Source organism: Peromyscus eremicus, chromosome 7 (genome assembly GCF_949786415.1).
Source record: "Peromyscus eremicus chromosome 7, PerEre_H2_v1, whole genome shotgun sequence".
Classification (NCBI taxonomy): Eukaryota; Metazoa; Chordata; class Mammalia; order Rodentia; family Cricetidae; genus Peromyscus; species Peromyscus eremicus.
The window spans coordinates 98,672,685-98,961,042 of NC_081422.1; the positions used below are offsets into that span (position 1 = coordinate 98,672,685).

The 288,358-nt window shown below is 43.2% G+C and overlaps 1 long non-coding RNA gene and 3 other non-coding genes across 4 annotated transcripts; 3 read left to right on the forward strand and 1 right to left on the reverse strand.

Moving 5' to 3' along the window:
* The first annotated feature begins 892 nt into the window (after nt 1–892).
* Nucleotides 893–118,587, forward strand: LOC131915344 (uncharacterized). Its single transcript, XR_009380321.1, has 4 exons — nt 893–977; nt 85,875–85,926; nt 116,823–116,951; nt 118,007–118,587. It is a non-coding gene; the product is annotated as an uncharacterized LOC131915344 (long non-coding RNA).
* On the forward strand, nt 41,975–42,046 carry Trnac-gca (transfer RNA cysteine (anticodon GCA)). The gene has a single exon. It is a non-coding gene; the product is annotated as a tRNA-Cys (tRNA).
* On the forward strand, nt 45,673–45,744 carry Trnac-gca (transfer RNA cysteine (anticodon GCA)). The gene has a single exon. It is a non-coding gene; the product is annotated as a tRNA-Cys (tRNA).
* Trnae-uuc (transfer RNA glutamic acid (anticodon UUC)) lies at nt 48,952–49,023 on the reverse strand. The gene has a single exon. It is a non-coding gene; the product is annotated as a tRNA-Glu (tRNA).
* Nucleotides 118,588–288,358: the final 169,771 nt, after the last annotated feature.

The window sequence follows — 288,358 nt, forward strand, 5'->3', positions numbered from 1 at the left end:
AAAAAAAAAAAAAGAAGGAAGAGAAAGAGAAAGAAAAAAGGAAGGAAGGAAAGTAAGCATTCCAGATGTGATTGCATGCTTTCCATTTCTAACTTCTAATTTCTAATCCCAGCGCTGGGGCAGAGACGCAGGGTTGCTGGGCTCCCTGGCCATGTAGTCTATCCCTGTAGGTGAACGTCAGGTCCCAGTGAGAAACCTTATCTCAAAAATTAGGGTGAACAGCTACTGAGGAACAGTGTCTGAGACTGACTTCTGGCCTCCTCACACATGCTTACATATGTATGTGTACGTGCACCCCCACCCCCCTACATACACATGGGCACACCCACACAAGTTTGTTTTTAAGTTATAAAAAAAGGAAAATGAAACCTAAGCTTTCCCCACTCTTAAAAGACATGGGACCCCTCTCTCCTTGTCCCACTCCAAGAGATTCCCAGTTCCTAAGGACACACAGGCAGATGCTCCTGTTCACAGGGTGAGGGAGAGAAAGCTTACACGACTTAGTTCCTGAAGAGAGGTCTATGGACTAACAACTCGGAGTTAGCTGGAGAAGTTTTCCTGGTAAATGATTAGCAAAGTCTCAATCGCAAAAGTAGCCTGTGCCTACATGCCAAGACAGGCGCTGGTAGTGAGGATCCTGAACGGGGGAGAGGGTGGGGGACAGAAACAGAGTTGGACTGGACGCGCTGTTGGTGGCAAAGGTGGGCGATTCGGAGGAGCGCATCACCAGACACCCACAGGAGTAAGAATATCAGTGGCTAAGCACCATTTGTGGTGGGAAGTGGGAAATCTATACTAGCCACTTTCGGGTAGATCCGGAGCTTGTGACCACGCCCCTAGTTCCCACTAAATGTTGCTCATCCTCGGTTTGAGCTCAGACATTCTAATGACTCGCAGCAGCTGTCAAGTCCTTTAAGCAAAGTGTAAATAGCTGTTTGTACCGGTGGACACAGACGTGCTCAAAGCTGGCACAGCAGGTAACTCTTCGCTAAGCTGGTGTGAAACTGTTTTTTCTGTGAGCGCGCACTTCAGAATGCACCGGAGCCTGCTCTAGGTCTCTCCTCCTTTTCTTTCTTTTTTGAGACAGGGTCTCACTATGTAGCCCTGGCTGCCTAGAATTTGCTCTGTAGACCAGGCTGTCCTGAAATTCACAAGAGATCCACCTGCCTCTGCCCCCTAAGTGTTGGGATTAAAGGGACATGCCGCCATGTCTGGCATCCCCCCACCCCTTTTGAGTCAGGGTCTTGCCATAACCCAGGCTGGCCTCACACTCAAGGCAATCCTCCTGTATCTTCATTGCCTCCTGGGTGCCAACATTGTGTTGCTATGCTTGGCTTCTGAGTTAACTTCTACGCATTCTTTAAGAGCCAGTATAAATGTTACCCTTTCTCAAAGTCTTCCCTGGATCTCCAAAGAATAATGTCACTACCTCACTATCTCATGGTCTCTATGTTCTGTTATAACATAAAGCCATTGATGCTTCACTCTCCAGGAAAATTGTGACCTCCTGCAGGTATAGACTACATTTGATCGTCCCGGTAAACCCCAGATGCCCAGAAGCCACCAGCACATAGTAAGCCCCTGTAAAGATTTGCAGTCTTTGATCTCATTACTAGGAAAGGAAGCCCAACAAGCTAATTATTGAGCTAAGGGGCAATTTGACTTGCTGGGGCAGGTGGCTTAGCTGGGCAAACAGAATGTAATTGGTGGGCAGCTGCTGTCCATGTAGGACAGACCAATCTTCTGAGAAATCAAGATAGTAGCAGAGAATGCTCTGTGTTTTGAGGAACAGAACTAGCCACACTCTTCCCAGAAACCTGGTTACCAGATACTTTGTGTCAGCCAACAGTATGGTAACACATTGGCTTTTTTTTTTTTTTTAAATCCTTCTTACTAAGAAATTTGAATTATTATCACTAGAGGGGCTTCATTGGTAGTAAAGACCTAACTAAAACAAAGGTCTAGAACAACGTTCTTCCTTGGGCAAAGTATTCAGTTTAGTTAATTTTGAAGATACGTTGGTAACAAAATACACAGCAGGGGGATACATTTCCTCCCTTTCTCTCTCCTTCCTGTCTTCCTGCAGTATTTATGGACCACTTGCATTTGGACAGGTCTTGTTTTAGGTGTAAGAGCTGCGAACGGAAGAGACCATGGCCCTCCACCCCCACCCAGCTTCTTTCCAGAGCTTGCCACTTGCAAAAAGGAAAAGACTAGAGAAGAGAGAACGTGTAAGGATAAGCTGATAGCAAGATTTGGCAGGTGCTGGTTAGCTTTATGCCAGCTGAGACAGAAAGCCCTTAAGAAAGTTTCCACCAGATGATAAAGCTTATCATTTAATTGCCATAGGTCCAGGTGGCGTTAACTGTTCTTGCCATATTCACGCCAGATCAAATGAATACAAGATCAGCCCTGCCCTTGAGAATTTCATGGGGTCTGGGGGGTGGGGCAGGGGGAGTTCCCTAGGCTGGAGCTTGATAGGCTAGACAAGTAATTCCCCAAAGAGATCTCTGGGCGAAGAGCATTATTGTTACTTAGGAACCAGTTGGAAGGCCACTGCAGCTGAGTCTCTGGGAGGTGGAACCAGTCAGCAGTCTATGCTTTCAGAGCATCTCTCTGACTTTGAAGCCAAAAGCGTCCATGACTCCCGGACCTGATTTCCCCAGTGTGGCCTTTGGACCATGACCACCACCAGCAGCAGACCTCAGGAGCTTGTTACAAATGTGGTCCCCACTCCCACCCTACTGTATCAGAGTTCTCACTTTCCCAAACGTTTCCAGGCCACCACAGTTTGCAGAGCTCTGATTGGGACACACTGTGCCACAAAGAGCCTAGAGCCAGGACTAGCAATAATGCCTCCCACGGCAGTCACCAGAGCCCTGAAACATGACTACAGGCCCAATAACTTTACTTCCTGGTGCCCTTATGTGACACTGTCAGAAACAGACCTTTTGCAAAGTTGAACAGCACCAGGCTGTTCTTACAGAGCCGGCTCTGCTCTTGTCTTTGAAGACTGGGGTGGTGCCACTTGAAACCCAAGCGGTCCGCCAGTAGCCACCAGATGGCTAGTAAACTGTCCAGTTGTCAGCAAAGCACCCGTTTTAAAGGTATCATTAACTTTTCTGTCTTGAAGCAGGGGGTGATAAAATTCCCAACGTAAGTGAATCAAACACGTTTATAAAATATTAAGTAATGGCAGAGATTGGGATTTCTCAGCCCAGTAAATAGGTTTGCCGTCAAGAAACGTAGTACAGCTGAAGAGATTGGAGACATAGTTGTTGTATTTGTGCCACTCTGGCTATTCAGACTATCCAAATCTTGCCTTGGGCTCTCCTTAAAGTGTCCACGACTCAGCCCCAAGCAATTAGAGTGCTGTTGTCCAGTCCAGCAGGAACCTCTAGGGTTGCAAATGATGTGGTTGGCATCGCTTCTTCTGATTTGCTAGCATTCCTACCATTTACAATATGAACACAGTCCTCACTACTCATAGATTCCAATTTTATGAGTGTAGTGTTTTGAATGAGACGGTCCCTTATGGGCTCACATGTTTGAACACTTGTCCCCAGTTGGTGGTGCTATTTGGGTAGGTTTAGGAAGAGTGGCCTTGCTGGAGGAGGTGTGTCACTGGGGTGGGGGTGGGACTTTGAAGTTAAAAGCCTAGTTCACTCTCTGCTTCCTGCTTGTGGTTTAGGATGTGAGCTCTCAGCTTCCACCTCCTGCTGCCACACCTTGGCTCTGCCTTCACGGACTCTTATCCCACTGTGTTCTTCCTAGCAATAGAAATGTAACTAATACAATTAGTACGTTCAGGCCAAGCATGATGATGCACTCACTCCTTTAATCCCAGTGCTTGGGAGGCATAGGCAGGCAGACTTTGTGAGTTCAAGGCCAGCCTGGTCTACATAGTGAGTGGCTCAGGCTAGCCCAAGCTACATGGTGAGACTCTGTCTCAAAAAACAACAAAAACAAGTATCTCCACTTAATATTTACTTGCAATCCTCCAATAAATACTACGGAGACTACATGGTCATTTATGGACATGTGCTGAGAAAAAAAATGAGTCATTCAACACACAGTTGTTGTTGATTGTTTTTGCTCTTTTGGTGGTGGGGGGGAGCACACAGCTCTCAAATAAATCACACACAGAGGCTTATTCTTAACACTGGCCTTCACTTTGCTTGTTTCGAGCCAGCTTTCCTTAACTTATCCTGTCTACCTTGCCTCTCTGGGCTTTTCCCATTCTCTCACTTCTGTACATCTTACTCTGTGGCTTGCCGGGTAGCTGGGTAGCTGGACCCTGGAGTCCTCCTCCTTCTTTGGCTCTTCCTTTTTTCTCTTTTTGTCCTCCCAGATTTCTCCTTCTACATATTCTCTCTGCCTGTCAGCCCTGCCTATCTCTCTCTCCTGCCTTGCTATTGGCTATTCTTTTTTTTATTAGAGCATCAGGTGTTTTAGACAGGCAAAGTATCATAGCTTCACAGAGTTAAACAAATGCAACATAAACAAAAGTAACACACCTTCAAATAATATTCTACAACACATAGTCACAGGCTCCAAGGGGTTAAAGCAAAGCTCTATTAAACAGTAATAAAAGAATTCCTGTATTACACAATATCTTTCGGGTAAACAGAAATTATTTAATAATGGAACTTTCATGTCCAATCTGATAAAATATGAATAAGAAAAATCACAAGACAATCTCACTTATTGCTGCAGAACACACACACACACACACAAATGACAAAGCAAATCCAGTAATGGGTACAAAATAGAAAAGTAATAAAATTGATTTCCCCAAGAAATACAAGGATGACATTAGAAAATCTTTTAGCATGGTTCTCTAACTCAATAAATCATTGTGTTCATCTCAGTAGATTAAAACAATTTGATGAACCTCAAACATATTCCTAATGTTTTTAAAAAGAGAAAAGGAAAACTCTTAGGATATCAAGTATAGAAAAACCTGCATGCTTACAGGCCTGGTGGGGCGCACCTGAAACCCCACACTTGTGTTTGCTGAAGCAGGAGGATTGCAAGTTCCAGGGGAGGCTCTTTAAAAAAAAACAAAACAAAAACACAAAGCCTATTTGTTTTCCAACAAGACAGAAAGGTGTGGATTTGGACTGGAGGGGAGGTTGGGAGAATCTTGGAGGAGCTGGGGGAGAGAAAACCATAATCAGAATATATTATATGAAAAATATCTGTTTTCAATAATATAAAAATAGTAAAAAAAATACAAAAGTTGATAGAGTGCTTGCCTAGCATGTACATGGTCCTGAGTCTGATCCCCAGCATTGCATAAACTGGATTTGGTGGTGCACATCTGTAAAACCAAGGCAAAACCAAGGCTGGCCTCAAATTGACTACGTCATGAAGGATTGCTGTGGGATTTTGATCAAAGAGACAGGACATTGAGACTGCAGGAAAACAATCCGAATGTGAATGCACAGGCCGAGATGGGCTCTTGTTTGTAAGGACCAGGCAAAATACAGTAAAAAGAAAAAAAAAAAAAGGCTCTTTATGTGAGGTTTTATGCTTTGTCTCCCATATAGGGTAACATCATTTCCTTGCTTATTTTAAAACCTTTAAGTGAGATTCTTAAGATGATCCAGGTGAGGTGGAAAGGGAGGTCTCTCAGGAGATGTAGCAAGGTATCTTGTAAGTATTTTGGCCTCTGTGCCCTTCCTTCAAGGTCTCTGGGAAGGCTTAGTAATTGAGGAGTGGGTTACAAGGGAAATGTGGTCAAGTTTATGTATACTCCAGGACATTGCTTTGCCCATGTGGCTATTTTCTGATTTTCTTTTCCCTGGCTCAGGGGCCCCAACCACAGAATGACTTTGAATGATTTCCTTTCTCTGCTTTGGTTACAAAGGAGAGAGAGAGAGAGAGAGAGAGAGAGAGAGAGAGAGAGAGAGAGAGAGAGAGAGAGAGAGATAGAGATAGATATCAACCTATCAACCTATTGAGGGCTATCTCCTTGAACTTCCAGTGATGAAAGTCTTTCGACCAGAAGCTTGTAGGTACCTACCTCTTGCATATTTGCCCATTCATAGGTTGAGGTAAATTTAGGAAACCAACTACTATGGATAACGACAATTGACTGTATTTGGAATATTACCTAAGAGACACGTTTTGCGAGTATTTAAACTTCATTCTTTTCTCTCGAAGGCCTTACTGAGTAAGTAGATGATTCCATCACCCACTTTCTCCTTGGATGCAACTGGGTGGGAATGGAGGGCGGGACTGCATTCCCAAGGCAGCCTTCACTGAGTGTTTGCTGTGTGTGGTTGACTAATCGTGTGTCGTTGAGAAGAGCCAGTTCCCACACATCTTCATCCTGAGCCAGGGATGATGAAGCTGCAGATGGAGGATCTAGTTGGAGCTGGGGCCAAGGGTCCTTGGAAAATTCCCTATCCCTTTGGCTGAAGAGTGGATGGGAGATGCCAGCAATAAACAGCAGGAGTGAGAACATGGTTTTTGCCTGTAAGAGCACAAAGACGTGAGCAAGAGAGGCATAAATAGTACTTCCCAATCTATAACCACAGTTATGTTTGAACTGTCCCAGAAGGGCTGTGGGAAATGGCAGAAAGAAATGCCTGGCCTTCCCACAGGGTCAGTGGGGGAGATACTTAAGTTCAGTTGTGAAGCAGTGAAAGGAATTCTAACTCCAGATCTGAGAGGCAGCAGAATTACAGGCAGAGGGGGTGGAATTAGTGGAAACATGATGGTGTACCTAGTTTCTGTGTGTGTGCATGTGTGTGGCATGTGTGTGGTTTGATATGTATGGTACATGGTGTGTGATTGGGGGGTGCATATGATGTATGGTGTGTATACGTACTGTGGACTGGGTGTGGTGTGGGTATGTTCAAGGCATTCAAGGGATTTGGACAGATACAAAGGATAGAGAATGCTGCAGATGGGCAAGGGAGTGATGAGTTAGGGATTTGAACTTTACCTCATGGTTAGGAGTTTAAACTTTACCTTATAGGCTTTTAAAAGGCAGTGGCAGGCTTGGGCTCTGACATTCTGACAGCTGAGGGAAGGACGGATGGGGTAGAGAGACCTGGAAATATTATTGCTGGTGACAACCCAGCTCAACCTGCCACTCCAGAACAGTATCTCTATGCCATGGCATCTCAACAAGCAGTACTTACGGTTAGTCCTGAAATTCAATCCCATTAGTCTTGACTGGCCATACAAGTTTCCTTGCTGAACTGTGGACTATAATTCAGTAGGTCTGGGTGGGTAGAGTGCTCTGTAGTTCTACCTAGAACACCGAAGTTCTGACCCATAGATCCCCTTTGAGAAACCAGCCAGCACCTCGTTTATACGCTGGAGGAGTCTGGGTTCATTTTGTTTTGTTTTGTTTTACATTGATATCTGCATCACTCTGGAGATTCTGATGTGATCGGTAATGGGCACAGGTGCAAGGTGTGGCTTGTGTACTAGGAAGCTTTTCAATTAATTAATTATTTTGTGTGTGTGTTTGTGCACAGATGCATGCTTGCCTGTGGAGGCCAGAGGTATCCTCAGGTGTTATTCCTCAGGATCCATCCACGTAGTTTTTTTATACTTTATTTATATTTATTTCGTGTGTATGGCTGTTTTGCCTGCATGTTTTGTCTATCGTTGTGTGCATGCAGTACCCACGGAGGCCAGAAGAGGGCATTAGATCCCCTGCAACTGGAGTTAGACAGTTGTGAGCCAAAATGTGGGTGCTGGAAATTGAACCCATGTTATCTGGAAGAGCATCAAGCACTCTTAACTGCCAAGCCATCTTCTCTCTAGCCTGTCCATTTTGTTTTTGAGACAGAGTCTCTCACTGGGACCAGGGCTGGCCAGTTAGTCTAGACTGGCTGTCCAGTGAACCCCAGAGATCTTCTGTCTTCATCTCTCCACCAGCCTAATTCTGGGCTTGTAAGTGTACACTGCCATGCCCACCTGCCTGCCTCCCTCCCTCTCTTCCTTCCTTCTTCCTTCTTCCTTCTTCCTTCTTCCTTCTTCCTTCCTTCCTTCCTTCCTTCCTTCCTTCCTTCCTTTCTTCCTTCCCATGGGATATTTTTAAAGTGTCCCAGGTAGGCCGGGTGGCGGTGGTACAGACCTTTAACCCCAGCACTTGGGAGGCAGAGCCAACTAGATCTCTGTGAGTTGGAGGCTAGCCTGGTCTACAGAGTGAGATCCAGGACAGGCACCAAAACTACACGGAGAAACCCTGTCTCGAAAAACAAAAACAAACAAACAAACAAACAAAAAGTGTCTCAGGTAAAGGAGCAGATTTTTGTTGCTGTTGTTTTAAAATGTTCAACCCTAGCTACTTTAAATGCTACAAAAAAATTAGGAGAAAATAAAATCAAGGGGCAGAAAAAGACAAATAAAAGCCCCACTTTAAAAGGGGATTATTAGCCCAGTATTGGTGGTACTTGCCTTTAATCCCAGCACTTGAGAGGCAGAGGCAGGCAGATCTCTGTGAGTTCAAGGCCAGCCTGGTCTACAAAATGAGTTCTACGACAGCCAGGACTGTTGCACAGAGAAATATTGTCCAAAAAAATAAATAAATAAAAATAAATAAATAAATAAATGGGATTATTAGATCCTCTGACATGAGGCTGTACCAAGTTACTGTACAGGTTCTGTGTGTTTGCAGTTAATTTCTGTGCCTTTCTAGCTGGTGACTGTGATCCAGGGTTGAGGGAGGAAAAGAAGCAATTGCTTTATCCTGGAATGGCTACTGGAGGTCAGGGTGGGACTGATAACATGAAATTCCTGTCCACCTTGTCCCCAATTCCTGCGAGCCCAGGGCCCCCTGACTGCCTACTGGTGGGAGCTTCATCTGTCAGTCAAATCATTTTGGAAGAGCAAGGAACAAAACTGTTTGCCCAGGTTCTTGGGCCTTCCCCATTAAACCTTCTCTCCTTGCCTTCAAGGCTTATTGTAGCATAAATACCGGCCTTAAATTACCCCCTTGAGAATGGCGCCAGCTACTCTCTCCCACGCTATATTTTGCAATGAGCCTTGTTATTTCATACACGTTATTTTCTTCTCCGTGCCTTAAAATGCTGGCTAGCACCCAGTGCGATGCTGTGCGGAGGTAGTGAAAGGGAGGGGGTGCCCTTGAGTTGTCTGTAACTGTATAACAAGTGTCTTCAATGGGTCATCACACTGCCTCTTATTTTACTCTGTAAGAATAAAGGTTTAGCGGACTGGGGAGCTGGCTCTGCTGTGAAAGGCTAGGCTCACAACCAAAAATATCAGAGTAAAGGTTGTGGAAGCAGAGTTTTTATCATGTTTGAGAAATTTTCTTCTATTCTTCTGCTGGTTTTTCTTTCTTTTTTTTTTTTTAAATCCCTCTCTCTGTCTGTCTCTTTCTGTGTGTGTGTGTGTGTGTGTGTGTGTGTGTGTGTGTGTGTGTTGTATATGTCTGATGTGAGTGCAGGCATGTGCATACATACCGCAGTGCATGTGGGTAGGCCAGAGACCCACCATTGGTATTGGTCCCCATCTTCCATCTTGTGTGGGGCAGGGCTTTCTATGAACACAGGGATGCGTGTTCAAGGCGAGCTGGACTTGAGCTTCTGAAGACTGTTGTCTTCACTTCCTGTCTCACCAGGGGCGCACTGAGATTACAGACATGTGGCTTCACATGGGTTCTGGGGATTTGAACTCGGGTCCTCATGCTTGTGAGAGGAGCACTTTACCCACTGAATCACCTCTCCAGCCTCTGTTCTTCTTTTTTAAAATCATGCATATAGCCGGGCGGTGGTGGCGCACGACTTTAATCCCAGCACTCGGGAGGCAGAGCCAGGCAGATCTCTGTGAATTAGCCAGCCTGGGCTACCAAGTGAGTCCCAGGAAAGGCGCAAAGCTACACAGAGAAACCCTGTCTCGAAAAACCAAAAAACAAACAAACAAACAAAAAAAAACCAAAAACAAAAAAAAATTAAATAAATAAATAAAAATAAAATAAAATCATGCATATTACAAAGGTTCACCCAACTTCCCTTTTAACATATTGAAATGAAACATGGGTAGATTAAAGCCAAGAAATACAGTAACACATGTCTAAGGTTATACTATCCTCACATTTCTTGGGAAAATCTATTGCTCCTGTAATATTTTGTGCTCATTACTAGACTAGCTTTGCTAATGTTTGGCTTAGTGTTTCACTTCTGTGGTAAGAGGTGAGAGTATCCTGTGATTTTTCTTACTCATCCCTTATCAGATTGGACACTGGACTTGTGAGTACCTGTTTACCTGAGCTTGAGTGAGGCTGGAACTGTCTGGCTCATGACTGCTTAGCACGGCCTGCTATTTAGTTCAGCTCCTGATGTTTTCCTTGTCTGTAGATTAAATACAATGTTTAAAGATTTATTATATATTTTATGTATATGAATGTTTTGCCTATGTGATGCATGTCTGGTGCCCAGGCCAGAGTAGGTGATTGGATCCCCTGAAACAAACCATTATGTGGGTGCTGAGAGTTGAACTTGGGTCCTCTGCAAGAGCCATCAGTGCGCTTCACCTCTGAGCTATCTCTCAGCCCATCTACAGATTTTTAACTAATGATTCAAGTTCCAAAGTAACTGTGGTTAATGTAGTCAATGCCAAGCTACTAACATTCTGAACAAACAACTTTGTGCATTTCTTTTAAAAAAAAGTATTCATTTTATTTTATGTGCATATGTATGTACACCACGTGCATGCAGGAGCCCACAGAGATCAGAAGAGGTGGCAAATCCCCCAGAACTGAATGACAGGTGGTTGTGAGCCACCATGCCGGTGCTGGGAACCGAACCCAGGTCCTTTGCAAGAGAAGAGTTCTTAGCACTAAGCCATCTCTCTAATGTCTAAATTTCTTACCATTCATGGTTGATGCTAAGTCTGAAGATGCAGATCTCTGTGCGTTTGAGGCCAGCCTGGTCTACAGAGTGAGTTCCAGGACAGAGTCCAAAGCTACACAGAGAAACCCTGTCTCATAAAACCAAACATAAATAAATAAATAAATAAATAAATAATAAACAAACAAACAAATAAATAACATTGCTATAGATGTTTGAATATAGGTGTATGCATGAGTGGACAACCTTCTTCAGGTTTCTTGGGTATGTCCTGGAGTGGAATTGCTCACTGGAGTGTGTGAAGTCATATGAGAGTGTCCCATGCTGTCAACATAAACATCTAAAATCCCCAAATTGGACTGTCTCCAGGATCTAGTTGAGAGCTGATCCAATCTTGGTCACGTCAGTGCTTTTGACATTTTCCTCCACTTGAACTTGCTTCCAGTGTTTGAACATGCCTCTCCCTCTGGTGGGAGCATTGCCACCCTCCCTCCCCCTCCACTTCCTCATTCTCCTGCTCTCCCTCCCCCTTCACTTCCTTCTGCAGCTCTCCCTCCCCCTTCACTTCCTTCTGCAGCTCTCCCTCCCCCCTCACTTCCTCCTGCAGCTCTCCCTCCCCCCTCACTTCCTCCTGCAGCTCTCCTTCCCCCCTCACTTCCTCCTGCAGCTCTCCCTCCCCCCTCACTTCCTCCTGCAGCTCTCCTTCCCCCTTCACTTCCTCCTGCAGCTCTCCCTCCCCCTTCACTTCCTTCTGCAGCTCTCTCTCCCCCCTCACTTCCTCCTGCTAATCCTGCAGCTCTCAGCTTGTTAGTTGCTTCTTGCTAGAAGCCTCCCCCACCCCCACCCCAGGATGGCGCAGGCCCCTGCTTCTGGGATGGTTCAGCCTCTCCCTTGTCTCCTCTGAGTTATTTTCTTCCTCTTTCCTTTTGTAACTTTGCATGTCTGAGTGACTGATTTAACATCGGAGTCCCTCCCTAGAGCGCCACAATGGCAGGGGAGTTGTTTTTGGCTGCCCACTCTTGCGCCCTTAGTACCTAGGGTAGCCTTGGAAATTAGGGGGCCCTCAGAAGGAATTTGATAACAAGTGGGAAGTGGGAAAGCTGCATTGTAAAGACAGCCATTAGTTCAGTGGGGGTGTAGCTGTTAACAACTGTGATGGCAATTGGCTAGATTTAGAATTACTCATGTGTCTTTTTTTTTCCAGGAAGTTTTAGCTGAGCATGGAGGAACCACTGTGAACATGGCCTCACCATTCCTATGGCCTGGGGTCCTGGAGGGCACAGTAGGAAGAGAATGGACCACTAACACTCCTCTGTTTCCTGACAGGACAGGCTGTAACCAGCTGCCTCATGCTCCTGTCAGGTTGCCCCTCAACTTCAATGAAACTTCAAACACAAGCCCTTCTCTGGTTGCTTTTGTTCTGAAAATGATCACAGCAATGAAAAAAGAAATTAATACAGTGACCTGCCAGACACTGGGGTGCTCAAAGATGGGGGCCTATGGTTCTGCAGTTCTAGTGGCTGTAGCTACAAAGTCAAGGTATTCTCAGGATTGGGGCCTTCCAGGGCCACATGAAATGGGTTGGTTCCCGGTCTCTCTTCTTGATTTCTAGATGGCTGTTTTCTCTCCATTTCTTCACCACGTTCCAGCTCTGTGCACGCTTCTGTAGCCATATTTCTATTTTGTGTAAAGGCAGTGGTCATGTGTGTTAGGCCTTACCCTGATGACATTTTAACTGGGATGACGTCTTTCAGGACTCTGTGTCCCAATAGATTATTGCCCTGAGGTACTGGATGTTAGTGTGTTAACACACATGGGGTTTGTGGTATGTTGGTGCAAAATTCAACTCCCAGGTATTTAAAGCCTTTTTCTGTAGCAGGCCTTCTTTGTTTGGCCACCAACCAGCTCCCAAATCATGACACAGAGACTTGGCAGGGGTGGGGGGGGGTGGGGGTGGGGGGGGTGGGTGGGGGTGGGTGGGTGATTTTTGAAACAGGGTTTCTCTGTGTAGCTTTGGAGCCTGTCCTGGAACTCGCTCTGTAGACCTGGCTGGACTCGAACTCACAGAAATCTGCCTGGCTCTGCCTCCTGAGTGCTGGGATTAAAGGCATGTGCCACTACTGCCTGGCTGAGACTTCTTATTAGTTATGAATGCTGGGCCTAACTTAGGCTCATTTCTGGCTAGTTCTTTTAACTTAAACTAACCTGTTTCTCTATCTACCTTTTGCCTTGGGGCTTTTTACCTTTCCTTTCTTTATGTCCTACTTGTCCTGCTTCTTCTGTGTCTATCTGGTAGTTGCTTGGCCGGCCGGCCCAGGGCGTCTCCCTCTCTTTCTCCCTCATTCTCTCCGTTCCTCTTCTCTCTTCTTGAGCCTAGATTTCTCCTCCTATTTATTCTCTCTGCCCACCAGCCCCACCTATCCCTCTCCTGCACAGCTATTGGCCGTTCAGCTTTTTAGTAGACGACCAATCAGGTGCCTTAGGCAGGCAAGGTGAAACAAATGCAGCACATCTTTACATAATTAAACAAATACAGCATAAACAAAAGTAACACACCTTCACATAGTTAAAGTAATATTCCACAGCACAAACAAATGTAACACATCTTTGCCTAATTAAAATCATAGTCCACATCTTCCTTTAATGGCAACTGGAGTTCAAGGCTGAGAGGGGTAGAAAGCTTTTGGTGCCCTGTGTGTGTTAAGGAAACAGGAATAACACCTGACCAGCAGGCAGTGGATTCACACAAAAACTCCCTCACATAGAAGATGGCTGCTTCTCTCTAGATTTGAATGTTACTATTGACCTTTGAGAAATAATGTAACACTTTGAAAAACAGGCTTAAAGCCGGCTGGTGGTACGTGCCTTCAGAGTTTGGGGCCGGCCTGGTTTACAGAGTGAGTTCCCGGACAGCCAAGGCTACACAGAGAAACCCTGTCTTGAAAAATCAAATGAACAACCAACCAACTAACCAAATAAATAAATAAATAAATAAACAGATTTATGCTGCAGGCTGCAGGAATATATCATAAGAACTCAGCTGGTTATAGTAAAGTCACTACCTGGAGGAATCAGGGAATTCCTCCAGAGGAAGCCAAATTCCAAGGAGTTTTTGTTGTTACTTGGCTTGTTATATATCAGCTGTCTTCTGTTATGAAAATCATGTGTGCCTTCATAGTTTTCCCAATTGACTTTTCCCTAAGAAGGGCTAACAGTGTGGACTGATCACTCTCTGGACATACACATTCAAGGTATTTGGAGAACAGCCTCAGGAAAGGCTTTCTCTAGAATCAGATATCTCCCTTGGCCACGTTCAAGGACTAGCAGTAATAACAGTCCACATGCAAGTCTCCTGATTTAAGATAAATTCCACAAGGAGACACCACCTACGTCAGGTGGACATTAAGTAATAGCTTTACACAATTTAGCTCGGACCCTCCTTTCTTACAGCCTTACTAACTTTATAGACCTCTAACTCCTTACCTAACCACTTCTAGGAATATTTAGATAACCTTCTGTGCTGACAGCTATGCTCAGCCAGAACCCCAGTTCAAGCCTCCCTGTAATTATCATCATTGGCAGCATCCGGCCAGGTCCATCCCCAGATGGAGGAAAGTACCTTATCAGAGATACCTCTGTATTCTCTAAGAACAGACTTAACCATCCGGGCTACCTGTTTGAGAAGGCCTGGTGGATGTGCCAATTAAGCCTTACTCCCTCCTTTCCCAAACCTTACATCTAGTTCCAGATCTCCCTTTAACTATCACCAGAGGCATCTAGCTGTACACAGGTTGCCTAGCAACTGAGCACACTTTCCCCCACCCTGCAGAAAAACGGCAGACATCTTGGACAGATAGGAGCCAAAGGAAAGAAGAAGACAGTTTTATTTTCTCCCATTGACCTAGCAACTTACAGATTTTTAACATTTTCTACCAATCACGTTTAAGACTACAGTTGAGCACATAAGATCCCTCTTCTTAGATATTACCTGAATTCAGTCTTTAGTTAATTCATTTCCCCATTGGTCACTTCCCTTTGGGGTTGCAAATGATAATTAACAGTTATTGCTTCTCAATGTGATTCTTATTACCTCTCTATTTGTCCCTGGAAGACTGGCTTTATATACCAGGACTTCCAGGGCACAGGATATAGAGAAGAGAAAAGAGAATGGAAGAACTAGACGGGTAAGAACTTGAGAGGAACAAACTGAGATGGGGAAGAACTAGATTGAAGGGCTAGAAGAGAGGACTAGAGGAACGAGATGGAAGATGAGGAAGAGCCAGATGGGGAAGAACAAGATGAGGAAGAACGAGATGAGGAGAGAGAAGGAGATGGGAGAAAAGATGATATAGGAAGGAACAAGATGGATGAGAACCTAGAAGGGGCAGAATTAGATGAAGGAATTAAGATAGAACCTAGAGGGGACAGTAGATAAATATAGAGAGAAATCAGGCAAGAAAGGAGCTAGACATGAGAACAGAATAGAAGCTGTGTAGAGAGAGAACTATCACAGAATAAGAAAGTGTATGAACTAAGGAGTTTTGTGTACATAGATTAATTTCTTTTTATCAAAGATTAATTATCAGCTGGTTGTAGATTCTTCCCGGACCCTGGGAGGGGACTATCAAGGAAGGGGCTGGACCCCCTTAGTCCCCGATAGATTTAGTTAGAAAACAAAACAAACAAACAAACAAACAGGCTTCAAAAAACGAAGTAGCTGGAGTGGTGCCACGTTCCTGTAATGCCAACAACGTGGGAGGCCGAGAGGCAGGACGCTAGGACTGCAGGCTGTAGGCCTGAAAGGGATTCATAGCCTGAAATACAGAGTGAGACACGGTGCCCCACACAACAAAACAAGACCAAACAAAACAGAACACCTACCCCAAACTGAAAACACGCAGGCTAAGGAAAATTTCCTCATTTCTTAGCTAATCTGTGATTATATTTGGGAAACCTCTTAGAGCTTTCTCAGATCCTTTCAGTGTCCTAAAATATAAGGATATGTTAAACACTGAGAAATCTCGCAATAAATGACTTCTTCATCTAAACACAGTGCTTCTGGAATGTGTTTTAAACCAAAGAGTCTCATCTATTTGGGGTGATAATTATTGAGATGCCGTATCATTTTTTAAAGTTCTAAATTGAAATCGAGGTCTCGCTGTGTAGCATGGGCTGCCCACCAACATGCCATTTCTCTGCGTTCCTCCTGCTGAGATCTCAGGTGTGCGGCACCACTCCTGCCCATTACGTCATTTACTAACTCACCATATCGTTTGGTCAGATGTCTGGGAAGTGGTGGGTGTCTCCTGGGACAGGAAGGGAGGTGACAACCCCAGTGACTGCCTTCTTTCCTTGTCTTCTTACCACCTTCTTCCTATTCCATTGTACGTGTCTTCAGTGCTGAGACCTGTCATGCCCGCGTTTTTTCTGAATGGCCACGGCCCTGACTATGGCCCGCTACCCTGCAAGAGGCAAAGGTGGCTGGGTTGACTGGAATGTTCACAGGGAGTCACAGGGAATTTGTGGAGAAACCCTCCTCCTTCATCCTACCTCTCTTAGAACACTTAGAGTCAAACACGGGATCTTTTCTGAGTCTCCACGTGCCTCAGCGATGACTTGTGTAGCAGTCACATGTGTGTGTCACAAGCTTTTCTTTGTCCATATTCCAATTTTAAGAGGTTGATTAAAAATGACAGAGGTAAGAATAGATCGGATTGATGCTAATTCTTTTTTGAGGCTAACCCCACAGGAGTTTTTGAGAACTGTACCTAGACTTATTCTAAGGCATTGGCTCCTTCCATGTTCCTCCCACCTGAGAATGAGGAGTCTAAAAGCCTGAGGAAACCCCTAGACAGACAGCTGTAGCTTCCTGGGAGTGGATGGAGTAATATTATTAGTAGCACGTGAGTCACCACACTTTGCCATCTTAGTTCATTTCCGTCTGTCACAGAACAATAATCATCGTTTCCTTTAATCAACATCTGAGTTGACTGCTTACAAGCATCAATGGATGACAAGAAGGCTGAGGAATGGACCAGAATTTCCCAACCTTCAGTCCAGAGCTCAACTTCCCATTGTTTTAGGTCCAGAACTGGCGAGGCTTAGTTTAAAGGACCCTGGGAAGACCACTCTAGCCAAAGGGCCAGTGAGATGGTGGAGAGTTCTGAGGTGAGTTTAATGTCAGGACAGAGGATAAGTTCTAGGAAAAAGACTCTACAGTCTGTTCTGCTGCTTGAGTTGGACCTCTTCCAGCCTCCAACTGGACTGTGTCCTCTGGTAATCGCTTTTCAGGCTGCACCTTTTGTTCTAAAATCAACTCCATGATGTAGGTTCTGTGGTTGTTATAGTATGTTATAACTATTGAAACTGAGGAAAGATAGTCACCTGCTGAAGGTCACACGTGGAGAGATTCTCACCCAGATCTGATTGACCTTGGACCCCTGTTCCGAACCAGCCACTAGGCTGCCAAGTTCATGGGCACAGAAAGACTTTCATATCAGTCATCTTTCAACTCTGCTAGAGTTGTGTTTGGTAGGCGGGGTGGGATGATGCATTCTCCGAGTGCAGAAAGGGAAACTGAGGCACAGAGCTGCCAAGGCACTGCAAAATACTGTGGTGATGGGGATGGAAGAAAGCTCTGCTTTTAGAGCCATTGATAGGAAACAATAGTACAAAGTGTGTGTGTGTGTGTGTGTGTGTGTGTGTGTGTGTGTGTGTGTGTATGGGCATCCTTGCAAGCAAGTGTGGCTACCTTGTTTTTAAAGGCAGCATCTCTCACCGAAAATGGAGTTCAACAGCTTGCTAGGGTAGCTTGGCAGTGAGCTCCCAGGATACTCCTGGCTCAGCCTCCCAGCTGACTTTAAGTACACATGGCATGAATGGCTTTTTACATTAGTGCCTGACCGCTAAACTCAGATCCAGTTTTCTCAGCAAACACTTTACCCACTGAACCATCCCCCAGCCTCTGAAAAGTTCATTTAAAAAAGTTCTTTGTGGCTTAGAGAGATGTCTTGGATGTTTAGAGCTCATGTACTGCTCTTCTAGAGAACCCAAGTTCAATTCTCAGCACCCATATCAAGCAGCTCACAATGGCCTATAGTTCTAGCTACAGGGGATTAGATGCCCCTGGCCTACTCTAGCACCTGTATGCACATATTTATACCTCCTACAGACACACATGTACATGTAATTAACAATAATAAAGATAAATCTTTAAAAGATCCTTTGTGAATTAAGATTAAAGAAAATAAATTAAAAATACATATAAAACACACACACACACACACACACACACACACACGTTATGCTGCACAAAGTAAACTCGTATGGAAAGATGATTACTGCATGATCCTGTTCATGTGAGAAATCTAAAATGTGTTCTTCTTGTAGAATTTGAGAATGCAGCAGTAGATGGTTGAACTGACTGACACTAAGTAATGGGAACTTGGGAATTTATCAGAATACTCTTTAGTTTTGTATTGTTCGAAAATTTCCATGTTAGTTTTTTTTTAAAGAAATTTTTTCTTACAGCCTAAGAGCGCCATCTATGGCTCATCGGTGAGGACCATCCTTTAGGAAAGGACTTCCGGTTCCTTCTTCAGAGTGACTAAAAAGTGAGACACCTGGACCTCAGTTACTTTAGAAAACTAAACCACTGGCAACTGTTGAGCCTCCTCTGCCTTTGGAGCCAGAGGCAGGGAATAATATGAAAACCTTACACCTGTCAGAATGGCTAGGCTCAAAAACACCAACGACAGCCTATGTTGGAGAGGATGCGGAGCAAAGGGAACTCTCCTCCACTGTTGGTGGGAGTGCAAACTTGTACAACCACTGTGGAAATCAGAATGGTCGTTTCTCAGAAAATTGGGAATTGATCTACCTTAAGACCCAGCCATATCACTCTTGGGCATATACCCAAGGAATGCTCAATCATACCACAAAGATACATGCTCAACTATGTTCATAGCAGCATTATTCATAATAGCCAGAAACTGGAAACAACCTAGGAGTACTACTATACAACCTATACACAATGGAGTACTACGCAGCAGAGAAAAATAATGACAGCATGAAATTTGCAGGCAAATGGGTGGAACTAGAAAATATTATCTTGAGTGAGGTAACCCAAACCCAGAAGGACAAACATGGTATGTACTTACTCATAAGTGGATACTAGATATAAAGCAAAGAACAATCAGATTGCAACCCACAGATCCAGGGAGGCTACATAGCAGGGGGGACCCTAGGATGACTGTGGCTTATAATAAGTTTTGGTTTTACTCAATCACTGGGCAAGCTTCAGTGAAACATTTCAATATTAGGATAAGAATTTGTACTGTATCAAGTTGATAATAGAAAAAATAATAATAAAATAAAAATAATAAAAAAGGAAAACAAGCTCTTGGTATCCCTCTCATAGAATCAGAGCTGACCGTTGTCAGCACTCACTATGTGCTAATGAATAAAAGAGCAAGTGACTTTCTAGGTAAAAAAGAGAATTTTTCCAGGAAGAGTTAGATCACAAAGTTCATGGGTCCTGGTTAAGTGTTAATCCCACCATACCTTTCAGTATGATTTAAAAGTTAAGACTTATTCATCCGTAGAAACAAGTAGTATACATTAGACGTTTTTGAAAGAACTTATCAAATAAATCATTTAGAGGATTCTAAAGATTTTAGGGCCTGGAGAGATGGCTCAGTGGTTGAGCACTTGCTACGCAATAATGGGAACAGAGTGTCTATCTCAGCACTCATGTGACAAACAGTAGCTCCAAGGGAACATACCTTCTTCCCAGCTTCACACCTACACAGGTGCTCACACCTGCACAGGCATGTTCTCCTGTACTCACGTGTGTGTGTATTCTCTCTCTCTCTCTCTCTCTCTCTCTCTCTCTCTCTCTCTCTCTCTCTTTCACACACACACATACACACACACACAGACTCATGTACACAGAGGCACACAAATATAAAAAAATAAGTAATTCTAAAAGCATTCTAATTATAACTTCTAACACTGGAAAAATAGTTCTGTGACGTCACCTCCACACTAACACAGCTATATTTCTTAGGTTACGAATAATCTGCAGCTGTGACAGTTTTCCAAAGCTCAGAGGCTTTGGGTTTAGACTTCCATTGCACAGCCATCCCTCATATATTTGATCTTCTACCTGAGTAACCGTCTACAGACCGAGCATCATTTTAACCAGGAGACAGAAATGACTGGCATTAAATGTCTGCCTTCTCTTGCTTCCTATCTTTTCCCATTTAATCCTCATAGACACTGCTGTGACATTTGCACTTAGATTAATTTCTAGGCCAGTCCTAAGCCAAGGCTGGTGGTTTAATCAACAGAACTGTGTGTCCCATAGATCTAGAGACTGGCAGCCTGACATCAAGGGCTTGCCTTTCCTCCTGGCACTAGAATGACTACTTTCTCCTGTACCTTCATCCTCTGGGGTTCAGCCCTATCACCATGACCTCATCTAATCTTAATTACCTTCTTAAATGCCACATTCTGAGGTACTGAGGGTAGGGATTTCAACATAAGCATTTGGGATAGAAGACCCAATTTATCCCTTATTATTTTTAGTCTACCTTTTGCCCATGATGAAGCCAAAACTTGGAGTCTTTCAGTAACTCCTCCAAATCTCTCAGCTTCTGGACTTGGTTCTGTTCCTGTCACCTGCCCACATGGCAAGCTAGTATCTTGTCACCCTTTTTTTATGCTAGGACACACTTACCCTCTGTGGTGGTTTGAATGAGAATGGCCCCAGAGACCCCTATATTTGAGTGTCTGGTCCCCAGTTGGTAGAACTGTTTGGGAAGGACTAGGTGGTGTGGCCTTGTTGGAGGAGGTGTGTCATTAAAGGCGGGTCTTGTGGTTTGAAAAACCCATGCTACTCCCAATTATCATTCTCCCTGTCTCTTGTTTGTTGATTGAGATGTAAGCTCTTAGCCATTGCTCCAGCACCATGCCTTCCTGCCTGCTGCCATGTTCCCTGCCATGATGGTCATGGGCTCTACTACCCTCTAGAACCAAATAAAATGTTTTTTTTTTTAAAATAAGTTACCTTGGTCATGATGTCTCTTCACAGCAATAGAAAAGTAACCAAGACAGCTGACTCTGACTTCTTGACAGGGTCATGTTGTAGAATATTATTTTAAGGTGTGCTACCTTTATTTGTGCTCTGGAACATTGGTTTAATAATGGAAAGATGTGTTTGATTAAATAAAATTCACCTATGGTCAGGAGGCTGAGTCAGCAATTAGCTGACAGGAAGTGGTAGGGAGGAGCCAGGTGAGAAAGTGTTTATAAGGAAGGGTGAGAAGGAGCAGCATGAGGGCTTTGTGGAGGATGAGAGCAAGGAGAGGAGGTGAGCTACTTGCTATTCAGCCTCTCTGAAGAGCAGAATCCCACCTTAACCTTTGAATCTTGAGTTTTTTAGAGGGAGAGAGGTTTAGTTAAGTTCAGAATTCCCTTCAGCTCTAGCCCTTGCGGCCTAACCATTGCTGGTAGCAGCGGAGTTGCAGTTACTGATTCAGACAGCCGTTCCTTAAAAGGCAGCAACGATTAAATAAAAGGACAACAATTAGGACAACAATTGTCACACCAATGGGTGGTAGAACTAGCCAGGGAAGGAGGAGGACTCCAGGGGCCAGCCACCCAGCAAGCCACAGAGTAAGACTTACAGAAGTAAGAGAACGGGAAAAGCCCAGAGGCAAAAGATAGAAGGGATAATTTAAGAAAGGCTGGCTAGAAACTAAGCTAAGCTAAGGCCAGGCATTCATAAGTACTAATGAGCTTCTGTGTGTGAATTTATTTTTGGGAGCTGGGTGGTGGACCTCCCCCCCCCCAAAAAAAAAGAGTAAAATACCAATAACAACAGAGTCATCAACCTTCCCTCAGCTCATCTATCCTTTGCTGTTTTTGAGGACACCAAACAATTCCTGTTTCTTTTTATTCCCTTATCAAATTTTATTTTAACCTATTGCATTAACTCAGTCATAGGTGATGGTTTTGCCTGCTCACTCCCTCTGGAGAAAATGACACAGGATATCACAAACTCACGTGGCTAGTTATTTTTGCCCTGTTTCCTGTCCTGGGATCACCAATAGCTAGTGCTTCAGGACCTTCGAGCCTTCTCATTTTCTACTTTTCAGCCTATGTACAATCCATTCACAAGCCTTCCCTCCCTTCCATTAGCTCTCCCCATCATCTTTGATTGGAAAGATGTCAGGAGCCAATTGTTTCCTTGGGTTGGAAGGCCCACTTCCCGCAGACCAACAATTGTGACTCACCTTACCAAGCACAAAAGCAACACCCATGTGGCAATTTACTTTAGTGGAGAACCCCAAGTTGGTATATGCCATCTCATTATTAATGTTCTTGGTATAGGAAATGTCCAAATACCATGAATCATGAAGCTTCCTGTTCAAGATGGCTGATGCAGCACATATATTTACCTGTGCTCCTTTCCAATTCCTTTAGAGTGAATAAATATAAAATTGAGTATAATAGCATATTTCTATTTTCATATAAATACTTTAACAGTCATGAGTCTGGGAGATAAGTAGTGATGTCTATGTTTTAAATCAGGAGTCTAGGTCTCAGCACACCCAGCTTGCCCAGACTCTCTTGGTAGAAGAGCTAGTATAACAACTGGTACCAGAGTTGCCTCATCCAACACTGGGGTTTATTGAGATTATTTTGTTGTGCAAGTCCAATCATCCAATCAGGCAGGCCTGGTTTCTAATTAGCTTGAATTGTTTCTATGGTGAAACTATTTCATATCCCATTTAAAATCCAGGTCTGCTTTCATTTGCATTTATCCCCGTCTGTCATGTAGGATGCATCTGAGTGTACCATCCCATCCTGGAACACAGGCTAGATGTCTGAACTTGCCAGTGTGTCTGGATGGTACCGGGGCTTTGCTGAGCTGGCTGTTCCTTGTTATATTCAGCACTGGAAAAGTATCTAGGTTTTGGGTTGGAGTCCAAACAATAATTCACTTTGGATACCTACTTTTCATATATTTGCATGTTGGAGCTCACTGAGCTTTCCTAGTGGCTTTACCCAGCAGGACTGCATAAGAGGGTGATTGGACCATGGGCCTGGGTACCAGATGTTTGGAGGGGTCTACATTTGGTTGTATCTAGTGTGTGTGGGGGGTCTTTTTGCCTCACCCCTTGGCATTGTTATAAAAAGCCCTTTGGAATAAAGTTCTGGGCTAGTGGGTTTTGACCCATGCCCTCCCGAGGCTATCCTATGTTTCTGTCTTTCCTCTTGTCATCTAGGTATCTCTTTCTATCTAAATATTCCCCACTTTTCCTTGCTCAAGAGCACTCTGGTCATAAAAATGGGGGCTGGTCCCCCACATTTGTGGTTTGTGGAGTGGATTAAACCCAGAGCCTTGCATGTGTTAGACAAGCAGTCTACTGCTGAGCTACACATTCAGCCATTACCTATTTTTAAAAGACAATTTCATCTTCTTAGAGTCTAGTTGAAAATGATGCCACATGTCTCATTTCTAAAGTCAAGAAGCCCAAACAGGCGAGGTAGGTGTTTATGGAGATTTTGCTTTTGTTCTTGAGTTGAAAAAGATTTGATAACATGGTTTTAGATCTAGATAACCATAGCTTTAGATCACCCAATTAAAATTCAAGATTCAAGAGCAAGTCTGTAAAGGGGAAACGCATCCAATCCATGGTTTGCTGACATCATCAAACAGGTGTGGAAGGACCGAAAGCTGTTTGGGAGAAAGCTGAACTTGGATTTTTATACTGGCCAAAGAGAAACCACTTATCACTGTAAGTAGCAGATGTAAGAGGGGGTTCTATATATCAATTTAAATAGGTCCAAAGAAATGGAAGCCCAGTGCTGAATCTGAGAATCTGAAAGCTGTCAAGTAGGGTGACCTGCTCCTGATGTCTAAAAGATGAGACTACACTGACAGTTAAAGTAATTTTTTTCCTTTTCACCCTATTTTTTTGTGGAATATTTCTTACATGCTTATATCTTTATTATAGTTTACTTATTATCTTACTACATGGATATACTCCTTGTTTATTCTTTGGTTGCGTTCTTATTCTTTGGATATGTATAGACAAACATATTAAACATGTTCACACATTATGTAATGATACCACACAGACAGACAGACAGACACATACACACCTGTGTATGTTCAGAATATTATACATCCTCTGTTATAAGGTATCTCCCTCCCTGTAACACATAATTAGTTTATTTCCCTGACAACCAACAGACATACATTAAATGGTGCCATATTTTCAAAGACAGCTCCTAAGTACACAGGTTACTGTAAAAGTTGAGGCCAATGTGAATACTGAATTCTTATTACAAATATCCATGGATTCTATCTATCACCTAGATTTGCAGTTTACCAGTTCCATATGGTATATTTGGATCTATGTTGCTGGTTGATTGAGAAGTGTCAGCATGACCTGTTTAAGCATGAAGCAAGTGTCTGAATGTGGGAGGCCACCTGGATAAACAAAGATGAGCAGGGACTGGGGTGGTACAAGTCCTCTGGGTTTCCTCAAACTTCTTAGCTTTGGGTTCTTTATAAAGCTTCTCAAGTTCGGGCACGAATTAGGTCAAAATGCCTTTAAGCCACTATCTATCTCTGTGTTACCCATCCCAGGCTGCAGTTGACGGGGGTGCAGCTTTCTCCACAGGAACCCCGGAGACATCTTTCTCTCTGGAGGCATCTTCAGTGACTGGAAACCTGTATTCTAATACTCAGTTGTCTTCTTGTACACTGTGAGCCTCTTTTAGCATCACGTCTCGAAATTTCTCATTGTCTATTACGGATCAGAAATGCTTATTGAAATGGGATGTGGAGACAGGAAAAGACACAGTGACTGAAGCCAGCAGCCCAGCAAAAGTCAAGGTGGAAGCAGTCTGCATGGTTCAGACCACAAGTGGGTACATTGTTTGTAAAAAGTTTTAAAATAATGGATGAAAAACCACCAGGATTTTTTTCTATCTTCATGCACCAGTAATTCTAAACAGCTATCCTGACCCTTCTTCATTCCTCAACTGACCACTGTAGATAGACATTTTCTGTCCTGACCTCCTGGTTCCCAAAAACTGACTCAGAGGCTAAATATGAATTATAAATGATCGGCCAATAGGCTTGTTACTAGCTAACTCTTACCTTTAAATTAACCCATATTTCTATTTATGCTTTGCCACGTGGCTCATGGCTTGTTACCTCATTTTCTACACATCCTGCTCCCTCTGTGTCTGCTGGTGTCTCTCCTGACTCTGCCCTTCTCCTTCCCATTATTCTTAGTTTGGTCACCCTGCCTATACTTTTTGCCTGGCTATTGGCCAATCAGGGTTTTATTAAACCAATTTGAGTGATAAATCTTTACAGTGTACAAGAGGGTTATTCCACAACAGACAACTTTCATCCTTTCTCATGCTGGGAACACCACTGGGGCCCAGTGGGCTCTGTGCACGTTGAAGGCAGCGACAGCTTGGGTGTGTCAGTTCCTCCTGGATGAGATTATTACATTAGCACACACCAGCCTGCTCTCCATAGGGGATCCCCTAGGCCTGATTGGCTTTTTACTTTTAATCAATGAAAATTAAATGATGTTAAAATTAGCATTGTAAGAGGTTTTTATTTTTCTCCTCTGTACAAATAGTGATGCCCAGATTGGACAGTGTAGACACAGAATATTTCTGTCGTTCCAGAAAATTCTATTAATGTTGCTTTAGATGCTATTAACATTAGTTTCATAAAAGAAACACATTGACATCATTGCTCAGCTATGACATATCTATAGGAAACACTACATCCGTGTAATATATAATGACATTTCTGAGAATTCATATTGACAAAACAAATCTTAAGTAGATAATATCTACTCATAGATATCTGAGAAATCCATTCAACGTACATGTTACTGAATGCGCACTATGCCAGATAATAGCTGAGTATTGGAGGTTGCAAAGTAATTCATCAGCCTTGGTTTCTAGGTGTTCATTATTTAGTTGAGGAAACAGACAGGAAAGCCAATACCACATTGTGGTGTGACAGGTGTAATTACTGAAGTGTGTTTAAAGTGTGGAGCAAACACAAAGGGAGGCGTAATAAGCTGCTTCTACCTGGAAGGTGGCAGTTGGCATTTGAAGTATGCGCGGGGAAAGGCAGTGAGGTTGTGTGACTGCAGAAATGAAGGTGGGATGACTTAATAAGGTTCAGTCCATCCCAGGCCAACACGAGGTGGCTACTGACACTAAGGAAAAGAGGCGAGCTGCAGCCCCCACTCCCTCCAGCCCTGTTGTTCCCTAAACTTGAAGATGAGTTGGGCTGGCAGGATCAGGAATGCCAAGCTGAGTAAGTGTCACAGAATCCACATTTTTCCAGAAGTTGTGCTTTGGTAAAGATACAAGTTTGGCAACAAGAAATGGTAGCATGGATTTTTGAACCAAAACTTGAAAAAATAAGGATGTATTTCATGACCTAGAGATCATGGCATGACATTGTGGGGAGTGGAGGAGGGGCAATAAGTGACAAAATGGAGGAGGAAAAAGTGAAGAAGCCTTTTGGATTTAGTGGTGGGTTTTATCTAAATAAATGCTTGTGTTTGTGTGTGTGTGTGTGTGTGTGTGTGTGTGTGTGTGTGTGTGTGTGTTCCTTAGAGTTAAAACAGTGGAATAACTGGAGCCCTAGAACAGGAGTAGTTATATTAAACCTTTACCTACCTTTAACATATGTGGACACCTACAGAAAGTTTAGTAGATACTTGTTGACCATAGTTATTGTAGTGGTTTTCAAAAATTGTCAAACATAATCATCACCTCTTGGGGCTGGAGCAATGGATTAACACTTAAGAGAGTGTACTGCTCTTGCAGAGGAGCCAAGTTTGGTTCCCAGCACCCACATGTGTTGGCTCATAAGCCCCTGTAACTTCAGCTCCAGGGAATCTGATGTCCTTCTGGCCTCTTCAGGTACTGAACTCACACAAAACCCACAGACTGACAGACACATACGCTCATAATTAAAAATAAAATAAACCCAGAAAACAGGTAGCTTCAGAAGCTTGTTAGGAATAGAGATTCTCCAACAGGTTCACACTCCACCCAACTATCCCAGGCATTCCTTATACAATTGGCTCCAATGAACGTGGTTCCAGAAATACTTTAAAGAAAATCACAACAAAATAGGGAAATAAGTCACCAAAATACTTCTTTATAATTTCTTTTTCAAGGAAGAAAATGAATATGTATAGAAATGATTAGTTTTGACTTCCAGGGAAATCTGCACTCAGAGCAAATGGCAAATGGATCCCAGAAATTGGTCATTATATGTGGAAAGTGGCTGACCCCATTAAGAATGCTGAGGGAAAGAATTGCTTGGATTCTAAGATTTAATTTTCAATGTGCATTTAGTGGCGATAATCTGTTTAGTTCTACAAACTGGGGACAAGGGTAGGGCTTGTCTAGTCATAGCTTTGAATGAAATGTTGAGCAGTGACAGAGTAGAAACTGAAGTCTTTGCTGTAACCAACCAACATTGTCTCAAAGGCCCTTTCAAGTTCCCCAAGGAATGCTTCCCATTAGAGCTGAAGAGGCAGATCAGTGTCTTAGTTCACCCTTGTGAATCTGCCCCCAAATGACTGAAATGAAGACCCCTGCAGGGGTCTTCATGAGAGGGCCTCCTCATGGCTAGAGAAGGGCATGAGAGAGTAGACTGGGATTGCTATTCTGAATCCTGAGAAAAGCATCAAAGGTTTCTGTGCTTCTTAGAAAAGAGACAGTGTGCAGCGGGTAGTGAGTGAGGTATTTTGGTCCTCTGGGTTTCCTTATGTTTGATATTGATTGGCCCTATAGCTCCATTTAATTAACTGAGTCCTTATGTAAGTAATGTTTGGACCTTATTGGAATCTAGCAAAGGGCTTATGTGAAGACAAGAAATCATCCAGAGAGTTCTAAAGAGGAGTGGACCACACAGAGCCCTGCAGAAGCCTTCTGGGAAGGAGTGCTGATGGCAAGGGCCAGGATATTGAGCCTCAGGAGAGGATTAAAAAGTCAGAGTGTCTTGGCAAATGCTGAAAATAATCACTAAATATAATCATTATTGCCCTGATGGGGGATTCTGTCTTCTTTATTTACCAGGAGATGATGGGTCTGAGTGTTCGCCTTCTGACAGGATAGTAGTTCTCCACTTAGCCCCAGGAAGTGAAGACATTGCTCCCAACTAGGTCCCTTAACCCCCAGCTAGCCAGGAAGAGAACTTGGAGGCTTTGTATACACAGAAGTGATCTTTCTGGGTGACAGAACTCTTGAGATTTGAATAAGGAAGATATCCTCCTGTGGCCAGAGTAGTGGCTGGGGCCCAAAGCAGAGGCTAGACCAGAGACGTTTAGAAATTCTTAGAAGGAAGCACAGTGCATGAAGGGTGGAGGGACTGTCATAACCAGGGAGTGGGGAAGGCCTCCTTGAGATATCTGTTCTCAAAGCATCACCTCTGAGTCACTTCCTCCAACCTCCTCTGTAGATGAACCATCTGACTCAAGATGGAGAAACCCCACATTGTTCAAGTGCATGGTCAATATCAACAGCAGAGGCCACTGCCTCTGCCTGGCAGCTGCCCATCTCCAGGCTGTGTTCTTTGGGTTTCTAGCTTGAAGAAATGCTAACCACAGAGCAGAGCAAAATGTCTCAACAGGTACTGTGTATGACTCTAAGGAAACTCTCATCAGGAAATGGCCCAAGTGTGGCCTCTGGACCAGCAGGACCACCACCACCACCACCACCAGCAGCAGCAGCAGATTAGAAATTGTAAGAGATACAAATTCTGTACTTACCTGGAACCTTAGCCATTCTGCCACCACCGTCACCACCACCACTACCATCATTACCTGTTGTTGGTTATTTTTTCTTTTTTGAGGGGCTGTCACCCAGCTCCCAGATAAATCAGACATGGAGGCTTATTCTTAATTATAAATGTCTGGCCTTAGCTTGGCTTGTTGCTAGCCAGCTTTACTTAATTTATATTATCCTGTCTACCTTTTGCCTCTGAGCTTTTCCAGTTCTCTTATTTCTATAAATCTTACTCTTACTCTGTGGCTTGCTATGTAGCTGGGTGGCTGGCCCCTGGAGTCCTCCTCCTTCTGTGGCTCCTCCTTTTTTTTCCTCTCAGATTTCTCCTTCCATATATTCTCTCTGCCTGCCAGCCCTGCCTATTCTTTCTCCTGCCTTGCTATTGGCCTTCGGTTCTTAATCAGACCATTAGGTGCTTTAGACAGGCACAGTAACACAGCTTCATAGAGTTAAACAAATGCAACATAAACAAAAGTAACACACCTTAAAATAATATTCTACAACAATTACCACCACCACCACCACCACCATCACCACCACCACCACCACCACCACAACAACAACAACAACAAGCCCTCACAGTTCTGTAATTCTGCTGTGCCTGAGAGCCCACAAATGTATAGTTGGGGAAATTTTAGGTATTTGCGACATTTGTGGAAGTACATCTCCCCTCCTACTTGAAGGAATATTTAGAAAATGGAGCAAATTCAACTGTAATAGCATATAATGTAAAATATGAAAATAAGAGCTCTTGCCCTGCCCCCACTTCTCTGAGAAAGGGTATGTAGCCCTGGCTGGCCTGGAATTCACTATGTACACCAGGCTGGCCTGGAACTCACCGAGATCTGCCTGTCTCTGTCTCCCAAGTGCTGGGATTAAAGGCATGAGCCACCATGCCACGTTGCTTTTAGTGTTTTCCTTTTTCTGAGATAGTCTCACTGTGTAGCCCAGGCTGCCCTTGATCCTGCCTTCCAATTACACTAGAATTAAAGGTGTGTGCCACCAGGCCTGGTGAAAATATTTTTGTTAGGCTAGAGAGAGTATAGGAAATTGTTAAGCTACAGATGATACACAAATACTCCTGCAATCCTAGTACTAGGGAGGATGAGGCAGGAGGATTGCATGCCTCAAGTCAGCCTGGGCTATACAGTGAGACCTTGTTTCAAAGAGATCCTTCTAGGATGTACAGACATCCTGGTGAACTCAGGAGGATTGCATGCCTCAAGCCAGCCTGGGCTAAACAGTGAGACCTTGTTTCAAAGAGATTCTTCTAGAATGTACAGACATCCTGGTGAGCTCATAGAATGGAATATGAAAACAGATGGGATGGGTACAAGCCTTCCTGCCAGGAGCCTTCCTCATTTGTCCTTAGCAATGGTGGTTTTCTCGATAAATGCACAGGCTTTCTCAGTAGGCCAACCTTTGACTTCTTCCACACTCTTTTATCCTCTGCCTGGAGCTGCTGCCATGCTCTCTCTCTTCCCCACCATATCTGGTTTCTTTCTTTGACGAGGTGGCTGGTACACTTCTCTTTCTGCCAGAGATAGCCCAAGGTAGAAAGAACCCTTGGCCCTCCTCAACTCTGCTGGCTGTGTGAAATCTCACCGGCACCTCTGCATGCCTCTGTACTCCCCTTTAGCTGAAGACAGTCCAACTCAGTTGAAGTAAGTATTATTGGTTGAGTTACTGGATTGATCAAATAAAAATACAGGAAGCCCAGTTAAATTTGAGTTTCTGATAAATAATGCATAATTTTACAGCCCTTGTAAGTTCCATTGAAGGGGCCTTGGAGTTGGCACAGAACGCACCCAAACACCAATTTGTCAGCACGAAGAAGATTACTCCTGAAGGGACAAGTGGGATTGGGTGGGGTGGGTGGGGTGGGGGCTGCCTCTGGATGGGCAAAGACAGGAGCAGGTGTCTCTGCAGGAGTGGTTTTTAAGGAGAAAAAGGTGAAGTCTGTGTTAGGGTGAGTTGGTAAGTCCTGATTGGACATCTTAGCCCATGTAGCCAAATAATGAATTTTGATTGCTGGACCTTGGTGTTTTGATAGCTGATCCTTGGAGTTTTAGTCAGGTACAAGAAAGTGGCCAAATAAGGGACTAGACCTTAGGGCCTAGCTTTAGGAATGTAATCTAACAGTTTAGCAAGGGAGGGGGCAGGGCAGAGGGCAAGACCTACCAGCGCCGAGTTTGCCAGCTTGGGCCCATTAGAACCCTTCACCCATTTTCAAAAATGATCATTTATTTGAAATTCAGACTTAACTGATCTTTATTTCTTTCACCCTGTTTGTTTGTTAGCTTGCATGCTTGTTTTGTTTTTCTGAGACAGGGTCTTACTGCATGGCCAGGCTTCCCTCGAACTCCTGATCTTCCTACCTCAGTCCCCCGAGTGTGGAGATTACAAGGGAGTGACACCAGGCCTGGCAAGTGACTGGCAGATTACCAGGCATGACTACTCTCAGGAACAGAGGTTCTCATCCAGTTGTCTCACGGAGGAAACAGTCATTTTTTAAAATTTAAAATTTTAAAACAATTTTAAAATTGTTTTAAATTAAAATTTAAAACAGTCATTTTTAAAAAAACAGTCATTTTTAAAATTGAAACAGTCATTTTTAAAATTTAAAAAAGTCCTTACGAGTATGTATATGTGTGTGCATGTCTGTTCACATGTACATGAGTGCATAGGATGGGGGCTACACAGGCGCATGTGTAGCACGAATCTTAAAAAATCTTATTAATAAAAAACAAACCCAGAGCCAGGTATCGGGGTGAATGCTGAAAGATCAGAGAAATAGAACAAGCTACAGCTAACCTCACTTCGATAACTTCTCAGCTGATCCTGTTTCCTCAAACGGGAAGGCTCTGCGTCCTCATCCAAATGGATCTCAGTTGAACTGCTGCTAAAAGCTAAAAGCTTAAAAAGCCTAAAAAGCCTCTAGTTCCTGGTCCTCATGCCTTATATACCTTTCTGTTTCCTGCCATCACTTCCTGGGATTAAAGGCGTGTGTCTTTCCCAAGCAAGACATGAGATCTCAAGTCCTGGGATTAAAGGCGTATGCCACCATGCCTGGCTTCTATGTCTATCTAGTGGCTGTTCTGTTCTCTGACCCCAGATAAGTTTATTGGGGTGCACAATATATCAATCACACACATGTGCTTCTGTACAAGGAGGCAAGAGGCTAGCATTGACTTCTGTGCATGGAGGCAGGAGGCTAGCATTGACTTCTGTGCATGGAGGCAGGAGGCTAGCATTGACTTCTGTACATGGAGGCAAGGGGCTAGCATTGACTTCTGTACATGGAGGCAAGCGACTTCCTCAGCTGTTCTCTCTTACTCACTGAGGCAGAGTCTCTCATTTGAACCCAGAGTGCACAAATATGGCTAGTCTACTTAGTGAGCTCACTCCAGGGAGCCCCAGTCTCCACCTTCTGAGCACTGGAATTACAGGGGTGCCACTGGACGTTGGGTTTTACGTATCTCAACTCTGATCCTCATGTTGCATGGTGGGTGCTGTTAACTATTGAGCCATCTCTGCAGCTCTGAGCTTCACTTTCGTTCAGAAAGGAGCACTCTAGCCAGAGGATTAGGACTTGACTGCAGACCTTGAGCAGAAGGTTCCCGTAGGCACTAGCCACAGGATGATGCCAGGCTCCAGAATGGGACTTGTGTTAACTGTGTAAATACACAGTTTACTTCAAAGACTTTGTGTGGAGAAGAGAATGTAAGACATATCACTAATAGTTTTTATGCATTGTTTACATGCCGGGGTGATTTGGGATATAGTGGGTTAAAAAGTACTGTTAGAGTTAATTTATCCTGTTTGTTCTGCTGCAATAGAACATTTGCTACTAGACAGTTTAGGCTGACATATGTAGCTTGTCTATTTTGCCAACACTCCCATTTGATTGGATAACACTGGCCTAGAGCAGTAGCCAAGGTAAGGGAGACTCAGTGACCACCAGGCCCGAAGCCAGGGGCCAGCCTGCCCAGCATTCATTGGAACCTTGTGGCTGAAATGAATGGAATGTTTAGAATCCTTGAATGCAGTTTTTCCTGTTTAATTTTTCTAGGTTGAATAGTTCCGTAAGAATCACGGCCTCTGCATGTTTGGCTATTGAAGGAAGGCTTTGCCTTTGAAGTGATGGGCAGGGGCAGGATGGATAGATAAATGGAGAAGAGAAATAGGTTGGGGAAAGCTCTATTTCTTGGGTGCTGACTGAACTGAGTTGTTCGTTTTTTATTTCTTTTTTTTCTTCCTTCATTTATGAAGCAAATTGGTAGTAGCAGGCAGCTCTCTCTGCATTTGCTGGAAGCAGATGTCCATAGGAATATGAAATTTATGGCTTGAAATGGCATAGACTGTGGCCTTAGGAAGTATGGAAGAGGCCAATGAAAATTTTGTCAAACAAATTAAATCTCTCTGAGTCCCCTGACCCTGGAAACTATTTATAGACCAGGGTTCTGAAAGTTGAGCATCTTTTTTGTAGCTGAAACTATTGCAGGGTTTTGAAGTTTAGATCTAGGGTTTAAAGTTTTGCGATCTGTAGCACCCCCCCCCCCCCCCCACTTCCTTCTATTCTCATCTGAGTTTCCTGGAAAGTAAAGAAATGTTGGTGAAAGCTAGGCACATAGAAATACAGGGCTTTCTGGAGGCACAGGGCCCCGTCAGGGATAAAATAACTTAATTTTTTTAACCAAGTTTCACTGGACATTTGTGCACCAATCATATCAGTTTGAAGAATCAGGTTGCTGATGTACAATCCACCATCTGTCAATTCACCATTTCCTTCCTGATCAGGATGCCACCTTGTCCTCCACAGATGTCATGCCAGTGGATTTTAAGATATGACATTTGCTGGGTAGTGGTGGCACACACCTTTAATCCCAGTCCTTGGGAAGCAGAGGCAGGTGGATTTCTGAGTTCGAGCCAACCTGGTCTACAGAGTGGGTTCCAGGACAGCTAAGACTATACAGAGAAACCCTGTCTCACAGCAAGCACGCAGGCAAGCAAGCGTCTTAGTTAGGCTTTTTATTGCTACGAAAAGACACCATGACCACAGCAACTCTTATAAAGAAAACATTTCATTGAGGGTGGCTCGCTTACAGTTTCAGAGGTTCAGTCCATTGTGATTATGAAGGGGAGCATGGCAGCCTGCAGGCAGATGTGGTGCTGGAGCTGAGAGTGCTACATCTTGCAAGCAAAAAGTAGTCAACTGACTGTTGTCCTGAGGGAAGCTTGAGAAAAAGAGACCTCAAAGCCCGCCCCCACAGTGACACACTTCCTCCAACAAGACCACATCTTCTAATAGTGCCACTCCCTTTGGGGGCCATTTTCTTTCAAACCACCACCACAGCAAGCAAGCAATCAACCATCAAACAAAAAGATATGACATGAAGGTTGGAGGCCAGTGAAAAGGGGTTCCTGTCATGCCCCTTAACAGCAGGGAATAAAGGGGACATTTCATCTGTTCCTACAGCCCTCTTCCAACCCGCTCCCCTTAGGGTTGTTGGTGTTACAGTCCTGAAATACACTGCATTTCAGGAAGGCTGGCATTGATGGCACTGGCAGATGCACATGACCGATGATATTTTGGGAGACAAAGACTATCTGAATTTTGGGATGCCTTGAGATTCCAGGCCTACAGGACCCAGTGTGTAGAAGTGGTAGGCACTGCCCAGGAAGTCAGAGCTGATGAGAAGGTACAGTTCCAGAGAGGAGTCTGATACAATGGTACTTGCCTTGGAGTTTGATCAAGCAAAGCTTGAGCCCTGCCTGGAGCTTGTTATCCATTGGTCATTGACTCTAGGAAGCTTGTGATATAATGCCACTTGCTAGATGGAGGTGCCAGGACAAATGGCAACACGATGAATCTCAGGCTCAGCACACCAGATTGTATTACCAAGGGCTCAGCATTAAACAATGATTTCCTTTTCCTTATTTACTGCCTAATCTTAGTCATGCTGCTATGATTGTGTGGTTATGTGCTACCCCTGTGGGGGTTTAAAAATGAAATTTATTTTATTTATTTGTGTGTGTCAAGGGGGTGGGCACACGTACCATAGCATGAATTGGGAGGCCAGAGGATGACTTGAAGGAGTTGGTTCTCTTTTTCCACCACATGAGTCCCAGGGACTCAGGTTCATCAGGCTTGGCAGCAAATGTTTTAATTGAATGAAACATCTCACCAGCCCAGAACTGTGTGTACACTGTTGTGTAGGTGGACTTTTCTGCCCCTCCTGCCAGCTCCCAAATCATGACATGGAGACTTATTAATTATGAAAGCCAGCTCTTACAACTCAAATTAACCCATTCCTATTGAGCTATGTGCTGCCCAGAGGCTCGTTTACCTCATCTAGGAACTTCCCATGTTGCTTCTTCTGCGTCTGGCTCATGACTCCTGAGATTCCTCCCTTCTTCCTCCCAGCATCCTCTGTGTCTGGCTATCCCACCTATCCTTCCTGCTTAGCTACTGGGCCAGTCAGCTCTTTTATTAAACCAAACAGAAGGCGCCTTGGCAAAGACACATCTTCACAGTGTACACAAAGATTTATTCTGTAACACTTTCAGGATTCATTTATAAAGTGGAGCAGTTATCTTGGCAAGTCAGAGTGCTGACAGGGCCTGTACAGAGCAAGTACAGTGTGCTTGGTGATGGTAAAATGTAGTAAGATAGGAAAAGATGGGACCCAAGGTCCTTAACTATCTCCCATCCTTCCTGAGGCATGGGGTGGTAGAATACCCCAACAGGTACAATCGTGACAGGGAACACAGGCATTCACTTCCGGCTGTGTGTGGCTTCATAAGGTATGCCTACATTAGTACTGTGCATGACCTTTTCTGCTCCACATTGTCTAGGGCCCCAGCTGGGAAGGCTGAAGGTTGGAGTGACTTGAGAGCTGGGGTTCCAGTTGCTTATATGTCTTCTTGTTGGGCCTGACTTGGATCTGTTGGCAGAAATGGTTTGTGCGTCTTCATAGCATGATGCTTAGGATCTAAAGCAGGAACTCCAGTGGAAACAGGGGAAATCTGCATGTTCGTTTCTGAGCTAGCCACAGAACCCCTACAGCACTACTTCTGCCATACTTGGTTTGTGTAGCAGTCCCAACCTGGGCTAGCTATATGGTTCAACTGGTGGAGTGCCTGTCTAGTATGCACAAAGTCCTGAGTTCAATCTCCTAGCATTGTCTAACTCTGAAATGGTGCATACCAGGAATCCTGGCACTGGGGAGTGGAGGCAGGAAGTTCAAGGTCATATTTAGCTAAATAATGAGTTCTAGGCCTGGGATATATGAGACCCTGTTGTAAACAAAACACTAAACAAGCAAACAAACAAACAAACAAAACCGTGAAAGACTCAATTAAGAAGGACTACCTTAACAGAAGGGGTAGATTCTTTTAACTATTGAGGATATAATTTTTCCAGCTTTGAAATATAATTGACAAAATCTAAGGTGTACAGTGTGATTATTTGATATATATTTTGAAATGATTACCTCAATCAAGTTATTTAACATATCTATCACCTTACATCGTTGCAAGGCGTGTGTTTGTGTGTCTATGTGGGTGTGCCTATGTGCATGGCTGTGGTAAGGACATTTGGGATCTACTTTGTTAGCAAATCTTTAGTACACACTACAGCATTATTTAGAATCATGAATGTTCAGTTGGAGCCTCTGCACAGTCAGGAAGCCCCATTCCTGTTTCTCTCTTTCTCCAAACCCCACCTGCTCAGAGAGGCTCCAAACAAAGGAAAGATGCCAAAAAGCCCAGTTCTGCATTCATGGAGACCATTGCAACTTTCTCCCCTGATGCCACCAGCTGCCCAAGTTCCAGCCTAAGCACTCAGCTTTTGACCATACTGGGGTACAAACCCAGTTTGTGGCAAACACATCATCAGCCTTTACCTACAATCTATAAAATCTCCCTGCTTTCGTTCAGGTGTACAACTTTTCTGGGACTGGAGAACCCGTCCAGGAGTTGGTTTGCTCAATATACCTGTTGTCATACTTTTTCAATTTGGTCTGATCTGGCTTTCTGTGTTGGCAGAGAAACTTATTATGGGGGGGGGGAAGAAAGCTTATTAATGAACATAATATTAATTAAATGCACCGGGCTGGTTTATCATGGAATTGGAATTATAGACTTTGACCAGTGTCTCTCCATTTCCTCCACCTCTCAGCCTTTGTTTGTTTTTGTGAATTTGACTTTTAGATTCCATGTATCAGTGAGGTGGTACTACAGTACTTCTGTTTCTCTTTCCAGTGTTTTACACTTAGTGTAATGCCCTCAAGTTTTACCATGTTGTTGTGAATAGCAGAATTGCCTTATTTTAATAGTTGAACAATCTTCCACTGTGTCTGCATGCAAGCATGTATTTATTACCTTTTTTTTACCCATTTACCTGTTGATGGATGGTGAAAGTTTTTCCTGTGTCCTGGGTATTTATGAATGATGTTACAATGACCAGGGCGGGGGGGAGATCTCCAAGATACTGGTTTCTTTTCCTTTCCTATCAGAAGTGAGCTGGCTAGATCATGCAATAATTCTATCTGCAGTTTTGGGGGGAACACACTCTCTTCCACAATGGCTCCACCATTTTACATTTCTACCAAGAGTGCAGGGCTCCTTTTTTACCTGCATCCTTTCTCATGTGTGTGTGTGTGTGTGTGTGTTTGTTTTTTTTTAACGTGTATATCCCCTACTCCCTGATGTTGAACATTTTTTTGTGTATTTGGTAGGGGCTTTTTATAACTATACATACATGACAATTTTAATATAATAGTTAATTAATTAAAAAAGGTCATCAGTGGAATATAGGATTATAGACCCTCCTATTAGATATGTTCGAGGATATTTTCTTCCATTTTGTAGTTTTTTTTATTGAATCCATTGCAGAAGTCCTGAAAACTAGTTTTTATTATGAAATAATTTTTTGGGAACTAGCAACATCAAGACGATTCAGCTCCCCAAACACTGTAGTTGAGCGTATTTTGAGTAAGGACCACAATTTCCCCTACATTCCTATAATTTTTTTTTCTTTGCTGTGCTTCCCTTGTAGCTCTAATTCTTGAGTGCTAGGATTTGGAACTCAGGACAGATTGGCCTGTATTCCTTCTAATTAAGACATATTATCTTTGACTTTTGCCTACATTTTGACACTGAGATAAGATTTGCATGTTTGAGGTCACTATGGCAGATTTAGGAAGGCAGAGAATGTAGAACATGTCAGTTCAATGCCTATCTGTAGCAAGTATTGTTCTGGGGTTCATAGAGTATATATTAAAAAGCAAAACAAAACAAAAAAACCAAACCAACCAAACAAACAAAACAAGCCAACCAACCAAACAACCCAAACACCTTGGCAATATGGAAGCACTAGCAGGGATTTTCTAGGAGAGAGAGAGAGAGAGAGAGAGAGAGAGAGAGAGAGAGAGAGAGAGAGAGAGAGAGAGAAGAGAGAACAGGGAGAGAGAGAACAGGGAGGGAGAAAGGGAAGGAGAAGGAGTTGGCTCTAATAGTTATGGATACTGAAAGCCCCAGTATCCACAGCCACTGAACTGGACACCCATGAGAACTGATGGTACACTGAATTCTCAGGGTCTGCAGACTAATACCCAAGAAGAGCTGGGATGTCAATTGAGTCTGGAGGTCAGAAAAGATGGGTATCTCCAGCACAAAGCAGTCAGGCCTGCTTTAACTTTCTTCTTAGTCAGCAGTTTTGTTCTAATTGATTCTTAAATGGACTGGATAAAGCCCACCACATTAAGGAGAATAATTTGCTTTACTCAGTTTACTGATGGCAATGCTGATCTCATGCAAGAACCCTCCCCTCCCCCGCCCGCCCACATGCATATATATACTCAGAATAAAATTGACAAAATTCCTGGGCTTCCCATGGCTCACTCAAGTTGAAACAAAATGATGGTCCAAGTTGAATGATCGCACCGTGGCTGCAGTGAGGGTTTCTAAGATGACTTTGGATATATGTGTATAAGTTTTCTAGCTGTATGGCCTTGGCAAAGTTATTAAACTTCACCATGCCTTGATTCCATCACTTGTAAAAATCAAGGTGAAAATAGTTCCTCCTACATTGCTTATTTTGAAGAATAAATGAATTAGCATTTTAAAGTGTTAAGAAACATTCATCACAAGCTGTGTGCGGTATGTGTTTGACATAATTTTTAATGTATTCCAATAGTTATGTATTTACTTTGATGTGCAAAAGAACAAAATACAATTGGCATGATTTCGAGGGTATTTTTGCTTAGTATGAGGCTAAGTAAAACCAGTGGGTTGATTTCAAAACAAATAGTAAGTAAACACTATTGAGGTAGGTAGGGTATGAAGGCTCAGGGAAAGCCAAGTGCATGGCAGCCAGAGGCTGATGCAACCTCAGAGCTATCTGACTACAGGGTATCTTGAGTCCACACAAATGGTTAAAAATAATAATAATAAAATAAAATAAAACCAAAGAAAGATCATCTCAAACCAGGTGGGGTCAACGTGGCCAACCAAGATGTCTGCTAATTCTGCTAACTATCTTTTGCTTCAGTGTGCTAAAGTCTCTGTATCATTAGCCTTGAAAATTGCCTCCTTCCATAACCAGCTGATGCCACGACATATCCAGAAAGTCCTGTGTAAAGACAGAAACATTTCTGGAGAAAATCCTGACTGATTCCTGAAAGTCTCCACCTTTTCCCTGTTCTACCTCATGAATATGTCTTTTACCCACTGGGTTTGTCCTGAAGAGTCTATCCAGAGGCTTGGGTGGTGAGGCTCTTTCTTGAGAAGCAGGAACTCCCTGCCTTGGGTGTGTATTTTTAGCCTTTAAATAAACTTCTCTTTATCTTCTCACTGGATTCTTGAATGATGACTAGAACCCGGAAAGTGAGTTAGGTAAGGAGTCTATCTGCTGCCTCTATGTTTGAGACCTCCCTAGCTATCACTACCAGCAACCTTGGTACAGGAGGCAAACGTTGTGGAAATAGTAAAAATATGACAGGGAAAAGTGAATGATTAGGTTTGAAAAACTCTGTGGATGATGAGGGTGGGAAGGTGGTATTTAGGATGATAATGGATCCAGTTCTCCAAAGGATTTTCTGAGATGTAGGGTGCTTAGTCTTAAAATGTGGGAAGTCTGCTAGAATACCAGCATGATTGGTGACTACAATCTATTATCTATCCAACAGCATTTTTTGAGTTTCAATATTGTCCCTGGCCATGGGGAGTTTCCAAAGGATGCTGCCTTCAAGGCACCTTGAGTAGAGTAGATCCTAGTTCGAGTCCTACCCCTGATACATCAGTGACCTTGACCAAGCCTATTCATCATTTCTCACTCTGTACTCCTCAGTCTGCAAAAGAAGTGATTGGAATGATTTCTAAATCCCTTCCAGCACCAGGGTCCTTCAGTATGAAGTACACTGTTCATCTGTTACTGCTAAAATCTCAGCTCCCGTTGATGCCCAAAGTGAGAACAGAACAAGGAGGAAATAAAGCATGCTCTGTAAATCTTAGCTCTTCACAGTTTCATGCTTTGGATACTTACCCTAGCTGGTGGTGCCTGGCCTGTTGTTCAAATGCATTCCTTGTTTAGTTGCCACTGTTAGAAACAAACCAATTATAATCTTGGGCTTGCACAATGGAACACACAAAGTAAAAGCAGCTCAGCAAAGTAATTTCTTTTTGCAAAAAGGGCACACCAGAACCAAGACCCCACTATCAAGCAGTCAGAGACAGCACACCAGAACCAGGACCCAGCTATCAAGCAGAGATAGGACATTCACTTGGTTGTTATTTTAATGCCTGTAGTGAATGTATCTTTTTCCTGATTGGATAGAGTCTGACTTCACATTCTCTCCCAGTTGACTAGTTTAAAAAGAATTGGTAAAAAAGAAATGAAGGGAAAGAGGAAGGGGCTGCTGTTCAGGTCATCAAGTCCTGAGCAGGCAGTGGGACCTTTGTGTAAACAGAAGTCTGTTAGGGTGGGGGAGATGAAAAGGTTTGCATGAAAGTCTTACAAGGTGAGGGAGACGTGGAATATTGGCAGTGGGTTGGTAAGCCACCTTTGATAGAACGAAAGTTTCTCACACCATCATGTGAACAGTTTCCAGCACACAGCTCCACTACCACAGACTTTCACCCTGCCGTGCCTTGCCTTCCATTACAGAGCAAATGTCTCTAAAATCATCAGCTGGAATCAATCTTTCTTCTCTTAAGTTGTGTGGGTCGGTACTTTGTCACAGTGATCCAAAGTAACCAATGTTCTCATTTCCAGTGTGAGGCAGGGTGTTCACAAATGGGATGGAGTCTCTCCCCACCACAGTCTTCACACTGATTGATTACTCCCAAAATTAAGATCCATGGGAAAGACCTAAAGAAAGTGTGTGGTCTGAGAAATTGACAGGAGAAATTCTTCTAGTAGGCACATACGCATCAGATTTCCATAGGATGCCTCTGCATACATTATAGGGGGAGAGAAAATGTATATGAGGTCAAGAAACACAGGCTGCTGGAATTGTGGGCACATTTGGAAGTTAAAAAGAAGCTTTGGCAGTGGGACTGGGGTCGATAATTTAGTTAGCTGATTATGAGACTCTAGTGTCCATTCCTGTTTCTTGAATTAAATGACCTTTCACAGTGGACAGTACTGCAAGTTTCAGGTGAGTTATGTTATATATAATATCATATTTATGTTATATCAGAGTGCCATTGACCATCTGTTTTCAGTTGATAGAAATCATCTTACAGTTATGGCTCAAGGAGAGCTGTCTCTCACCAATTGTTATTGAGACTTTTTTTGAGACTCTCCCTTCCCACCCCCCCATTCTCCCCACCCCGCCAAGTCAATTTAATGCTACAGTTATCTACCAAGTGCCAATTTGGAGCTGTATTCTCTAAGACCATGAACAGCCATGAGGATCCATGTAAGTAGGAGCTGACGCAATCATGATGGCAATCCAGTCATTCATATTTTATCCATGTTCTTAGCGGTGACGACATTGGTGATTTTTCCTAGGAAGTCAGATTTGCTTTATATGAAATACAGTTGTCAGGAATGGAGCTTTGAGTACTGGCCAGTCTAAAGGAGATTTTCTGGGCCCTGTGAACTTAGTTCTTCAGATCCCTGTCTTGTTTCATTATAAATCTCCTCTACCACTTCTAATGCCCAGGCTCCTTCCAGGCAGCACTCCTAATTATAGCTCTCCTGAGTCACTGGAGGCTTTTAAGAGCCAGAATGCTGAGAGACAGATACACTATAAAAACAAGTTCATTTCACTGGGGGTATAGCTCAGGGGTAGAGCATTTGACTGCAGATCAAGAGGTCCCTGGTTCAAATCCAGGTGCCCCCTGTCCACTCTTAATTTTGCTTTAGAATATGGATTGAGTTTGACTTCTATTATTTTCTGTGATTCATGGCCAACTGAATAGTTAACAACTTCCCTTGAGTTCTTTGGATATTGCAAGTAGCAGTCTAGGCTCTTATAATATTCACCATCTCCTGCATTTCTTGCAGTAATTTTGCAAGATATATGCTGTCTGAATTTCTTTCATGGAGATAGAGACTCAGGGACGGTTAGTAACTTGTAAAAGTCAAAAGCTGCAAAGGGCAAATTAGGATTTGAACTCAGAGCATACCTTCAATAATGTCACTATACTATTGAAAATTATTATGGTTCAGCCTTAATAATCTCCCCAGGGACCCAGAAGAGAAGCTACAAATGGTGCCATTGGTTTTCAGGAAAAAGAATCTAGGTACACCGAGCTCTTAGTCCATAGATTTATTCTTCTCCATTTTTCTTTTTCAAGTCTCCAAGGTTTAGTTATATACCCAAACCATAGCAATCCTTCCACTCCAGCCAGGTCACCAGGCTTGAATCCTTACAGGGTTATAGAGGCAGAAAAGAGTTTTCTTCAGGCAGTGACTGTCAGGCTTTCTTTTACAACCCAAAAAGGGAGTAGTTAAAGGAAGAGGTCAACTGAGACCTTGGATCAATTAATATATCAAAAAGGGAATTTATGTGCTCAATCTACATTCCTAGAAGTGGGTAGGTAAAATGTTAGGAGTCTATAATGTTAGTATAAATGCCATAAGGCTGTATAAGAAAGGAGGGTCCAAGCTTAATTTGCACAAGAAATAAAGCTATGCACCTACTTGTTCCCTAGGTGGTGTCTCCAGAAGGGTGTTTACCTTAAGTCAGGAGACTGTTTGCCATTATGGCCTAGGACGCTTAAGAATTATATCAGATAAATACACTGTTAGGAGTTTTTGGAAGCATACATAGCATACAAGAAAATCATTGCAAGAACTGGCTAACATATATACAAAAGCTAAAATATCACCAAGACTCCTCAAGCCATGGCTTGACCTTCAGAAAAGTCCTTGACCTTTCCAAGTAGCAGCTTTTGTGATAGTAGCTGGATTCCATTCCATGTTCCTGCGGCTTGCAGCACTATACCACTCACCTCACTGTTCCGACGTAACACTCTGTGTCAGGCACAGTGACACACACCTGTAACCTCAGGACTTGGGAAGCAGTGAGGTGGGAGATCAGGAGTTCTAGGCCAGCTGTAGCTTTGTCATGAGTTTGAGGCCAGTCTTGGCTACGTGATTCCCTATCTTAAAAACCAAGCCAAACCACCAAACAACTTTGTGATAAAAATCCTTCTGTGTGATATTTCCGAGGTCCTCTGGTTCCTACAACATTCTGACTGCAAGGAAATCCAAGAAATGTAGTGACTGTGCCCTGGGAGAAGGCAAGAAAGACAATCCTGGGGAATGTAGCTTAGTGACAAAGTACGTGTACAGCACGTGTGAGGTTCCATCCTAGACCAAATGAGAAAGATCTCTCTCTCTCTCTCTCTCTATATATATATATATATATATAACTCCTAATGTAGTCCACATCGGAAAAAACCTCCCCTTCTGCTTTTCATTATTAATTTGGCTCTTTTAATTGGCTTATTGTGGATGGGTGGCCAAACTTGCCTTGTTGGGTCAGAGGCTGTGACCTTAAGTTTGGTAGCAGTTTGATGACATTCTGAGCATCTACATGCATGGGAACTGTACAAAGCATGAACCTAGAGAAGAATGAGACTCAGCTCCATCCACTCTCGATCAGACAGCAGGCATGAACCATCAGAGGCAATGCCAGCTGTGCCAGATGTGCCAGGTTTAGCAGAGTGAAGAGGCAGTGATTACTCCCATCTAAAGGAGGGGAAGGTTAGAGGAGGCTTCAGAGAGGAGCTTATGGCCAGTCAGTTTCAGAGAATAATGTCCCACAGATGGAGAGTGGAATGGAGGTGGGGGTGGCGAAGAAGGACAGTGTAGACAGTTCTAGGCAAAAGCAGCAGCAATGGACTGGAAGAAGCTGGAGCCAGGTAGCTACTCAGAATGTGATGTGGGGAGTGAGAAGTTGAAGAGACAAGAGACAGGGATGAATAGCTTTGTGTGTGGGTCTAGGAGACTTAGAGTTTATTAGAAAATGCATTTGCAAGACATGTATAAATAGATTTGGTTTTCTGATTAGGCTCCGGGTGCACTGTGGGTGGAGGTGGGGATAGAGGCTGGGACAGGGAAAGGGTGGCAACCTTAAATGTAAATCAAATTGGCAACCTTAAATGTAAATCAACATCACTTAGGGATTAACTGGAGATAGGCGTGACCCAAAGTTGCCTGAAATATTTGTCCTAGATGACAGCGATGTCACCAAGCAAGACAGAGATGGCTAGAATTGCAGGCCCAGCACTCAGTTCTGAGCCTACGCCAGAATCCTGGCCCCATAACCTGCTAATTCTGGGAGCTTCAGATAGATACTTCAACTATGGTGTGCCTCCATTTCCCACTTGCCAAATGAGCACACTGTCACTAATGTTTATTTTATGGGAGTTTTGCATCTGCTCAGTACATTGTGGGACACACTGCACATGCCCAGTGCACTTGAGCTATTGTTATAACAGAGCAAAATACATGGGGATGTAGGGCAGGGAGACTGGAAGCTTATTGTGGGGCATAATGGTTTTGAAATCTAAGGTTCTCTTTGGCCATCAGAATGGAGAGGGTGGGGCTGGGGAGATAGCTCAGAGGTTTAAGAGTACTGACTGTTCTTTCAGAGCACCTGAGTTCAAATCCCAGCACCCACATGGCCGCTTACAACTGTCTGTAACTCCTGTTCCAGGCGATCTGACCCAATCACACAGACATACATGTGGTGGTTACATAAAATACAAATAAATTATTTAAAAGATATGGAGAATGGAATGGATGGGAGTGGGTGTTTGGGGCCTCTAGGAAGCCTTTGATCTACAGTCCCAGCTTCTTGCTGTTTATTCCCTGGCCCTGCCCTACAGTGTCTGACAGGCCTTATCAAGGCAAATTTGTTACAGTGATGAGCGCTTCTCTAACTTTTTGGCTCAGTCTTAGCCGTGCACAAAATTGAGAGTTCTTCGATTAAAACTCAAGAGAATAGGAATCTAGCGTGAACTGTGAACTTCAAACTATCTGTCTTTCTCTGCTTTGATTTTTGTTTCTTTGCCTTGCTGTAACTATGAAACAAAACTGATGTCCCTGCGTGGAAATCTGATGAAAACACACACAGTACATGCACATATGCAATGTTTGCCCGTCATTTCAGAGTCAAACATGAACTTCTGAAGACCATGTGTAGACAGACCTGAGTCCAGACTCTTCTCGTCCCACCTCATCGGTGGCCGCTTCTGCGTGGAACACTCTTTGATTTGCCTGAAGATGTGTGCACAGTTGATGGTGAGATAATTAGACTGAGGAGACTGGTCTGAGCTTCAGGTGACAGGAAGAACTAAATACTTAAGCTCTGGGGACAGCAGGAGACAGTGTGCTGAGAAGATAATTAGGGATGAGTCAAATCCTAGAGGAATCTCAGGCATGAGAGGTATTTATGAAGTGTGATGTAAGTCATAGGAGCAGAACAAATGTTTACAGGAGGCTTAGGTTTGTCATGGGGGTATAGCTCAGTGGTAGAGCATTTGACTGCAGATCAAGAGGTCCCTGGTTCAAATCCAGGTGCCCCCTGTGGTAGATGTCTTTTGTTTCAGTTGGCAGCTTCATGACAAATCCTCAACTACGATGCACAAACATTTATCTAGCGCTCCAAATGGGAAGAAGCATTTACTCTGAGGTTCACGATTGCCTGGCAAGGGAGCCACAGGCTCACTATTCTAATACCATGACTCAGACATAGTTGCATTTATTAATAACACACACACACACACACACACACACACACACACACAAACACACACTCATCCCCTAATGTACCTTTTGTTTTCCATTTCTGTAGGGTCACTCTTATCAACCATACCCTTTGCAACTCCTTTTCTTTAAGCTTAAAATAACTTAATTCTGCAACAACAACAACAACAACAACAACAACAACAAAAGAGTTTTAAAGATAGTGTAGAGAAGTCCCTTACTTCCCCATTAACATTAGTTAATCCCTTATAGAACCCTGGCCTGTTTTTTTAAACCATGAAATAAACATTGGTACCTGGTACAACCCTATTAATTAATCATACTACAGAATTTATTCAGATTTAATCATCTTCTTTGTCCTCTTCCTCCTCCACCTCCTCCTCCTTCCTTCTTTTCCTCCTCTTCCTCATTCTTTGCTTTTTGTTGCTGTTCCAGGACCCAATCTGGGCTGTTATGTTACATTCCCTTTCTTTGTGCAGTGGAGGGTGGTTAACACAGAAACTCACAACTGGTCAAAGTGCAGAGAATAAGTAACAGTGGGGTGCTCAGCCACAAATTAGACATGTATGTCACACACCCTCCCCAAGGCTCAGGGACCATGGGTGAAACAAGACCGTGAAAGCCAAATGTCAGGACATGACAGGACTTCAGTACTCATGAACTCCAAGCAGCTATGGTTGTCTACACAAGATGAAGGCAGTCAGCATTTTGGGATGAAGGGTCATGATGGTATGAATGAGAATGGCCCCCATAGGCTCATATAGTTGCATGTTTGGTCCCCAGTTGGTAGAACTGTTTGGGAAGGCTTAGGAGGGTGTCACTGGGGGCAGGCTTTGAGGTTTCAAAAGTCACGCTATTTCTAGCTAGTTTCTTTTCTCTCTGTCTTGTGCTTGCAGATCAAGATATGAGCTCTTAGCTACTACTCCAGCACCATGCCTGCCTGCCTGCTGCCATGTTCTTTGCCAGGAGAGTCATAGACTCACTTTCTAATAGCCCCAAATTCAATGCTTTCTTTTATAATTTGCCTTGGTCTTGGTGTTTTAATCACAGCAATAGGAAAGTAACTAAGACAAAAAGGAAGTTCAGGGGTCACCCCCACTCCAACTGAGGCGCTGTGGACGGTTGATGGTTTCCCAGGGAGGGAAAGTCAGTTTTCTTTAAGAGTGTGATCCCTGGTAGGTTAAAGAGATGCAGCAGTTGAGGGGTACATTTTTTCTCCTTAGGACAGATGGCCCTGGGATGCAGTGGCTCCTACATCTTGACAACTTTGAGATCAAGCCATCCTTGCACAAACTCCCATGTGATGGCCAGCTTGGAAATACACCCTCGAGCTCACTTAACTTTCCCTTCCAGCCACACTTCCATCTCATACCTCCTTCCTGGGTTGCACTCTGAACAATGAAGACTCGTGTATGTGGAGGGAAGGATGGGAAGCATATGGAGACTTCTCCTGATTTCCATTTGATGTTTCCTTGAAGGTTGCTATATCACAGGGGTCCTTAGAGACAAATCAAAAGGCTCTTGATTATATTCCACTTTAGAAGAAAATGAATTGCACCCAAGCTTTCATTAAGTAGGGTGCAGGCTGGGCTCATCTTTCTTTGAAAAGAAATGACAAGTAAAACTCATTATAGAGTACTTGATGGATTCTGTTTTACTCTGGGGCAAATTGGGCTTCCTGCTTTGAAAGGACTATTCCTCTCTCATTGTAATGCAATTAGGAAGAGTTCGGATGGTTTTGTTCCAGCTCTCTGCAATGATTTTGGGCCAGCTAGCTCACCATTTTTTATATGTGCTTTAGGGGCAGCAATAGTTCGCTCTCCACTAAGTTCCATGTAAGAACTGAATATGTCAACTGAGTGCACAGCTATAGGAATTACCCTATAAGTTATGGCAATTCTGTTTTTCATCTCCCCCCCTCTCTCTCTGCATGTACGAGTGAGTGATATTTTTGTTTGTTTCTTAGCATCTATATGGACACTCCAGACAATGCATGTTGGCTCACTTGAGCCAGGGGAGTCCACTAAAATACAAGGCAGTGGTGATCTGTGTTCCTCCCCCAGTGAGCTGGAGGCAGAAGTTTCAGCTCCATTCAAGTGGTCTAAAGGCAAAATGTTAGCTGAGCTTCACACTCTCAGAAGCCTCTAGGGAGAGTCTGTCCCGAGTATCTGTTTTCAGCTTCTCTGGCTCATTTTCCTCTCTTTCTGTCTTTAAAGCCAGCAGCACAGTGTCATCAAATGTCCCTGTCACAGTCCTTTCTCTCTCTCCAATGTGTGAGCAAGTGAAGGTAGCTGGGGACGGCGAAGACTGTATTCAGGCTGGAATATGATGCAGGAGGGTGGGGAAGCAGGGTGGGGAAGTAGGGATCGTAATCAGCTGAAGGAGTTCTGGGGGAATGATGAATAAGGGGAAGGCTTCCACCAATCAGGAACCACCAATCAGCCATGCCTCCTTTAATTCTCACAACTGTTTGCAAGAGTCAAACCAAGCACCCGGAAAATGTGCCCTTCCTAAGCGGGTTAATAAGGGCTGCCAGCAGGATTATAAAGCAGACAGCGGGCCTCAGGGCAGAAGCCACAAGCAAACCTTGCTCTTCCAAGCTTGATTGGCCACAACAGGCCCAGCCTACCTTCTGTGCAATGTTAGTCGCCAATGAGATGATCTTTACTGGGGTAGCTGACAGAGGCCTGTAAGACCAGTGACTCTGGAATCAAAGGCAGGAAAATGGTGAGTTTAAGGCTTGCTTGTGTTCAAGGTCAGCCTGGGCAACTTAGTGAGAACCTGTCTCAACATTATATATATTTAAAAAAAAAAAAAAAAAAACCTAGGTGAGGTGGAGTGCTTGCCCAACAAGTGTACACATATACACATAATGGGTTTTGTTAGAGAGTGCTCAGCTTTTCTTATTTTCTTTCTAATGAGACACTAGACCAGTCTGGACTTGCATCGATATGCTCATTCAAGAAGCTCCCTCTTTCTGCTAAAGAGTACTTAACTCTCCTCTGCACCAAACTAAAGAAGCTCATATTCCCACACCGGGAGTCGAACCCGGGCCGCCTGGGTGAAAACCAGGAATCCTAACCGCTAGACCATGTGGGAAGTGGTAATGGGAGCTTCTTCATGAGGCAGTCACTTGTGAGGCTGGGGCAGGTAGGCTCAGATCTGCCTCCCTGGAGGAGCAGGGTGGCCTGGAGGTGTTTGAAGAGCCAGAAAGGAAGCGATTGTGGTCTGTGTGTGCTCAGTAGAACCTCACTGCACTCTTCCTAGAATGCTCAGAGAACAGCAGTGTTAGCAGGCTCTGAGGGGGAAGTTGTGGTCTCTGACGTCAGAAGGTCTGTGCTACCTGCTCGTCTCAGAAAGCCAACTTAGGCACCCAATACCATGGTGATCAGTTTGCCAGAGGTGCTGTCTGGGACAAAGCTCATGGGAATGCGCTGCCTAGATAGATAGGCCATGAAACTGATGATAAAAGCGACTAAGCAAGAGCGGGGTAGTGGGCGAGTGCGGGCGTGCCTAGCGCTTTCACCAGGAACTCACGGAAACCACCGAATCTGGTCTGCGTGCTAGACCTGAAAATGAACCCACATTTCAACAAGAACCCCACGATCATGAGCATGCTCAGGTTGGACGAGCGCTGTTACCGAGCACCACCTTTGGCATGAAGTAAAGCTAGTTTTAGCAGCCAGGATTCTTGCAGATCTCTCTCTCTCTCTCTCTCTCTCTCTCTCTCTCTCTCTCTCTCTCTCTCTCTCTCTCTCTCCTCTCTCCCTTTCTCTCTCCTCCCGCCCCCTGTGTGTGTGTGTTAGAGAATTAGTAAGAAATCAGGTTGGTCTGTTAAATCTTCATTTGGTGAAATAAATAACTGAAATAAAATTCTTCGAGATCACATCTCTAGGCCTAATAAAGTACACCACAATGTATTTGGAATAATTGTTGGGAGCTTAACCATTTGCTGACTCAGCAATTTATCTGTATGTGCTGCAAGGTCTTGTGTGATAAATTATGGAACAGAGCGCTGTTAAATGACCGCACTCCCTTGTACCACATGCTGCTGTTAGGCATATTTTGGGCACTGCACTCATCACACTGCAAAGGAGAGGGAATTTCTGATAGTTGGACCTAGAAGCTTACTCATGAAAGCTTGTCATCCACGTCGTCGTCATCATCGTGTACCCCCCCCCCCCTTCTGCTGCTCTGGTTTCTAAACCCCAGGATGCTCATACTGGGCTTTGGCTGAATCAAGGAGTAGAGAAGAACAGAGTAGAAAATGATTAGGAGACTGATGTCTGCCACGGACCTCTTGCGTTCCCATTACCTGATGCCAGTTAAAAATTAGTTTCTGGGCCCTATCTAGAAAATCAGAGTCTGTAGATGCTTAGGAATTTTAATTTTCAACAAGCTTCTCGGGCAACCCTATAAACTAATCTTCGTGAATTGTCCGTTTGCCATCAGGCTTAACCTTTGTTATGGTATGGATGAGAGAGCATATAGAGTCACACCTTACAGAGTCACACACATACAGAGAGTCTTGTACCTGTAGAGGTGTCTGATGTAGAAATCTGGCGTCTGTTGTAGACGGCTAGCTTTTTAGCAAAACTATTTGCACCTTAGTATCTAATGATGCAGGGCTAGCTAATCGGGGTAGCCAAAGATGAAATAGGTAAGTGTTAACAAAAGGTAGGGAAATTTGAAAACATCTCGTTATCTATCTATCTATCTATCTATCTATCTATCTATCTATCTATCTATCTATCTATCTATCTATCTATCTATCTATCATCTATCTACCTATCTGTCTATCTACCTGCACCCCCAATCTACAGGATTCAACCAGAATTTGAAGCTCCAAGCCTGAATTCCTTGAAAGAATTGATGCAGTGTCACAAAATTGCCAGACGGGAGCAGCAGAGAGCTACCAAATGGTTCCTAGAGCCATGTGAACCAAGGTTATCAATTAGGAAGATGTTAGCTTTGCAGCAAAGAGCAGGCTACCTGGGGAGTGTTTGCGAAGGACACTTCTGCCTAAGCAGCTCTAAGCTAGGAGAGCTAGTCTGAAGGGCAGGCAGCCGTCTCTGAGGAGGAAAGAGAATGGCCTGCTTGTGGGTGAAGAAGAGCTGTCAGGGATGCCAGTTGGTGAGTCAGGAGCTGGGTCAGGGATGAGAGCTAAGCGTGGAGTTATCAGGCAGCTCAGGAACTCCAGACTCTTCCATCAGGACTCAGTATTCCAGTGGTCCATTGCTGTAATAAGACCAGAAAACAGTGAGTTACCAGCAATGAAACATGCAATTAAAACATGTTAGACTATGATTATAGGAAAGCCTGGAATCCAACCACTTATTGAGAAACCCTATGGTAGTGAAATCTTCCAGCTCTTTTTGGACAATGCCTTTGCATAAAAAAAAAAAAAGGACTTAAGGAATACAAGACAGTATGTGATTAAATACTGCAATTACGGTACAATCAATACTTGCTCTAGAAGTTTCTGTGAAAGGAGAGATCAATGGAGGCTTGAGTGGCCAGGGGAGGCTTCTTTTAGGAAGTGAAATTTGATCTGAGCCTTAATGGATGAGGATGATTCAGAAAGGCCAGCAGGACACACAGTGAGCCCAGTGGGTAGCTTGGTGCTTTGCAGGCCAGGCAGGAGGCTACTGTACATGTACCGTATTGGGGGATCATTCTACTTTTTGGCCACTGGTAAGCTGTGTTTTTCCTGGATGTTTTCCACATGTTCTGAAGAACACAGTGCACTTTCTTTAAGAATGGAGTGTACCACTAACTTTGATGAGGTAAATGTGGATGCTACATACAAAGGACACAGTGGTTCACAGGGAGATGGTTTTCAGGGCACATATGCCCAATTCTTTCCTATCACCAACTGGGGCACTATAATCTTGACTCTGTGAATAGATATGGTCTGCTCAATTTCTGTCAGGATAAATAAGAACATACCTAGGTCTTTATGGTGATGATAAAAGGGTTAGCTGAGAACTCTGTGGTGAGAACCAGATACAGTTGAGTTAGCCAGGCAGTTACACAATGAAGGACCCAGAAGTACATCTTCTAACTACTGGACTTGATCAGCTCTCATGATCCTGGCGCAGGGGGTAGTTATGACTCAGTGTGTAGACTTCCTTTGTCTAGTCTGTCTCTCTGGGCATGGTTGCTTTTTGCTTTTTATCATAGTCACCGTAGGTCTTTTTTATTCCCTTTCTTGTGCTTACTTACATAATTGTCTAAAGTATCATGCCTTTTCTAAGTAATTTTTGTAAAAGGCTTCCTAGTTTCCCAGGACATTTGCAAAACATTAGCTTTTATTTGAGTTGGAAACACAACAGATCTTATCTGCCCAGTGTAAAATGTTTCTATTTTAACTTTTTATTGCTTTGTGTATATGCATATATGCATGTATGTTCCTGTGGGTGCAGGCACACTCCCGTGTGTAGACAAGTGCACGTGCACGTGTCTGCATGCACGTCGAGGCCAGAAGATGGCCTTGGGTGCCATTCCTCAGAAGCTGTCCACCTCACTTTTTGAGACAGGGTCTTTCATTGGCCTGAAGCTCTTCGATTAGCCTGGGCTGGCTGGCCAGTGGACCCCAGGGATCTGCCTGCCTTTACTTCCTCAGCACTTCTGTTACAAATGTGTGCCGCCATTGTGGGTTTTTTTGTTTTTTTTTGTTTTTTTGGTTTTTCGAGACAGGGTTTCTCTGTGTAGTTTTGGTGCCTGTCCTGGATCTCACTCTGTAGACCAGGCTGGCCTCGAACTCACAGAGATCCACCTGGCTCTGCCTCCCGAGTGCTGGGATTAAAGGCGTGCGCTACCACCGCCTGGCTTGCTTTGTTTTTTAAATGTGAGTTCTGCGGATTGAACTCAGGTCCTTGTGTTTGCAAGGCAAACACTTTGCTGACTGAACCATCTCATATTTCTTCCTTTTCCTCCCCTCCTCCTTTCCTAGTCTTCTCCTCCCCATCCCCTCCCCTCCTGTCTCCCTCCTCCTCCTCCTTTCTTCCGCTTTTTCTCCTCCCTCCCTGCTCTTCCTCCTCCTCTTCTCCTCCTCTCACCCCTCCTATCATTTGAGCAACTTGAAAGGCTGTCCCACGGGTCCCAGGAGATCTCTGGGGCCTTGACTCTCATGGGATGGAAATGAGGGGGAAGGTGGAGCAGGAAGCACACGTCCATCACTGTGGGGTGGACTGTGGGAATACAGGAGACACCACAGAAATCCGGAGAAATCCTCTCCACTCTCTGAGGTGCTTTTGCTGAGAGGCATGGCTGCAATGTCAGAATTTTTTTCTCTCTCTCTCTCCCTCCGTCTCTCTGTAGGTGTTTTATGGCAACACTGTTTCTCTCATTGCTGTTGGATTAGGAGCACTAAAAATCCTACCAGTGAATCTTTTTGGCAGGTCAAGTCACTTCCTATTTGGGACCCAAGAGAAAGCCCGCTACTCACTGGGCAGTGCCTTCTTTGTACCAGGGTGAGAGAAAGCCCGCTCCTCACTGGGTAATGCTGTCATTGTGCCAGGGTAGTTCTCAGATAGCACCTCTACATTTCTTCCTGACAGCATGAGTTAACAGAGAGCTCAGAGGTAGCATTATTTAGTTACCTAGTGTCTGCTAGTGAGATGTGCATTCTTTTAAGAAGGTATTTATTTCCCTTAGACATTTGTCAGGGTGTCAGGACATCCAAGAAACATATAGGAGGAAGAGAGAAGAGAAATTACAGCTAATTATCTGAAGCTCCATGAAGTAAGGGGAAGTTTAGATGTGAAGACATTAATCCCTTTCCAGTGCGTACTGTCCCCAAATGAGAGTAGTTTCAAGTAGTTACAAATCTGCAGTCACAGTTGAACCCAGCTCTACTGAAGCCAGGCCAGGAAGTTTAACTATCTTTACAGGACCCTGTGTCTTTTCTTTCAAATAGAAAGTGCATTTGCTTCTTGTCTCCAGCCATTGTGTATCTTCAAAGCGGTAGTGGCATTAGAGAGGGTGGCTTTGTGGCCTTGCCTGCTGTGTTGGGGGTGGGATTTTGGGCCATGCATGCAGGGTTTTCTGGAACCATCCTAGTGTCTGTGGCAGAAGGGATGTGCTGGGATGTTATATAGCTTGGAGAAGCCCAAGGTCAACTAGTTCCATGTGGGGAGTGTGTAGATGTAACCAACCGTTTTATTAAATAAGAAACACAGAACCAATGCAAAGAAGAAAGCCAAGAGATCAGAGCTAAGAGCCTTACCCGCCTGCTGCAGCTAGCCTCTTCAGCCAAGAGACCTCTCCAAAAGAGACCTACTTCCTGTCTGTTTGTCTTTATATAGACTTTCTGTTCTGCCTTCTCATTGGTTGTAAAACCACATGACTGCCTCGTCACTGTCTGTTGGCTGTATCCTTGAATACACAGAGATCTATCTAGCTCTGCCTACCAAGTGCTGGGATTAAAGGCGTGCACCACCACCGCCCAGCTTTTGCTATGGCTCTAATAGCTCTGACCCCCGGGCAACTTTATTTATTAACATACAATTAAAATCACATTTCAGTACAAATAAAATACCACCATAGGAGTGTTCAGCTGGCTGATGGTTACTGTTGACATCATCTGCATTTGTTCCCAGTAGTCTGGTCTCTCTGGCTGCACTAGGTTCCTGGGGTGCTGTTGGTGCCCCTGTGGTCTAGTGGGAGCATCGGTCTGTAGTTGCCTAGGTGAAACTCCCAGATTGACTTTCAGGAGACATTTGAAGCTGTTGAGGCCATCCATGAGAGCAGAAGGCAGCTTTGGGGAGTTAGCAGAGTTCTTCTCATCACCCAATTTGGGGATAAGGGATCACTCCAGAACAGGGGCAAACCAAGACACATGCATTCCAGCACTGGCAGTCCCTCCTGGTCAGTCTTTCTCCTTAGGACATTTCCTCAACCCTTTCTTAACACACTGGTGAGGTCTGGTCTGAAATCTAAAGAAGGGAACTTAAGGTACATCTTACCTACCCTCTGCCTCTTGTTCATTCCACCAGTCCACAGTTTAGATGGGAGAGACTTGGGTTTGTTACTTCTTCAGCATTAAACTTTCTTCTACCTGAGGGCAGAGAGCCTCATGGTGGGCCACCAAATATCCAAAAGTAATCTGCTGTGGCATCTCACTGAACACACAGTCCCTGGATGCACAGTGGCATCACCCAGGGGTTTATAAGAGATGCGGCTCTACCTGGTTCTCATGGATTGGAACCTGTGTTGTGAACAATGTCCCAGGTGACTTGTATGCACATAAAGATTTGGGAAGCACAGAGGTAGAGGAACATGTATGATTAGCTGACTCGGGCTTAGCTCTTCCTAAGTTGGGGAGTTAAAGAGATTTAGGAAATCCCCTTTCTCCCGAAAAAGCTTGCTTCTCTAAGCTGTTAAGTTGCTACAGAATCTCATTTTGAACCCATGAAGCTGAGTATTAACTGTTTTCCTTTTTATATTCTTGGTGCAGTCACCAGTCACTTTCCCAAGGGAAATAAATGTTTCAGATCGATCATGGCAAGTTCAATGTGAGGAAAGAAGGGAAAGATGCTTAGTCATGCTTAAATTATTAGTTTTACATTTGGAAAACAAGGAGAAGAAACAACGAGAGAAGAGAAGAGGAAAATGCTAAAGTTCATTGCTATGCAACTTGTTATATTTGAATTTCTCTTGCTTATCTTTACCATGGCACTGAGCAGCTTGTTATTAGGAAGCATAGCTAATTGATTTGTGTTGCTATCTCCTATATATCTTAAAGTGTGTTTAAAGATACTCTAAAGTAGGAACATTTCACAGAAAAATTAGTTTTGAAAATACTGTGAGCCACTTAACCTTCTTGCATACACACAGTAGACACTGTCATGAAGGGTTGCAAAATCCTACCAAGAAATTCCTCTAGCTTACTAACACTGTTTCATGTGTTACCCTCTAGCACTCTATAGACTGTGTGTTCTCTATGCAAATTTTAGAATATTTTAATCTAAAATCAATCCCTTGTATATGATCGTCAAGTCTGCATGGTGTCTTCAAGCTTCTCCTGGCGGATCTTCCCTGATGCAAATTGACCAGTGTTCTTTTCATGTACCAACAAATGTGCCTTTGATGATTTCAGCCAACCCGAACAACCAATTCAGAAGATACCCTAATTCACTTTTCTCTCATATGTTCCTGATTAGATCTCCCTGATAGTGAGTTCCGGATGAGAAAGAACCTGGCACCTCTCACTCACAGCCTAGCCCGGGGTTTTAAGGTTAGACTCTCAAGATTTTGACTGACCAGTATGAGATTTGGATAGTTTTCCATGTAAATCTACCCACTGATTTGGCAGTGGTCACCCAGTGAGAGCTACAAGAGGCAAAAGCATAGTCTTGCAAATCAAGAAGGACACAAAGTCTGCAAATGTGTGTTTATTCTTGCAGTAGCCACAGTTAAGAGTGTGTACTGCTCTTGCAGTACCCATGTTGGGCGGCCCATAACCTCCTATAACTCCAGTTCCAGGACATCCAATGTCCTCCTCTGGCCTCTGTGGGTGCCCATACTCATATGCACAGACACATGCACATAATTAAAAAATCAGAGAAAGTCTTCAAACAAACAAACAAAGGAATGGAAGTATGAAATGGTAAAGCAATCTGCAGTCATGGTGCCTGATAGTGTCAGTCTGAGCTTCCTTTCTGGATCTGTCCAGTGTGTCGGCTCTTACGAAGGAGAAGTTTCTTCCTGTGAGGGCCTAGGATGGTGGGGCTTCACTGTTTTCCACACGAATGCACCTGTTCTTGTGCTTCCCTTACCACTGGGGTGATGAAACCCAGACACCAAGACAAGGGTGCTGTAGAGACTGCTGGCTTCTCGCCTTTGGGCAACGGCCGGGAAAACCTTTGCTATTTGTCTATACCAGATGATAGTCTCTATGGCAACCACTTATCACTGTCACTATAGTGTGAAGGCAGCCAGGAACACACTTAAATAAATGAGTGAAGCTATGTTCACTCCAAACTGAGTTATAAAGCTGGGCATGCAGTTGACCCCTTGGGCCACAGTGTGCTGCTCTGGTTAATGGTTTCTTATTTTATTTAAAAATATTTTACTTATTACTGTGTGTGTGTGTATCTCTGTGTGTGTTTCTGTGTGTATGTGTACTATATGATATATATATAAGTATGAGCACACATGTGGTACATTTATGTGGAGACCATAAGACAACTGCTGGGACTAGATTCTCTCCTTCCATTGTGGGATTCAGGGATCCAACTCTGGTCATCAAGCTTGAATAACAAGTGACTTCCCCTGCTGAGCCATCTTACCAGTCTGTGGCTTTTTATAATTGACATACAGGAGTGCTTTAAATCATGGAAAATGCCCTGTAAAACTATTGTATGTTTCTGAGCTATCCCCTCTGCAAAACTACTCACAAACCCATGACACAAAGTACTAAGTTTTCATATCTTTTATCTATGTCATATTTCTTCAACTTTTTCTTTTTCTTTTGTCCTTCATGGACAGGACAAAAATTTTTGATGTGCATGTTGGTAAATTGGACCCAAAATAGATTTGCCTCTATTTTGCAACGTCCTATGTTTTTCATAAAAGACAGGATGTTGAGGAAAATGAGTAAGTAAAATGAATTGCAGCAGATGAAATGTTATAACTTGTTTACTTGCAAAAAAAAAGTACATTAAATTTGCAAGGTCAGGGCAGGACAGACAGCTCAGGTGGTAAGTACTTGCTGTGCTATCGTGGTGACCTGAGTATTACCCCTAGATCCCATGTAAAATCAACAAGTCCGGGAACAGGAAAGCTCACTTATAACCTCAGTACTGGGGCAGAGGCAGAGATAGGAAGGTGCCTGGGCTTCTCTGGAAAGTAAGCCTAGCCTGCTTGACGAGCTTCAGGCCAATGAGATCTTGTCCCCCCAAACAGGGTAGACAGCAACTGAGAACCTGCAGCTGGGGTTCACTTCTGGCTTCTACCCCCTCCCCCCCAGGCAGCAGCACACACCTGACCAGGCCCACATCCATGCACACATACCTGTACACATTTGTAAGGTCACTGAAGCTGAGACCTAAGCCACTGGTGTGTTATGTGTTGTAGGTCAGCTGGGACAAGCATGGATATAACTTTTCCCTAATGAAACCACACTGCCTGCACAGAGCCTTCCTGGGTTTCTGCGTATTAGAACACTGTTTTCAAAACTTTCTTTTTATTTATTCTTTGTGTCTTTCACATCATGCATCTCGATCCTATTTATTCCCTGTCCCTTAATATCCACCCTTTGCCCTTGCAATCCCCCACCCCCAAAATAAAATAAAATTTAAGAGAAAAAAAAGAAAAAAGGAGGAAAAATCAGTCTCGTCATGGAAGTTGTAGTGTGACACAGGGAGTCACGCAGTAAGCACTTTTATCCATTATCTTTACTTGCAAGTGTTCATTGCAAAGAGTCATTGGTCTGGTTCGAGGCCTCTGGTTTCTGCTACACTATTGATGTTGGGCCCTTACTGGGATTCTTCTTTGGGTCTGCAGGACCAGCCCCTTCATGTGCTCCAATAGATCATAGATGGGTGGATGTTGGGGTGGGCTGTAGCTAGAGTTTTCCTGCCTGGCCCACAGTCAGGACAAATCTTTGTCACCCGCCAGTCCCACAGCCGCTCAGACCCAACCAAGTAAACATAGAGACTTATATTGGTTACAAACTGTATGGCTGTGGTAGGCTTCTTGCTAACTGTTCTTATAGCTTAAATTAATCCATTTCTATAAATCTATACCTTGCCACATAGCTCGTGGCTTACCGGCATCTTCACATGCTGTTTGTCATCTTGGCAGCTGGCAGTGTCTCTGACTCAGCCTTCCACTTCCCAGCTTTATTCTCCTCCTTGTCCCGCCTATACTTCCTCCTGCCTGACTACTGGCCAATCAGTGTTTTATTTACTAACCAATCAGAGCAATACATTTGCCATACAGAACATCCCACAGCAGTGGGCCAACTCATAACCTTGGTTCTGGGCCTGGTAGTTGCAGGGTTGGTCAGCTTGCCAGCTCTCTCTGACTACACCATCAGGGTGAGCTGAATAGCACTACCCTGGCTAGTTCACCCCTTGTAGTGATGAGCAAGGGGCAGTGCCAGCTCTCCTGCTTTCAAGCCCTCAGGGTTGGCTCTCCTACATTTGCCTCTTTAGGGCCAGCTCTACTGTGTTGCCCAGGTGAGGTCAGGGGCTACTCTCTGGAATGCTGCAGCTGGTGAGAGGCAGGGACAGCTCTTATGACCTCAGGGCCAGCTCTCCCACCTGCCACAGACAGCGAGGGGCGGGGGAGGGGCATCTCTCTCTCATCCACACTACCGTAGAGCTGATGTGGGGAGGGACCAGATTTCCCATGCTCAGGTTCTCAGACCAGTTCACCTTATCAGTAGGGTCAGCTCTACTGTGGTGCCCAGGTGTGGGTCAGGGTTCACTTTTCCAAGTGCTGCAGCTGGTGAGGGGGAAGGTCAGATCCCTGAGTACCACAGGTGGCAGGGGCAAGGGGGGGGAGGGCATCTTTCCCTCATCCACACCACCACATGGCAGATGAAGGGGGTGTGGTCAGCTATCCCATTTTCACACCCACAGCGCCAGCTCACCTGCACCTCTGCCTATAGGGTTAGCTCTACTGTGCTGCCCAGGTGAGGAGCAGGGCTTGCTTTCCTGAGTGCTGCAGCTGGTAAGAGGGAGGGTCAGCTCCCTCATCTGTCTCAGGTGGTGAGGGGCAAGAGGTTAAGGGGGACAGTGCATGACAGACAAGTAGCGGGAGTAGCTCTCCCATGCTCACAACTCAGGGCTGGCTCACCCACACCTCTGCTGACAGGGTTGGCTCTATTGTGCTGCCCAGGTGAGGTGCGGGGCCTGCTCTTCCGAGTGTTGCTGCTGATGAGGGGCAGAGGCAGTTCTCTGGATCTTATGACCTCAGGACCAGCTCTCTCATCTGCCTCAGGCATAGAGGGGCAGCAGGGTTGGTGGGGGGAGCGGGCATCTTTTCCACACCATGCCACCAAATGGCAGATGAGGGGTGGGACCAGATCTCCCACGCTCATATTCTTAGACTGGCTCCCCTCTGCCCACTGTCAACAGGGTCAGCTCTACTGTGCTGATCAGATGAGGTGCAAGGCCCAATTTCCTGAGTGTTGCACCTGGTAAAGGGGAGGGTCAGCTCCCTTGCCAGCTGGTGGCAGTAGGAGAGAGGGGGAGGGCATCTTTCCCTCACCCCCCCCACACCACACCACAGATGAGGGAGGAGGTACCAGCTATGCCTCTCTCACACCCCCAAGACTGGCTCACTCATGCCCCTGTCTACAGGATCAACTCTGCTGTGCTGCTCAAGCAAGGCACAGGGCCCATTCTCCTGGGTACTGCAGCTGGTGAGGGGTTGGGTCAGGTCTCCCACCTGCTGCAGGTGTTGAGGGGCAAGGGGAAGAAGGCATTTTCTCTCACCCACACCACCACAAAGCAGATGAGAGGGGTATGACCCGCTTTCCCATGCCCTCAGGGCCAGCTTGCCCATGCCCTTGTGAATAGGATCAGTTCTCTTGTTCTGCCCAGGTGAGGTGAGGTGTAGGACCCTCTCTCCTGAGTGCTTGCTTCAGCTGGTGAGGGGCAGGACCAGTTTTCCCTAGTGTTGCAGCCAGTGATGGGTGGGGTCAACTCTGTACAGCTCTGTCCTCTCCGCCTTCAGTGACATCAGGAACCTCGGACATCAACATAGACCGTGGCTTCATCAGGGCCATGAACCCAGACATGGGCTCCAGCAGCAGCCCAGCCCCAGACATCATCATGACACTAGGTGGCAATCAAGCTACCCAACTCAGCCCGCTCCTCACCTGTTTTCACCTCTTCAGATATGTCTCTGTCCACAGGTAATGAACCATTCTGTCTCTCTCTCCCATACCATACCATACATTTGGTTATCATAATAGTGCCTGTCTGCTCAGTGCCTTGTGATGCTGGGTAGGCCCATGTTTTCTCCTTGAAGCCCAGGTCACTCTGCCCCACGCCTGCACGTGGGTGTCTTTGCCCCACTCTGCCTGTCATGGGCTGGAAGCCCGGGTTGCATTAGAACATTTAATGGTCTTACTTCCAAACATGGCCCAGCTTCTTTTCATTTTGTGACTTGCCTAAGGTTTGTGGCAGCACCACTTCTTACAGATGAACTGCAGATAACGTGTTGGAGTGAGCTGGAGGAATTGCACATGAAATCTGGCCTGCTGGTCATGATCCATTGTGCTGTTAGTGTTGTCGGGATGCCCATCATGTAACGCTACAACTCTCCTAAACTAATAGCCAGAACGACAGCAGAGACTTGACTGTCACCCATACGGGGTTGAATTCTCAGATTTGCAAAGATAAAGACATCCTTGGAACCTCTGTCCTTTAGCTTAGCAGTACTTGAAGCTTCTCTTCTCCAGAGGCCAGGAGAGGCGGGGAATGCAAGCAGAGAATCCTGCCTGCTGATGTAAGAATCCCTTTCTTCAGTTCTCTTCTGTTGGCTCTCCTCAACTATGAAACATAGTAATTAGATAATTTTCTGTTTGATTTTTTTTCTCCCCAGACTGCATGTGCCTTTGAATCTTCTCATTTCAATGCCTAACGAGGGGGTGTGGGTTTAAGCTTATCAGCTGGCATAGCGGGAAGGTTTCTCCAGTCCTGTCTGGACCCTGGGGTCGGGATGAATCTCTCCCACCCATGCGTCCTGCAGCTGCTTGGTCCCAAATAAACACACAGAGGTTTATATTATTTTGAAACTATATGGCCTAATGGCTCAGGCTTCTTGCTAGCTAGCTCTTACATTTTAAATTAACCCATTTCTATAAATCTATGCTTTGTCACGTGGCTTGTGGCTTACTGGTACTTTTACACCTTGCTTCTCCTGGCAGTGGCTAGCAGCATCTGCCCAACTCTCCGTTCTTCTCTCACTGTCTCTCTAGGGTTTTCCTGCCTGGCTCCATCCTGCCCTGCCATAAGCCAATGCAGCTTTATTTATCAACCAACCAGAGCAACACACATTCATAGAGTACAGAAAGACATCCCACAGCAAGCTGATATTCTTGGGGTCTGCAAGGGAAAAATATCACAAGCCACAGTTTCAATTAAAGAAAGCATCTTTCTAAAGCAGAAGCTGGTATTTGTTTTTTTTTTTTTTTTGGATTGGTTCTTGTGAGGTGGTGCAAGAATGAGATGGAGTCTATTGGACATGTTAAAGGCTTGGAGTGACCCAAACATAAATACACGATAGATTATCATAATTGCTTCTTGATTACAGATTCATGAGAGTAACTCATATGAGCCCATTAGCAGGGATGAGTTTTTTAAAGCAGTTTACTTGTAACTAACACATTATATGCAATACACTTACAAGGTCAGATTTTATTTGCCTTTGTTTGGATGTTTCTCTGTCTCACTGCTGTTACCAGTGGTTGGGATTTAATTGGTCATGCTTGTTCTTGAGCTCCAGTGTGGAAGGTTGCACAATTTCTTCAACTCATTGAATGCATTCTGGCCACCGAGGTGCATTTCCTGTGACTGAACCAATAAAGCATCTTAAGACTGTCACTGAGGGTGGAGTAGAAGCAAGTGTTCCTTCTTTGGCTTGGGTCTGGAGACAGTGTAGATGTTTGTACTATTTTAGCCATGCTGCTCTTGTGTGGATGTGAAGACTGAGGTTGATGCCTAAACAGAGGAGCTAAGAGACAGAGAGGAAGAAAGTCCTCTTGAAAGGAATATCTCTGAAGCCCTGACTGAGAAGTCTCAGTTCCCATTAAGGAGTTTCAGTCACACAGGGTGGTAGATCCTCTTTTGGGTTATGCTTTCCTTCCGTGTTTTTTGCTTTCTTCCCTGTCTGCCTCCAGCCTCACTTCTTCCCTCCCTCTCTTTCGCCCTCCTTTTCATTTTTTTTTTGGAGACAGGATCTCATGTAGCTCAGGCTAGACTCCAATTTTCTATGTAGTTGATGATTGTTAGGATCCTGCCCTCACTCCTGTACATGTGCAGCTCGGGGTCTTGCGTCTTATGTCATTGAGGGCATTAATGACTACGTATGTGCCTTAAAAAGCTGGATGCAGACCCCACACTCTTTCTTTGCTCTCTCTCTGTTCCCTCTCTGCTCTGCTCCTGCCATCTTTCTCTCCAGGCCTGGCTCTCCTCTCTCCTATTCCCTCCTTCCTTCTAATACAGCTCTTTGTAACTCTGGTCGTTGTGTCCATGGCTTGTGACTTTTCCACTGGTAACCAGTGCCACCATCAGCGTCGTTTATCAGACCTTTCAATGTTGACTTTTGAACTCCTAATCCTCCTGCCTCCACCTTCCAAGTGTTGGGATTACAAGGGTATACCACCGTGCCTGAATCTTGGGTTGGGCTTTCTGTTGCTTGCAACCAAACGAGGCCTGTTTATTCTCATCTAATTGATGAAGGAAGGAACCAGGGGGATAATCTCTGCCCCCAATGCATGCTATTACACAGAATGAATAAGCCTGGGTAGGACACTGGCTTAGCACCTGTCATGTAGCTTGTGGTGGTGAGGGGCACCTAGCCTCTGGATATCCTTCATTTCTTGCCTTTAAATTTAGACTCTCCATTATTAGGACATGAGGCACATTCAAGGATGTTTCAACCTCATTTTAACATATTATTATTCAGATACTCCAGTTCTAGTATTCTAGTATAAAATAAAATCCCAACAGGTTTGCCAACTGTGACAGGGTAAGGCTTAAGCTGGGCATGGTGGTGGTCTTCCATAGTGAGTTCCAGGACAGTACTGTCTATGTAGCTCCAGTTTGTCTGGAACTTATGCCCTGCCTCATCCTCTCAAGTGCTGGGATTACAGGTGGATGTCACTATGCCTGACTTGCTTTTTAGTTATGACAGAGTGAACAGTTGTGCCTAAAATGCCTGAGATGTTTATTATATTACGTCCTTTTATTTTGGCCACAGACACCTAGTATAGAATCAGTATAATCCAAAGTGTCATTCTCAAATGGAGTTTTCATGGTATTTATGAAGTACAGAATAATAGAGGAAGGAGGATGGGGAGGGAAGTGAGCAGTCAGGAGAACGACACCATTCAGGCAACAGGTTTCGTTGGAAAATCTGTCTCATTTGACTCAGGCTTAGGTGGTAACTTCCTGGATAACCTCCTAGCTGACCCACCTAGCAGACTTGCAGTCTGGGGCAGGGGCTTCTTTTCCCTTCACATGATGGGGTCCAAGGAGATCTAGCATTATTTTTCTGATGTGATGCTTTCACGAGAAGAGCCAACAGTTTTCGTATTGTTAAACTCATATAATAGAGGGAAAGAGGATGGCCAATTCCCTTCCTCTGATGCTTAAACAGAGTATGTGAAATAAAGGATTTGGGGTATCCTGGAATCCTAAGGCTTATGCTAGAGGGAATGGAAGGAGACAGCTCTGAGGACCCAGTGCTCAGAGTCTCCGTGGTGAGAGACAAACACATCAGCCTGACTAGCGAGGCAGCCAACATGTACGTTTAGAACAGCCAAGCCCTCCAGAGCTCATCGTCTCAGGGGAGTGTGCATTTCTTTACTGCTCACTTAAAATAGGTAGTTTCTATAACAACGGCACTAACTTAAATAGATGCACGCTCGTCTCTTTGTTATGGGGGAAAACAATGTTTCAAAGACTTTGTTCTGCTTTATTAATCACTTTCAAGACTGAAAAAGATGTTCTGACTCACAGCTTCATAGGGGACTGAGCCTGCCTCACTAACCAGCTCCATAGGTTCTGAATTACTATTTTGGGGCCAGAATTCAGCCACCTCTGGAGACCAGAAACTCATTCCCCTCTGTGCAGCCATGTAATTAAATGCATTTGAAATCTAAGGTCTGGACTGAGAGAGTTAGAAATGTTGAGATTCTCTAAGGATGGATGGCCCTTTAGTGGAGCAGAGGGAGGAAGGTTTGGGTTGAGATGTAAGCATCTCTAATCACAACCAAAGACGACAGGCATCAGGATCACTCAAAGAACTTGACTTTTCAAAAAGACTTCTGGGTTTTGACACAACACATTCCAAATTAGAGTTCATGAGGACAGGACCCAGGAATCCAGGCTTTGTAGACACAGCTACTGACTTGTGTGATTCTGATCCTCCCCCACAACCCCAATGACTAAGCTCATGAACTTGGTTTCTTTTCTGGTTACGGTGATAAAATACTGTGATCAAAGCAACTTAACCGAGAAAGGACTTATTCTACCTCTCAGTTGATGGTCCGGTCCATGAGGATGGCGAAGTGAAGGCAGCGGGTGGTTGAAGCAGCTGGTTGCCTCACAGCCATGGTCAGGAGACAGAGGGATGAATGCATGCCTGCCTGCACTCAACTTGCTTTCTTCACCTTACATAATCCAAGATCCCCAGTCCAGAGACTGGTCCTACCCACGGTGGCCATTCTTCTTGCCCCAGTTAATGTAACCAAATAATCCTCTCAAACATGCCCCCAGGCCCATCTCCTAGGTAACTGGATTCTGCCAAGTTGATGACACTGAGCATCACATTTATCTTTTGTCTCATTGCTGTTAACTTCAGTCAGGCGGAAAATTGTTCATATGCTCATCAAGAACCATCAATTCCAGGGAACAGAAAAAAAAATCACAGTGAGAGATTTGATTTTGGTGGATTTGGCAATTTAAGAAAGTGGTAATGATGCTGACAAAGTTTATGGTTTTGTGTCTGTGAACTTGTAGGCCTCCTTTCAAAATTTACTCAACAAACATTGGAACACTTATCGAGTTCCTACTCTGTTGTAGGCAATGCACTAGGGCCTGTAAGTACCAGTGAAATAGACAAATTCTACTTGTGAGTGGTCACAGTCTGACAGATTTATTTTCTGTTTCACACTGTATCTATACAGTGGAGCTCAAAGATATTAAGGAGTTTACACAGTTGGGCAGCTGGGAAATTTGTAACTGACTTCCAGTACAGTGGTTTTTTGAGTCTGCATTCTATCTTTTTAGATGAAATGAGGCCATTTTTAAAATAGACTTGATGTTGGCACAGGTCTTTAATCCCAGCACTTGGGAGGCAGAAGCAGGTGAATCTCTGTGTCCGAGGCCAGTCTGGTCTACAGAGTAAGTTCCAGGATGGTCCGAGCTCCCTCTCCCTCAAAAAAAAAAAAAAAAAGCTTGACCTGGAATAAGCTAAGAACCAAACAAATCAGCCAATTTGGTATCATTCCCCTGTTATCTCAGCACTCAGGAGGCTGAAGCAGGGTCATGAGCTTGAAGCCAGCCTGACTGTCTTAAAAGACTGACTAAAAAAAAAAAATCCCTAAAATACCCAAACAGCAAAACAAAATAAAAAATAACCAGAACAACTCATTTTTCCTCAGGCGTCTCTTTGGAAAAGGACATACTGTTTTCTTTAGAAATGACTCTGATGGTGCAAGTCCTTTACGATGACCATGTTCAAACCTTGAGACTTTTTTGAATAAAAGGAGATTTAAAGCAAGATTCTTCAGACACTTCCATAAGTAAGTCTCCTTAAGTCACAGAGAGTGTCAAGTACTAAAATAATGTTGACTAAGAAGAAAATGGGTATGAGGCCACTCAGCATAGGACTTGGGAGGCCATTAGTGGCCTTGATGAACAATTCCTGTACAAGGGTGTGAACAGAGGTCAGAAAGCAGGGAAGTGAACAGGACCAGGAAGAGGTGGCAGATAACCCTGCTGGGGCCCTGTAGTGGGTGAAAACTTTCAGCTACAGGGCCCAGGCCAACCATCAGGACAATTTGGGCAGGGGAGTGGTGGGAACAGAGCTATCGAGTGAAGCTAGGCTAAAGAAACAGGGAATAGAGCATAAGCTCGATGATGGCTCAGAGATGGAGTTCCTCCCATAGATGGAGGAAAGGCTTCTGTAGACTCAGGGTCTGGTATTTCCAGCCATCCAAGTGGGAAGACCAAAGCCTGACGCAGAAGTCGGGGTGCACAGGGGACAGTGCTGAATCTCTGTCTAGAACTGACCTTTGTGTTTGCTATGTCTCTTAGAAGCCAAATGCTTTGTTTCTCTGGCTTCGTCTTGCTTCACTTCCACCACCAGAAGAGACTATTAAATAACTCTCCACAGAGATTTGCTGCATAGGGAACCATGTGGAAATTTAGTGGTTTAGATTTACACTTACCACCATTAATTTAATTCCTAAACCTGTGGGTTGGAGGTGTAGACCTAGGCTCAGGAATGCACCTGTATCCTGTTAGAAGTCAGTTTGGAGGTTCTAAGTCTGGATTGTTTCTGGCTGTTGACTGAACTGTAGTGGGGACTGGATCATCTTGTGACAGGAGAGCCTGGGGGAGAGAGAGATGTAACTTGAATGGCTAAATGGTCTTATAATAAAAAAAATCTGGAGCCAAATATTGGGGTAAATGCTGAAAGATCAGAGAGACAAAGGAACAAGCCACTGTCATGTCTTACCTCTACGACTCCTCAGCCTGAAAAAGTCTTAGTTCTTGTCTCTTCATACCTTATATACCTTTCTCTGCCTAGCCATCACTTCCTTCTTAGTGCTGGGATTAAAGGCATGTGACTCCCAAGTATTGCCACCACTGCCTGGCTTCTATGTTTAATCTAGTGACTTGTTCGGTCCTCTAATCTTCAGGCAAATTTTATTAGGGTACACAATATATCATCACATCAAGATTATCATGTTAAAGTAATCAGTTGATGGAGGTCTGAAAGCCCCTCTGGCCCTGGGCTGCATATAACACAAGGGAACATGTATCAACCCATAAGATCTCCCAGAGAAGATGTGGGCTTGTGGCTTGTGGGTCTCAGGATTGACCTGGTTCTTACCTGCTTTCATTCTTGAGGGTGTCTTTCTGTTCTCTGACAAACTGTCTTTATTTCTAACATCCATATGTTCCTGGTTCAGTTAGTTGGTCCAGACATAAGAACTCTCAGCAGGAACCCTTTCTGGACTCAGAGCCACATCTATAACAGTATGTGTTTTGTTAACAAGCAGGCTAGCCTGGGCTTATCATTTGTGTGGTAGCTGGGTATGGTTCCATGAAAGAATTCAAGGTCTCTTCAAGTACAGGCTAGGCACTGGCCTCATGTTACTGCAATCACATTCCACTGGCCAAGCAAAGCATGAAACCAGGTTAGACCCAGGAGGTTGGGAAATAGATGCTAATGGGAAGAACTGCAGAATCATACTGCAAACAGGAATGGATACATGGGGGAATAATAGAGGTCACTTTCTGCAAACAGTCTGCCCATTTGTTCTTTGTCTTCTAGGAGCAGGCAGAGGCAACAAATTGGAATCTAACTCATTTTCTAGTCTGTACAGAAAATCAGCTCTTCTCTAGAGGCCATGTCTGTTCAGGTACCCACTGAGTGAACTGAAGGAAGTCCCTTGATGACTGCCCCACTGTTTGGTCTTGAGCCTAGAGAGCAGGCTTCTTGGTCCTGATTGCCTTGAATATACTCTGTGGGCCTTCATATTTGAAAGGCTTTTGGTAATTGCTTGCTACCTGAGGGAACCATTTCTGTGAGGAGTATAGAACACGAGCAGAAGGAAGAATTCAAAAGAGGCAATCAAGCCCCATGGCTTCCGGGACTGCCCAACACAACAGCACAGCTCCTTCATTTCCTTCTTGGGGAATGACCAACTGTCCCACAAAACTAAGGTAATTAAGAAGTCAGTTCCTTTGCCTTGGCAAACCTTAATCTGTAAAGGCTTTTGCCTTCTTCCTTCATGGTACTGATGGGAGCTACCTTTAAGATTTCCTGTAGATGCACAAAGCTGAAGGTGATCCCAGTCTGTTCCATGGACCCCTTCCCTGGGACATCCCTTGAATATGAAATATGCTGCAGCTTCTTTGCATGGCATGCAGCCACCATTAACATTCCCTGTGTGCCTTTTGTGGAACTACAAACTAATTACAGAATGCATAATTAAGTGCTTCATCCTTCAAATTCTGAAAAAAAAAGGCAACTAAGTGTTTCTTCCTTTGAACTAGATTTTACTACTGGTGACTGAGGACATGATGCACTCTGAAATGGGAAGGGTGTGTTTTGAAGCATGTTGTTCCCTTTGACAAACATAATAAAAGGTTAGAACTTCAGGGCAGGTTTAACATTTCCCCTCATGGAAATAGAGTTGATTGAAAACATCTTTTTGTTCTCCTTGAGTTGATGGAGCTGATCTTACACTCACTGGCCAAGGTTTAGGTAGTGGGTCCATGAGGCATACAGTGATTGTTGCTGGATTCTAACTGCTCACTTGGGGGAGGGGGTAAGAAAGCACAGCGTCAACGGTGCAAACACTGGGAGTCAGTTGAAGGCAAATAGCAAACTTGTTTATTTAATAGTGGGGAAGGCCTTATATACCCTGTTCCCAGTGCCCAGTCTGTACCATGATCTGGTGGTATTACGTAGTCGTCCCTCATTGGTTGGGCATGATCAAGGACTCTGACAGTGGCCAGGAATTCCTACGGTGCCTGTTGCTAGGCCCTCAGGCAGACTTCAGGTTGGCTCATAAGGAAATACTATGCGCATGCCTTGGCAACTGGTTTGAGCCAATTACCTCAACCCTCTGGTCCTGTCCTACTACAAGTGATGACTAATGTTCATGGGACATTTTACAGTTGGTGAACATGTGTTTTTACCTGGTATTAGTTTTTGCCACTGTGCCAAATACCTGAAATAAATTATAAGGTGGAAACATTTATTGTGGCACATGGTTTTCGAGCTTTCAGTCCCTAGTTAGCTGACTCCATCATTTCTAGGCATGTGGTGAGGCATATGGTGGAAGGGTATGATGATATAAGGCTGTTCACTATGAGGTGACCAAGAGGCAAGGCAGGGACACAGATAGGAAAGGACTTGGACAAGGTACATCTTTCTGGGATATACCCACTCTTATCCCCTGTGATTTGCTTTCTCCAACAAGCTTCCACCTCCCAATAATGTCAGCATTATTTGAGTCCATCAAAGGAGTGATCCATTGATTAGGTCAGAGGCCTCATGATCCAAAAACTTCTCAGTTGAGGACCAAGCCTTCCATATATATAGAAACATCATTTATTTGCATCTCATTTAGTACTTAGAACAACCCCCTAGGGAAGGTATTTTCATCCCTGTTTTATTTATTTATTTATTTTAGTTGGGGATCCTGAAGCTCAAGGCATTTGTCTGACTTATGGTAACATGGCTAGTAAAAGGATCAGTGGGGTCTTTGGTGAGGATCAGCATGAATCTGGAATTCTATGTTCTTCTTCCTGTAGTTCTGTGGAAGAGGGTGTCAGCTAGATAAGTTCTATTTGGAGCATCCTTTCAGGTACCCCACTTCAGCCCTGCAGTTCTTCTATGTTGGATACAGCCCAGAACTTCTCTTTGTGATATTTGATGGTTCTCATTGCTCTGCAGAAAACAGCAGAAGAATCACAGCACCAGGCAAACAGGCAGACTCATCCACTCAAGCATTTGGTGGAACATTGCATCATGGGATTGCAATTGATCCTGGGTCCAATCTTGTAAGATGATTTTTCTCCTTAAAATAGTAAGGGTGAGCCGGGCGGTGGTGGCACACGCCTTTAATCCCAGCACTTGGGAGGCAGAGCCAGGCGTATCTCTGTGAGTTCGAGGCCAGCCTGGTCTACAGAGCGAGATCCAGGAAAGGCGCAAAGCTACACAGAGAAACCCTGTCTCGAAAAACAAAACAAAACAAAACAAAAAAAAAAAAAAAAAAGAAAAGAAAAAAAAGGGCAAGGGCAAGCACACTGTATTTAGGTACTTAGGAATGTATTTTTCTATATGTGCATACATAGATATGTATGTAACAACAATTAATGAATAAAGAGGCATGGATTTGAAAAAGAGGAAGGAGAGGTAGATGGGAAGGTTTGGAGGGAAGAAAGGGAAGGAGGAAATGATGTAATTATATTATAGAAGAAATGATATAAAAGCTAGCAAAAATGTGTAGAGTAATCCTCTGTAGGCCTGGAGCTGGTTCAAAGCATTGCACTTATCAAGCCTGTCAATGGATCCATCCTCCTCTCCATCATTCTACCATTTCATTATCATGCTTGTTTTTCCTTCATGAGATTTTACAATAATCCTACATTTAAATCCCAAGCAGACAGTGCCTATGTATTTAATATAGGGAGCAATGAACACTTCCTTTTCCTTAGTTTTGGAAAATGATATCCAGGGAATGTCAGATCTCAGGAGCTGCTCATGTTCTGTTGGAGACACCCTACTCATTTCCCACTAACCATCCATCTAGCTGATATCACTGGCATGCCTTCACTTGGGAGCCATCTCTGACCACTGGAGTTCTCTTTGTTAGGTACTGGAAAAGGTAGAAGTGTGGGGGGACTAACATCTTTCAGATACAATCCTCACAATGACTGGTGGAAACCATGGAACAAATGCTTTGCTCCTTCAGTCTTTGGATCTATTAGCTTTGAGGTCTAGTATGCCCAAATATGTCCCAGAAAGGTCTGCTGTTTGATAGCTACTTAGATAATGCACCCTCCATCTGCCTCACCACCCCATCCTCTATTTTGCTGTCCTTTTCACTACCCAATACTTATTTGAAGGGTTCTGCTCGGAGCCCTTCAGAGTGTGCTTCCAAGGGGATTTGAACCTAGAAACCTTTGTATTCGGGCATCAGAACACTTCCCTTCAAGCCTCTCAGTGCTGATTCCTTCACAAGCACGATGTGTGATGTGTAGAGAGCAAAGTTTCCCACATGGGAGGGCCCAAAGAAGCCTGGGAAACACTGTATGCTCCATTGCTCAGTAACACATTTGCACAGTAAAAGGTTCTAAGGAGGTAAGCGGTAAAGATGGAACCCACCTTTGTACTTAAACCTTTAGGCAAAGAACTCATTTTATCTTCTACAGTAGCTATTCTTTTTCTGTACAATGTGACAAAAAATCTTTATGAAGACAGACTTTTTCATGGGTTGTTCTGGTTTTTTTTTTTAACTCTTTTTTAAAAATTTCCTTATATATTCTGGATATTAATCCTCTGTCAGATATGTAGCTAGCAATCAATCATTCTGTGGGCTTCCTCTGCACTTGATTGTTTCTTTAGCTGTGCAGAAGCTTTTCAGTTTGGTAAGGTCCCATTTGTCACTGGTTGGCCTCAGTTCCTGAGTGAATGTAGTCCTATTCCTGAGGCCCTTTCCTACTCTTGCATCCTGTGTTTTCTTCCAGTGGTTTCAGTGAAACCAGATCTTTGAGTAGATCTTCTTTCAACATGACACCAAATGTTCTTTTCCTCTGTCTCTTCGTGAATGATAAACAGATTCATTCATACATTTATATTTATTCCACTATATACATTCATTTATATTCATTCATTCATTCATTCATTCATCTGCTCCTTACTCATTGCATTAATATCTGAGGAGTTATATCCAAGGCACCATGCTGGGTACTAGGAGATCCAGTGTATAAAGAGATACAGCATTCTACCTTCCCAGAGCACAAAGTTATATTGAGTCAGTCTGGGTCTTATTTAAAAAGCTTAAAAATTCAGGCTGGAGAGATGGCCCAGCAGCTAAGAGCACATACTCTTTTTCTGGGGGATCTGAGTTCAGTTCCCAGCATCCATGTCTGTTGGCTCACCTGTAACTCCAGCTTGGGGTGCGGGGGAGGAGGGGAACAGGAATAACTGTCAGGAAGGAAGTCACAGGCTAGACCTTTTATTATAGTCTTCACAGGAAAGAATGGATGAACCAGGTTAAGTAAGATGAGAGTCTAAGGATTGGCTGGTTTGAACAGTGGGCTCTGGGGCATAGCATCTGCCATGGCTTCTTGGATATCCAGCCCTAGGATGATTAGGACTGGAACACTGTCCTGCACTACCAGAGATGAGGAAAGGGAGGGCTGGCTGATTTGCATATCAAGTGTATGCTCTCAGGCAAGCTGTATGTGGTCCCTAGAGATTACTTCACCCAGGGAGAATCAATCCCTCCTAGGTCCACAAGAAATCAAGGTATCATTAACCATAGAAAACAAAAAGCATCCCCGTGGCAGAACCCTTGCCTAGCTTGTCTGAGGTCTTGGGTTCAACTTTCAGCATTGAAAAATAAAGCATTGCGAATATAACCTCAGACTCCCAACTTGTGTATACAGCATACCTCACATCCTGCTTGCGACTCATGACTCACAACTGCAAGTTGGCCTCAGAATGCCTCGTCTGTCTCTTTGAAGAGCACTGAAGAGCTGAATCCCAGGATCTTGGATCTAATGAATGACTCATGGCTTGGGAGATTTGAAGGTACTTTTCCTCCCTCTCTCCCTGGATTAAAAAATTTTGGCCCACTCAAGAAACACAGGGTCAAGATTCCACTCCATCATGCCTCTGGTGCTTTTAACCCAATGAATAGCCACATAGAAGCCTTTAGAGCATGAGCCAGTTGGCTCTGGGTCAGCTTCCAACTAGCTGGTAGAACCAGCTCTAGAAATGAGGTGACACAGGGCTGTGCATTGAGCTAGGTTAGCTTTTTTCCTGGGAAAAGAATCCACCTTGAAGGGGTTCTTTACCTCAAAAGACAGAATATTGATGGGTGAAGCCACGCTTATGGCCCATGTCTGAAGCCTCTTGGGATTAAATAGTTCAAAGGAAGAAGCTTAGCACGGTGCCTGAGCTGTACAAATTCTTCCACAAATGTTAACTCTTCCAGCAAACCATCATTTATATTGTGCCTAACTCAATGGAGCGCCAATAAGCAGCTTACCCGTATTACTGACTCAGGCTGCCCTGCATACCCCCACAGAGTATGTATGAGTTCAATAGAAAAAGTGGTCACGTAGGCACTTGGTAACCTGTAAGGCATGGGACAAATGCTATGGGGAAAATTCCTATTCATAGCCATTTTCATAATTCTCAGAGTAATATGAGAAAAAATAGTAGATATGTGCCAAAATATTTTAAATAACTTACCCCTGTGAGGGACCACAGTATGCTAATAGAGTTAAAGCATGTATTACCTTTGGCAAAATGCAGAGCTAGATCTGCTGTGGAATTAAGACTTTTTAATGAGAGAATAAAAACTTGCTTATCTATTTAAGCCCAGATTAATATGTTGAAAGACCTTCTTAGATGTATATTTGAAGACATGCCACACCAATTACTCCTTATATTTTCCTTTTCATTATTTTGTTAGGATTGAGAGAGAAGGCTATTTTTGAACATGAAAACTATGTAAAAAGAATGGATTTGCCATGGTTTTCAATGAACCCTAGTTACTTCAGGGAAAGTAAGCTGGGAGCCAAGGCTATTGTAGAGAAATAATGGTTTGTTTGGCCTCTGCTCCCAGCTGTCTTGTGGGCTGCTGGGCCCTGGAGGGTCCTGGAAAGCTCAGCAGCACATCTCATGTGGCTTTGGTTCCTCCACAGAACCTGCCTTTAGTCTTAGTTCTTTAATGCTCTGATTTGCTGGAGTGACCCTTTGAGGCCCTGTGCTGATACTGCCTGACCAAATTATTGCTGACTCACTGGGGCCATCTCTGCCCAGAGACTGCTGGCTAAGCAAAAGCCACCCATCACCTGAGAGCCCAGTACTCCTAGCACCCTCTTGACAATCAAGGTGGTTATGAAGAACCAAAGCATCATGTAGCTAAAGTTTTCCTGCCTGACCCACAGTCAGGACAAATCTCTCTCACCTGCCAGTCCCACAGCCCCTCAGACCCGACCAAGTAAACACAGAGACTTATATTGCTTTCAAACTGTATGGCTGTGGCAGGCTTCTTGCTAACTGTTCTTATAGCTTAAATTAATCCATTTCTCTAAATCTATATCTTGCCAAGTAGCTCGTGGCTTACCAGCATCTTCACATGCTGTTTCTCATCGTGGCGACTGGCAGTGTCTCTCTGACTCAGCCTTCCACTTCCCAGCTTTATTCTCCTCCTTGTTCCGCCTACACTTCCTGCCTAGCCAATGGCCAATCAGTGTTTTATTTATTGACTAATTAGCAACACATTTGCCATACAGAACATCCCACAGCAGCATCATTTACCCATTGATGGTGGCTCTCTTTCCCTGCTCAAGCCCATAGAGGTCAGCAGACAGTCGGAGGAGAATGACACACTCCTCTCACCAGCGTTTCCAGGCTCCTGAGCCTGGGCTGCTCCTCTGTCCTTGAACACATCTCCTGCTTCTCTTTCTTCAGGCTTGCCTCCACAGTCCAAGTCCCATGGTGCACACAAGCTTGGGACGATTCTCAAACTCCTGTTGCTTCATTACTGAAGATCAAGGGGCAATTAATTAAAAATGTCTAGCAGATCTGCTTGTTTTCTTGGAAGAAGGGCCATCCTACAAATATGGCAACAGGCCAGCTTCTGGAAGATTCCTCAGTATCTAACAGGAGAACTCCCAAGTAATCTCTGTGGATAGGACTTTCGGCAGACACATCCCACTGTGGCTTCTGGAGTCACACCTGGCTTTGAACCCCGTCTCTGCTATTTATTCACCTATGTAACCCAGGCAAGAGCTCAGATCCCAGTAAACCTGACTTATGTGTGTGCTGGATGTTATAAGCACCTTCTTTGTTTGGTTCTGAATAGCAGTTGCCGTGTGTGAACTGTTGAGTGGAGACTAGCCTGCAATGGCTAATACAGTACCAAGACAAACCTTTAGTTACTCTGGCCATGGATGGAGACTTTGAACTGACTCAAAACAAGACGAAGACCCTTCTAGACAATAAAGCAAGAGAGGCTTTTATTAATTACTTCTGAGAGCCAAACAGAAAACAGAAGACGGACTGCCTGGAGTCTACTTCAAAGCATGAAAATTTGAACTAAAAGTAATTTGGACTAAAAAGTAAATTATGTATTTGTGCTGTACAGGGGAGCATAGGGGGCTGTCACTATGGAGGGGGATAAGAGTACCCCCTGTCTGGGGAGTTCTTCCTTAAGGTTCTCAGATGAAACATAAGAATACAGGACGTTGAGTCTGAAGAGGTGGGTCTGTGGGTAAAGTGCTTGCTATGCTAGCATGAGGACCCGGGTCTGGCTTCCCATCACTCACACACACAGGGTCAGGCCCAGCAGTGGGCACAGCAGTGGTGTGGTGCACCTATAATCCAGTATTGGGGAAGTAGAGACAGGAGAATCCCTGGGGTTTGCTGACCATGCAGCCTAGCCAGCCAGTAAGCTCCAGTTCCAGTGAGTGACCCTGCCACAAAAAGTAAGATAAACTGATTAAGGAGGGTGCCTGATGTTGACCTCTGGCCTCCACATCCATGAGCACATACATACATACATACATAGACAACATCAACATGTGTACCTACACATGTGTCTATACACACGCATACATGCACACATAATACAGGGCACCAGGTTAAATTTATATTCGAAATAACTCATTAATGTAACTATTCCCTGAATGTTACACGGATGTCTTGTGGAACCCTAATCCTTCTATTAATACATCCTCTTGTGAGAATCTTGTACTATGAGACTTTCTGGATGTTTTACCAGAGATTTTGGTGGTTTCAAGTGTCTCCTGTGTTTGCATTAAAAGAAAATTAATGATGATCCTGCAATGGGCCTTCTAAGCTGAACTCAGAGGTGTCAATTCTAAGGAGGCCGTTCTGTGTACTGATGGCAGGACGCTGGCTGTACAGGCTCCTGCTTGGCATAGATCTTGAACGTCATTATACTCTTTATGAACATCTCAGAATATATCAGCTTGTGTGGCTGCAGCCAGCACAAGAAAACACTTGATAAATAATGGTACTTATTAATATCTGGCCCTATATCATGTGGATCTGCTAATCACCTGACACCATCTGGGTAAGGCCGACTGTGGGAGCAGCTTTGATGAAAATGTCCATTAATTACAACTGGGGCTTTGGGGGAACTGTGATTGATGGAAATTGGTTGACAATATTTCTTTGGGAGACTGAATTACTTTGCGATAATTACTGGTCCATGAGTAAATCATGCTCCCTCCCCTTTTATTAGTGCCTAGAACCACAGAGACTCATAGACAACGGTGATTCAACTATCTCTCTCTAGGAAGCCACTTTCTGGACAGCTGGCATGTGTTGTGGAGGAGGCTGGGAAGTCTCAGTGTAGCATTTCTCATCTTTGTAATAGGGTCTTCCTTAGGGTCTCTCAGTGTCATCTGTCTTCCTGTAGTAAATTCTGTCCTGACTATGTGGAAGAGAAGGGATTATTAACGAAAATTCATTGAGTGGGAGAAGGGATCAGGGATGTACAAAAGGCACAGACTTTATGTAGTGAGGAGAAATAAGTCTAGAAGATCTATTGTACAGCATAATGTTTACAGTCAACCATGCATTGAATCCTTAAAAACAGCTAAAATATTACTATCACAAAAATGAATGTGAAGTCATGGGTGTGTTATTTGATTGATTTAGTCATTTTACAATGTAGCATGCACCAAAACAAAAACATACACGACCAATACCACAAATGTATACAAATGTATACAACTTTCGTCAAATTAAAAAATGTTTAAAAAATCTTATTGAAGTTTGCAGAACCTAGCCATAAACTTTTGACTTTTGAGGAGCCCTAAAAAAACTCCTTTGTACATTTCATGGCTTTGTGGGTTTACGACAATTGCTGTAGTTCCCATTTCACAGATGAGTATAAGTGGGAGGGCTTCCTTAGGTAGTTACTCTTCTAGGATTAGATTTTAGATCATCTGACACTGGACGTCTGCCGACTGTCACAGTCTGTCTCATGGTCTTGGCTTATGTATTTACTTTTAACAATAAGGTTTATTTTCTTTCTTCTTTGGAATCTGTGTTGTTCTAATTGTTTTAAAATTTGATTTGATTTAAAAGCATTTTTACACAGGTATGTATTGTATACATAGCATATTCTTCCTACCCCTTTCCTTTCCCTCTCCAATTTCTTCCTCGTGTTCTTCTAGACAGCCATTTCTATTTTTATTTCATATATGTATACATGTTTCATATGACTATACAAATACTAGGAACCAAAGATGAGAGAAAACAGAAGATATTTGCTTTTCTGAAACAGACTGAATTTGCTTGATATGAATGCCTATAGTTACATCTATTTTCTTGGAAATGACATACCCCTAGATCTTGGTTACGGCTGAAAACAATCCATCATGCATATACTACATTTTCTTTGCCCATTCCCCTGTTGCTGGGCAGGTGAGATGATTCTAGAACTTAATTATTCTGCATAGTGCTGTAGTAAACATTTATGTGCACGTGTCTCTCTCTCCTATGTTGACTCGTAGTTCTTGCAGTGGATCCTGTCCTTTTTTATGTTTTTGAGAACCTTCGATAATGATTTCCACGGAGAGTGGACTAGTTCACATTGGCAGTGGCAATGTGTAGGGTTTCCTTTTGTCCACATCTTTGCTAACCAACATTTGTTATTACTTGTTTTCTTGGCACCCGCCACTCCAACAGGGATAGGAAGGACCTCAATGTAGCTTGGTTTGCATTTCTCTGATGGCTCATGAAGGTGAGCAGTTTTTTTTTTTGTATGCTTATTAGCCATTTGTATTTTATCTTTTCAGAGCTGTCTGCTTATTTCATTAGCTCTCTTATTGATTGGGCTATTTGATTTCTAGTTATTGAGTCTTTTGAGTTCTTTATATATTCTAGATGTTAATCCTATGTCAGATGTACAGTTAGCAAAAACTTTCTCTCCTTATATACAGTCTGTATCTTTACTGGGGTAACTGTATTCTGAACTTTTTAAGTTCATGAGGCCTCATTTGTTTCCCAAGTGACCAAAGTTCTATTTAGAAAGGCTCTGACTGACTTTTGTGATCCCTATTCTAGAAGTTTATTTCAGCGGCACCCAAAGAACAATTTAATAATCCCAAGGAAAGTATCATGGTAACCTAATATTTGATTAGGTCACTATGGAAATGAAAAATTGTTGCCAATTATGCACTCTCCTTGTCACCAGTTGCTAAACAACCACCACTATGCCATTGCTAGCCTCACAACACAGGTCTCCTCTGCACTGTCAGTCTGTGTAGTTATTCATTTCTAAAATAATGACTTTCTCTATTAATTCTGTGCTGTCCAATGTAGGAGCATTAAAGACATGCATCTACTGAATATTTTAAATTAGTCTAAATGGAAATGTTTTGTAAGTATAAAATACCCACTGGAGTAATATAGAAAATATAAAATTTCTCATTAAATGTGGAGAGCATGTTGAGATGATATTTTGGTTGTGCTTGGCTAAATAATATACCTTAGTAAGTTTCTTGTGTATTTTCCTTGTTTTACTATGGCTACTAGAAAATATAAAACCATGCATGATGCAGTTGTTGTTCAGCACCAGTAGACAATGAACTTCCTATGGACAGGAACCATGTTTTCCCAGTACCTAGCACCATGCTGGTGCATACTAGGGAATCATAAACATGTGCTGGCTGAAACCAATGAAAAAGAGTGGGAGAAATAGGTAAGTGCGGAGGGTTTATAACTCATGGAAAAGTATAACCTTTAGAGTTAGTTATGCATGGTGACCTTGTTTCCTGGCAGCAACGGATGTCTCCTTTAGGTTTCTTCTCTAGAGGAAAATAGTGATTTGGAACACAGAGTCTCAGGAGGGCATCTGCCTCTGACTGGGTCTTCATGTCCCACAACAACTCCACAGCTTAGCTTTGACCGCAAATTGCAAAGTCCAGGAGCTGCTCTTTTTGACAAAGAATAACTCCAGGTTCACTCATCTTCTTCCTTCTTGACTCCTCCCTCGTGGTCCAGCTCCCATATTTTTTTTTTAATTAAAAATATTTATTGTTATTTTTTTAATTAAGAATTTTTTTATTCATTTTACATACCAACTACAGATCCCCCTCTTTTCCCTCCTCCCACCGTCTAGCCTTCCCCCAGCTCCCATATTTGTATGACCTCAGATTTCCTAAAGCACACTGCCTCTGTGGTCTTTCCCTCAGCTTCACACATCCCAGCTCTCAAGTAAGGCAGTGCTATTGCCTCAGCTTCAGATCAAATAAAGAGCTAGAATTAGAAAGCTTGGGTGACATATCTGAGGTCATCAAGAAAGAATGCTTTAACATGGCCTTGACTCAGGACCTGGTCCCAAAGCCTAACCTGTTAGACACACTGCTATACTTTTTATGATCAGCTAATTCTATCTTTGGACCATTTCAGGATGCTCCTGCTTTCCTCCACACATTCCTTTTCGTCTTTAGGGATAGCCCTGCGAGAGTTTGAGGATGGTTGTCTCCTTTTGTCTGGTTTAAATGCTGGTCACTAGTCATCTTTTTTCCCTCACAGATGAACTTGATGTCAGTCATGTTACCATCTCAGAATTAGCAAAGAGAGGATCAGTTAGTGCAGGAGAAAGTAACTAGATGTAGCTGCTGAAGAATTTACTTAATACTGTATCTTATTTGAGTCTAACATTAACGTTAAGAGATGGTTTTAATATTTGTAGATGTGATAAGTAATAGCAGAGTAGAAACTGATGTGCCCAAAGCTTCCCAGATGGTGAATGAAAGATTTCAATTTTAAACCTAGATCTCCCCATGCAAAATTCATCTTCTCCTCCATATTCAGTACATCAATAAAATGCAGTTGGGATCTGTGGTGGTTTGAATAAAAATTTCCCAATAGACTCATGTATTTGAACACGTGGTCCCCAGCTGGTAGCACAGTATGGGAAGTTAAGGAACTTTGAGGATGCGGAGCCTTGCTAGAGGAAGTATGTCACTGGGGATAGGCTTCGAGAGCTTATATTCTTCCCTCACTTCTAGTTTACTCTCTAGACTTCCTGTGGGATGAAACTTGATCATCCAGCCTCCTACTGCTGTGGCCTGCCACTATACCTTTCTTCCATTATGCATATCTTAGCCCTCTGGAATAATAAACCAAAATAAACTCTTCCTTCTATAAGTTGTCTCTAGTCATGGTGTTTTATCACAGCAACAGAAAAGTAACTAATGTAGGCAAACTAAACACCACCACCACAGCATTGTAATCTAGAGAGTCTACACCAGAGTTCCTTGGAAAGTCTTTACATCCACTCTTTACATTACTAGTAAGTACTGTCACTGACTTGTGAAATGTAAGTTTTTGCGGGAGTGCATTTTTTTTTTCTTTTAGACAGGATTTTTCTGTGTAGCCTTGGCTGTCTTGGAACTCACTCTGTAGACCTGGCTGGCCTTGAACTCACAGAGATCCACCTGCCTCTTCCTCCCAAGTGCTGGGATTAAAGGTGAGTGCCACCACTGCCCAGCTGGGAGTGCATCTTTTAAAAGGGTTTGTTGGAGAAACTCACTTAGATGATTCAGAAGAGAGAAGAGAGAATCAAACAGACCTTTACACCTGGGTAGACAAAGCCACAAGCCATAGAAGTTTCTGGTAGAACATCTTCATAAAGTACTGGCTCATTTTTGGCTCTTGATGAATATTCCTTTGAAAAATAGCCTTCAAAATGCTTTGTTTAGCCTTACAAAAATTACAACAGAGCTCATTAGCTCTGATTTTTTTCTATATAAGGAACAATCAGAACTCAGAGAGCTGAGGTCACTTCTCAGCCCTCAGGAATATCTGGTGACACAGTCAAGGTGAGCATACCAATGGACTCATCCTGGTTTCAGCCACTACCTTAAATCCCAGCAGAGCTCCTTACAAAAGATATTCAGTGGATTTGTAAACAGCCACGGTATTAGTCAGGGTTCTATAGAGTGATAGGACTTAGAGAATTAATCTCTCTTTATAGAAAGGGAACTTATTAGAATGACTTAGAGGCTGTGGCCCAGCTAATCCAACAATGGCTGCCTATGAATGGAAAGCCCAGGCATCCAGTAGTTGTTCAGTCCCTGAGGCTGAATGTCTCAGTTGATCTTCAGTATACACCAGAATCTCAAAGAAGTAGATGCTAATGCCAGTGAAGGAATAAACTTGCAAGCAAGGCTAAAGCAAGCTGGCAGAGAGTGAAGACTCTTCTTCCATGTTCTTATATAGGCCTTAAAGAAGGTGTGGGCCAGGTTAGAGGCAGAAGTTTCTACCTCAAAGATCCATATTAGAGGTAGATCTTCCCACTTAAAATGAAGCAAAAATCCCTCATAGATGTGGCCATTTTGGGGTTTTAGTCCGTTCCAGATGTCGTCAAGTTGATAACCAAGAATAGTCATCACAGCCACCAAGGTGGGCAGGCACAGCTAGGATGCTAGTCATGGTTGTGAAGCTATAACCAGAATAATTGGCTGTTGCCTCCAAAAGCATGGCTTCCCTCTTGCTCCATGAGAAAGGACCAAGGCGTGCCCAGCAGCTAATAAGTCTGGATGGAAAGAAAGATAAGTTTCTCTAAATCACCAAGTAACACTGATATCCTGTTTGCTAAGTTCTTAATGCTCTTTGAAACAGATTCCAGCACTCTTTGCTTGTAGAATCAGCATACTGTTAAGTAGCATGACTTCAGCTCTCCCTGTATTTTTTACAACTGAAGCTGGTCTGCTGGGCTTTTGTCTCCAGACATTCACTGGGAAACAGGAGCATCACTTTTTTTTTTTCAAGACAGTGGAGTCAATGCATATTGCGATGCTTTTTTTTTTTTTTTTTTTTGGTTTTTCAAGACAGAGTTTCTCTGTGTAGCTTTGCGCCTTTTCTGGAACTCACTTGGTAGCCCAGGCTGGCCTCAAACTCACAGAGATCCGCTGGCCTCTGCCTCCCGAGTGCTGGGATTAAAGGCGTGCGCCACCACCGCCCGGCGCGATGCTTATTTTTTAATTAAGAAAAATTTTTCATTCATTTTACACATAAATCAAAGATCCCCCTCTTCCCTTCTCCCATCCCCCAGCCTCCCCCAACCCATCCCCCACTCCCTCCCCACAAGAAGGCAAGGCCTCTCATGGGGAGGCACATCCACTAGAGGCAAGTCCAAGCCCTTCCCCCCTGCCTTAAGGCTGCACAAGGTGTCCCATCATAGGTAGTGGGCTCCAAGAAGCCCCCTCATGCACCAGGGATAGACTCTGATTCTACTGCCAGCCCCCCCCCCCAAGCAAATCAAGCTACACAATTGTCTCACCATGCAGAGGGCCTAGTCCAGTCCTATGCAGATGCTTTTATACCAGCTTAACAGCAATGTGTGTATATATAATGATAAACACAACTACAGATGTCCACATACTGCTAGAGCTCTCACCTGATACTTTAATAATTGTCATATTTTTATCCCCAAGAACCCTGGGAAATACTTATTTCCTGCTTTTTACAGATGAAGAAGAAAATTTGGCCTCATGAAAATGGAAACTTCTTATTAAAAAAAAGTCACAGTGGTAGTGAAGTGGGTGGGACAGTTCTGTGTTATACAAAACTTCCTTGCCCGTCTTCCCAGCATTTTGTTGTTGTTATTATAGAAGACATTTTAATGCTCTCTTCCATTCCCCTTCTGCAACTATCTTCCCAGCTCCCCAAATATTGTTCTTCTCCTTAAATTGGCTTTTTGTGTTCTTGCCCAGCAATCTACTTTAGTTCTTTGCCTTTCTGGAAAATATTAGCTGAATTTAATTTTTGTTTTGTTTTCTTTTTTTTAAATTTTATTTTTTGCCAAATGCCGTTTATTGAAGGAGGGAGGAGGTCTTAAATACAGGCTTACAGCACAATGGGAGAACCCCAGAGGGCAGAAGTTCGCTACCGATGTTTTACAATCTTGCATCTAAGCTGTTAACACCCATTATGCAGGATACACAGACGAGGAACTTCCCTTAAGCATTCAGGAGGGTGAAACTCGGCAGGGAATTAGCATAGGGAGGATATCAAGGTCAAGGTCAGCAAGCAAGGCAACAGTTACCCAAAATGGGGGCCAGGGCCCTACAGGTCCCCCTTTTACTAGAAAATGAGCTTCTGACTTAGGTTGCGTGGGACATCAGATCAATTTAATTTTTAAAGATTTGTTTTTTATTAGATGTGTACCATTGTTTGCTGGCAGGTGTGTCCATGTACCATAAGCACCCCTGGTGCCCAAGAAGGCCACAAGAGGGCATCAGGTCTGTTGGAACTGGGGCTACAGACAGTTGTGAGCTGTCATGTGGGTGCTGGGAATCTACCTGGGTTCTCAGGAAGAGCAGTAGGTGTTTTTAACTAGTGAGCCATCTCTCCAGCCCCAATCTGGGCATTTTAAAAATTCAAGAAGATCATTACATTCTCTGTGTGGTGACTTGAATGTTAAATATCCTTCACAAGCTCTTATGTTTGAATACTCAGTCTCCAGCTTGTGGAACTGTTTTGAGAGGGCATGCGATCTTTTGGGTGTGGGGCCCATGTGATGGATGTGGGACTTTGGGGAATTTTAGGCTGGCAAACTTCATCTCTTTATCTTTGCTTCTTGATTCCCTGACGTATGAGGAACAGGTCTCCTAGCGAGCTCCCACTGTCAAGGACCTGGTAGCCCAGCTGCCATGCCTTCCCTGCTGTTGTGAACTGCATTTACTGAAAGGAGCGAAGTCAACTCCTCCTCCTTTGTAGTTTCTGTGGGGTATTTTGGTCACAGCAATGTGAAACATAGCTAATACATTCTGTGTGACCCTGCTATAGCCACTGCCTCATTAATAGCCTTGTGGACTATGAATGACAATGATCTGTTTTCCTTTCTCTCTCTCTCATTAGGCTGGGAACAGAGAATGGGCAGCACCTAGTACTCTCTGCCTTTGAATTGCCAACACCTACCCTCACATCCAACTAAATAAACACATTTAGAATAGAAAAGGCCACAGGTGCTCCTAATTCCTGGGTGTAATTTGATTTGCGAAAAGATCATTCCTCTCAGTGATTCCGCAGAGTGTGTCCTAGCAGAGGGTGACTCTATATAGGCTTCTTCCAGGGACAAGTCCATCACACATAAGAGATTCACAGTGATTCCATGAGGTGAGTCACACAGACATATTTTAATCTCCATGTGACAGTGATGTGAAGGTCCTCTTTCTTCAGTGGCCAGCCCTGTTGCTTCCACACAGTCTCCACGTTGTAGCTTTTATTAGCTTATTTGCCTGTAGAGGTTTGTCTTAAATATCATGTGTATCTGGTAGGATTAGTGGCCTTTATTTCTCGGAGAAATTTGAAAAATAACTTGTTCTTGGCTCAAGAATGCTGGCCAATTTGAAGTTTTCCCATCCTCTTTATTAACTTAAAAAATTACTTTTTCAGTAAAACAAGTTTCACAGTCACTGTGAGTCCCACACTGTCCTTCTCTCTGAAGATAATGCTCTGAGATGACATCACTGTTTCTAGGTGAGAATGAGGAATTGCATGCAAGTTGGCTTGGGTTACTATGGGTTACTATGGGCTGTTCTGACTGGAGCGTCCACATCTTTCTGCCCTCACGTACAATTATGAGACTCACCTGTGTTCCCATTTAAGCGCGTGCCTTCTAGCCAATTACTTGCTCAAAGGTGGTGGGATATTTAAGGATCACAAAATAAATATCACAGGATTGGTATATGTGGTTGACACTCTGAGCTGCCTTCCCTTAGTCCTTGCTTACGGCCCTCCTGGCAGTAACAGGACGCCTAGTTTCTCTTTGCCTCCTTGAGAGATAAGGTGAAAAAAAACACTGCCCACGATCTAAAGGAATATTCCCACTGGCCCCTCCAGCTCCTGTTGGCTTCTTTGGAATCTTCATGGTAATAAGGCTCAGGAATTGAAGTTCTTAGGTTGGTGGTAGGAAAAGTAGCCATCGCTTGATCCTTGAAGACATGTTCGAGCTGCTGAACCAGCCATGGCCTCCTCCTCATGGGCTTGCTAAGTAAACAGTGAATGGCTCTCAGGTTTAAACCAATGTCCTTTTTGTTACTTACTGCCTAATACACGCTGATGGCTGTAATGCAGGTAAGCAGCTGCACTCCACACTGAACCAGGTTATGAGGTGTTCCTCTAAAAGGTCTTGCTTCTTCTTTGCCTAAGCACATGCCACTCATTTCTTCATAAAGTCATCTTGCTTTCATTTGTACTAAAGCTGAGTTGTTTTCTTTTCCACTTAGGATCTCTCAAGAGCACTTCGCTTTAATGTTTCCAGGCAAGAGCAAGTAGCAGGTGAGCAGACGTCTCTCCCAGCACTCTAATGGGTACTCCACCTCACTTTTCTAGCCCCATGACTAGCTCTTTGGTCTAGAATACAGAAATAGAATGAAAGCCATATGGGTAATATATAAAGTTTTATAAAAGGCCAAAGTACATGCAGTGTGATTGGGGGCAATCAGCTGGCTAAAGCCCAAATCTAACCCTTCAAAAATAAAGTTATATTTAAAGGAAAATTGTGTTCCTTCAACTCTAAATTTTAAATGAATTAAAATTAAATATAGTTATTTATAGTTTCTCAGCTAGACCAAGTGATGAAGGTCTATAACCTCAACATTTGGGTGACTGAGACAGGAGGATCACATATTATAGTCCTACTTGGGGGTACAAAGTTAGATCAAGGCTAATGACAACTTAGTGGGACTGTGTTTTTACATAAGAGGTAAAATTAGGGTTGGTGATATAGCTCAGTGGTAGAGTACTTGGCTAGCCCTAGGTTCAAGCAACAACACTTTAATTTTTTTATTTAGTGTCTTCAGTGTTGTGGTCTCTTTTCAAGCACTCAGTAGCCATGTGTGGATAGTTTGATGTATTTTCCTGCCCTAAGTCTTCTGAGAAGGGCAACTTCATGCTTTTTAGATTTTGCCTTAGTTATTGTTTCTTCTGGGACCCATTTCTACATTTCCCAAGACTGAGTTCAGTGCTCTTCTTCTTTGATAGTCCATGGTATTAAGGGTCAGGTGTGGTGGCACACACTTGTAAGCCAACACTTGAGGGGCAGGGGCAGGAGGACCAAGAATTCAAGGTCATTATCAGCTACATACATAGTGAGTTTGATGCCTGAGCTACATAAGACGTTGTTTCAAACAACCCAGGCCCCCCCACATATAGTCCACTGTGCTACCTCTGGTTGTAACTAATTGCTTGTGAATAGACTTTTGCAGGCAGGGACTGTTTTTAGTTCACTGATGGCTCTTTGCTGCTTAGTACAGGAGTAGATATACAAAAGGAACTCACTAAAATTTATTGATATTTTTAATGAATTGACATAGCACCTAAAAGGTGTGTTGGAGTTTATTTTTTAATCAGTCCATGAATCCTCATGTAAACCATGAGCATTGGCCCTACAACCATGATTTGATCCTTTACCCTCTTCACTCATTGTAACTTATACTTAACTAATAGTAGAAACCCAGTTGCTGTCTATTGGATGGCTATTGGACCCTGACACAATCCCAGGCTTTGTAGCTTTGCTATATTGACAGCTGAGGCTGGGTAATTCTCCGGGGAGCCCTCTCCTTCACACTCATTGAGACTCAAAGTCACCTTCTGAAGATCTGTGTCTGAGTCCATGAGTGAGTCTGCCCTGTTCCCGCAGTCTGCTCAGTGCTGGGGTTTGACTTGAGCTCTGTCTGCCTCCATTAACAGCTGAGTATATGATCAGCCTCGGCCACAGAGACCATGTCCCACTGGCTTCTGGAACTGGGTCTCCATTGGATTTCTTTGTCTGCTTATGCCTCCTCTGATTTACATGTTGTACATGGTGTAGAGTAAGCTCTGGATGCATCTTGACTTGCTCAGTTTTGGGATTTCCCTCTTTACTTGCCAGAATTGATTTCCTTCCAGGACGTTCTCCTGTTAGAATAGTGTGGGGTATGCAGGAACAGAGCATACCTGCAGGAGGCAGCATTCACTGGCAGCCATCCTAGGTACTATGAGTTATTTTGACAACATCCCAGTAGATGGCGGCAAAATATTTTGAGCAGGCATTCCCCCCCCCCCCCCCCCCCCCCCGGTTTCCACAAAATCCCCAAATAAGCTAGCACCTGCTCTGCTGATGGAGTCTGCCCACTAATCTAGCAGAAGGTTCTAGCCACAGTTTCCTGCCTCTCTCATCTCACCCTGTATCCTTATAGTTAATCAGACATGGCTAGTCTTAGCTATGATAAACAAGAAAAGCCTCACACATGAAGAAGGAGATGCATCTCTTTATCAGCTCCCATTTTCTGTTGCCAAGCATCCAAGACACAGATGCAGCCCCAGTCTGTCTGTGTCCTTAGCCTCAGGTCTCAGTTCTTACTGTCTGTGATTCACCTGTAAGTAATGCCTGCATTCTAGGGTGAGTCTAAGATGACTTCTTCTTCTTCTTCTTCTTCTTCTTCTTCTTCTTCTTCTTCTTCTTCTTCTTCTTCTTCTTCTTTTCTTTTAAATTTAAAAATATTTATTTTATGTGTGACTATTTTGCCTGCATGTATATATGTGTACCATGTGCCCTCTAAGGTCAGAAAAGGGTGACAGATCCCTTGAAACTATAGTTACAGAAGGTTGTGAACTATCGTGTAGGTGCTGAGAATGGAACACATGCCCTTTGTAAGAGCAACAAGAGCTCTTAACCCCTATACCATCTTTCTAGTTCTGGATTAGGCTTCTTACATAGGGTACCAGTGTCTGTATGGGAACCAATGGCACATGTTCCTAGAAACAGGAAAGATGTTCTCTATGAGATTTCTTCTTCTTCTTCTTCTTCTTCTTCTTCTTCTTCTTCTTCTTCTTCTTCTTCTTCTTCTTCTTCTTCTTCTCCTCCTCCTCCTCCTCCTCCTCCTCCTCCTCCTCCTCCTCCTCCTCCATATCTCTCTCTCTCTCTCTCTCTCTCTCTCTCTCTCTCTCTCTCTCTCTCTCTCTCTCTCTCTCCCCCTCCCTCTCTCCATCCCCCACTACTAAAAAGAAAGAAGAAAAATATAAAAGGGATGGACTTAGTGGTTTCAAGATAACCAAGATGCCTAAATGATAATTTTTCTTCCGGGGCTGCTTGTCTACACTACTGGCATTGCATCTAAATGGGACATCTATGAAGCTGAGGACATCCCAGTGTGAAAGTCCACCAGGAGGAAGCCACTCATTTCACTGTTGACTCCATGGGAGGAGAATCTGTAACCCCTCCATCCCTCAGCAGCAGTACTTCCAGGCAAGAAAACACAGCATGAGTGATGGATGCAGCAATCATTGTGTTGTGTCTGTTTTATTTCACAGAGCAGATGTTGTCTCAGAAAACCCTCCTTGCCCACACATTTCCTGGAAAGGTGTCTGTCTAGAGTTGTAGAGCTGGTCATTAACTAGTTTGGTTATTTTAGAATTGGACTATTCTAGGTTATTTCCTGATGGTTTGTATGTCAACTTTGTATGTTGTGGGGAGGGTGGGAGTCTCAACCTGCTGTACAGGACATCTGTCCTCTGACTTGGCATTGAGGTGATTTTTCTTGATGTTTCTTCCAGAAGCTATGTAACAGATATGGCTAGAGTTAAAGGGAATTGTCTAATTGTGAAATGTTTCTGTGGTGTTAAAGAGAGCTAGATGGGGAGGAAAGAAATATTTCTGCTATTGGTGTGCATCAGCAAGCACTTATACATCTTTGGTGGAGTTATCCTTTCTTTCTTTCTTTTTTTTTGTTTTTTTGTTTTTTTGGAGACAGGGTTTCTCTGTGTAGCTTTGCGCTTTTCCTGGGACTCACTTGGTAGCCCAGGCTGGCCTCGAACTCACAGAGATCCGCCTGGCTCTGCCTCCTGAGTGCTGGGATTAAAGGCGTGCGCCACCACCGCCCGGCGAGTTATCCTTTCTACATCCAACTTCTCTTATTTTTAAATGGGACATCTATGAAGCTGAGGACATCCCAGTGTGAAAGTCCACCAGGAGGAAGCCACTCATTTCACTGTTGACTCCATTATTCTAGTATAATAGTATTCTAGAGAAAGGCATTATTTTTAGATCACAAGTCCCAGTTACAGTCCATCATTGTCAACAGGGCCAGGCAGGAACTTGGACCAGGTAGTCACATCCACAGTCAAGAGCACAGAGAAAAGGAATAAGTACACAGATTTGGCTGTGCTAGTTAGCCAGCAAGACTCAGAGGTCCTCAATTCTCTGTTGTTGGGTATTGTGTAACCTGGAAAGAATTTCCAATGCAAATACAGAATTTCCCTGAGCAAGAAGAGCCAAACACTCCTTACTTTGTCTCCATGCTTCCAGGATCAATCCTATCTCTTCCTCTTCAGGTGGATGTGGGCTGGGAAAGTAGATGTGCCAACCCATTGATGTTGACATTAAGACGGAACCTCCTACCACCCTAGGATATAGATATAGAATCCCCAGTTCCATATCTCTCATCGTGTGAGGGTTCTGCCTCCTTCATAGCTCCCAGAGCCAAACGAGTTGTTAACAGGTACTATGATAGATGAGCAGAGGTCAAATCCCATCCTTGACTCTCAATATATGTCAAAGAAGTGATGTCTGAATGTGAAAAAAACAGTAAAATGAAACAGGAATGAGAGCAGTTACATTAATAATGACGTTTGTGCCAAATAGAGAGGGGAAATAAGAAAATTAAAAACAGTTCTCCAAGCTACTCAGCCTGTGCATCCTCACGTCTTAGTGTGAGGCAAACCCTCTCTTGGCAATAATGTATCAGTAATTCATAGTCTATTGTAGCTGAAGTTTTCCTGGCCCCACCTGGCTCCCACTGTCCTGCAGCCACTCATACCCAAATGAACACACAGAGGCTTAATATTAATTAAAACTGCTTGGCCATGAGCTCAGGCTAATTACTGACTAGCTCTTACACTTAAACTCAGTCCATTTCTATTAATCTATATGTCATCACGTATTCCATGGCTTTGCCTGTGTGCCATTACATACTGTTCCCTGGATGGCAGGCATCTCCTGACTCAGCCTTCCTCTTCCCAGAATTCTCCTTGCCCTGCCTATACTTCCTGCCTGGCTACTGGCCAATCAGTGTTTTATTTATCAACAATCAGAGCAACATATTCACAGCATACAGAACATCCTACAGCAGTCTATGTTTTCTGAGAACAAGATTCACCTGCTCAAGGCTTTGTGTCCCACATATTCTGTATTAACCGCTTGAATCTTATTTAGATACAGTACTGTGCAATTAACATTTATTTCATAATATCCCTTTCAACAATTGTTCTCAGTCTTTAGGAGTCACAGTATCTTTTGACTTAATGAAAAATGCCATTTCTTGAGTCTCATCTGCAGAGAGTCTGACTTAATAGAGTTGAGTTAGTGACTAGGAATATGAATTTTTAAAAATTAGTTTCCTTGGGATGGATTTTGTGGCTCATTTCTGTAATTCTAGTAACCAGGAAGCTAGGCATGGTGGTGTGCACCTGGAATCTCAGTGCTGGGGAGGCAGAGACAGGAGGACCTCTGAGTCTTGCTGACTAACTAGCACAGCCAAATCTGTGTACTTATTCCTTTTCTCTGTGCTCTTGACTGTGGATGTGACTACCTGGTCCAAGTTCCTGCCTGGCCCTGTTGACAATGATGGACTGTAACTGGGACTTGTGATCTAAAAATAAACCTTTTCTCCCTTAAGTTTCCTTTTCTCAGGGTATTTTATCACAGTGACAAAATGAAACTAGAATAATGCCTTTCTCTTTTAACGAGGAGTCTGGGTCCCAGAGGCATACTGAGATGGCTTGGGGGACAGCTCAGTGACGCTGTCTGACATGCTGGTCCTGTGAATCTTTCATAGCTACCATTTGGCCCAGGGTATTCCCATCACCCTTGTACACCTGTACAGAGATTCTGGGAAAATATGGTGTGATATTGGAGTGGGATACGTAGGTCATCCATAGCTGACACAGTTGTTTTTCATTAAACACATTCTGAGCACTTGAGGAATGATACAGAAAAAAACAACCAGTGTGTCCCCTTTCACTAGAGGAGGAACACAGGAATGTCACCCGTAATTAGTGTTTCTGTTCTTAATGTCCCCAAGTCAAGCCTACAGATGGAGCCAGGCTGTTATATCCACATTGTGACATTCTTTCTTGTCCTCTTTGGGAACTAGCAAGAGAAGGTTGTGTTTCTCTTCTTCTGAAACAATTCTACAAGTTGACACCAAAAATACTTAGGCTGGAGGCTTAATTTGAATATCTATGGTATAAAATTACCAGTGTTCACATCCCCTAGCATTTTCCTGACAAATTAATTGCCAATACAATTTGCAGCAGCGGGTGTGTGTATGTGGGGCACAGTGGGGTTGAGGGTTCAGCTTAGGAGCAGTAATTATGGGTGCCCTTGGCTGGGAAAGAGCAGAGATGAGACTAAAAGAGCCTGTGTTTTCCGTAAGCAGCACCTGCTCCTTTGCCTGCTCTGTAGACCTGCGGATCAGAAAAACACACATATAATTTGGTCCATTAAATGTCTACCTCTGGCACACATGATTTAACCTCTTAATAATCAGGTGATCTTTTGCTGCTGCGAGCTCCCTAAACCACACTGTGGATTCCTGTTGGTTCTGAAGTCTTTGCTCTGTGTATTTAACCTTTCATATCTTGAAAAATGTCAAGATAAAGAAGCAAATGGCACAAGCCCTGTTAGGTAGAGAGTCAACCAGGCTAAAGAGATTCTCTTTTGGTGTGGGTCTGAGGGAAGAGGCTCTTTTGCTTCATCATTTCTGACAGTACTGGTCTCCTCTGGGGTGGAGGATGGGGGAGAAGGAAAACCAGTCTGTAAGATGAAGCAGTCCTTCACCTTCATCTTCATCATCATCGTCATCTCCTCCTCCTCCTCCTCCTTCATTTTTCACAGTAGCTTCTCAGGTTATCCAGCTGGTGTCAAACTTTCTGTGTAGCCAAGGATAGCCTTGAACTTCCGATTCTTCTGCCTCCACTGGTGCTGGGATGATAGGCATGTGACACTGTGCCTCAGTGTCTGTCCTTCAGTGAAATACTTTCTGCTTATTTATAAGCTTCCTCAGAAGAACCATTTCTCCAAGATATACACCTATAGATGAGATGCACAATTCCCCAAGATGCAGAGAATAAAAATGGTTGGGGGCCCAGCCCCAGATAAGAACTGTGTACCACCCTGTAGATAGAGTTTTCCTGCCTGGCCCACAGTCAGGACAAATCTCTATCACTTGCCAGTCCCACAACCACTCAGACTCGACCAAGTAAACACAGAGACTTATATTGCTTTCTAACTGTATGGCCGTGGCAGGCTTCTTGCTAACTGTTCTTATAGCTTAAATTAATCCATTTCTATAAATCTATACCTTGCCACGTGGCTCGTGGCTTACCCGCATCTTCACATGCTGTTTGTCATCGTGGCGGCTGGCAGTGTCTCTCTGACTCAGCCTTCCACTTCCCAGCTTTATTCTCCTCCTTGTCCCGCCTATACTTCCTGCCTAGCCAATGGCCAATCAGTGTTTTATTTATTGACTAATCAGCAACACATTTGCCATACAGAACATCCCACAGCACCACCCTCTTTAAGACCCAGGCAACATGTTAGAAGAGGGGTTGGGAAATGTCTGAGTCAGAAGATACAGTGAAGGGCTACAAAGCACCTTTCTTTAGGCTCCCTTTAACTCTTATGATTATTAACTCACAACAGCTGGATTACCTGCCCTTGGCCCACATAGGACTGGATTTATCAATAGTAAGTCACAAAAGGTGGAGGGACTCATGGCTCCTACCTGTTACCTCTGAACTACTGGCTATTGATAGACTCTGGAAGAGAGGGACCACTGTCTTCAGTTGCATCCAAACTGCTGGGCCCCCAGGCTCCAACATATAGTTACAAACCCATGGTCACACATATAGCCCTGGTTAATCTCAGTAGTTCACAAAACAAAATATATAGTCATGAACATAAGAGAGAGATTTGTGAGTATGAGGGAGGGTTGACAGGGGTAATGGAGAAGTAGGGGTGAGAATGATTGGTGTGTATTGTAGCTAGAGTTTTCCTGCCTGGCCCACACCACAGTCAGGGCAAATCTCTTTCACCTGCCAGTCCCACAGCCTCTCAGACCCGACCAAGTAAACACAGAGACTTATGTTGCTTTCAAACTGTATGGCCATGGCAGGCTTCTTGCTAACTGTTCCTATAGCTTAAATTAATCCATTTCCATTAATCTATGCCTTGCCACATGGCTCGTGGCTTACCGGCATCTTCACAAGCTGTTCCTCATCGTGGTGGCTGGCAGTGTCTCTCTGACTCAGCCTTCCACTTCCCAGCTTTATTCTCCTCCTTTCCCCGCCTACACTTCCTGCCTAGCCAACGGCCAATCAGTGTTTTTTTTTTTTTTTTTTTTTTTTTTTTTTTTTTTTTTAATTTTTATTTTGCAATACAATTCAGTTCTACATATCAGCCACAGATTCCCTTGTTCTCCCCCCTCCCGCCCCCCTCACCTTCCCCCCAGCCCGCCCCCCATTCCAATCTCCTCCAGGGCAAAGCCTTCCCCACAGACTGAGATCAACCTGGTGGACTCAGTCCAGGTAGGTCCAGTCCCCTCCTCCCATGCTGAGCCAAGGGACCCTGCATAGGCCCCAGGTTTCAAACAGCCAACTCATGCAATGAGCACAGGACCCGGTCCCCCTGCCTGGATGCCTCCCAAACAGATCAGGCCAATCAACTGTCTCACCCACTCAGAGGGCCTGATCCAGTTGGTGACCCCTCAGCCATTGGTTCATATTTCATGTGTTTCCGTTTGTTTGGCTATTTGTCTCTGTGCTTTATCCGACCTTGGTCTCAACAATTCTCTCTCATATAAACCCTCCTCATTCTCGCTAATTGGACTCCCAGAGATCCACCTGGGTCCTAGTCATGGATCTCTGCCTCCAGATCCATCAGTAGTTGGATGAGGTTTCTAGCACGACAATTAGGGTGTTTGGCCATCCCATCACCAGAGTAGGTCAGTTCGGATTGTCTCTCGACCATTGCCAGCAGTCTGTTGTGGGGGTATCTTTGTGGATTTCTGTGGGCCTCTCTAGCACTTTGTTTCTTCCTATTCTCATGTGGTCTTCATTTACCATGGTCTCCTATTCCTTGTTCTCCCTCTCTGTTTTTGATCCAGCTGGGATCTCCCACTCACCCAAGCTCTCTTTCCATCGACCCTCGCCCTTCACTACCCCCACTCCTGTCCAGGCTGTTCATGTAGATCTCATTCCATTTCTCTGTCATTGGGCGATCCCTGTGTCTTTCTTGGGGTCCTGTTTTCCAGGTAGCCTGCCTGGTGATGTGAGTAGCAGTCCAGTCATCCTTGTTCCACATCTAGTATCCTGTTATGAGTGAGTACATACCATGTTTGTCTTTCTGAGTCTGGGATACCTCACTCAGGATGATTTTTTCTAGATCCATCCATTTGTCTGCAAACCTCATGATGTCATTGTTTTTCTCTGCTGAGTAGTATTCCATTGTGTATATGTACCACATTTTGTTTATCCATTCTTCAGTTGAAGGGCATCTAGGTTGTTTCCATGTTCTGGCTATTACAAACAACGCTGATATGAACATAGCTGAACAAGTGCTCTTGTGGTGTGGTTGAGCATTCCTTGGGTATATGCCCAAGAGTGGTATAGCTGGATCTTGGGGGAGATGGATTCCCAATTTTCTAAGAAATCGCCATATTGATTTCCAAAGTGGTTGTACAAGCTTGCATTCCCACCAGCAGTGGAGGAGAGTTCCCCTAGCTCCACATCCTCTCCAGCATAAGGTGTCTTCAGTGTTTTTGATCTTAGCCATTCTGACAGGCGTAAGGTGGTATCTCAGAGTTGTTTTGATTTGCATTTCCCTGATGATTAGGGATGTTGAGCAATTCCTTAAATGTCTTTCAGCCATTTGAGTTTCCTCTGTTGAGAATTCTCTGTTTAGTTCTATAGCCCATTTCTTAATTGGACTGTTGGGCATTTTGATGTCTAATTTCTTGAGTTCCTTATATATTCTGGATATCAGTCCTCTGTCAGATGTGGGATTGGTGAAGATCTTTTCCCATTCTGTAGGCTGTCGCTTTGCTTTGTTGACCGTATCCTTTGCCCTACAAAAGCTTCTCAGTTTCAAGAGGTCCCATTGATTGATTGTTTCTCTCAGTGTCTGTGCTACTGGTGTTCTATTTAGAAAGTGGTCTCCTATGCCAATGTGTTCAAGACTACTTCCTACTTTCTCTTCTAGCAGGTTCAGAGTAGCTGGATTTATGTTGAGGTCCTTGATCCACTTGGACTTAAGTTTTGTGCACGGTGATAGATATGGATCTATTTGCAGCCTTCTACATGTTGATATCCAGTTTTGCCAGCACCATTTGTTGAAGATGCTTTCTTTTTTCCATTGTGCACTTTTGGCTTCTTTGTCAAAAATTATTTGTTCATAGGTGTGCGGATTAATATCAGGGTCTTCAATTCGATTCCATTGGTCCACATGTCGGTTTTTATGCCAGTACCAAGCTGTTTTTATTACTGTAGCTCTATAGTACAGCTTGAAGTCAGGGATCGTGATGCCTCCAGAGGTTGCTTTATTGTACAGGATTCTTTTGGCTATCCTGGGTTTTTTGTTTTTCCATATGAAGTTGAGTATTATTCTTTCCAGGTCTGTGAAGAATTGTGTTGGTATTTTGATGGGGATTGCATTGAATCTGTAGATTGCTTTTGGTAAGATTGCCATTTTTACTATGTTAGTTCTGCCTATCCATGAGCATGGGAGATCTTTCCATTTTCTGACATCTTCTTCAATTTCTTTTTTCAGGGACTTAAAGTTCTTGTCATATAGGTCCTTCACTTGCTTGGTTAGTATTACCCCAAGGTATTTTATGTCATTTGTGGCTATAGTAAAGGGTGATGTATCTCTGATTTCCTTCTCCGCTTTTTTGTCCATTGTATATAGGAGGGCTACTGATTTTTTGGAGTTGATCTTGTATCCTGCTATGTTGCTGAAGGTGTTTATAAGCTGTATCAGTTCCTTGGTGGAATGTTTGGGGTTGCTCAAGTATACTATCATGTCATCTGCAAATAGGGAAAGCTTGACTTCTTCCTTTCCAATTTGTATCCCCTTAATCTCCTTATGTTGTCTTATTGCTCTGGCTAGAACTTCAAGTACTATATTGAATAAGTATGGGGAGAGCGGACAGCCTTGCCTCGTTCCTGATTTTAGTGGAATTGCTTTGAGTTTCTCTCCATTTAATTTGATGTTGGCTGTTGGCTTGCTGTAAATTGCCTTTATTATGTTTAGGTATGTTCCCTGTATTCCTGATCGCTCCAAGACCTTTATCATGAAGGGGTGTTGGATTTTGTCAAATGCCTTTTCAGCATCTAGTGAGATGATCATGTGGTTTTTTTCTTTGAGTTTGTTTATATGGTGTATCACATTGACAGACTTTCGTATGTTGAACCATCCTTGCATCCCTGGAATGAATCCTACTTGATCATGGTGGATAATTGTTTTGATGTGGTCTTGGAGTCTGTTTGCCAGTATTTTATTGAGTATTTTTGCATCAATGTTCATGAGGGAGATCGGTCTGTAGTTCTCTTTCTTTGTTGTATCCTTGTTTGGTTTGGGAATCAGGGTAATTGTAGCCTCATAGAAGGAGTTTGGTAATGTTCCTTCTGTTTCTATTGTATGGAACAATTTAGAGAGTATTGGTATTAACTCTTCTTTGAAGATCTGGTAGAATTCTGCACTGAAACCATCTGGTCCTGGGCTTTTTTTGGTTGGGAGACTTTTAATGACTGTTTCTATTTCGTTAGGGGTTATTGGACTATTTAAATAGTTTATCTGGTCTTGATTTAATTTAGGTATGTGGTACCTATCCAGAAAATTATCCATTTCTTTTAGGTTTTCCAGTTTTGTGGAATAGAGGTTTTTGAAGTATGACCTGATGATTCTCTGGATTTCCTCAATGTCTGTTGTTATGTCCCCCTTTTCATTTCTGATTTTGTTGATTTGGATGCTCTCTCTCTGTCTTTTGGTTAGTTTGGATAAGGGCTTGTCTATCTTGTTGATTTTCTCAAAGAACCAACTCTTTGTTTCATTAATTTTTTGTATTGTTCTCTTTGTTTCTATTTTATTGATTTCAGCTCTCACTTTGATAATTTCCTGGCATCTATTTTTCCTGGGAGACTTTGCTTCTTCTTGTTCTAGAACTTTCAGGTGTGCTGTTAAGTCACTAGTGTGAGATTTCTCCAGCTTATTTATGTGGGCGTTTAGTGCTATGAATTTCCCTCTTAGTACTGCTTTCATAGTGTCCCATAGGTTTGGATATGTGGTGTCTTCATTTTCGTTGATCTCTAGGAAGTCTTTAATTTCTTTCTTTATTTCTTCCTTAACCCATTGGTGATTCAGGTGGGTATTGTTCAGTTTCCATGAGATTGTAGGTTTTCTGTAGTTTTTGTTGTTGTTGAAATCCAACTTTAGACCATGGTGGTCTGATAGAACACAGGAGGTTATTCTAATTGTTTTGTATCTGTTTAGATTTGCTTTGTGACCAAGTATGTGGTCGATTTTAGAGAAGGTTCCATGGGGTGCTGAGAAGAAGGTATATTCTTTTTTGTTAGGATGGAATGTTCTGTAGATGTCGATTAAGTCCATTTGAGTCATGACATCAATTAAGTCCTTTATTTCTCTGTTAAGTTTCGATTTGGGGGATCTGTCCAGTGGTGAAAGTGGGGTGTTGAGGTCTCCCACTATTAATGTGTGGGGTTTTATATGTGATTTAAGCTTTAATAATGTTTCTTTTACATATGTGGGTGCCCTTGTGTTTGGGGCATAAATGTTCAGAATTGAGACTTCATCTTGGTGGATCTTTCCTGTGATGAGTATGTAATGCCCTTCTTGATCTCTTTTGATTGATTTTAGTTTGAAGTCTATTTTGCTGGATATCAGGATGGCTACACCCGCTTGTTTCTTAAGACCGTTTGATTGGAAAGTCTTTTCCCAGCCTTTTATTTTTAGGTAGTGTCTATCTTTGAATTTGAGATGTGTTTCTTGTATGCAGCAGAAAGATGGGTCCTGCTTTCGTATCCATTCTGTAAGCCTATGTCTTTTTATAGGTGAATTAAGTCCATTGATATTGAGGGATATTAATGTCCAGTGATTGTTCATTCCTGTTATTTTTTGGTGGTGATGTGTGTGTACTTTTCTTCGTTGGGGTCTACTGCTGTGGCTTTATCTATTGCCTGTGTTTTCGAGGTTGTATCTGACTTCCTTAGGTTGGAATTTTCCTTCTAGTGCTTTCTGTAGGGCTGGGTTTGTGGATAAATATTGTTTAAATCTGGCTTTGTCATGGAATGTCTTGTTCACTCCATCTATGACGATTGAAAGTTTTGCTGGGTATATTAGTCTAGGCTGACATCCATGGTCTCTTAATGTCTGCATTACATCTGTCCAGGACCTTCTGGCTTTCAAAGTCTCCATTGAGAAATCGGGTGTTATTCTGATAGGTTTGCCTTTATATGTCACTTGGCCTTTTTCCTTTGCTGCTCTTAATATTCTTTCTTTATTCTGTACGTTTAATTGTTTAATTATTATGTGGCGAGGGGACTTTTTTTGGGGGTCTAGTCTGTTTGGTGTTCTATAGGCTTCCTGTATCTTCATAGGCATTTCCTTCTTTAAGTTGGGAAAGTTTTCTTCTATGATCTTGTTGAATATATTTTCTGTGCCCTTGAGTTGGTATTCTTCTCCTTCTTCTACCCCTATTATTCGTAGGTTTGGTCTTTTCATGGTGTCCCAAATTTCTTGGACATTTTGGTTCATGACTTTGTTGACTTTAGTGTTTTCTTTGACTGATGAATCCATTTCTTCTATTGTATCTTCAACGCTAGAGATCCTCTCTTCCATCTCTTGCATTCTGTTGATTATACTTGCATCTGAAGTTCCCAATCGTTTTCTCAGATTTTCTATTTCCAGCATTCCCTCTGTTTGTGTCTTCTTCATTTTTTCTATTTCCCTTTTCAGGTCTTGGACTGTTTCCTTCATTTGTTTCATTGATTTTTCTTGATTTTCTTTCAGTATTTTATTGTTCTCTTCCAGGACTTTATTGATTTCTTCTAATTTGTTTGCCCTTTCCTCTAGTTGTTTACAGCGTTCTTCACATTTTTTTGTCTTTTCCTCTACACGAGCCTCTAGTTTCTTCATGATGACATTCATAAGGCTATTTTCTTCTGCTTCTTCCAATTTCTGATGTTCAGGTCTAGGTGTTGGAGGAGGGCTAGGGCCTGGTGATGGTGTATTACTATTCATTTTGTTGTATGTGTTTCTGCCTTGACGTCTGCCCATCTCCTTGTGGTTCGTTCCTGGCCTTATTCGCACACTTGGTTCAGAGCTGACAGATTCAGGAAGTCTCTCTCTCTTGTCCAGATGGGAGCTCTCTTGTCCAAATTGGAAGTCCGGGACAGGATGGAAGCTCTTGTTCAGAAGGGAAGTCCGGGGGAGGATGGGTGCTCTCCTCTCTCTCTCTCTCTCTCTCTCTCTCTCTCTCTCTCTCCTCCAGATGGGAAATCCACGGCAAGATGGGAGCTGGGGGCCAGCCTCTAAGTCTCAAGAAGAGGCTTGGGGCTCAGGCGGATGGGCGTGGGGGCAGGGCGTGGAGACTGCAGGGTCTGCCAGGGGTCTTGGAGAAGGAGATCCTTCCCGGTGGGGCTAGAAGGGCACCTGCCCAGGGACCAGAACCTGGGGCCAAGTTGGGCAGGTCTTCCCTGGAGTTGCTGGTGCCCAGGGATGGGGTCCGGGGCAAGCTAGGGCATTCACCTGTGCTTCAGAAGGGAAGTCCTGGGCAAGATGGGAGCTGGGGGGCCTGGCCTCTAAGTCTCAGGAAGAGGCTTGGGGCTCAGGCGGATGGGCGTGGGGGCAGGGCGTGGAGACTGCAGGGTCTGCCAGGGGTCTTGGAGAAGGGGATCCTTCCCAGTGGGGCTAGAAGGGCACCTGCCCGGGGAGCAGAACCTGGGCCCAAGTTGGGCAGGTCTTCCCCAGAGTGGCTGGTGCCCAGGGATGGGGTCGGGGGCAAGCTAGGGCACTCACCTGTGCTTCAGAAGGGAAGTCCTGGGCAAGATGGGAGCTGGGGGCCGGCCTCTAAGTCTCAGGAAGAGGCTTGGGGCTCAGGCGGATGGGCGTGGGGGCAGGGCGTGGAGACTGCAGGGTCTGCCAGGGGTCTTGGAGAAGGGGATCCTTCCCGGTTGTGGTAGAAGGGCACCTGCCCGGGGACCAGAACCTGGGCCCAAGTTGGGCAGGTCTTCCCCAGAGTGGCTGGTGCCCAGGGATGGGGTCGGGGGCAAGCTAGGGCACTCACCTGTGCTTCAGAAGGGAAGTCCTGGGCAAGATGGGAGCTGGGGGCCGGCCTCTAAGTCTCAGGAAGAGCCTTGGGGCTCAGGCAGATGGGCGTGGGGCCAGGGCGTGGAGACTGCAGGGTCTGCCAGGGGTCTTGGAGAAGGGGATCTTTCCCGGTTGGGGTAGAAGGGCACCTGCCCGGGGACCAGAACCTGGGCCCAAGTTGGGCAGGTCTTCCCCAGAGTGGCTGGTGCCCAGGGATGGGGTCTGGGGCAAGCTAGGGCACTCACCTGTGCTTCAGAAGGGAAGTCCTGGGCAAGATGGGAGCTGGGGGCCGGCCTCTAAGTCTCAGGAAGAGGCTTGGGGCTCAGGCAGATGGGCGTGGGGGCAGGGCGTGGAGACTGCAGGGTCTGCCAAGGGTCTTGGAGAAGGGGATCCTTCCCGGTTGTGGTAGAAGGGCACCTGCCCGGGGACCAGAACCTGGGGCCAAGTTGGGCAGGTCTTCCCCGGAGTGGCTGGTGCCCAGGGATGGGGTCGGGGGCAAGCTAGGGCACTCACCTGTGCTTCAGAAGGGAAGTCCTGGGCAAGATGGGAGCTGGGGGCCGGCCTCTAAGTCTCAGGAAGAGGCTTGGGGCTCAGGCAGATGGGCGTGGGGGCAGGGCGTGGAGACTGCAGGGTCTGCCAGGGGTCTTGGAGAAGGGGATCCTTCCCGGTTGTGGTAGAAGGGCACCTGCCCGGGGACCAGAACCTGGGCCCAAGTTGGGCAGGTCTTCCCCGGAGTGGCTGGTGCCCAGGGATGGGGTCTGGGGCAAGCTAGGGCACTCACCTGTGCTTCAGAAGGGAAGTCCTGGGCAAGATGGGAGCTGGGGGGCCTGGCCTCTAAGTCTCAGGAAGAGGCTTGGGGCTCAGGCGGATGGGCGTGGGGGCAGGGTGTGGAGACTGCAGGGTCTGCCAGGGGTCTTGGAGAAGGGGATCCTTCCCGGTTGTGGTAGAAGGGCACCTGCCGGGGGACCAGAACCTGGGCCCAAGTTGGGCAGGTCTTCCCCAGAGTGGCTGGTGCCCAGGGATGGGGTCGGGGGCAAGCTAGGGCACTCACCTGTGCTTCAGAAGGGAAGTCCTGGGCAAGATGGGAGCTGGGGGCCGGCCTCTAAGTCTCAGGAAGAGCCTTGGGGCTCAGGCAGATGGGCGTGGGGGCAGGGCGTGGAGACTGCAGGGTCTGCCAGGGGTCTTGGAGAAGGGGATCTTTCCCGGTTGGGGTAGAAGGGCACCTGCCCGGGGACCAGAACCTGGGCCCAAGTTGGGCAGGTCTTCCCCAGAGTGGCTGGTGCCCAGGGATGGGGTCGGGGGCAAGCTAGGGCACTCACCTGTGCTTCAGAAGGGAAGTCCTGGGCAAGATGGGAGCTGGGGGCCGGCCTCTAAGTCTCAGGAAGAGGCTTGGGGCTCAGGCAGATGGGCGTGGGGGCAGGGCGTGGAGACTGCAGGGTCTGCCAAGGGTCTTGGAGAAGGGGATCCTTCCCGGTTGTGGTAGAAGGGCACCTGCCCGGGGACCAGAACCTGGGCCCAAGTTGGGCAGGTCTTCCCCGGAGTGGCTGGTGCCCAGGGATGGGGTCGGGGGCAAGCTAGGGCACTCACCTGTGCTTCAGAAGGGAAGTCCTGGGCAAGATGGGAGCTGGGGGCCGGCCTCTAAGTCTCAGGAAGAGGCTTGGGGCTCAGGCAGATGGGCGTGGGGGCAGGGCGTGGAGACTGCAGGGTCTGCCAGGGGTCTTGGAGAAGGGGATCCTTCCCGGTTGTGGTAGAAGGGCACCTGCCCGGGGACCAGAACCTGGGCCCAAGTTGGGCAGGTCTTCCCCGGAGTGGCTGGTGCCCAGGGATGGGGTCTGGGGCAAGCTAGGGCACTCACCTGTGCTTCAGAAGGGAAGTCCTGGGCAAGATGGGAGCTGGGGGGCCTGGCCTCTAAGTCTCAGGAAGAGGCTTGGGGCTCAGGCGGATGGGCGTGGGGGCAGGGCGTGGAGACTGCAGGGTCTGCCAGGGGTCTTGGAGAAGGGGATCCTTCCCGGTTGTGGTAGAAGGGCACCTGCCCGGGGACCAGAACCTGGGCCCAAGTTGGGCAGGTCTTCCCCAGAGTGGCTGGTGCCCAGGGATGGGGTCGGGGGCAAGCTAGGGCACTCACCTGTGCTTCAGAAGGGAAGTCCTGGGCAAGATCCCAATCAGTGTTTTATTGATTAATTAGCAACACATTTGCCATACATCCCACAGCACTTCCCCCCCTTTTTTTTTTTTTTTTTTTCAAAAAGGAAGGTTTTAACCTTAACAAAGTAAAATTACATATAATTTGGGAATTTGGGTGTAGCTTCTCTTACTACTTCCTGCTGGAGGGGGGCGCTGTATCTTATGGGGAAACAAAGAAAATTTTAATTATGGAATAGTCCATGAGGCTGTATCGTCTGAGCCAGATGCCTTCAAACCATTCTGGATGTTGGATCATCTGGGCCATGGTGTCATCGGAGATCTTTCAGGGGGTCTTGGCTGGTCAAACCTGATGTATCTTAATCTTGAACAAATCCATAGCCTCTGGCTTTCTGTGGGAACAAAAGCAGAGTCTCCTTTCCAAAGTAACATATCCTTACATCGAAATTTTGAAGTCAAGATATCTTTAAAATATGCATATTGGTTTAACTCAGCTTCCTTTGCAATCAAATATCTCTCTGCAGTTAAAAATCCCAAAGACAACACAATCCAGATTCTCTGTGTAATATTCATCTTTACGTGGCTTATTTTTTATATTACCTTTACTGTCTCTTTAAAGACTTTATTTTTAAAAACTATGTATTTCTTTATACAACTGTATATATTCCTTTTTCTCTCTCTTCCAAGCCTACGTACATTTTTACACACATTGTAAACTATTACATCTGAATCTGTCTTATTGTGAATCTATCACTTTAAACTGCAGCAGCTGTGGCTGCTGGCTCCGCCCACCTCAGCTTCCCAACATGGCTACATTTACCACCAGCTCTGGGAGCTATCGTGGGTCTATGCTTTTATCCAAGCAGCGTGTAGTCCAGAAACTTCTTTTCTGCTTTGTACTAGCAAAGGTCAAATCCACCACGCAGCTTAATGTGCCACTTGCAGAGGCCTCATTTCCGCCCTACTGCAGATCAAGCACACGCGCTAGGACCAGCAGCTGCCGCTCATTTGAGAGAGACAATTAGGAACTGTTTTTAGCTCCATTTTACAATCTTTTTTCTCAGTTTTTAGGTGGAAACTCTTGCCACCACGTTGGACGCCATTTGTAGCTAGAGTTTTCCTGCCTGGCCCACACCACAGTCAGGGCAAATCTCTTTCACCTGCCAGTCCCACAGCCTCTCAGACCCGACCAAGTAAACACAGAGACTTATGTTGCTTTCAAACTGTATGGCCATGGCAGGCTTCTTGCTAACTGTTCCTATAGCTTAAATTAATCCATTTCCATTAATCTATGCCTTGCCACATGGCTCGTGGCTTACCGGCATCTTCACAAGCTGTTCCTCATCGTGGTGGCTGGCAGTGTCTCTCTGACTCAGCCTTCCACTTCCCAGCTTTATTCTCCTCCTTTCCCCGCCTACACTTCCTGCCTAGCCAACGGCCAATCAGTGTTTTATTGATTAATTAGCAACACATTTGCCATACATCCCACAGCAGTGTATTGTGTACATATACAAAATTATTTAAAAACAGATTTAATAAAATCAAGTTTTTATTCTATATTGACACTGTTTTAGTCAGGGTTTTCTAGAGGAACAGAACTTATAGAATGAATATACATACATACATACACACACACACATATCTATCTATCTATCTATCTATCTATCTATCTATCTATCTATCTATCTATGGGATTTATTAGAATGACTGTGGTCTAGCTTGTCCAACCATGGTTGTCTACCAATAGAATGTCCAAGAATTCAGTAGTTGTTCAGTCCACAAGGCTGGATGTCTCAGCTGGTCTTCAGTACATGATAGACTCCCAAGGAAGTAGGCTGTAATGCCAGTCAAGGAATGGACTTGCTAGTGAGAGTGATCAAGCAGGCAAAAGGAGCAAGTTTTTTTCTACCAGGCCCTTTATATAGGCTGCCAGCAGAAGGTGTGGCCAAGATTAAAGGTGGATCTTCCCACCACAAAAGATATGTATTAAAGGTGTATCTTCCCACCTTAAAGAGCTGGAATAGAAGTAGATCTTCCCACTTCAAATGAGTAATTAAGAAAAAAATCTCTAACAGGTGTGCCCAGTCATTTGGGTTTTAATTAATTCCAGAAGTAGCCAAGTTGACAACCAAGAATAGCCATCACAAGCACTTTTTTTTGCAGATTTATTTTGGTCTCAAGGATTTTTTTTTAAATAGAAATAAAGCATTATAACATTCTTATGTGATGGAAAAGGAATGCACACGTTTGATTCCATTAAGTCTTGTTCTCAGGTTTTCCCTGTGATGTCAACTGCTTTTAAAAATATTAAAGATTGAGTAGGGATGAGATAATATTTCTGGCACTCTGGTTCCTGGAATAATGGGATTGGAGGGAAGTAGATGAGGATATGTGATGGCCAAGGTTAATGTGTAAGGATTTCATCCCACTTCCTGATGAATTTGGATCTTGTGATCCAAATGTCTCAGCTTCTGGGTTCCTGCCATCTTTCTTAGCAGGAAAGTCAATCCTCTGAGACCAAAGTTAACCAACCAGGTTTGGAAGATGCTATGGTCAAGTAGGACTATCTACTTCAACACTTTCATTTAACAGAAGAGCTTGTAGCCTCTGGTTGGCTTGAGGGTACAGTTAATGTCTTAGTCACTGTCCTATTGATGTAAGAGACACCACGACCAAGGCAACACTTACAAAAAGAAGATTTAATTGGGGACTTGCTTACAGTTTCAGAGGGTTAGTTCAAGACCATCTTGGCAGCAAGTAGATAGGCATGGTGCTGGACCAGTACCTGAGAGCTTTACATCCTGATTCACAGGCAGCAGGCAAAGAGAGAGACACTGGGCTAGACCTGGTCTTTTGAAACCTCAAAGCCCACTCCCAGTGACACACCTCCTCCAACAAACGTTGTATCTGCTAATCCTTCCTAAATTGTTCCATTCTCTGGTGCCGAAGCATTCAAATTTATGAGCCCACAGGGACCATTCTCATTCAAACTACCACAGTTCATCATGGTGGGAAGTCAAGAGGGCGGAAGCTTGAGGCCACATTATATCTCCAGACATGAAGCAGAGGGAAATAGATGCTTATGCTCAGCTTGCTTCTCATTTTTACTCAGTCCAGGACCTTCATTTATGAAGTGGCGCTGCCCACATTTAGGGTGGGTCTTCCCTCTACTGTTGAACTTTTCTGCAAACTTCTTCCCAGACACGCCCAGAACTTTATCTTCTAGGTGATTTCAAATCCCATTAAGTTGAAAAATCAAGATTCACCAGCACAGATACAACTATTTTGAAATGATTTCTTTATCTAGTGGATTATTTTATTATGGCCACAGAAAATCTGAGAATTCCATTAAAGTGTAAAGATAATTGCACTATTTGGGAGTGCAGCATTTTGGTGTGTGACATGGCAGTCCTCTACTTCCAATTCATCATTCTTCTCATATGCCCTTCACATTATTCCAAGACAGGGTAATTCTGTTCCCAACTCTTTTATCCAGTGGGTCTTCTGTTCCAAACATCATTTGGGTGTATCACCTTCCAATGACCATATTGACCTCTTTTTTTTTTTTTGTCTTCCCATGCTTGTATCCAACCCCTCTCAGACTGTGTGCAGCTCATAGATGGGCAAAGACTTAACTAAAGACTGTCCAGTTACACACGAAACAAGAGCTTGAGCCTACTCTTAATAGTCTTCAAAGCACCAACATTAGGAGAACAATCACTTCATGTGGATACAGGTTTTGCATTTCTGACTTGGAAATTGATGAATGCTCACTGATTTTTTTTTGTAGTATAATAACAGATATTTACTGCATACTTCCCATGAACCAGGTACTGTCCAGATGATTTTTGCAAATGTTCTCACTTAACCTCCACAATCACCAGCTCTAAGGGGCTGCTTTCCTATATGAATATGCACAAGCGTGAAATCCCTAAACTTTGCTAGGAGAGGGAATTTGGTTCGGAATTAATATGCTCTTCCTGCCAGCGGCACATAAGAACTCTTAAAATAAAAAGCAGACAGATGTTACTCTAACCATGTTATGTATGAGGAGACAGATTCTTAGGGAAGAGGAGTCACTTGCCCAAAGCCACATATAGCTCAGTGTCCTGGGTCTTCCAGGTCACCTGAATTCAAATTGACTACACTTTTTATTCCTAACATTCTTTTATAGAGGCAAAATTACTATGTACTACAATTTCCGTATCTAACCTAAACAATTTGATATGTGTTGGCCCTGGGTTCAATCACAAAGAAGAAAAATGTTATTCACCATATACATGTATAATCTTTTAGAAGGATAACATTTACTTTGATTTTTGCATGCTGGAAGTATATAATTTCTACTTTGATGTTACAAGGGCTCATAGTTAAGAGATTTGACAAGTCTCATAAGACGCTGTGCACTTATACTTTTTATACAGTTACTTCTTTTATCCTTTGTGGATGATGTCTATGTTCATACATGTGAGTGTAGGCACCTGCATGCCACAATGTGTGAGTGTAGGTAAGAGAACAACCTTGGGTGTTGGTCCTTAATTTCCACTTTGATTGAGACGGTGTCTTTCTGGTTCACTGCTGTGGAGTCAGGCTAGCTGGCCCGCTGGCCCACTGGCCTGTGGGCCTCTGGAGATTTTCCTGTGTCTACCTCTATTTTTCCATAGGAATGGTGGCATTACAGCCATCGTGCTACTGCATGTGGCTTTTATGTACATTCTGGAGATCCAAACTCAGGTTGTCTGGCTTGTGTGTCAAGCACTCACGTATGGAGCCATCTTCCCAGCCCTACTAGTACTTTTGAACACTGTTAAAATGATGTTGACTAGTGAAGCTGGTCTGGATGCCTTTTGCATTGTGAATGGCCATGGGCCTATGGAGACAGAGGTGGAAGATTATGGATTAAAACTGATATGTTCATGTGGTCAACCTGGGAAGGGATGGACTTATGATGGCTAGTATTTAATGTCAACGTAACAGGCTCAAGAACCACCAAGGATAGAAACCTCTGGGAAAGTCTGTGAAGGTATTGCTAGACCAAGTTATTTGAGGTATAAAGACCTACCCTAAACATGGTCAGCAAGATTGCATGGTGCAGGAGTATCCCACTGAATGAAAATGAAAAGGTGAGTGGAGTGTCAGCATCCATCTCTTTCTGTTTCCTGACTGAAGGTGCGATGTGTCCAGTTGCCTCAAGCTCCCACTGCCATGACTTCCCTGCTGTGATGGATGGCATCCTCCAACTGTGACCCAAAGTGATCCCTCCTTCCTTCAGTTGTCCTGTCACAACCATGAGAAAAATGCCTGAGACAGATTTCCCCTGCTTTTGTATCTGCCACCAGTATATTGCTGAGTTGTGTTCCATTGTGTAGATATACAGTTTGTCTCATTATTTATATACTAGTTGATATTTGGAAAACTTACAGATTTAAAATACCATGTTCTTGACACTGAAGTGGATCTGAGGTAGAAGAAAAGAAAATGAGCATTTATCGAGTGCTTAAGAAAACATAAAACTTATTCTTTATTATTGTATGTGATTTTCATATCTCCCCTAAGGAAGTAGTTATTAATACTATTTTTTAATGAAATAGAGTGCTCAGAGAGCTTGGCCATTTCCTGAAAGTCCTTTTAGAAATTAGTGTAGGATACACTGGGTGGTGATGGCGCATGCCTTTAATCCCAGCACTCGGGAGGCAAAGCCAGGTGGATCTCTGTGAGTTCAAGGCCAGCCTAGAGATCCAGACTACACAAAGAAACCCTGTCTTGAAAAAAAATTAAAAATTAGTGTAGGATTGGAAGCCACAAATACATGATTCAAAGCCTATGTGTGCTCTTTCCCATTTACTCTCCATTTCTTATTTCATTTCACTATTTTTTTGTTTAAACTTTAGGAATCCACAAAGCCTAAATAATCATTCTTATCTTTTAATCCAGTCATTCACAGTATATCTACTAAGCACTAAGCTTTGTGAGGTATACGGAGGTATCAAAGAGCTGTGATGTTTAAGTAGCTGTGAAGGGCTTCATAGGTCAGAAGAGCATCAGATAAGCATGTTTTTCTATTGTAACTAGTGGGAAATTCACTTCTGCATGGCATACAAGGCTCCATATCCTTGCCAATTAAAGTGGGCTCCATGGACCACCAGCATCAGCATCTCATGGGAGTTTGTCAGAAACGAAGACTCTCAGGCCCCACCCAGACCCACTGAGTTAAGGGATTCTTACTCATAGACTCTCTGGCCTTACTACCTCCACCACAGTATCACTGCTTTGGCTTTCTAAACAAGTCTATCTCATTCCCACCTTAGGAGTTTTTGACCTCTTTTTTTTGTCTGATAGTTTCTCCCCAAATGTTTTCATGGCTCTGCTTTGTAATTCAGATTTCAAACAACATTATCACAGAGGATCTAAGAGTACATATTTTAGGGACCCATGCTCTGTTATAATTTCTCACGGCACATTTATTATCTTCTCATTAGAATGATAAGCTCTGTGAGTACAGGGGAGCTTTAACCGTCTCATTCACAGTTTTATCCCCCATGCTTAGAATGCTTCCTGGCTCAAGTTAGGTATTCAGTAAGTGTTTTATAAATCAGCAAATGAACAAACAATAGAGTTTCTTGCTGACACTGACATTTCAATGTGTTGATAATAAAAGCTAAGACAATTTGCAAATGTTTTCTATATGCTAGGAAGACTTTGGGGATTTACTACTTTAAACCAATGTTCTTTGAAGCTGTGATTTATGAGTGAAGGGAAGAGCAACAATGGTGGAAACAAATCTTCCTCCTTTAACTTTGGGAAGGCCAAGGGAGTTGATTTGTTAGGGTGGCATTGATTGTTTTTGCTATATCTGCTTAGGCAAGTTTTTCCCAATATATTTTAGGCAATTCCCTTGATGAATGTGGATGTATACCTGAAAAGCATGCAAAAATGTGAATATAAACCTTCCTGTTTATTTCTAGACTCCTACAGTGAAGTGGTTGTTTTCTGGGGGTGAAGATACTAACTAGTTTGCAGAGAGTTTGTGCATGCTTTAAGAGCCAACCCTGCAGTTCTGTTGCAGATCTTGCTGGAGTGAAATGCCAAAGGTAACCTCAGGGTTCTGATGAGACCTCCTGAGCAGACCTCTCACACCTGCTATTCACAAAAGTCTTATGAAGAAGAAAATGAGACTGAAAAGTGATTTTATGCTCAATATACACCAGGCAACTCAAACAAAGATCTTATTTTAAATATTATTTGATGATGCACTATTACCTCATTTTACAGAATAATAAATGAAGATTCTAAGATTTAGATTGTGCAAAGTTGCCCCTCTGGGGACTGAGCAAGGTGGAATTCAAACAGGCTCTTTGTACTGGATTGCTGCCCTACTCTTAGCAAAAATTCCATCCTCCCTCAAAAGGATGCTTCTGTTGATATTGTTCCATATGAAAACTTTTCTGTGTGAGTCAGATTTTCTTTTGACTTTAGAAAGCACCCCAGAGACTAATAGCGTCATAAAGGATTCATGAGGAAAACAGGAATGACTGTGCAAAATCCTCCGCACCTCACAGGCAGGATATGCTTAGCTCTGAGGTAAGGAAAGCCCAGAACCAGATATTTTGTTAACCTCATAGAACTGTGGCATTTTCAGTTAGAGGCTACAACCAGAACAAAATGTATTAAACTTTGAGAGACCAGCTACATTGATTTCACACACACACACACACACACACACACACACACACACACACACACACATTAATGTTTTTTAGCCTGGTGATGATGGCCATTGTTAGGAGTTAATTCAGACTTAATATCTTTCATGCCATTTTGTCACTAGAGGAGAAATGAATGCAGAGGACAATATTTTAGGAGGAAATATCAGTCTGTTTTATAGAACAAGAAATGAGGATTCTGGGATTACAGTTTATTGAGAGTTGTCCCTTAGGGACTGGACCTTCCTTCCAGCTAGTTGAAAACAGCGAGATGAGAAGGAGAGGCTGCATAGAAACTCCTCAGCCTGTAAGATTTCTACCCTTGAATTATAGTCATTTAATAAAGTTGCGCTAGGGGACCTTCATTTTTCACTTACTTCCCCAGAAACCTTTAACTCTCTAAGAAAACCTAAGATAGTACTTTCAGATGAATCCAAGAAGCTACCAGATTTCCAGGATATTTTTCAAATATGCCAAAGGACCATTGTATAACAGGGACCCTGAATTTCTTTGCAAACTTCACGGAAATATCCCTAAAACAGAGTTTGGGTATTGCCCAGTAGATGGTGCTCATCATCAACTTAGTGAACAGATGACTTGAGCTTTTAGAGTTACTAAAATTTGATTTGATTTGGAGTCAGACTTTCAGAAGACTAGAGCTTGTAACAGGAAAATTTTACCCCTTACCCATTTTTCCCCTCAGAAATCATAATTCAAAAAGCAGGAGGAAAAACTGCTTCTCCTCTGTCTCTGTCTCTCTGTCTCTGTCTCTCTCTGTCTCTCTCTGTCTCTCTCTGTCTCTCTCTGTCTCTCTCTGTCTCTCTCTGTCTCTGTCTCTCTCTCTGTATAACTCCCAAATCATCCATAGTCCTGCGAGGAAAAGATTCCCCTTAGAGATTGTGTCTTCTTTGTTTTATTCCCCAGCTAGTGGGTATGAATATACCCCCACCTTCTGTATACAATGAGTTCCCAAGAGATTTTATTGAGATCATTTTCCTTTAACTCAAAAGTCCTCTACTGCTTGAAAATTTATTTTTTTCCAGAAATGGTGGCGAGATGGCTACAAATGTCTTCTTAATCCCTGAGGTGCCTGGAGTTCAGAGTCTCATACAATCTCAATAGATAGCAAGTATGTAACTATGTTTCTGGAGAATTCATCCTGAATTCTTCTCTCAGTGATGGGGCCACAACAGTGAGCCTGGCAACAGTAACTCAGCCAGTTATCATGGATTATAGAGGGGAATCTTGTAAATGCTGTTACTCTTAGGTTGGCAAGAATGGGCAGTTACTCTTGAGGGCAGCACCAGTCCTGCTCCTTATCCAGAACTGTGGGATTTGCCACATTTAAAACTAGACTTTTCTTTCCATCAAACCCAAATCTCCTGCTGTGTCTACAAGTTTCTTTGGTAATTGAGCAATCCCATCTTTTTCAGATAAAGGGCCATCATATATTATCGTGTTCTAATCACAGTTTTTTTCTTATCATTTATAAAGGATAACTTGGCATGGGCTACTGAGAATGTAGTTGAAAGGGTGGTGGAAGCAGAGGGAAGAACTGACGGTGGGAAAGTCCCCAAAGTCTTTTAGAAACAGTGTTGCCAGAAAGTTTTGGGAGTCTTGTCAGAGTTGCACCCATCAAAGGGGAGATAGAGTCCCCTTCTGGGGTTCTTAGTATCATTAATAAAAGAATTTAAGAACAGATTCAAAAAGTTCAAGAACAATTTAATCAGAGACCCTAGCTGTAAATCTCAACAGCTCCAGGAGGAGGGAGATGAAGAAGAGGAGGAGAGAAAGCCATGTCGTTTGAATTAAGCTGGCATGGAGGTAAGCTGCACGTTAGACAGGCAGTTCAACAGTGGGGAAGAGGGGAAACTCTAGAGAACAAGTTATGGAAGCCCAAACTACCAGAGAAAGCACACTAAGGCTCTGGCCAGCATCCAAAAGAAAGAGACAGAAGAGAAGAAAAAGGAAACACTACAATCAGAAAGGCAGGCCGACTTAGAACCCTATGGTGGCTCATAGAGACTGTGGTAGGGGAAGAATTCTGGGAAAGAAAAGTATATTATCTCATCAAAGGGATAATTATTATTACCTCTTCAGAATGGTATAAAGTAACCCCCAACTTTCTGAGAGGCAGTCTCTTGGCCAGGTGATTGGCTGCTCCAACTAGATTGACTCTCAAAGGAGGAAACAATGGTGTAGCAGGAATCTTAAAAGGTCTCACCAATTCCTCAGCTGATCTTGTTTCCTCAGACTGGAAGCCTCCTAGTCCTCATCCAGAATGAATCTCAGCTGAATTATTGCTCAGAAGCCTAAAAGCTTAACCAGCCAAATGCTTACAGTTTTTTTTGTCTTCAGGCCTTAAATACCTTTCTGCTTTCTGCCATCACTTCTTGGGATTAAAGACATGAGTCACCATGCCTGGCTGTTTCCAGTGTGGCCTTGAACTCACAGAGATCCATGCCTCCAGAAAGCTAGGATTAAAGGTGTGAGTGCCACCATTTTCTGGCCTCTGTATCTAGTGGCTGTTCTGTTCTCTGACCCCAGATAAGTTTATTAGGGTGCACAATATTTTGGGGAACACAATACCACCACACAATGGTACATCTCTGCTCAGAGATTAGGATGCCAGGAGGCAATAGTTTTCTCTTAATGAGCCTTTAATGCTGCAGTAACAAGTGCATCATTTGATTATCCTGAGATGAAACATGCCACCCTTTCTATACTCAGGCCCTTTCTGATCCAAGCACAGGAAGGGGTCTTTAATTTGGCTCCCAAGAATATCCTGATGCCATAGGGTCTAGCTGACCCATGTGATTTTAGTACAGAGCATGTTTTCAGTTCTTTGATAATTTTCAGAGGGACTGAAACACTAACTTTTAGTTGTTTTAAGGAGACAACTAAAGGCTCTGCTAATAATCATTTATTGCTAGATGTGTATAAGAGACACCCTGCTGATATTTGTTTTTTTTTCCTTCCGTTTTATTTAGCGTTTCTTCCCATTATTGTTCCATGTAGGTCCTATGCTGTCATTCCTTTATGCACTCAGTAAATGTTTACTGAACATTCCCTATAGCCAAGTGCTCATCTAGATGACAGGCTGGCAAACCATGGGCCACGGGGCCAGTTCAGCGGATGATCTGTTTTTGTAAATAAAGCTTTATTGGAACACAAATGTGTTCATGTACTTATGTGGCATTTACAAGGCAGGGACAAAGGCCTACTGTGAAATCAAGGCAGCATATTCTAGGTACTGAAGTGTGAACCCACAAAAGTCTATTTAATAATTTATTAAGGGGTGCAATGGAAATGCAGACTCACTAATAGAGAAAAGGGAAGATTCTGCCGCTGATCCTGTTGATTGAGCTGCCACTGTCCTCTCGTTCTGCCCAAGGGCGAGCGGGACCAACTGGCAAGGCTTGCTTCTCCTCCCACCACCCAAGAGAGTGCATGAGCCTGTTCCTCTGCTCTTAAGCAGTCACATATGTAGGCAAGACCACACCCTAGGGCTTTCTACCCCAAAGCCATTGGCTGAACAGAACAAATTCCCACAACCAGGTACCCAGGAAAGGATCTCTTGTTTGAATCAGTGAGAGAAAGCATGATAGAAGATGAAATTGAAGAGGCAGGCAGGGAGTGGCTCGGTGGGGGGACTTATGGACCACAGCACTGTATTTGGATTTGTTCCAAGCACTTTGGAAAGCCTTCAGATAGTTTGGAGTAGAGTTGTAGCATGACCTGATGCATGATTTCAAAGATCATCCTGGGTGTTAGGAAATGAGTCACAAGGAAACAGAGAGGTTTGCTGTGGGATGGTCTGTAGGTCAAATGTGTTGTTGATTGGTCAATAAATAAATCACTGATTGGTCAGTGGCCAGGCAGGAAGTATAGGCGGGACTAACAGAGAGGAGAATTGAGAGAACAGGAAGCTGGGTGAAGGAGACACTGCCAGCCACCATCAGGACAAGGAAGATGTAAAGTACCGGTAAGCCACAAGCCACGTGGCAAGGTATAGATGAATAGAAATGGATTAATTTAAGCTGTAAGAACAGTTAGCAAGAAGCCTGCCACGGCCATACAGTTTGTAAGCAATATAAGTCTCTGTGTTTACTTGGTCGGGTCTGAGTGGCTGTGGGACTGGCGGGTGAGAGAGATTTGCCCTGACCATGGGCCAGGCAGGAAAACTCTAGCTACAGAGGTTGACTCAGGGGGTACAATGGTGAGGATGGCATGTAGATTGATATGGCACATATTAATATTACAGGCTATGGAACATGCTAGTAGATTGGATGTGAGGTCTTAACGAAAAAGAGCAGTAGATGTTATTGGTCACTTTTTGAATTGGACGAACTAGTAAAAAGTTGCGTATTTATCTAACTACAGAAGAATGAGGGTGCAACAAGTTTTGGTAGAAGATTTAGATGGAGCTCAGATTGGACAAATTAAGGTTGAGATTATCTGTTAAAGTCCAAGGAAAGGCTGGAGAGACAGCTCAGTGGTTAAGAGTGCTTGCTGCTCTTCTAGAGGGCCGAGTTCAGTTCCCAGTACCCGACACTGGGTAGCTCACAGGTGCTGTAACTCCAGCTCCAGAGGATCCAACACCTTCTTCTCTCCTCCATGGGCACCTGCACATGCGTGGCATGCACATGCATAACATACATTCACATGCACAAGAAAAGTTGACTGAGCTGCCTGATACACACTTTTGCTACTCAGAAGTGACGTCAGATTTGGAAAGAGGAATTCTGAAGTCTGTGTCACGTGAGTTAGCATTCTCATAGCCGTGAGACTGGAAGAGAACATGGAGGAAAATAATCCCGATGTTTAAAAAGAGGAAGCAACCCACTGGGTTTAAACACATCAAAGATAACCTCACAAAACAGACAAGAATGCTTTAGATCCAGGTGCTGATTCTTTCCTGGCACCTTACCAGCCATGGCTTGACCCTTTTATGTCATTGGTTCCTTGGCTTTGAAAAATCTTACAAAGCTATGCTTTTTAGCCTCTGGTTTGAGCAGTAATTGTTTATCAAATCCCGAGTTACGCCCACTTGGAGGAACAGAGCTGCTTGATTTCCATGTATTTTTATTCAGGAACATCTCTTGGTCCCATGTATCCAGGTATTGGACTGTAAGGGATCCGTTATTGGGAAAGCCTTGCAGCTAGATTCATGAGACACCAGTAGAGATTCCTAGCTTCCCAGGAGTTTTGTGCCCTATTCTGGACACGTCACATGAGTGGTGTTGCTTTGGTGTCTTTAGCCATGGAGTTGATGCTGTGCAGCATCTGTCTCTCCATGAGTGATCTGCAATCTCTGGAGAGGTCAGAATAAACCTCCAGGGCCCTGGCGCTGCATGTGTGGCTGGAGTGTGTCCAGGAGGTTTAGGACTGGGCTCTTCTTGGATAACTCCTCTCAGTATTTTCAAATGGGCCCAGACACTAGAGTCAGCTGACCTCTGCCCCCATTGCATCATCCTCCCTTGGCTGGACAAAATGGATATTGCTGCCCATGCTGTCTGTTAGTCACCCGAGGCAGTTTAAGAGGGTTCACGTCAGGCCATCTTGGACTTTTAGATGCTAAGATTCTGAATCTCCAAAGTGACTTAGACAAGTTAATTTTTTTTTTTTTGGACTTAGTTTTCTTTGTCTGTGTTACGTATATAATTCCAGCCTACATTTATAAGGATTTAAAGGAAATTACCTCTGTGGAAATGTTGGAGTAGGCATTCATTTTAGTACCAGTATTAGTTTCAGGATGTGGCATACATTCTAGGGTTTTTTTTTATAGCATGCTGTGCCCTGCATGGTGCTCTGAAATGATCGTAAACTGGAGCAGCCTTGGAAGATGGGAGGAGACACCAGGACACGAAAAGGAAGATTTACATGTGGCACTGGAGTGCTGCTTCTGACCCTGTATCTTTTAAAATTTCCACAGGTTTAATAATGTATCCCTTTTGTCATTACAGGTCTCATCCTGACGTCCTACACACACAGAGATGCTAAATGCATCCAATCCAAACAGACTCAATTTGTTGTGTATTTCTTAGATGTTGAGAAGAGACTCTGACACAAACAAGCATCAGATCCGGTCGGGGGTAGGACTATGCTTCGAGACTGGCTTCTCCTCAAGTCCTGGGGCATCTTGGAGACTGTCAGTGATCTCCAGGGCTGCTCTGTCTATACAATAAGAAGTGCTAACTCAGGACCGTGCATCTGCATTTACCCAGAATTTAAAATGCTTAGGGTTCATCTTGAGATCTATAAATATGAAGATTTTTAATTTAGTATATCTTAGGTGAGGTCTAAGAGTCTTTGTCTATTTTCAGTTCTTGACAATTCTGATATTGGCTGCTTCAGAAAGTAGGTTTGAGTAGAAAGGGTTTAGATGTATTCAAGGTTAAAAAAAAAAAGCAATGATTTTTTATCAGTGCAACATATCTTTGTCTCCATTCATTTGTCCATACATGTGCCCATCCAATAAGTACTTGTCTAGTGTTCTCAGCTAGGTCCTGTGGCAGACAGTGGGATTTCAGGGGGTGGGGATATGGCCCATCCGGTTTAGAACACCATATTCTAGCCAAGGAGACAGACATGGAAGCAAACAGTTTTTCAAAATCACTCTGACCCAGATTCTTGAAATAGTTATTTCTTTCATGTCCTAAAAGTCCTTATCTGTTCTCTGGCTAAATTCCTTTCATCCTCTCATACTGAGGCTAGCTCAAAAGATATGATGTAGAGAAGGAAGGTAATTGGCAGTTTCGTCCTAAGAGAACCAAACCTAAGCACCATGGTGTTCATTTGAATCTCAGCTGTTTTATAGCTACGAAATTCTGGTCAAGAGTCCCTAGGCTGTAATTTCTTCTCTTTGTTCAACAGTGAGACTCACAGCTAGCTTGCCTTTCACACACGATTGTTGTGAGCTTAAAGCGAGATAATGGATTAAGAGATTTTCGGCTTATCACACGCACACACAGTGTAGTATTATCTATGATGATGGGAAATAATTAAAATTATGTAAATGTCTCAAAACAAGACTGCAGTAGGTTGGGCCCCACCCTGTGAATCATTCTAGCCAGTTGACTGTGAGCAATAATGATGTGTTGCCATGCCTAAGCTATATTAGTGAAAAGCTAATGTGCTCTTTCCACAGGTCTTCTCCCAGGTGTAAGCAGGCTAAAGACCACAAGTACCATATTGTGTAACTCTGCAAAGGAAGCAAATCAGATCGCCAAGCTGCTATGGAGGGGAACCACATAAGAAAGCCACTTGACCCATATTGCATTTTCTAAGAGGATGAAATAGACTCTTATGCTAAATTGTCAAAATCTCAGAGTTGCTTATTACAATATATCTACTTCTATCATGGGTATAAATGCAGTTAATTCCTTCAGATTTTCAACACATTCAGATATATAGGCAATTATATAATACAAAAATATATTCATGTATATATTGTTATGAGTATGCTTGCTATTAATGCTCCTATTTTACATGCTGTTGTAGTGGGTAGCCATTCCAGTTTTGATCTGGAAGTTCCAACCCCCATTGAGGCTTCGGTAACTGTCACGCCTACAAGGTGGGGCTGAGAGAGGATGCTGAAGACCTGAGATCTGGATGGGCCGGCTCTCTTGGTTCCTGGACCCTGGACACTGGAGGTAGACCCAGCAGAGTTCTCCAGAGAACACCGCTGGACTGCACTACAACTTTCCCAGACCCTGTAACCTTTCCCTTCACTTGTAAGTTACCCCACAAAATAAACCTCCCTTTTAACTATGTGGAGTTGCCTTAATATTTTAACCAAAATACTGTAGTATCACTTTTTATTATTTTCACTCAGAAATGTGTTGGAGATGTGTTTTATGTTGGTTCCTACAGCTATAATGTCCCAGTTAGCTTTGACAGTCAACTTGAAATAGCCTACAGTCGTGTGAGGAGGCAGTTTCAATTGGAGGATTATCCTGATCATATTGTCTGTAGGTTATTGTCTTGATTATTAATTGATATAGGAAGGCCCATTCCACTGTGGGAAGCTCCACTCCTCAGGCAGATAATCTCCGGCTAGATAAGAAAGTGATACAGTGAATTAGACAGCAAGCAGAGCTCTTTCATAGTTCCTGTCCCCAGAATTCTGCCCTGATTTCCCTCAATGATTGTAACTTGCAAATGTAAGCCAAACAAACCACTACTTTCCCAAATTGGTCTAAGTGTTTTATCACAGTAACAGAATGAAACTAGAATATACCTTATTCGTTTTTAAAATTTATTTTATTTTAATTTTTAAAAATTAATTATTTTAACACTATAGATTATTCCAGGTGCAGTTTCCCCTCCCTCCTCTCCTCCCAGTCCCTCCCCTAATCCACCTTCTATTCCCACCCCTCCCTCCCAATTCACTCCTCCTCCATTTCTGTTCAGGAAAGGGCAGGCCTCCCATGAGTATCAACAAAACATGGCATATCAAGTTGCAGTAAGACTAAGCACCTCCCCATGTGTTAAAGCTGGGCAAGGTGACCCAGTATGAGGAGTCAGGTCCCAAAGGGCTGTAAAAGAGTCAGAATCAGCCCCTGTTCCCATGGTTAGGAGTCCCACAGGAGAACCAAGCTACACCACCATAACATATATGCAGAGTGCCTAGGTCAGTCTCATTCAGGCTCCCTGGTTGTCAGTTCAGTCTCTGTGAGTCCCTATGAGCCAGGTTAGTTGATTCTGTGGATTTTCTTGTGGTGTCTTTGACGCCTCTGTCTCCTAAAATTCTTTCCCCCCATCCTCTGCAGGATTCCCCAAACTCCGCCTAATGTTTGGCTGTGAGTCTGCATCTGTTTCCATCAGTTGCTGGATGAAGTCTCTCTGATGAGAATTGGGCTACGCACCAGTCTGGTGACAGGAGATGGCCAGATCAGTCTACATATCCGTTATTGCTAGGAGTCTAAGCTGGGGTCATCCTTGTACATTCCTGGGAGATTCCCTTCTGCCAGGTTTTTACCTGACCCTGAAATGCTCTCCCTTTCCAGTAGTCTCTTTCAGTACTCTCCCTCTCTGTCCCCCGACTCCCAACCTGATTGCTCCTGTTCCCATCCCAACTCATCCTCAGTCCACTCACAAAGTCTTTTCTGTTTTCCCTTCCCAGGGAGAGTTAGGTGTTCCCCCACGAACCCTCCTTGTTACCTAACCTCTCTGGGGCTGTGGACTATAGCATGGTTATCCTTTATTTTATAGCTAATATCCACTTATGATTGAGCACATACCATATTTGTCTTTCTTGGTCTGGGTAACTTTACTCAAGATAATTTTTTCTAGTTCCCTTCATTTGACTTCAAATCTCCTGGTGTCTTTGATTTTTACAACTGAGTAGTTCTCCATGGTGTAAATGTACCACATTTTCTTTATCCATTCCTTAGTTGAGGGACATCTAGGTCATTTCCAGGTTCTGGCTATTACAAATAAAGCTACTATGAACATAACTGAGCAAGTGTCCTTGTGGTATGCTTGAGCATCCTTTGGGTATATGTCCAAGAGTGGTATCACTGGCCAGGTCTTATGGTAGGCTGATTCCCAGTTTTCTGAGAAACTACCACACTGATTTGCAAAGTAGCTGTACAAGTTTGTACTCCCACCAGCAATTGAGGAGTGCTCCCCTTGCTCCACATCCTCTCCAGCATGAACTGTTGCTTGTGTTTTTGATCTTAGCTATTCTGACAGATATAAGATAGAATTTCAGAGTCATTTTGATTTGCATTTCCCTGATAGCTAAGGATGATGAACATCTGCTTAAGGTAAGTGTTTCTTGGCCATTTGAGATTCTTCTGTTGAGGATTCTCTGTTTAGACCTGTACCCCATCTTTTAAATTGGATTATTTGGTTTGTTGCTATCTAGTTTCTTGAGTTCTTTATATATGTTGGAGATTGGTCCTCTGTCAGATGTGGGGGTGGTGAAGATCTTTCCCCATTCTGTAGGCTGCCATTTTGTCCTATTGACAGTGTCCTTTGCCTTACAGAAAATTTTCAGTTTCATGAGGTCCCATTTATTAACCTTAGTGCTATTGGTTTTCTGTTCAGAAAGTTGTCTCCTGTGCCAATGCATTCAAGATTATTTTCCACTTTCTCTTCTATCAGATTCAGTAAATATACCTTGTTTTTTATCAGGTAAAAATATTCTATATTAGGTACATGAACATTCCTTTATTGATGGATATCTTTTTTCTCATATCATATCATTGATTTAGGTCTATTTGTATCTTTTCCTTGGAACATGTATGGTTGACATCTCAGAATAGGTACTTGGAAGTAAAATTGCTGAATTATAGGGCATACACAAATGCAATATGAATGAATGCTTCCAAACCACCTACTATAGTAACCATATGAATTTTCTCCCATATGTAGGTTGTGAGTCTCCATTCCCCACACCTTCATTTTAGTTTTTAAGTGAGAATTTCTAAAATTTGCTATTTATTTCTTGTTGTATAAGAATATACTTCAAAACAGTGCTTTGAAGCCACTGCCATTCTATTTTCTTAAGAGTCTACAGCTTATCGGATTCTGTTAGATGTTTCCCTACTCCTTGTTACACAATCAAGGGCTACACTATTGGGCTCACTGGGCTAGAGATGGAGATAGCTCATGTCTTTAGTGTCAGTGCTGACTGTCTCATCCATGTGGCTTAGATATTTCACAGAAGAGCTGGTGGGTACCTGGAGAAGAAGCAGAGCTACTTATAAGCTTTGGATCTGACCCCTGAACTTGGAGAATACTGCTTTCCCTGTAATGCATAGGTCAAAACACTCTGAAGACCATCCAGGTCCAGGAAGAGTGTAAAAAGACATGGACATTGTTGGTGGATACATTAGCTACTTTTTGAGTCATTGCAACCAAGTGCCCAACAGATTTTGGCTTCTGCTTTCTGCTCTGTGTACTTATGTGGAATATTTTGGAAACAGAAACATGTAGTAGGGAAAAAAATTCATCTCATGATGGACAGAAAGCAGAGAAGGCGGAGGTAGAAGAAAAGGGAGAGAGAAAGAAGTCACATAGTAAACCAGGACAGATACAGGCTCCAAGAACCCCCATCCCACTGTCTACTTTGTTCAACTGGGTCCCACTTCCTTTTACTTCCTTCTATCAATGTTAGTACAATAGGAATCCTATCATATTATTTATCCATTGATTAGGTCAGGGGCCCCATAATTCAGTCACTACAGAAAATGTCATCACATATGCACCCAGCTATGAGCCTTACTAACCTTGTAAATGTTTCTTAACCCAATCAATTTACAAATTTAATCATCCTAGAAGCCATTTTCAAGGACTACATAGTAACCACACATTATCAAAACTGTATCTTTGACTTTGGATGAAGTTGAAGAATTGAGATCTGCATAAAAAAGAGGGGTTTAAGTGTTTGATTCTTGCAAACCAAGTGAATGTGCTCATGGTGGTCAGGCTAGAGGAAACGGAAGTATTATTATTGGGGATTGTAGCAACTCAAAGGCCAGAACGTCTACCAATGACTACCTAGATGAACGGGTAGACAGGTTACAATTCTTCCCCATTATAAATCTTTCTAAATGTATCTGTAGAAGATGCAATGAAAAAAAATTAGGTCAAAACTCATGTCCAACTATCTGTCATGCACCTGGAAGCTCAAGGTTAGGTGGGAGAAGAAGCGTTCAGAATAAATGACTCACAAGTGTTCAAGGTCTACATCATTCAGAGCGACAGTTCATTCATTAATCTTCTGCTCCAGAGATGGGGTAGGAAGTGAAAATAGCAGCGGGTGATTGTTGGAGGAGAGGGAAGGGGTTTGGAAACAAGTCCTTGTATACCACAAGCACAGCAGGTGGATCAGAAGCCTTTCTTGAGTTGGGCTCCAGAGTTAGCCACACTGTTGGGCTGTTAACTTTGGAATGTTGGGAAGAAAAGAATTAGAGAAGTTTGGGCAAAATGTGGCATAGGGGCATGTTTGTCATCTCTACCTCTTCATGGCTGCTAGGAAGGTCCCTTTCTTTTAAAATATTCAAGATCTCTGTTCTGTTATTTAAAAATTTTTGGTGACTGATAATTAAGCACAACATTTAGGGCTTTCCAAAAATGTTGAAATGCCAAACTAGAATCTTTAAGATTTACCCAGGAGCAATGGATTTGGTAGGCTAGAGGTGGGGGGATGGGGGGTGGGGGTGGAGGTCTGTTCAGGGAGCAGCTGCTCTGATGCTAAACAAACAAGCTATTTGCAGCCAAGTATGGATTTTTAATCTCTCTCTCTCTCTCTCTCTCTCTCTCTCTCTCTCTCTCTCTCTCTCTCTCTCTCTCTCTCTCTGTGGTGGAATTGCCTTATAGAATTCTTTATTGAATGGAAATGGGTATGTGATGTTTAGTGTTAATTTTCAACTTGCTAGAATTCAGAGTCACTCTGGGCATGCCTGATGAGGGATTATCTTGATTTCCTTAACTGAGGTCAGAAGACCCGCCCCACTACGGGTGACACTCTTCCCTGGCTGGGATCTTGGACTGAGAACATGGAGAAAAGGCTCTGTGCAACAGCTTGCCTCCTCAACAACTGCTCTCCTCTTCCTGACTGTGGATGTAGTGTGGCCAGCTGTTTCTGGTTCCTGCTGCCTTGACCTTTTCCCAGCACCCACATGAAAACTCAGGCACAATGGCACACACCTGTAATTCCAGCTCTGAGGGTAGAGTTAGGGTTAGGGATGGAGAGAAGTGGACCCCTGGGGCTTGCTGACCAGTCAATCTAGCCATCTTAGTGAGCTCTGGGTTCAACGAGAGACCCTGTCTCAACAAGTTCAATGAAAAGCAACTGAAGAAGTTCCCTGAAGTCAACCTCTGGCCTTTTGCCTGCACCCATGCATGCACAAGCACCCGAGTGCACACGCACGCGCACACACACACACACACACACACACACACACACACACACTCTTACCATCTAAATTTCAATCTTTCCAAACCCCCAAACCTTCCACTGCCATTGCTTTGAGAACATCTACTAAGGTTTTTGTTTCATTTTACTTTTTTAGAATGTTCCTGTTCCTCAGTGATTGTGGCAAAGCCACACTCAAAAGTCAGTCGCCTCAAGTCACAGCATCAACTTCTTACAAACGCCTGTGGCCTGGGTGAGTGTTCCTCTGCTTCAGTCACCCACTCTTGCAGCCGTGCTCAGTGGAGGTCCGAGTGTCCACGTGAGCACAGCAGAGATGTCTCACACGTTTCGGTGTCAGCTGCAGGTGGACTGGTCTAGGGGATCACTTGGGATGCTGAGCGGTGCTCTATTATATGGTCTCTGGGCCTCCAGCAGGCTAGCCTAAGCTTGCCCACATGCCAGTGAGAGGGTCCCACACCTAGATGTAGAAAGGGATGAATTTCAGAACAGATCCAGATTCAAGCTGTGAAAACACTCAATTCCATGTTTCAATGGGAGAAGCTGCAAAGCCACATTTCATAGGATGTGGAAGCAGGAAATGGGCAGATTGGGGTCCGGTTTTGCAAATTATTTATCGAATGTTCTAAAATACCAGAAACATAGGGGTGAAGAGAAGGCTCAGTGGTTAAGAATACATGTTCCTGCAGAGGATCCAGACTCAATTCTCAGCACCCACATGACAGTTCATAACCGTCTATACCTCCAGTTCTAGGGGATCTGATACCCACTCTTGACCCCACCAGTACCAAGAACATATGTGGTGCACATATATACATGCAGGCGAAATACTCAGATACATCAAATAAATCTACAAAAATTAAAAAAGACCAGAAATATCTTAAAGTTTTTCCAAATATGGGCTTGTTGTATCTTCATGCTGTACTGGCTTCCTCTTAGTGTTTGTGCACCTCCACCATTCACTCTCCATTCATAAAACACACACCTGTACGTCAGTTACTGCCTGGAGGGACCGAGAATAAACAAGAGACTGGGTTGTTGGATCTACTGTGTGTGTGAGGAGGGTAGTTTAGAGGAGCAGATGGAGACGGGAGGAGTGAGGGGACAGGAGGGATGGGGATGGCTTTCTTGAAATGCTATGCAGATAGCCTATATCAATTTTTAATTATATAGTTCTCTGGTCTGTCAGTTCCTCCTTTGAAGAGACTGCACCCTCAAATCACAGAAGGGGTCACCAGAGGAATAGGGGCTCAAAGGGACTCAAAGCATAAAGCAGAATAATCAGGGATAGTAATAGGAAGTTAAAGAAAGGAGGAGAGGAAAAGAATACTTCGTGAGTTCCTCTGATGCACCAAGCTTTGAACTCTGAGGTTACCTTGTATTTCAATTTCCCTGTAGCTCATGTACCTGTCACACAGTGAAAAACTTCCATGTTAAAATAGTAAGTAGGGCAAAAAATACTGTCTGTCGCGGAGCAGGGAGGGGGTCATGTGGCCTACTCTTCATTAGGATCTGTAGGCAGTTGCTGAGGCTGACATTTTCTTTGGTGATGTAGCCACTATCAAGTTGCCCATGCTTCTGTATGTAACCCTAATTAAACTCTGGGTCACCAAGGGAAAAACAATAGGGCTGCGTAGAAACCCTAGTCAGCAGAGTGCTCAACTCACATGTATGAGGACCTGAGTTCTATCTGCAGAGTCCATGCAAAAATGTTAGACATGGTGATGGTGCATGTCAGGCATGGTGGTGGGACGTGTCAGGCATGGTGGTAGAACATGTCAGGCATGATGGTGGTACTTGTGACCTCAGCACTGCAGAGGAGAAGATAGGGGGCCTGTGTGGTGCTCCCTGGCCAGCTGAAGGCACAAGCATTAAGAGGCATAAACAGTCTAATTGGTGAACTTCAGGCCAATGAGATATCTTGTCTCTAAGAAGGTGACAGTATTTCTGAGGTTGATGGCCAAAGTTGTCCTCTGGCCTCCACATATACATGTGTACCCCTAACATGAACACACACACACACACACACACACACACGCATATTTTTTAAAAGGCATCAAAGTAGAAACGGGCTGCTTGGGAAGAGGATCATCTGGAATAGAGGACAAGAGAAGACAAGAGTGATAACTATAATCAAAATACATAATATATATGTATAAAATGTCACAATAAACCCACTATTATGCATAATTAATACATGCCAACAAAAACTTGAAAAATAAAATACCCAGGAGAATTTGTCTCTGAGTATTTGCTAAATGATGTGGGGTGATTTACCATCCTAGGGAAGAAGAAATGAAGTCAAAGTTTTCTAAGAAAATGTTGCCAAGCCTCAATGATTAACTGGCAGCTTTGCTTTTCTTATTCATTATTGAAAGTCAGTGATTGGAGGGATTGAAAGTCATTATTCATTATTGAAAATAGAGAGTGGGGAATAGAGTTGGGGCTGCATGGAAGCCAGAAGACACTGGGTGTTCTCTGTCACTCTGCCTGTTCCTTTGAGGCAGAGTCTCTCTCCAAAGCCTTGGGGAGGCTGGGATATAAAAGCCCCAGGGATCCTCTTCTCTACCCACCTCAGACCCTGGAGTTATAGGCACTTGCAATGGGGTGATCCAGCTTGTTACACAGATGCTGGGACCCTCATGATTGCACGTCAAGCACGATTAACCACCATGCTGTCTTGGTATCCTGAGTCTAGAATTTTCATCCCAGGGAATCAGATATTGAAATCCTCAGAAGTTACTAAAACCAATGGACCTTTTGTTTATAGTCTGAGAAGGAAGCACTTGGGATCTTTCAACTTTGCCAAACCTGAAGGGAAGTTAACAACAGCAGGTGTGTGGAGGACTCTGAGGACAAATGTGTTAGAGTTGAGATCATTTTTAGGCTTCTTTGTGTCCTAAAAAAAATCACGCTTTATCACAAATAAGTGGCACTGGCTTTAATTAGTTACTACAGTGGATGATAAAACACAGGCATAGGACTTCGGGTTTAATGGATGTTTTGCTACTGTCATTTAAAAAAATCATGTGGTCAGTAGTAATACAATAGAAGGCTTTCTTTTTAAAATGAAAACTAGGATAAAGGTTCTCAGGAAAAGTTATGTTGAAGACTAAGATTTTGCTCATAGACTCTACAAGATGATTTACCAGTGAAACAAAGGCCCATACTCAGTGGTTCCAAATAACCTCAACGATCATACTCAACAGATCCTGTGGGTAAGGAACCAGCCTGGAACTTGTCACAGGTGACCCTGTGAAACCTAGGTCCTGACATTCAGATTATGGGCATTTCTCAATGGCTTGGGGTGGAAATCATCTGGAGGTATTTCTTCTCTTACATCTGTCACTTGATCCTAGCCATTGACTGGAACCACAGCTGGGCTCTTGTACATCTGCATGTGGCCTCTCCATGTGGTCTGGCCCAGCTTCCTTGAGGTACAGTGGGTAGGATCCAAAAGTAAACACCCTAAAGGAACATGGTGGATGGGAAGGTGTTTTGCATGATCTAGCTTCAAAAGCTGCAGTGCAACTCTGCTCTGTTGGTTGTGGAAGTCACAGAGTCCTGCCAAGGTCCAAGCAGAAGAGACATAGAGTCTATCATTCACTGGAGAAATGTCAAGGTCATGGTGTAAGGGAAGAATGAGATGAGGGCATTGTTATAGTAATCTTTGGACAACAACCTATCAGAGAGGGTTGTTTCTTTTTCATTATTCATGATTGGGGTCATCATAACCTGTATCTTTCCTGGCACTAGAGTTTGGTTGCTTTGGCCCCATCCTGGGTAAAAAGAGAAGGCTTTGCACAAACTTATCCTGTAAGTGGAATAGACAGAACTCCAGATTCACTTCTGTTACAGCCAGCTGGACCTCTTCTCGATAAAGTTGTAGAAATCTGAGACATTATGGCTACTGTCCTCAAGTTATTAGTTAAAGAAACGTACATGCTCCCTGTGCATTTTAGTTGCCTTCCTGAACAACGTGAAGGTGATCTTTTTCAATGTGACTGCTTCATGCCTTTTTTCTAAAAAAGCTGGTGGCACTGTTTGGGAAGGTTATGTGACATTTAGGACATGGGGACTTTGTGGAGGAAGTTCGTCACGGGGGTTGGGTGGGATTTGAGGTTTTCTCTCTACTTCCAGATCCAGACTGCTGGTGCAGGGTGATAGGCTGGCCTCATGCCTTTGCTGCCATGCTTTCCCTACCATGATGGAATGTATCCCTTGGCAACCATAAGCCAAAACAAAGCTTTCCTGTCTTAAGTTGCTCTTATTGGAGTGACGGAAAAGAAGTGAAGATAGATCCTTTGCCCGACATCAAAGAGTGATGCTTTGGACCACTTGCTTCCCTTTCCAGTAGAGCTTGTGGGCAACTTAAGCTGGCTTTATGAAGTCCTCTGCTGGGATCTGAAATTGCACGTGACAGGTAGGAGCTTCTGATTAGACTTGGACAGCATGTTGAGCCATTGCTGATGCCATGCCATTAAACACAGGAGTTTGAAGGAAGGTGTGTGTGTGTGTGTGTGTGTGTGTGTGTGTGTGTGTGTGTGTGTGTGAGAGAGAGAGAGAGAGAGAGAGAGAGAGAGAGAGAGAGAGAGAGACTATCATGTGGGTGAAAGGGGGTATAGAAATATGAATAAGAAGTAAGGGTAAAAAACAATGTTGATGGTGTGATGAGCCTGAGTTTCAGCTCCTTGTAGTGTCTAGTTGTGCTTTATTTATTTCATTTATTTTGGTTCTAAGAAACTGCTGCCACTTCCAGAACTATTCTTACCTGTTTGAGAAGTACCAAATGTACAAACCACAGCCAACTAAGATGTATTCCAACCTTACATAACATGAATTTGACATGATAGTCCAGATGAAATCCATACATCTGAGCCATCCTCTTAACCCCCACCAGACACAGACTGGTGCTCATATTGTAGGATTCTTGATGAGTCTCATCCTGCAATTTATTATCCTTTGAGGATGTCAATAAGACAAACACAAAGGTTGTAAATATCACCCTGGAAGAGACCTTGGGGAGACAACACGCCCCCCCCCCCCATGTTGCAAAGAAGTACTAAGAGGGGAGGTGATTTGCCCAAGTTTGGATATTAGTTAACTTGGACTTGGGATGTTGGGGTGAAGAATCAGTTCTGATTGCCATTCAGGGAGCTGAATCAGCCACAGTCACCCGAGAGGAAGCCTAGAGCTGACTGAGGGACCAAATACATATTTTGCTTCACTTTTCTCTGCACCTGTTGGTTCTCACAGAGACAGAATCTGTGTGGAAATCTTACTGCCAGCAGTGACAGACAGTTGGGTGACTGTCCTGATTTCAGGGATCATGGAGAGTGGAGGGGACTAGAAGACACCCATTCAAGAGGTCAGATTCAATTTGAGCAAGTCCAGCATGCTGCTGTAAATCTAGCCACACAGGCCAGGTTACAAGCATACACATGGAAATCACCGTGGCTATTCCCAGCAGGGGAGGTGAGCCCATACCATGTTTCATTCCAACCACCTTCAGTTCCAGGAGGCTCATATAGTTGTTTCCTTTCAACATTTTATTCTGGAATTATTAAACACATGCAGAGTAGACAAAAGAGTCAAGGGATCTTCAGTCAGCATTGAAGGCAGCTTTTTAGGTATGTAAAACAAGCAGTTGCATGTGTTGAAAGCATGTCGTTTGAAAGGTTTTGATGCACACACAATCAAGATGATGAGTGTTCATTTTAAGCATCTCTTAACCAATCCCTTAAGCACGTGAAGAGTTATTTGGAATCATTTGATCATTTGAAGGAATTGGCATTAGTGGTTGTAGGGTGATCTGGTGGCTTGAATGAGAATGGCCCCCACAGACTCACAACTGTTTGGTTTCCAGTTGGTGGAACTATTTAGGAAGTATTAGGAGGTGTGGCCATGTTGGAGAGGTGTCACTGGGGTTGGGCTTTGAGGTTTCAAAAGCCCATGCCAGACCCAGGCTCTCTGTTTGCAGCCTGCTTATGCATCAAGATGTAAGCTCTCAGCTACTGCTCCAGCACCATGCCTACCTGCCTGCTGCTATGCTCCCTGCCATTATGGTCATGGGCTCACACTCTGAAACTGTAAGCAAGCCCACAATTAAATGCTTTCTTTTATAAACTGCCTTGATCATGGTGTCTCTTCACAGCAACACAACAATAACAAGACAGATGTCTGGTCAAGTATATACAGCTTAGGGTAACTGTATCCTGTTAACTGCAATTATGTTGTCTTTCTTACCCCCCTGAGACCTGGCTTCAAGGTCACTATAAGATTAAAGGAAACAATTGCAGCCTCTACCTTTCCCCCACTGCTCCTAGGATGCTATTGGCTTGCATCTCTGGCAGGAGCATGAGTTAGGGATGGTCCTCCTACATCTTCTGGCCTCAGGCTGTGGCTGTGGGTGTCAACAGAGAGTTGAGTGTATCCAAAATATTTCAAAGCATCTTCTGTGATGTCCCTAGAAATAGAATGAGTTCCTCCACCCCCAATCTGTAACTAAGCTCTAATCATCCAAGCTAACCTGCTACCTAAGAGGTGGGGTCAGGCTGAGGCCATTAGGGGAGCAGATTGAAGTCGTGCCTGCTAAATGGCTGTTCCTTTTGCTTTCTTCTACTGACCTTTGAAACAAACCCCGCAGCCCATCAGATGGAAGCAAAAATAGCCTTCCTTGGCATTGAATAATCTGGCTTCCCTTGACAAAGAGGTCATACATTCCCTTCCTGGGTGGTTTCTTCTTTTTGATTAACTAGGCAAATCTGTTGAGGAAAGCACATTCAACTCTTATGAGGAAGAAAAATGGAAATGCTTGAGCAGAGGACATCTTTTTTTAAAGCTCTCTTTTTGGGTGACTTCCATTTGCTCTTCTAGAACCCATGAAGTATAGATCTGTGGGTTGGAATGACAGCAACAGAACTAAATGTGTTTTTTTTGTTTGTTTGTTTTAAAGCAACTACAATGTACCGAATATGTCCTAATCACAGGGAAATTGAAGGCCAAAGTCATGAGGGGGAGGATTCGGTGTTGTAAGTGTAATGTCCGGGGGCTGCACATGCAGATACAAACAAAGCTTAGCCCTTCCTCCTGGCCTTGTACTCTGTGACTCTCAGCTTCATTTCCTCAGCTGCAAAGAGGTGTGCCAGAATATAAGCCTTTCTTTGTACCCAAGACCTCTCCAACAGTAATAGATTTCCACTGGAGCACTTTATTAATCTTAAAATAATTAAGGATAAAGTCAGACTTCAAAAGCCTGAGAAAATTAGAACGATTATCAGGTCTCATGTCTAATTGCCACACTGAGTTTAACTTGGTAATGATAACATGACAGCTTACTGGGTTATTTCATTACTACTTTGAGTTCTACACAAAACTTTAATTTTGAGTCAAAATAATTTTAATAACATTAAACTTTTACAGTGTTAAGCCATTTCCTCTTGGTGGAGCCAAAAATAATTTACTCATTTTCAGTCTACGGTTGCAGGAACTTTGACAAGTCTAGATGCCCATGTGCTCATCACTGTAACCCACAGCATATATTTTCACCTCCCCAAGAAGTTTCCTTGGGCCAATTTCTGTGGTTTTCAATTCCACTTTCCAGGTCCCAGACACCACAGATTTCTTTTTGTCATTACATATAGATTTCTCTTATATATAAGAGAAATTGTTGTATAAATTGTATAAATGAAGTCATATATTATATACTAATTGCATTCGACTTCCTTCACTTAGCATAACATTTGTGAGGTTTGTTCATGTGAATATGAAAAGTTCCTTTTTTGTTGCTGTGTAGTATTCCCTTCTTGGGATATGCCATAATTTGCTCATCTACTCACCTATAGTAGATGGGCAGAGGATGATTGCTTCTACCCTGATGAGAGGAGTAGGAGTGAAACTACCAGGAATATTTATGTGCAAGTGTCTGTGTTATATTTTCTTGAGCAAATTTGGCTTTATTGTATGTAAGTACATATTTTACTTTAATAAAAATTTGCTAAACTGTTTTCCTTAGTATTGATATCATTTTATATTTCATCTGCCATGAATTCCAGTTTCTTCACACTTTCTTCAACACTTAGCATTGTAAATGTTTTAACTTCTTAGCTGTTCTCACATGTGTTAGTGATGTTCCATCATGCTATTTATTTCCATTTCTCTAAGGATCTCTTTTCATGTGCACACTGTTGCAATTTGCACATCTTCTGTTTTGAAATTTTTGTTTACTTATGTTGCCCATTTTAATTGGTTCTTTGTTTCTTTTAAAAACAAAGTGGAATAATACAGAATAGAAACTATCAGAGTACATTACAGTTAGTATACTTTGTTTCTAAACAGACACATAACTGTAGATACCTGTGTATGAACAGAAAAAATGCACAGATTTGTGCTAGGGAGATGGCTCAGCAGGCAAAGTGGTTAATATGCAAGTGTGAGGACCTGCGTTTGGATCTCTAGCAGCCATGTAAAAAATCTGGGTGCCATGGATCCTGTCTGTGACACTGTTCTAGAAAAGTAAAGCTAGGGAGCTTTGGGGGCTCACTGACCAGCCAGTCTAGACAAATATGCAGGTTCAGTGAGAGACCATGTCTCAAAAAATAATGTGGAGAGCAATCGAATAAAGCATTTAATATCAATGTCTGGCCTTCACAAACCCCAATACACACATGTGCACAAACGTGCGTGCACACACATGCACACTCACTCGAAGATGTACAAGAGATATAACATAAAATAAAATGTAGGTGGAAATTTCTCTCCCACCCACCTGTTCACAAATACCCAGCAGCTGCTTCCCAAATATTGCCTCAGAGGCTTAGTATTACTTATAAGTGCTCAGCTGGTAGCTCAGGCTTATTACTAACTAGCTCTTACACTTAAAGTAACCCATAATTCTTATCTATGTGTAGTCATGTGGTTTGGTACCCTTTCTCAATACGGCACTCTCATCTTGCTTCCTCTGCATCTGGCTGGTGACTCCTGACTCCGCCCTTCCTCTTCCCAGAATTCTCCTAGTTTGGTCACCACACCTATACTTCCTGCCTGGCAACTGGCCAATCAGCATTTTATTAAACCAATTTGTGTGACAAATCTTTACAGTGTACAAGAGCATTATTCCACAGTTTCTATATAATGTGTTACAATCTTAAATTTATTTCAGTGTTGTCAGATGTGTACAAAACAGTCCTCTTCATAACTGAAGTCAATGGAAAGCCACATTTCCCCATTCTCCCTGTTCCTCTCTTTATATTCTGTCTTCTGCTAACACTAAGGACTGAATCTAGGACTAACATGCCACAGCCAAGCATCTACCACTGAGCTGCCTCCCTGGCCTTCTCTTGACTTCATTTTGAGATTGGGTCTTTGTAAATTGCCTAGCCTGGTCATGAATTTACTCTGTCACCCAAAGAGAGTCTTTAATTTGCAACCTTCCTGCCTCATCCTTCCTCCCAAATAGCCAGGTTTACGGGCCTCCACCAGGGCTAATTCTGATTTTGTTGCTTACCCCTAAGAAGAGCATTTAGTCCCACCTTATGCTCCTCTGAGACAATCTGTCTGCATTCTACTTTGTACATTAGACTGAATGTGCCTACAGCAAAGCCTTCATCTCACTCGCTTGATTGCTAAGTGCTTGATTGCTGAAAGTGGAAATCATATCTAGCTATTGACATTTGGATTTGTGAGAGTCGATGGAAAAGCATGGTAGGAAAAAAGTGTGATGTCTGACAGACTAGAGAAGAAATATAGGTGATTTTATGCATCTTTAAAATTCTATTTATACCCTTTAGTTAATTTCAATCAATTACTTTTCAATTTGATAATAGTAGTTGTAGTTTTCCAAAAGGCTTTAGAGTTTATTAGACATATTGGCTTCAGAACTTTGTATTATTTGGGGGAGTTTTCTTCCTCTACTATAGTATTACAAAGAAAAAGCAATTGTCTGTGTGTTATTTCAAAAGGAGAGAGCCTTTTCTGTTCATTCCTAAGATTTCTTCACAGCAAAGCCAAAGGCTAAAAGTATCTCTTTTATGGGTCTGAGTTGTACAAGAGTTAGCTGTTTCCTGAATGTTCCTGGCCTGCAGGACGTATTTATTTTCCGTATTAAGTATCTAGTGAGGGGACATGTACACTACCCCCCTCCCCTGTTGGGAGAAAGCTCTTTCTTGAGGTGCTGCTTAGCTATGTTAGGAAAACCCCAGCTGGATTCCCAAACAGACACGCAGGTTTCAGGGTTTAACACAGAACCTCGTCTCTGTTTTATGGAAAGTTCTGGGGCAGCTATTCCTAACTGGGAGGGAGGTGGGTCAGTGGGAATCTGCTTCATCATGCTCATGCAGCACTGAAGAACCAAGCCAATGCCATCAACCTTGTTCTCTCCCTTGTTCCCCTGACACTGACATCTAGCTAGAGGAAGCATAAGAGTCAGGTGGCCATCTGTGATTCTCCTAGACTGGACTTGGGGTTGGAATATCACATCTGTTCACTTTTGATTGGCCAGAACTCAACCTGGTGGCCTCAGCTGGGACTCACATCCAGATCTGCTCAGGGATAAGAGATGAGATATGACTTGATGCACAGCCTACAATTATAGCTTACTGTTCCTTTTATTTCTCATTATGTCATTCTTGTAGAGAAGGCAAAACAAAGACTAAATGAAGAAACGGAGACAGAATATTGAAAATGGCAATGATACCCAGCAGGAGTGGCCTTCTCTCTATCATTTGATCTCCTAAGGGTCCTGGAGTCACACTGCACACAGGGCTTCCAGTCCTCTAGAACTCCAAGGTCAGGGCAGTCACATGGGCTCTGGATCTGTGTTAACACTTGTTCGTACTAGTCGTCAGTTTATATCCTGATCATCCTTTGAGTCTCAGCTTTAGGATTTGCCCTCAAGTGTTCTCTGGACTCAAAGCCTAAATTTGGTCCCTCAGCTGTCAGTTCTCAGGTATCTGCTACTTTGTCTTTGAGATGAGTTTCTCATCAACCTGGAACTATTCTACAAAGGCTGTCTGTCTGTCTCCACTTTCCATCTTACAGTGCTGGGATTACAGGTATGAGCCTCCATGTTATGTGGGTTCTGGAGATCTGAACTTGGGTTCTCATGCTTGAGAGGCAAACTCTTCTTCAATAACTGAACTAGGTCTCCAGCCCTTAGCAGCAGTTCTTCTTGACATGGAACAAGGAGGGTGATCTTGGCTTCCACGCTTCCCTGAGCATCTGGCAGTATTTGGAAGCATTTCTGGTCACAACACAAGAGAAAGGATGGCACCAGCATCTAGTGGGCAGAGGCCAGGGATGCTGCTCATAATCTCACAATGCATAGAGTGGCCCCTTAAGACAGGATCGTCTGGCCCCAAATGGTCATCATATGGAGGCTGAGAAGTCGTGCTCTCACCTGTCGAGATGTAGAAATATAGCGTATTTATATGTCTGTTTGATGCTGGTCTCTCTAGCTAGACCGAAGGGATGCCAATTCATTGATTGTAGCCGCCACTGTGCTGTGTTGTAAGTCCTCAAATTTTTGTTCAGCAAATAAAAGGTTTCCAAAGACAATTCCATACACGGAAAAAAAATATCACCTCAGCCCAGGATGGCCCTAAACTTGGAATCCTCCTGCCTCAGTCTGGGATTCCTGGCATGTGCCTCCACATCTGGCTTTACATTATTCCTGAAGGATTCTGTGTTTCTCTTTCTCTATCATGTTGGCAGAATGATCTTGTCTGCTATTGCTGTTTTAAACTAGACAAATTAAAGTCTATCCGTGTGTGCAATTCAGCTACGGGGGTGGGGGTGGGGGAACCGACAGAAAACGCTCTGTTTTCCAGAGAAGTGTGAAAGTTTGTTTCATCAGTTTGTTTGGAAAAGTCTTTTGTTTTCACTAGAAAAGGAACAGGTGCTCACTAAGAGAGGAACAAAAAGAGGAGAAGGCATTTTTATAACAGCTATTCACAATCCTGCCACCTGGAGAAGAGACACTGTCAACATTCCTAAGCCTCTTCTCCAGAATTTTCTCTGCACATAATATCATGTGGGAAGTGTATTCATTGTTTTGATCAAGCTCATTGTGTGATTTTTGTCTTGTTCTTTTTATTCACTGTTAGTGTAAGAATTGAGAACATGGCTTTTTTAATATTTAATATGCTGTCATACGGCAATATATATTTCTCTTTCATCAAGCTGAATTCTCATAGTAGAGCTGATACCCAAACACTGTAAGCATTATTCAATAAGGCAGTTGTATTTCAAGTGACAAAAAGTTGATTCCCATTTCTTCTTGGAAATCCTGAGTGTTGGCCAATTGGTTACAAGTAGAAAGAAAAACTGGTAGGAGAAATCAGTTTTTATGGAAAGTAGATTGGGTTTTAGATGGTCTTGGGCAGACATCCGCAGACCAAGGAGGCAAAAGGGCTGTAGACTAGAGAGTAAGAGAGGAGACACCTAAGACACACCCTGAGAGCAGTGAACTTGCCCATGTAGTCTCCGTGGACAGGGAGCATTGAGCTGCTTATGTAGAGGAAGACTACAGGCAAGATCCCAGCCCCTGACCTGACCCAAGGCTGCTGAGCAGGGACTACCCGTGGAACTTGTTAGCATATGTCAATGATGAGTCATGGGTAAAGAGAAACCCAAAGGACCATGTCAAGTTTAAGCTACAATTGGTGTCAGGGCCCAAGCTTCCCATTCTCATTCCAGACATCTTAATTCCCCCTTGTTCCTCTGGCAAGGCATTAACTCCATAGTCAGGGGAAATTGCAGCATTTTGGGTACTGCCAGGGTAGAAGCCGTAAGGGAGATCTTGCATTCCTGGGTGGCAACTTTCCAGCCACCTAATAATGGATCTTGAAGGCAATTTTACAAGCCTGCTGTTGCCTTGGGCCGGAGTTTTGTATCTTAAGAGGAAAACAAAACACTAACACTTTCGGAAGGCCATGGCCAAAATGGGCCTGGTGCTTCCCAGGAAGCTGGGAGCCATAGATCAGTCAGAGGACTGACTGGCAAGATGGAAAGATGCATTCTGACAGGGCTGCACCAGATGAATGGCTGCTATACAATTCTAATGCTTCTTAAGAAAGAGATACAGCCGGGCGGTGGTGGTACACGCCTTTAATCCTAGCACTTGGGAGGCAGAGCCAGGCGGATCTCAGTGAGTTCAAGGCCAGTCTGGTCTACAGAGTGAGATCCAGGATAGACACCAAAGTGACACAGAGAAACCTTGTCTCGAAAAACCAAAGAGAGAGAGAGAGAGAGAGAGAGAGAGAGAGAGAGAGAGAGAGAGAGAGAGACAAACCCTGGGTAGAAGAGATATTGTTACCATGACAAAACTGTCACCAAATGTTACACATAAGGAATAGAAGGAAGAAAAATGAACTTTTATTAAATACTAGGACCCTATTTGGCAGCGACCTTGCATGTTCTCATTTATCCTACCTTATGAGGTGGGTGTGTAAGTGACATGAAAACACATTTTATAATGTGATAAAATGGAATTTAGAGAGCTTATGCTGTGTGCTGAGGTCACAGAGCTGTTTGGGGTGGGAACCAGGATACAGAGGCAAGATTGATGCCTCTGGATATTGTATACATATAAATGCATGGAACATACAGGGCCTAGTATACTCTGGGTATAATTTATTCTGGAATACTTATTAAGGTATAATTTATTCAGGTAAAATTTGTATTTTTAATATTTAACTAAAATATTTCTTGTTTTTAACATTAAAATCCATCTTTATGATGATTTTATTAAATGTGTAAACTTGTACAGCCATCATTCCAGCTCAGATTTTGAATGGTTCTATCCAAGTCTACTTTTATGCAGCAAGGACTTGTCAGAAAATGGAGAGTGAAAATATTATAATCTGGTGGCTGGGCAGATGGCTCAGCAGTTAAGAGCACTTACTACTCTTACACAGGACATGAGTTCCCAACAATCAGATCATAGAACTCACAACACCCACAACTTTGGCTCCAGGGGACCTGGTAATCTCATTTGGTCTCTGCAAGCATTTATACACATCACACATGTACACACACACACACACACACACACACACACACACACACACACACATACACACACACACAATCACTTAAAAGCACTATAATTTTATTGATTTGCATGTATACCTTTAATAGACTTTAGAATATGTGTCATAGTTACCTTAAGTTGTCAACTTGATGTAAACCTAGGGTCACATGGGAAGAGGAAACCTTAACTGAAGAATTTTCCAGATCATTCTGACCCGTGGTCATGTCTGTGCAGCATTTTCTTAATTGCTAATTGACTTAGAAGGTCCTAACCCACTGTGGGCAGTGCTATCCCTAGGCAAATGGCCTAGGTTGTTTAAAAAAGGTAGCTGAACAAGCCAGAGGGATCCAGCCAGTAAGCAAGATTCCTCTATGGTTTCTGTTTCAATTTCAGGCTCTTGCCTTGAGTTCCTGCCTTGGTTTCTCTTGACAATGGACTGTAAGCTGTGAGGCGAAATAGACTCTTTCCTCCCCAAGATGCTCTTGGTCGTGGTGTTTATCAAGCAACAGAAAAGCACACCGTAACAGGAGCTGCTGTGGGATGATCCTTCTGCACACTGTGTGTATGTATTACTCTCATTGGTTAATAATAAAGCTGTTTGCCTTTGGCAAGGCAGGATAAGGTTAGGCAGAACAGTCAAACTGAGGACTGGGATGAAGAAGGGTGGTGTTGGGAGAGAGACACAAGCAAGCTGCCCAAGAATCAAGATTGCAGAGGACCAGTAAAGCCACAGCCATGTGACAATACATAGATGAATAGAAATGGGTTAATTTAAATGTAAGAGCTAGTTAGTAATGAGCCTGAACTATGGGCTGAGCATCTTGTAATTAATATAAGCTTTAGTGTGTTTATTTGGGACCAGGTGGTCAGTTGGGACAGAAAACTCTGCCTCTATTTATATATGGTGTTCCAACGTGGTGCATGTATATCCACATAAATCCTGAAAAAGCTTTAAAAAAAGTGTTCTAGATACACAAAAACAGAGCCAAGAGCAGCTGCATAGTTCATATCTCTCATGCAGGCCACAGTACAGAGATGTGTCCCCTGGCAGTGGCGTGTGGGCTTGAGCTGCGACATGATAGATTACCACAGTCTCACAAGAGCTGCAGTACAAGCACACACTGTGTGTTGGGTTTAAGGTTTTTGCTCATACTGACAAAACAGATTAGAGTAAGGATAGATTCAGACAAGAAGGCCTCTAAATGGGTCACAGTATTCTTGAAAAATATGCATAGGCTTGGGAGAGAGAAAAAAAGGGTAGAAATAGTCAAAGATTAAAAAAATGATTTAAAAATAATAGTAAAATCTTTAAAAAGGGAATAGAGTAATATAAAATATGATAAGCCACATAAAGATGGGAAATACACATTCTGGTTTCTATATTTGATTGTATTGTCTTTGGATTTTTGACTGTTAACGGGTGAATGATAATTGCTGAGAAACATTTGATTGTAAAAACTACTAAATTAAACCAACCTATATATTTTAAAGATATCTTGAATCTAAAATTTATGTCAAAAGGTATGTCACTTTGGGGTAAAGGTTGTGTTCTTGTTTCTACAGGAAATGAGAGGCTATGTATTCATTCTGGGTTAAGAAAAATCAGATTTGATTGAGGAAGAACCCCTGAAAATCCTGACTATAGACATGGGAAAATAAACCTAAAGTAACTACAAGACACGTGATGTATATTTTACCTGATCAAACACATAACAAAAAACATCTTTGGCTGACTTGTGTACGATATACAGTTTATACTTGTATTAGCACAGGTATGTATGTTACCTTTAAAAGTTGATGTATTTTCAGAACAAGGAGACCAGATACCAGTAAAAGTGTACCAGATGATCCAACATCTAAAACAGCTTTAAGACCTCTGAACAAATTATCCGCCTCACAAAATATTCCAGCTAAGACTTAACAGTTATCCTGATTTTCTCAGGGTCCCTCAAAGATTACTAGTGCCCACCAGGCAACAGGAAGTAGTTTAGAAAACTATACCCACATTCCCAAAGTATTAGTTATGTTTTCATTTCAGGGGACGTTGGTTACAAATTGTTATTAGTTATAGTCAATCTCTTTCTAAAAGAAGAAAGGGGGATATGATATAGAAATTTTGGGAAAAAGGGTAGATTATTATTATGAGAAAAAAGGTAGATTATTGAATCTACTTTAATCCAAAAAAACAACTGTTAATTTCAAAATATTTTACATTGGTATGGATTTTAGTTCACTGATACAAATTTAAAGTTAATTTTATTATACTGTATGTATATTTTTACTCTTGGTTAAGGTATTGTGTTTATGCAGCCCAATTAAACATATAATGTATAATTAAAAATATAGATTACTAGTTAGTCATCTATAATAGTCAAACTTACAGTCATGTTAGGTATGTTTTCAAGGTCATACACAGATATATTTCAAATAGATAAATGGTCCTCAAACACTTCAAAGACCTATAGAATATGGAATTAAAATGTTTTAAGAACTTAGACTTTTCATGACAGTGAGACATGTCTGCTCCTGGCAGCACTAATCTCCTTCAGAGAAGATGATGGGCATTGAAGAAACTCCATATGGAGTTTGTTTTCTCTATGGCAAAAACTAACCATGTGAGCAAAGAAAATCCCCTTGCCTCAATTGCTGACAGTTACTGTCCAAACTGGACCAACAGGACATAAGAAAGGCTACTGTCAAACTTTATCAAAACAAAGTAGGACAGTCCTTCAAAATTTTCTGCTTCTGAAAAATGTATACTATGCCTATGGGCCAAAGATAGATGTCCCAATGTTACAGAGCAACTTTGGGTGACTGTCCAGGCAGCATGATGTCCCTGTCATTAGGTAACATTTCATCCTTCTGGTGTCTTTGATGGAGTTGAAGACTAGATAGTCATAGTTATAATTTTTCTTAGTTATGATAAAAGGATAAATTAGATATAAAACTTTAGACTCACCAAGATAGGATGGATAATTGTGTTCTCTGATACTGTCAAATACAAATAGACTGGATATTGTAACTGTAATTCTTGTTTGATAACTGTTTTGTTGTATGTAATTTTACTATGTTAAAGTTAAAACCTTCCTTTTTGATTAGACAAAAAGGGGGAGATGCTGTGGGATGATCCTTCTGTATGCTGTGGATATGTATTGCTCTCATTGGTTAATAATAAAGCTGTTTGGCCTATGGCAAGGCAGCATAAGGTCAGGTGGAACAATCAAACTGAAGACTTGGATGAAGAGGGGCAGAGTCAAGAGAGAGACAGGAGCAAGCCACCCAAGAAGCAAGATGCCAGAGGACTGGTAAACCCATGGCTACATGATAATACATAAATGAATAGAAATGGGTTAATTTAAATGTAAGAGCTAGTTAACAATAAGCCTGAACTATCAGCTGAACATCTTGTAATTAATATAAGCTTTTGTGTGTTTATTTGGGACCAGGTGGTGGGAATGTAAAAACTCTGCCTTTATTTACAAGGAGGGAAGTAGATGTTGATTCAGGGAACACCACCACTGTTCAGCTTCCTTGAGTAAACCAAGGATGGGTGAGATTTCCAGAAGGGCAATTCTGGTATTCAATGATGGCTGGAATAGTCATGTGATAGGCCTGTGAAGTAAGTTGTGTGGGATCTCCTGGCACTTACCAAATACTTGCCTGCATTAGTTTTGTTTTTTCAATTCTGTGACAAAATACCTGACAAGAAGCCACTTAGTGGGGGAGGGTTTTATTTGGCTCCTGGTTTGAGAGTGTAGCCCATCGTGGTCACATTGCATCTGTCTGCAGTCAAGGTGTGGAGGGTAGACCTGTAGTGGAGCTGGGCTATGGAACCTCAAAGCTGGCCCCTGGTGACCTACTTCCTGTAACAAAGCGTTATCTACTTCCTAAAAATTCCAGAACCTTTTAAGACAGAGCCACCATCTGGGTCCCAAGTTGAAAGAACCTATGGGTGACACTTCACATTCAGACCACTACTCTATACAAGTTAAAAACTTCAAACCATTGGCTAGCTCTAAGAAGCTCTACTTATATTCATTGCATTTGGGTATAGCAAATTGAGATCACAGCTCTGTGCATATTACTATTATTTATTTATTTACTTATTTATTTACTTATTTATTTACTTTTTTCGAGACAGGGTTTCTCTGTAGCTTTGACTGTCCTGGAACTTGCTCTATAGACCAGGCTGGCCTAGAACTCACAGTGATATGCCTGCCTCTGCCTCCTGAGTGCTGGGATTAAAGGCATGCACTACCACTGCCCGGCACATACTGCTCTTTCTTTGCCTACATCTGGCATGCTTTTCTAGCTATGACTTAAGGATCACATACCCTAGGTAATGGCCTATGATTTTCTTCCTCCTCTTTCCCAAGTATAGGTTATATTCTCCTATAAAATCTTTCAATTATTGATGCTGTATAATCCCCCACACTGTATTGTATACCCCCAACTTATCTCTACTTCTGCCCCACTAGGATTTTTTTCCCCTTTCAGTAATAAAGGTGCATGTGGGGATTTCACCTCCGTTCTGTTTCATCTAGAGAACTGGAATGGTGTGATGACTACTGATTAGGACACATTAAGAGTTTGCTAAGAAGATTGGCTGCAAAATATGGGCGCCCATTGCTATTTAAAGGATGAAAGGCCATCAGAAAAGGATCTAAAATGGTCTGTTTTTGTGTGTGCGCAGTGAAATAGTGCAAAGAGTAGTTGTGGGGTTGGAGGGTGGAGAGCTGTTTAAGGTTCCAGTTATACAACATACTTCCCAGGGCTTCTGGGGGCTCCGTTGGTAAAGGGCTTCCATTTATGAAAATCTTAGTTTGGATCCCAACACTAACATAAAAAAATGGTGTGGGGGTACATGCCTGTAATCTCAGAGCTGGGAAAGTAGAGACTGGAGACTAACTGGGACTTGCTGGCCAGCCAGTCCAGCTGAATTGATTAGCTTCAGGTAGTGAGAGACTTTGTCTCAATAAAACAAGGTGGAGAGTGATTGATAAGACACTTGACCTTTGGCCTACACACACAGTGCACATATATACATATTACACACACACACACACACACACACACACACACACACACACGACTTCATCAAGGTCCCCTAAGCCTCTAGATCAGTGGTTCTCAACCTTTCTAGTGTTGCGACCCTATAATACAGCTTCTCATGTTGTGGTGATCCCCAAACCATAAAATTGTTTTTGTCACTACTCCATAAGTGTAATTTTGCTGTTATGAATTGTAATGTAAACATCTGCATTCTCCGATGGTCTTAGGTGACCCCTGTGAAAGGATTGTTTGACCCTCAAGGGAGTCATGACCCATAGGTTGAGAACCACTGCTCTGTGTTTTAGACCTCCTTATATAGCCCAGGATTAATTCAGATTTATAATCCTCTTTCCCCTCTGCCTTCCAAGTGCTGGATTATAGGCATCGTGCACATCACACTCAGTTTAAAAATTATTTACCTTCCTTACCTCCTTAATCTTGGAAACCTTAATATTTCTTAAAAAATGTTTATTTGACAATGCTTTAAGCAATGACACTGGGTTTTCATTTAATCCAATTTAGCAGAACTCCAGGTTTCATTTTTAACATACATATGTGTGTGTGTGTGTGTTGCCTGAGAAAGTATTACTTTCTTATGTGATATTTCAAATGTTCTGTCCCTAGTGGTTAGATTTTCTTTTGGCTGCCACACAATTGTGTGTGATAACTAAATGAATTATCTGTAGCTTTATTTTAAATAAGAGTGTGGATGCTAATAATGATTTAAGTTGTTGTCTTTCTCTCTCTCTCTCTCTCTCTCTCTCTCTCTCTCTCTCTCTCTCCTCTTTCTTTCTTTCTTTCTTTCTTTCTTTCTTTCTTTCTTTCTTTCTTTCCTTCCTTCCTTCCTTCCTTCCTTCCTTCCTTCCTTCCTTCCTTCCTCTCTCTCTCTCTCTCTCTCTCTCTCTCTCTCTCTCTCTCTCTCTTTCTTTCTTTCTTTCTTTCTTCGAGACAGGGTTTCTCTGTGTAGCCCTGACTGTCCTGGAACTAGCTCTGTAGACCAGACTGGCCTCAAATTTGGAGATCAACCTGCCTCTGCCTCCCAAGTACTGGGATTAAAGGTGTGTCCCATCACAACTTCTATACTTAATAGGTTGGCGTCCAGCTGATTCGTTTTCTACATTTTGGTACATTTATTTGCCCTCACCTCTGTGTGTGTATATGTGTGTGACAGTGTATTTGTAGAGGTCAGAGGACATTTTTGGGGAATCAGTTCTCTCTTTCTGTCATCAGGCTTGGTGGTTGTCACCACCCACTGAGCCATCCCAACAGCCCCAGCTGATTTATCTTTGAACACGCCATTTGATTTATGTTTGCACACATCAGCTAAATCCCTCCCATTGTTATTTTACCTCATAGGCTAAAAAATATTGCTTCCCTGTTGAGAGTTTTATTAATTGCTTGCTGGAAGTGAATGTGACTGCTGCTGATTTTTACATCTGCTTGCTTATTTGATTGTTAGTAAGAGCAAAGCGGGAACCTTGCAGTCTGGATGGTGATTTGGGAAGAGAATTACCTTCAATTATTTTCCTGAGGATGTGTGTCTTTTCTGATTGGTCGTCCCTGGAATTTCTCAACCTATTCTAGGGATAATGTGGAAACCGCAGCAGAACCCCTCACTGCTCAACAGTCTTCGACTTTGGTAGCAGAGGTAGAGTGACAGGCTGCCACGGATGCCAGCGAGCTGTGCTCTCTCCACAGCATCAGCCAGGGTTTTGTTTCTCAGGTCTGTCCTCAACAAAGTCTTTTATTTGGTGTTAAGTTGTAGTGAAAGTTCATGGCATCTGGACTATGACAGTTATTTGTGCTGTCACCTTTTCTTCTGAGTGCTAGAGATAGTACAAGGTCCCAGTGGGCACTTGGTGTAGCTTGGAGCTCTTGAGGAGAGTCACAGTAGGAAAATAGGGCTGAACGCACAGCTAGCCAAACTTCCTGTGACCCCTGAGGTTCATCCTTTGGTGAGAAAAGAGACTATCGTTTTCAATCTCAATGGTTCTCCATTACCTCTTTTATCATTAACCCCTCTAACTCCATGCAACCTATACTTTATTCACTTAGACTTCAGAGACTTGGGTTGTCATTGACCTTTTTAGGTCATGGGCACACTATCACCACAGTTCCTTCTCTTGTTTTACTTTTTTTTACTCTTTCCTGTGCTGGTCTCATTTTTAACTATTTATTTTATCTGTGACCCTGCCACTCACAGGCACCTTCTCTAACATATTAGATACTGTTACCAGCCAGTGTCAGGGTCCTCATGCTCAACCTGGATAGAAACTGTGGGTAGGATTTCCCTGTGTTGAAGGCCCTGAGCCTTTCCCTGCCCTGAGTTTAGTATCTGGACCAAAAGAGCCAGTCTACAGAGCAGAGAGCTGGAGACCAATTGCTTCACGCTTTAGATGCCAGACACTTATTGCTCTTGGCATTCAGGTGTAAGGCTCATTGTTCTAGACTTGAACTTCCAATAGACTCAGCACTTGGCAGCTATTACAATCTTTAGCTTTCATCAGTGGGGAATTGTGGGGGCAGTCACCAGCCCAGTAGCTGCAAACAGCACCTGGTAGCATTACGGTTTGCAGACAGGCCCTGGGTAGGAGAGTCTTCAACCCATGACAGCCATGGTTATCATGTAGCTTTCTCAAGGTATCTATGGAGTGTTCAAAGCAGCTGGTACTGGCACGAGAACAGCTCTAATGGGCTTGGCTGATGATAATCCTCACTCCAGGCAAGCAGAGCACTGAGAAGGGCCTTGCAGCTAGCTGTCAATTAGGGAGTCAAGCTACCAACCCCCAACATCTTAGCTTATTTAAAGGGAAAATAACCATAAAAAGGGGTGCTTGGAATAAAGACGTCATTAACATTGACAGTGATTTTACAGCATTTAACAACAGTCCAGTAATACTTGACTCTTAGCCCAATGCCCTACAGAAAATACAGTGAGCATGCATGATTATGTGAATGTGTGTGTGCGCGTGTGCGTGCATGCGTGCGTGTGTGTGTGTGTGTGTGTGTGTGTGTGTGTGTGTGTTTAGGTTAACATCTCTGGTGTTACATTACAGCCTTCATTCTGATTTTTGCTTTAATCACCCAACATTAACTTTTGGAGATTTAGCCGTGTTCTATGCACATTTAGTTCATTGCTTCTACTTCCAGGTAAATATTCCGAAGTTGGAGCCTGCAACTTACCTTTCCATTTTTTTCCTAATGATGGATAAATCAGGTTACATCTGACCCCTTGCTTCCAAAAGCACAGTTCTGATAAATAGTTCTTTTGTACCCAGACAAGGACTTCTTTAAGGAATGAAATGAAGGGACATACACTCTTATTTTCACAGTGTACACAAACACCCGTTGAGGTTCACAGTCCCAGACCTACTGCCTGTGGCTTTCATGCCTGCACAACCTTGCCAGTCCCCTGCATCATAGGACTCTGATGCTTGATGTGTATCAAGTGATCAATTAGCATATTTAACTTGCACTCTCTCCTTATTAGCTTTGCTAGCTTTGGGGCTTCATTTTTTTTTTTTTTTGTGATTTGCCTAGTCATACTTTGTGGTGATATTTTATTTGTACTGAAATGTGATTTTATTTGTATGTTATTAAACAAAGGTTGCCTGGAGATCAGAGGTCACACAGTGAGCCATAAGCAGAAGTCAAGCGGTGGTGGCACATGCCCTTAATCCGATCACATGGCAGACAGAGTCTCTGTGTGGTCAAGGACACAGCCAAGCGTGATGACATGAGCCTTTAATCCCAGTACTAACTATAGAGACCTGGAGGTCTGTATAGATAGGCAGTGACAAGGAAGTCATGTGGCTGGGTTTAGAGCCAATGAGAAGACGAGTCAGACAGAAAGAAGCTCTCTCGTGTGGGAAACTATGGCTTGGTGGTAAGCTAAAGGGTAGTTGTGGCTCTTCCCTAGTTCTCTGATCTCCTTGGCTGTTACATTTGCATTTGGCTCTGTGTTTCTTATTTAATAAGACTGTTTAGAAATTCATCTACAATACTTTTGGCATAATTTTTGTTTTTAATAAAATAATTATTTGCATTTTCCATCAGATCACATTTTGTTAAAAAAATCTACATTCACACATAACAATTAGCTGATTTTCACAATTTAGTGAGCACTTACATCTACTTATGTTTCTACCTGCTGACCTTGGCTTTCTACCAGCTATTAAAGTCAATAAGGTAATATGATTTCAGCTCAAATGATTGTGGGGGTATCTATTGGTTTGCACAGCCATATTCTGGTAGACATGCTAAAAAATGCTTAAGGGCAGACCGTTTATGATAGAGCTCTGAGAACTCTTGGTAGTCTTCCTGGTAGTTATTGATCTAATTCTGTAAAAGGAATTAAAACAAAACCCTTCCTAAAATTTACAGCAGTTTTTCTATATTTAAGAATCCATAGAGCTGCTCATTTGTTTAAGTAATAAAGTGTTATTGTTCCATACAGGGCAGGCTTTCTAAACCAAGGATGAGTATCTATATCTATCTATATCTATTTCATCTATATCCATCTACTTACCTACCTACCTAATGCTGCTCAAGTTAGACCTACAAATGCTGCTTTGTGTTGTTCTTGAGAAGTGTCTTATTAAGGATACTCATCTGCACCCACATGCTTCAGTACAGTCAGTCATCTTACCTTTTTATGTGACATTTTTCTCCCAGCGATCGTGTGCTTGTTCAAAATATTATAGTACTCTTACTATTGATGGCTGTAAACACAGTCCCAGGATTATATCCAAGGATGCTATTTCAGAACTAAGCTTTGAGATGCTCTTTATTGGACATACAAGCAGAAGTTGAAGCCCATCTTGACCTTTTTGTATGCGGGGTACTGAGTTAGATACTGAAAACAGATACACCATGAATCTGTTTCCTGATGCCTCGGTCACTAGATTGGCAAACATGATCCATTAGAATGCAGAAGTGATAGCCTTCACCTATTGACAGGCACTGCTGAGTGGCAACAGCCTTGTAGTCTAAACAGTTCCTTCCATCCCGGAAGGAGACTCTTTGTGACTCAAGAATTAAATAACCCCCAAATATCAGGAAGTCCCTGAAACTTACAAGATTCACAAAGCCCCTCACTCCCTGAGATTGTATAAGCAATAAGGCCTAGTGGAGGAAGGAGACTCTCAGGCCTAAAGGAGAATATCCAACTCTCAAGTTGCCTGTGAGTTCTGTAGAAATGCCAAGATTACAGCTTTTATAAGTGATAGTTCATACTCCAGTGCTGGGGAGGGATTTTCAATGATACATCTGCCTTTAACTCATGCCTCCTCCGGTAAGTAACTTAACCCATATTCTTGTAGGTAACTTTAGTAAACTCCCTGGTTGAGCAAGTTGTACTTTGATAGAATTGTTTCTTTGTTTGGTCATTGGTATCCTTTTTGATATAAATGGAAATTTGTTCAGGTTTTCCCCAGGGGGTGAGGGTGTGGGGCAGGCAAGTGATTAGTAATTGAAAGATTGCCTTCACTGGGACCTAAATCCATTTCAGAATCATGGTGAGCTTCACAGAGTAGCCTGTGTTCTGGAATCCAGAAATGTAGGATCCCAGGAATATTAGAAGATTATGTTCTTGGTGTTTAGAAGTGTCTAGAAGGGTAAGACTCTGCCCTTCCCATTTCCAGTCATATTATCCCAATGATGCTGTTGTTGGTGTGGTAGATACAGTGTGTGTGGTAGTCACAATGCCGACACTGGGTGACTTTAGTGGGAGCTGAGGCCTGCCAGCCCTCCAGCGAGAGGAATCTCTGTTTTCGCATGAAGTAAGTCTACTTACCACCACCTTCCTTGACCTTGGCAGTTAGGCCTAAAAGAAAATGCAAGGTTAACGTTGGATTCTAGGGACAGGTTTGTTTCCTGCCTTTACCATTCAGAGAAAGCAACTATGGACTTTTGAAAGTATGTCTGTCATTGGGGACTTTTAAATGTTTTCTTTAAGCTCTTACACAGGTACACCCACCTTTTGGTTCTAAGAACATGGTGGGCAGACCCACCATGGCACTCTGCTGCTTATCAGCCACAGCCTTTTAGGAAGTTAATCTCACCGAGTCCTCTACCCTTCCTTGTTTGTGAGCATTGGCGTACACACACTGACCTTGCAGGCTGTTACAAGGATTAAATGAAATAATAGCTGTACACCCCTAGCACTTAGTCAACCACATTCTAGGTCCTTAGTTCATTTTATTTCCTTTACTGATCACAAGAGAAAGTGGGTTGCTCTGGAGGTGAGAAGTCGGTGTGATTCCAAGTCGGGCCTCCTTCTCAGATTCCTGTCAGGTACGCTCAGCCGCGTTCCTATTTTGACAGATGCTAGACTCTCTTTGCAGGCCTAGCACTGTCACAGTGCTGCTATGCAAATAAAGCCTTTGCAAGAACTGCTGAATGTCAGCAGAAGGCGCTTCCGCCAAAGACTATTGATGTGCTATCTGTTGCCACTACTGCTCAGGCCTTCTGAGTACTTTTAAGACTTTTAAAGCCAAAGCGCTTCCAGGCTTTGCAAAGGCAGGCCTCATTGGCACTGCTGCTTGAGAACCAGCTGGAGTTAAGGGCAGGTAAGAGATCTAATGACTCACTCAAGGGTGCTGGGATGCAGACATGGGCTGGGTTTCTTATACCCCAAGACAACAGTAGTTTTGAGGCGGAGGAGTAAATGGCAACCCGGGGAGAAGGAAGTGCTAATTTTCTCTTTAGGTATGATGTGAAAGTGTCCTGTTTTGTCCGTGTTGAGAAGCCCTTCTTAATTATTTTGCCTGGATCCATTTTCTAGGCCAGGGCATTGACAGCTAGGTTATTGCTCAAAGGTGCAGGAAGTGAGGCCTGTTTAAGCAATATGCCTCACTGGAATAGTCAGTCTGAGTCTGAGTCCTAGGAGCAGGTTGGGCAGTGGTGTTAGGTTCTGGTCAGAGTCTGAAGGATTGACAAGCAGGAGTTTCAAATGCCAAGGCCAGAGGAAGATGGATGTCGCAGTCCAAGGAGAGAAGAGTTATGGTGATGTCGTCTTGGTGCAGCCCATTGCTCCGTGGCTAATTTCTTCCAGGAGAGGAACATACAGAAATAACGTTAACAGCTGTTTCAGCATCCCCAGCCCAGCTGAGTTAACATGTACGGTTATTATGACAATTATTATTTCTATAGTATTTGTCATTCCTTTTATTTAAAATCTAGAAAACGCTGCATTGTATATGAATTGGTCTACCAGCTTAAAGAAATCAGAATTATACAACTTGCTTGTGCTGTGTAATGCATATTATATAATACATGTTTCTGGATTTTGACTGTGGCAAGTGTATTGTTAACAATTATTGTATAACAAACAACCACAAAAAATTCTCCACTGTACAGAGTAAGCATTTGTCTGTGGGTTGTGGGATATTTCTGCTTCAAGTTCCCAGAACCACATGGTGGCTAACAACCATCTCTAACTCCAGTTCCAGGGGATCTGACCCCATCTTCTGGTTTTTGCTGGCACTACACACATATGATGTGCATACATACATGTAGGCAAAACTCTTATTAAAACCAAATGAATCTTTTAAAAAACGTGGTGCAGAAGCTACCAGAACACCCTTCAAAGCACCAGAGGAGAAGCGAATTGTATGAGGCCTCTGGAGGTCTAGGATAACTGGCATACTGTCTCTCTTGTATATATAGTTGGCCAAAGAAAGTCACATGATCAAGCCCAAAGGCAAAGGGAGGGGATATGTGTTCTACTGATGTAGGCACAAGCGACATGCTTTTTTTTTTTTTTTTTCAAAATCTCATAGTATAGGGCATGAATACATGGGAGGGTGGCTGAAAGCTGAGGGCAGAGATTCTAGCTAGGCATCAGCAAGGAGGGCCTAAATTCATTGAAGACCTAATTTATTAAATCTCTTTCCTGCTTATTACTGTTCAGGCCATTTTTTGATTTGCTGTACTGAACTGTAGACTAATGTTTCCTTCACATCTCCACAAGGTCAAGCACAGTGGGTAGGAAACACCGCAAAGATAAGGCAAGAACTGAAATTGACGTGTGCAATTGGTGCGTTCAAAATATTTGTTCTTGAAGAATTATATCCATTTCCAAAACGTTCAAATCATTTGGGTACAGCTTACAGAATTCTCATGAGCTGAACAAAGGAAGTGTAACTAGTGTCTAAGTGAGTCATCAGAGCCAGTATCTCAAAATTCCCCTCGGTGACACTGTCTAGCTAATCTCCCGAGGGTAGCCACTGTGCCAACGTCTAGCACTGCAGGTGATGTTTAGGACTCTGTGGAGCACACCTTGTCCTTTCTGAGGCTTCTCCCATCTCAGAAGCTCCCCTGCTATTCAGAATCTTCTACATTCACCCCCCCCCCCCCGATGTCTTACCAGTGGGCGCTTTGACTGAGACGTACCCGTGTGCTAGCACTTAAATATCATTTAATCTTGACAGGGCAGAGTAGATGGGTTATGTACAATTATGGGATGGAGATGGGGAGGGGGAGGGGAGCAGCTCTTCAAGTCTTCTGTATCTCCACAGAGTGTTTAATCTGCTCATGTTGCCACTTTTGGAAGAGGTATGTTAAAATCTCCAGCTCTAATTTATAGGCAATTTGTGTATCTCCCTGTAGTCATCAGTGTCTTAGCCACATACTTAAACTTGTTGTTATTAAATGCAGACACATTTATAATCATTATGTCTGTCTGACACATTGGCTCTGTTATTATTTTAAAAGGTCTGCAGTCTATCAGCGTGTGTGTGTGTGTGTGTGTGTGTGTGTGTGTGTGTGTGTATGTGTGTGTGTTGTTTGCATGTATGTACACATGTGTATATGGGTGCACAGACTCCTGCATGCATGTGTGCAGACTAGAGGTTTGTACTGGGCACCTTCCTCTTTTACTCTCCACCTAAATTTTTGAGACAGGGTCTCTCCTTAAACCTGGTGCTCACTGATTGGCTAGACTGGCTAACCAGTGAGTTTCAGGGACCCACCTGTTTCTGCTTTCCCTACCCCACCCTTCCCAGTGCTGGAGCACATAGCTTTTTATATGGGCCCTGGGGATTTGAACTCAGGTCCTTATGATTTTGCAGCAATCACTTTACCCACTAAGCCATCTCCCCAGTTCCCATCATTCTGTTTTGAAGAACTAAAGGAGAATGATGTGTCTTTTAGATGTGGAGCTTGGTGTCAGGATGGTGTACTCTTTCCTCTGGACCACAGAAGGAATCTTTGTTATATGACATTTGTATAGGTCAGGATCCTGAAAGAAAATAGCTAACATGCTTCAAAGTTTTAGATGTTTAGAGTTTACAGTATAATGAACAAAGTGTGGACAGAGTTTGGGGAACCAGCAGAGGCTGGAAAACATGGAGGATGATGACAGAAGGCAGGAGTTGACACTAGGCTTAAAGAGGGGAAAGAGAGTCCCTAGAGAGCAGAGGTGATGGGAGACTTGCTTCTCATTAGGAGCTAATGCTGTTGAGGAAGAGGATGTGGTTAGAATGGTAGGGAAATGAGGAGTGGGAGAATGACTGGAGCAGAGAACAAACACCTTTTCTCACCTTCTTATCCCCTTCTAGTCATTTCCATTGGCCAAATCCAACTGGAAGCCAAAAGGAGAAAGGGATTTACTAATTCAAACTACAGTGTTTAGCCATCTTCCAGGACACAGAGCAGAGCAGATCCGGGCCCCAGCATGGAGGAGGAGAAAGAATTCTCAGAGTGGTTGGGAGCTGAGGTCCAGCAGGGCCCACAGTGCTCATAGGAGGAAGAGTACAGCGTTGAAGTGCCCCAGTTCTGAAGGCAGACCACCCAGGGCAGCATTCTGCTTCTGGCATTTAACTGTGGATGTGACTAGGTAACAACTCACACCCTGTACCTTGTTCTGCACCTACGAAGTGAGTGTGATGGTGGCATCTGACTCATGGAGCTGTTCTGCGAAGACGAGACGAGTGAAGTGTGCGGAATTCAGGAGAGTGCTGGGTACAGCACATACCACAGAGTGGCATTTTTATAGTCCAATGATCAGAAGTCACGCTTTTTAAAGCTCTGCAGCATATGTGACAGATGGCTCTGACGTGCCAGTAACCTTGAACAATACAGAGGAGACTGGCTGATGGGATTCTGTTGTATGGGTGGGAAAGAGAAGAGTGTATCCCTGGAGGGGATTAGTGAATGCAGGAGGGTCCTGGGAGCTTTGTCAGAAGACTCAGGTATCTGATTGCTTTATCTTTCCCCGAGAGTGGGTACATGTACATAACTGATGCTGCTGAAATAGCACTTCCATGAACTTGACTGCTAAATGTAGATGTGAGGAGACCAAAACACAAGGAGAAAGACAGAAAACAGCAGTTTGTTGGTATACAATGTTTGTCATCATCCATGTGTATCAGTTCCAAGTCAAGTAAATTGTCATTTCAAGGAACATGACTATGGTTAGTATTGACTGGGCTTAGATGCGTGTGTGTCTATCTTTTAAGATTTTAGTAGTACTCCATTTGCATCCAATGCACCATGATTGCTTTCACCCCGCCCCCCACTCTCCCCTCTCAGCCCTCTCCACTCCCTCTGATCCTCATTTTCTTCCCAACTGGTCTCTGTTTTATTCTCATGTCCTTCTTTTCCTATTTCTTTCCAGGCTCCTTGCAGGCTGTCACAGCAGCTGTGTGTTCACGATTGCAACAGCCACATCACCTCCGGTTGGCAGTATCCCAGATTCTGCTGTCCGTGGTTCTTACAGTCTGCCCAAGCACTCAGCTGTCTCTTAGTCTCACCACTTTGGCCAGTGAGTTCCTGCTTTGACCGTTGCTCAACACCTAAAGAGGCTTCATTTTATTAGGGCTAGAGAATCAGCTCTTTTTTTTTGTTCAGCTCTCAGTCTCTTGGCCTTATAGGATAACAATCGATACAAGTTAAAAAAAAGTTGAACAGACATGTATTCTATTACTATGTAGGTTGCTGAGTGAGTCGGACTTAGAGGAGGTTCTGAGTAGATCAGGGTAGGACATTTGTCCCTGCAGACCTTGCCAAAGCATTTTAGGATCCCTAGAGAAGGAGGAGGGGGCAATGCTGGGAACAGAAGAGACCTCGGTAAATATTCATAGGTTGGTAGTTTGAGGTACCTGCAAGACTCATGTCTCCAGTTTGTACCTTTAAAATGTTATTAACCCTTCTTATTAGCATCAGAATGCTGATGTGTAAGGTAACACCCCCCCCCCCCCCCGGGGCTGTCTCTCCAGAATTTCCTTCTCATTCTTTGCCCACAACCCAGCATCACTCTTGTCTTCTCAGTAAATGAGTCCTGAGAACTTGGATGGCTCTGGCCAATTAGGAATATGTTTAGCTGAAAACAAAAGGAAGGCTGACTGGGAGACGTTCAAATCGGAGTTTGTCTTCCTAAGCTAATAAGCACGCTGGCAGGCAGTTCAGGGCTGCACAGTTGGCTGGGGTGCCCTGAGAACCCAGGCTTTTCCTTCACATTCTCCATCCTAATTGGGTATCTCTCCATATGTGCCCTTGTCAACACACTGCCAAAAAGATGGTTATGTGACCTCTGGGCACAGTGAGAGCATCATAAGCAGAAAGAACGGTGTGTGATGGTGGAGTGCCATTTCAGAAAGACAGCCTTTTCATCCTGGCAGAGGTTCGTCTTTGGGTCTCTTGCCGAGATTTCATTGGTCACATCTTTGCCACTGGCATGCCATGGTATTCAAGGGAGGTTGGGAAGCCACGCATTTTTAGCAGGCTATGTTGCCAACCTGAACAAACCAGGCTAGTGATGAAGAAGGATGGAGGGTGGTAATGGGCAGTGGGAGGGGAGGAACGGCCTAGGTAGAGAATCTACAGTCAGTGTTGGGACCTATAATGTTGTCATGCTGTTTTCACAATTGCTTCTGTATCTCTGCTCAGATTTCCAAGGTTATTTCTATATTGGAAAAAAATAAACGAATAGCCTTTTCTAAAAGACAAGCATAGACTTGTATTCTATCAGTGCCTCTGTTGCTAAGTGTTGGGGCATACTGTGCTTAGACATGTCCTAGAACTGGCCTACTGTGTGCATGGGCAGACATGCATAGTCCACTCTGAGTCCCTGCCCTCTCTGTGTAACCCAATGGGTAGTTTCAGGCACAGGTGCTGGGTGGAAGCCAGGAGGCATTTTAGTTTCCTCTCACGGGCTTTAAAAAATGACGGGTAGAGTACATGAGTGTGAGACGTTTGTCTGCTTTGTGGTGAGTGTTAGAGGCTGTGACCAGGGTGAAGGCTTCATTTTGGAAATGGAAATAATATTCTCATCATTACAGAGGGAGAAAAAAAATGAAGAAAATGCCTAGTCTACCTTGCTGTCTTTGATAACCTGTGTATAAATTCTGGTCAGATGAGGGAATCTTTCACTGTGCTATTTGTCTGGACATTTTTTTTAAAGCCTCTGTCCCCAGAATATCATTTCTGTCTTTTTTTCCCCTTTCAGATTAAGAGCTCACACACACACACACACACACACACACACACACACACACACACACACCACTCCTCTCGTCACACTAACACAATGAAGTAGAGTTAGAAAACCCATGACACCGTAATAGTGTTGCCTTGCTTTTGAAGAGGCCCTTAAATTCCATAGTCTGTTTTACACATACCACCATCTTTTTATATATTTTTGAGAAAGGGTCTGTAATGCCCAAGGTGGCCTTGAACTTGTGAACCTCTTATCTCAAGTTCATAAGTTCTGAAATCTGATTCCCACGATCACTTGGTGGGGGCAGGGATGGCAGGGTACATCAAGAGGCACAGGATTCAGTCTTGTACACAAGCAGCCTGCTTTTGAAAATCCATAAAGGCACTTACTGGCTACCTATGCTAATGCTGAGACTAGCCCGTTGCATCTGGGAACCTGCTTACGGAGCTGCTCCTGCTTGATTTAGAAGTCCCAATGCTGCGGACATCGCTGGTCATTTGCTGCCCACCTTCCGCTCTGCTCATCTTTTCTCTGCTTATAACTTCCCACCTTCCCATTCTCAAGTCTTTTTGACCTCATGTCCAGATTCCAAATATAGTTACTGATTCAACATGCCTTTCTCCTTGTTCAGATGGAACCCACACCCACCCACGAGTAACCCAGGTCGCTCATCTCTTCTGAGAGACCAGCAGCCTGCTTCCTTTGGACCAGTTTGCCTCTTCCTCATTAATTTGTGGTACAGTTCTGCTCAGAATACAGCAATGACCTGATCATTGCTTCCATTCTGGCATGTACTACATGGAATCAAGATAAACTGGATTGACAGTGGGTCTTATGTTCAGCTTGTTACTGTGCCCCACAGCACCTGTCCCAGCCCCAAATCCAAAGGCAAACGTGTTCTCTTGATTTTGCTTTGCAGTTGTGTAATTAGCTTCTTCCACCTTCCTGAATCCTCGCAGGTTTTTTTCTTCTATTAACTCTGTCCTCTGGTCTCTGTAAGGGTTTTCTGTAAAACCTCTGTAGCCCCATGACTACCTGTCTCTGCTTGAGAATTAGCCGCTCAGAACTGCTGCTTTTCTCTGCTATCTTGGACCTCTTTTCGTTTTTTTTTTTTTTTTTTTTTTTCGAGACAGGGTTTCTCTGTGTAGCTTTGCGCCTTCCCTGGAACTCACTTGGTAGCCCAGGCTGGCCTCGAACTCACAGAGATCCGCCGGCCTCTGCCTCCCGAGTGCTGGGATTAAAGGCGTGCGCCACCACCGCCCGGCTTGGACCTCTTTTCTAACCCCGACCTCCGTGTCTCTCTCACTGGAACATCACTCCTAATCCCTTTGCCTAGTTTTAATTTCTCTATTTTGTCTCCTCCGACAAAGCTGAGCTCTAATGAGGTGGAAACCTGGGAAGGAAAAAAGCCCCTGGTGCTGTGGGATGTATGGCAAATGTGTTGCTGATTAATCAATAAAACACTGATTGGCCGTTGGCTAGGCAGGAAGTATAGGCGGGGCAAGGAGGAGAATAAAGCTGGGAAGTGGAAGGCTCAGTCAGAGAGACACTGCCAGCCGCCACCATGACAAACAGCATGTGAAGATCCTGGTAAGCCACGAGCCATGTGGCAAGGGATAGGTTTATGGAAATGAATTAATTTAAACTGTAAGAACAGTTAGCAAGAAGCCTGCCATGGCCATACAGTTTGTAACCAACATAAGTCTCTGTGTTTACTTGGTCGGGTCTGAGTGGCTGTGGGACTGGCAGGTGAGAGAGATTTGCCCTGACTGTGGGCAAGGCAGGAAAACTCTAGCAACAAATGGCGTCCAACGTGGTGGCAAGAGTTTCCACCTAAAAACTGAGAAAAAAAGATTCTAAAACGGAGCTAAAAACAGCTTCCTAATTGTCTCTCTCAAATGAGCGGCAGCTGCTGGTTTGAGCTACTTGTGGGTTCCTAGTGTATGGCGGGAATGAGGCCTCTGCAAGTGGCACACTAAGCTGCGTGGTGGATTTAGCCTTTGCTAGTACAAAACAAAAAAAGAGGTTTCTGGGCTACACGCTGCTTGGATAAAAGCATAGACCCACGATAGCTCCCAGAGCTAGCGGTATACATACTGCCACCATGTTGGGAAGCTGAGGTGGGTGGAGCCAGCAGCCACAGCTGCTGCAGTTTAAAGCAATAGATTCACAATAAGACAGATTCAGATGTAATAGTTTACAATGTGTGTAAAATATATGTAGGCTTGAAAGAGACAAAAAAGGTGATATATACAGTTATATAAACAAATACATAGTTTTAAAAAAATAAAGTCTTTAAAGAGACAGTGAAATTAATATAAAAAATAAGCCAAATGAAGATGAATATTACACAGAGAATCTGGATTGTGTTGTCTTTGGGATTTTTAACTGCAGAAAAACATTTGATTGTAAAAGCTGTTGAGTTATGCCAAAATGTATATTTTAAAGGTACCTTGACTTCAAAATTTGGATATAAGGATATGTTACTTTGGAAAGGAGTCTCTGCTTTTGTTCCCACAGAAAGCCAAAGGCTATGGAATTGTTCCAGATTAAGATACATCAGGTTTGACCAGCCAAGACCCCCTGAAGGTCTCCGATGACACCATGGCCCAGATGATCCAACATCCAGAATGGTTTTGAAGGCATCTGGCTCAGACGATACAGCCTCATGGACTATTCCATAATTCTAAAATTTTCTTTGTTTCCCCATAAGATACAGCGCCCCCTTCCAGCAGGAAGTAGTAAGAGAAGCTACGCCCAAATTCCCAAATTATATGTAATTTTACTTTGTTAAGGTTAAAACCTTCCTTTTTGAAAAAAAAAAAAGGGGGGGGGGAAGTGCTGTGGGATGTATGGCAAATGTGTTGCTGATTAATCAATAAAACACTGATTGGCCGTTGGCTAGGCAGGAAGTATAGGCGGGACAAGGAGGAGAATAAAGCTGGGAAGTGGAAGGCTCAGTCAGAGAGACACTGCCAGCCGCCACCATGACAAGCTGCATGTGAAGATCCTGGTAAGCCACGAGCCATGTGGCAAGGGATAGGTTTATGGAAATGAATTAATTTAAACTGTAAGAACAGTTAGCAAGAAGCCTGCCACGGCCATACAGTTTGTAACCAATATAAGTCTCTGTGTTTACTTGGTCGGGTCTGAGTGGCTGTGGGACTGGCAGGTGAGAGAGATTTGCCCTGACTGTGGGCCAGGCAGGAAAACTCTAGCAACACCCCGGTGACAGGAGGCACTTGCTGTGTCTTTCTTCTTGATTCCACTTCTGCCTGCCAGCTGTCCCCACCATTTCCCTGCCTACTACAGCTTCCATAGCAGGAAGGGCCATGTCCGATTTCTGGACGTGGTTACTATTGCCATCACTTACTAAATCCTTCTCCAGTTGATAAGAATGGAGTCAGAACCGGTGGCCAGCCTCCATGGCCCCGAGGCAGGAGGTGGGAAGACTGAATTTAAAAATCTGAACTCCGTTTGAGAGTTTCAAAGTGAAAATCATCTCTGGTTCCAGAGGCTGATCTGGAAGAGTGGAAAGCAAGGCTGTATCTAATAGTTACTTTGAAGGATGGAACTGGAAGAAATGGAAGCAGAGAAGTCATAGAGGCTTTAGTAGAAGCACAGGCTAGATTTCCAGCAGCCTCTAACCAGGTGCTTGTGTGGCTTGTACACTCACCGTTCTGAGCCTTGTAGCTGTCTCGGTACCAGTCTCTTTCCAGATTTAAGATGCTCAGAAATAAAGCAGTGAGATCATTCCATCTCATTCAGGGCATCAGCCATGCTTGTCTTATTATTTTCCACCTCTTGCCCCCAGGGTGTTTTTGTAACTGGGAATCTATTCCCCAGGGTGTTCTCAGTGTCCATGCTAGAAGCCACCTAGTGCCTCTCTCTCTCCCTCCTTCCCTCCCTTCCTCCCTCCTTCCATCTCTCCCTCCTCTCTCTGCTTTATTGAAGTAAAACTGGGAATAGTAGAACATTCAACTTGAAAAATGATGTTTTGATACATATGCACATTGTGATGATTGCAATTCAAACTAATTTCCACATCCATCTTCTCTGTGTGAGAGAGGTGAGGATACTTAAGATTGCTTCTAAGTGGGGCTGGAGAGATGGCTCAGTGGTTAAAAGCATGGGCTGCTCTTCTAGAGGACCCCTGTTTCATTCCCAGCACCCACATGGTGGTTTATGTTTACAGCTATCTGTAACTCCAGTTCCAGGGGATCTGATGCCTTCCTTCTTCTGGCCTTTCTGGGCTTCAGACACAGACATACTTGCAGGCAAAATACCTATACACATAAAACAAAATAAAAATAAAACATGTTAAAGAAATCTCCTCTTAGCAAAGCTTACGTAGCAATATAATATCATGGGGTCTGATCACCATGCTGATCTCAGATCCCTTTCTTGAGGTGCTCACTCTGCTACTACATCTCTTTTAAATACCAAAGCTGAATTTGTAAATCGTTTTTATACTATTTAAACACTGAGTCTGCCTGTTTGTAAATTGCTCTGGCAGGCTGTGCTGGTTCTCAAATATAGTGTGCTTCCTAATCACCTAGAAACTTCTTACCACGCACTTCTGATTTCCAGAGGTCTGGTGGGGGCTTTTCTAACATATCTAAAAGGTCAAAGGTCATGCTGTTGCTGCTGGTGGTCTAAGCCCTAGCTCCTAGAATCTTGATAGTGGTAGGAGTTGGGATTTTGCATACAGACCTGAGTTTAAATGGCACCTCAGTCACTGACTAATTGGTCAACTTATTTACAGCTGGAGCATTGGTTTCCTCTTAAAATGGAACAAAATTCACTTGCCATGGTCTATGTCTCCTAGCACCAATGCCTTGACTTCTGCTGAAGTTCATTTCCTGTTTTATTCTTTGCTGCTTCCATTGGAAGTCTCCTAGGAAAATAAGCAAACAGTGGATTTGTTGTGTAGAGTGCAGCCACAATCTCATAAGCAGAATGTTTAGGGGCAGGGAATACACTACCAACAGCTTTTGAAAGAATGTAATTAGTGGGTTAGATGAAAATATTTCAGAATACCCAAGAAAGTATTTCACAGGACCTTCCTGCTTAAAATTCTCAAGAACAATATATATATATCCCAGAAACAATACAATTTGTCGTATACCTACACCAGGGCTGGGGGAAGGCACAAAATTCTTGAGGTTGTAGGCAGTTGTCATTCTTTTCCATTTTTTTAAGCACATGAGAGTGCATAGGTATATTGGAGTGGGTGACACAAGAGTATTTGGTATTTTTACTATTGGATAAGTGACATATTCTGTTAGCCTAATGGTACAAGTCATAGCAGGGAAAAGATAGTCCATTTGTTGAAGATGATTTCTCTTTTCCATTGTCTACTTTTGGCTTCTTTGTCAAAAACCAAGTGTCCATAGGTGTGTGGATTTACTTCTGGGCCTTTAATTCAATTCCATTGATCAACCTGTCTGTTTTTATGCCGATACCATGCTGTTTTTATTACTACTGCTCTGTAGCACAGTTTGAAATGAGGGATGGTGATACCTCTGGTAGTTCTTTTATTGCACAGGATTGTTTTAGCTCTCCTGGGTTTTTTGTTTTTCCATATGAAGTTGAGTATTGTTATTTCAAGGTCTGTGAAGAATTGTGTTGATATTTTAATGGAGATTGTGTTGAATCTGTAGATTGCTTTTGGTAAAATGACCATTTTTACTGTGTTAATCCTACTGATCCATGAGCATGAGAAATCTTTCCATCTTCTGATATCTTCTTCATTTCTTTCTTCAAAGACTTAAATTCTTTTCATACAGATATTTCACTTGCTTGGTTAGAGTTACCCCAAGATATTTTATATTATTTGTGGCTATTGTGAATGGTGTTGTTTCCCTGATTTCTTTCTCAGCCTGTTTATTGTTTGTATATAGGAGGGCTACTGATTTTTTTTGAGTTAATTTTGTATCCTGCTACTTCACTGAAGATGTTTATCTGCTGTAAAAATTTCCTGAAGAATTTTTGGAATCACTTATGTATACTATTATATCATCTGCAAATAGCAATACTTTGACTTCTCTGTTTCTAATTTATATCTTCTTAATTTCCTTAAGTTTCTTTATTGCTCTAGCTAAAACTTCAAGTACTATATTGAATAAACATGGAGAGAGTGCATAGCCTTGTCTTGTTCCTGATTTTAGTGGAATTGCTTTAAGTTTCTCCCCATTTAATTTGATGTTGGCTGTTGGCTTGCTGTATATTGCCTTTATCATGTTTAGGTATGTTCTTCTATCCCTGATCTTTCCAAGACTTTCATCATGAAGGGGTGTTGGATTTTGTGGCTTTTTTTGGCATCTAGAAAGATGATCATGTTTTTTTTTCTTTCAGTTTGTCCATATGATGGATTACATTGACAGCTTTTGTATGCTCAACCTTCCCTGCATCTCTGGGATGAAGTCTACTTGATCATGGTGGATGATCTTTTTGATGTGTTCTTGGATTTGGTTTGCAAGTATTTTATTGAACATTTTTGCATCTATGTTCATGAGGGAAATTGGTCTATAATTCTCTTTCTTTGTTGGGTCTTTGGGTAGTTTAGTGTCAGGGTGACTGTGGCTTCATTAAAATGAATTTGGCAATGTTCCTTCTGTTTCTATCTTTTGGTTTTATGTCTATTTTGTTAAACATTAGGATAGCTACACCAGCTTGCTTGTCAGGTCCATTTGATTGGAAAATCTTTTTCCAACCATTTACTCTGAGGTAATGTCTATCTTTGATGTTGAAGTATCTTTCTTGTATGCAGCAGAAGGATGGATCCTGTTTTTTATATCTGTTCTGTTAGCCTGTGTCTTTTTATTGGCAAATTGAGCCCATTGATATTTAGAGATATTAATGACCACTGATTGTTAATTCTTGTTATTATGGTGTTGTTGTTGGTTGTGTGTGTGTGTGTGTGTGTGTGTGTGTGTGTGTGTGTGTGTGTGTGTTTCCCTTTTTTGGGTTTTGCCAGTGTGGGATTATCTATTGCCTGGGCTTTTGTGAGTGTAGTTAACTTTCTTGGGTTGGAGTTTTCCTTCTATTACCTTCTGTAGGGCTGGGTTTGTGGATAGATATTTTTTAAATTCGACTTTGTCATGGAATATCTTGTTTTATCCATCGATGGTGATTGAATGTTTTGCTAGGTATAGTAGTCTGGGCTGGCATCTATGGTCTCTTAGAGTCTGTAAGATGTCTGTCCAGGCCCTTCTGGCTTTTAGAGTCTCTGTTGAGAAGTCATGTGTAATTCTAATAGGTCTGCCTTCGTATGTTACTTGCTCTTTTCCCTTGAAGCTTTTAATATTCTTTCTTTGTTTTGAATGTTTAATGTTTTGATTATTATGTGACCCAGGGACTTTCTTTTCTAATCCAATCTGTTTGGTATTCTGTAAACTTCTTGTTCTTGTATCTTTATATGCATGTCCTCTTTAGGTTAGGGAAATTTTCCTCTATGATTTTGTTAAATATATTTACTGGGTTTCTGTGCTGAGATTCTTCTCCTTCTATTTCTATTATTCTTAGGTTTGGCCTTTTAATGGTGTTCCAGATCTCCTGGATGTTTTGTGTTAGGAGTTTTTTAGATTTAACATTTTCTTTGACCAACGAATCTATTTCTTCTATCTTCAATGACTGAGATTCTCTCTTCCATCTCTCATATTCTGTTAGTGGCACTTGCGTCTGTAGTTCCCATTTGCTCACAGGTTTTCCATTTCCTGAATTCCTTCAGTTTGTGTTTTCTTTATTGTTTCTATTCTTTATTGTGAGTAGTTTCCTTTACCTGTTTGTGTTTTCTTGGCTTTCTTGGCATTCTCTAAGGGATTTGTTGATTTCCTCTAATTTTTTGGTTGTCTTTTCTTCAGTTTATTTAAGGGACTTTTTTATTTCCTGTTTAAGGACCTCTCTCATCTTCATAAAGTTGTTTTTAAGGTCATTTTCTTGTGCTTTGGCTGCATTGGAATGTAGAGGTCTTGTTGTTATAGGATAGCTGGGCTCTGGTGGTGCCATATTGCCTTGGCTGTTGTTGATTGTATTTTCACACTGGAGTTTGGCATCTATGTTTAGGATGATTAGATCTAGTCCCAGATTTCTGAATTTGTTTTTGAATGGGTGTTTTGTTTCTTGGTTTCTGTTTCCTCTTTGGTTTTCTAGTCTTTGTGGTCTGGATTTCTGGCAGCCAGTGTGACCTCTAGTCTAGTTGAAGGTCTCTGTCTAAGTTGGGAGTTGACTTTCTGGAGGTTAGCTTGGCCTTTGGTGTAGCAGGGGGTCCCTGTCTTTCTTATTGGCGTGGCCTGCACCCATTCTTCTGACTAGTGTGGTCTGTACCTGAGCACCTGAAGTCTGTTCAACCTGATGTGGCTTTTGTCTGTTTTGACTGGTATGACTTGTGCCTGCTCTGACTAGTGTGGTTTGTGATGGTTCTGGCTAGTTTGGCCTGCTCCTGAGTGGTGGAAGTCTGCCAGGGTTAGGCTGTTTTTTTTTTTTTAACTTTTAATGGTTCTTTGTGGATTTCACACCATGCATTCTGATCCTATTTTTCTCCTTCTGCACTTGCAATGTCCCAACGGAAAAAAAAACAAAATTGAAATGAAAAAAACAAAACCTAAGCAAAGTAAACAAACAAATAAACGAGAGAGAGAGAGAGAGAGAGAGAGAGAGAGAGAGAGAGAGAGAGAGAGAGAGGATCTTGTAGGGGAAGCTGTAGTGTGGCCTGTTGAATCACATAGTTCCTGTAGTTCATTCATCTGTCCTTGCAAGTATTCATTGCCACAAATCACAGGTCCGGCTCTAGACATCTGCTTTTTTTGCTACACCATGGGTAGTGGGCTCTCACTTGGGCTTGTGTCATGGAGATCCTGCTGTTTTGGATCAGTGGATTCATCCCCTTTACATGCTCCAACAGTTCATAGAGTCAGTGGATGTTGGGGAGGGCCAAGTCATAGCCTGGTTTGGGGCCTGGATGGAAGCTAGATTGGTCAGCTTGCCAGCTTTTCCTCATGGTCCCTACCCAGGCGAGCTCTCCAGCACTGCCTCAGCCAGCTCACCCATACAGCCCACATCAAGGAGTGGGCTAGTTCTCCTGCTCTCAGGTCCCCAGATCCAGCTCACCCACACTCACACCACCATGACCAGCTCTACTGTTTTGCCCAGACAAGGTATAGGGCTTTTTCTCCTGATTGCTGCAGGGGGAATAAAGGGGTATCTGGTCAGCTCTCCTACTCTCATGCCCTCAGGGCTGGCTCACCTGCACCCCTGACACCAGGGTCAGCTCTAGTATGCTGCCCAGGCAGGGTGCAGGGCCTGCTCTCCTGTGTGTTGCAGCTGATGAGGGGCAGGGCTAGTTCTCTCAGTCTTGTGACCTGGGGCTAGCTTTCTCACCTACAGCAGGTAGCAAGGGGCTGAGGAGGGCATTTCCCTCTCACATCCATGCCACTGCATGGTAGATGAGGGGGATAGGGTCAGCTCTGATGCTCTCATGCCCTCAGGGCTGGCTGGCTCACCTGTGTCCCCCCAACAACAGGGGACACAGGTGTGCTGCCCAGATGAGGAGCACACCTGCAGTGAGAGGTGGGGCCATCTTTCCTAAGTGCAGGCACCAGTTCTCCCCTGAGGGGTGGGGGTCAGCTCTCCTGCTACAGTATCCAGTGAGGGGCAGGGCCAGCTTTCCCAGGGCTAGTGAAGAGCATGTTGGATCAGCACAGCATGGTTCCAGTGACCCCCCACTCCCACCCCGTGCTAACAGAGGCCGTGGGCATCATCACAGACCCCAGCTGCAGCAGGACCACGGACCTAGAAATGGCCCTTGGCAGCAGCTGGGGCCCAGACTCCATCATGACCCCAGTGGCTTCCAGGCCACCCAGATCAGGAAGACCTGATATTTTTGCTTCCACTCGATCCCATGTGTTCATGAGCATTTCCCTCTGAGCTTTTTGTTTGACTTCCTTCATTATTCATTTTGAGTTTTGTTTCTATTTAGTTTTTCTGCCAGATTTTTTTTTTATTATTAAAGTACATTTTCATATCTTGAATTGTTTTCATTATTTCATTCAACTGTTGTTGGTAGTTTTATGGTCTTCATTCTGGCATTTATTCTCATTCTCTTTGGATTACTTGAACATATTTATAATTCATATTTTGAACTCATTGTCTGGTGCATCAGAGAAGTTGCTTTTCTTATGATGAGGGGATTAATACTATCTTGGTTGTTTATGTTGTTTGTCTTTTTACTGTGGGACCTAGGCATCTGGAGTTAGATTGTTGGGGGTGTTTCTTAGTTTGGATAACTGGTCTCACCTTTGTTGAGTTAGTGTTGGGTCTTTGCTTGTTGTTACTCTAATTTGTCAGGTTATAGACAAGCTGAATGTTGCTTCCTGTTCAGTCTCTGTGCTAATGTAGCAATGGGGTATTTTATGTTGTCCCAGCTCAGCTAGGGATAGGTGCAACTTCTTTGTTCAGGAAAAGAATCATCTGTAGTTTTAAAAGATTCCTGCTACCAGTCTTTGGAAGTCTGTATCAGGCTTGCTGGCTTCCACAGGTGGTCCTTGTGTGGCAGAGGTTGGTGTCACAGTGAGAGTAGCAGTGAGGTGCATGCCTGTGATGAGGGGTGGGGCCGTCTTTCCCAAGTACAGATGCCAGCTCTCTCCTGAGGGGTGGAGGTCAGCGCTCCTGACACAGTATCCAGTGGGGGCAGAACACAGAATGCTGTGTAGTGGTATTTGCTCCACCTGTGACCTTGGGTTATACTGCCCAAAGGAGGCGGTGCTTCTTGCCATCCTATGTGACCTCTTAAAAGGAAGAGAGAGGGGTCACAAGGTCCCTTCTTTCTGTTTCCTAGCATGATCAGATGGCCAAGTGGATTCATTCCCAGTCAGAACAGAGGACGATTTTAGCTGTTTACTCAGTTCTGTATTTGTAAGTGTATTTCCTCAATTTATATCCTAATAAATTCCCCAATACTTCTTCAGCAGACTCCTGTGGATTTCTCTCAAGTGGAGGCAGATGTGGTGGTGGCCAGCCTGCAGGTCCCTATCTGGGGTCAGAGGCACAGGATACAACGTGGCCCTGGAGTATCCTGGTGTGTGTTGGTAGGTAGCATGGCTAGTGGATGGATAAGTAGATATTTTTTCAAGGTAAGTTGGAAACGAAGGATTTTCTGTGAAGATAATATTGTAATGTTGCCGACAAGTGAAATAACATGGATGACTCCCCACCCCCGTGACTGTGGAATAAAATCTACACGCTGCTGTCACAGGCTTTCAGTTTTCAGTCTCTGGTTCGATACACTTTTAAGTTTTCTGTGAAAAGTTCAGACAGGCCATCATCACTGTGGCCCCGGAGGCTGAGAAGCAAATCCAGATCCAGAGACTGGATTTCCATCACTGCTTCAGTAGTTAGGTCTCCTAGGGGGCCCTCCAGGCTATGAAGTGATGTTGACATGTCTTCGGGAAAAAGGAAAACTGAGTGGAGTAAACTGAGGTTGCATGTTAACATCCTGAACTCTTAGGACTCAAGAGAATGTTTTGTGATGGATACTGACACTTTTCCTTTCCTTTTGCTTAAAAAAAAGTTAACTAAAAAGAGTAACTGTTTATAAAGTTATGGGGTAAAATAGACTTCCACAAATGTAATCACTCTTAAGGGCTTGTTATATTTTTCTAGAATTTCTCTATTTTTTTGTATAGGCCTATAAGTATAAAAGTATAGAACATACATGTTTAATAATATTATTTGATTTATTCTTAGAAATTTCACACATTTGTACAATGTATTTTGATTGTATCCATCCATCATTACCTCTCCCCAACTCCCCCAATAGTGCTCCCTATCCATTTACTTATCAAATTAATGTTTTCCCTTTTTTTTGTTATTGATAACCTTACAAATCCAACTAGGGCTGCTTTTTTTTTTTTTTTCCTGAGACAGGGTTTCTCTGTGTAGCTTTGCGTCTTTCCTGGAACTCACTCTGTAGCCCAGGCTGGACTTGAACTCACAGAAATCTGCCTGCATCTGCCTCCTGAGTGCTGGGATTAAAGGCATGCACCACCACTGCCTGGCTCCCAACTAGTGCTACATATATGTGCATGGTGTATCATCATCTACTGAGGCATGGACAACCTACTATTATCCATGCTCCCAAGGGAGAGTGACTCTCTCTCCCTCAGCAACCATCCACTGTCACTAGCTCCTCCTCCAAGGGTGGGGCCTTGAGGACTCATGTTGGAATTTTGAATGGCTTGGTCTTGTGTAGGTCTTATGTCGATAACCAAGCTATTATGAGTTGATGTGTGCACCAGCCATGTCTTGTCCTGAAATCAACATGTTATAGCTCTCTTCCTCATCCTCTGACTCTGACATTCTTTCTGCTCGTTCTTCAGCAATGTCCTCTGAGTCTTAGATGGGAGGAGGCTAATAAAAACAGAGTCATCTACAGCCAATCACTCTAGAACATATTTTAAATACAACTCTGTATTATATGCCTTTGTTCTTCTTTATGTCTTATGAATTTTTTTTACCATCAGTATATATAGTTATCCCTTGACATTCATGAGAGACTGGCTTCAGAAACCCACATAGACACCAAAATACACACATCTGTAAGTCCTATATATAAAATATTGTATTGTTTTCATATTACCTATGCACATCTTTCTGTGCTTTTAAGTAACCTTTAGATTATTTATAATACTTACATAGCTACATTGCACTGTTTAGGAAGTGATGACAAGAATAAAAGGTCTTATTGTTCTAGCTAGAACTTCGAGTACCATACTGAATAGGTATGGAGAGAGTGGACAGCCTTGTCTTGTTCCTGATTTTAGTGGAATTACTTTGAGTTTCTGTCCATTTAGTTTGATGTTGGCTGTTGGCTTGCTGTATGTTGCCGTTATTATGTTTATGTTGGAGAGGATATTAGAAAAGGCGAACACTCCTCCATTGCTGGTGGGAATGCAATCTTGTACATCCACTCTAGAAATCAGTCTGGTGGTATCTCTGAAAATTAGGAATCAACCTACCTCAAGACCCAGCAATACCACTCTTGGGCATATACCCAAAAGATGCTCAACCATACTACAACAAGGACATTTGCTCAACTATGTTCATAGCAGCACTATTCATAACAGCCAGAACCTGAAAACAACCTAGATGCCCTTCAACTAAAGAATGGACAAAGAAAATATGGTACATATATACAATGGAGTATTACACAGTGATAAAAAAAACATCATCATGAAATTTGTGGGCAAATGGATGGAACTAGAAAAAAAATCATCCTGAGTGAAGTCACCCAGACTCAGAAAGACAAACATGGTATGTACTCATTTATAAGTGGATATAGATACAAAGCAAAGGATAAACAGGCTGCAACTCACAACCTCAGAGAAGTTAGGTAAAGAGGAGGGCCCTGAGAGGGACATGCATGGATTGCCCCAGGAAGGGGAAAGGGTTAAGATCTCTTGTGTAAACTGGGAGCAGGGAGCAGAGGGGAGGGTATGGGGGGTAGGATCATGAGGGATTGAGATGGCTGAGTTTGGGAGGGATAGAGAGGGAGAACAGTGAAAGAGATATCTTGACAGAATGAGCCATTATGGGGTTAGGGAGAAATTAGGTGCTAAGGAAATCCCCAGGAACCCACAAGGATGTCCCCAACTAAGACTCATAGCAATGGTGAAGAGGGTGTTTGAACTAGCCTTCCCCTGTACTCAAATTGGTGACTACCCTAATTATCATTATAGAACCTACATCTAGCAACTGATGGAAGCAGATGCAGAGACCCACAGCCAAGCACTTGGCCAAGCTTCTGGAGTTCAATTGAAGAGAGGGAGGATAAGAGCAAGTAGGGACAAGATCATGATGGGAACAAACACAGAGACAACTGACCCAAGCTAGTGGGAGCCCACAGACTCTGGACTGACAGCTGGTAAGCCAACACAGGACCACACTAGGCCCCTTGAATGAAGGTGACAGATGTGTGGCTTGATCTGTTTGTGAGTCCCCTGGCAATCAGACCAGGACTCATCCAGAGTACATGAACTAGCTTTTAAATAGCCTATTCCCTATGGTACCATGCCTTACTCAGCCTTGACGCAGGGGGGAAGGACTTGGGCCTGCCCCAACTTGGTATGTCAACCTATGTTGATTACCCAAGGGAGGCCTTATCCCCTATGAGGAGAGGATAGGGGTGGGATGGGGGAAGGTGGGAGGGGATAGTGGGAGAAGGGGAGGGAGGGGGAACAGTGGGCAGTATGTAAAATGAAAAAAAACTTTAAACAAGTAAAGCTTAAAAAAAAGAAAAAAGTGTCCATGTTCAGTTGAGATGCACATTCTTTTCTTAGATATTATTTATCCATGATTCATTGAATCCAAGAACACAGAACCAAATTATATGAAGAGCTAACAGTAAAGAGTCTTGCTGGATAGATTGTTGCTGGAGTATTCCTGTGTCCACCCAGCTCCTGCAGCTGCTCAGACCCAAGTAAACACACAGAGACTTATATTACTTATAAACTGTATGGCCGTGGCAGGATTCTTGCTATCTAGTTCTTATATCTTAAATTAACCCATTTCTATTAATCTATAAGTTGCCACATGGCTTATGGCTTACCAGTACTTTACATCTTACTTCTCATGGTGGCAGTGGCTGGCAGCATCTCCTGACTCAGTCTTCCTGTTCCCAGAATTATCCTCTCTCTTTTTCCCACCTACATTTCCTGCCTGGCTACTGGCCAATCAGCGTTTTATTTATCAATCAATCATAGCAACACATTCACAGCATACAGATATCCACAGCAATAGATAGATACATACATTTGATAAGCATAAGTAGGTAGGGGCTGGGAGTCAGCAGTGCTCTGCATAAGCATGAAGATTCAGTTCCTATTACCAGCACTCATGTAAAAGTCTAGAGTATGCCTGTAATCCCAGCATGGGAAGGACACAGACATGAGGATCCCTGCAGCTCAGTAGCCAGCCAGTCTAGCTGGATCTAGAAACAAATGGAAAACAAGAACGTTTTTCTCAGAAAAACTAAGAAAGATTTTTTTTTCACAAAAAAAGTGATGACAGATGTAAAGAAGAATCTAACTGAAATGCTAGAATGGAAAAATGCCATACTGAAAAAATTTTAAAATGTGATGGGCTCAATAACTGAGGGGCAACAAAGAAAAGAGAATCTATGGGCTTTGTAAGGAGAGATTAGCTGAAATGATCAAAGAGCTATCCTGAAGACACATAGAGTTAAATAATAAGTACCTTTGAGATGAGAGCAAAGTATTCTACATTGTCATCACCAATATTTTGGAAAGAAAGGTAAAAAAATAATGAAGAAATAATCTCTCAAGTCTTCTAAAACTCTGCAAATAACATCAACTTAGAGAGGCAAAAGCTGATGGAGATTCCAAACAAGATAAAGCTAAAGAACTCTATTCCCAGATGCCAACATGATGCAAGGAACCAGCAATGGGTGTGATGGTGAATAGCTCTTCAAAGATCAAGGAGCCTGGTTAAATGACACTGCATTATTGCTAATGAATAAAAGAGTCCAGAATTATTTATTCTGTTTAAATGTACCCACAAATTATGACAAAACAAAGGAAACTGTGAAAATCTGTCTTCAAAAGAACTGCTAAGAGAGTGCTGTCAAAGAAAATTCTTCAGATGGGAAAAGAACAGTGATAGGAAAATGGACTTTTGAATATCAGCAATGAAGCAGGAGTGATGATGTTTGATGACTAAAAGTTTTATCATGAGTGTTTGATGACTAAAGCTTTGGATGTGGTTTGCAATGCCTATAAATGTAATTGTCATTATTTTTGTGTGCTGGGGATTGACCTCAGGCCCTCCCACGTGCTAAGCTTGTCCTCTACTGCTGAGGTGCATCTCATCTGTAGCCCTTATAAATGTGATATTTAAGACAACTCTGTGTCGAGGAACATAAAGGGACTTTAGTGACACCAAGGTTCTTACTTTCCACCAGTGGTAATAAAGTATTCATATCGGCAGATTGGTAAATTATGACTGTGTATTTAATTCCCAGAGCAAGCATTAATCTAATTTCACACACATAACTATTCTTCAAAACAATACATATACATGACAGTGGAGTGTAAAAAGTGGTAGAGGAGGCAGAAAGATTGTAAGAGCCAGAGTAAGGGGAAATTTTCTGTGAAACAGTCTCTCACAGAAATGGCCACGAACAAGACTTACCAACGGCAATATCAGTAGACATGCTAACACAGAAGGGGGATATCTCACAGATTCACATCCCTGGACAAAGAATTAATGATTGCTGAGAGAAGGAGAGTTAACTTCTCCCAGGGTCCCTTTATGGTTTGTCTGATGCAAAATGGTCAGCCCTGAAGCCATATACACACAAACAACAAAATGGCTGAGCAGTTTGTCTTTTTATATTTGTACTTTTTATATTTTTATATTTTATACACATACACACCAATACTCTAGGAAGCAAAGGCTATCAATCTGAGAGTGGGGGGCATGGAAGGAGTTTGAGGGGGGACTTTGGAGGCGGGGAGGGAATAAAGGGAAGGGAGAAAGTGATACAACTATATTTTAATTTAAAATGTGTGACATCTTTAAAAAATATCTTCCAGAAATTCACAGGAAAGCAGGAAAGGAGAAACAAAGCAGAAAAGAGAAAATTTTTAAGATAATAGGCTGAAGTCTTAAAATAACAAGAATTATATATCAGAATATATATGAAAATATATTCTCATTGTGGTTTTAATTTTCATTTTATTATTAACTAATAATACTGAATATACATTCTTATGCTTGACATCACAATTTGATCTGCAGCATAGTTTCTATTCATCTCTTCTGCCTATGTTCTAGCTTTTAAAAAGTTTTTAAAATTAGAATATGTTAATTATACATAATGGGTTTCATTATGGTATTTTCAGACATGTACGCGATGTATTTTGATCATATTCACCCCATTAACCTCTTCTCCTCCCTCCTCTTGTACTCCTTCCTCTTCCCAACTCTATCATATCTGGTTTTAAAATTATTATTATTTATAATTATTATTGTTATTATTATTATTTGTTAGTGTCTGTGTGGCCTGATGCATTTCATCAGGGTTAATTACAGCACATAGGTGAGGGATGATTCCAGATGTGTGAGTAATTTACTGGTGGCTATAACAGTGAAGAAAATGTCACTTTCTTCCTCAGTAATGATCAAATGGATATAAATCCTCAGACAGGTGTGGGATCTCATGACTAGCCCAGCCTCCTGCAGATCTTCTGCAGTTAATTATAGCTGCTGTGAATCAAGAGTATAACGACCATTCCATGCCTGGATGATAGGGTTCTACAACACTCCACCCACTCCTCCAGCTCCAGGCTTATCTCTGTCCTTTCTGCCATGATTTTCCCTGAGCCTTGGAGGGTGTTCTACAGATGGTCTATTTAGGGATGAACATTCAGTAGTCATGTATTCTCAGCACCTTGAGCAGCCATGAGTCTCTGAAGTTACTACTCTGCAGTTAACGAAAAACAGCATCTCTGACCAAAGCCAACAGAAGCAGTAGTCTATGGGCATAAACACAATTATTGGGAAGACAATTTGATAAGCATATCATTCCCATTTAGTAAAATAACAGTGGTGACTTCCCTACTTGATCTCCCTAGCTGTGTGCTTTTGACCAGGTTTATAGTACCAGATATATTAAAACTATAATTTCCTGCTTGTGGAGTGGGACTCAAACCCTGGTCTTTTCTTTAAATTTTACTTTGGAAGTTTGAAAGTTCTTTGTATATTCTGGAAAACAAATCCTTGCCAAAATGTATAGTTCAATATTTATCTCCTAGTGTGTAATTCATGTTCAAACATTACCCCCTAGTTTATACCTCATATTTTTAATATCTTCACAGTCTCTTTCACAGAACAAAGAGGTTCTTAATTTTGATGTAATGTGTTTAGCATTTTTACAGTTTAGGAATTTAACACCTTTCTTCCAATAATTTGTAAAATCACTGAATAGAAAGTTAGAAAGTATAAAGATAGCAACACAGACTTATAAGGACTTTGGGAACATATACACACAACCGTGGCCAACAATGTTTTAAGAAAGGTATACAAAAAAAAGAGAGAAAAGTATACAAATAAATTCTATGGAGAATGGATGGACTTCAACAAATAGACCACAATAATCAATAATTTCTTTTTACTTCCATCACATCATTGAATGGATATATCATATTTTATTTATCCCTGTATCTTCCGAAGGATTTGAATCATATTGTAATTATGAATAAAGCTGTAAAAATATGTATAGGTTTTAGAATGAACCTATGGTTTCATTTCTCCTCAGAAATGCTTGGAGTGGAATTGTTGGATCACATGGTTATGTGCACACCTAGCTTTCTAAGTGGCTCCTGAGCTGTTTTCTACAATGGTTGTCTCATGTTGGATTCCTACAAGCACTGTACACATCATCTGCACTTGGTATTGGGATTATTTTTAAACTTTCTGTTTATTATGGGTGAGAGAGAATCTCATTGTGTCTGTTTAAGGGTGTGTGTCTGTATTGGGAACAGAGCCCAGGGACCATGTAGAGAAGAGCTCTGCTGTGGAGCGCATCCCTCTCCTCAGTGTGGTTTTCGTTTTCAATTTTCTGAATACAAAGATCTTGAGCAATGATTTACATGAATAATTGTTTAACATCTGTCTGTTTTCTTTGGTGTAGTGTTGTTTCAAATCTTTTGTTCATTTTTGTGAATTTCTTATCTTCTTGTTAATGCATTGTGAGTGTTCCTTATGGACATGGGATAAGAATTCCATGTCAGAAATACAAATTGTGAGTCTTTCACCAAGCAGCTTGTCTTTTTATTGTGTACACTGTGTCTTTCACTGGATAGCAGAAGTTATATGTTCTAATGAAGGTCAATTAATCAATTCTTTTATTAATTGTGTTTTTGGTATTGTAGTTGAGATGTTGGCCCAACCCAATGCCAGAAATATTTTCTGTTATATTTTCTTTTAAATGTTTTCTAGGCTTAGTTATTATTGTTATGTGTATTATCCATTCTGGGTTAAAATTTTTCATAGTGTGTGCGGTATGAGTCAAGTTGTTTTAAATACGGATATGCAGCTGTTACTAGCTCACTGATCTCTCCAGCTATGACAACACTCTTTTCCTTTAATATTTTCAGTGAGTTTTAATTTTTCATCTATTCCATCATTTCATTTCTACAACTTTAATTTGGTTAGCTTTCAATTTTAAGTCTTTTCAGGATGCTTGTTTTTATTTGCTCAGTTGTGCATCTCTTCATTTAAACATTCAGTTCACATTGTTATGTATGTGATAATACATATGGTTTTATGCTCTAACTCATGATGGTGTCTATTCTTGTGCATTGGTAATTTTATACTGTGGTGTCATGTTTAATTGATCTTATTTTATGAGGTACCATGAGATGGAGTTGCTGTCACCTGATGGCTACTTCTATTTCCCCCGAGAATCTGACCCTGATGTGTGTGTGTGTGTGTGTGTGTGTGTGTGTGTGTGTGTGTGTGTGTGTGTGTGTAGGGAGGTTAGGTCTTCTACCCCACCTTGCTTTAGGCTTCATTTCCCTGTTTTGATGATGGCCTTGGTATTTTGCCCTCAAGTAAATGCTGACACTTGTTCTTTCTTGGTCATCATTCTGGTCACAGCTTACTAGTTCCCACCCTGCCTTCACCTAAACTAAACTATCTAGTCTGGTGTCCTGCCTCATCATGAGCTCAGCAGTGGTTTTAAAAGATTGATCGTCTGATTCACTCAGGATCTAGTTATATTTTAATGAGTGTGCTTTCCAGAATATGTATTAGCCCCACTGCAGACAGCAGGGGTCTGTTTTATCCCTTTACATTTTCTTTTTTTAGTGCCGTGCCTGGAAACGGTCACAAACGTCACATCTGGGTATTTTAGTTCTATTTAGTGACGGTGAGAAACATGTTATTTAGGGTCAAGTCCAAGTAAGTCTCCATTTTCCTTGCCTTCTCCAATGCACTGCCATTCAACCATCTTCAGAAGGACAATAGAAAGAAATGCTCCGAAGACAAGCCACATGGTCCTCAGTCCTCCCTGAGGATGGAGAATGGTAAGTTCTTTTTACTCAGTCATCACAGCAAAAAGAAAACTATGCTATCCCATAGTAAGAAGCACCCGTGACTTCTGGGCATTTGGCTTCTATGAAAGGCAAATAGGTGGACAGCTGGGAGTCCGGAAACCGCTCCTTACTGTAGAGATGCAAGTCTCCTCCGTGTAGAGACGTCACAGAGGGCAACCACGAACTGATTCCAGGGTGGACCTGTTGCCGTCTTGAAATTGTATTCAAGGCTGGGCGGTGGTGGCGCACGCCTTTAATCCCAGCACTCGGGAGGCAGAGCCAGGCGGATCTCTGTGAGTTCGAGGCCAGCCTGGGCTACCAAGTGAGTTCCAGGAAAGGCGCAAAGCTACGCAGAGAAACCCTGTCTCGAAAAAAAAAAAAAAAAAAAAAAAAAAAAAAAAAAAAAAAAAACAACGAAATTGTATTCAGAGCACAGAGCTGTAGCACCAGTTCAGTGATCACGTTTCTAATAAGCAGGAGTTTTTTCTTCTCAATGTGTTTTGAGTTTGGTCTTTCCCAGGATCCATGTTGTTGAGCACAGAGCTAATGTTTTTTTCTAAATCTAAAGCTGAAGTCTCATTTTCTGAGAAAAGAAATGCTGATAGCGTGTTCACTTGTTTTGGGATTTTCATCACGTTCCTGTTCCCTCTTCCCATGAAGGGACAGAAAGGGCTCGAGTTTCTAATAAAGATGACACTTTCTGACATTTGCTCAAAGTGTGCAGTGTTGCCGTAGGGTTTCCAGATGAAATATAGAGCGCCAAAAAACCACTACCACCACCGCCACCACCAACAAAACCCAAACAAACAAAACCTGAACAAGGTGGATCCTGGGAAAGACCAAACTCAAAACACATTGAGAAGAAAAAAATCTTGCTTATTAGAAACGTGATTACTGAACTGGTGCTACAGCTCTGTGCTCAGACTACAATTTCAAGATGGCCCAGAGTCCACCCTGGAATCAGTTCGTGGTTCCCTGAGCAACAACAAGAAAACAGCAACCCTACTCAGAAAATGCTTGTGATAGTTTGAATAAGAATGTCTCCTATGAGCTCAGATGTTTGGTATTTGGTCCTCTGGGTGGTGGAGCAGTTTGGGAAGGATTAGAAGGTATGGCCTTGCTGGAGGAGGTATATCATTGGATGTGGGCTTTGATCCTCCTAACATTTCTAGTTTTCTCTTTCTGTTCCCTTGCTTTTGGTTTAAAGATGTGAGTCCTCAGAATCTACTCCCAGCATCTAGTTCCTGCCTTCTACTGCCTCTGCTCCACCATCATAGACTTTTATTTCTCTGGAACCATAAGTCCAAATAAATTACTTCTTCTGTAAGTTACTTTGTTCATGGTGTTTTATCACAGTAATAAAAAGTAACTAATACAATGTCAAAGACATTTTTAAAAATGTATTATATTTTTATCTTATGTGTATGAGTGTTTTGCCTCCAGGTGCACGCCAGGTGCCAAAGGAAGCCAGAAGAGGGCATCTGATCCCCTGGAACTAGAGTGAAGGACAGTTGTGAACTACCATGTAGGTACTGGAAACTAAACCTAGGTCCTTTGCAAGAACAAAGAACAGCCAGTGCTTTTAACTGCTGATCTCTTTCGCCAGGCCCGATGTCAAAGACCTTTACAAGTTTATCTTGAGTATCTACCATACTTCTACAAAGTTGGAGTGTGATAACCATGCTGGAGTTTGAATCCCTGTCTTGTTCCTGAGGGTAGACACTTCTGTCCTGAATATTCCTGGACCCCACTGAGGATGTGCAGAAGGTCACCTGACCTCCCTCTCTAGGGAGGGAGACTCAGCTCTTCTAGGACCAAAGTCTTTATGCACAGACAAGCAGGCTCCTGAGAAGAAGTTGTCAAAAGGCTTGAATATCCAGAAGATTTCAGCCATGTTTTGTTCCCTTGGTTTGACACATAGCATGTCCAGAACCATGACATCTATCAGTGGCACAGCTAGGAGAAAGCCATGAATCAGAAAGCTGTCCCCCTCAAGGCCTTCAACAGTAACATTCATAATCACCTCTGGTTTCCTTTGAGCAAATGTTTTATAACTTAGTAATCTTTAATGCGACAGAAAATTACGATGTCTATTTTTCTCTAGCTTTAACAACATGAAAATTTTATTTCAAATAAAGCTAGAGATGTGGTCGTGTGATAGTTGGAATAGTTAAACATAGCTTCCTCTTGTGAACCAATCTGTGTGGCCCTTTCCAGATGGAAAGCTGTGTCTGGAGATCTGGCGTGGCCTTTCCATTGGCTCAGTTTAGTGCTAACAGTGACAGGCGATGCGAGGGGAAACAGCGCCAGTGGGTGGGATGTCACTGCAGCTCATGTGTGGTCAAAGAGCCTGGGCAACTTAAATAGCGCCTATACATCTTTTGCAATATTTTTATCTTGTTTGTATTTTGTCTTTCTTTAAATGAAGTCTTATTTTTTCCCACTTAAAATAAGCTTAGCTTCATGCCGAGCAATATAAACATATGACTTATCAAGTTTGGAATCAAGTTTGGTAAGTCATATGTTTGTTTTAAGGAAACATTAAATTATAAACATTTTAAATTTAAAAATATTTCTGTGTGAGCAACCCCAAATCAGCAGTATAGCCAGGCTTGTATGCACACAATAGTTTCTGCAAGCTTCAGATTGGCTGCCCATAGAAACTAAGTTTATGTACACAGTCATGTTCTTTACTGCTCTATTGTCTCATCTGCCTTTGAGCTATAATAGGAGTGTTGAAGAGAGACTGCATATCCCACAAAATTGGACATGTTTAATAAGTGGCACTTTAGAGCAAAGGTGGCAGGTAGTTCAATTTTGTTCATTTCCATGATCAAGTCTTTCTTTTTGAATGTATACGTGATAGGTGGTGTATGTATGTGCATGTCTGTGTGAGGATGCATATGTACATATATATGTGTGCATGATCAGGCCAGAAGTTGACCATGGGTATCTTTATGTATTATTGAGGCAGGGTCTCTAAATTGAAAGCAGAGCTCATCTATCAGCTAGTCTAGCTAGTCAGCTAGCTCCAGGGATCCCCTGCCACTAGAGTCAGGGGTTGTAGGTGGGCCACCATGCCTGCTGGCTTTTAAATGGGGTTCTGAGTATCTGACCTCCAGTCCCCACACTTTCAGGGTACATCCACTGAGTCCTACTCTTTAGGAGTATCTTTCACGAAATGAGAGAAGGCTTTGCTTTTTGTGAAGACTGGACTAAAGAGAGCCTACTTATGCAGACGAGACCCACAAGGTTGATCAAGTTTCATGGCATCTCTGCTGGCCCAAGGAAGATGCATTTTGATCTGCTTCAGGGACTAGCTCTTTCATTATCCCACAGGCTGCTGGACCAAGTGTCCCTGCACTTTCCCTTTCTCCCATGATCAGGACAGTAGCAACTACTACTACTACTACTGTAACTAACTAAAAAAGCTAACTAAAAAAACCCAACACCAGTACGGCTGCCACCTTATCTCCCACGCTTGTATACCCAGCAGGTGTAGGCAGCTTCTGTTGGACATTGGTAGGCAGGTAAGCAGTGCTCATCATGTCAAGCAGAGGAAGAAAACCATGGAGCTTTGTCACCCGATGGTATGCTGTCTGGAAATTTTGTATATTTAATATGTGTCTTATGAATGAGATAATACAGTTAAACACTTTTAGTATAAACCTTTTCCTTCAAGATGTTTGTGGATTGACTAACTGAATTATGTATTAAGGTGTTACAGAGAAGAAAATTGTGTGTGTGTGTGTGTGTGTGTGTGTGTGTGTGTGTGTGTGTGTGTGTATTTGTGCACTGACTGGGGAAGGTGGGAAAGTTTTTATAGAGGAAATTTTGTTTGGGTATTGACAGATGAGGAGGAGCTTTCTCAGGAGAGAAGCAAATGAAAGGCACTTCAGGCTATAGGAACTGTCCTCACAGGGAGTTGGCAAGAGTGACAGGGCTTTGTGAGAAGCATTGGCTGCATCCTCATTGCTCATAGCATTCTTAACCTGTGGAAAGCTTTTGGAAATAGGTTATTTGGTGAGGTGGCTTTGTGAGTCTTTGCACATAATCTACACATTCTCAGCAAAAAGATGCTTCCTTACTTTGGGGTTAGAGAATGTGTATGTATATGTTCTTATTTTCATTTGGGGACAGGGTCTCATGGAGTCCAGGCTGGCCTCAATCTTGCCATGTAGTTGAGGGTGATTTTGAATGTCGGATCCATCTTCACCTACCTCTAGGATACTAGGGTTACATGCATGTGCCACCATATCTAGTCACAGGGTGCTGGGGATTGAACACAGGGCTTTGTGCACACCAAGCAGGCACCCTACCAATTGAGCTATATATCCCTAGACCCTCCTTTCATCATTGATACATTGACTTGACTTATCAAACTACATGTATGGTGAAGGGATGGAGGCTCAGCTTTAAGAAAGGAAACAAAACAAACAAGACGAGCTGCACAGCTGGAAGAGTTTCCTCCCTGGGTGACTGTGGGGCAGCATAGTCTCCCACACATCTGTTCTTTACATGTTGATATAGCATCTCACTAACCTCTCCCTCACAGCTAGTTCTCCATCTGCCCCTAAAACATAAGCAAGGGCCCCACAAGGCTAGGACCCCATGTCTCCTTCAGCTCAGTACTTACCCCTTTCTCAGGACAGCATTTATTTTATGTGGGAAAAGCACTCACATTAGTGTTTATTCCAAGGACTCAGTATCCAAGAGCAGAGACCTTCATAGGACCCTTTGCTAATATAGGTCGTAGGCACAGTTTATGGATTACTGAGTTTGGCAATTATACCATGGTGCTATAACCAAAAGGTAGTAGGGGAGTAGGGTCAAGGCAGAAGTATGACTCTCATAGTCTAACCAAGATACAGCGAGTGATAATTTCTGGATTTGGCAGAGACATGTATCTTGGGTCCTCACAAAGAAGCCTCTGGTTATGTAGCCTGTGCATTGGAGGTGGCGTGGGATGATGTGCCAGCATCTCTAAGAGCAGTGTCATCTGGAGGAAGGCTGAGGTGGCTCAGCCAGGAAAGCCTCACAATGGCCTCAGCCACAGTCTAGCAGTCTTCCTACGTGTCCTGAGATTTTTTTTTTGCATCATAATAAGGTCCAAGTGTTCTTTATATCTTTTCTGAACTCCTTCAGCTTCCCATAGTTCATAGAACCCTTAAATGCAGAAGTGGAAAGGATCTTACAGTCATCTGCTTCAACTCTTGCATTCTGTTTCAAGATGGAGACTGAGGTCCAGAGAGAGCAACTGCATTGTCCAAGAATGGCCCCAAATGCTGCATTGTCTCCTTCTTCCCTGCCCTTTCCCCTTCCCTCCTGCTCTCCCTTCTTTTTACAAAGACACATTCAATAGCTCTTGTGTGTTCTACTAGGTAGGTGGAAAATGTCAGTGAACGAAATGGCTTAGCACTCCTGTTTTCATGAATCCTACATACTTTTGACGGTGGTAGACAAGGAGGAACACACACACAAGTAATGATATCATGTGACGCAATTGAATAAGTGTGATGGGGGAAAACCAGAGCAGAATTTCTGCAGGTGGGAGAGAGAAAAGGTGTAGAGAGAGTGCTCAGAGCCCATGATTTGTTTTCGAGTTGACATTTGAACGAGGGCTGGAATTTAGTCTGCGTGTATCTAGGAGAAGTGCATTCTAGGTAGAGGGACCAGCTGGTGCAAAGGCCTCAAGGTGGGAGTGTGTCTGATGGGAATAGCAAAGAGCCCACAGAGACTGGAGAGAGCAAAGGAAGAGTGGAAAGTGGGAGATGAAATCTGGGAAGCAGCAAGCTTACAATCCCATTGTCACTCTGTAAAGGAACTGGCTTTTATTCCAGGTAGGGGAGGAAACCACTGAAAGACATTCTAGCAGTGGAATAACACAACTTGATGGTATTTATGGAGGATAAGTGTATCTGCTTATGGATGAAGATTATGGGATGGCAATTGGGGAATTCAGGTGGAGTTCTTTGCACAGAAAGAAAAGTAGTTATATTTTGCATGTGGATTGAGCTATGCTGTGATACAAAGAGAGGTGCTCTGAATAATTCCAGAATTTTTGACCTCCATGACAGGAAAGAAGGGGACACTCTCAACTAGGATTATTAAATCTTGCTTCTGGATGGAGAAGCAATTTTAAGCACTTTGGATGTGAAACATCTCTGAGACATTCAGGACAAGGTAAGCAGGCCCCAGATGCCGAATCCTGGAATTAACAGAAAGCTCTTGGCTGAAGATGTAAATTGTGAAGTGAGTGTTGTAGGTGGAATATCTAAATCCTCAAGACTAGAAGAAATTGTCAAGATAATGTATAAAGGAGAGAGGAAGAGGCAGTGGTGATTGTTAATCTTGATTGTCAACCTGATGGGATTTAGAATTACTGTGGAAACAAATCTCTAGATATGTCTATGAGGGATTATCTGGATTAGTTTAATTGAGGTGGGAGACCCATCCTGAATGTAAGTGGTACTATTCCATGAGTGAGTGTTCAGGACTGAACAAAAAGGAGTAGTAGCTAAGCATGCTAGCATCATTGCCCTCTGCTTCCTAACTGTGGACATGTGACCAGCCACCCTGCTTCTGTCCACGCCTTGCTAGGCAGGATAGACTACTCTCTGGAGCCATAAAACCCTTCCTTCCTAAAGCTGTCTTCTTGAGCATTTTATTGCAGCAAAAAGACAAGTAATTAATGTGGTGACCAAGGTCCCAACCCTGGCACATCACAATTTTAGGAGTTTAGGAAACAGAGAAGCCTGGAAAGAAAACAGATAATAAAACCTAGGAGTTAGCAGGAATCCAGAAAAATGTGCTGACCTAGAACCCCAGGGGATAGTATAATTACAACAGGGAGAATGAGGAGTTTGTAAACATTGCTGATGGATCAAAGGAGATGTGGACAGAAGGCTACATTTAACATGCCTGGGAGATGTAACTGGGAGAGCAGCAGTGGGGAGAGCTGGGTTGGAATAGATTTCTGCAATACCAGTGGCCCCAGCAAGGTCAGAATTCACACAGGATGAATAGAAGTGAGCTGAAGCTGCCTTACAAAGCCTTTGTGCTGTGGATGGAAAGTAATTCCTCTGGCAACAGCATTAGTAATAATAATAACAACTATTATTAATTGTAACTGTACTGATGACAATAATTATAACATTAGCTAAATTTGCCAGAGAACCATCTATATGCCAAGGACTTTATTAAAATGAGCTCTTTGGTCTTGAGAACCATTGAGTAATGTAGGTGTATCATTTCTTATATTTTTGGAAGTCAAAACTATGGTTAAGAGATTTATACAGATCACATATGTATTAATAATGGAACTGGGATTTGAACCAAACAGATCTGATACAGTAACCTATGCTCAACCGGCACCATCCTTGTGTTTGCCCTAGGGAACTTTGAATGACTGCTGTGAACTTCAGGCCCCTTCTTGGGAGATAAAGGTGTTGGAGGTTTGGGGTGTCAGGGATTCTCTGTGTTGAAGTAATTGGTAAATTCCCAATGGCTCTTTCCTAACTTTGTGATCTAGAAAGCAAATGTTACATGAAATCATAGAGAGTGGGCGAGAATATCTATTCACTGAGAAAGCGAGCTCCCTTTGTGAAGAGTTCAGTTCAACTACACTTTGGTGCTCCGAGTATTATAGATGTAGCCCTTGAAGCCTTTGCTTACATGGGTGGAAATGAGTTGGGTGCTGTCTCATTTTATTCTTGGGGCATGCTGGATGAACTCATTTCTAGATTGTAAATGTTATTTCAAGAAAACTATGTGAAATCCATGTTCACGAACACACCAACCCTTTTCTATACATTTTGCTTCAGGCACTATTAGATTTACCTCCCTGCCTAATTATACCCTTTAAAGTTGACATTTCAAGTATTCATTTTCATCAAAGGCTTACATAGTCTAAAGTTGAATAGCACTACAGAATTTGCTAGAAAAGCAGGAGTGTATACTTTCTACCCATTTCTCTCTCTTAAGGGATGACACATTCTAGACCAGGGCTCTATCTACTGAGCTACAGCATTTTGTAATGAGTAGAAATTTCCACACTCAGAGTCCATTGGCAATGTCTATAGATGCTCTTTCTTATCTCAAATGTGGCACTGGGCTGTTGGCACTTACTAGGTTGAGGGTAGAGATCATGTTAAATATTCTATAGTATAAAGATAGTTCTCTAGCAAAGACTTATCTGAGCCAAAATGTCAACAGTGCTAAGAGATTGAGAAACTCATTTGTAAAGCATCCTTAGAGGACATTACATCTAGAAGCTTCCATGACTATAAAGCACTTCAGTTAGGACATTACATCGCAAAGACTTCAGTGAATAGAATTCTTTCTCCTACTGTGAGCTCTATTCTTTGCCTTGCAACATTATTGTCAATTAGATTGCTAATGCAATATGCTACCAATGCATTCTGGTTCCTACAAGGCCAAGTACTAGACAGAATTTTTAAGTATGTGAAAATATTGGAATGGCTGGGAGTTTTCCTCAAGTCACTTGGCTTGCTAGAAATGAACTCTGCTCTCTGAGGTCTCCAGATACAGTGAGCATATGTTCCACCCACTTCTTTTTCTTTTCAGTGGCAAAGGTCATGTCTTATCTTCCTGAAGCCTTTGTTCTATAGTGTTAATCTACTATCACAGTCTGGCCCCTCAGGTGGCAGCCGCAGGAGCAACAGCTCAAGGGCCACTGGAATGATGAATACGTCTTCCTTGGGACATATGTAAGAAACTAGACTACAGTGGCTGGCTTTTCACAATGTTTATATTATTAGAAAAAGATAATCTCTGTCTTTAACAATCTTTTGATTTTTAAACTTATTTTTAATCTTATATGTGAATGTTTTGCTGGCATGTACATATATGTGCACCGTGTGCATGCAATATCTGAGGCAACCAGAAAAGGGCATTAGATCCCCCTGGAACTGGAATTACAGGTGATTGTCAGTTCCCATGCAGGTGCTGGGAACCACACCTGGGTCCTCTGCTAGAACAGTCAGGGCTCCTAATAGTTGAGCCACCTTTCCAGTCCCAAATCAGATAACTTTTACATTAAAACCTCTCTTAAAACAGATTATAAGTAATTCAAAATTAGTGTTTAGTGTTCTCCTTGGTTAGAAAGCAATTTTTAAAAAGGAAGAAAGAAACTGAACTGTTCTTATTGACAATATATTGATTGGATGACACAGGTATTGGGTAAAATTCATTTGAATGCTCAGCATGCCTTCAGAATACAGGCAGACGACTAATACATTTGAGCCCTGACACATGGAATCATTGTCTTTTAAATTGTTTAATTTCTTGTATAAACAACTCTGTTCCAGAAGAATGATATTTTAAAAACATGGGTATCCAAGTAGACGAACCAGGGAGAACTTAAAAGTCCACCCATCAGCATGGGCCCATTTCTGTTATCACATTTTGTGATTTTATGCATTTTCTTCATGTGTTTCAGGTAACAACTTTCTCCCATGGGCTTTGCCTTGATCTGCAGATCCCCTGTCAGAAGCAATCCCTGGATACAGATTTTTCTACTGAGGGGCTCTGGTTATTTTGATTTGGCTCTTTTATGTCAGGTTAGCTGCAGTTTCTCTTCGCTCTATTGTTAATATTTAATCACTGTTCCAGACAGCTGCTCAGTGTCTTTGTTACTGTTCTATTGCTGTGAAGAGACACCATGACCAAGGCAACTTATAAAAAAAAGAATTTGATTGGGGCTTGCTTACTGTTTCAGAGGGTGAGTCGACGGCCATCATGGCAGGGAGCCTGGCAGCAGGCTGGCAGGCATGACACTGAAGGAGTAGCTTATATCTTACATCTTATCTACAAGCTGGAGGCAGCGAGAGTGCTAACAGCAATGACATGGGCTTTTGAAACCTCGAAGTTGGCCCCTAGTGGCACATCTCTTCCAACAAGGCTACACCTTCTAGTCCTTCCCAAACAGTCCCACAATCTGAGGACCAAACATTCAAACACATGAGCCTTTGAGGGTAATCCTCATTCAAACCACCACACTCACGGTCTAGTCCAAATAGGAAAGATCTTGGCTCTGTTATATCTCAGCTCTGCCGCTAACTGATTGTGGAGAAAATTTACCTACCCTGTGCCAGAAGTTGCTCATCAATACAAGAATAGGGGCTGAACAGCTACGAAGATGGAGGGAGGGACCCTAGGGCCTTTTATGTGGGTAGAAAGTGCTATGAAAGAGACAGTAACGGTGGCAAGCAGCGCCAAAAAGCTAGAGACCAAGAATTATGTTCCAAGGAAAAGAAAACTCAAACTTAAAATTTCATTCAGTTGAGCAGCAGGAGGGAAAGATGGAGAAGCAACACTCCAGCTGTCTCTGTGCCTGGTGTATGGTACATCTGCACATTTGCACCTTGTTTAATCTTTGTCCTGATAGGGGACAGATGGGGGCACCTTTATATTCTATATTATAAGAATTATATGTATATGTCATGTTGTTAGAAGGAATCTGCACATACAATATAAATAGCACACCATGTACATGCTGCTAAGAGTTTCTTTGTTCTAAGTTAATTGAGAAATAATCCAAATGGCCACACAGGAGGAGTGTGAGACCAGCAGCTTCGGTGTATGTGAAACCCCCATTACACAGAAAAGGATGGCAGTGAGGGAAAGGTGTAGGAGGAGACAGGGGAGAAACCCTAACACCATGAATCTCACAGCAAGACTGGTCACCTGACCCGAGGGACAAGGCTAAACTTTGGAACACTTGAAACTTTTGTTTCTACTTCCCACACAGTCTATTGTCATAGATGAGATGGAGGAGAGATGTCAATCCCATCTTCTCAGATTGCCAGCTGAATAAAGGGCAGTTTGAAGATTCAATTCCTGCCTCTAATTATTGAGTTCTTGGTGACTGACAGTAGCAGAGTGCTCCTGTATTCTGGTTATGGTCCTGCTGGGCAGATAGTAGCTAACTCCTTTGTTAGTTCATCTATTGTCTTTCCACACTTGGAACGTTGCCTAGGTGCCAAAGATGAGCAGGACTCATCAGATTCCTGGGAGACAGAGATGGAGAGACAGAGAGCACAGAATTAGAGACAGGGGCTGGAGATGACATAATGTAACACAATGGCACTTTGGAGTTACTAGGCCATGAACATTCCTACATAGAGAGTATCAGTTAGTCAAATAGGGGGAACAGAGTAATGCTGAAGAGAAATGGGAAGGAAGGGGAGAGCGTGAAGTGAGCACACAGCTCTTGAGAGACTTGGGAGACAACACATCAGATCTCTATGGCTGTGGAGATCCTGTTAATTTTACAGCTCCAGGTCAAGTATCCTTACTGTATACCCACCATGCATGCACTTATTTTTGGGGGTCTTTGTAATGCAGATGAATGGACATCTACTCCCCCAGCAAGCTTCTGTTAAGGGCTGTCTGAAAGCCAGGTGCTGTGTCTAGAGACACGATGCCATAAGAGCTAGTTAACTATAATTGATAAAGCTGAGATTTGCCTATGGGATTCTATTTGCACATTTTCTCACGACTTAGTCTGTGAAAATGAGTGACAGTGGTTCCTGGCCCTACAGAACTACACACTGTAACTAAGACCAAACAATGAGCTATTAATACCTGATCAATTCTCCTTCTTTCCAGTGTTCATTGTCAAATCTGCATATTGTGAGGGAACATTCAGGTATCCTTCCAGAATATATTTTCATCATTTACACCAGTGGGCAACAGTCTCTGAAGAGAGCAGCCTGCAGTGTGATGAGGTCATATCTGCAAGGGACTGGTATGTGAGGGGTCACAAACTTGAACCCAGATTCCTAAGTTTCTTGTTAGTGAATACCTCTCATCATCAGAGACCCAAAATGGTAGGAAAGAAATCTCGCAGGTGGGAGTTTATCCTGGGGCACCTAAAAGCTTAGGTGGTATGACAGGAACACCACATCACAGATGACTTGATTGATCGCCAGGTCCAGCCATTCATTCTCTTGTTTATTACACATACATTAAGTACCTGTCATGTGCCTGGAACACAGCCTAAAAATCTCTTCTGCTTCTGTGAAATTCTTCAGCCATTCCATTTCCAAAAATACACGTTGTGTGTCATGACCAGATGTGAGGCCAAGAGGGTGAACAGGAAGATAGACGTTTCAAGCTGTGCTGGTGGCTGGGAAATGACCAGGACAATTCGATTTCCTCTCTTTCCCCAGTGGCCAGCTGCACAGTGTGGTCTTGTAGAGGCAGCATGAGCAGGCGAGTCAAGTCCCTGTGTCAGGAGTTCCCTGTCCAAAAGACAAGTTGGTCAGAGCGGGGGAGCTAAGCCCTTGACTTGGCCAGTGACAGTCGGACATTTAGGAATAACAAAAGTCATAATATTTATTTCTTATTTGTGTATGGGAGAACACATGCTATATGGGATGTATGTGGACGTCAGAAGACAACATTCAGGAATCCATTCTCTCTTTCCACTGTGTGAGTCTTGGTGGGGAGAGGGGAGGACTGAACTCAGCTCACGAGGCTTAGCAGCATCTTTACCCACTAATCTATTTCACTGGCTCAAATTCAGAAAACTTAAATGAGTCCAAATAATTACTTTATATTCACTATAACTTCACTGCTAAACACATCTCTGTAAATAAAATGAGATTTGACACATATTGAATATTTATCAAGTGGTATTTGTCTATATTTTTGCTGCTTATACATAGGTATCCCATTAATAAATAAATTTTATTTATCTATCTGCCTGCTGCTTATCTATCTATCTATCTATCTATCTATCTATCTATCTATCTATTTATATGTCTGTCTATTGATTGATTGATTGATTGATTGATTGATTGAGGCAGGGTATCATGCAGCCCATGTTGGCCTCAAACTCTCTACACAGCTGAGGCTAGCCTTGAACTCTCGATCCTCATGTCTCCACTTACCAAGTGTTGAGATTATAGGCATATACCCCCATGCTGACTTTAACATTGTATCTTGAAAACTTGTCTGTATTGCTAAATATTTTTACAGTATAATTACAATGTTCTGCATGTTGCATTTAACTGTTTAAACTTACATAATCATTCCTATTGATTTTTATTCATCATAGATAGTAATTCTGTGAATACTGTTTGATTTTTCATTATTCATATAGACTCTTAAACTATAGGGGTTAGTAAGTTTTAACTTTTTGAAACTTTTGATCCATACTACAGAAGTTTTCTCTATTTTTTTTTCAAACTAAAATCCTAAAGCATATTTCCTCAGCATCATTTTTGGTGACTGTCAAAGGGTACTATCTCCAATGCTGTGTACTAGTTAATGACTCTCTCACTGTTGAATTAGTTACTGGGTCATCTGCAGGAGCCTGGGAAGAGCCTGTCATCAAAGGGGAATGTTTATTACCCTCCGTTGAGCACTTTCTCAAGAAAGATAGGAAGAGTCAGTTGTCCAGAAAGCCACTGATGCCGTCTGTGTCTCTGACTTGACTTCACCTTGCTGCCGAGAGATATTCTGAATGATTTGTGCTCCCCTTCACCCCAGCACCCACAGAATACTTGTCTTGATGGTGTGCTGATTTCTTCCTTATCCTTCTGGCTGATAAAGAAGTCAGAATGCTCTTGAAGATACAATATGACTTGAAGCTGCTGATTGGAACTGAGAAAAAACAAGGTTATTGAAAGTTCTTTACTCTCTCTGCACTTTGATCATGGCTAAAATTGTCGTAGGGGCCTAGCTTCCACCTTCTCATTCCTCCAGATGTAGAGGGTCAATAGCCAGGAGTGTCAGGAGACACTGTCTAGTACACATACCTTTTGTTTCTGAATCCAGCAAGCTTTTTTAGAAGTTGAAGTGCATATTATAAAAGTGGACCTGTGGACAGAGATTCCCAGCTTGCTGAAGTTGGGCAGACACTTGCTTTGCGTCTAGGCATCTTCTTCTAGTGTGTGTCTACACAGACAGGTGTCTCTGAACTGAGGACAGGAAGGAGGGTTGACCAGGATGGCACCACAGCTGGGAGTATCTGCTTATTGGGATGAGCTAACAGTTTAAAGAATGGAACCAATTTTGAAAGCTGGAAGAAGGTGCAGTTGAGATGTAGATCACTGCAGCTAGATAACAAGGCACCAAACACTACGTAGTATGATAACATTGACTGGGATGGGGGTGTATATTTTATCAGGAAATGATGGCAATGCCTTAACATATGAGTCCAGCACAGTGTGGAAGCAGGTGGCTGCAGTGACCTGGCCATAGCAGTCAGTATTTCAGGGGAAGCTTTGAGATGGCTGTAGACAACCAAACATGAATATAGGAACTGGGATAGTAGTTACCACCCAAAAGACAGTGTTGTGTAATGGAGTGTTAGGGCTGAGGACAACCTCCTGGCTCACACCTGACTCAGTTCTTGGGCAAGCTGGTTATTGAGGGATCAGAAAGGGCCCTGCTGTGGGATGAAGTTATTGTGCTGGGGTCAGGAGCCTTGCAGGCCTGACTGCACACTCTGAAGACAACACCAGTAATGCAGTTCCTGCTTTGTTCTTGTTGGGGATCACCATGGCATCTTTCGAGTGAGCACACTGCTTATTTTAATCCATTTCTCTTATCTTCCTTTTTTCGCATGTATCCTCTAAAAGCAATCAATCCCTCCTTGAGGACACAAGGGGTCAAGACCTGGAATGCATAGCAGTCCTCCTGCCTCAGCCTCCCGAATGCTGGGCTTACAGATATGAACCACTATGGCCAGCTAGGATCATCTATCTTTTCCAAAGCAGGTGCCCATGGTAGAGCAGTACCCTGTCACAACACAGTGTTTACCCAGTCTGTGACAGAAAAGCTTTGTGCAAACAGAACTTGGAAAACAAAAGAAAAGGCTTTGAATTTAAGAGGAGCATCATTGTTATTTTATCCCTATTCTGGCTAAACAGCCTGCTCCTCAGAGGCCCTGCAGTGTTGAATAGTGGACAGAATACAAACTAGGAGGCCGCCAAATCCAGAACATGAATCCCAGAGGAAGCATATGCTAAGAGAAACACTCTACTTCCTCGTTTGTAAACCGGTGTCTAATTTACTTGCTTTCAGGATCGTTTGGTGAGGTTCTGGAATAGGAAGTGGATATGTTCTGTAGAGTGAAAACTTCACACAGACAAAAATGACAGTTGCTGAATATAAGGACATTTTAAGTAATGAGTCATCGCTGACCCTCCATCTCCAATCCTAATCTTGTCCAGAATTGGTGCTCAAGCAAAGAGATATTCTGAGGTGCCCAAATTCCCAGAACTAAGTCAATAAAAGGGCCAATAAGGGTGCTTATAAGCCAGGGATAGGGAGGAGCTGGCCTATAATCCAGTCTCTTAATTAGGGCAACATTCATGAAAAGGAGAGAGGGGAGAAAGGGAGAGGGAGAGGGCATTGGTCAAAACTAGTTCTTAGCTAAAGAATGCTTGGTAATCTCGAATTTTCAGCATACTTTAATTTATGCCTTCCTCTCGGCTGTATAACTGTCCTATGAGATACCAGTAGACACTGCTTCTGTTGGTCATGAGTGTGTGATCTTCATACACCGTTTCCTTTCTTGTCTCATAATGGCTATTTCAACCCTTTGATCTGTTCAGCTCACCTCAGAGGCTCTTTCTGTCTTTACTCTTCTCTCGTGCTATGTGTTGAGAGGAAATATATAGGTCTTCCAAAGGCAATCACCATTCTACACATCACTGTTGGCCTGTCTTTACCACTCACACATAAGCATCAGGGCAAACTCTCTTGTAGCTGAAGTTTTCCTGCCCCGGGCGGGACTGGAGAAAACTCTAGCTACACTCTCCTGCACTCTTGAGGTTGTCTCGGTCTTCATCCACACCACTCAGCTTCCTGCTGCACCCGACTGCTGCAGTCGAGCTTTTGATGAATGGACTTGCTCTCATATGCTGTTCTGCTTCCTTGGATTTGTTCTATGACAGGTGTCCTTGTTATTAAAAAATCGGTGTGAGAGGGAAAAATGTCCCTCCATGGGAAGAACGCCACATGGCTTTAATTTTTATGTGCCCTGAAATCTTTGGACGGTGGAAAGGAGTATGTGGGATAACTATTTCCATTTCATAACTCTATAGTGTCCCTTAAAAGGACAGGAGTAAGCGGCAGGGAGGCAGTTAAAGGACACAAAACTCCAAGTGGGACAGTGGTGGTATGAGGTGACTTCCTTTTTATCTATTTAGAGATCATGTGATTTGGGGACTATTGTTTGAGCATCATTTGTTTTATGTAAAAAATTGAAATAAATATGTATGCTGAAGAGTAGTTTAGAAGGAAAAGTGTGATTAGCTAGCTATCAAGTAGTATGGATACATTTTCTTGATATCGCAAATAAAAAAGGACATTGATAGTTTCCTGGCTTTCTAAATCATCTTTCCTTTCTCCTCTCACCCTTGATCAGAAGCTCCATCAGCATTTAATGTGGGAGGTTAGGCTTTAGCCGGCTCTTGGCAGACCATCTGCTAGATGATTTCTAAGATTTGTTCAAGACACAGCAAAAATGCAAGAGACCAAGGCACACAGATGTACAAATCAGTACACATCCACGCTTACATATGTGTGTACATGCTCACAGATGCCTGGGTGTGCACAGACATTACACATGCACACATAGACTCCTCTCTTCCCTGAACATCAGAGCTGTGATTTCTTCAAGTTGTGTGATTAAAAAAAAAGTTTGATTTTTTTCCCCATGGCTAATTATAACTCCACCTGGGAAGTGGCGCTGGTGCCATCAGAGCTGGCGCCTCCAGGCTGACTCAGGAGTTTATGGCAGAAACAGGACACCCCGCAGAGACAGTGGCTTTGTCATAGAAATCAGGGCTAAGACTCCAAGGAGAGGGGCTGGAGTATATGGGACCAACCCTTTAGCATTGTTTCCACCCCTGTGATTTTCTATATTATCTTATGGAAAGGCTGAGAAGACAGTGATCCCTATATGTATCCTTGGGATGTTCTGTCCTCCTAATAGAGGCAAGAGCCAGCCTGCAGGGCAACTCAACAGGCTCTTAACTGTCCAGAAAATTGTTACCCAAGTACTACATGTAAAGATCCTATCTGAAATATTTATTACTTAGTCTAGACTTATGTGGTTCAAGCCAGATGTGTATATGTGTGAGTATATAGGCTGGGCTCCAAAATCCTTTCAACTTAAACAGAAGATTTGCTTTGTTTTTTAAGATAGATGAGTGTATGTGTGTGCAGTACCCTCAGAGTCCAGAAGAGGTCATCAAAGCCACTGGAGATGGAGTTCCAGAAAGTTGTGCACTGCCCAACATGAATGTTGGGAACCAAACTCTGGTCCTGTGCAAGAGAAGTACAAGCTTTTAGCCTCTTAGCCATCTCTCTAGCCTTTCTTTCATTTTTTTTAATAAGGCAAAGCTCAGGTACTGAGGTTCAAATAGGAGTTGGAAACAGGAGTTGGAAATGTTAGCTGTTGAATTACAGTTGCTCTTCATCTCAATTTCCAGGCTCTTGGTATGTTGGAACCAGAGTCAGATTCAAATCCCACAAACTATTTTCGGATCATGAGCAGCATGGTCTGCAGTTGTGCCTTCATCTATGGTGTGAACCTTGATCAGCACAACCGCCAAGGTTCTAATAGAACAAGGGGAAACAAAGCATTCACAGCTGCCTGGGCTGCAGTGGGTGCTGGTGATTGTCCCTCCCCTGCCCCATGACTACTCCAGGCCCCCTTTGTTGAGTTTCCTTTGGATAACCCCTTCCTCACACAACTGTTTCTTTTTAGGTCTAGATTGCTCAGGACTCTTTCAGTATTTGTTCAACTGTCTTTACACTAGTCAAGATTATGGTAGCAGCTGATGGTAGGTATCTCATGAATCCCTTTCAAAGAATAAATGGTATATTACAGTTAAAATAGCATGGGACTTGACCAATAGTAGGTGAATATACATTAGTGAAAATGTATCACTTTCCTAATGAAGAGGTGAAAAAAGGAAGGAAGGATATACCTTGTGCCTCATATTAGCTCTATCTGTAATTGTGCATTCAGGGCACAACTCAGGGCACAACTGTCCATCTCCAGTAGTCATCTTCCCCATTCTCCGACACTACAATTCTCCAGCCAACTACACCGTTGACTATATTCTGACCTGAATTGTTAATTGGATTTGTTGAGGCCATTCCCCAAGATAGTGCAAGTGTTTCTGGAAGTTCTTCCAATGCTTGTCCTATCTCTTCCACTTAGAGAATGGAGGTGAGGACAGGGCTGGCAGTGGGATAACAGTAAAGTGGGTGAGTATAGAAATTCTCCCCTTGACCACAGAGCAAGCATGTCTTCATTTTAGCCTTTTTTTGGCTCTAGCTTCAGATAATGACAAAAGCCAAGTACATTTTCCCCAACATACCTATGGCAATGTAGGACAGCATATGGCTGCAAATTATAGCTCTAGGTGTGAACTCCTCAGACTCCTGCTTTCTTTACTTACTGATAACATTGAAACTCTGGATTTTTCATCTCAAGAGAACACAAAAATAATAACACTAATAAAAAAGTAGAAAAGTCTTTATCTAAAAAAAATATTTGTGGCATATGAAACATGCAGATCTTTTCACATGCAAATAGATCTGGCCTATTTAACAAGAGAATATTATTTACAAGTGCTTTCTTTGTGGGTATTCCTCAAGTTGAGAATGTAGAGAATAGATGTGTATCATATGAACAGTGAAAATTTTCCTTCTATTTCTTTATTTGTACAATGGAAGTAAAATTGCCATTTTAAACGGCAGGAGAAATGAATGTAGCACTTTGCAGGCTAAGGGAGGTTTTGTTTTACATCAAAGAAGGTAGAACATTATAAATCTATCTCGATTATTTCTTGAAGGGTAGAAATCAAGCTTGCTTTCTCCCAGGGCATCATTTTGAAGGCAAGAACATCAGCCAGGGCAGCAGTGTTATTCTGCATGCTAACGCAAAAACATGGCAGGGAAGTTTTAATTTCTAAGGGCCATCCAGGAAGAGGTTCCGTAAGTGAGGTGTGAGGGAACTAGAAGACAGACAGATGGAGTGGAAGCTGTAGAGAACCCAGGGCCTAAGCTGATGCCAAAGAGGAGACCATGAGAAGAACGGCTGCATTTGTACCACGAATGTCAGTTTCCAGTCTTCACATGAATAGTTGTAGTCTCCATTCTACCCCGTTGAACCTCAAGTGATGGTTGTTTACACAGAGCCAGTGTTTATGGTGCTTGCATGGTAGTGGGCTAAGATGGCTCCCCTAGGAGTGGATGATATGTAAGAACAATTACAGGGAGCAGAGACACAAGTGCACATTGGAGATTTGGCCAAAGAAGGACCTGATGATAAGATGACCACGGCATAGGTTCATCTCTATGACTAGCCTAAGAATCATTTCAAAGGGCAGCAAGGGAGAGGGACAGGGCACATGTAGACTCCTCATACAAACTGTAGAGTCAAGGCTCTTCTGGTTCTTCTTGACAGTTAAATACGAGACAATTCTTAGAAGGGTGGGAGATGTGGGTACCACAGAGGCAGCTGTTGTGTGTGCATGGGGCAGGGAACACTTTAGTGCAATAATCCATCAGTGCTGGTGCCTTTACGTGCAATCTCACTTCACCACTGCCAGAACTATTTTGTGTAAGTCATCAGGCTGAAAGGTGTATGATTCAGGACACCACCCAGAATTTGCTTTGGGGAAGAGAGAGTCTAATTTCTGTAATGTGCTTCTGGGAAGGGAAATTCTGGCTTCTGATTTATTTTTTTTTTGTGAGGAAGAGGAATGTGAGAGAGGAGGGCTGGAGGTCAGACTGACTTCTCAACCCATTCAGTTCAAGAGCTCAGCATTCAGAGATGCTGTGCCCTTGGGTGTCATGTGCTCAGCCCCAACATGGGGAACTTCCCTGCATGGCTGGCCACAATGGAAGCAATCTACAAGGAAAACCATGTCAGGTGAGGTGGAAACTAATTGTGTAGATAAAAAGAGGAGCCTTTTTATAAAAGACAGTTATGTTGCCCTTTTTATCCTGTGCTGTCGACTTCTTTGCAGGGCGGCTGCACACCAGTTTTTCCTTCCTCCTTTTCTATACTTCAGGTGGGAACCAGCAGGAAGTGGAGAGCTGACCTCAGCCTCATGGAGTGCAGATGTCTGTCTCCTCTCCGCAATACTCAGTTCAGGGCTGCTTGTACTACACACCTTTGTAGATGTAACCAACTGTCTTATTAAATAAGAAACAGAGAACCAATGCAAAGAAGAAAGCCAAGAGGTCAGAGCTAAGAGCTAAAACTTTACCCTTCCTCCTGCGGTGGCCCTACCTCTCTCAAAGAGAGCTCCTTCCTGTGTTAAAGTCTTTATATAGACTTTCGGTTCTGCCTTCTCATTGGTTGTAAACCCAACCACATGACTGCCTCGTCACTGCCTGTCTGTATAGACCTCCAGGTCTTCTATGGTTGGTATTGAGATTAAAGGCATGTGTCTCCAATGCTGTAGCCCTGAACACACAGAGATCTACCTAGCTCTGCCTATCAAGTGCTGGGATTACAAGCATACGCCACCACCACCTGGCTTTCCTATGGCTTGCTAATAGCTCTGACCCCCGGGCAACTTTATTTATTAACATACAAATAACATTTTAGTACAAAATAAAATATCACCATATTTCCCCTTTTCTATTTTAATAAAAAGAAAAATTGAAAAAGCTTATAACTAACATGAGAAAAACTATATACAAAAGTACAATAACTACAATATATACAAGTAATAAATACCTAAACAATGTCTAGTCCATTTGTATTTGACAAATTCAGAGAAAATAATTCCATTATCTATCCTATTTTGGTAAGTCCAAAATGTATCTAATTCACTTTCTATCCTAATTAATCTTCAACTATAGCTAACTAATCTTCAACTCCCTCAGAGACCCAAGAAGGAAATAATATTAGCTAACAAAAATAAAAACAGGACCGCCGGGTGGTAGTGGCGCACACCTTTAATCCCAGCACTCGGGAGGCAGAGCCAGGCGGATCTCTGTGAGTTTGAGGCCAGCCTGGACTACCAAGTGAGTTCCAGGAAAGGCGCAAAGCTACACAGAGAAACCCTGTCTCAAAAAAATAAATAAATAAATAAAAAATAAAAAATAAAAAAAATAAAAACAGGAAGTACATGCAAGCAACTTCCAAAAAATTGTGAGTTGACAGAAACAGCCAGCTGCCTGGACAGTCATCTGAGGTTTCTCTGCAGTGTTGGGGCATCATCTTCAGCCTATAGGCTTAGCATATCTGACAGACTCATTTGTGAAGTAGGATGTACACAAGGTCAACAGTTCAACGTCACATTGGGTGAGAGCAGTCCATGTACCAGAAATACCTGAATTCCACTAGTGTCATGTCATGATTCAGGATTTTAAGTTCTGGAAATTGTTGATGTTTTTTGAATTCAGCTGTCCATTCTTCTTGGCTATGTGTTGTAGCTTGAGTTTTCCTGCCTGGCCCACAGTCAGGACAAATCTCTCTCACCTGCCAGTCCCACAGCCACTCAGACCCGACCAAGTAAACACAGAGACTTATATTGGTTACAAACTGTATGGCCGTGGCAGGCTTCTTGCTGACTGTTCTTACAGCTTAAATTAATCCATTTCCATTAATCTATACCTTGCCACATGGCTCGTGGCTTACCGGCATCTTCACATGCTGTTTCTCATCATGGTGGCTGGCAGTGTCTCTCTGACTCAGCCTTCCACTTCCCAGCTTTACTCTCCTCCTTGTCCCGCCTATACTTCCTGCCTAGCCAATGGCCAATCAGTGTTTTATTTATTGACTAATCAGCAACACATTTGCCATACAGAACATCCCACAGCAATGTGTGTATGTAGCTTCATCTCAGCATCCTGTTCTTCTCCACATCCCTCTATTAAATGCCATTCTACTATTGAGAGGCGTGAGCTCAGTTACTCTTCAAGAATAACTGTTTCAGCTGCTGTTCCATAGTACATCATAAGCCATCGGCCCACTGCCTGTTCAGCTGCCTTCGAAGAAAAAGGCACTGTACCTTTTCTGGATTGCGAAGGCCACTTCAGGGATGGTGCCATATTGTCCTGGCCTCAGAAGATGCCTTTTTATAAAGCCATAACCACATTTGTTTTGGCAAGAATCAGTAGTCCTTTGTTTCGTGCCCTGTCTGTCCTGTTTGTCAGCAGTTGATTCGAGGATACTTTGTTGTCCAGTGGCTAACTTTTGCCACAATGAAAGTTAACTCCAATTGCAGTTTCTTCAATGCCCATATTTTCTCTGAAGTAGATTGGTACTGCCAGGAGCTGACATGTCTCATAGTCATAACACACCTTCAGAATGCATTCGCTGAGTGGCCAGATCGATGAACTCAGTGACTCAGTCTCCATCCACTAAGGTGACATTTTTCAATCTCTTCAATGAGAAGAGAGAAAGGGAGGGGACAGGGGAGGGAGAGAGACAGAGAGAATATGAAAATACAAAAGTACATAGTAGATCCACTAGGTGAATTTTTGTCATGTTCATAAAGGAAATGAAATATTATTTTATGGGAAACTTGGAAAGTGAATTGTTTTTGCAGAAGAAAATAGATTCTGGTCTATTTTTTGCAGTGTCTGTCACAGGCAGAACAACTCTAGAATTCTACACACACCTGCACAGATATCATTGCAACTGGATTTTTTTTTTCTAGATGAGGGTTGAGTGTTGGTGAAGGAGAGGCTGCTTTCCCTTCCCCAGAGCTGGGAGGACAAGAATTTATCTGCATTCAGTTGCTAATGGCAGCCTGAAGCTCCCCAAAATGGTGAGGCTGTAGTTGAACTGTTTTCAGTATAGATCATGGTAATCAATTAATGATGCCTGCCGTGAGTTTGAGGAGCAGTGCATACTACACATTATCTAATGCTGTCTTGAGACTCTGTGTAGGACTGACTGATAGAATAGACACTCAATAAAAGTCTATTTTGCTCTGTAAATAAAAATCTATAACCACCCAAAGAACTCTGCTGCTACCCCACTTTCTCTCTTTTTTGAAAAAGGAGATTGTGCCATGGCCATATTGTTCCAATTCGTGTGTGTGTGTGTGTGTGTGTGTGTGTGTGTGTGTGTGTGCATGCACATTCTGCAACATATGTGTAAAGGTCAAAGGACAACCTTGAGTATCAGTCTTCACCTCCCATCTTGTTTAAATCATGGATTTTTATTGTCCACCACTGCATAAACCAGGCTCGCTGGCCCACGAGCTTCTGAGCCTTTCACCTCATCATAAGAGCACTGGGATTGCAAGCCCATGCTGCAGCTTTGGCTTTTGCATGGGTTCTGGGGATTCAAACTGAGGTTGTCATATTTGTATGGCAAGTGCTTCATCCCCTGAGTCATCCATGCAGCTCTAACCTAAGCACTCTTAAGAAAGGCTGGTGCAGGTGATTGACAGTTGTCTGGGACAGCAGACTTGCAGACTGGAATCCTGTTGAGCCAGCCTCGCCTCTAGTCTCCACCTCTAGGTCAGAGGTAGCCTTTTCCCAGAGCCCCACGCATGTTAGGTCATGGTACTTATCACAGTTTATTGTACTTACCTGTTTTCCCAGCTGTATCCCTCACTAAACTTTTAGCCTTCTGAGAGCATCAAAATTGTAATCAGGAAGGAATCCCCTGTACTTAGCAATAAGTACAATAAGCATAGACTGAACTCTTGTGTACCTCAAAACTCCCATGTTGGGATTCTAACCCCACAATATGATGGTATTTGGAGGCTGTGGGTTATGAAAGTGAAGCCCTTGTAAGTAGGAGACACCTGGGAACTCATTCACACCTTCCACTGTGTGAAGACACAGCCAGAAGCAACCACTGATGACAGAAATCGATCCCTTGCAAGGCACTGCATCTGGCAATGCCTTGATCTGGGAGTTTTCAGCCTTGAAAACCAGGAGAAATAAAGTCTTTTTGTTTATCACCATCCAGTGTAAAGTATTCTGTTGTCACAGTTCTAGCTGTCTAGACAGGAGGTCCTTAGTGGAGACCAGAGGAATGAAATTCTGTTCCTTGGAGTAAAGTTGCCAGGCCCTTCCCCTACCTATCCATTCCTGTTTGCCAACAGCAATCTGGAGGCAGACAGCGGGAAAGTTATTAGCAAACAGCCTTCTATACACTACCACATTACAAACCCTCTAGTTTTTAGAAGAACTTGTAGACAGGGAAACTCCTCTTTATTTCCTCTCTTGTTCCATCTTCTCCGCTGTCTGTGAAAGTGGGGTTGCAGTTAACAGATATGAGAGCCGAGTTACACCTCAGCTGTGTCTGTACACCTGAGGTCACAGAGCCAGATGAGGAGTGGTTGGAAAATAGCGGTAGAATGGGTGTTTCCCAGTTGTAGTCACAGTATGCATATCACCATTCTGACACAGAACAACTCAGTAAGCACCGTTCTTACGTCCTCGATAAAGCCTCCTTCGCTTTATTGAGGCTGACAGATGCAGTAGGGCATGATCCTAAAAGGAGACAAGTCTAATGATGACACACTCTCAAGACGGCAAAGAACAGAGTCGAGACGAAAGAGGCTGTTGGCCTATAGCCTGGTGGAGTAGATCACAGTTGCTGGGCATCTGATGAGCTGATGAGCCGGGGAGAGACTCTACAGGAGACAAGAGCATAGCTGAGGCTGAGCTGCGGGAATGCACGGAAGAGGCCCAGGCTGGCCATCTGACTCAGACTAGAGTAAGGAGGAAGAAAAGATAATTTTTGGTAGATTGGCTACTTTATGAAGTCTAGAAAGTACAGAATGAGAAAAAAAAGTGAATGTGAAAAAGGCTATACTAGGGTTCAGAAAAACTTACAGGTAGAAGTGTTAAGTTCTACCAGATATGGCTGTACATTTCTGCTGTTCATTCTCATGGGCACTGAAATCCAGGTGAGAGCACACGGAGGGGTTTAGAAGCTGGTGACTAACAAGAAGTAGTTGAGGGATGGATATGGCCAACCAGATAGCAGGAGCTCCTGGCAGAAAATGCTCTCTGACACCATATGGGTTGGGCAGAATTTTCTAGAGGAACCTAACTAACAGAATGTGTGTGAAGGGGATGGTGATGATGGTGATGATGATGATGATGATGATGATGATGATGTTACTGGCTTATACCATAAGAGCTAGGCAGTCCAATGGTTGTCTGCACACTAGACAGGCAGAGATCCTGACAGCTGCTCATCAACAAGCTAGATATTTCAGCCATCTTAACGCTGCCCTGAAGACCTGAAATATTCCAGGAGTATCTCTGGTATTTAGTCCATGTTGGAAGGCCAAATAAGCTGATGCTGGCGAAGGGGAGCAGCAGCAGTAGTGGCAGTGATAGACCCCTTATCATCGGCCTTGAACTCAGGCACATGTGTGCTGCTTTCCCCTTTACTCTTTATATCTCACCCACCAGCGGGAAGGTGCTTCCCACATGGAGGGCAGGTCTGTCTCCCTCAGCTGACCCTCTCTGGGCATGCTCTTACAGACATGCCCAGAGGTACCTCCCTACACAATTCTAAATCCAGACAAGTTGACAGTCAAGATCAACTATCAGACCTTCTTTTCTAGGGAAAAAGGAAGGATACAGATCATTCTTCAAAAGCAGCAGAGTTGGAAAATGTGCAGGATATTAAGATTTAATGTTGTGTATATTAATGAGGGAGCCACACCTTGTGTGGAGTTATAGCTAGGGGTGGGTGTCCAGGGACTGTTTCATGAATAGATCATGGTAAACAAAACTTTCAAGAGCATCCTTTCTGGTTTAGTGTTGACTAAACCATTGCAGATCCTCATCTAATAATCCCAGTGGCCCATCCAGTCATTGCTCACATTCCCAGTCCTCAAGGAATTCCAATCCGGTTGTCAGGTACTGTTGCCAACTTCTATCCACTCAGGCTCTGTGTGGGGATTTGCCATTGACACCGTTCTTTTCTTATATTTCTGTGGTAGTTGCATCATCCCCATTTCATTCACTAAAGGGAGATGACTGTAAAGGTAAGATAAAATTTGATAATTAGTAATGGTTTTTACATATACTTAATTTTTTCTCATTTTCTGCTCCAGGGGCAACCTGAGAAGTACTCCTTGACTCTGTGGGGGAGTTCTTGATTTATCACCACATTCAACAATATAAGGCAGAAGTGCTGAAAAACACACTCAATGGAGAATTCAAATAATTGGGAGGAGCCAGGTGTTGTAGTGCGTACCCAGGATGTGGGAAGTGGTGCTGGAGAGTCAGGACTTCAAAGTCATCTTTGCTACATAGTGAGTTTGAGACTACCTGGATACATGGGATGCTGTATTCAAAGGGAAGGGATTGAGGAATCGTTGTCTTAGGAAAGACTTTAAAAATGACAAAGGCATCTTTTATAAGACAGAGATATGATAGGCAGAGGAGATACATAATTTCAAAGAAAATGAAAATTCTTAATATGGACTTAGTCACCAAATTCCCCAAGAAATTGAGAGAACTAATTTCCAAATCTCTAAAGCCGGGTTTGGTTTCAGGCAGGACCCATGTGAGACTCATAAAAGACAACATAGAATTGAAAGGCCCTTCCTTGACCAGGAAACAGATGTGCCCTTGGGTGATGACTCTGTAGAGTGGCTGGGGGAGGGAAGGTGTTGGGGCTGAGTGGTCAGTATCATGTGGCTGACATCAAGGGAGGTCACCATGATGTTCCAAACATGTGAATGGGCCATACTGAGAAGCTGAAATCTTAACTGATTAATCATGTCCACGAATTTGTAGTTTATTGTTATGGCTATCAATGACCTTAATATTCTTAAAAGTGTTTCATAGGCTCCTTTTAAGAGATTAAAAAAAAAGCGGGTAATTTTGTGTGTATGTGTGTGTGTTTAAAGGCACCCCCCAGTGTCCTAACCCCTTAATTCTTTCATGGCAGAGGTAAGTGTTTAATTATACTTACCCCAGTTTGCCAAGATAGTCTTGGGTCAGAATTTCTTAAACCCAAACATCTGTAGCTGTTGGCTGGTCTAGTTCTGTGCTGGCTGGGTTTGTCAATTTAATACAAACTAGAGTTATCTGGAGAGAGAGAGCGCCTTGATTGAGAAGTTGCCTCATTAGATTGGCCTGTGGGCAAGTTTGTAGGGCATTTTCTTGATTAATAATGTGGGTGAGCCTAGCCCACTGTGGGTGGTGTTACCCATGCACAGTTGGTCCTGGGCTGTGTAAGAAAACAGGCTTCCTGAGCCATGGGGAGCAAGCCAGTAGGCAGCACTCACTCATTTGGGGCCTCTGCTTCAGCTCCTCCCTCCAGGTTCCTGTATTGAGTTCCTGCCCTGATTTTCTTCGATGATGGACTGTATGTAAGCTGAAACAAACCATTTCTCCCCCAAGTTCTCTTTTGGTCATGGTTTTACCATTAAGACAGGGAAGTAAACGAGGACAAATTCATTCTCTAAAGTTTACAGAGCGGAATCTGAAGCTAGTATCTGTTTTTTGACTTGCTTTGTTTCTTACTAAAAAATCTGGGGACTTAACTTTGATTTTAATCATTTTCTCATTGTTACTACTTTTTACTGGAACATTCTGTGTATTTTTAGAATATAGATTGTTTTACTTTGTTTCAAGGAAGGTCTCTTCTATATATTTTAATATATTTTTTGTCCCACTATTGAATTTTCTATTTTGGTAATGATAATATGCCTTAGGCTGGGGCATTTTCTTTCCATCTATCATCTGTTTTGTTCCTCATTGTTTGAGGCTATCGGTCTTTCTCTGCCTATGCCCACTGTGATTACATTCTTACATATTTGTAATTGTTTTCAGCTGTGTCTATTATGGTCCACATTCCAGCACAGGTTGTTTTGGTGTGTGACTGATTTTCTTGTCTTTTCATCTCAGCCTTTCCTCTTACCATCTTGCTTGTGGTCTCATTCATGTCGTCTCTAAACTTACAGAAACATGGCAGCATAAAGTATGTATTACCTGAGGGTTTTCTTCCAGGTTACAATTTTGAGCAGTTTGGGGGAGGGGATATTTATGTATTTTGCCTCTGGTTTTCCCCCTTTCTCACTCTCATTTGGTTGTGGTATATTCCTGTAGCAACACGTTGTTTCCTTCCAATTTGTGCATGCATGTTGTGCGTGTTTCTGTGTTTGCACATGTGTGTGTCTAGGTGTGCATGTGGAAACCAGAGGTCAATGTCAGTTGTCAACCATCATCGCTCTCCACCTTATTTTGGAGACAGGGTCTCTCACTGAACCTGGAGCTCATCGGATTCTACAGGCTAGTTGGTCAGTGAGCGTTAGGGGTTCTCCTGTGTCTGTACCTCATCCCTCGTCAGTGCTGGGCTTACTGGGGCAGGCAGCTGCATTGAATTTTTTTAAGTAGGTTCTTGGGATCGAACTCAGGTCCTCACACTTGTGCAGCAGGCTTTTTACCTACTAAGCAGGCATTTTAGCAAGTACTTAGTAGGTTCTTTACCCATCAAGCTATCTCCCCAGCCTCAGAGATACTTTTAAAATTGTGAGTTTTATTATTTTATAACAGTCTGGAGTCCTGGGAGAGATTCTGCATGGGTTGACCTGTAGCCTTGAAAGGACTTGGTACCTCTCTTCTTTGGAGAATCTTTCAGAGACCCTGCATCATGACTCATGATCGTGGCTGGTTGGAGCTGCAAGATTTCTTGTAGAGATGAGCAGGGTATCTGAAAGGGTTATCATCTGTGTCTGTCTTCTAAGTCTTCATGGACCATGATAACATGAAGTCGGTCATCTTGCTGCTTCATCTCACCATTTCTACTTACTGGGCTTTTTCTTAGAGCTGTGTCTAGTTCTGTTAGTAGAGGGAAAAACTAAGACAGTGTTTGGAAATTTCACTCCTGGTTCATAGCTCTGAAGAAAAAGTGAATCCTCACCTGGAGACCTGGGTACCACTTATACCTGAAGAAAAGGGTTTTAAAAGTTGCTGTTATTGCTGTTGTTAGTCTTATTTATTTTTGTTTGTCTCCCTTATGGTTGGGGATGGTAGATATGTCATTTTGTATTCCTCTCCCTTGTTTCTCTCGGCCTTGATGGCGCCCAGGTGGAGTGCTAGCAATCTCTCTGTCCCTTGGAGGAGCCTCTACAACTTCTTCCACACTGCTGACTGTACACACCTGGGGCTGTTAGTCATGATGCTCAGGTTTGCTGATTCATATACTTTACCCAACATGCTGTGCAAAGCCACAGAAGCTTGTTTTCACTGGTACAGCTGCCATTTTAAAAACACTTTATTTAATATTTATACATGCATAAAGTGTATTTTCCATTTCTTCCCTTATCTCCTCCAGGTTATTTCCCTCCCAACTTCACATGCTTGCTTGCTTCTTTCCTTCCTTCCTTCTTTATTTCCTTCCTTCTTTCCTTCCTTCCTTCCTTCCTTCCTTCCTTCCTTCCTTCCTTCCCACTGAATCTACTTACTTCTGTCTGTAGCTTGGATGTGGACCATCTATTGGATCATGGGTATTTTCTCAGGGCCTTGAAGAAAACTGACTCTTCATCTCCCAGCAGCCAGAAATTCCCAATAGCTCCTTGGATATGGGCAAAACTACCCATCCATGCTGTTATTTTGGCTGGCTTGATCTTGTGAAAGTCTTGTGCATGCAGCCTTAGCCACTGTGAGTCTGTGTGTGCAATTGTGCTGTCCTGTCTGGCAAATATAGTGGGTAGCTGTTCCAGCTTTGACCTGGAAGTACTACGCCTAGTGAGGCTTCTGGTAACTGCCATGCCTTACCCCTGACAGGAGCCCTTAAGACCCGAGATCTGGATATACCAGCCCTCTTGGTTCCTGGGGATCCTGGATGCTGGATGGTAGACCGAGTCAGAGTTTTCCAGAGAACCTGGCTGCACTGTACCTCACCTCTCCTGGGACCTGTAACCAACCCCTTTACTAGCTGTAAGTTACCCCAAAATAAACCTCCTTTTTAACTGTGTGGAGTTGCCTTGATAATCCCCACAATAGGCAAATATTGTCTCACTGCAGACGTCTACTCACCCTGGCTCGGGTGGGTGAGTGCTTTACCCACGAGTCACCTCCTAGCCCAACAGTAATGTTGGTGACACAGTCTCCTGTGGGAATTCCAGATGTTGAGGAATAAGTATTCAACTGAAAGTTCTGCAAGAAAAGGCTTTTTAAAAAATTCTTTACAGAACATCCATATTAAATAGTAAAAACAAAAAGGCTTGAAATAAAAAAGTATGTAAAAAACATGAGTCCCTCCCCTCCTTCCTTCAATTAGGGTTAGGTTAAATCTAGCCTTTATCATATGAACACAGGTGATGCTCCCAAGGGCTTTAACCCCCTTAAACTTTAGGTGTGAAAACATATCCCTTATTATGCAGACTCATGGGGACAATTAAACGAGAAGACATATTCAAAACATGTCACCCACAGGAGCCCTGTCTGCTGCTGGGAAATGGTTGTCCCTGTCCTCTCTCTTCTTCCCTACATCCCCTGCCCCACCTTCCTTTCTGGTCTGCAGAGCTGGCTATCTTTCTGAGCTAAGAAGACAGAGAACACTTTGCTCAGCGAGGGAAGGAGTCCAGGAGCCTGAGACACAGCTGACATTTCATGGAAACCTTTTCACCTTATACCGTGATCTCCATCAGAAGGAAAGAGTGGAGATGGAGTGGTGGGCAGGCAGGAAGGCATCTGCTTTCAGATTTGATCCCTAGACAGTGGGTGCTGCTTTTCCTTTTGATGTGTGTGAAAAACAGGATATCATCAAGAGCAACTGGAGACTAAGCTAATTATCTTTCCAGGGAAAGTGCTTGACAAGGCCCAGCAAGGATGAGTACATATTCATGAAATGAAGACACCTAAATCCTCGATGCTGGGATTGAGGTGACTGCAGTTGGGTGTCTTTCCTTCTGGTTGCCCACAGTTACCCACAAGGAAAAGGGAATGCCAGGCTGAGGACTAGACTTCTTTGATGAGAAAGGCAGGGGGCCTAATTGGACTAGAATCAAAAGCTTTGTAATTCCTTGAGACTCGTTCATAAGTGGGACATGACTATGATGACCCCTGCTGGCTGAGATGTCATTCTAAAGGTCATTGGAAGAGGCCCCTGAAAGGTCATTTGAGGGGCAGATAAAGGGCTACCATGATCAGTTTGTAGCTGTGGAGGGGATGATGCAAGATGAGTCCTGTGGAAACACCTCTGCCTCTTCTCATGGGGGAGATGATGAACTGGACCAGCTGTGGATAAAGGTTCTTGCTCTGTGAATGGGCCATTGCTTTTTCTACAGGAGTATCCTTGGGGATCTTCAGGGGGGGCTACTGTGTATGAAGACCCATAGACTACCTTAGCTAGATAACAGGAGATAAGCATGGAGCAATTATATTTCTGGTTAACCAATGGATCACCTGGTAACCCAATTTCTTGCTTCCAAAGGTATATGACTATGAACATAGAATCGCTATTAGTAAGATTTGGTTGTTTTGTTGTTGTTTGAGGCAGGGTTATTAGCCCAGGCTAGCCTCAAACTCCAAAGTAGCCAAAGAGAACCTTGAACTTCTGGTCTTTCTGCCTCTACCTACCAAGTCCTGGAATTACAGATGTACATCATCACAGACATTTTATATGGTGCTGAGGTAAAATCTAGGGCTTTGTGCATGTCAGATAAATACTTTACCAACTGAGGTATATTCTTATCCCCAGTTGGGTTCTTAATTCAGTATGAACAAACACCCTCAATGTTGAGAGTGTTAAAGATGCCAAGTATTATAGATTGTTGTATGAGGCTATAACATACCCTTACAAATGTTTTGTCTTTCTTAAGATATGGGGTTGGTGGGTTCTCCTAAAATTTGTATATTAAATTGTGTAGTCTAGTATCTTAGAATGTGGCTGAATTTAGTGATCTTTGAAGAGTTAATTAATTTGAAATTAGGTCATTAAGGCAGGCTCTACTCGAATAACACATATTCTGACCATGCTTTCCCCATGATACCTGCTTTCTAAGGGTAGGAAAGGTGGACCCAAATATGCACACACAGAATCAAGGTAAGGAAAACACAGAAAATGATTTTATGCAAACCAGAGATTAAGGCCACAGGGGAGCCTTCCCTCGAAGCCCTCCTAGGAGCCCTGGTCAATGGCTGTTGTGTATGCTCCCAATCTGATCCGTAACGCTTTATAAATTATCTCTCACCAATGAGCTCACTTGGGTTTCAGTGTGCCTGCTCATGCCGGCTTCTCAGGTCTTATGCCTTTAACTATCTCTTTACCTTGAGTCCTCTCTGATATCCACCTCAAAATGTGTCTGTCTTTCCATGGCAAAGTGTAAATATCAGGGGTGGTGGTGTTGAAAGCTGGAAGGGAATTTTAACTCTTGGAAGTTCTGGTTAGATGTGAGGGAGCAGAGATAATTTCATTTTTAAAAAATGTATGGTTTTAAATATTCACTTCCTACTGATAGACATTGGATGACACAGCCACTGCTCTCATCAGGGGTGTGGGTGCCTCTGGGAATCCTGTGGTTGGTGACAATAGCCGAGAGCTGTGTGGGGAAGGAGTGAAAGGTGATCAAAGTACAGGATATGGGTGATGTCATAGTGAAACCCATTGTTTTGTACAATGACTAAACCCTAATAAGAAGCTTCAGGTCTTAGAGCATTTCAAACATCTTACTTTTGGAGTTGGGGTGCTCAACCTCCATAAGCAATTCCTGCTCCCCACTTCCATAGAACCCCAAGTTAACTTCTTCTGTCTGAAATAAAGGATTAGAAGGAGGGTTATGTCAGGGGGAGCTTAAGTCAGGCAAAGAGGACTCCATCCACTGCCTGTGTCCTGTGGGATCCAGATGAGCTTGGTCATGGAAGATGAGATGGTGACAGAGAGGGTTCTTACTATGGCAGCCAGCATGCATCACACAAGTCACCATTTCACTACACAACCCACTTTGGAGGTGGGTAAGAAGCTTAACCTAAAGCACGGATTAACACATTGCTCTGGCCTTGGAACTGGCTTTTGACTTGCCATATGACTTAAACACATCTAACCAGGGTTCATGAGCCATCTTCAGCAATTTGCATCTCTTCCTCCATTCCAATGCCATCTGCAAACTCATAAGCCTAGTTCTAGACCCACAGCCCAGGATCCCTCTTTGATGGTGAGCCATCTTTGCTAGGTGTGTGTGTGTGTGTGTGTGTGTGTGTGTGTGTGTGTGTGTGTGTATGTGTGTGTGTGTGTGTGTGTGTGTGTGTGTGTGTGTAGGGGGGTAAGGGGTGGGGGATAGCAGGATACAGCTAATGTGAATCCTCAGATGGAAAAATGAAGAGGGAGGTAGAGGGAAAGGAACAAAATTGTTTGATAAAGCCTCAAGGAATCTTATTGCTATATATTTACCTCAAATTTTATACAAGACATGTAAGTGTGTGTATATATACATATACATACACCACACACACACACACACACACACACACACACACACAAACACACACACACACACACGTCTTAAAGGAAGTTATGTTACTTGAGCTGACAATGCTCCCCACAAGAACCAGAGACTAATAGAAAACTCCAGGACTAGGTACATAAAACCTCCTTTCAAATGGTTGGTCAGTGTAGTCCAAGTGACTCTCAAAACAATATAGACTATTGCTATTTCCCTTGGTTGCACCTCAGAGGTTGAAGGCAAGCCCCTATTGCTGAAGAAATCACAAACTTCAGACACAGGACTTGGACAATTTGAGCTGCATCTGACCTGAAAGTCTCTGTCCTGCAGTCCAGCTACCATGGTGCCAGAAGATACTATGTCAGCTGTCAAAGGAGGAAAGCAATTGGCAGTCCTACCCAGCTATAATGCCTATGAACCACAACCAGGACCACCATGGCAAGATGTGCATGAAGGTGTAAACAGAGGTGGTGGTACCCAGCAGCTGTCTAAGTGGACTTAATGCCTACTCAACAGGAGAGAAATAAGCCCTGGTCCTAGAGACCTAACTAACTTCCCCATGTTAGCGAGGTCATGGATCTTAGAACAGAATCTACTACTGCCACTTTGCTAGACCAGCATAATTCCTTCCTACATTCCAAATCTTCTTCTTATACCCACAGGTAAGTGTAGCTACCATCCCCTCATCAAAGAAACCCCTTTACAGCAAATGGAGACCATCACAGAAAACTGCGACTGGACACAAGGCAGATATCAACGGATTACTGGAGCTCAGACCCAGGGGATACATCCACATCACAGCTCCTTCATCTATGGCTCGGGAACATTATGGAAAAAGGGATGGAAAGAGACAGAATGCCAGGAAACCTTCTGTGGAATGATCTCTCCCAGAAATGACTACATTAGCAGAATCTGAACAAAGCAATATCAGCAGACACGCTAATGCGGGAGGAAAATCTCACAGTATCCTACCCATAGACAAATACAAACAACTAATGACTGAGAGGAAGAGAGGAAGAATTAGCCTCTCCCAGGGATGGGTCCCCTAATTGGTTATCCAATACAACATGAAGTGGTCTGTCCTGAAACCATATACACACAAACAACAACAACAAAAATGAACCCAACAGCTGGCATGTAGACATTTATGCATATGTACATATATAGGTAATAAAAAAAGATGCTGTAAATTTGAGAGTGAGAGGGACTTGAAACTGAGTTAGAGGGAGGACGCAGGAAAGAGGCTGGAGGAAGAAAAGGGAAGAAGGAAAGTGATGTAATTATATTTTAAGTTTTAAAAAGCAATAAATAAGTAAAAGTAAACAGTCCAGTCATAAGCCTCAGAACTTTTGCCTTGGGCTCCTAGACAGAAATGTCTTCCTTTATTCCTTCATGCCCTGGATAGATACATGGCCTCAGCTGCAGCTGTGTTACAGTGTGTTGAGTAAGGCAGGGACTTGGAAATGTAGCTCAGTTGAGAGAGCACTTGCCTTGCATACATAGGTCATCTTGAGTTCAGTCACTGAGGGGGAGGGGAGTCACACACACACACACACACACACACACACACACACACATACACATAAACACACACACGGGTGGAGGGGGAGAGAGAGAACGTAAGTCACGGTTTTCCAACTAGTCTCTGCTCATTCTTCCGTAATTTATTACAACAATTCCAAGTTTATTTACCTGAGCACTGAGCACTAAATATTATAAAATTATTTTAAAGTGTACAGGGAGAGTATCACGAGCCATTTGTCTGATAAGCATTTATTGAGTGGGTATAATGTATTGGGCCACAGAAGGGCAGCTGAAGTGGAGACTAAGGTACAGGACACAGACACTCAAGTCCACAGATACAGTGTGGTGAGTATGGGTAAGCTGTGTGGACAGAAGAGCATGTTAGCTTATTTAGGAGATGCAGGGGTTGCTTTCAGAAGAATGAAATGTCCTTTAGGACTTAAAAAATTAGCTAAAATTGTGTGTGTGTGTGTGTGTGTGTGTGTGTGTGTGTGTGTGTAAGTGCCTGTATGCACATTTGCATAAAACGAATTCTGGCAGAGGAACAGGATGTGGGAAGTTTGTTGGACTCAGAGAAGTGCAGTCTGTGAGCAATCAATAGTGTGTGTGCATATGTGTGTATGTGATGTGCGTGTATGTTCACATGTGTGAGCATTTGTGTGGAGGTCAGAGGACAACCTTGGATGCTAGCCCTCATCTTCCCCTTGTTTGAGACAAGGTCTCTTGATTACTGCTGTGTGCCCCAGGCTAGTCAAGATCTTTCAGAAATTCTTTTATCTCTACCTCCCATCTTACCACAGGAACACTGGGTTATAGACATATACTAAGATGCTCAGTTTTGTGTGGTTCTGGAGGCCCAAATCAAGTCTGCATGCTTATGCAAGTCAATGAGTTATCTCCCCAGGTCCCACTAACTTTTATGTTAAGCTACTGAGTTTCAAAGAGGTTTGTTACCCTGTAATAGTTTATTGATATGAGATACTCATCTCTAAGATAATTGAAAGTCAAACTTGCATACATATTGAGAAAGATCAAACAGGAAAAATAGAAAGGATGGGCTGCTGCAGGACTTCACAGGTCAGTCTAAGGGGTTCTGACTCCCTTGAGTAATAGGAAGAAATTGAAGGTCATTGAGCAGAGAAGTGACGTGGTCTAATCCATCATGTTATGGACCATGAAAAGGGAATTAGAAAGTAATGAACTAGAGGAGTGATCAGTTAAAATCAGAAGTTATTAAAAGCCAGAAAACGGGGCTGTCAGGGCCAGCTAAATAGGTATTAAACAGGTTCGGCATATGAACACAGTCAGAGACTGTACACAGGAGCCAAACAGGGGTAGGGGGAATGCATTAAAGAAAAACGTGATGGCTGTGGGCTAGTCTTGTATCAACTTGACACAAACTAGAGTTACCGGAAAGGAGGGGATATCAATTGAGAAAATGTCTCCATAACATCCAGCTGTAAGGCATTTTCTTAATTAGTGATTGATGGGGGAGGGGCTCAGCCCATTGTGGGTGGTGCCATCCTTGGATTGGTCATCCTGGGTTCTACAAGAAAGCAGGCTGAGTAAACCATGGGGAACAAGCCAATAAGCAGCATCCTTCTATGGCCTCTGCATCAGCTCCTGCCTCCAGGTTCCTGCCCTGTTTGAGTTCCTGTTCTGAGTTCTGTCCATGATGAACAGCGATATAGAAGTGTAAGCCAAATAAACCCATTCCCCCAACTTGCTTTTTCTTGTTTTTTTCATCACAGTAATAGAAACCCTAAGTAAGACAATAAGAAACAAGTGGGGACGGCCAGCCAGAGCCTTACAGGAAGGAAAGAATGGGATCTGAGTAGTCATCTCCAGGGTGACAGTGACCTAGGTTTAAACAAATTAGATTGTCAACAGCAAGCCACTTGATGTCACGAGCTGGTTACAGCAGGAAGAACACAGTTGGTTTTGACTGTTACTGAGATAAAAACGTATATAGCTTTATCTTACCTGTCTCGTCCTTGCCATCACATAGCTCATTCTTCACAAACATAGGTGGGTGTGCACTCACCACAAATTAGCTGACAGCTAGGGAGGTCATTTGGGTTTTACAATGTTTAAATAGTGTCAGCATTTTATTGTGTTATGTTTTTCTTCTTATCTTTGCTCTCTTAGCAGTGGTTGTAGTGGAAAGAGTCGGGGCATTAGACTTAACCGTTCTGGAATGGAATTCTGGTCATGCTAATTTACTGGCTATGGAGCTCTGGGAAAATGATTTAGTGGTTTTATGCCTTTATTTTCCTCTCATTTCATAAGAGGGAGACTATTTTGTCTCAATTAGCTATTGCTGTTGGGACAGACAACTTGCAAAGTTCATTGACTGGGCCAGTGAAAGGGTTTCGTGTATAAAGGTGCTTGCGGATAAGCAGCTGATTCTATCCTTGGGACCATTTGAGTGGAAGGAGAGAGCTGACTGACTTCCTGTGATCACGATATGTGTGCTTCACACACACACACACACACACCACATACCAATAAATTAATGTAATATTCAATTCAATGGCCTATAAAGTAAAAGAGGATATGTATTCATTACCTCCCCATTTTGTGCAAGCCTGAGTGTTTGATAGTTCCCTTTGCATCATGATAGATGTGACATGAATTTAAAGGAAGAAAGATTTATTTTGCCTAAGTTTCAGAGGTTCCTTAGTCAGTCATTTTTGAGGAACAGAATTGAGAGAATAAAAATATATCACAAAGGGAATTTATTAGATTGACTTTCATGGGGTTTGGCTGGGTAGGCCACCAATGGCTGTGTGAACTCTTGAGAGGCTGTGAACCCATTATCACTCAGTCTGAGGCTAGAGGCCTTGGCAGCCCCAATCTGGCACTAAAGGCTTGGAGGATTCCTGGATAGCCACTGGTCTTCAGTAGATGTTGGAAGGATGAACGAACTAGATTCAGAAATCAGTAGATAGCAGCAGGGCCAGACACAGAGTAGATGCACTCACATGCGAGTGGGGAAGGCAGACAGGCAGGCAAAACACAACAGCTTTTCCATCCGACTACCTTATGTCTGGGCTGCAGCTGGAAGTCGCCACCCACTCTGGGGAAGGGTCCTCTCTCCAAGGTCATCTATCTTTCTGGGAAATACCCTGGCTGCCCTTCCTGGAGATGTGTCTCATTTGTCTCCAGATCCAAATCAAGTTGACAAGCAATATTAACCATCCTAAGAGGTATTGCTCTATCATGGCAAAGACATAGCAGACCAGAGAAATTCACACCATGACCACCAGGAGGCAGAAAGAGGAGGCTACAAGACCCAGAGCAAGATACAGTTCCCAAGACACTCCTATAGAGAGCCCTTCCTCCTACCTCTCAGCACCCCTCAAAAATGCCATCAGATAAACTGACTGAACCACACATGGAGTCAGAGTTCTCATGAGCTAAATCATCTCTAGAAGCAACATCACAGACACCTTCAGAGGTGTCTCGTCTTCTAGGCATTCATTTTCCCAAGTTGACAACTAAGATTACCTACCAAAGGTATATAGAGCTTGGCTTCCTAGTGTCTTCATGGCCAGTTGAGAGCTGGTTGGGGTCTTGGTCTTGCCTGGGCTTTCTCACAAATCTAAGCTTCCACTGTAGTGGTCCATCTCTCTGGTCCATTTCTCACTCATCTTCAGTCAAGAAAGCATGTGTGGCCGGGCGGGTGGCACACACACGCCTTTAATCCCAGCACTCGGGAGGCAGAGTCAGGCAGATCTCTGTGAGTTAGAGGCCAGCCTGGTCTACAGAGTGAGATCCAGGACAGCACCAAAGCTACGCAAAGAAAACCTGTCTTGAAAAACAAAACAAAAAACAAAACAAAAAACAACAACAAAAAAGGAAGCCTGTGTGTATTCTTATCATGATGCATGGGTAGAAATGTGCCAGATAACCTCTCAAGTCTAGGCTCAGTATTGACAGAGCATTACATCTGCAGCACTCTGCTGACCAAAGAAAATCACAAGGCCACCCAACAATCAAATCTGTGGAGAAGGAGCCTTTCTTCCATGGGAGGGGCTGGGGAGGTATTTTGCAAGGGGGGCATTCATTGGCAGTGGTCATTTTTCTGAAGTGTCCACCCTGCTACTCTGCCTTGTTGGGGAGATTTTATAAGAACACACCCGGAGGTGTCTAAGGTAGCAATTGTGTGCAATACCTGTGTCGATATCTCCCTTCCTACGGAAAGAAGCCAAGAGCGGGACCAGACACAAACCTTCCAGGTGCACAGCAATGGGATGCGGCTGCAGAAACACAACAGACGAATTTTTTCAATGCGTGCGGGAGCACTGCTTACGCCTGTTCCGTCAGGCAAGTGTTTTCAAAAGAAATGTTCAAAAGAGCGAAATTACAGGCCTCACTTTTAGAAAGCCCCGGCAATGTGGTGTCTGTCTCGCTCTTCTTTCTCTTCTCCCCAAGAATACCCACCGGAATGATAGGACTTCACCTTCTCGTCTCGAGGGGAACAATGCATTATTTTGGTCTGCCTTTGATCTCCAGCGATCCACTTTAAAGGCAGTGCCGCTGGGAAAGTGCACAGGAAGCTGAGCTGCAATCAGAAAAATGACTATGTAAAAATGACTTCCTCTGTCTTTCTGCCCTTATTTCCCTGGGAGTCCCCCCACCCCCCAACTTCCTAATGCGTTGGCCTGTTGAGAACCAGCCTGACTGAGAAGGTGGGTTGCATCTTATTTATCTGGCAGGTCTCACCAGTATCCTCTCTGAGTTCTGCCAGAAATTAACTGGAGAGTATATTATTATGTCATTTGCCAAAAAGACATTTGACTTAAGGCTGCCACGCAGCTAAAGTAAGGTTTTTTTTTTTTTTTAACTTTAAAAATATAGTCAGAAACGATACATTAAATTACATTACCACAATGGTGATTTCACAAAAATGTATTGGAAACCTGAAAATTTGTCAGAACTCTTAGTGCAACTACCTGAATTTTATGATCCAAAGGAAACAAGTGAAAAACTTGTGGTCTTTAAAAATAAAAGCGGAGAGCCAGCAAGATGGCTCATTGGGTACATTGCAGTCAAGCCTGCACCCAGAGTTCCTTTCCTGGAACCCCCATGATGAAGGGAGAGAACTGGCTCTCAAAGATATCCTCTGACCTCCACATGTGCACTGTGGCATGCACTCACCCACTCACACACACATATATATATATATATATATATATATATATATATATATATATATATATATATATATAACAATTATTTGAATAAAGGTTGAATTTGTGATATCTTTAGATTTGTGGCAAGGTTTTAAGGATGGCCAGGGGTGTCTCACCTAATCATCACCCATTTCCCCTGTGTTAAGAGATGACATCACCAGGGAAGAGCGGTCATAGATAAGTGACTAATGACAGAATCCAGACTTCATGTGAATCTCATCACTGTTCCCCTGAACACCCACTCTTTGTTCCCAGTATGATCTAGGGCATCATGCTGCCTCTAATGAGAGTGTCTCCCTGGTAGCCTCTGCCCTATGATGATGTCTCAGTCTTTCCTTGTTTTTAATGATGTGGACAGCTTTGAGGACGGCTGGCGGGGATGTTATAGAATGTTTGGGTCCTGTTGGTGATTTCCTCATGATTATATTGGATTATGGACCTTTGTGTGGGGGCCCATAGAGGTTTACCAGTGAGATCCCAGCAGGGTTGCATAAGGGGATGACTTGACCACGTGCATGGCTATCAGATGTTTGGAAGGGTCTGCGCTTGGCTGTGTGGTGTGCTTCGATCTAGCAAGGACGAGGTTTTTTGCCCTGTCCCTTGGCATCGTTATAAAAAATCCTTTTGAAAAGACAGAAGGGGCTGGTGGATTTTGACCCAGGTCCTCCCGAAGCCATTCTGTGTTTCTGTCTGTCTCCTCTTCACTATCTTTCTATCTACAAATTCCTTATTCCTCTCTCCTCCTCATAGGAACCCTGTAAAAGGTGGGAGCTGGCCTCCCTCACTTTTGGGGTGAATGTTACAAAGTTGCCCTTCTGGACATTCTTGTCATCACATTGGTGGTTTCTGACGTAACATGCTTGCCAGCAGCAGCAGCAGAAGCACTGTGTGCAGCACCAAAAACCTGGAACTCAAGGCTTCACCACAGGAGATTGGCTTAGCACGTGCTTTTGCTTTATCTGTTTTTTCCCCTCAGTTTTTAAAATTAATTAAATGTGTTCATTGACAATTTCACACATGCGCATGATACATAATGACCACTCTGACCCCCCACGATCTCCCATTTCCCTATTATGTCTGTAGTTCTCCCTCTCCCCACAAATCTCTTTCGTAGGCCCATGTCTATTTGTTTTGTTTTGTGATCTACAGAGCTACCTAGAGCCTTCTGTCTGACCATGGTTTGGGAACTATCCTTTGGAGCTTGGATACACGGGGAAGACAGTAATTCCCTTCTTCCAGACTTGGTCACTTGTCAATAATTCAGCAGTAAGGGGCGGGGCCATGAGTCCTTCTGCCTTCGGAGATTGATTGTTTACACTGTCAGTTTTGTGCCAACCCCACGCAGGTAACCACAGTCACGAGTTCATAACTGAAATAAATGGCTTATGTAGTCTAGAGTGTGGCATTTCATAGTCCTTTATTCTATCTTCTGGTTCGTACACACTTCCAACCCCTTTTTCTGCAGTGTTTTCTGAGTGGTGGAGGAGGTGGTATCAATGTCTTGTTTGGGACTGAGCCCTCAATTGTCACTTATTCCTAGCATCTGAAGCAGCCATGAATCTCTGCACTGACTACTATTCATTGCACAGAGAGGCTTCTCTCATCAATGCTACATCAATTTAGTTAAACAACATGCATTAGTTCCCTTTCCTATTTTTGTGTCAAATTATCATGACGAAAGCAACTTATAAAATAAAGCATTTCATTGGGCTTCTGGTTTCAGAGGATTAGAGTTTATTAGGACAGAGCAAAGGCACTGTGGCAGGAGCAGTTGAGAACTCGCATCTTGATCAGCAAGCAGGAGGCATAGAGTACACTGGAAATGGCAGGAGTCTTTTGAAACCTCAAAGTCTGCAGTGACACATCTCTTCCAACAAGGCCACACCTCCTAATCCTTCCCAGATAGTTCTACCAACTGGGGTTGTTGTCATTCAAACCACCAAACAGTTACAGTAAGTTTCCCACTTGGGCTTATGACATCCACAGGCATGGGTTATTAGCCAAGCTTACAAAGCTAGGCATGAGTTATGTCCCATAGAGTGGGCCTCAAATCCAATTAGAGGATAGTTGTGGATCCCACACCACAGTTGTGACACTATTGTATAGGTGGGCACAGCATGTCTAGAAGTTTGGTTTCTTGGGTCCATAGTATTCACAGCTGGGTAGTACTATTGATTCCCTCCAACCCCTGCCTCCTACATGGTACCTCCTGGCACTTAGATAGCTAGTTAGCAGTTTGGGAATTTTCAGCTCCATTCCACTTTGCTTTTCTATATCTTGTAACTAAAGTATAGATAAGAGGATACAGTCTTACCACTAACTAGTTCTGGTAGCTAGCCAAGAGGGCTGACAAGAGCCTGTATTGTTTTAGGGGCCTCTGGGGTCTTCTTGATCAGCACCTGTGTCTCACACCTGGGACTGGGAATTTTGTTTAGTAACCCTCTGCTTGTAAGAGCAGCCTTATCTAGTCACATGGGGGTGACTACCTCTATTCTCTTTTGTGTTTTATTTGAGTTATAAGATAGGTTTCTGTAGAGTTTTTTGATACACCTTTTGTTTTGATTAATTCCCCTCCTACAGCTTCATCCCCCCAATTCCCCCACCTCCATCCTTGATTAAACCTTCCCCCTCCAGTGTTCCCCTCTCTATTTCCCCTTTACCTGTGCCCCAATATCCACCCTCCATTAGGGAACCTCTTCAGTTATGTCTCTTCTAGTTCCATGACTTCCACAGGCACCTCATGTCAGACAAACAAAGTTAAAGAGCTGAGGTTAGGACCCACGAATAAGAGTGAGTACTCAGCATTTGTCTTTCTGGTTCCGGGTTACTTCCCTCAGCATATTTTTTTTTCTAATTTTATCCATTTATCTGTAAATTTCCTTATTTTATTTTTTCCTTGAAGACAAACAGTATTCCCTTGTGTAAATGTACCACATTTTTGTTATCCATTTATCAGTTGATGAACGTTTAGGCTGTTTCCATCACTTAGCTACTATTGCGAGTAAAGTAGCAATGAATATGGGTGAGCAAGTGTCTCTATAGTAGGATACAGATTTCTTTGGATATATGTCAATAAGTTGGGTCATATGGCAGTTTTATTTCTAGTTTTTTGAGAAACCTCCAGACTAATTCCCAAGGTGGCTGTAGTTTATAGTCCTAACAACAATATACAAAGGTTCACACTTCCCCACATTCACAGTAGCATTTGTTGTCATTTGCTTTCTGGATGACAGATATTCTGACTAGGATGAGAAGGAATGAATCCTGAAGTAGTTTTCATCTGCATCTTGATGGCTAAGGATGTTGAACATATTTTTAAGTGTTTTGCAGCTATTTTTAATTTTTCTTTGGGAAAATCTGTTTATTTCTGTAATCTATTTTCTTTAACCTAAGCCATTTGTTTTCTTGGTGTTTATATATATTTTTTTTAGTTCTTTGTATGTTCTAGAAAACGATCTTTTATCCAATATATGGTGGACACAGAATTGTTCCCATTCTGTGGGCTGCTTATTCGCCTTTGCTGTACAGAAGCTCTGCCTCAAAAAACACAGGAAAACTCGTGCAATCTCCTAACTGTAATCCTCTATAAAATCAAAATAAAAAAAAACAGATCACATGCTTCCAAAATATAATGGTACAGGATATACATTACCATTCCAAAATGTAGGGAAGGGAGCATAGTGAGGAAATACTGGACCAAAGCAAGACTGAAAACCAGCTGGGCAAACTCCAAACTCTGCATCTCCATGTCTGATGTCAAAATGCTCTTCAGATCTCCAACTCCTTTCAGCTTTGTTGACTGCAGCTCACTTCTTTCTCTTAGGCTGGTTCCACTCCCTGTTAGGAGCTTTCTTTGGCAGGCATCCCATGTCATCTTGGGGTCTCCAAGGCAATCCAGGCATCACCTTCACAGCTTCATGAAATGGCCTCCCTGGGCCTCCATTCAGGGACACCCCAGACGTGCTTGGCCTCAGCAGCTTGCATTAGGCACAGAGGCAAATTCCATAATCCCTTTCTTCTATTCTTGACTTTAAAGGACAGAACTATATGGCCAAAGCTGTCGAGTTCTGTTGCTTGCTGAGGCTGGAACATGGCCTTGTTCAATTACATCTTCACCAACTTTCTGTTTTCCATAGTTTTCTTCACTGCCTAAGCTTGACTATTTAAGAACTTGCTCTATAGTCCAGGCTGGCCTCAAACTCAGAGATCTGCTAGACTCTGCCTTTTGAGTGCTGGAATTCAAGATATGCACCACCACACCCGTCTCTAAGCTTTTTCAAAATTCCTTTTCACAAGTTGGAAACTTAACTGGGTGTAATCTTGCCCTGAGATCACCACTCCCTTTATTCCATTTCTTAATCTGTTTATCTCCTTGAACACAGGACTTAGCTCCATTCCACTTCCTGGTGCTCCTTTTCTCCTCAAATATGTTTCCTTGCCCAGCTTTCTTCTTTCCATTATAAATCCTCGTTAGAGTTAAAACTAATAACCACATGACAGAGTCTATAGTAGGATGTTTTGAGATTTCTTTTGCCAAAGGAATTAATCTAAAACTGTTCATTTTAGCCTCAGGCAGACTTTTTAGACAAGGACAAAAAGCAGTCATATTCTTCACCAAAATATCACAGCACTGGTCTCTAGGCCCTATACTAACATTCTTCTCTGAAACCCCTTGATCCAGACACCCATAGTTCAAATCACACTCATCATCACTGTCTTCCATGATCCTACTAGGATGGCCCATTAAGCAGCACTTAAAGCATTCAATTGCTTTTCTAATCCACAGTCCCAAGGTCCATATTCCTTCAAACAAAAGCATGATCAGGCCTATCACAGCAATACCTCAGCCCCTGGTGCCAACTTCTGTCTTAGGGTTCCTATTGCTGTGAAGAGACACCATGACCATGGCAGCTCTTATAAAGGAAAAACATTTACTTGGGGTAGCTTACATTTTCAGAGGTTTAGTCCATTTTCATCATGGTGAGACATGGTGGCATGTAGGCAGACATGGTGCTGGAGAAGTAGCTGAGAGTCCTACATCTTGCAGGCAACAGGAAATGGTCTCAGACACTGGGCAGTATCTTGAGCATCTATGAGACCTCAAAGCCCACCTCCACAGTGATACACTTCCTCCAATAAGACCACATCTGCTCCAACAAGGTCATACTTCCTAATAGTGCCACTCCCTATGATATTTTGGGGGCCAATTGCATTCAGACTATCACAGGGTCTCATGTAGCCCAAGCTGACCTTGAATTCACTATGTAGCTGAGGATGATGTTGAACTTTTTATCCATCTGCCTCTGCCACCTGTATACGGGAATTGCAAGTATGTACTGCCATAGCTGGTTTATGTGGGGATAGAAATCACATCTAGGGCTTCATGCATCCTAGCAAGCACTGTGTTCACTTAGCTACATTCCCCAGTCCCACCATATATTTTTGTCATAGCTATTTATTGAGGTATTTTCTAGCTATTACAAGTTATGATATCAATTAGTGTCTATTTCTCTAAAAGGCAGATTGCAAAGTTGAAGAAGCTTCTCTTAATAATTTAAAATATCTATACATGAATGTAGTCTTAGAAACTATACACTACATCATCTCAACCCTCTGAAGAGGATATTCTCATCCTGAGCCTGCCTTTGATTCCCCAATGCCCTGCTTCTTGACTCTGGTTTATCATTCCCTGATGGGAGCCAATGTCCATTGACATATAGAGATTGACTCCATGGGAAGCAGCATACCTCTCCTGAGTGTATCAGTAACCTTTGTGTTCCTGTAACTAAACACTTAAGAAAAACACCATAAAGGAGGAAGGGTGTATATTGGCTCACAGTTTCAGAGGATTTGATTCCCTTCATGACAAGGAAGGAGGACAGAACAAAGCATCACGTATCATAGTGACCAAAAAGATAAACACAGGAAGGATTCAGGGCAAGATATAACCCCAAGGACATACTCCAAATGACCTACTCACTTGAAGTAAGCACTGTTTCCTAACTTGCACCACTTCCCAATAATGCCATTATATTACCAATATAATGACCAAGGGATTAATTCATTCATTAGATCAGAGCTCTCATAATCTAATCCTCACCTCAAACACCTTCAAAGACATGCCCAGAGGTACACTTTACTGATCTCCTAGGTGTTTCTCATTCCAATCAAGCCTACAGGGCTGATCATTGCAAGGGACAACCAGCTCATATCAGAAAATACCTTTCCTCCTGGGTAAACCACGTACTTCTCAAAGGCCTATTCTTCATACTGAGGCCAATGGTGCCTCCTAGATTTATTGTAGAGAAAAAACATAACACACATCCAGACAACACACATGAAAGCATTTGTGCTTGAGTATAATGATAGATGCTGGCCAAATCTGAAGAGTCATTAAGAGAACAGATGTGATGGGAATGGCAGATCATATCAGGGAAGAGAGCCTGCTGAGGCAAATCCTGTTCTTCCTTTAAGTCCCTTGTGTGCACATATGGACACCCTCCTCCATAAATGACCTCCTGCATGTTGGTTTCCTGGGCTCACAGCCCAGAGCCCTTCTTCTCTACTGATGTCAATGAGAGCTACTGTCTCTGTTGTCTGTGGATGGAATTTAGTTCTAATCAGAGTTTCCTTTGTGTTTTGATTTCTGCGCTATGCCTTCCTTGGAGCTCTGCTGTCCTAAAGAATAAGATGATGTCTTGTGAGTCTTGGTATCTAAAGTGGCATTTGGCCCAGACTAGATGCTCAAGCCATCTAATTAACAAAACTAAGAAATCTTCCCTAACACTGACACTCCCTGTATACTTTTTATCCTTCATTCCTCTCTACCCCCTTAATGAGTCTGGCATAACTTCCTCATCCACTGTTTTCTAAGCCATTAGGACTGGCTGCTAGGGAATTTCCTCACCTCCAGCCTTGCTATCCCTTCTGTCTTGAGTATTCGTCCCTACCCCCTAGCTTTTATTCACTGGCTCACTCTTATGGTTCACAGTTCAGATGCTGTCTTATTAGAGAGAGCTTTTGGACCATCTTCCATGGACCATTTCCAATTGACTGCTTAGCTCATCTTCACAAGACTTACCTATGTTTATAGACAGTCTTTCCTCTTCAGGGTTCCCAATCCCTTTGTGTCTCTTTCTTTTCTGTCCCTTTGGATTAATTGATAAGCACCACCTCATCTGTCACTGTATAAATACAATGGTATTATGAAGTCAGGCCTCTGGGAGGTGATTAGGCCACAGCGTCACAAATCCATTTTTGAAAGATGAAGACTTTTATAGAAGAGGTTCCACACACAGGTCAGTCCTCTTGTTCTACCTTCTCTTCTATCAGATGAGGTCATAGCATGCATCCCCTTCCAGGAATACAGCAACAGGTGCCATCTCAGGAGCAGCTAGAGTGGACCTTCTCTGGATGGCAGACCTGGGCCTTGGCCTTGGACTTCCCAGCCTCTAGAGCTGGAAGGGGTAAATTTATATCATTTATCAATGACTACATCTGTGATGTTTGATTGTAGCAGCAAAATGAACCTAGACATGACGGCTCCTGTCTATAATGCCAGCACATAGGAGGCAGACAGGAAGGTTGTCACAAGCCTGAGACCAGCCTGGACCACCTATCCAGTGCCAATTCAGCTTCAGCCGCAGAGTTAGACAATGTCCAAGAAAAAAATCTAGAGACAATAATCAGGGAAAATCAGAATATAATTCTGAGTATTCTAGGTTAACTAAATTTATCTCTGCTGTCTTATGTGCCCGAGGTAATAGAAAGGTGTGTTAGGGTGCCTCCTATTGTTGGTGAAGTTCCAGGAGTAGAGAAGGGAGGAGATAGATTGAAGATGCCTCTGTGTGGCCTTTGGAGGTCTCTGTTCTCCTCTTGAGTGAAGCAGGGCTGGGTATTGACTTAGGAGAAATGGTGGTATATCGACCTGTGCTTGTACTGAAGGGCCACAGTGACATCTTAGGACTTATCTAATTAGTGACACCAGATCCAAAATTTGGCTGAATCCCCAATTTCTGTTATGAGGTTTATACTTTCTGGAATGTTCTCTTTTCACACATTTCTCATATGCTTTTTTTTTTTTTTTTTTGAGATAAGGTTTCTCTGTGTAGTTTTGGTGCCTGTCCTGGATCTTGCTCTGTAGACCAGGCTGGCCTTGAACTCACAGAGATCTGCCTGGCTCTGCCTCCTGAGTGCTGGGATTAAAGGAGTGCCCCATAGCTGCCAGGCCTCATATGCTTTTAATATATCAGGGGTGGATTAGATACAGGTAGCTGGATAGAATTGGACATCTGTAGGCCTAAGGGTGCGGTGGCTTTAGAATAAGTCCTTACTCACCAAGGGGCAACTGTAAGTTTCGTCTCCTTGAATCTAGGCTGTTTTTAGTGATCACTTAATCTCCAAATACCTAGTTAACCATTTTCATAAAAGTCTTTATAAACGTATTCAGAAAATTTATTACTTGTTTCTTAAACACTTGAGATACTCAACAAACTTCTCAGCAGTAATCCGGGTCATAGAGAACATGGGATGTTTTCTGCTGTTCTTTGTTTGGGAGGGCCAGTGTTCAGTTTGCTTCCAGTTTCAGGGATTGAACTCACTGCCTTGTGAATGTGAGATGTTATGATTTGGGTTTAGTATGTTCCCCATAGATACATGTATTTGAACAATTGTTCTTCAGCTGACCATGCTTTTTCCAGATGTTGAAACATTAGGAGGCAGAGTCTAGCTGGAGGAAGTGGGATGCTGAGAGGTGGGACCTGAGGGGTGTAGCCAGGCCTTGCTTCCTGTCAACTCTCTATTGTCTGATTCATGGGCTTGTGAATAAGTAGCTACCCCAAGCTCCTGCTGCCATGGAGTGGCTCACTGCCATGCCTTCTACACCATGATGGACTCTCTCCCCTCAAACAAGGGCCTAAAGAAATTTGTCCCCTCTTAATCTGCTTCTTATCAAGTATTTAATCACAACCATAAAAAGAGTAACTGATACATGAGGTGGATTCTGTACCACTGAGCAACATTTTCAGTTCCCTCTGTCTTTAACATCACCAGTCTGCTCTTGGGGAGACTGTGAGTCTAAGTTCTTCAGTGATATTATTTATCTCTGATTTTCTCCATCAATTTTATGTTCCATTTACATGACTTTCTTATTATGTTAGGATGGGTTTATGAATTAGAGTACATTTGGTTAACTTTCTTTCTTCTATGTATTGCAAAAGGAAAAAATTAGTTAATTTGATTTTGAACTTTAACCCTTTCTTTTCATCTTTCACACCTGTATTCTTCAAGTTGCTCTCTGTTTCTATTCCAGGCTTTAGGAATGAGAGCATAACCTTCAACTCATATAAAAATTACCTCCCTACTCTAATTCTAAAAATAAGAAATACCCAGATTCCCATAGATTTCCAGAGAAAAGGCTTTTTTGTGTGTGTGATTGAGAGTACCTCTGAGTTCATACAGATAAAGATAACCATACTTTATTATGGTAGAAAAGAGTGAAGTATGTTAAAAAAAATGGCACAGCAACTGGACTGAGAGCCTTGAGATGAGCATGCACAAACCAGTATCTAATAGCACGAACTAGTGGGGTTTCATTAGGAAATGTGGCAAGGACCCATGGATCTGGATCTGGAACTCACCCTGGAGGTAACTAGATGGGCAGCCTTTGCCAGGCTGATTTCACTGAGCCTCAGTTTAGGATCAGAAGGGATGACATGAGTACTCACTGTGTTGGATTGTCATGGGAGGTCACCATGATAATGTTGTCAAGTCACTTCACCCCCAGTATGTTATTTCACTTTTCTATGCACACCCACCAACCTCCTTTCCAGGAAAACTCATAGCTGCTCTTCAGCCGAGCGATAAACTAGAAGACATTCATTTTAGCTGCCGCTAATGCCCATCTACACTCCTTTTGTCTCTTTTGACATTTTGAAATAAGTGCTTCATAATGCTCTCTCGGTGCACACATTACTTTATCTTCTCTAGCTGAAAAAAAAAATGTCTTCAACTCTGACCAAATAAAGGAAACCAGAAAAATAGCCTTGTTTGCCTAAACCCATTAATACAAAGTTGTTGGTGTAATGTTCCGAGGGCACATCAATTAGAAATAATATTTGGTGTTAAAGAATAAAAAGCTGAAAATAATGGCTTGCATCAATGGATGGTTTTCTGTTTTCCATAACAAACAAACACACCTGGAGATAATGGTTGTCTTCCTGGTATCAAAAGCCCAGGCTCCTTTTATCTTTCTGCTCAGCTCGCCTTAGCAGATGCTACTCTATGGCCTTATAGTGTCTGACCTGCTGCACTCTGGGTAGAAACAAGAGAAGGGCCAGGGTAGTGAAAGTGTGCTGTAGTGGAGCCAGTTATCACCCTCCCTGCTGCAGGGCTCCTGAGCAGTGCCACCTATCAGCCCTCAGCAACAGAACCTCCCACAGTGCCGCCGGCGGCGATGCTCCATGTGGCCTCTTCAAGATGTTAGCTACTAGCCACTTAGGACTTCCTGGCATTCAATATAGGCTAGGGAAACTGAAGAAATGCATTTTAAATTCCATTTAACAAATGCAAATGGGTATATGCACCCGCTATGTGGAAGAGCACAGGGTTGGTTCTGAGTCACATAACCCACCCACAAACAAGCCTGGAAAATGTGGACTCGTGGGCTGGGAGCATTGCTCCCTTTCGCAAAATTGTGATTTTCTTCATAAAAACAAGACAAACAAACAAACCAAAAAAAGAGAGAGATGACTAGAGGTGGGGCAAACGGCAGTGTCTACAACAGGGGGCCAGATGCATGCTAATGTTCCTTCAGGCCGAAGGAATAAGATCCTGAAGACTTATTGCAGATATGTGATTGTGGTGTGTCTGGGGAGATTTGTGCCTGGGTAGCAGAGTCCTAAGTCTTGGGGGTGTTAAGTCTAGGGGTCCATTCAAGAACCTTGTACTATGTGGAAACCGAGGTTTAGAAAGGTGAGTTTCCCTTCATAGATAATAGAATGACTTGCTAGGAGTCAAGAGATTCGATGAGTGTCCTTTCAAACACCACCCACAGTGAACTGTAAAGTCTCTGCTCATGGCTTTTAAAATTTAGGGAGGAAAAGCTAGAGAGATTTTGATGCCACCTATTGGCAGACACAAGTATCAGGTGCCCCTCCATAGCATGGCTTGTTACTGAGTATTAGAGGTATCATAGGTCATACAGGGTCCCTGTAATCTCTGTCTCAGTTTGGAACATATAATTCAAAATTCATATGGAACACAAATTCTCCCTTGACTCTTCCTATCTTAGAAAGGCTTCCTTGGAAAAGTCCTTTCTGCTTTCCAGTAACACAATCCACCTCAGGAGTACATAAAAATACAAAAGGAAAGCATATCCCCCGGTTCTCAAAATTACATGAAGTAGAAAAAAAAAAAAAAAAAGAACACACCTTTGAGCTATAAATAACCCTGGGGTGAGATTCAAGGCTTTTCTTTGATCCACAGTCTCAAAAATAAATCCTGTTATTTACAGCCGTCGCCTTGACTGGTTGAGTGTGTAACCATCCTACAGCTCAAAAGAAAGAAAACAGAAATTCCATTTCAAAACAAAATGCTCACCCTGACTCACTCAGGGAAGGAGCCAAGGTTTCTGATGTAGAGCAGTGACTCTCTGTCTGCTTTTCCCCTTTATCATCTGCCACCCTCAAAAATGCCATCAACTGCACTGGGAAGAGTTCACATCCCTTCCCTCTTGTTCTCTGGCTCCCTTCCAGGCTTTGACTTGTCATACTGACGGGTGAGATGTCTTTCATACTGGCGTAGGACACAGAGCGGATGCCTCTCCTTATGTTATCAAACAGATCCAGTGAGTGAAGCCACTCAGAACTGGAGCCTCCTTTCAGCTTGGGAACGCTGGTGCCACCGAGTTAAGCAGCTTGACTTTAGATAATCTTTACCATGGCTGTAGAACCCAGCAACACGGAATCCATGAAAAGGAGAGTTGGGAGGAGGTGAGTGGACACAGAGAAAAGGGTTAGATTTCATAGTCATGGAGGGGACTCTGACTGATGGGTAACTTGCTGTGGGGGCAGCGATGGGGAAGAGAGTTTGCTGGTTGGTTATAAATTGTTTGTGCAGTTGAGCTGCTGATTTCATATGAGAGGTGGGAGTAAGTTCTGCTTATGTGTCCTGCAAAGAGCCTCTTTGAATTTACCTTCAGTGTCATGACTTGAGAGAAAAAAAAAAATACCCTGGCATAAAGCTGCACATGTGTTCTGTGCACTGGCTTGCAGGCAACTGTTTCTAATTAGGGAGCCGAAGCCTGCTGGCAGTCACAAGTTTTGGTGTTGTGTTTAGTTTGCATGCCTGTGCTTTTAACATGGGGGGGGGGGAGGGCATAATTGTATTAGAGTTATCTCTATTGGTTTTGACTCTGTAACTTCTCCATAGTTCATGGTTAGTTGCTGGGCACCTTCAGAGCTTGTTTCAAGTAATACTCAGCAAAGAACTGAGTCATCGTCTGGTTATCCTAACTACCTAAATCAGGTTTGTGGTAGACATGATAAAAACTACTTGGGAAGGCTGCTATAAAAATTAAATGGGCTGATAAGGAGAACCGCCTAGCAGATTACTGGAAATAGCATGTGTTCATCACATGATAACTGCCTTTCTCTTGCCTATAAAATAAGAAGTTTGTGTTAAATGGTCTATAAGATATTAAAAATATTTTTTAAAATTTAATAATTGTGTATTGGCTGTCTGCTAAGTGGAGACACTCTCCTAGGCTTTGTGGCTCTAATCATGAACAAGTTAACAGAGATGATCACTTTGGTTGAATTTCAATGTTAGAGTTCATAGTCAATATGCTAGGAAAACAAATCGGGCCTTTTTCTTTCTTTTCTCTCTGCAAATTTAGCCCAACACAGACTTCATCTCTAAGGTTACAGGCTACTGAATACAATATAGGAAGGATTGGCAGGCATGTTGCTGACTTTACTTTCCCAGAACCCATCCTCCTTTGGTTAGTAAGAAACCCTGAGTATTCCTGGGAGGTCAGCCCTTTCAGTGCAGTTATGTGTGACTCAGATGAAGCTCCACTTGGTTTCCAGGAGTGCCATGAGCATATTTCATGCTCCACACACTGGGACCTGCCCTTTACTTATGTAACCTCACATGCCAATGCCTCAATGACTAGTTTGTGCATAATCATGTGACCCATGTGTTTTCAGTCAAGGCAAACCATAGGCTCCGTGTACACCCAGATTCTCTCAGGGTTATCTTTCTAGACTTGTGGCTAATATGCCATCTTGGAATGGCTTGTGAGGTGAATGGAGGAAATAAAACGTTGATTTTTTTTTCCTGGAAGCTGTTTCTTCTCAAAGATCTTCCCATTTGCCTTCTGGAATCATCAATGAGGCCCCTTCGCCTTATCCTGTCATTTTTCCTTCTCTGGCCCTTGAAACCGAGAACGGTGCAGTGGTGTAAAGTGATAACCAAGCCCTTCACCCAAAGAGAGACCTTGTTGTATAGCACTTCAACAAACAAGGAGGGAGACCCCTTTCTCCCTCGCCCTGTGTGCATGCCCGTCACTTCTAACCCCTATGTCATCCCCAAGTACAGAGAGAGCCTTTTATTCATTTTACTTTATGGATTCTAAAGTCTAATTTGATTCTGATTATGGCAACATGCAGGGAGGTTTTGGTTGTCTAGTTTATCTGCTTCTGCAGAGACAAATGGAAACAGCCTGGTGTGCTTCTTCATCGTTCATTTGCCTGAACTTGACTTTGCATACATTTGTAACAGAAAAATTATCATCTCCAAACTGCCTCAAAAGGACTAGAGATGCCGCTCAGTGGTACTACAAAGCAAAACAACCAACCGGCCCACTTCTTGTGTAAATGCTTCATATTGTGCTCAAAGTGCTTTATAATATGTGGTAATAGTTACTCCTTAAATAAGACCCATCATTTTGCTTTGGGCCTTTTGAGACAGCCTCTCTATCCCAAGCTGGCTTCAAACCCCAGTGTAGTTCAGGGTAACTTTGACCTTCTGAGCCTTCTGCCTCCACCTCCCAAATGCTGGGGTTGCAGGAATGCAATGCCATGCGTACCTTTGTACAATGTTGGCGCTTGAACAGGAGCCCCCTGTGTGTAAGGCCAGTACTCTACCAACTGAGCTACAACCCCAGCTATAGGTCTATTTTTAAACATATATTCTCTAAGCATTTCTTTATTAGTGAGGTTTTGTATTCATCAAAACATTCTGAGGTAAAGAGAAGACTAGCTGTCCATTTATTCATGCCTTTATTGACAAGTAAGTGTGCAATGTTACCCCCACTTTTAGTGACAGTTGAGCTGGTCAAGAAGTTTCCTTGAATGCGTGCAAAAAATATAGCTCCTAGTCTCTTTCCCTCTGCTCCAGCAATTTCACTGCATTTTCATGGAATAAGGAGAAATGGATCACGTGCCTCCCAGGAGCAAGTGGGAGTTGCAAAGCTGAGCTGGGACTCAGGGTTGAGGGCGCGGCAGGACCATGGAGAGCGCCAGGGCCGAGCTCAGGGCGGGGCGTCGCTGAGTCCCTAGAATCCCCCCAGGGGGCGCTCGAGAGGAGGCTTAGGAACTAGTATCTTGCGGGGCTGCTGGGCGCCAGGGTTTCGTCAGAAGGTGGAAATCTCAGTGAGAAGCTGCCATCTCCCACTCTCATCCCTCTCCCTTCCTCCTTTCCTTCCTTCCTCACTCCTCTGCTCCCTCCCTCCTTCCCCAGTTCCTTCCTCTTTACTCTGCGAGTTTCCGAGCCTGGCAGCTCCCTTCACGCTGTTCACCTCTTCCCCCGCCCCCATCCCCAAGAATGGAGTCGGGGTTTCCAGAGCGACCAAACTCTCCTCCCAGCATCTTTATCCTCCTCGGCTGTTGCTAAACTGGCCCCAGAGGACCAAAGAGGGAGGAGGGAATCCCGACCCTCCTAAGACCTCTTTACAACTACATCACCCAGGACCTCCACTCCAAAGGCGGATTTTGCATCCTGGGGGCGGGACAGATCTGTCCCGGGCCGAATTCTCTTTCTAGTCTCCGAGGCTGGCACACCCAGGTGAGTAGATGCCAACTCTGAGCCCCGTGTTCTTGCAAACTCGTCAGGGCTGCTGCGTAGCCAGACCAACTTTTGAGAAGCACTGGGTTTTCGCCCAGCCTGGCTTGTTGGTTGTTGCTGTTGTTCTGAACAGCGGCAGGAACAGCAGTCCTTCTTAAAGGCAAAAAAACTTTCAGCCATATATACCTGCTTTCTCACATAACTCCACTCTCCCAGGTAGAGTGGAGGGAGGCCTCAGGCGGGACCACAGCACCTCGGTGAGGTCCGGCTGGGGAAGTCCTACTGGCTTGGCGGGGAGGATTATTATTGTTTTAGAGATCGGAAGGGGGAGGGGACCAGAGTCCAGGCTGAAGTTGCTGCTTCCTATCTGACAGAAAGAAAGGAAGAAAGGTGTGGAACATCGTAATGTTAGCCGATGGCTTGACTTCCTGCTGCTTGGATTCAGCTTCTCTATATTCCTTACCAAGAGGTCCTAATAATAGTTAACTGTGTCCATGACCCCCAGGCTTACAACTAACCCATGGGCTTGCTGGTGGGTGTCTTTATTTGGCTCAGTCTCCAGCGTTTTTTCTTTCTTTTTGTTAAATACAATAGCAAGGTGGTAGAGAGGAACCAGAAGCTCTGGAAAACAGTTCTGACTAGATGGTGGTACTTGGTGGTATCTCAGACACCCAAGAATTGCTAGAACTGACCCAGGGGGGGTCCGTTAGAAAGTGGTCCACACCGAATTGAGTTGAACAGCATTGGGTGGGAGCAGGCAGAACCCAAGGAATATTCTTAGGAATATTTCTCTTTCTCTTAGGGTAAGTAGGCTTTGAGATTCCCAGTCCCATTCTGCCTTCCAGATTCTATCTGAGGAGAGAGAGGGGGCTTGGGGGGGGGCTGCTGTAGAGATGATGTAAGGGCAGGGATTTAGGGAGGATTATCTGTGGAAATTCAGTGAGGTGGAGGCAGGAAATGAGAGCCCAAGCCCAAGAGGTCGAGTAGGGGTGGGATGGAAGAGGGCACAGAGCCTTGGGAAAGTTTGTAGGAGAGGTACAGTCTCCCTCCAGCCCCCTTGCTGTGGACCAACCAGTTCCTAGAATCTCCCTGCCTATTGAACTGAAATGCTTCAGCAGTTCCCACTTCATCTTTGAAACTCTGCAGACCAAACCAAGTGCTTCATCTTATTACTGCTTTGCAAGGATTTTCCAAGCACTGCTCTGGTTTCTCATGGCTCACTTGTTTTTCTGTTTCCTGAAGAGCGTTTTGTGCTGTTACAGAGTCCTTAAGTGTTCTTAACTGGCGAGCTATCTCTCCAGCCCCTACTTAAGTGTTCTTAAACTGAGACTGAACCCCATCTTTATTTAAACAAAACCCCCAAACTAACTTAGCTCCAAACAGAACCTCCCTACTCCTAACCTCTGCTCACTCCTTCACAGTCTCTAATTTTAAAAGCATTTGCATTTTTTAACTTTATATCAAAGCAATTTAAGCCCCACCCCTTCAAACTTTCTTTGCAATGTAGGTTGGTATGTTTTCATTCATGGCATTGCTTTATAGTTCACAGTAATGGACTAACCTTCTAGCCATAGCTGCCTAAAAGCCAGCAGGAAAGAGACAACTTTATTTGAAGCCTTTCAAGTTTAGGAAGACCACATTTCTTAGCAGAAGCTAAGACAGGACTCACATGGGCTTCTCTGTAATTAGATAACTTCTGACATTCCCATTTGCCTCCCTGAAGTGCTCCTGGGTTGAACTCATTTGATTTCCCTGTCTAGTATTAACGAGGGGCTGACAAAAGTCCACCTAGCAGATCAGGACTCTGAGCTGAGTTGCTTAAAGCTCCGTACACACACACACACACACACACACACACACACACACACACAGACAAAAATAGAAAGGAAGGTTGGGAAACACAGCTAGGACACCTGTGTGTGTTAGGCCAAACTTTTCCCATTTTCTTTTGATGGAAAGATTCTGACAGTTTTACAGGTTCAAATTCAAACCACGTCAGAAGGACGTGATTCCCCTTGTGCACTATATAAAAAGATCTGTTGGTCCATAGTGGGAGTTGATGCTGAAGCCTGGACAGTTGCCAATGGCTGTATGAACAAAGCTGCCTATGTTAAAACCAAAACTCCACTCACATGGTCGCATGTAAGAACTCCCATGCATGGCCATCAAATTCACGCTTTTTCTGAGTGGTCAACTTGGTTTTTACTCTTCCAATACAGGCCTTGCATAGGCTCTGGGGCATAGATAGCTTCTCAGCTCCCAAGAAGAACTTAACTAGAACTTATAAATGTTTACTTTAGAACAGCTGGTCCTGGATTCCTGAGTTGCTTCTTAATTGTAAAAAAATAAAAGAAAATGACTCCAGGTGTAGCGATGTGACATTTTGTTTAAATTATCAGCTCCTTCTTAAGGGGACCCTGCTTTTACAGGTTTTGGATTAAAAGATGTCTTGTTGTAAAGGCTTTCTTCATCTGCATGTGGAATTTTAATGAAAAGTACTATTGTAGTTAATAGAAACAAAGATGGTATCTGTTTCCAAAGTTGTGTGTGTGCATGTGTGTGTGTGTGTGTGTGTGTGTGTGTGTGTGTGTGAGAGAGAGAGAGAGAGAGAGAGAGAGAGAGAGAGAGAGAGAGAGAGAGATTTCAAAAATCTAATTGTTTGAGTCCATTATTATGAGTGAAAAACCTTCAACTTACCTGACTGTAAGGAATAATCACAGGAGGAAACTGGGTCAGTGTTGAAATCTTTCTTCACATCTCTATTAGAAGTTATCTTTCAGGACTCAGCTGAATATATTTATAAGCTTTGCACCATGACTTCCCTTGGTGCCTGGAAGATTAGGCCCACCTTTACTCACACAGGAAGAGTTTTGCAATTTTGGAGAGGTTTGCATCCTGAACAGAGATAGAGAAGCACATTCTGAGGATATCCACCCGGTTGATGGGAATCAAGTTTTCTAGTTGGGAAAAATCATGTGAAGATTCTTCACATTTTTAAAAACTATGGTCAGATTTGTATTTCATGGATCTTGAGGAGGAAAAAGGAAGTAAATTCGTCTCCTTTATTTGATCTTTCTATTTTTGTCTTGTTAATATTTTAAAACAAAACAAACAAACCCCTTTGGATCCATGGCAGTAACCCAAGTCACATTTCCTTGGCAACGGTAGTGACACACTGGAGTTACGAAATAGCAAGACAGAAAATTCTAAATGCATTCAAAATAAAATGCCAGTTCAGGACCGTACTCTGGTGCATTAATATTGACTCCCCAACACGCAGTAAGAGTTGTTCTCTACAGATCAAACATAGATAGTTAAGATTGGTCTTTATCTTTTTAGAATCCTTTCTCTCTCTCTCTCTCTCTCTCTCTCTCTCTCTCTCTCTCTCTCGGAAGCATGTCAAGAAAGTAATCTAGCTTGGTATTTCAAATCCATTCTCAGGGTTGGGTATATAGAGGTTAGCATTAAGTTCAAGACCAAATTCAATAAATGGGTCAGAGTCAGGTATGCGGTCTCTCCTATGGCACTTGAGCGAGGCAGTCTACAGTAAGGACTCAGTTGGTGTCCAGCTCACCCAGTGAGCATCTGCTAATGCTTGTGTCCACAAAACACAAACATGGTAGTGCTGATGTGAGCTCTCAGCCTTTTCTGTACTAGCAATCTCATTTCTAAGGGAATTCTTTTTTTGTGAATTAATATAATACGTCATACAACATACTTTATATATAATATATCATATAATATATATCCCTGAGTTAGTAAATCCCAATAAGTCCTTTATCTGTCTGCTGAGTTCTTTGGAAGCCTCCAAAGGACCAGTAGCTGTTAGGTGAGTATATACTGAAGGCCTTGAGGCTGGTCTTGAAAAGAAAGAGAGAATAGGTGATAGCATGACTTTTTCTAGTTTCTGTGATTTTACTGTGCCCAGGGTGGTGGAGCTCACTGAAGCTTGGTGGGGGATTCACTTCTAAACAGCAAAGAACAACTTAGCATCATGGATCTATGACTCTCCAGACTGGATAAGTCTAAAGATAATCTACTGACTCTGCTTAGTGGGACAGATGTGGCAATGAAAACTCAGGGAGCTGACTTGTTCAAGGCCAGGAGAATCCTCCGACAACCTTCTTGATTACCTCCTCCTGTAAAGAGGCTCCAGTTCCCTGCAGGCCGTCCCTGCGATGGCGCCAATCCCTGGCGCCATGTATACCCATCAGCTCTGTGGAGTATGAGTTGGAGATGGTGGGAGGAACCCCCACCTCCACTGGGGTGTTTAGAGAAACAGAATTGGGAGTTTATTACATTTTCTCTTGGAGACACTGCAATATTTACCCAGCAGATGTGATTAAATTTGTACAAAGTCATTGTCTGCAGCCATTTCTGTTACTGTGCATGCTTTGTGAAGAACTGCCCATGTGCAGACTTAGACATCTATTTTAAATGTCACATGGAGTCAATAAAGTAAACAGAGATTTTCTAAGTGCCCACGATTCTAGGAATCCACGGGGAAATATTAACTGACTTAAATTAAAGATCTATTTAAAATGAACAAACTTTCTCAAATGTTGCTCTCATATATCTGGTTCAGAACACAATCTATGTAACTTCACTATTCTTATTGCTAAAAGAAACCTAGGGATTTTTTTCCCTTGGAAATATTGGGGTAACACAGCATTTCAGTTGGACCCTGGAAACCTTCTCCAGCTTAAAGTGTACAGATGAAAGACCGTCCTTTCTCAAAGATATTGTTGAAGGAGAGCGGTAGGGGGCAGGGTGAGGGGGCAGAAACCGGCTGGCAGGGGTTCAGCTTCAGCAAGTCCCCAAAGTTGCCTAGATCTGGCTGGGTTACAGAGGGTTAGCATTAGAATGGACTGTCGGTCGCTAGAGGGCGCCGGAGCACCGGCAGAGCCCACCTCCGGGGGAGGTGGCTTCTAGGTTCAGGGAAGTGGGGTGATGAAGCTTCAGAACTGTGCCCAGGTGTAAGGCATTCCTTGTTTCCTGACTCCTCTTTCTCCCCCGCCCAGATCCCCTCTGTCTCTTCCACTCACTGGCTCATTAACAGGGAGCCACAGGCTCTGTTCCAAAAGCCACAGGTGAAGAAGACACTGAGACAGAGTGCAAAACAAAGTTTTGAAAGTCACAGACTGGAGAAGCAAGGGAGCAGGGAGAGATGGACACGTGATCCAGGGTGACAGAAAGAGGGTCACCGCTTTGTCTCTAAAAACCTGGAAGGAGTTCTTTACAAAACTCATTACTGTTTGGTGTTTCGTCTCCCTGTGTATCAAGGAACTAAGTCAATGGAGGGTAATTCACAGAGAGAAGGCTGAGTAGTTGAGTCTCATCCAGCAAGCAATTTAATATCTTCTAAATCTACCTGACTCTATCTATCTATCTATCTATCTATCTATCTATCTATCTATCTATCTATCTATCTATCTATCATCTATCTATCTATCTATCTATCTATCTATCTATCTATCTATCTATCATCCTCTATGTTTTTTTGAGACAGTGTTTCACTGTACAGCCCAGGTTGCCTCCAACTCTTCATCCTTCTACCCCAATCTTCTAAGAGGTAGGATTACAAGTGTGCTCCACCATCTTCAGCTATCCTTCTGTACCAAAATATGTGTGTGTACATATGTATATACATGCACACAAGATATTTAACATATTATAAATGTGTTAATATTCATAAATCAAGTTGTCTGACTACCTTGTATATACTAGTTTTATCAATACCATAATAAAATAAATACTTAAGTAATTGACTTAATGCATTTATATGGAAAATGATTTAGAAGGGAATTCAATAGAAACATACCAAGCATTGTAATTACTAAATGGTATGTCTGAAACAATCAATCAAAACATGATTTCTATTTTTTAAAACATTTAAAGGCAGGGCTGGAGAAGAGATGGCTCAGTGGTAAAGAGTACAGCCTGATCTTCCAGAGGACCTGAGTTCAACTCCCAGCACCCCACACAGCTGATCACAAGGGTCTGTCACTCTAGTTCCAGGGGATCCCATGTCTCATTTTAGCACCTGCAGGTACCAGGTATATGCATGTAGTTCACAAACATTCATGCAGGCATAACACCTATAGACATGAAATAATCTACAAAACCTTTTTCAATATTTAAAGATATATATATATATATATATATATATATACATATATATATTCAATGCAGATATTATTAAAATTAAAAAATAAGAACAGCTGAAGGCAGAAACAATATTTTATCATTGCCATGTCCAGCTTTGACTTCGTTTGCCAACATCAGGGTGCAGGACACCTCCTTTTCTGTCTTTGTCTCCTTTTGTATTAACTCAGCAGGTAACTGGAAGGCAGAAGTTTGGAGACAAAATGGAAGAACCCCACTGGTTTGCACCTGGCCTTGCGCCATTGCACCTGCACCTCTGATCTCTGGGTTAGTGTTGTCTAGCTAGAGTGCTGGATGCTGGAGAACACCCTTCTGGTTTTCTAGATGAGGAAACAAAGACTCAGCAAAAATGTAACCATGGCCAGACTTCTTTTCCATGGTGCCTCCTCAATTCTGTGATTTTTTTTTTTTTTTTTCTTTTCTTTTTTCTTTTTTTTGGTTTTTCGAGACAGGGTTTCTCTGTGTAGCTTTGCGCTTTTCCTGGAACTCACTTGGTAGCCCAGGCTGGCCTCGAACTCACAGAGATCCGCCTGGCTCTGCCTCCCGAGTGCTGGGATTAAAGGCGTGCGCCACCACCACCCGGCAATTCTGTGATTTATATTGGTTGTGAGTCCTATGGGAGCAAAGGGGTCATAAGAGGAAAATCTGGAAACAGTAGACTTAGGATAGCTGTTAACATTGACCATTGCTTCTGGCCTGATTTAATTCCTTCTAATTATTATTATTATTTGTGTGTGTGTGTGTGTGTGTGTGTGTGTGTGTGTGTGTGTGTGTGTGTGTATGTGTGATACTGGGGATTGAACCCAGGACCTCATACACACTAGGCAAGCACTTATCACCAAGATACAAGCCCAGTCCTTCATATGTTTCTTTTTGTTTTGAGACGCTAAATTCTCACTAAGTCCCATAATCTGGCCTTGAACTTGTGATCCTCCTGCTTCAGCCTTTCAAATAACTGGGATTTCAGGCCTGTACAACAAGGTTGGGTCTGGCCTGGACTGATTTAATTTTAAAGAGATAGAAAGAAGTCCTATGGACTCAGGGAATGTGAGACCCAGAGAACTTCATGAAATTAATGCCCTTTGTCTTAGTCATGGTTCTGTTGCTGTGAAGAGACACCATGACCAAGGCAACTCATAAAAAAAGCATTTAATTGGGGCCTTGCTTATCACTTCAGAGGCTTAGTCCATTATTATCCTGGCCTGGAGCATGGCCTGGCACATAGGCAACCATGGTGCTGGAGAAGTGGTTGAGAGCTTCATTCTGATCTGCAAGCAGAGAGAGAGAGAAAGAGAGAGAGAGAGAGAGAGAGAGAGAGAGAGAGAGAGAGAGAGAGAGAGAGAGAGAGAGAGAGAGAGAGACTGGGCCTGCCAAGGAATTTTAAAACCTCAAGCCCACCCCCAATGATACACTTCTGCCAACAAGGCCACACCTCCTAATCCTTCCAATCCTTTGAAAGAGTTTAAAGACTAAGCGTTAACATAAATGAGCTTTATGTGGGCCATTGTCATTCAAGCCACCACACCTGTCTCTTTTTCTAGATGAGGAAACAGCTTCAGCAAGGCATAGAGACACATGGACCAGTTGGTGCCCAGGTTACACAGATGGAGGCTTCCTCAATTCTGGTCCTGCATTCCTATCCTACCTTCAGCTTATGCTTCGGTCCTCTGTAGTACTCTGTGAATAAGGGCAGACCCTTCTGTCTAGTTTAGAGCTGAACTCAAAAATGTCAGCCATTTAGCAGTTCTTTCCAAAACACAATGGAATGGCGTGTGGATAGAGAGAGCACTCTGGGTTCTCTGTCTCATATAGAATATATGCCAAGAAATCAGTGGGTTGTGATGTGATTTGATAAGGACAGATAAATAACTTTTAGGATAATGAAGGTTTAGGCTGTGACACTATAAGCTTGGTTTCAGTCCTGGCTCTATCACTCTGAAGGTGTTTGGATTTGGCTTAATTGCATAACCTCTTTATGCCTTATTCCTTTATTTGTAAAAAAAAAAAAAAAAAAAAAAAAAAAGGACAGACTGAAGATAATCTAGAAGTGGGTCCATCCTCATTATGTACTAAGAGTTGGTATTCTCTGACTTCCTCAGGAAAAAAATTTTATTTTTATTTTTTCACAACAGAGCCTCTCACCAAAACTGGAACTCACTTAATTTGGCTGGACTGGTTGGTCAGCAAGACGCAGGAATCCTCTTGTATCTGCTTTTCCAGTAAGGGGATTGTAGATGCTTGCCACTGTGCCTGGCTGGTTATTTATTTTAAATATGGATTCAAAGGCTCTAAACTCATACCTTCATGCTTACACGGTAGCCATTTTATCAGCTGAGGCCCGTCCCCAGTCCCCAAATAGTACTTTTTAAAAAAACACTCACCATCCCTCTCACTCACATTTACTTGCCTAAAAGATGAAATTATTCAAATATATAAACATAATACATATGCAATTGGTAAAAGTAATGTTGTATGGATTTGTTATGGTTAGTCTTGCTTTACAAATGATTTTTTTCAATGTCCAATATAACTGGGGAGGAAAAGTGACCAAATTTGGGGGGCTGGAGAGAGGGCTCAGTGTTTGAGAGTGCTTGCTGCTGGCGTAGAAGACCTGGTTCAGTTCCCAGCATGCACATCAGGGAGCTACAGCTGCCTGTCATTCCAGCTCAAGAAGCCCTCTGGCCTCCTTGTGCAGCTGAATGCATGTGATGCACATCAACTCACGCGGGCACACTACACATACATACACATAATTAATCCTCCCCCCCAAAAGACCCCAAATTTGGGATGCCATCTCTCACCCTCCCTCTATTCGTTCCTTTATTATTTCCTTCTTTCCACAGTTCTGGGACCGACCTTCCTCATCCCATGGTTCTGGGACTTAAAACCAAGACTTTGCACTTCTAGGTAAAGCACTCTACCACTGAGTACACCCAAGTTCCCTATTCGTTTTCCCTTACTTATGGCATCATTGCTTTGTATGGATATGTATGGACATACCCACTCCCAGGGCATATCACAAGCTCTTATAGGTAGCAACTATATATTGAAGTTAAGTTTTGTGTTTTTTTTTTTTTTAGATAAATTTGGAGGACCTAAAGCCATTGAACACAAAGTACAGCCACTCTTTGGTATCCTTGAGCCATTGGTTCTAAGACTCTCATGAATGCTGATATCTGTGGATGCTAACATCTATGGAGTCTCACTCCCTTTTATAATGATGCATTATTTGCACATATGCCACACAATCTTTTTGTGTAATTATCTCTAGTTACTTACAATACCTAATAAATATAATTATTTCATAAATAGTCTCTGCTGCTTAAGGAATGATAGACTGATTTATGTTGTTCCATTCTTGAAACGCTTTCTGTCAGTCTATCATTAGTTTAGTTCACAGAGGAGGAGGGAAGGCCTCTGTCCTCTGCCTATCATCCTGTGTATGCTCATTCCTTTAGCAAGTGCACTGTGTGCAGGCCAGGCATGTGTTCACTCGAGAGTTACTCTGCACCACTGAGATTTGTTTAAAATGCTCCCATGCCTTGGTTGTTTGCTCTAAATTACACGTTATGAATAGATGTGTGAAGTTCTATATGTCAGCATACATAGTTGTGTCTGTAAATCATTAGATAGTAAGCCTGAAGATCATAGGGTTTTAAAAGGCTGATTTTGATCCTCATAAATGTCCTGCTCTATCTCTGTGCTGGTTATGTTTTTGTCAGTTGGACACAAGGGAAGGTCATCTGGGAAGAGGGAACCTTAGCTGAGAAAATGCCCCTATCAGATTGGCAAGTCTGTGGGACTCTCATGAGGGAGGGTCCAGTCCACTGTGGGTGGTGTGCCACCCCTGGGTAGGTGATTCTGGGTTATATAAGAAAGTAAACTGAGCATGCCCCAGGGAGCAAGCCAGTAAGCAGAGTTCCTCCATGGTTCTGCTTCAGTTCTTGCCCCTAGGTTCCTGCCCTGCTTGAGTTCTTGCCTTGGCTTCCTCTCAGTGGTAGTATGATGCAGACATATAAGCCAAATAAACCCATTTCTCCCCAAGGAGCTTTTGGTCACGGTCTTTATCATAGCAATAGAAAGCACACTGGAACAGTCTGCAGGGAAATGCTCCTGGATAGTCAGATAGTCAGATAGTCCTGTTGAAGTGTCATAGATGTAAACAGAAGGTAACAACAATGCCAGGACAGTGGTGAAGCTTGCAGTATCCAGACTGTAACTATTCTTGGCTGTGGACATCTCTCAGAAGGTAGCCTGAAGTGATTTCCTAGTGGTAGTTGTTTGCCGTGTTGCAGGGGAGCAGAAAAGTTGGGAGTGTGTTTATAAAGCTATTGAAATCAGCAACAAAATAGGCACCTTTTACAGCTTCTTGCCAGCCAATTACCCCTCCTCCTATATCTCTTCTCCCTTTCCGCTGTTCTCAACATGTTCCCAGGCACAAAGATGATGTGACACCCAAGCTGGGGCTTCTCTAAGTTCAAGCTTCCTATTTCTGCTGGTTCCAGTTTTATTTCAGATGCAAGGACATGCTTACCACTGGCCTCAGGAACACAGCTGAGCACAGAATCAGCCCCTGCCCTTCACAAGGCCAGCAACAGACAGTTACTGCATTAGACTAAAAAAATTTCTTAACTTGTGTCCAGAAAGTATCTAATGCCACCCGCCATAGTAAGCATGGTGGGCGTTCTCTTGCCATGGAAGTCCAAAATGGAGAGATGGCTTAGCAGTTAAGAGCATGGACTGTTCTTTCAAAGGGCCTAAATTCAGGAAGCACCCTTATTGAACAGCTCAACTACTTATAACTCCAGTTTTAGGGGAATACACACACACACCCCCACACACACACTTATACATACACATGCACATGCATACAAGCACATACTGTTAAACATAAATCTTTTAAAAAGAAAGTATAAAATATTACTAGCATAAAATACTATTTTTGAGCTGTGGATCTCACATTGGAGCATGAATGTCTTTTAGAGGTTTTTCTGAAGCACTGTGGCTGGCCCTCCACCTTGGGTTTCTGACTTAGTATGCTCAGGATGGGAGCAAGCCACTTTGTGTTTCTAGCTGTTTCCCAGGTGATGCTGAGCTTCTGGTTTAGAGACCACACTTCAAGAGCTGGCGCCTTAAATATTTACCTGACACAGGCCGGTTATGCGTTTTCTCCCCTGTGCTTCAGCTGGGAAGAACATTAGTGGTTAAAAAAAAAAACAAACCCAAAAGGGATCTGGCATTTGCTGAGCACCTGTGGCATTTACTGTGTGCCAGGTACCTTCCAGGGTACTGTGCACACATTACCCTATTTGTTCTCAGAGCCACACTGCTCACCAGTCCAGGATTATTTATCAAGTATCATAAAATGTGCTTTGTGAGGCTCTGGGGGACATAGAATGGACAAGAGGGACATAACCCTGCCCTTACGGCTGCTCTACTTCGGCAGGGAAGACACACAATGGGTTTGATCTGCACAAAATAGATGATCGGAGATGCCGACTGACTTGGCTGTGATTACACACTAAATGGTGGGTGCACAAGACAAAGGCAAACACCATTTTACCCCAAAATGTACAGTCCTCCTGTTAAAACAAGACTACTCAAACTTTTCTGGTTCAGGGCTCCTTCCCACTTCTAAAGTTAGCAAAGACCTCAATGGGGTTTTGTTCACGTGCGTTGCTATATTAATATTTACTGTATTATAATCAAAGGCACTTACCCTTTGAGGATTGCTGTATTAAAGCTTGTTTCAAATCCTAACACCTTTCCCAGACGCTGAGCTCTGTTTTTTTTTTTTTAAATGACTTTTGGAACATTCAAAAATGGGAAACGTCTCATTTCCCCCAAACATCTTTTTTCCTAAGCACAGGCTCAGTTTTAAAGCCTTGCTTGCCTGCATTCTCTCATGATGATGATTTCCTAAGCAAAAGGCCAGCATGCTTTGGAGCCGGGCTTTAAGTCATTGAAGTATTTGTTTGTATAAAGGGAAAGCAGGAGGTTAAAGTGTCAACTTCAGGCCAAACTGAGATGTGGTTTTGTCATCCACAGAGGGTGTTCAGTCCTACCTGAAGGCACTTAGAAAGGTGACAACCCATACAAGTTTGTGACATGTGTTGCATTCATGTACCCCAGGGTCTGTGCTACTGCAAGGGAGGCCCAGGAGAGCTGTCTGAGGGGTATTTCTGCTAAGGCAGTACATTGAGAGAAACAGATGAATGACTAGGCTTAAGAGGGCTGGAGGCTTTTCTGCATTGCTGCCCACTGATTTGTGTTTAATCGTGGGTTAACGAAATGCTGCACATCCCTATTATTTTAATTCCTTATCTGATGGCAATGAGGGATTCTAGTAGATATTTTCCTTTGACGTGTAATGGTCCGTGGTTGTTGAGTTGAGCATCAGCCCTGGGTGACTCTGAGTGCTTTATGGTGTCATTAAGTGCTAGTGAGTAGAACCAACCCAATTGGAGCTGACATAATTCAATGTGATTCTCAATTGATGATCGACGAATTCAAATCTCCTTCTATCTTCACAGAGACAAATGAATGAAAGGGGTTCCCATCTTAGAATTGTGTGACTCTTCAGCTGTAACAAATGAATGAAAGGGGTTCCCATCTCAGAATTGTGTGACTCTTCAGCTGTAACAAATGAACGAAAGGGGTTCCCATCTTAGGATTGTGTGATTCTTCAGCTGTAACAGCTCCTTGGATGGGAAGTTAGAGAAAAGAGAAGGTGGCAGCCATCTGACTGTGATCTTTTTGACACCAAACATCTGGATTGCTGGCTCCTGGGGCAGCTTTTAAAATGTCTATCCAGATGTTTTATGTCACAGGCACCATCCATCATGCAAATAAACAAACCCATGAAGGGTGATGCTGTGTGGCTATTTGTCATTGTTAGTAGAAGCTGAAATGCACCAGTTGACCTCAGGCTGTTTGGGTCCTTTGGTGTAGCACCCGCGTGTACAGAAAATGCATTTCTAGAGAGGAACGCTTGCAGGAATACCCAAGCACGAGTGATCATGCTGGCAAGTCACACCTCCTTGTCATGTCGCTTCAAGCAGGAGTCTGTGATTGTCCCATGAGGGCCATCTCTTTTAACTGAGTTTCTCGTGCTGTTTTTAGGATGTGAGCTACTTGTTCAGAATTCTAAAACTCTGGAATCAATAGGCTCAGGTGAACAATATACACCCTCACTCAAAATAATGCTAGGTTTGCAGCTAGGTTGCCTGTGAGAGCCCCCTTTCTCCTGCAGGCATAAGCAGGGGAGACAGCCAAGTCCTCCTTCCTCACTTCTACCACCTCTGCCCGAGTAGATGTGCTTCCTGACCCCGAATACCTCTTCTGTTTGGGGAAGCCCAGAAATGAACGTGGAGCCTTCAGCAGGAATGAATGAGAGTCATTTCCCATGGAGATGGGGGAGTGGGAGAGAACTTGCATGGTACTGCGTAATAACATGAGAACACTGTTGTCCCTAAGCTGGGAGGAACAGAATGCCCAGGGAAGCTCGATGCTTAGTCACTCAGAAGGTATCATTTTTACCTCTAGTCCTAGATGGCCAAGTGACAATCCCTTTAGAATTCCCACTCCTTTCCCATGTTTTAAACAAATCCCAACTTCTGGCTGTGATATAAACTCTCCAAATGTTCTGTTCTGTATCTAAGAGAAGTTTGAGGTGAAATAAGACTTGGTTCAGGCAACTGGGAGTTTGCTGTCCCCCAAGTCATTGTCAAATGTAATCTATTAAAACATGGACCAGCCAACTACAGCCTGTGATTAAACTGATTTTTTTGTAGAGATTTCATTTTTTTTTTGCAAATTAAGTTTCATAAGAACATACTTATATTTACTCCTGCATATCACTCTTTTCACTCGGCAATGGCAGAGCTGAAAAGCTGCGATACAGACCGAACTGCCTGCAGAGCCTGAACTCTAGAATTCTGTAGAAAAAGTCTATGAAGCCCTCCCTGTATTGGGGGTATCTTGATTTCACCATCTCTAGATAGGAAATGTATACACTCTTCAAAATGTCCGAGGGAGTATTATCTTGAAATATAGATGATGGGTCAAATAGCTAAGTACCTAAACTTGGTTGTGATGCTTGCACACAGTAGGTGCTTGTGATTTGGGTTACTATCTAGGTTTGAGAGTAATGATTTGTGATGCATGATTTATCATCTTATTTATAAAATCAAAATATCTTATTTTCTCTCTACTGGGCTTTTGTGCATGGCTATTCTGTCAAATAGTGAGAGAGGAGATAAACAAGAACATCCTTGGTGCCAGTCTCTTGAGTCACCATCAGTCAGATTCACTCTACATCAGTTTGAATTATTAGATGGACACAAAACCCAGGAGCATCTGCTGTCACAGTATCCCACCTGGAGAGAAACAAGGGAATCATCACAATCCTGCCTGATGTTTGTTCTGAGCTTATCTATAGAGATGGGGTTGGAGAACATACTTACTGCATGTATTCAGCTGTCCTCTGTAATCACATGCTTGGAGTGCCTAAGATTTCTTCACTTATGTATTAAGATCACAGGTGGAAATAACATTCCTCATAGTTTCAAAAAATTCCGGGGAGGATGGCTGTTATAAATCCATTACTTGTTAAGAGGGGAGTGGAACAGATGTGACGGTGAGGGTAGCCTGTAATGTGCTCTACCCTCCAGAAGAAGATGAGACTTGTCATCCTGGGAGGCTGGTGTTCCATAGTGAACTCAGGGTGGCTGACTCCTAAGTCAGAGTGTATACTGTGCCCCCTTCAGGAACTAGGGTTCCCACTGCCCTCTCTCCTGAGGAGACAGCCGGGGCTTCCATCTGCTCAGCTCCGCAGATTTGACCGTGGAGTTATTTATTAATTCAGACATTTGGGAGGCAGACACATTGGCTCAGCTGAGCGGGGAGCAGAGCTCTGGCCTCAGCCTCTGCATTATACTACAGGGCTGCAGGGCTTTCCTCGTAGGCACTCCAGCCTCCGGAGCACTGGGTGCAGACAGAGCAACTCAGCCTGCCTCCCATTTGTGGTAAGTGACTCACTCCCTGTGTGGGATGGGTGGCTGAGAACAGGCAGACTGCAAGGAGCCCTGAGCCTGCTCCTAGGATCTCGGCTTACGGAGGAACCTCGCCGCCACCTTTTCCAATTTGGGAGAAGAAACATAAAGGGATGGAATTTTGACTCTCTGATTCTTAAGTTCCAATTTGCAATGATCTTACCTTAGAGAGCCATGGTGGTGGTGGGGATGTGCTTAATGGTCCCAAGTTCAAATGGCCTTTCCCACATGTGCTAGAAACTGGCAGGTACAGACAGACAGACAGGCAGATGGACAGTCAGACACCTGCTGTGCTGCTTGAGTAGACTGCCCAGTCTTTCCACTTGAGAGGCAGCTTTTGTTTAGGCTTTTTGTGTTTGAGAATTCTTGATCTTATTAGAACTTCCAAACACTATTAGTGGTGAGGCTAGAGGCAGAGAGGTGACTTTTCAGTCCAGGATGGAAAGCGTGAGGTATGTTTGTGTGATAGATAGTTCAGTACAGTGATGTCATTGTGTCAAGGAAGATCATGATGGCAAATTTTTCTGAAGCCCAGTAGTTTCCCGTTGTTGCTTGCATCATTCCATTTTTCAAGATATGAAGAGAAGTCCAAAGTATCTGATTTTAAACCTTGTCTTATATTCATATATACATGCCCTAGTAATGGACACTCCATCTAATTTATTTTTCAGATGGGTTATATCACAGGCAGATAGGATTATTACTTTGAATCACAATCTAGGTAGCTTCTCCAAGGAATTTACGACCTAAACAGGATCTTATTCCGAATCAGACTTGTTTAAATTTCTGCCCTCACACAGCTCGATGATTATATCTGTTACTCACCATGAAGGGCTGCAAATTTCTCACTTGTGATCAAGGTAAAGCCGTAGTGGGGAAAGGTTGCTGTTGTCTTGTGAGAGCCAGGATCATTTCTGTAGCTTGGCAATGGAGGTGCTCATGTCTGAGCTCGTGCGGCCGACCTTGTTTGTCGACGTTGATCCGAGCATCACGACGACCCTCAGAGCCCACCCCCATTGCTTGTTTCACAGTGCAGTGTACAAAAGGAAAGGTGATGGAGGGAAATCTCTCCAAGATAAGACCCGATTCATAAAAGCGACAGCCATGCCATATGTGAACAGTGATTAACGGAGTCTGCAAACTGCTTTTTAAAAATAAAGCGATAAGGCAGATTTTCCCATTATTTTGGGTGTTGGTGCTTGCTCAAGTGCATCATCCCGGTTTTTCCAAGCTTCATTTTATTCTGTAACAATCGAATCCGTCTTCATGTGCCCAGCAGTGCTACTGGGGCTTCAGTATTTCACAGACTCCTGGTTATTCTTCAGTTCTAAGAATCAGAACAGTGAGGTGGTACACAAAACCTACCGTCTCGTCTGCATCTGTTGGGATGTTTGTAAGTGGGAACGTTTGCAGGGCTGGTCCACCCGGGAATGAGTTCACTTAATTCAGAAAGCCGTGAAGGTGTGGGGACCACCTTTATGAAGACTCACAAGTTGAACGGCTTTCCCCAGCAGATGATGGTTGTGACTTTAGGGCTGCTGAGCACACATAGACAGACAGACAGACAGGCTTATTTCTGAGATGAAGAGGGTAGGTTTTAAAATCGAGTTGTTATTTTAGCAAAAACAGTTTAATCCTAGAAAATGTTTTTTTGTTTTTTTTAAAATAAGAATAAAACTGTTGTGTTTGGCAAAGTCACCACGCACTGCTTTCTTGACTTGATTGAGAAGCCTCTGATAACTTACTTTACTCCCACAGAGGGCATAGAGTGGGGACCTTCAAATCTTCTTTGGGTCAGAAGCCCCTTGAAAAAGGTGCTCAGCACCAGACATATGTATTTGCACTCCCAAGTCTACGTCCAGTTTCAGGGGTACACAGACCTCCCTAAAGTAGACCTCGGGAACCCCTTTCTCATCAGTAAGTGTATTCTCCATGAAAAATGTCTTAAAAAAGTATGCCAGCATTCCTTATGTTGTGGCACTTGTTAGAGAATAAAGGGGGACAATAGAGCAGAGGACACCGTGCGGAGCCTGGGCTGTTTCTGCTTTTTAAGTCATTACAAAGAGCTGTACCTTTGTAAGTTTGGGGTACCTACCTGTCTTTATTGTCTTGGGCATCCTTGTTTCTAGTCACTGGGTCCTCATAGGTAGCTAGAGGAGGGATGTCACAGTCTAGGGGACTTGGCAAGGAGGGAGCCATGGATTGATGCCAATGAGTATCCTCAAAGTCCCTTGCCCTTGCCTGCCCTGCAGAGTCTCTGAGCCTGGGTTCCCTGATGGGCTGGCTGCACAGGACACCAGTGGACTGAGAATGTCATGTGACTCCTTGGGGCTAATAAGAGGAGAGGACCTCCCAGCACAGCTCCTGGCGGAGGGCCAGTAGTGCCCTGGCTTTTGCCTACACATCCCTCAGCGCTCTATACCCTGGGTCACGAAACACAGCTTCGTAGGGCTGACTCCTGAAGATCTGTGACAGCTCCATACTCTAGGAGATAGGTGTGAACCGGTGAAGCACCAGTCTAGTACTGGGGCGATTCACACCACCTTCTGCAGGTGTGCCAGCAATCTTGGAACTAGGTGCTGTGTACCCTGTAAGGCACCAAGAGTTGTTTGCAAACTAGAGAAAGAACGAGAATAAAAATGGAAGACCCGGAAGCCCAGGGGTAAGTCCTTGCGTGTTTTTCACATTTTCTCATCCCCTGTCCTGTGCTGTTTCCTTCCACTCCCTTTCTGTCTTTACCTCTATTTTTCTTTCCTCCTCCATCCTTCTCTTTTTTGCCTTCTTCCTATTCATCATTTTCTTCTTCTTTCTCTTTCCTCCCATCCACTCATACCTCCTTCCTTCAATTCATACCAGCTCTGCCTTTGTGTGTGTGTGTGTGTGTGTGTGTGTGTGTGTGTGTGTGTGTGTGTGTGACCGAGGGGCCTTTTTGACCCATGTTAATCTCCAACCCCTTTGCCTGGCTTGCCTTCCTTAACCACACTGCCAGCTAGCATACATTGGCCGTCTACTGTGTACTGTTAGCTCAGAAAAGAAGGCTGAAATGGTGATGAACTCTCCAGAATGTTAAGAGTCAATTCAGGAACGTAGGTACAGATATGTGCAGAACTAAATAATCACTATCGTTATGTAACCTTGCAAAGATTCAAGATGCTTTGAGCAATCTTCTTAGATGAGTTTCTCATGGGGTGTGTGAATTTAACAAAGCCTTTTAGGCAATGGATGTAAATTTGATTTTCATATATTATTAATATTCAGAGAAGAGACAAAACCCCAGTCCGGGAAAGGAATAGATATAGATAAAAAAAGATGTTTATTTTTGCCACCTCCACTTTCACATGGAAACATATTGTCCTTCCTCAGGGTTCCTGCAGCTGACTAACTTCATTCACTCCTGAGCATGACTGTAATTCTCCCCAAATGCTGTTCCTCTTCAGCTGATGACAGGCTCAGGGGACTAACCAGCCCATCCCAGACTCTAGCTGCTCAGTGGATTGGTCCATTTACATTGTGATTGGAAAATTCACTTGTGAGGGAAAGCATTGAAACAGAGACCCTAGCTTAGGGGTAGAAATTCCAACCCATAAATTCTATCAGATCCTCAGGTAGCCAAAGATCTCAAAGCTGAAATCTAACCAGCTAGACACCTGGGGAGCCTGTAAGTCAAGATTTGGATCTGAACTACTAATTTGGCTAGTTGGTGCCTGGCATGGAGTTGGATTTTTGCCAGTGTTAGGACTTGAACCCAGTACCTCTTACATGTTAGATGAGTGCAGGATCACTGAGCTATACCCTTTACATCTTGTTTCTTCTTTATTGCAGCACTTTGGAGTTGAAAAGCCTAGATTGCCTGGTCTCTTGCATTGCCTAGTTCTTAGGTCAGAAAAAGTCTCCAGTTTTACATGTTTGCTGACATGTACATTTAATCTGCATTTGTGGTTTTCATAGTTGGAGGTATAACTGAAACCAAATTCAGATCCTGCCTTTTCAATATCTCTAACCCATAAAAGGCTATCTATCTAACTATGGCTGTACCAGCTGTACAGTATGAGCAAGCCTACAGATGAGACAGTATGCCGTACTGTATATGTTGTTACTGTACTGTAACAACATCAGCATGTTGTTGTCACATACCCAAGAATGAGGAAATGCAGTGGGAAAGTCAAATTGATACCTCCAGATAGAATTGTCAATACATTTTTGCCTAGGATGAGATGGGTATATAATGTAAACAGAGCACACTGGAGTGCAAATCTCCTGTTATAGTAAAGACAGAACATTAAATAAACATGCAACAAAAGCATGCGCCCGGGGCAGCACCCTGTGCTGATGAGCCCTGGTCCCAGCACTGTGACTGTGTCTCTTTCCGTGAAGTGATTATGTGAAATCTAGCTGAGACATTGTGTTATCAGCCTCGCTATGGAAGCTGATGATTCTAAGTTTATTCCCTCCGAGGCTGGCATTTCCCTGTGATTTCTCTATGTGTGCTTAGATGGCTAAGCCTTACCATTAGCATTGCTTGGGAGATGGAGGCTAGTCGAGGTCTCTTCTGCTCATGACCTTTGGATTTTTGCCCTGAAGCAAAGGAAATAATCCCTTTATCAAATATTTGCTGGCTGCTTAGGATATAAATGTTCTCACGGCTGTGTTTCCATTGATTATTAGAAAGTTCACAACATCACACCACCTATGATGTGTGTGCCAGCTGTGAGCATGTGTGTCTGCCAGGTTAGAAAGGATGCCTGTCATTATAAGAACAGTGTGTGATTCCTAGAGTCTGTCTAGGCTTTGCTTTCTCAAGTGAGACCTGCTCGAAAGGGAGGCCCTGCAGAGAAAGGGAGGGGAATGGGGTCTTTGGTGATGAATGTAACCCATCATGTGTTAGGATGGGGGGTGACATTAAATGGCAATTTGAAGACTATGCTCCTCCCTACATTATAAATAAGGGAAACAGAAGCTCAGTGAAGGGGAACCATTTGGATTAAAGTAATGTGCCAGAGTAAAGATGAGTTGATGAGTTCAAGGCCAGCCTGGGCTACAGATGGAGACCCAGTCTCACAAAACAAACAATAACAATAACAAAAATTAAACCAGGATCCAAGCATGGACTCTTTGGCATCCTGAAATAAATAAATTAAACATTTGTCCTCAATTGTGGAGATGTATTAGACAGAGAATGAAATGATAAATAAATTAAATATTTGGTCAGCAGAATAAATTGACTTTTGTTCCCAATTTGATTAGAAGTAATTTAACAGAAATTTCAAGAAAATCTTTACAATATGGGATTTTTAAAAAAATACAGAAAATTTAATAAAATACATATATGATCAATTTAAAAGTACTCCTGGTTAAATAATTGTCAGACTTATTACACATTATATTATTATAACCTCATGCAACACCTTCAGAGGCAATAGTAAGAAAGCCAAGCCTGACCAGCTAATAAAAAACTGTCAAAAGGCTATTTTGTGAATGTCAGAAACCAAGAATATAATACATTAAAAGTCATATGGAGTAGAGTCAAAATTATAATTAAATTAGGTTTTCTACTTCCCAGGCCAGTGTTTAAAAAAAAAAAAAAACCAACAGATCAAATAGTTTAATAAAATAAGGAAAAGCAGTCATGAACACAGTCATAGCTCTTGCCTAGGTTTGTTTTGGTTCTGGGATCAAACCCGGGGCTTTGAGGGTTCTGGGAAAGTTCTCCAATCCTGAGCTGCATCCCCTACCCCCCACCCCCACAATGCCTCTCGCTGCTGCTGCTGCTCTTGATCAGCTCCCCACAGATCTTACTGGAAACTCAACAGCTTGATCCCTACACATCTCAGAAACAGGGTCTTAAGAGAAAAGGCAAGAATGTGGAGGAGGACGGGGCAGGCCCTGGGACCTTTGCTGGACCGGATCTCCCATGGGGAGGGCTCTGAGAGGATGTTTCATTTCTCTTCTCACCTCTTCAATATGCGGCGGCTGAAGACAGGACTTTCCCCTCCCCCCACCCAGGCGTCCCGAGCTGCAAATGTTGTTCTGAAAAGACAGATGTTCAGGGGCAACTTGTTTTTCAGGAGTGGCTAATGCTGCCTGCACTGTGAGTTTATCAGTGTGACACCAGCAATGTCATTTTGAGTGAACCTCTTTCTACAGTGCAAGGTGGCTGTCTGGTGGCCTGGAGTTGGGGACACTTACACTCTGCACACGAATTCCCCTGCTCACACTTATCTGCATCCAACTGCACTCACAAATTCTATATCATCTGGGGCTGCTCTTTTCATGGAGACCATATTGCTCTGGAAGCCACAGGACAAATTATCTAGCCCTTTATAGAAAACTTGTCTTGATACTTAACTTGCCTTGATACTTAGAAAGTTGATCCTAGAAGGAAGAGGAGGAAGTCCTTGCCAGGACAGTTTGGAGGCAGAAGTCAGTGAGGTTCCACAGATAGGATCTGAAAAGATGAGATGAGAATATAAGGTGGCAGCCGGGCATGGTGGCACACACCTTTAATTCCAGCACTTAGGAGGCAGAGGCAAGTGGATCTCTGTGAGTTTGAGGCCAGCCTGGTCTATGGAGAGTTCCAGGACAGATAGGGCTGTTATATAGAGAAGCTCTGTTGAGAGAGAAGAGAGAGAGAGAGAGAGAGAGAGAGAGAGAGAGAGAGAGAGAGAGAGAGAGAGAGAGAGAGAGAAAGAGAAAAAGAGAGAAAGAGAGAGAGAGAACAAGGTTGTCTGTAGAAAACAGGATGGATGAGGCATTACCTGCAAGACTCCTGATAAGCGCTCCTGCCACCTAAGCTTAGGAGTGAAAGCTACTCAAATCCTAGTTGAATTTGTCCCTAATAATATGCCAAAGTTTTTCATCACAAAAGCCACATAAAATAAAATACTCCAGTGACAGGGAGCTGAATAGATTTCTTTCAAATGAGGCTCTGTTCTCCCACAGCTGGGCCATGCTGGCTTTTCACAGTTTCAGAACAAAACCTTCTTGTGGGATTTGACCTTGCATTTTTAAGCATTGATCGTGAACTAGATGATTGGATTCCCCGGCCCCAGCAACCAGAATCTTTTTGCTGCTTTGCAGGTGTTATGTTTTTTGGGCAACTAACACTGTGTAAAATGTCCCCAAGGTACCCATAGCCATGGCAAGCTCTCTCGTATCACCCTCTCCATCATTAGAGAGGCCACAGTGGAGACTGTTAATAATGAAGGGTGAAACACAGGCTTTTTGACCCACAAATCCTGTTTTGCAAAGATAGAAAGCATTGGACACTATTTATTGTCTAATCGTGGCTAATGTCTGCGTTAAAATGTTATTAGTGTGAACCCAGCCCTATGCCAAGTCATTGTTGTCATTTTGAGCACACCTCTGTTGTGGTTTCAATGGGAAATGTCTCCTGTACGCTTCTCTGTCTGAGCACTTGCTCAGGTGGTGGTGCTCAGTTAGAAACTTCAGGAGGTGGAGCCTCTCCCAAGGCAGTGGGTCACTGGTCGTGGGTCTCGAGATTTCGTAGCCCAGCTCCAAGTCTTGTCCTCTCTCTCGATTCCTGACTGTGGACACAAGGTGATCAGCTGCCTCTTGTGCCCGCTACCACACCTTCCAGCTATGATGGGCTGTATCCCTTCTTAATTCAGGACTCAAAATAAATCTGTTCTTCCTTACATTGCCTTCGCCAGTTATTTTAGCCACGGCGATAAGAAAAATACTAACACACTTTCTTACAGCACAGGTATCCTGTCTGCTGTCCTAAGTGTCTGGGACACTTTCAGACTCTGCAGGTAATTGCCCTGGCTCGGGGGTGCCCCGTACAGGCGGGTGAGCACTGCTGACATGCACACAGGAGCTCTACTGGCTAGCAACCCTCAGGATCTTGCCTCTTTGTGGGCTTCTGTTTAGCCATGAGGGGGAAGTCAAGCTGAATAGTTTTCAAGGCATCTTCTGGCTCTTTGATTTATAGGCCTTCTGAGGCAGTGTGGGCAGTCTTCTTTATGCTGTGTGGTGCTTCTAGGCCTGGGGTGCCTTTGAAGCCAGCAGGGAAAGCAGTAGGCCAGGAAGTCCCTGGGGCTTGGAGGGAAGGGAGCTCTTGGGTTGCTCTAAGGACAGGGCTCTGGAGGCTGGAGGTGTGGGGATGGGGGTGTGGGGATGAGACCCGTACCAGACCACAGGCAGATGGGGTTGAATCTGGACTGATTTTGCCCAGCTTTGGAGCAGAGGAGAGAGACCACAGATCTAGATTCACGTGCTGGAACAGTGCCCATGCAGCACATCTTACAGTCCTTTCTGCCTTGCTCAGGCCATCGCTGGGATAATGCCAAGTGTCTGGGACACTTGCCTTTTACAGATTTCATACTTGGACCCAAGAGTGGGGTATTTAGACCAAGGAAAGGGACAAAAGTCATTAAAACAGGTCACCGAGGGCTGTAAGTACACAGTGTTGAGGCTCCCTTGCTGGGGCCAAAGGACCCTCTATGAAGAGAGATAGCAAGTCTGAGCAGCAGGTCTGAGCAGACTCAACCATTAGTTTCTTCCAATTACCCAAGAAGACAGTCTATTTCTCTAGGGAAAAGTGTGTGGGTTTTTTTGTTTGTTCGTTTGTTTGTTTGGTTTTTCAAGACAGGTTTTCTCTGTGTAGCTTTATGCCTTTCCTGGAACTCACTTGGTAGTCCAGGCTGGCCCCGAACTCACAGAGATTCACCTGGCTCTGCCTCCCGAGTGCTGGGATTAAAGGCATGCGCCACCACCGCCTGGCGTGGGGATTGTTTTTTATTTTTGCTTTTTTTCTTTTCTTTTGGCATGGAGAAGAAAAGTACTTAGTACCCAATACTCAGTTATTCCAACTATATATAGACATGGTGCTGAATACTTTATCATTTCACATAATCTGAACTTCATATCAGGTTAGGTTTGCATTTGGCCAAGGGACAAACAAGCTCTCTGAAGTCAGGCTCTTATGGCTGTTGAGTTGGAACATTCTACATCTAAAATTCAAAACCCAGACTAGAGTGCTCTTGCCTCCTGACCGCACATTTCTGAGTGTTGCTGTTGCAGCTGCAGGCTAGGAGAGCAGTGCCCCGCTTTTCATGATAATGTAGCTCAGGGGTCAGCCCTCTGACATTTCAGGTCCCAGAACTGTGTGTTATTGGAGGCTTCCCTGAGCATCACAGGATATCTATGGCACCATCCCTGGCCTCTAACTCATTTGGTGCGGGTAGCAGGCCCTTCTCCCCCAACACTATCTCTTAGTGACAGCAGCATCTAGAGTCTGAAGACTTTTCCAAGTCCCTGCCTCGTCTCGGCAAAAGGAGAGTCATTTGTGTGGCCCACGTGTACATCTGCCATCCCAAGAAAGATGTATACATTGTTATTGTATTTTACTGTGTTCCATTTTGTTTTCCTTTATACCAAAATTCTGTTGCTAATGACTTAGGCCCCTCTCCCTGGCTGGCTGAGATCCTGGCGTGCATCACTAGGAAGCCTTTGCCTTGTTGGCAGCCTCCCAAATTTCTCAAACACTTTCTCTTTGAAGCCTGGAGCCTCCTAAGGAAGTATTAAGAGCCAGCCAACTATGAAAGCGGTGTGCTCTTCTCTAGGCTAAGTGCCTCTGCTCAGGCAGTAAAATACTTCAGTGGCATGAACATATGGCATCAACACGGCCTCTGAAAACCGTGCTGGGAGGTTAACAAGTGTGGAGGAAAGGGAGACAGGTTGTGCTATGCTCAGAAGGTTGACAGAACAGGACCTCCCCTTCCCTAGGAGGACTGGGTTGGGCTTCCTGGGGGTGCTTGATTCTGTATTGTCCATGCTTTGGATGCAACAGGACTAGTGCCTTGGTGCTCTCATGTATTGTCCCTTTAGTAAGGCTTGCTCCAGACCCTGACATCTGCCACAGAGAGACCTGGAATAGCCATGTGGCTTAGCGCTAGTCCTTGTGTCTGAATCCAGGCAGGTGTCCACCTTCCACTAGGCAAAAGGATGTAAGTAGTTCAGCAGTGACCCACTGCATTCTGTGTGCACAGGCTCTTGCTGGCAACATCCATCACTCGGACGATTCTAGGCAGACAATTAGCCTGCAGTATTGGTCAGGGATCAGCTGTGGAGGTTGCCCAGTGTCCCAGTTTAATAATCCCAGGACACACAAGGCTAGAAAAGGTCACTGGCATATTTTATCCAAAAAGCATATTGACTATGAAGTTTCACAATCATACCAAGAGTGAGCCACGTCCCTCCTGGGTGCCATCCTCAAAGGCATGTTGATAATGGGTATTTTTGAATTAGATGTATTTTACCATTATTGTTCTTGTATATATGTGTGGTGGCAGGAGATATGCACCATGGTGTTTGTGTGGAGGTCAGAACACACACAACTTGTCTTTCTTTTCACCTTTATGTGGGTTTTGAGGATCAAACGCAGGTCATCAGCCTGCATCGTAAGCACTTCCACCCACTGGGCAATCTCACTGCTCCTACAATGGATACATTCGTGGGGTTTATTTTAAGAGCATATATCTTTTGGAATAAGTAAGAATCATCAGAAAACGTTTTCCCCTTTTCCTTTCTTTTTGAAACATGGTCTCACATAGCCCAGGGTGGCCTTGAACTTCCTATATAGCCGAGGATAACCTTGAACTCCTTGATTTTCCCACTTCCATTTTCTATTTACAGAGTGCTGATGATGTGACCCAGGACTTCGTAGCTCCTTAGCTACACACACAGTTTTACCTAGGAAAATCTTCCAAAGGCAAATTCAGTGGGTTCTTCTTGAAAGGATAGATGGGAATACCCTGAGCCTGAAGATGGGCACTGTACATGAGTCTGAGGGCATCCGTGCCTTGGCATATACACAGTGTGGTTGTATGGGTCAGATGGCTCTGTTTAAATTCCAGCTTAGTCACTTCCTGCTTGTAGTGTGTGAATGAGTTACTTAATATCTCTGGACCTGGTCCTTTGTGGTTATAGATAATAATAGCTGAAAAGCATAGAAGGTTCTTGATGATAAGTATCACTGTCACACAGTTTATCAGTGATGATTAAAATAGGTACCATGTCTTGATGTATATTCTTCAATGGTTTATATATATAATTATATATACTGTGTGCATATTTATATATGCATATATAATTATATATGCATACTGTATATATAATTACATATAAAAATGTGTACAAATACATATACAATACACACATATGAAATATATTGACCTCATTGAAACTGGGTGAGGATGTTCTACATCTTGAAATGCTTTCTTTCAGTAAGACTTAGAAGACCATATTTCAGACACCTGAGTATTTTCACATTAAGTCTCTAGGGGCTCCAGCTTTTCATTCATTCCACAACTATTTATTGAGCACCTACTGTGTGCCAGGCAGTCACCTAGGAGCTTTGGGTTTAGCTGTAAAAACAGACACAGATCATCCTTTCTTTAAAAGAAGTGTTTAAATTTTTTTATTTTAGTGTGTTGGGGTATGTGTGTACATGTATGTGTGCTAACTTGGACATGCTCATGTAGAGGCCAGATGTCAACATCTGATATGTTCCCAGGTGCTCTCCATCTTATTTATTTATTTATTTTTTTGAGGCAAGGTCTCTCATTGAAAATGGAAGTCCACTGAATTGACCGGCCAGCAACTTCCCACTCCATGTTCTCTTGTCTCCTCCTCCCCAGTGCTCGAACTATGCCACCATACCTGCCTTTCCGTAGGTGCTGGCTATTTGAACTCAGTTCCTCATGCTCACAGAGTGATGACTTCACTCACCGAGCCTTCTCTTCATGTCACTGTCTAGGAGTTTATGAGCCAAGTGTGGTTCCGCCTTGTCTCCAGGAAAGAAGTCTGGTGTTGAGCATTGGTCAGAGCGTTTGTGAACAAACTGTGCCCTACTCAGTCAGAGCTGGGTGCTGGGGGAAGAAGGGTGTACTGAGAACAGAGACTCTGGAATCCAGCCTCAGTGGTGGGTGGACTGGATAACTGGTACATGAGCAATTAATTTGGAGACAGAAAATGCAAATTCATGACAGGTGTCATGACAATCCTAGAATTTTTAAATACATTTTTGGATGAATAATTCATTAAGGCTTACCAAGGGATGTCAAGGCAGAGTGCCTGGAACCTACTACATAAGACTTTGTGTGAATGAACAGTAGAATGAAGAAAAGGGCTGCCATGTATGGTTGCGTGGGCACTGCACTGCGCAGCTCCCAGGTTATCCCATTCAGACTGTGGAGCCGGGTACAAGGCTGGGTACAGGAGCTTTGCCCATCATCTTGTCCACAGTCTCATTAAATCCTTCCTACACTCTCCTTGTGGTGTCAGTGGTGTCTCCCCACACAGTGGCAGGTGTGGAATCTCCAGCCAGGAGGGTCAATTCTTCTCTAGGTTCAGGAAGTATATCAGGGAGGCGTTCAGTCAGAACACAGACGCACCCAGCACGGAGTGCCTGCTTGGAGACCAGGAAAAGCAGCCCCTTGACAATGAACTGTGAGGGAGTCTTGGAAGCAGTTAGGTCTTTGGGGTTGAAGAGGAAGACACTGAAAATGGTGGTTTCTAGGTCCTGGGCGTCATGGTATAAATTTATGAGCCCCTTGTCCTGTTTTCTCTTGTGGAAACACACCATCTACTGAACTCTCCTTTTTCTCAAAAGACTTGAGAAAGATCCCAGAAAACACCAGCTGGCCAAGGTTCTGGACACACCACAGGCAGTGTTGGAATTGAAGGGTATCAGTAGAACTGGGGAGATCCAAATGCTGTTTCTCCTAGAACTCACTCTGAATAGCTGCCCTTGCCTGGAGTCAGCAGTAAGCGAGATGTGGAATATATAACGCCAGCTTTTGCTTCTCTTCTTACTTCTGGTTGGTTGTGGTTGTGAGCAGGCCTTTACACTTCCTATCCTGTTCTTCCTCCTTAAAGAAAATGGAAGGGTGAGGGGAAGGTGGACACTGCTGAGCCACACATTTGATTCCTTTAACCTTCCTGAAGATCTTGAGAGGAAGACTGACTCTCTGAGGTCTGGAGTTGCCCCACCCAGTGAGACTGTGGAAACCCAGTCTCTAATGATGCTCCTTGCTCACCAAGGCCATTTAATTAATTCTCAGTAAACACATAGACACTCAGTTCCCAAGGGCCACAAAACATAAAGGTGAGGCTTTTGTCATGCTGGAAAAAGTATGGATAGCGATGGAGATGATTTTGAAGGTTCAGGAAATGAGATTTTTGAGCTATCTGATTTCAAGACGGTGTGGTACACCCCTTATGGACACATCTGGCTCCATGTGCTGTGACTATGTCTTTGAATTTCAGAGCCTATAGAGCCTTAGAGATAATCTACCTACAGTGGTGAAAAGGTCCCATGATACCTTCTTTGCTGATACTCCTAAAGACAGAGGCAGAGACACCTGTCACTAATACATGCTAGACCCGTGAATCCTCCCAAGGAAGAGATGATTACCTAAGTGTTACATATGAGGAGACTGAGGCCTTCAGCAATCACATGTCCCAGAGTGTTTGATTCAGGATTTTCTGTCTCCATGAACTCCTGTATAACGTGTGCTCTTTTTACAGTGTGTATTCTCATGGCCACTGAGGGGGCTATTTCCTTAACAGAAGGAAGGTGATGATGGTCACGCACTCTGCAAATAGGTAAAGGTAAGGGTGACCTGTACTTAGCAAACAATCACACCGGTCAGGCGTTGGGCTTGATTTGATGTCCTCAGAGTACTTCAGGGAGGAAGGTATTGATTTCCTCCCCAGTTAACAGATGAGTCACACAGTTGTTAGAAGTGCCCCATCTTTTGTGTGTGTGTGTGTGTGTGTGTGTGTGTGTGTGTGTGTGTGTGTGTGTGTGTGTTGTGGGGATGTATGCACATGTATTTGCAGGTATACATGTGGAAGCCAGAAGGGACTTTAGGAATCTTGCTTTGTCACTCTCTGCCTTATTTCTTTAAGAGAAGGTCTCTCGCTGAACCTGGAGCTAGGTTGGCAGCCATCAAGTCCCAGTGAACCTCCTGCTTTTCCACCCAGCATTAATGTTTCAAGAATGCAGAGGCATGCCTGAGTGTTTACATGGGTGCTAGGTACTTGAACTTAGGTCCTAATGCTTTAACAGCAAGTCCTCTTACCCACTGAGCCATATATCCCCACCCTAGCTTTATACTATTACATCTTTCTTTTTTTGCTAGATTTTATATTTCTAGAAGTAATGATGAATTACCTCTAATTAATTTCTCCATCCCTCAAACTACCTAAAAAAACATTTTTCTCCCCACTGAGGCAGTTCTTTAACGTCCTGTACTTATTAAACACAGTGGATGTCACTGAGTCAGGTATTGACCTCTGTGGAATGCTTCACTTCCCATCTTCTATCCATCAGGCAGACAAGTGAGAAGAAAGGTGTGCTAGCAGATTGCTATCTTGGTGTTGAGTATAGCACTACATAATAATTTACATGTGATCAAATTCTGCATTGATTCATTTCGAATGGCTTTGTTATCATTGGGTCATGCCAACTTGAGAAATAACCTCAATGGCTCGGTACTGTGGAGCAGCTCTGCAGTACAGTTACAGCATTATCAGTGAGCTGGAGACTGCCTTGGTCTTGACCGTGCCATGTCAACATAAGGCCTACTTCATGATCAGCACAACTTAACTGGGAGCCCGGTCTGTTTTGTGCCAGCTATTGAAGAGACAGTCTTCTTTTCATCTCTTGGGCCTAGTAGGCTACAGAGGAGGAGGAGAAGAGAAACTCTCTTTGTGGGAGGAGGGAGGAAGACTGTATGCAAAGGCTCCAGAAGCCTCTATTCCAGCAGGGTTGACTCTAATTTTATGGCTAGCATGGAGCCAGAAAGAATTTGAGGCAACCCTGTGATTTCCTAAGAAGGATTCTATGGGTTTGCAGTTTGATTAGGCTTTCAGGGTTCAGTTTGCTCCCATGGTCAACCACTGCTCAGTTTGGCAACTCAAAGTTCCTCAGCGCTGGTCACACCTCTAGCCATGCCTGCTTTTATTTTTCCACTTCTCATCTATTGAAACTGTTTGCCCCAAACTGTCAGGAATGCTTTAGTTCAGGGAACTGTGCATTTTCTTTATACTGTCTCAGAAGATGACTTGAGTACTTGCTTTTTAAAAATGTCAGTGCAAAAATATTTCCCATTAGACTGTTAAACTCCTTCACAATAAATGCTGAGTGTACTTTACAAAATATAAGACTACATGTTACAGCATCCAATTTGTCTCTCTTTCTTGCTCCTCTATGTAAAACACATACACACACATACACACACACACACACACACACACACACACACACACACCATCAGAATATTGACAGCCATTATTCATAAGCTTAATTTTTATTTTTATTTTCTTCTCTGTAACTTTTCTAAATTTTTAAAAAAGAATTTATATGGAAAATACCACCTTTGTTGCTTAAATACGCCACAATAAAAGAGATACATTTCACACATACATATTATCTGTTTGCCCTGTTTCTTTTTTAAAATCACTAAGAACTTGTAGAAACTTCTTAAGGAAAGGTGTACAAAGCAGGAGGACAGAGAGGTGCCATTCAGAGGTGAGGGGGCATCATTTATATCACAAGATCCAATTTAATCAGGGTCAGCCAGCCCCTCATCCCTCTCCTCTTGTGCTTGTCCAGATTAAGTAGTTCCAGGCATCTTCTGATGGTTGCTGTCTTGCAATTAAAATGCTGGGCTGGCGTGTTTTAGTCTCTCAGCTTCCATAGCCCCAGCTGTCAACAGCTGCTCCTGTTTAATCAGGACCTGTGTTGCTCCCTTCCATCAAGCAACTTTCAACTGTCTCAGGTAACAATGCCTAGAAGAGAAAGACCTCAGTTGAATTTTCATTTAATCTGGCCACTTAGAAAATATACTAAAGAAGTGGTCTTAGGATGGCTTGCTAATGGAGGGATGGATAATGCACCTATTGGGGGTCTGGTCACTGCCATCCGCAGTGGGATGCTGTGGGGAAGCAGAAGGACTGGTACCCAGAAGCAGTTGATGAAAAGCAGAGAAGGAGCCCTTGGATAGAAAGATCATCACATGATAGCTGTCCCAGTCATGGGAGGAAGGAGACCTGAACCTCACTCACTTGTTCCTGAGGAATGAATTAGTGTGAGTCTCGTGTAGGCTTTGTGAAAAGACCAATGAGACCAGTACCCCAAGACTTCTCAACAGGAGAGTATTACCCCTAACAGGCTGTAATGTTGTTCTCTGTGATAAGTGGCTCAGATACCCAAGACTCTAACTTCAGAGCTTCCCTACAGTGGAAGCCATGATGTCCTCTATACTGGCTATGCTGATGCATGTGCTTCTGAGGGTGATGTGTATGTTCAGAGATGGTCATCCTACACAGAACTCTTCATGTGTACATCTGCTATGGATGAGTAAACCTACAGGCTTCATCCAGAACCCAATATCATTCATTAACCCAGTACTTCTTCAACCCTAAGAGTCACATGAGACACTTATGCAGATTCGAAGGCAGCATGGCTGGAGTCTGAAGACTCTGCATTTCTAACAAGTTCCAGGTGATAGAAGGCTGCTGATCCAGGGACCACACTTTGAGTAAGAAAGATGATATAATCAACAGCTTGCCTTCATAGAGATCATCAGCTTTTCAAAAGGACTTTGGAGAAGATTGTCTTCTTCATACTTTTTTTTTTGACAAGAATAATTGTTTCTTATGTACACTTTGATATGTGAATAACTCTGTTGGTTTAGTTGGCTGGTTGGTCTGAGACATGTGTCATAATGCACCTGTGGAGGTCAAAGGACAAACTAAACTACTGAGCTGTTCTCTCCTGCTACCTCGTGGGAATCAGAGGATCAAACTCAGGTCATTGGGCCTCCAGTAAGTAAAATGCTTTAACCTGCTGAGGCAAGCTGTGTTTTGTTTTCAAACCCAGAACGGACTTGTCCAAACCAGTGTCACTGACTGACTTTGTAAGGCTGGGCAGGTACACTTACACCTGTCAATCACTCTTCATTCCCCCATAGACTGTGAGCTTCTAGAAGAAGACAGGCAAGGACTGGATCAGGATTTGCCATTCTCAACATGCTTTATCATTTTTTTTTTTTTGTGATCTGTTAGAATGACTTGGGAAAAAAACGTGTTTTAGTAAGATGTAGCAGGAAAATGTGAAGAAATTCCTCTGCAACTTCCTTGATTTGCAGTCCTGCTTAAGTTGGGATTCAGTTCCTTTCAAGATCCTCATGGTGGTGACAGTTGGAAACACATTAATGAGAGTCTCAGCCCCTGTGGCCTTCTTTTCTTCCCCTGAGGCTCTGTGGAGGTCGAAGGTCAAGGCTCTCCGCCTTGGTGTGGGTTTGAAGTAAAGCCCCCGAGTCCAGTGCAATTGGTCTTTGGCCTCTGAGACTCTCCCCTGAAGCTGTAGTGAGCTGCTGGGATGGCAAGATGGGCAAATAAGAGAAGTAAGAGAGCAGACACAGGTGCTCGCTCAGCGGTGTGGGCATGGGGCAGGCAGACTGTTTGCTGTTGAGGCGTGTTGTGATGAATCTCGTCCTTCCTAAAGCAACTCACTGGGAAGAGCACATCCTGGGGAAGGAGAGCCGAGGCACTCAGAAAAGCCTATAGGGAGACGGCGATTCTCTCCTTCAGCAGTGGGTGATCATGAGAAATTAGAAATGGGAGTGCAGTTGGATTTGGGCTACTGGAGTTCATGTGGAATGATTGCAGGAATCACTTGAGAGCGCCCTAAGTAACCTTTACAGCCACATGGACAGCATTTGCTTGGATTCAGCCTTTTGAATCTTTCAGGAATTCCTCATTTGTGGGGTGGATGGGAGGACAAAGGCATAAGCCCCGCCCCCCCCCCCCCCCCCCCCCCTACTTCACATAGACTGAGACATTTTTCAAGATTTAGTGCTTGGAATCTTATACTCAGTATGGATGAGAATCTTTGTTTTGTTTTATTATCTCTCTCTCTCTTTCTCTTTCTCTCTCACTCTGTCTGTCTGTCTATCATATCTATCTATCTATCTATCTATCTATCTATCTATCTATCTACTTATCATCTATTGTCTATCATCTCTCTATCTATCTATCTATCTATCTATCTATCTATCTATCTATCTATCTATCTATCTATCTATCATCTGTGTATGTTTGTGGTCATGCATACACCATGGGCACATTGGAGGTCAGAGACAACTTGCAGGGGCAGGTTCTGAGGCTTGAACTCAGGTCCTTAGGCTTGCTTTGAACCCCTGATTCCCACAAGCTTTTACCCACTGAACTATCATGCTGGCCCACTACTTTTCTTTGGATTGGTTTTTGTAGTGCTGGGTATTGAAAATAGGGCCGACACATCCTGAGCAAATGGTCTACCACTGAGCTGTATCCTAGCCCTCTTTTTTCCTGGTTTGTTTGTTTTAAATTTGAGAAAGTATCTTACTAAATTACTTACGCTGCCTTTGGACATACCCTGTAGCCAAGACCAGCCTTGAACTTGTGACCTCTCTGTCTCAGTCTCTTGAGTAGGTGGGATTACAGCTCAGACCTGCCTCTTTTTTTCATTTCCTAAAGTTCAGCCCAGTTTAGGATGATTTGTTGTTGTTGTTTTGCTTTTGTGTGTACGTGAACATACAAATTGTGCATGGGGACGCATGTGTGCATATGTGTGCAGACGCATGAGATGAGAAGACAACCCTAGTGTCATTCACCACAGGAGTGGGTATTGTTCCTCAGGAGGGACCCACATACCTTGTTTGTTAGTGTGCTTCAAGATCTTCACTTTATTTCTGAAATTTTATTTATTTCTCTGTGGCTGTGAGTGTGGGTGTCATGTATGTGTGTGCGGTGTATGTCCCTCTGTGCAGATGCTTGGAACTGTGCACATGTGTAGAAACCAGAGGAAGATGTCGCCTGGCCTGCTCTACCACACTCTACCTTATTCCCTTGAGGCAGGGTCTCTCACTGAAGCTGGGGTTAGTCTGGCAGACAGCAAGCCCCAGTGAGCCTCTTATCTCCACCCCACCCCCAGCACTGAGGTTACAGGCACACTGTAAACAGACTGGATTTTTTTTACATGAATTCTAGAGATTCGAACTCAGGTCCTTATGTTTGTATGGCAGACACTTGACCAAGTGAGACACCCCCTCATTCTCAGGCTTTGATTTTTTCATTTGATTTTATTTATTTATTTTTATTGCCAGAAACAGTTTCTGTTCATGTTTGTGATGCTTTTGTGGTTTTCGTTTGTAGCCAGATTACCTTTATCATTTCATCTGTGGTCTATTGATTAAAATAACCACAGTACTGACACTATGCATTCATTATAGCTGGGTCAGATTTCCCCTTTGCCCCTTCTGTGAAAGTGTTTTATTTCTGCCCTTCTGAATTAAGATTAATCATGCTGCTCATCTGTTTCAACCTTCAAATCCAGGGGTGGGGGTGGGGGAACTTTTGACCTTCTGCCCCCCAGCCAGCAGATGGAATCACTTGGCCGTCAGAATCCAACAGAATCTGTTTTGCTTGTGTGTTCAGGTCATACTTTGAAGACTGCCCTCCAGCCCAGCTCTATCTTCGCCTTAACAGGTCTGTCTGTAAAGAGAAGAGAAGCTAGAATTATAGGCTAAAACCACTTTACTTTGAAGTGGCCATACAGAGGGTCTGTTTTGGGTGGAGCTAGGCAAGGATCTCCATATTCCTATGCTTTGGTTTTCCCTGCCTGAAAAATGTGGTGGTTACAATACTCATCTTGGAGGCTTTCAAGGAGGTGGGGATGCTTTATTCATGGTTTGTTTTCTTTGTGTGTCTGAGAGGCTACTGCCTTAGGACTTCTGCACACTTTTATTCTGTCTACTCGAAGTGCTTTTCCACGACTCCCAAATTGCCTCTTCTCCCATCCATTTAAGATTTTACTCAAGAATTTCCAGCTCAATGAAGATTTGACTTTTAAAAACTTTACCATCTCCATTAACATTGTGCCTTTCCTTCCTGGTCCATTATTTACTTATCATCATCTAATAAACTGGGGGTCTCTTCCTTATTGGCTGATGTTCCCCCCGCCTAGAAAGTCATAAAGTCAGGAAATTGTGTGCCCTGTTTTTATTCCTAATGCCCGGGGATACAATAAATATTTGTTCGATTAATGTACTATGTGTAGTGCATCTTAGCATCTAATAAGCATCAGCCTGTGCCTGGGTAATCTCCAATTGCCTTCTCTCCACTTATTACCCAAGCTCCATAGCTGAATTGAGCAGATAAACACTTTGTGCCTTGACTCAGAAATTCCCCATGGGTAGTCTCCTTCTTCCGTCTTTAAATCCCATTTTATGATAGCAGTATTCCTTCTGCTCTCCGATCTTGCTTCCTGATGATCTCACATGAGTAAATCCCATCTTCCCAACTATTATTTGCAAGCTTCTTGTTAGCAGGAATGAACAGCTCATTCCCCCATTTTCTTCTGCCTGCTCCTCTGAGCGCAGTGGGTGTTCAGTGGCTGTGGAAGCTGCCTCAGTTTACACTGGGGATGTGCCGTGTGATCTGGTTTATCACTTACTAACCAGAGACCCTGGGGCCAGTTGAGGGGAGGAAAGGAAATACCATCTAGAACCAATACCCACATGAGTGAAGTGTATTTACTTGTGAAAATCCTTTGAGCTGTGCCTCTCTCTATCACACTATGGTGTTCAAATTGCTCTGGCCTTCTTCTCTTGTCCAGAATTTTAGAGTGAAAAAAGAGAAAACTTTAAATATCAGAAGAGTCTAAAGGATTTTGTGGTTAAATCCCATGGACTTACCAATTAGGTTCTAGCATTACAATTTTAATTTAATTGCTTTATCACAGATCTCTCCTCTTGTCCACCCTTTTCTGTATTAAGCCATTTTGTATTTGATGCATTTTGAAGTAAACTGCAGACATTGTATATTTCCCCTCATTATATTAGCATCGAATCAGAGTTCAGTATTGTAGTTGGCATTCCAATACTTTTCTAGCATGGAATTCTTTTTTTTTTTTTTCTTCTAGAACTTCATATAATTAAGAGTGTGTGGTGGGTAGTCTCTTATGTAGAATGTTCATTCTCCATTTTGTGTTTCTGGGCTCCATGCATGTCATTTTGATCTTGTTCCTTTTATCTCTAGGTAAGAGTAGTGCTCCCTGGTTCAGAAGCTCCACAATTCCTTTATCTTTGCACCACTTGGTGGACATGCTGAGCAAAGCTGCTGCTGGTGCATATTTCCGTGTGAGGGCTACCTTTCACATCTTAGACAAATACTTAGAGAGCCTCCTGGGTCAGAGACTGCGATGTCCCTGCCACATAGTAAACTTTTCCATGTTTCATAGCATTTACATGTGTTACCTCTTTTCCGGTTCAAGATGTTACCTGTGTGTGAAGCTTTGCCTTTTATTTATCATCACACACCTGCCTCTTTCATGTTATTCAGAACTCAGTCTTCCCTGACTATCAAAGTAATCACACTGCCACTCTGTAAGATGTCACTCTTTTAATTATATGCATGACATCTTTCTTTCCCCCAACCATCTAATAATTCTGTCTGCTTTCATTATAATATAAACCAAGGATAGAGCTCATCTACTTTCCTAATGCCATCCTGTGTTCCCAAGGTCCCCATAATAGTCTACTTGTAAATATTTCAAAGTATTCTATACTTAAAAAAAAAACATGATAAGTAGTAGGGTAGTAGACATGATGTCAACTTTTGACAAAGTAGTAGATACAGGAATGAATAAACAAAATCCCGAATTACCAGGACAGGACCACATCCACCTTAGTCCCCACCACGTATGAACTGCACATGGTGTGCCCGAGAGATGCACACACGACAACAGCTGCTTGGTGGGTCAGAATTCTTACGAAAATGCAGTTCTGGAAAATGTCTTCTTTCCTGCCTTGGTAGTTAATCTGGTCTCTACACTTGGCCGTTGATAGATTTCAATCCCTGGATACTGAATGGGTCACTGCTGGGTGAGAGGCATCCAGGAAGAACATACTATTGGCAAACTAGAAAACACCTGGGAATGCATGTGAATGCCTTAATTTCATTGCTTTGTCTTTCGGTCATGCCAAATGTGTTTCTCCATGCTTGGCTTCTCAGGATCCTTCTAACTGGGGGAAAGAGTGAAGAAGGGAGCACTTACTGCACAGATATTTAGGGTGCATGATGGGATTTTTGATGGGACTTTGTGTGTGTGTGTCTTGAGTATGGATTGGTGTCCAGGATACCTGTAACCACAGCTACAAAAACATCTTTGACATTCAAGGAAAGGAAAAGTTGGCATCTCTTTGCTTCATATCTCTTGATGTGGCAGAGAAAGGCAAGAGAAAGGATGGCTGGCAATATCTATGTTTTGCTTCTTCAACCTGGCTGACTGTACTGTGTAAAGGATCTGCCTGCAGTGGGAGTTAAGGTCATCTCAGCCTCCCCATTGAGGCCACTGGGAGACAATCCTCCCAGAATCTGCTTCTCCTTGTACTGACCACAAATATAAATGTGGTTGGGTCTTGTAAACAGGCATGATGAAAGGCAACTGCTCCAAGGTATAGGGAACATCACCATGGAGGCAAGGGCAGAAAGACTGTTTGAACCAGAGGAGCACTGTGGTTTGTGGAACACTGTCTTCAGTAAGATATGAGCTCACAGTGGTTGTCAGCACTGCATACGACCTGTACAAGACTGAGCCCGTGTATCATATATCCCTGACTAGGGAGGGGTTTGCAAGGCTCCATCTATCCCAAAGGACTCATAGGTAGTTGATGGTTATTGGGGAGGGAGAGACATTTTCTTCAGTGGTGTCATAACTGGTAAGGTGCCCATGCTCCTATAAAGAGCCCTAATGACACTGACTGGGTCACAGAAGCAAACAAAGGCCAAATCAAACCAAAATCCATTGGAAGAGGAAGAAAATCAGTAGGAGCAGTGGGGGACAAGAGATGTCAATGGGGAATGAATGTGACTGAAATATGTTATATAAATGTACAACAATGCCATATGAAACTCATTATTATGTAAAATTAACATGTGTTAAGAAAACATAAAAAATAAAATTGCAATTTGAATTATTTCCATCCAGAATCAGTGTTCACTCTTTATACTTCATCTTCTAGCACATGCACAGGAGAGAAAGAGAGTTGTTTGGAAATAAATGCAAGGAGCCATCTCCATCGTGCCTTCCTGTCAACACCCCACTTACTCTGACTCCCTTAATGGCGAGTAAGGCTCATATTAATTAAGACCTTACGCAGTGCAGAAGTTGAGGAAAACTACATCCGGCCAATTCCTTGGTTTGAGGGAGGAAAATAGAAATTAATACCATCAAGACAGCTGGGACAGAGGGGTGAGAGTTGAGGGAATGCTGTAGGCTTGGTCCTTGGCAGGCATAACTGTGCAGAGCACACTCTCCAGAGTTCTAAAGGTAGACTCCTGTGATCCTCTGGAGGTCTAGCTGCTCTGCAATGCCATAGTTTGCAAAGCAGAGCTTGTCCTGGATATGAATAACCCACAATATACAGTATATATTTTAGGAACTTGGGCTTTGGCCTATTCAGTTATAACTTTCAAGGACTTGTTGAGGTGAAAGCATTCTGGGAAGATGACAGTCTAGAAGAGAATCTGCATCACCCCCTGACTCCCATCTGATGGCTTCTGCAGAGTCACGTGACAAGAGTGATTGATGCACTGAAAGACACTGGCATCACCATCTGTTTTTTAGGTTTTTTTTTTTTTTGTAAAACAGCAGGACTTTGTGTCAGATAGTTTCTAAGGAATTCAGAGACTGAGCTAAGCATGTAATTTGCTTAGTAAAGATAGGATGCCTGCCTCACGTTCCCACAGCCCTGGCTTCAATCCACCAAACCACAGAAACCTGGCACGCTGGCTCATGCCTATCATTTTAGTACTTAGGAGGTGGAGACAGGCGGGTCAAAAGTTCAAGGCCTATTTCTCAAATAACCAAATCCAAACGAAACCAAAAAACACACACACACATGCATGAAACATGGTGGAGGGGTGGTGGTGGGGGGAAATCTAGATGCCAAGAAGACAGCAGTCGTGGATGTTGAGAAGTTGGGTGTGGTGTCTCCTATAATCCTAGTTCTTGGGAGGTGGACATAGGAGGATCAGGAGTTAAAGTTATCCTTTGCTAATATCAAGTTTAACACTAGTGCAGACGAGCCGGGTGATGGTGGCACATGCCTTTAATCCCAGCACTCGGGAGGCAGAGGCACGTGGATCTCTGTGAGTTTGAGGCCAGCCTGGACTACAGAGTGAGCTCCAGAAAAGGCACAAAGCTACACAGAGAAACCCTGTCTTGAAAAACCAAGAAAAAAAAAAAAGACTAGTGCAGGCTATGTGAGACCCTGTCTCAAATGAACAAACAAAAAACCCCAAGCCCCTCCCCCAAAAATGACCCCCCCAATAAAACCCCAAACACACAAAAACAATAATAAAGGTGGGATAAGGATGTGGCTCCCTTGGCAGAATGCTTGGCTAGCATGCATGAAGTTCAGTCCCCAGAACTGCACAAAAATGAGAGTGGGGCTGCACACCTGTAATCAGCATTCAGGAGGTGGAGGCAGGGGGATCAGAAGTATAAGGTCGTCTTTATGCTTGTGAGTTTGAGGCCAGGCTGGCTATGTGAAAACTGACTTAAAACAAAGGAAGGAAAGAAGGAAGGAAGAAAGGAAGGAAGGAAGGAAGGAAGGAAGGAAGGAAGGAAGGAAGGAAAGAAAGAAAGAAGGAAGGAAAAGACCAGCAGTAAGAAACTGGAGGTGGGGAAACAAAAGAACCTTCTGGAGGAAGAGTCCAGGGCTGATCTGTGGAGGACCAGTGGATCTTATCCTGTGTAGTTGGCAGAGTTACTCCAAGGTTCCATGTTGTCGGAAGTTTCTCTCCCGCCTGCCTATTCCCAAATACCCAGCAGCCGCTTCCTGAATAATTGACTCTGAGGCTTAACATTACTTATAAGTGCTTAACCAGTAGCTCAGGCTTATTGCTAACTAGCTTTTACACTTAAATTAATCCATAATTCTTATCTGTGTTTAACCACGTGGCTTTGTACTTTTTCTCAATGTGGCATTTTTCATCTTGCTTCCTCTTCCTAGAATTCTCCTAGTCTGGTCACCCCACTGTGACTTCCTGCCCTGCTGCTGGCCAATCAGCGTTTTATTAAACCAGTTCCAGTAACAAATCTTTACAGTGCAGAAGAGCATTATCCCACAGCAGTCCCGAGTCTGCAGGTCTGTGCACTGTGCCTCTGGCAGCTCTGCTGGCGCTGGGGGCGGGGTGGGGGGTGTGAGGGGTGGTACTCTAGGAGACTGAGAAGGCAGGGGAGTGGCTGCCTGTTCCCCTCAGGTTCACTGTGATGGCTGCTGATTCCATTGCCTAAAAGTTTCCTTCCACCGAGGAGAGCTTTCATGTCTGAGCGGGCAGGTAAGAGGAATACGGAGAGAACGGGGAGGAGGGTCACACAGAATGCTGAGCACAGACATCACTTTGTCAAACTGATGCTAGAGGTAAAAGAGGACCAGTGACAATAAGAGTTCTTGGGAAATGGTTCCGTGCAACTGTGAGGAACAGAGTCGGGGATCAGCTAGCACCCATGTCAATGTCAGGTGTGCACGGCAACTCTCCTATAATTACGGCCTCGGAAAGCATAGACAGGTGATCACCAGAGCAAGCTGGCCATTGGTGTGCCCTGGGTTCAACTGAGAGAACTATCTCACCGAGTAAAGATGAGCCATCAAGGATAAGTGTCAACATCAGCCTTGGGCCTCCACATGCATATATACCCACACATGTGTGTTCACATCCATACAAAACATGTATACACTAACACACACACACACACACACACACACACACACACACCTACACATGTGTGCTCACATCCATACAAAACGTGTATATACCACACACACACACACACACACACACACACCTACACATGTGTGCTCACATCCATACAAAACATGTATACACTACACACACACACACACACCTACACGTGTGCTCACATCCATACAAAACACGTATATACCACACCACCCACACATGCACACACACATATGCACACACACACACACACACACCTACACATGTGTGCTCACATCCATACAAAACGTGTATATACCACACACCCACACATGCACGCACACACACACACACACACACACACACACCTACACATGTGTGCTCACATCCATACAAAACGTGTATATACCACACACCCACACATACACACACACACACACACGCACACACACACACTGGAAGAAAGGACAGAGTGTTTAGTAGGACATGTTTCTAGCATAGAGCGTCTGGGGCTGTAGTGGCCATTCTTTGTAAATGTGCTAGTACAACTGTGGAGAATGACAATGAAGGGGAGAGGACTGGCCTCGGAGACAGACAGACAAACGGACATTTAAAGCAGAAGCGAGAGAATGCAAATGTTACAACAGTGAGGGATGCTCAGAATTGGAACACAGACGCAGGACCCTAAAAGGCTTTCTAGAAGGTCCACAGAGGGGCAGATGGAAGACAGTTTTTTTAAAGGTAATAATAAAAGAAAATTTCTGTAGTGTGAGGAACTCAGATTTATTGTTCAAAAGTCATATTCAAATTAAAAAACCGAAAAACCAGAAGGGGACAATATACTTGGAGTTCTAAAACTCTCAGATAGGACACGAGAACCTTCCAAATGATCAAAATGACTGGGAGAGGAAGAGAGGGAATCGAGAATCAGAATGAATGTAAATTTCTGTCCTTCAACTTCGGAAGTGATAGCATGATATAAATAATATCTGTGAGAAGTTTGGAGTTTTGTGCCTCCTGCTAGTCTTTCTGAAAAGAGTGTTCTTAGTATGAGGTCACATGACTTCTAGAAATGCCCACTGGTAACAAAGACAGAACCCCGAAGACAAGCACACCTCCCCATCGATGTTTTCATTAAATCCTGCCTCACAGAACCAACCACACAACACACAAACTCCAAGAAAGCTTTGAATGTCCCCATTCCTCACCATTTCCTTGGCTATCCCCAGGGTCATGGAAAACAACCCTGGGAAGCAGAAACCTGTGAAAATCACACATCTTAAACGGATTGCTGTTTTGTCTGATTCACCCGCTTCCCTCTTAAAGACCAGGGAAGAAAGAAGCAGGAAGTTAGCCCATGCTTCACAAACAATGGAAAAGCCAGGACGGGAGGAGCCCAGAGCTTGTGTTTAGCTGAATGGATCTTCCAACCTAAATGAGCGAGGTTCTCTACTTCCACGATCTATTCCTCATCCGCCCAGAACATTTCTCTGCCGAGAGAGCAACACTGCGGATTTCTGTTGTTTAGAACTGAAGAAGCCTAGGGTGTCCTCCTGCTTCAGAAAGGGTATTTATTCCATGATCAGTGAGGCGATCTGTGGAGGGGGCGGGCTTCTCTTCACATTGGAGTATCTCGGATTTCCTCAGAAGTGCTCCTCTAAGTCGGGCATGCCCACCTTTTAGCTATAGCAGGGCAGCAAATGAAACTCACAGCGTCTTTTCAAAGTGGCTGTTTGCCTAATGCTCTCACCGGATATTATGTCCCTCCAGAAAGACAATTGCTCAGCACACAGCACTCTCATTATACCACTTGGCTGAAAAAAAAAATCCCTTCCTCTGCTATCACTTGCAGGATGATGTTTACACTGTGGCTTAACTTTCAAGTCCCTGTGACATGTGACAACTTTATTGCCATCAATATATATATCTGTGACCATGTGAGGCATCCCATCAACAATGCCATCCCCCTGTCATTAAAAAAAAAAGTCTCCAAATTGCATGCAATTTAAAAAAAAAAAATCTCTGGCTTCCTGCTTTAGATGAAAGACATGAGACTTGATGTTTATCTCATTCATTCTGTGCATTGGTTCTAGAAGCTATTGTTTTATTTCGTTTGTTTTTTTAACCTATAGAATTAGTCTCTCTCACTCCTTTTCCTCCTCCCCCCTCTCCCTCCCTTCCTCTCTTTTTTTCTGGGATAATCCTTTGATTTTATTTACATAAACAAAAAAAAAATGAAGCAAATGTAACTACTCGATCAATGTTACGTAGTTTCCTAGTAGCTGATTGAGGACTAAGGGAAAAATTAGAGAAATATTAGACGGACTATCCTGCTCCCTATCAGGGGTTCCCTTGTCCGAGGCGGTTGTAGCATTGTGCACCCTTAGCTGTGAGGATCAAGCCATGCCTTGGCAGAGGAGTGGGGAAGCTGATCTACAGAGCATGTCTGTGTTTGGGATAACAGTAACTGTTGCCATGTCTGAACGTCTTACTCCCCAGAGGTCTGCCCTTTTCACTGTTGGATAAAAACAGGTTTTAATATTGTCTCGGTTTCCTTCCCGGTTGCTATGATAAAATACTCTGACAAAAGCAACTTAACAGAGAAAGGGTTTAGTTTGGCTTAAAGTTCTAGAGGGACACAGTCCATCCGAGCATGGAACATATGAGACTAGACAGTCAAGACGCGGTGGCCGTAGCAGGAGGGTGGATGCTCACATTGCATCTGCATTCAGGAAGCAGATACTGATGGGGGAAGGGGTCAGGCTATAAAGCCTAAAGGCCTACCCCAGGGACCCACATCCAGTGAAGCCCCACTTCTTAAAGGTTCCACAGCCTTTCCAAACAGCACCACCAATTTGGGAAAAAGTGTTTAAAAACTTAGGAGCCTATGGATCCAAACACATGAGCCTATGGGGGAACATTTCACATTTGAACCATAACAAATATCCTGGGAGACATACACACACACACACACACACACACTTTTGGGCAGATGAATTACAAAGTTAGAGTGATGCTAGAACCCAGAATTCTCTGTAGACAATGGTTTGCATCAAATCATGACGGAGAGAGGTTCTTCTGTCTTCTTGTAGCCTATCACCCTCGCCACCAACCTTGCAGGTCGCTGACGCTTTAAAGCAGATACTTTGCACATTCTAGAATGTTTCAGAAATACTGATGCAAACTTTCTAGCATGACAATTCTAGGCTTTTCCATTTCTAAATAGGAAGACGCTTGAAGTGATATAGCCATTTCCTCGCTGATCCTCTCCCAGCTCACACACAGATCCTGCCTTGCAGGATGTCACACACAGTCCCGTGAGTCTGGGGATTCCATACTATGCCCAAACTGTCTGAAAGCTACTCACAGTAGTAAACCCTCAGGCAGACTGCTCATCCCACCTCTGCAAGCAAGCAGGTGATAGCCAGGTTGAAGGGCAACAAATAAAGTGCCAGTATAAATTAATACCCCACATCAATATGCTACCCCAGCTGTGGTGAGCCAAGGATACTTTTAGGTACCTGTCTGTGGCTTCTCCCCCTTTTCCTCTCTAGTTAATTCCTCTTTGACATTAACAAGCTTCTTCTCCTTCTAGGCAGCATCTTTCTTTGTTTTTACCATGTGCCGACTCCTCTCCCTCCTACTTGTTGGCTTTTTCATCTCCAGCCTCTCTGCCTTCCTGCCTGAGTTCACCCTATTTTTAATGGAAGTTCTCCTCTGGTTCTCTCTGCTCTCCACCTACTCTCTGTGTTCTTCCACAATCTCCCAGCTATAAATAACCCAAGGCGTTCAACCTTTTGCTCTCACGGAGAAATGAATAATTAAAACTCCAAAGGAAGACACGTGGATTAAATCAGGCACTTGATTTCTTCAAAACACAGAGAGCGTTTTATGGTGTGCTGTGCAAATGAATGAGTCACAGCCAATTATTTCAAGAGGGAAGAAAGTTGAGGTTTGGTTCCATCAGCAGCGTATTAAAAAGGAGCTTGCTAATGAATGTCAGATATTAGGCAGGGATGACACTTCCAAATTCAGCAGCATGAGCCACAGAGTCTCAACTGTGACGCATGTGATTGTGGCAGTTCCCTGACCAATGGTGCTGTTTCTTCGTGTTTCTTTTCCAAAATGATAGACTGCAAATTACACATGCATACTTGCTTACTATGCCCCGGACACAATTTATCTGTTGGGAATAATCTAGTTAGGAACTGGGGAGATGGCTCAGTTGGAAAATGCCTGCCCTACAAACACAAGGACCTAAGCTCAGAACCCCAGTACTCATGTTTAAAAGCCAATGCTGTGGCCTGTGTTTGTAACCATAGCACCATGGAGCAGACACCAGCAGGTCCATGGTGTTCATTGGCCAGTCAGCCTAGCTTAAATGGTGATATCCAGATTCAGTGAGAGACCCAGGTGGAAGGGTCTCGAGATGGCTCAGCTGGTAATGGGTTTGCTGCCAAGCCTGATGGCCTGAGTTCGATTCCTGGAACCCACATAGTGGAAGGGGAGAACTAGTTCCTGGTTTGTGAAATTTGATAACTGCAGTTCTTCTTTCCCTGACTATATGGCAATCATGAATTTTTGAGACTAGTCCATACTTAGGTCAGCAGACTTCATATAGATAATATCTCAGGAATGGGTGGTCCATGGAGTAGGTGGGGGAGAGAGTCCCAGGATTTCTACCTGCCAAGCAGTTACCTGGCTGCGTGCTCCATACTAGCTCTCTCCTTTTTCTGATTCTCAGGTTGGCTTCCTTCTACAGCTGCATTGTTTTGTATCTTCTCTTGTGCTGACACATCCTACTTAGATTGGAGCCAAGAAAGTGCAGGAGTCAGGATGTGCTGTCATGGTCCATTCTGCTCTTTTGTGAAGGAACTTGCTGGAAGAACTATAGAGAAGCATTTTCCTCCCAGGTGCAGTTCAAAGAACCTTATATTAGAATGAGAAAGGCCTCTCCAGAGCCACTGATTGGAAAGTATTAGAGACACAAGAGGGAATAGAAGTTTGATTCTTTGGTAAACAAACATGCACATCAACTTCAAGAAATATTGGTAATTTGCTGATATAATGTCCAAAGTCCCCTGTCCTCAAATAGGACAACTGGTAAACTAGCTATGAATGGTCAAGCATGTATGTGTATGAGAGTATGTGTATGTGTGGCTGCTTCAAGAAAAATGTAATAAAATGCAAGTTCCACCTTAGAGGAAAGTGTGAGGTGAACTTTAAGGACAAATGGCATCTTTGAACAGAAAAGAGGGCAATGTATCTTTCTTCCACATTATTGAGCACCCTATGCATTTGGCTAACACAGTCCTGATCTTGTCCTTTTTAACATTGATTAACTGCTTTAATGTACAAAGGACAATTTCATTATATCCCCCTTAGCTCCCAGTAAATATGTTACTGTATAAGTTTAGGTTCTTGCGGGGGAGGAGTCTGTGCTAATGAAGCTAATTACTTGTTTTAACCTGATCAGACTTGGAGATGACTTTAGGGTCTAGTTCTGGGGCGTTCAAAGACATAAGCCTTCAAAGGGATTTAATTAATTTCCCTTGCCTGCCTGCACTTGGTGGCCTGAAGGAAGGGAAAGTCTTTGCCTAACAGCGATTTGTTTTGAGGATGGGTTGGGGAAAAAAATCACAACCAGCTCAGCTCTTCTAGAACTTTTGGGAAGTTGGGGATGGAATGCTTGGGAGTCTGGTTAAAAGGAATATCATGTGTCATGTGTCATGATAAGCCTTTTCACTGACTCCTAGGCTGAGTGTATGGATGAGCAGATCTCTGATTCCTGTGCCTTTTCTTTGGCTCTTTTCCTTCTGTTGGTTTGTCTTGTTTAACTTCGATGTGATAATTTTATCGTATTATATTTTATTATTATCTTTTAGAAACATGTTCTTTTCTAATGGGAGACAGAAAGGGAATGGATCCAGAGGGGAGGGGAGATAGGGAGGAATTAGAAGGAGCTGAGGCAGGCAGATCTAAAACTACACAGAGAAATCCTGTCTTGAAAAACAAAACAAAAAAAAAAAAGGGAAAAGAAGTATATCATGGCTTAGCAAGCGAGAGGCAGCTGCTACTGCTGCCCCACCAGCCCCACTTAGGAGTTGGCATTTCAAACTGTAATCCCTTTACACTTGGAATTTGGGGTTATCTTTAATTCTTTTATGTAAGGTTACAAGTTACAAAAAGATCTAACCACAAGCTCATCGGTATTTTTGGTTATGACTACACTGAATCCATATAAATGTTAATCCTCTGGTCTGCAAAATACACACCTGTACCTCCAGTTACATGGATCTTTTTTTCTTATTAAAATATTCCAGTTTTCAGCATGCAAATCTTGAGTATGTATTGCTACATTTTGACTTTTATCTATATTTTTTATCTCATCTGTATCTACTATAGACTATAAGTAGCACTTTTGAAAAATTTTAGTTTTCTATTCCTGCTTCGCATACAGAAATACTGACTGTATGTGTATTCATGGGTGGTGTATGTACATATTCCTGTGTGTGTGTGTGTGTGTGTGTGTGTGTGTGTGCTGCATGTGTACACATGGGTGTTTGTACATGTACACCTGGAGGCCAAAGGCTGAAGTTGAGTGTCTTCCTCAGTTGCTCTCCACTTTATTTTTTAAGACAGAGTGTTTCACTGGTCATGGAACTCAGCCATTCAGCTAGATGCCTGGTCTGGGAGCACCAGGCCTATCTCTTTACCTCAACCCCTGAGAACAGGGGTTGCTGAGACTTCCACTGTTTCTGGCCTGGATGCTGGAGCTACAGCATGCACTCAGTTCTTTACACTTTTGAGGCAGGCACTGTGCTGACTGAGCCGTCACCCTAAACTCCTGTTATTTTATATTACCTTGTATGTGCTTTTGTTTGTTCTGTTTTTAACTTACTTTTTTGACAGGCTCTCACTGTATTGGCCAGACTAGCTTCAAAATCTTGAGCTTCCTTGACACTAGGATGGAGTCCCAGGCGTGTGCCCCAGAGCCCAGCCTATACCATGTTGTCTAGTTATTTACTTGATTATGAGTTCCAGTAGCTTCTTTGCAGATTTTTTGGATTTTTGTCATGCTCTCTGCAGTTGGGGAATAGCTTGATCTCTTCCCTTGCGATCTGGATGCTTTTCTTTGCAGTTTTGCATTAGCAAACTTGATGAGCACGCAGTGGAGTTGTGAGCCCTGACCACTTTTCACTCTTGGGATATTTGACAGGCAGTTTTACAGAAGTCTGGGGGCTGTGGCTTAGGGCCAGGGCTTGTTGCCTATTCACACGCATTTGGGCTGTGGTTTTCCTTCTTGCTGGGTTGACAAGGATAGTTTGCCCTAAGTGAGAAGTCCTTTCAGAGTTCAGCTGTAACCTGAGCTTGGTTTCTGCTTCTGCTGCCCTTCACCACACTGAATGATATCTGCCTTCTTTCTTGGAATCACACTGGAAATGCCAGAAGCCACGCCTTCTCCTCCACCATTCTTCCTCAAAACAGGTGGTTTTGTTGTTTTTGCTTCAGCAACCCATGCTTAAATATTAGCAATAGTTCTCTGTGACCATCTGCTTTTTAGAAACAAACGCTGATCATGAAATACAAATTGTGAGTGTCCTGTGCCCTTCTTTAAGGTCTTGAACCAGGCTAGTGGTTATTGATCTGCCTGGCTTCACAGGAACACATTTAGTATGTTTTGAAAGCAGAGTCTTAGGCCAGAGGCTCCACTCTGCGGGATGGGGCTGGTACCAACCTGCCAGCTCTCTCCACTCCTGAAGGACACAGATGGGAATGCTGGTGTGAAAGGCACAAAAGGCTCAATATAGCAATGTTGTGAAGATGGAAAGCATACTTTTCAGCCATCTTCTGGGCTCTGGCATGAGAAGAAGCTTAACTAAAGGGAGAACTGGACCACAGAACAAGAGGTGTGCATAATTCAGTAGTCTTGGCTAAAGTATTGTCTAGTTGGTCATTGTTGTGGCCCTGCTTCTGTATAGGGGCCCAGGAAATTCTCTTGATTAAGGGGAAAAGTCAGTTCCTATAAGATTATTGCTCCTGCTGGAGTTGATCTGTCTGAAGGCTCTGTTCCTAGAATCTCAGATCTATCTACCCATCTATCATCTATCTATCTATCTATCTATCTATCTATCTATCTATCTATCTATCTATCTATCTATCTATCTATCATCTTTCTTTCTTTCTTTCTTTCTTTCTTTCTTTCTTTCTTTCTTTCTTTCTTTCTGAGAGGGAGGGGTCTGGGAAAATGACACTGTAAAAGCTGACAGACAACTCAATCACTCTTATGCAGCTTCAGTCTCAGAGGGTATCTACTCAGAGGTAGGCGAGGTATCACTAACTTGTAGACAGACACTTTGCAGGATTAGCATGCCTGTGTACAGCCTGAGGCAGGTGTCTGACCCAGAGCGAGGGAGAAAGGTCCAAAGGAAGGCAGAGATGTCACGGTTTGTTCTGCTTTCAGTAACCTCATCACGTGCCTGCCCAACCTTCCTTACAGCCTAAATACTGCTAAGTACTTGTTCCACCTTCTTTAGAGTGCACTTTTCACATCAGTGAGGTGAAAGTGAGTACGATCATTTTTGTGTGTGGACCTATGACCACGTGTGGCAGCTCTTAGCCTCAAGATCCCTTGCAAAGAGCCCTGTTCCAGGCCAGCTTTCTTTCTCCTACACCACTCTTCCCAGCCTCCGTGTCTGCCATGCTTAGCATACATGCACTGGATAAATTACGTTGGGACAGGAAGAGAAAAGGACATCAGTGGCTGTTCTAATCTGTTTTTGAAAAAGTGGATTTCCAAGTTAGATATTCATTTTATACCATACTTGCAGTGTGTGTATAAGCTCAGGTAATGTGTTTCTTACATATACCATTAAATATACCCTTGAAATTCTTTGTACAATACATTTGTTATTTGTTTCTTTGGAGGTCTTGAAGGAATGAAAATAATATAAGGCATTTATTTTAAGCTTAACCAGCTTTTATTCCATCTCTGCTTAATGACAGTTATTTGGACTTAGTCACTAAAAAACTGGATAGGACTCAAAACTCAATTCAGTGCTAAGCAAAGAAATTTTAGGGGCTTTTGAGATGGCTCAGCAAGCGAAGGGGCTTGCTGTGAAACATGATGACCTGAGTTCAGTCCCTAGGACACAGGTTGGAAGGAGATAACCAATTTCTCTAAGTTGTCCTCTGATTTCCACATGTACCTGTGAATAGCGCGCGCGCGCGCGCGCGCGCGCGCGCGCGCGCGCACACACACACACACACACACGCACACACACACACACGTGCACTCACACCTTAAGTAAATAAATACATAAATAAATAAATACATTTATTTATTTATGTATTTATTTCCTCAGGCTTTCTGAAGCCTTCAGAAAGTTTTCTAGGTGGGATCTAGAACAGGGTATTATAAAAGTTGACAGATGTCTCAGCTACTTTTATCTCTCCTTCAGTCTTGAGAAGGGATAAGGTGAGGTATTACCAATTTATAGACAGACACTTTTCAGGATTAATATGCCTGTGTGTAGCCTGGCAGGTGACTGACCCACACATTAAAAAAGAAATTGTTAAGGAAAATAAAAAAAAAACCTTCAAATACAAATCGCTATTAGAGACTGAGATTACTCTTTCACAAAACTGGAACTACTGATTGTGTTCTGTTTTAGAAATCTGAATAAATTATAATGTTTTATTTTTCAGAATGTTGTCACATAATTTACAGTAGTCTATAGAGAGATTTACAGGGTAAGCAAGTTGATTAATAAAGTTATACAATCTTTTAACACAGGGACTTATTATGTAACCCTGGCTGGCCTAGAATTCATAATATAGATTACGTTGTCCTCAAACTCACAGAAATCCACCTGTCTCTGCCTCTTGAGATATAGAATTAAAGGCATGTGCCACCATGTCTAGCAAGACAGGCAGATTTGAATGTGTCTTTGCTTGTATAAAGTCTGCATTGATCAAGAGCATTAAGTTCACTTGGGGGAAATAGAGGCTTTGACTGCAAATGTGCAAGAACCCACTCTGCATTCTCCGTAGCCCAGCAGCTATCCTTCTCTGCTGATCTCAATAGCCACTAAAAGGGTTCGTTTCCTCCAGAAGTGCAATAATGCAGCCTTAACTCTATGGTGTCATGTTCTGTACATGCTTCTCTTTATGGGGCTCCTGAATATAGTCAGTCAGGGTGCTCTAAGTTCAATTTTAAAATACATTACTCTGGAAAGCAAAGACAGTGGCACATAAAATTACAACCCATCCCCAAAGCTTGTGTCTCCATGTACAACAGTCAACTACTAGTTTGAAGGAAAGTACCTAGGGAAGGATGATTTGGATTTAACCTCTGAACTGTGGGGATTTTATATCCACAACAGGCTTAACACTACAATGATCCATGGGTTGGAAGAGTTCATCTCTTCCAGGGCTTTGGGGAACTATGCAAAAAGAGCTAGCTACAACTGCTATCAAACAAATTCTACAAATTTGTGAGTTTACTTATAGGAACATCCTTATATTTGGTGAGCTATGTAAGCCATAGAATATATTTACATAAAACTCAAATCATTCTGGTAAGCCTAGAGAGTGTGAAAACCATAAGCCCCATGCTCCCCACTTTTGCGAATGGTAACCCAGTTTTACAGTGGTGCACATGAAGAGGCTCAGGGTCCTCTTTAATATCCCCACGGTCAGTTTGAACTTATCTATCAGATGCAATGGAGAAGATAATGGTGAAGGGCAGGAAAGTGATTCATTTAATGTAACTGTATTAGGAAGATGTGTGGATCAACCTTTACCTTCTTTGGGGGGAATATGGAAATGAGATTTAAGATTACAGATTAGGGAAAGGCAAAAAGTGAGCATAGTCAGGAAGTCTTGGTGAAGCTGTGGTCTGGTTTGTGAGGCACCGAAGAAGTGTTAACTTTTACATGAGTGGTGGTTTCATTCCCATTGTGAGATGGTTAGAGAGACATCTTAATATAGGGGAAATGCCCACAAGGCTCTTTGTTCTTGGCAAGTCTAGGGAAATGACTGGAGATGTTCAGGTGGCATTCTAGTGGTCTTGGATAGGACTTTGTAAAAGATGCCACTTGAGGATACTTTGGCTCCTCTCATCTTCCTGTCTTCAGCCTTGATGAGGGAAGATTACAGCTCATAATCAATAAACACCCTGTATGCAGATTGGGTAGGAATCCAACCCAAAGTAAAGGAGACAAATGCCAAATTGAGGCAGAAATGCTAAGCTCTATCCTGTACTTGGTTATCTAGTTAGCACCTTAAGTCTCAAGTGAAAATCCCATGCTTCTAGACAAGCAGCATCCAGTCCTACAGTCAGTATGCCCAGGTTCCATCACAAATATTTGTAAACTAGGTTCACCCCTGTCTCTACAGATGTCACTCTTGTCCAAGCTAATAGCATCCCTCTGGACTTCTTGCCTAGTCTATTTTCTGGCCCCTATCCAGTAAGTTCTCCACACTGTGGTTAGAGTGATCTTTTTAAAAATGTAAATCTGATTATGCCATCACCCCCTGCTTAAAACCTTTCAAAGGCTCCCCGTTGCTCTTAAGATAAGCCCAGAGTCCTTACTATGGCTTCCCAGACCTGACTGTCTCTGCCCTTGCTTGGATCAGCCACCTCATTGTTTACTGCCTACCGTCATTCCACTACCCAACCATACCTGTCTTCATTCAATAGCAAAGCTCTCCCTTCTCTTATATGGCATAGGTCAGTTTGGATGAATAAATATTTATGTGCTTTGTAGCCCAAATACCTGAGGCAAAAAGGTAGCAGGAGGCTTCCCTGACTTCATGTCCATTTTTACCTGCTTGTAACATATGGCAGAGACCTATTGCAGGATTTAGAACCCACGAATGTAGTCATTATATTACTCATTTGACTTCAGTAGTGTGTCTTGCTGAAAGAGAGCATACAACACGATGATTATTTATGGCCCTCATGTTGAGCATGTGAAGTAGTGGCATTGGGACTGGACTAGAAACACAGTTCCACCCTGCCATCTACAGAAGCCCCAGGAGTTCTTTTCAGAGACACCCCCCCCCCCACTCAGGGGAAGCTGGGATTCTTGGCTTTTCAGCAAAAAGAGCTTTAGGAGACATCAGTTTGAAGCCGGGATGGAATTTAAGCATAATTTTTAAGCATGAGGAGTAATAGAGAAGCCCTCAGAGAAAGGATAAAACACATTCAAGTCTGGGTGTGGGATTCTTAAAGGACAGTCACCCTCAAAGTTATGCTCAATAACTCTGTGTGTGTGTGTGTGTGTGTGTGTGTGTGTGTGTGTATGTGTGTGTGTGAGAGAGAGAGAGAGAGAGACAGAGACAGAGACAGAGACAGAGACAGAGACAGAGACAGAGAGAGAGAGATCTGAATAGGTTCAATAGGTTCCTAAGGGACATTTTCTTTCTGGATAAATGAGAACATACGATCATTCCAGGTGTGCATTCCAGGGTTAGAGCTGATGAGGTAAAGTTTAGTGGAAAGGGCTGCAAGGAAAGTTAAGGCATTTCTGCTATAAACAAAAACCTATAGTCTTAATTGTTGAGCTCCCCAGAAAATTGTAGGTTTATAGCTAGGAATGGAAGAAGGCCGTACTCAAAGGTCATGTGTTACTGTATAGTCGTCTGTTCATTGCTAAGTTAACATCCTTTGAAAATCAGTATGTATAAAGAACATTGTCTCTATGTAGGCAGTCTGCACAACAAATGCTAACATCACTGGAGTTCCTGAATGTCAGCTGGTCAGAGGATTCAACCAGCTTCAGGTGTGTGTGTGTGTGTGTGTGTGTGTGTGTGTGTGTGTGTGTGTGTGTGTGTTTATCCTCTCTCTTCTTACGTCTCCTTGAATTTTCCACCTTTCTATCCTACATTATTTACAGGTCTCAAACCAATGTCTGGTACATTATAGGCCCTAGGTAACCATGTAGAGTCCTAGGTAACCATGTATAGTACTTTGACATGTATGTTACTCCTGACAGTGGTTTGGAGCCTGTGACTCACAGTGGAATCAGACCAATGGCATAAGCATTCCCAGGAGCTTGTTTAGGGATCTAGAATCCCAGAATCCAGAAGCTCCAAATTTCAAGAGTTCCAAATCTACTCCCAACAGTACTACCATTTACATTACAGACATAGAGTGAGTGTGTAAAAAATACAGTGTTATATACTTAAGTATATCTTTTTTGTTATCTATCTATCTATCTATCTATCTATCTATCTATCTATCTATCTATCTATCTTCTATCTAAGATAGGGTCTCAAGTAGCCTAGGCTAGCCCCAAACATGCTATGTTGGTGAGGCTGACCTTGCACTTCTGATCTTTCAGCATCCACCTCCCAAGTGCTGGGATTGTAGACACAAGCCACCATGCCTGCTGAAGTATACAATTTAATGTTTTACCTCCTATGTCAATGGTCAAACATTTCTACTTCACAAGATGGTTTATTCTTCCTCCTCCTAGGCAATAATCCCCTAGAGGCAGCCACCAGCTTATTTCCATCACTGTTCATTACTTTGCCAGTGTTTCATGTACTTGAACCTAGAAGGCGTCACTACACTTGCTTAATATTTCAAAATTCTACATGTTTCCCAAATGCCCAGGTCACGTGTGTATGCATCACATTGAGAAGTACCACTGTGATGTGTTCACCCTGGACACTGATATCAACTGACACCTGGGGAGCACTCCCAGTGAATCTGACTTAATTAGCCTCTGTGAGGCTTAAACATTCGGATTAAGAAAAATTCTCAGGAAATTCTAATTTGCAGCCTAAATTGGAAAACACTGCCCTCCCCATATCTCCCGAGTGCTACATTGCATAGCTTCGCCTATCTCCCTGCTCCATGCTGGCAAAGTACAGCTTTTCCTCCTCTCCGAGGGAAGCAGGACTTTCCCATTGTGGGTTTGCCAGCCTTTTTGTTCACTGTTTTTTCTCATCTCTCAACTTCTCTAGAGCTCGGAGGAGATGCACTTAAGCTATTTGGTAACTGTTATCATCAGTCTGAAGGAGCAATGATGTGCTAGAGCTGGCTCACACTGGCTTGTGATGGGAAATGATATCATCATCCGCATCATCCGCACCCCCCACCCCAGCTATGCATTCAGCGTATCATTTTGGCAACTTGAATTTGGCTATAGTGGGAGTATTTACACCTTAGAAATCTATAAATACCACCAGTCAGGTTTTATTCCATCTTCCACCTCTTCCCAAGGAGCTGGATTTCTATAGGTAAACACTGTTGAGGAGGAGAGCTTGAACTCCCTAGGTTTTCACTTGTGCTAGTCTTTAATTCACCATTTGCCAGGCAATGACGTAATGTGCATGTAATTCTGGCAATGCTTACAGTCATCTGTGGGTTCTAAGAAGATGAATGAGATTATTGTGTTTCTTTCATCCAGCTTGGTTAGAAACCCCTAGAAGCCTGTTTCCAATAGTTACTATTGCCTGGTTTTGTTTAAAGTGTTCTGCACAGGGCTGTGCCTAGTTCTTGGGAAGGGAGTAGACACCAGTGATGGCTTTCATTATTGCGTCTTCCTCAAGCTTATTACTGAATCGAGTACCCTCTTGGGTTGCCTGGCATATATATATGATTTATTTAATTTCTATTGATTATTGAGTTCCATGAGTACAAATTCAAGGCTTTCAAAGGACATTGTCTATGTAAACCTGCAAGGCGGCAGTTTTCCAGGGCTAGTAGTTCTCGGCACTTAGAGGAGACTCTGGAATCAGATCTACTTCTGAATTCCTGCTTTTCTGCTCCTTCAGCCATCATGTGCCAATTACAATGCTTTTTAAATCTCACGATTCTTATCTAAAAAACAAGTGTTAAAATATTTCTGTGTGTGTGATGGTTGTTAAGATAAAATGACAAAGGGACTAAGTATCAACCTGACGTAGTAAAACAGTATTTTAGGCTCAGTCCCAGGATTTGGGTACAAGTTGTTTTGAGGAATTATTATAGACTTAAGGTTTGCGCTTCCTCCCAATTCATGTTCAAATCTTTTTTTAAATTTTATTATCAGTTGGCATTTTGCCTGCATGTATGTCTGTATGAGGGTGTGAGAAGCCCCGGAAGTGGAGTTACAGACAGGTGTGAGCTGCCATGTAGGTGCTGGGAATTGAACTCGAGTCCTCTGGAAGAGCAGCCAGTGCTCTTAACTGCTCAGCCATCTCTCCAGCTCATGTTTAAACCTTAATCTTCACTGTATTGTGGTTAGGAGATAAAGATAGGAAGCTCATGAGGCTAGATGAATGAGTTTAGTGTTTAGCAAACACAACCTATGGAGATCTCTAGCTCTCTTTTGGTCATATAAGGATTTAATGAGAAGTTAGAAATCTGTCACTTGGAAGAGGGCCTTACTGGAACCCAGACTGCTGGCATTCTGTCCTCAAACCTCCAGCTCTGGAATTATAAGAAACAGTTAACAGTTGCTTATAAGCCACCTGGTGTGGGGTGGTTGCCTACAGCAGCCTTTGGGCTAAGACAGAGGCTATCCCAGTGAGTACTGGGCTCAGGGAGAGGATTGAAAAGGTGAAGAAATGCATGTGTTCTTCATCTTGTTGCTCTGACAAAATATTTGACAAGAAGCAGCTTGAGGGAGGTGCCTTTTGTTTGTTTGTTTGTTTTGGCTCACAGGTAGAGAGTACAATCCATAACGGTGGGGAAGACGGCAGTGTGAATGGTTCTAGGCTGTGTCAGGGCAGGTGGGAGGGGCTTGCTCACATATTAGACAACTAGGAATCATGTCAAGAAAGGAATTTGGCTAGAATCAGGTAGTACTATAACCCGTAAGATCCACCCACGGTGTTCTGGTTCCTCTATCTAGGCTCCACTTCCTAAAGATGCTGGGGATTCCACAAAGAGCTCTATTAGCTGAACACGGTGTCAATTTGACACAAATTACAGTCACTTGGAAGAGAGGACCTCACGTGAGAAAACGCCACAATCAGATTGGCCTTTAGACATTTTATTGGTTAATTATTGATGTGGATGGCTCAGCCCACTTTGAGCATTGCTAGCTCTGGATAGTTAGTACTGGGTTGTCTAAGAGAACAAGTCAGTAAGCAGCACTCCTCCAGGGTCTCTGCTTTAGTACCCATTTCCAGGTTCCTGCTTTAAGTTCCTGCCTTGGCTTTCCTGGGCGATGGACTGTGATGTGGAAGTGTAAAACCAAATAAATTCTTTTATCCCCCAAGTTGCTTTTGGTCATAGTGGTTTACCACAGCAACAGAAAGCTAACTAAAATAAGCAGCACCAAGTATTCAAAAGCATGAGCCTATGGAGGACATTTCACTGCTAGTCACAGAAATATAATTCATCAACTCTTGCTGTTCATTGGTATGCATGTATTTTCATGGTGAAAGGGATAAGATCAGGGCTTTGTAGATAGCTGGTAAGGACTCAACTACTAGGCTACATGTTGGATTCTAGTCACTGATTATTAATGAGCTACTCCTGCAAGTGTCAATAGGTATGAGCAGAGGAGGAACCAATGGCCGGGGGGAATACTTGGTAAAGAGCTGTGGATAGATGGTGGCTGTTAAAAGGCTGCTGGGGACCAAAGGGATCTAGGCAAGCACTGGCATCTATGGTACTCAATAAATTACTAGTAGCTACACATGGAGAGTTTCCCATCACAGAAACCAGTTCATCAATCACTGGGAGAGAGGCAGGATGATTGAGTTAAAGGATTATTAGTTTATCTCCAAAGGTTCATTCCAGCTCTAATATTCCCTAACATTTTATG